The sequence below is a fragment of the Hemiscyllium ocellatum genome, chromosome 24, assembly GCF_020745735.1.
Source record: "Hemiscyllium ocellatum isolate sHemOce1 chromosome 24, sHemOce1.pat.X.cur, whole genome shotgun sequence".
NCBI lineage: Eukaryota > Metazoa > Chordata > Chondrichthyes > Orectolobiformes > Hemiscylliidae > Hemiscyllium > Hemiscyllium ocellatum.
In genome coordinates, this window is record NC_083424.1 from 48217609 (window position 1) to 48505966 (window position 288358).

Genomic DNA, 288358 nt, shown 5'->3' on the forward strand with positions numbered 1-288358 from the left:
TTCGAGGAAGAGCACTTTGTGCCATTGAGACAGCTTTCAGATCAATGCAGGCCTGAATCAATCATTAGTTATGTCAATTTTGGGGTGCTCATTATTATTGCTCAGTTATAAAAGCAGCAAAGTCATGGTTGTCCTAACACATAGATCTGCTCGACCTTCCCAGTTTGGTTCCCCTTTGCTCTTATTTGTTGTTTAACCTCACTCCCTCTGAATTTGAGGAAATCAAGAAAGAAATGCAGGGTTAAATTTAACTTGCGAAAAATAATTGAGTTGCAGCTAGCTGTCCTTCTGACTGAGATGGAATGTGTTAAAATGTTGCCAAGAGCAGAGACGCCCTGCCCTTTATTGTTTAAGCAAATGAATCAACTTAAATGATCAACCTATGTTCTTTTTGCTGTGTGTGGGTTAGTTTTAGATGGAAATATGGAACAGGAAGGGAAAGAAGTGGAAACATCATCTCAACATCTATCATGTCAAGCCCATTCAGAATTTTGTATGCTTCACTCCTCATTCTTTTAAACTCTTATCAATAAAGGCCTAATCTTCTGAAGAAGGGTCACTGGACCTTAAATGTTAACTCTGCTTTCTCTGCACAGATGCTGCCAGACCTGCTGAGTTTTTCCAGCAATTTCTCTTTTTGTGAGAATACTGTATGTTGTATTAACTGTGCCCTCCACCTGTCCTTCAATGATCTTTCAATGCTGCAGCTGATTTCCTCACTTTCTTAAAGCAGCAGTTACTATTTTTATAAGTTTTGCATTGCTTTCTGGAACATTTTAAAGAACACTGAATGGATACATGAATAGGGAGGGTTTAGAGGGATATGGGCCAAATGCTGGCAAATGGGACTGGATCAGGTTAGGCTACCTGGTTGGTATGGATGAATTGGACCTAAGGCTCTGTTTCTGCGCTGTCTAACTGTCTGACTCTATAAGTCATGGGTAGGAGTTGTCCTTCATTGTCAGACCAGTAAGAAGGACACTTCTACTGTCATAAGTGATTTTAATTTGCTTACTAATTGGACAAAATAGATCAGCAAGGGCAACATGGAAGGCGAATTTATAGAGTCCACCAGGGATTGTTTCTTAGAGTAGTTTGTTGTCGAGCCTATCAGGAGCAGGCTGCTTTCGATCTAGTAACGTGTAATGAGGATTAATAAGAGATCCTGTAGTTAGGGATCCTCTGGGGTAACAATCACAGTATAGTAAAATATTAAATTCAGTTTTAGAGCAAGCAACTTGGGTCTCATACCAGTATCCTCACATTAAATTAGCGTGACTACAGCATTACAGAATAAGAGTTGTCTTTAATCAGTTTGGGAAAATAGATCAAGCAGAAAGTCAGTGAATCAGCAGTGGTAGACATTTAAGTTGATGTTTCGTAATGCTTTGCAAAATGTTATTCCAGTCAAAAAGGAGAATTTGATGAGAAGGAGGAAGGATGAACCACTATTATTAACAAACATGGTAAAGGATAATACCCAATCAAATACTAAGGCAAACAAAGTGCAAAAAGTTAGCGGTAGTTTGGGAACGTTTGACGATCCTCTGCCTCCAGAATCATAGAGATGTACAACGTAGAAACTGACCCTTTGGTCCAACTCATACACGCTGATCGGATATTCTAAATAAATCTAGTCCTACACCAGCAATTGTCCCCTATCCATCCAACCCCTTCCTATTCATATACCCATCCAGATGCCTTTTAAATGTTGTAATTGTACCAGCCTCCACCATTTCCTCTGACAGCACATTCCATACATGTACCTCCCTTTGTGTGAGAAAGTTGCCCCCCAGGTCCATTTCCCCTCTCACCTTAAACACATATCCTCTAGTTTTGGATTTCCCCACCCAAGGGAAAAGAACTTGTCTATTTATCCAATCCATACTCCTCATGTCTTTATAAACATCTATAAGGTTACACTTCGGCCTCCTATGCTCCAGGGAGAATAGCCCCGGCCTAGTCAGCATCTCCTTACAGCTCAACCCTCCAACACTGGCAACATCTTTGTAAATCTTTCCTGAACTCTTAAGTTTCATAACATCCTTCCTATAGCAGAGAGATCAGAATTAGGGCGGCACGGTGGCACAGTGGTTAGCACTGCTGTCTCACAGCACCTGAGACCCGGGTTCAATTCCTGACTCAGGCGACTGTGTGGAGTTTGCACGTTCTCCCCGTGTCTGCGTGGGTTTCCTCCGGGTGCTCCGGTTTCCTCCCACAGTCCAAAGATGTGCGGGGCAGGTGAATTGGCCATGCTAAATTGCCCGTAGTGTTAAGTAAGGGGTAAATGTAGGGGTATGGGTGGGTTGCGCTTCGGCAGGTCGGTGTGGACTTGTTGGGCCCGAAGGGCCTGTTTCCACACTGTAAATAATCTAATCTAATTGCACACAGTATTCAAATAGTGGCTTAATCAATTAACTGTACAACCACAACATGACCTGCTATACTCAATGCACTGACCAATAAAGGAAAGCATACCAAATGTGATTTTCACTTTCAGGGAACTATGAACTTGCACTCTGAGGTCTCTGTTCAGCAACAGTTCCCAGAACCTTATTATTAAGTGTATAAGTCCTGCCCTGATTTGCCTTTCCAAAATGCAACACCTTACATATTTTTAAATAAAACTCCACCTGACACTCCACAGCCCATTGGCACATCTGATCAAGATCCCTATGTACTCTGAGGTAACCCTTTTTGCTGTCCACTCCACCTCCAATCTTGGTGTTATCTGCAATCTTATTAACCATGCCTCATATGTTCACATCCAAATCACTTATATAAATGATGAAAATCAGTGGACCTAGCTCTCATCCTTGTGGCACACCATGAGTCACAGGCTTCCAGTCTGAAAAGCAACTCTCCACCACCTCCCTCTGTCTTCTTCCTTTGAGCCATACCTGTGTCCAAATGCCTGTTTCTCCCTGTACTCCACGAGATCTAATCTTGCTAACCAGTGCATAGATTTTTAAAATATAACGGGGTTGAGGGCTGTGAGGAACTGGCATGAAAGAGGAGTTGAGGCTTGGGCCAGATCAGCAATGATCTGATAAAATGGTGGGGCAGACTTGAGGGGCCGAATGGCCTGCTCATCCTCCTGTTTCTTTTGTATCAACTTGGCCACCAGATGGCAATGCAAATCTGAAAACCAACTGCAAGGGGTTTGTCAAATATTTTCAGAGTGTTTGTCTCAGAGAGTAATTTGTCTCCCTGCACATACCTCTAATGTTCTGAACTGACCTCATTTTGAAATGGAACTCTGAAAGCCACTCAGCACTTTTCATACATAACAGACATTGGTCAAGGACAAATGTTTCCTCCACTAGATCATTCCTCGCTCAGTTTAGGAGCAATGCTCAGGACGTTCTTGAGTACGTCTATAAATAATAGTTGGTAATGAATAACTAGTAATGACTAGCAATATAAAAACAGCATTTGTCTTTGATAATGATACCTCCTTATTTCTGTTAGTGTGATTCCACACTTTCAGTGCCTTTTTTTTAGAAATGCAAGAAACACAGGTTAAATGGGGAATGTGTAGCTAGTAATAGGTTCAAAGGCTGACATCCAGGAGATAACAAAAAAACACACATTGGTATCATGCCAGATTTTTGATTAGGTAACAAACCATCATCAGGATAGTGTTTAAAAGGGTATTTACACTGCAACAATGCAAATTCAGATTCGCCACTGGCCCATGCTGACTCTATAATGAAACTTGTTGCAACTTTCAAGAGGAGGTAATCTCAATGTGATCCATATATTTTATAAATCCCATGTGGTGACAAATCCTATTGGCAACCTGGCATTTATCAGTCTTCAGCACTGTAGGAACATTGATGTGTCGAGCTATTGGAAGTGAGCACTACATCTGCATCCATCCAGGTACCCAACTTCGTCTTGGACATAATTATTTCTTGTGAAGCCAGGCACATTTCGATAATGTGAACACTGATCAAAACTCTAAAGTTTTAAACCCTTAAAGGCACAGTCGGTGAATCAAGGGCATTAAGATCATTGGTCAGGAGTTTGTGATTTGTGCTAGCAATAAAATGACTGCAAAAACCTCAAAATCATTAACTGTTGACAGACGTCAGCATAATTATTCAGAGCAAAGTGCCTCAGTGCAGCTGTTTTCCCAATGTAGAATCTTTTATTCATGATTGCATGATGGAGGGGGTCAGGGTTAGTGTCAAAGCAGACAGCAGTCTCAATTCATGGTGAGTTACAGTTGCAGTGGCTGATAATGACTTTCACAAAATTATCTCAGATGCCCTCAGGAGATCAGTGTCAGATTATATCAGTACATCGAATCCTGGTTATTCATCACTGACAATGTACAAAGCCCCTTGCCACTCGTATCAGTTCACATTCCAAATGGGTCACATTGCAATAGCTGTAGGTTAAAACTGTTCGTGCTACATTCACTAAGTATTTTATTAAGAAGAGTTTCCATGGCTCCACAATGACTTGAGTGGGTAAATACCCCATTAAATCACAAGAATGGTCCCAACTTCAATTCTTAGTTGGGGCTAATGGTCGGTCAGCTCAGCAGCAAGGGACCTGCAATTGCCCAGCAGCGTCCCTGGACTGAGCAAGAAAGGGACCTTTAATTGTGATTATACTCTGAATTTTACAAGATAAGACCAAATGGAAATATGTTTGTGTTCAGGAATATTGGTTAAGTATGATAGATGTATTACAGTGCAAAAGGAGGCTATTCAGTCACTGTATGCACCACAGTCCAAATCAGCTTTATGATTTAGTACCATTCTCCTTCCCTTCCACATTCCACCGTCCTTTACACATTGGTTTTGCTCAAATTATCATCTGGTGCCCTCTTGAATGCCTCTATTGAATCTGCATCCTGCACACTTCTATGCAAATTTGAACCAATCATGTGAGAAAGTACTTTCTTCCATCACATTTGCTTCTTTTGCAAATCACATTAAATCTGTGCTCTCTCGGTTATGATCATTTTAATTTGGAACAGTTTCTGCCCGCCTACTCTATCCAGGAACTCTTGATTTTGAAAACTTGTAGCAAACCACCTTTTAGCCTTCTTCTCTCCAAAGAGAACACCTTCAACCTCTCTGATCTATCCTCATAACTTAAGTTTCTCTTCTGAACCTTTGTTGCAAATATCTTCCACTCTCTCTCCAATGCATTAACATTTCTCCTAGAGTGTGGCACCCAGGGCTGTACACTTTATTCCAAGTGAAGCCCAGCAAACTTTATATCCTGGCTCCACTATTTGTCCCTATCAGTAAAACCCAGGACACTGTATGCTTTGTTAACTGCTTTTTTCACCTATCTTGCTAGCTTCAGTGTCTATGCAATACAAGTAGTCGGTGCGTTGATGACTATCTTCCAACAGTCTATAGATTCTGCAGTGATTTGTATGGATTGAAAGTTAGTAAATGTCATTCCACTATTTCAGAAAGGAGTGAGAGAGAAATCAGGGAACTACAGACCTGTTAGGCTCACAATAATAATGAGAGAAATTATAGAATTTATTATAAAGGGTAGGATAAATAGACACCTGATTGATAATGGGAAATCATTAACCTGTTGGAGTGTTTTGAAGATATTACTAACAAAATTAATAAACAAGTGTCAATAGATGTAATTTTTGATAAACTCTCCAACTGGAGGCTGGTTAGCAAGATTGAAGTACATGGGACAAGGGGAATGTGGTGCCATGGATGAATGATTGACAAGAATAAATAGGTCATTCTCACATTGTGACTAATGGTACAGTAAGAATCAATGCTTGGGCCTCATTTGTTCATAATACATATCAATAATTTAGACGTGAGGACCAAATGTAATATTTCCAAATTTGCTGATGATAAAAAGCTAGAGAAAGATGTAAAGTGTCTTCAGGAGGATTTGAACAAGCTTAGTGAATGGGCATGAACAGATGGAATATAATGTGGAAAAATGTGTGGTTTTGCATTTTGGTGAGAGGAACAGACCCGCAGAATATTTCTTAAATGGTAAAAGGTTGGAAAGTATATGAGGACCCAGATGTCAATAAGTCAAATGCAAGTACAGCAAACTATTAGGAAGGCTAATAGAACATTAGCCTTTATTGCAAAAGGATTTGAGTAGAATCATAGAATCCCTACTTGTGAAAGCAAGTCATTCAGCCAACCCAAGTCCACACTGACCCTCCAAAGAGCATTTCACTCAGACCCACTTTCCTAGCCTCTCCCTGAAAGCATGACTCATGATTAATCCACTTAAACTCCACATCCCTGGACACTACGGGGAATTTGTCATGGCCGATCCACCTAACCTTGCATCTTTGGACTTTGGGAGGAAACCCACACAGATATGAGGAGAATGTGCAAACTCTACATAGACAGCCATCCAAGGGTAGAATCAAACCCAGGTCCCTGGCACTGTGAGGCAACAGTGCTAACTACTGAGCTACTATGCCACCTTAGAAGTAGCAAAGTCTTGCTTCAATTGTATTAAAGATTGGTGAGGCCGTATCTGGTGTACTTTGTGCGGTTTTAATCTCCTTATCTGAGAAAGAGGTTGTTGCCACAGAAAGAGTGCAACAAAGGTTCACTAGACTTGAGGTAGCAGGACTGTCCCATGAAGGGAGATTGGAAAAACTGGGCCGGTGTTCTCTAGAGTTTGAAGAATAAGTGGTGATCTCATTGAAACCTACAAATACTTTAAGGGATACACAAGGCAGACACTGATAAGATGTTTCCCCTGGTTGGAGAATCTAGAACCAGAAACACAATTTAGAAATAGGGGGATGCCACTTGGCTCTGAAATGAGGAGAATTTCACTTTTGCTTAGAATATTGTTAACTTTCAAATTTCTTATTTCAGAGGGCTACGGTAGATCAGACTTTGAGTATGTTTAACATGGAGGTTATTAGATTTCTGATTGCTGGTAATGTACAGAGTTATCGGGATGGGACAGGTAAAAGGCATTGAGATGTTCGATCAGCAATGACTATCTTGAATGGCAGGGAAGGCTCAATAGGCTGAATGGTCTACTCCTGTTCCTTTATTCCAATGTTCTATGCCCATATACCCGCATGTCCCTCTGATTCTGCACCTCCTTAAAACTGTACCACTTACAGCCATAGAGTCATCGAGATGTACAGCACGGAAACAGACAATGTCAACCACCTCGTCAATGTCAACCAGATATCCTAACGTATTCTGGTCCTATTTGCCAGCACTTGGCCTATGACCCTCTAAACCCTCCCTATTCATACACCCATCCAGATGCTTTTCAAATGTTGTAATTGTACCAGCCTCCACCACTTTCTCTGGTAGTTCATTCCATACACACAACACCCTCGGCATGAAAAGGTTGCCCCTTAGGTCCCTTTTAAATCTTTCCCCTTTCAATCTATGCCCTGTAGTTCTGGACACCCCCACCACAGGGAAAAGACCTTGTCTATTTATCCTATCCATGCCTCTCATGACTTTATAAACCACTATGAGATCACCCATCAGCCTCCGATGCTCCAGAGAAAACAGCCCCAGCCTATTCATCCTCTCCCTATAGCTCAAACCCTGGCAACATCCTTTATTTTATATAATTTGCCCATGTTCTTCCTACCTAAATATATCTCCTCAAATTTCTTGGCATTCAGCCATATCTACTATCTACCCACCCATTCCATCACTAACTAGTTGAACACAAGTTAAATAAACAAGTTAGTTAAAACATGGTTCTCCTAATGTTTCCTTATCAACTTTTTGTATGAGATACCTAATTCTAATTACAAATCATTAATTGTTCTAGCTCCCCATCACTGAAGTGAAACTGACTTGTCAGTATTTGCTGGGCTTAGTCTCGCAATGCATTTTAAACAACAATGAAATGTTTTCAATCCTCTGGTCTTCAGACACCTGCCTTGAACCTAGGGCAGGCTGGAAGATTATAGCCAGTATGCCCGAAATTTCCAATCTTACTTCCTTCAATGTCCTTGGGTGCATCCTGATCCCTTGTTAACTCTAAGCCTATTCAATACTGCATCCTTGTCAATATTGAACACTTGATGACCTGGAGAGCATCAACCTCCTTGGTAGAGACTGACACAAATTATTAATTTAATTCTTTTGCCACGGCCCCTGCTTCCACATGCAAATCCCTTTTTAATCTCTAGTTGGTAACACTCCTCTTTCTACTACAATTTTACTATTTATATACTTATAGAAGTTTTGGGGATTCACCTATTTGTTGGCTGTCCGTCGTTTTTCCATACTTCTTCTTTACTTCTCTAACATGCTCCTTCACCTCCCCACTAAATCTCCCCACTAACAATATTCCTGTTAGTTCTCAATTGTATGCTTTTTCTTTCTGTCACTTGTCGTATCCATACAATTTCTTCTTTATTTTAACTTCTACACCCTTTATCATTCAGGGAGCTCTTAACTGTTTTGTCCTACCTTTACCTTTTGAGGGAATATATCTTGACTGGAGTTGAAACATTTCCTTTTCAAAGGTAGCCCATTGCCTAGTTATTGTTTCTCCTGCCAACCTTTCATTCCAGTCTGTCCTGCTCAGCTCCATTCTTGCTCCATTCTCCATCAGTTGATTTTCCTTGCTCCAGACTAACCATTAACTTTCACCAATACCATCTTAAACCTTATGATACAATGTTAAATGTTCCCCCACTGACACTTGATCTACTTGGCCCACCTCATTTCCAAGGGCCAGATCTAACAATGCATCCTTCTTTGGTGGTTTGGAAATATGCTGCTGAACACATTCCAGGAACACTTGCTATCATTGTCTTTAGTATCCCAGTCTACACTTGGGTAATTAAAATATCCATTACAATATTCTATAATGTTGGCATCTATCTGTAATTTCTCTGTAGAATACTCCTAACCATTCTTCCCATGAGTTGATGATCTGTAGATTACAATGTGCAATGTATTCTAGCCATATTATTTCTGTACTCGAACCTTTTGAAACATTGCTTTTCTCCAGAGCTGCAACACGCTCCTTAACAACCACTGCCACCCCTTCTCCTTTCCTTCCTTTTCTGAATAATGTATACCCAGAAATATTTAACACCCAGCCCTGCCCTTCTTTGATTCCAGTCTCTGTCATTGTCACAACATCATGTTTCTCCATGGCAATTTCCACTTGTAACTTTCCCCATTCTTACTTACTGTACTCCTTGTACTTACATACATTCACAATCACTATGATTTAGATTTCATTACATTCTCCTTTACTCTGACTTCACCTGTTAATTTATTGTTCTTGATACTGGTGCTTTCTATCTCTCCCAGTATTTTGTGCACCCAAGTATTATTGTCTTGGATTCTCTTTTGGTTTCCATACTCCTGCCAAGTTAGTTTAAAGCTCTTCCAACAGCACTACTCCACAAGGAACTCAGTGCCAAGTCTATACAGATGCAACCTGCTGGCTTGTATGGATGACATTTCCCCAGAGCCAGTTTGAGTGTCTCTGAAATCTGAAACCCTCCCTCTTGGACATTCGTCCAGTCATGCATTCTTCTGCATCACCTTCCGGCTTTTGGACTCACTTACAGGTGGCACTTGGAGTAATTTGGAAGTTTCTGCATTTGAGCTCCTTTGATAAGTTTATACCTACCTCGCAAAATTCTTATCGCAGTGTAAGAACCCTCTTCCTAGGAGTGACAATCAACAACAAACAGTCCTGGACCACCTACATTGATGCGATGGTCAAGAAGGTGTAACAACGCCTCTTCTTCCTCAAGATACTAAGGAAATTCAGCATGTCTGTAAGGAGTCTCATCAACTTTTATGTGCATCTATCTGAATGCATCATGACTTGGCAACTGCTCTGCCCAGGACCATAAAAAACTAACACAGATGTGAACACTGTCCAGTCCAACCTTCTGTCCGTGGACTTCATCTACACTCCTCGCTGCCCTGGAAAGACAGCTAACATCATCAAAGACACCTCCCACCCTGGTTATAATCTCTTCCAAACTCTTCCGTAAGACAGAAGATGCAAAAGCTTAAACACAACTACCAAAGGTTCAAGAGCAGCTTCTTCCTTTGTGTGCTCTTTGTATGGTATGATGTCTGTACTGCACACAAAACAAAATTTTTCACTGTACCTAAGTACATGCGACAATAATAAATCAAATCAAATTTGATCAAGCTACTCTACAACATCCATGACTTTGGCACCAGGGAGACAACACATCATTCTGGCATCACATCTACTGTCACAGAAACCCCAGTTTGTTGCCACAACTAATGAAGCCCTATCGCTTCCTCCCCCTAATCTCCATCTGACTACACTCTCTTGAGCAACCAGCCCCTTCATTCCCATCCAATCCAGACAACTGATTAGTGAGTGGGATTCCGAGTGAGGTATGTTTTTGGACTGCCTGCAGGTCACCCAATCCTTATCTGCCTAGATATGGTGTATGCACTTTTCTGCACATGCTGTTTACGAATCTTGCAGATATCTCCACCATTGCTTGAGTGGTGAAACCCAGATCTCAAATCTCTGCTGTTGGTAGCACTTTTTGCATAGGTGGTTGTCTCAGACTCCAGTCGAGTCTATGTATAACAGGCCACAATTTCCACAGTTGCACTATCATGTCTTGACTTTGTTTCCCTTAGTTAACTTTATTCTCCTTTAGGTTTCTTTTATTACTTTATTATATTATATCTAGTCTGCAGTCACCACTTAGATTGCCAAATTTTCAATTGTACTGTTGTCCTACAGTGCAGTTTTAGTTAAGTAATCGACTCCTGTGCACCCAGCAGGTAATGTTTAGCACACCAAAGGTCTCATCTATGTCACATTTTCATAATTTCTGCAGGGAATACACCTTCAATTTTGTTCACTCTCCTTGTAACTTTAGATTCTGTGGCCCAGGATCAACCTTGTTGATCTTTGAACCATCACCAATCCATTAATATCAGTTGAAGCAATGTGCCTCCAATTGCACACAACACACCAAATGTGCGGTTAGCAGTGAGTTATAAGTGCTTAAAATAGCTTGTTTCAACTTGTAATCAAATGCCTTGAAGTTACATTCCAGAACTAGAAGAATCTTGCTAACAATGACTTTGCATTGACTGGAAGTGCTGATGGAATGCTTGAAAATAACATTCAAATTTTGATTCTTCCTCAGCCATGAATCATGTAAAAAGGATTCTTATAGAATGCCCCTAAAATGTTTCAGCGCTTGTCCTCTCTTTTTTAATTATCCACTCCCTTTTCAGTACCTCATTCTCTCTGCACTTCTGTCAGGCCATGATAGTACAATCTATGAATACAACAATAATTCTAGAAGTGTCCTTCTGTACTTTATGAATGGCTTGAATAACAGTGACCCAGAAGAGACTCCTGGAGAATGGAACCAAAAGTCCACCTTGTCAACTGAGACTTTTCTATTTGGTTTCGTCTTCTCCCTCTTGCATACCCATTTTTAACACAGTACAGTGTGCTTGATTTTCTCTGAATCCTAAAAGCCTTTGTCATCATTAAGCATCTCTGGTATAGAATTGACTTCCAGAAAACCAATGGATTTATAGTCATTAGTTGATATTTTTTAAATCATGAAAAAGTTATTCTTCAAAAGTATTTCTGTAGATTTGTAGGTGACACACTTCTTTTTAACTTATGCTGATCTTGCTCATGTTCTTTATAGGTGTGCATTCATAGTCTTCAGTAAAGAGCACACTCTCATCAATTTGTCACCCATTGATTCCTGCCTCTTTTGTTTACATATAGATTACTTGAGTAAAGCTGAGTGTTCAGGTACACCTTTTTGGTGGAGCTCCTCCAAGTATTAAATCAAGCCTCACCTATTTCCTGGTACAAGTGGATCAAGGATTAAATAGTGCATGTGGTCCAAGTGCTCTGCAGTTATTTAATGATTTGAGCAATGACACATCCAGTCTCGAATCTGAGTTTGGCTTATGATCCATGAACAAAATGCCTCAAAGGAAACTTTGACGTGGCTCACCAGATTGGATTCAAATTTCTTGAAGAAATAAAATCAGGAGGAGGCAGTATGTGAAAGATATTAGTATAATTGGTGATATATAGAGTGGACTGAAAATAACACCAAATTCATTTATGTGTTTTTATTTTAGCTCCAGATCTGACGATTATGATGCACTCCTGACTGATTTCCTGCACTTCATCTTTTCTAACCTTGATATTATTCCAAAATTGTGTTGCTGTGCCCTAACTTGAATTAAATCCAGTTCACCCATTACACTTGAGCTCGCTGGTTAAACACAAGCCTTTGTTTTAAAATTTTCATCCATGTTTTCAAATTTTGCATGGCCTCATCCTCCCTACCTCCATAATTTATAACCGTCAGTCTAACCCAGCCACATTATCTTACAGGATATCTGACATCCACTGATGCTAGACTCTGAACCATTCCTGATTTTAATCACACCATCATTGGTGGCCTTCAATGGTCAAGGCATTAGTAGACAATATTGAGTAGCTTGGCGTCATCTTGGCATAACAGGCTGGGCTGACTGGCTAACAGGCAATAGCATGGGTGCTAGTGAAGTGACATTGATGGGAGGACAAAATCTGCCTTCTTGAAGGACCTTGGTGTGTTCATGTTCCACAGGACCATTGCTACTCTCCTTGCGGCAGCACCCTATCCTAACAGTAGGATAGTCCTGACACCTTGCAAGTGCCTTTTGACACTGGCTTTCCACAGTCAGAGTGGAAATAAGTTGCATTTGGTTAGGAGTAGATTGAGTCTGCATAGAATTATGCATGTTAGAAGTCTGAGTTTCCATTGCAGCACCCAGACATTGAATGTCTTTGATTATGCTGCATTGATCTAAACACTGGCATGAAACCTTCATGACTGGGTCCACAAATATATTAATTAAGTTGGTCACCACATCCATGCTGGAAAGGGTTCCAAGCTCATTTTTGAGTGAAGGAATCGCAACATAGTTCCAAATCAAAATGGTGCATGCAAAGGAAGGGTTGGGATAGGTAGGTACATTGGAGACATTCCTCTTCTTACCCTGCAAGTCATACCCACCTTTTATCCATCTCCAACAGCCTCTCAAACCCAGCCTCCCAATTCACTCAATCACCCACCAATCCTTTCAATGGGGCTTACCATCCAATTCCATGGACTTACCTGTAGTCTGGCTTCCATCAGTTACTTTCCTTTGATGACTGGCTGTAGATCCAGCGATGATCGCCACTCAAACCTGGTGCTGCAGGAACTACAAAGCTGCTGACCAATCAGATTGGCTGGCCACTTTTTATGGAGTGCTGTCCACTCCAAATCATAGAATCATAGAATCCCTAGAGCGTGAAAGCAGGCCATTCTGTCCACACCAACCACCCCAAAAAGCATTGCACCCAAACCCATCCCCCTAACTTTTCCCTATAACCCTGCATTTTCCATGGCCAATTCACCAAGCCTGAATGCCCCTTGACACTATGAACAAGTTAGCATGGCAATCTTTAGACAAATAGAGACAGAAATTCCAATTAACACCCCTTTGAGTTTAAGATGTGCGTGGGGTGGGGGGAGTGTGAGTGGGGGAATGACAGCCAATGTTTTTGTTGTTAGGCTCCTGACAAAATATTTTAGATTAAGGAGTTTACAAGGAGTATATCAGCCCATAAAGCCAAACGCTATAAGTGCACCCTTTTGTCCTGAATACTATCAAGCTTCCTGAATGTTGTTGGAGTTGCAAACTTTGCAACTAAAGTGCAGAAACTTCCATTTCATGCCTTCATTAATCTTGATGATTGCGGACAGGTTTTGTGCAGTCAGGAGGTGAGATATCACCTCAGAGGTTTCAGCCTTTAACTGGTGCCTGTGGCCACAATATTTATACAGCTGGTTCAGTTCTGTTTGTGGTCAATGGTAACCCACAGGATGTTGCTAGTGTGGGATTCAGCAATATTAATGCTATTGAATGTCAAGAGAAGATAATGAGATTCTCTCCTGTTGGAGATGATAATGACACTTGTATGGGACAAATGTTATTTATTTACCACTTACCAGTCCAAGCTGGAATGTACCCAATGTATTATATTGCATACATGAGGATGGGAATATTGTTTCTCCAGTTTCTCATTTGATTGTCTACCACCATTCATGACGTAATCTGGCAGGACTGCAGAGTTTAACAGAACCTAAATTCTACCAGCTGCGATTGAACTGGAGCCTCTATTGCCATGGCATTTGGGTGATTAGTCCAGTGACATAACTGCTGCACCATCATCTCCCCAGGTAGGAAAGTTGGTATCTGTCCTTGAAGCCAGGAGAATGGGGGTTCACTTCTCAAATTTCTAAATTTTATATGTCTGCTGAATTACTAGTGAAAGAGAGCATCAAGCAGGGGTACAAATGGGCATGGACGTCAGAGGCCCTGTCAAAAATCTCCTGATGGTCAAAGAGGAAGTCAAGTGGATCATTTAGACCACAGTGAGGTTGTGCAGAGGCTGCGGAGATGTAATTGCTCATGGGGATGTCTTTTTAAATTCTCACAAAAATTCCAAAACAAAAAAAATCTCAATCTCACTTCAGGGTTTTGGAGAGAAGTCAATAAGAGAGTCTGACTTTCTGTGGAGTGACGATTGGGTAGGAGGCGGAGAAGTTGTTCGGGCATACGAGTGGTGGAAAGAAGGAGAGGAAGAGGAAGAAGAAGGTTGATTGGAGTTGGGCTAAAGAGATGGGGTCAGGGAGAGGGTGGAGGAGGGATGCTGACTGGAGAACACAGAGGGTTATTAAGTGGTTGGTTGGAGGGAGGGAAGGGGTTTAATTATGTGGCTATTGATGTTCAGAGGGACAGCTTGTGAACTTGGGAGTGCGACCAAAGGTTTTGAGGGGAAAAGATGTAAGCGTTATTCATCTTAGATTATTCTCAGGCAGAACTTGGTTCCAGGCTATGGGTGTAAAGATCCTTAGCCCTTCATCCAGCAAGTCCTCACCTTGATGAAGCTGGTGTTCCCCTGAGTCTTTCAAACCCAAGTTGACCAAAGGTATTGCCACCACATAAAATTCCTGGCACTCCCCTGCTAGTATGGAAAATAAAGACCATGAAAGCATGGGAAGGGTTAAAGCATGAAGACTACCGGCAATCTGTGGTCTGTGGAAGGCAGGATGGGATAACCATAGTGGAACATTCTTACACCAATTAGCAGGGTAAGGTTAAGGCTGAAAGGTCACTATGGCAAGATGAGATAACACAAGTAATAAAGCAATTTTCTCTGTTAAGTGTTATTATGACAGGGTTGGGACCGTAAATATTTGGGACATGACATTAAAATATCTAATTAATAGTTAGTAGAGTCAGCTTGAGACAGGAGACTATTGTAACAGATGGAATAGCTAAAATCTATCATGACAGGTTTGTCTGGAATTGAAAATCACTGTAGCACAGTTAGCAATAAATATCTAACCTTGACATTAGAATTACATGAAGTAGAATGTACAACCAAAGAGATAATGGGAATTAGCAGCACTGGTTTATTGTGTAGCTAGAGTGAGGTACTTTGATTAATATAGTTGGACATGCTGATCAGCTAACAGAAACATGATATAAAAAAGTCCACGGACCCTGAGGTTCGTGGGGATTTGCAAATCTGCTTTCTCAGTGTCACGATTTTTTGTTTGCAAATAAAAGACTATTCCTGGTGGTTCTCTATATTTTCTCCACAACACTAGCAGCACTGTGGGTGTTGTTGTGGTTCTGTTCGTCGAGCTGGAAGTTTTTGTTGCAAACGTTTCATCCCCTGGCTAGGCGACATCATCAGTGCTTTGGAGCTTCCTGCGAAGTGCTTCTTTGATGTTTCTTCCGGTATTTATAGTGGTCTGTCCTTGCCGCTTCCGGTTGTCAGTTTCAGCTGTCCGCTGTAGTGGTTGGTATACTGGGTCCAGGTCGATGTGTTTGTTGATGGAGTTTGTAGATGAATGCCATTCCTCTAGGAATTCCCTGGCTGTTTTCTGTCTGGCTTGCCCTATGATAGTAGTGTTGTCCCAGTCGAATTCATGTTGCTTGTTGTCTGCGTGTGTGGCTTCTAGGGATAGCTGGTCGTGTCATTTCATGGCTAGTTGATGTTCATGTATGCGGATTGTTAGCTGTCTTTCTGTTTGTCCTATATAGTGTTTTGTGCAGTCCTTGCATGGTATTTTGTATACTACATTAGTTTTGCTCATGTTGGATATCAGGTCCTTCGTTCTAGTAAGTTGTTGTCTGAGTGTGGCTGTTGGTTTGTGTGCCGTTATGAGTCCTAGGGGTCGCAGTAGTCTGGCTGTCAGTTCTGAAACGCTCCTGATGTATGGTAGTGTGGCTAGTCCTTTTGGTTGTGGCATGTCCTCGTTCCGTGATCTTTCTCTTAGGCATCTGTTGATGAAGTTGCGCGGATATCCGCTTTTGGCGAATACCTTGTATAGGTGTTCCTCTTCTTCTTTTTGCAGTTCTGGTGTACTGCAGTGTGTTGTGGCCCTTTTGAATAGTGTCCTGATGCAGCTTCGTTTGTGTGTGTTGGGGTGGTTACTTTTATAGTTTAGGACTTGGTCTGTGTGTGTTGCTTTCCTGTATACCCTTGTGGTGAATTCTCCCTTCGGTGTTCTCTGTACTATCACGTCTAGGACTGGGAGTTTGCTGTCCTTTTCTTCAATATACCAACCACTACAGCGGACAGCTGAAACTGACACCCGGAAGCGGCACAGACCACTATAAATACCGGAAGAAACATCAAAGAAGCGCTTTGCAGGAGGCTCCAAAGCACTGATGATGTCGCCTAGCCAGGGGACGAAACGTTTGCAACAAAAACTTCCAGCTCGGCGAACAGAACCACAACAACGAGCACCCGAGCTACAAATCTTCGCACAAACTTTGAACTGTGGGTGTCCCTAAATCACATGGACTGCAGCATTTTAAAAAGGCTGCTACCCTCCTTCTCCAGGGTAATAAACGTTGGCCCAGTTAGCCTCATCCATATTCCATTAACGATTTTTGAAAAATAATCTTAGTGACGATAAAAATAAATCTGACCTACCGATGGGTCTCTAGCTAACTTCCAATCTCAGTTAAATTCAGAAATCAATGGGTTTCTGTTGTTTTACAGTTTTTAAAATCCCATCAGATCAAAACGGTCCATTTTCTTCGATTGTGTCCAAAGTAAACGATATGTTAAACACTGCTTTTAGTTAGAGCTGAATACTATCATTTTGTTAAACTATGCTGCAATGAAGAATTATTGGGCAAGTCGGTCGGAGAAGCCTTGGTTCATATCTTGACATGTATGCATTCCTCTGTGTAAACCTAATAATGCAAGGACCAAGCAACGTTTGCTCAGGTATTTTGAGGAATGGTCACTGGACCCGAAAGGTTTACTCCGATTTCTCTCCACAGATGCTGCCAAATCTGTTGTGCTTTTCAAGTTATTTCTGCTTTTGTTTCTTGCTCCTGTGTTCCTGTTCAGCACGAGAAATGAAACAGCATTTGCAACCATCTCTGTGGCTAACCTCGCCCACATTCCTTACTTAGTGTCTAATGTACACTTCAGTGAATAGGTATTATCTTACCTGAAGGCATTTGGAAAGGGAACTAACCCATGTGGAAAATAACAACATCGCACTTCAATGTATCAACAAACATGAGTTTACTGCCGTTACTAAGTTGTTTCCACTGACAAAATGCTACACCGCCGAGTTTCATCTTAACGAAAATCATTAGACGGATTTTCACATTTGGTAATATAGCCTTGCTGATGGTAATGTGATAGTTCTGTCTGCAAATGGATGCAACTATGGTAGCGTCATTGATAGCACTGGTCTGCCTTTTGCTTTGTGTGTTAAACAGCAGTTCCGCCTGTGGTTTAATTGAGCACCACACCAGCAACAAATCCACCACTTGTACAGTTTTCATAACTAAAACTAAGCGGTGAAGCCTTTTTATGGTGAAGTAATGCTGGTCTAAATATTTCCAAAAATATCAAAAAAGTATTCACCGGCGAACAATTCTTGTAAACATAGTTTGGGTGGCAGCAGCTGTAGTTTATAAACAGACAATAGCTCCTGGGAAGAAAGCGGAGGATTTGTGCGCGATTACCTGTGGAAGAAAATGCCGCCAAGTGTATTAGTCGCTGGGGACAATTGTCGACTGGTTTATACTGTGATTTGGGAATAAATTCTGTCACTCACGCAGTTTATTAGACACAGTTCTATGCAGATTCGAGCCATTGTGCTACTGGCTCCTTTTTGGTGATCGGTCATACAGGCATTCATTCTACCATGTCTGCAGATGTGAAAGATGTCTAATTATATTAAGCACATGGAGATGGATTCACTGGGGTGACAGAACTGGGTCACACCAGCACCTTCTTAGAAAGGGCCCTCTGCAATTGTCCTACAATCACAGTCAAACTGATTTTAAAATTCCCTCACTGGAAAAATCTCAGAATGGGATCTTGATCAAACTGAGGTACCAGAATGTGTAGAAGGACGTTTTTTTTAGACATCCAGCCATTATCGCCAATTCGGGATTGGGTGCTAAAATTCTGTCCTCTAAGTTCATTGTATTCAAATCATAGCACCATACAAAGAAGAGGTTTGTGTTTCTTCACCATGTGGTCTTGCCCAGTGTTTACCTCTCAGCCATCATCACCATAACCCATTTATATCATCGATTCTTGTGGGGATATTGTCTAAACTATCTTGTTTCTCTGCATTTCAGCAGAAGTTGTACTTCAAAAATGTTTCAAAGGCGAATAAGCTTTTACAATATCATGAAGTTCTGAAAGGGGCTATATAAATGCAAATGCTTTATTTATGCAACATTTTTTTCATATCAGGGAATAAAAGTTTAATACCTTGACACCAACCCTTCTCTTCAATCTTTTTATCTCATGCTGCCTTGTAAATATTTTCAATATTAGTAGCTATGAAGCTATCATTGTGGAGGGCTTGCATGCCATTGAGCATTGATGTCTTCAGAAATTGATAGAATTGGATTCAACCATGATGGCCAAAACGTACATCACAGAACTTGAACTGGACTGTAATTATCTGTGAAGGCTGACAGAGGAGAAAATTTACAGTTAAGGGCTTATGGTTTCAAGAGGAAAACAAGCCCAGTTATGAAATGGGCACTCTATTACACTACTTTGCATCTTGAATTGCTGTGACTACCCTACATATAATACCTATTGAACATACTTCTCACTGCCATTTACTAAGCTGTGTGCATTCGTGATTTGCAAGTCAATTGTATCTATACCAGTCCAAGGAGCATTTTAGCACTATCCACACACACAACACACTCCCCTGTGGGTTTCAATGAGTTCCCACATCTTTCTATTAGGCTTATGTTCCTGTGACATTGATTTCTGCTGCATGTTCCTGGAGTATCAAATGTTTATGAGAGTGCTTTTACTCCTGTGAAAGTGACATCAGATGGTTCTCCTTTGAATCCTCCCACTTCCTCCAGACCAAAGGGGTAGCCATGGGCACCCGTATGGCCCCCCAGCTATGCCTGTCTCTTTGTTGGCTACGTAATTACACCAGCACCACTCCCCACCTCTTTCTCAGCTACATTAATGACTGCATTGGCGCCATCTCGTGCTGCCGCAAGGAGATTGAGCTATTCAGCAACTTCATCAACGCATTCCACCCTGACCTTAAATTTACCTGGACCATCTCTGACACCTCCCTCCCTTCCTGGACCTCTCCATCTCCATTAATGACGACCGACTTGACACTGACATTTTTTTTTACAAACCCACCGACTCCCACAGCTACCTGGATTACACGTTTTCCCACCCTACCTCCTGCAAAAATGCCATCCCGTATTCCCAATTCCTCCGCCTCCGTCGTATCTGCTCCCAGGAAGACCAGTTCCACCACAGCACACACCAGATGGCCTCCTCCTTTAGAGACCGCAATTTCCCTTCCCACGTGGTTAAAGATGCCCTCCAACACATCTCGTCCACATCCCGCACCTCCACCGTCAGACCCCACCCCTCCAACCATAACAAGGACAGAACACCCCTGGTGCTCACCTTCCACCCTACCAACCTTCGTATAAACCAAATCATCCGCCGATATTTCCGCCACCACCAAACAGACCCCACCACCAGGGATATATTTCCAATCCCACTTCTTTCCGCCTTCCGCAAAGACTGTTCCCTCCGTGACTACCTGGTCAGGTCCACGCCCCCCTACAACCCACCCTCCCATCCTGGCACCTTCCCTTGCCACCGCAGGAATTACAAAACCTGCGCCCACACCTCCTCCCTCACCTCCATCCAAGACCCTAAAGGAGCCTTCCACATCCAAAGTTTTACTGCACATACACCAATATCATTTATCATATCCGTTGCTCCCGATGCGGTCTCCTCTACATCGGGGAGACTGGGCACCTCCTAGCAGAGCGCTTTAGGGAACATGTCCGGGACACCCGCACCAATCAACCACACCACCCCGTGACCCTACATTTCAACTCCCCCTCCCACTCTGCCGAGGACATGGAGATCCTGTGCCTCCTTCACCGTCGCTCCCTCACCACCAGACGCCTGGAGGAAGAACTCCTCATCTTCCACCTCGGAACACTTCAACCCCAGGGCATCAATGTGGACTTCAACAGTTTCCTCATTTCCCCTTCCCCCACCTCACCCCAGTTCCAAACTTCCAGCTCAGCACTGTCCCCATGACTTGTCTCACCTGCCTATCTTCCATCTATCCACTCCACCTCCCGACCTATCACCTTCATCCCCTCCCCCACTCACCTATCGTACTCTATGCGACTTTCTCCCCACCCCCACCCTCCTCTCACTTATCTCTCCACCCTTCAGGCTCTCTGCCTGTATTCCTGATGAAGGACTTTTGCCTGAAATGTTGATTTTACTGCTCCTCGGATGCTGCCTGAACTGCTGTGTTCTTCCAGACCACTAATCCAGAGTCAGATGGCTCCATATAATCAGTGCCACTTACTGTGTAGCTGTGTAAATGAGCTTCTCAATATAAACTGAATCTCGAAAAGCAGAACATTCACTCCTATCGTTGCAATGGTTGGGAGCTACAATTAGTCGCAACATTCAATATCTATAGTGGTAAAAGCCCAGCCAGTTTCCTGCATCTGATCCCTATCCATTATTCAGACATTGGTGCTTTCTATATGTTCCCCTCTTCGTCTGTTCCTAGTCAAAGAATCATAAAATGTTATTAAACAGGAGCTGGTCAGTGAGCCCATCAAGTGCTTTTCTACATGTGAAATATCCAGGCTAATCCGAATTCCTTTGTGCCTAATTCCAATTGGCCACATTGGTTTCTTCTGTGTTGCAGTAACCTAATTAAAACCAAATTAATTTTATTTTAAAACTGGTCTTGAGATGTTCACCTTTAAAGAAGATACACAGAGAGGTCAGATGGTGATGCTTAGCTCCTTGCAGAGACTTGGCAGAATCTTAGAATTTCCTCTGAATTTATCTTGAATGTAGAGCAGAGAAGGCAAAGGGGAGATTCAATAAGAGTGTTCAAAATTTAGAGGCTATTGTGACAAATTGAATAAGGAAGAAATGGTTCCATTGGTAGAAGGATTAGTAACCAGAGGCAAAGTATAAAGTTATTCACAAAGAACCCAAGAGAGATTGGGAGAATAATTTTTGAACACAGCAAGCTGTTATGATCTGGAATGCATTGCTGAAATAATTGAAGAAAAAGATTCCAGACTAACATCGAAAAAGGAATTGTATGTGTTCCTGAAATGGAGAAACCTGTATGGCTATGGGGAAAGAAAGAGTTGAGCGATTAATTAGATACCACATTCAAAGAGCACTGACAAGCACAATGGGTTAGACGATCTTTCTGTGAGAAAACTTTACATCTAGGTGACTTCCATCATTCAGTGATGCCCATTTGATTGAACACTGATGCCTTTTATCAGAAACTTACAGTTTGACTGGGCCAAGGTACTGGAAAAGGTTTTGAGACATAGTGTCATTAAAAAAAGGAGGATACAGAGGATTGATGATATGGAGACAAAATATTAGCAGCATCCTTCCTTCCCATCTTCTCTGCCTGTCATTTTTACCTTCCACTCCTTCTCAGTCCCCATTCTCTAATGTTCACTTCCCTACCTCACTGCCTCCTACACCTCCATTTCATCAACTACTCACTTCCCCAACATTCATTTCCTCTCCCTTTTAAACCTCATTACACCCTCTTCTCCTCCCCCTTCCCTCCCCCAATTTCCTCCCTCTTCCATTCCCCCAATTCTCTCCTTTCTTTCTCAGCCCCAATTCCATCCATCTACTCCTCTGCCAATTTCTACCTCATGCCCTCCAACAATTCCCTCCCTCATCCCCTCCCCATTCCCCTCATTATCTCCCCTCCTCTTTATTCCCCTGATCTCCTCCTACATCCACATCCACCACCCTAACCCCACGTCCAACACCATCCCATACATCCATCTCCCTCCCCTCACATCCATCACCCTGCCCTCTCATCCATCACCCTGCCCCCCACATCCATCTCCCTCCCCTCACATCCGTCTCCCTCCCCTCACATCCGTCTCCCTCCCCTCACATCTGTCACCCTCTCCCACAATCATCACCCTTGCCCAATATCCATCATTGTACCTGCCACATTATCCTCTTCCAAATCCACCCCCTCCCTCCCAAATCCACCCCTCCCCACAAATCCACCCCTCCTCCCCAAATCCATCTCCCACTCCCACATCTATCACCCTCCCCCACATCCATCTCCCTTCCCCCAGATCCATTATCCTCCTCTCACTTCCATCTCCCTCCCCCCAACATCGATCACCCTACCCCCACATCCATCTCCCTATTCCAACATCCATCACCCTCCTCCCACATCCATCTCCCACCTCTCACATCTGTCACCCTCTCCCACATTCATCACCCTCATCCAATATCCATCATGGTTCCTGCACATCCATTATCCTCTCCCAAATCCACCCCCTCCCTCCCGAATCCACCCCCTCACCCCCAAATCTATCCCCCCCCGCAAAGCTATCTACCCCCTCCCACATCTATCACCCTCCCCCACATCCATCTCTCTTCCCCCAGATCCATTATCCTCCTCTCACTTCCATCTCCCTCTGCCCACATCCATCTCCCCCTCCCACATCCATCTCCCTTCCCCCACACAACGATCACCCTACCCCCACACGATCACCCTATTCCAACATGCATCACCCTCCGCCCACCCTCCGCCCACATCCATCTCCCTCCCCTCACATCTGTCACCCTCTCCCACATTCGTCACCCTCTCCCACATTCGTCACCCTCTCCCACATTCGTCACCCTCTCCCACATTCATCACCCTCTCCCACATTCATCACCCTCTCCCACATTCATCACCCTCGCCCAATATACATCATTGTAACCGCACATCCATTATCCTCTCCCAAATCCACCTCCTCCTCCCCACATCTATCACCCACTCCCACATCTATCACCCCCCCACTTCCATCTCCCTCTGCCCACATCCATCTCCCTTCCCTCACATCCATCACCCTCCCCTAACATCCATCCCCCTCCCTGACATCCATCATCCTCTCCCACATTCATTACCCTTCCCCCCACATCCATTCCACTCCCCCCACATCAATCATCCTTACCCCACATCAATCTTCCTCTGCCCACATTCATCATCCTTTCCCACATCTATCAGCCTCTCCCACATTCATTACCCTACCCCACATCCATTCTCCATCCCCCACATTCATCACTCTCTCCCCACATTCATCTTCCTCTATCCATTTTCATCATCCACTCCCCGCATTCATCTGCCTCCCCCCACATCCATTATCCTCTCCCAAATCCATCCCCCTCCCCTCCACATCTATCACCCAATCCCACATCCAACAATCTCCCTCCACATCCACACCCTCTCCCACATCCTTCACCTTCTCACATCTATCACTCTACCCTCACGGTCAACATACCCCCATCCAACACACTCCTCCACATCCAACACACTCCCCCCATGTCCATCACCCTCCCCAGTTCCATTATTCTCTGTCCACGTTCATCTCACTTCCTTCACACTCATCACCCTCTCCCCATTTCCATCACCCACTCTCCACATCGAACTTCCACTCCCCAATCCATCACCCTCCACCCACATCCATACCCACTCCCCAAATCAATTACCCTCCCCCACATCCATTACCCATTCCCCACCTCCCTACCCCACATCCATTGCCCACTCCCCACCTACATCCCCCTCCCCACTCCCCACATCCACCCCTCTCCCCACCTCCATCCCGCTCCCCACACCCCACCTCACACACTCCTCCACATCCATCACCCATTCCCTTCCTGCACCCACTTCTCACATGCATCAGTCACTCCCCACCTCCAACCCTCACATCCATCAACCCCTCCCCCACATCCATCACCCCCTCCCCATATCCATCACCCACTCCCCACATTCAACCCCCCTCCACCTCCACCCCACTCCCCACCTCCATCAACCACTCCCCACCTTCACCCCGCCCTCCCGACATCCATCACCCCCTCCCTACATCCATCACCCCCTCTCCACATCCATCACCCACTCACAACATTCATCACCCACTCCCCACCTCCATCCTCCTCCCCAGTCCCCATCTCCACCCCACTCCCCAGTCCCCATCTCCACCCCACTCCCCAGTCCCCACCTCCACCCCACTCCCCACCCCACATCCATCTCCCACTCCTCATATCCATCACCCACTCCCCACATCCATCACCCACTCCCCACATCCATCCTCCTCCCCAGCCCCCACCTCCACCCCTCTCCCCACACCCATCACCTACTCCCCACATCCATCACCCACTCCCCACCTCCATCCTCTTCCCCAGTCCCCACCTCCACCTCCTTCCCCACATCCATCACCCACTCCTCACCTCCACCCAACTCCCCACCTCCATCCCCCTCCCCACCTCCACTCCCCTCCCACATCCACTCCCCTCCCACATCCACTCCCCTCCTTCCCACATCCATCAACCCCTCCCCACATCCATCACCCACATCCATCACCCGCTCCCCACATCCATCACCCACATTCATCACCCGCTCCACACATCCATCACCCCCTCCCCACATTCATCACCCGCTCCACACATCCATCACCCCCTCCCCACATCCATCACCCACACTCCATATCCACACCCCTCCCCACATCTACACCCCTCCCCACCTACCACTCCCCACATCCATCCCCCTCCCCACCTCCCCTGCCCACTCCCATCACCCACTCCCCACATCCATCACCCACTCCCCACATCCACCCCTCCCCACATCCATCACCCACTCCCCACCTCCACACCCCTCCGCATACCCATCACCCACTCCCACATCCATCACCCACTCCCCACCTCCACTTCCCCTCCCCACATCCACCCCCATCACCCACATCCATCACCCCCTCCCCACATCCATCACCCAATCCCCCACCTCCATCCTCCTCCCCACAACCATCACCCACTCCCCACCTCCATCACCCTCTCCCCACATCCAACAACTCCCCACCTCCATCAGCCCCTCCCCACATCCATCACCCCCTCCCCACCTCCATCACCCACTCCCCACCTCCATCACCCACTCCCCACCTCCATCACCCACTCCCCACCTCCATCACCCTCTCCCCACATCCAACAACTCCCCACCTCCATCACCCCCTCTCCACATCCATCACCCACTCCCCACCTCCATCACCCTCTCCCCACATCCAACAACTCCCCACCTCCATCAGCCCCTCCCCACATCCATCACCCCCTCCCCACCTCCATCACCCACTCCCCACCTCCATCACCCACTCCCCACCTCCATCACCCACTCCCCACCTCCATCACCCTCTCCCCACATCCAACAACTCCCCACCTCCATCACCCCCTCTCCACATCCATCACCCACTCCCCACCTCCATCATCCTCCACAGTCCCTACCTCCCTCCCTCTGCCCACATCCACGCCTCACCCCACACCCATCACCCACATCCTACACCCCCTCCCCACATCCATCACCCAATCCCCACCTCCATCCTTCTCCCCACAACCATCATCCCCTCACCAATTCCATCACCCAATCCCCACCTCCATCCTTCTCCCCACAACCATCATCCCCTCACCAATTCCATCACCCACTCCCCACCTCCATCACCCACTCCCCACCTCCATCCTCCTCCCCAGTCCCCACCTCAACCCCTCTCCCCACATCCATCACCCCCTCCCCACATCCATCACCCAATCCCCACCTCCATCCTCCTCCCCACAACCATCACCCAATCCCCACCTCTATCACCCCCTCCCCACATCCAACAACTCCCCATCTCCATCAGCCCCTCCCCACCTCCATCACCCCCTCCCCACATCCATCATCCAATCCCCATATCCATCCTCCTCCCTAGTCCCCACCTCCACCCCAGTCCCCACCTCCATCACCGCCTCCCCAATTCCATCACCCCCTCCCCACATCCATCACCCCCTCCCCACATCCATCACCCCCTTCCCACATCCATCATCCTCCCCAGTCCCTACCTCCACCCCTCTGCCCACATCCACCCCTCTCCCCACACCCATCACCCCCTCCCCACATCCATCACCCAATCCCCACATCCAACCTTCTCCCCACAACCATCACCCCCTCCCCAATTCCATCACCCACTCCCCACCTCCATCACCCACTCCCCACCTCCATCACCCAATCCCCACCTCCATCCTCCTCCCCAGTCCCCACCTCCACCCCAGTCCCCACCTCCATCACCCCCTCCCCAATTCCATCACCCCCTCCCCACATCCATCACTCCCTTCCCACATCCATCACCCCCTCCCCACATCCATCACCCCTCCCCATATCCATCACCCCTCCCCACATCCATCACCTACTCCCCACATCACCCACATCCATCACCCACTCCCCACATCCATCATCCCCTCCCCACATCCATCACCCCCTCCCCACATCCATCACCCCCTCCCCACATCCATCACCCACATCCATCACACACTCCCCACATCCATGTCCCTTCCCCCAGATCCATTATCCTCCTCTCACTTCCATCTCCCTCCCCCACACCCATCTCCCTCCCTCCCACATTGATCACTCTACCCCCACATCCATCTCCCTATTCCAACATCCATCACCCTCCTCCCACATCCATTTCCCACCCCTCACATCTGTCACCCTCTCCCACATTCATCACCCTCACACAATATCCATCTTTGTACCTGAACATCCATTATCCTCTCCCAAATCCACCCCCTCCCTCCCGAATCTACCCCCTCTCCCCCAAATCTATCTACCCCCTTTCACATCGATCACCCTCCCCCACATCCATCTCCCTTCCCCAGATCCATTATCCTCCTCTCACTTCCATCTCCCTCCCCCCACACCCATCTCCCTCCCCTCACATCTGTCACCCTCTCCCACATTCGTCACCCTCTCCCGCATTCATCACACTCACCCAATATACATCATTGTACTCGCACATCTTTTATCCTCTCCCAAATCCACCCCCTCCCTCCACATCCATCACCCTCCTCCCACATCCATTTCCCACCCCTCACATCTGTCATCCACTCCCACATTCATGTCCCTTCCCCGACATCCATTATCCTCCTCTCACTTCCATCACCCTGCCCCATATCCATCTCCCTCTGCCCACATCCATCTCCCTTCCCTCACATCCATCCCCCTCCCTCATCTCCATCTTCTCCCAAGTCCATCAGTCTCTCCCACATTCATTACCCTTCCCCCACATCCATTCCCCTCCCCCCACAATCACCCTTACCCCACATCCATCTTCCTCTGCCCACATTCATCATCCTCTCCCACATCCATCAGCCTCTCCCAAATTCATTACCCTTCCCCCACATCCATTCTCCATCCCCCACATTCATCACCCTCTCCCCACATTCATCTTCCTCTACCCATAGTCATCATCCACTCCCCACATCCATCTGCCTCCCCCCACATCCATTATCCTCTCCCAAATCCATCCCCCTCCCCTCCACATCTATCACTCAGTCCCACATCCAACAACCTCCCTCCACACCCACACCCTCTCCCACATCCTTCACCTTCTCACACCTATCACTCTACCCCCACATCCAACACTCCCCCCCCATCCAACACACTCCCTCCACATCCAACACACTCCCCCCACGTCCATTATCCACTGTCCACGTTCATCTCACTTCCTTCATACCCATCACCGTCTCCCCATTTCCATCACCCACTCTCCACATCCATCACCCATCCCTATATCCATCACCCTCTCCCACATCAAACATCCACTCCCCAACCCATCACCCTCCACCCACATCCATACCCACTCCCCAAATCAATTACCCTCCCCCACATCCATTACCCATTCCCCACCTCCCCCCCCACATCCATTACTCATTCTCCACCTCCCTCCCCTCCCCCACATCCATCACCCACTCCCCACCTCCATCCCCTGCCCCACATCCCACCTCCATCCCTCTCCCCACCTCCATCCCCTCCCCACTCCCCACCTCCACACACTCCACCACATCCATCACCCATTCCCTTCCTCCATCCAATTCCCACATCCATCAGTCACCCCCCACCTCCAACCACCCCCACATCCATCACCCACTCTCCACCTCCCTCCCCCTGCCCCACATCCATTACCCACTCTCCACCTCTCTCCCATCCCCACATCCATCACCCACTCCCCAAATCCATCACCCAGTACCCACGTCCATCCTCCTCCCCAGTTCTCACCTCCACCCCCTCCCCACCTCCACCCCACTCCCCACCTCCATCACCCACTCCCCTCCATCACCCCCTCCTCACATCCGCCACCCACTCCCCACATCCGTCACCCCCTCCTCACATCCGTCACCCACTCCCCACATCCATCACCCACTTCCCACACCCATCCTCCTCCCCAGTCCCCACCTCCACCCCACTCCCCAGTCCCCACCTCCACCCCACTTCCCACATCCATCTCCCACTCCCCACATCCATCACCCACTCCCCACATCCATCACCCACTCCCCACATCCATCCTCTTCCCCAGTCCCCACCTCCACCTCCCTCCCCACATCCATCACCCCCTCCCCACATCCATCACCCACACTCCATATCCACCCCCTCCCCTCATCCACACCTCACCCCACCTCCCCCTCCCCACTCCCATCACCCACTCCCCACCTCCATCCTCTTCCCCAGTCCCCACCTCCCTCCCCACATCCATCACGCACTCCTCACCTCCACCCAACTCCCCACCTCCACCCAACTCCCCACCTCCACCCCCCTCCCCACCTCCACTCCCCTCCCACATCCATCACCCACATCCATCACCTCCTCCCCACATCCATCACCCACATCCATCACCCGCTCACCACATCCATCACACACATCCATCACCCCCTCCCCATATCCATCACCCACTCCCCACATCCATCACCCACTCCCCACCCCCTCCCCACATCCATCACCCACTCCCCACCCCCTCCTCACATCCATCACCCACTCCCCACCTCCTCACCCACTCCCCACATCCATCACCCACTCCACACCTCCACCCCCTCCCCACATCCATCACCAACTCCCCACCTCCACACCCCTCCCCACGCCCATCATCCACATTCAACACCCTCTCCCCACATCCATCACCTACTCCCACATCTATAACCCTCCCCCACATCCATCTCCCTTCCCCCAGATCCATTATCCTCCTCTCACTTCCAATTCCCTCCCCCCACACCCATCTCCCTCCCCCCCACATCGATCACCCTACCCCCACATCCATCTCCCTATTCCAACATCCATCTCTCTCCTCCCACATCCATCTTCCACCCCTCACATCTGTCACCCTCTCCCACATTCATCACCCTCACCCAATATCCATCATTGTACCTGCACATCCATTATCCTCTCCCAAATCCACCTCCTCCCGCCTGACATCTATCTCCCACTCCCACATCTATCACCCTCCCCCACATCCATCTCCCTTCCCCCAGATCCATTATCCTCCTCTCACTTCCATCTCCCTCTGCCCACATCCATCTCCCTTCCCCCACACTCACCTCCCTCCCCCCACAACAATCACCCTACCCCCACAACGGTCACCCTATTCCAACATCCATCACCCTCTGCCCAGATCCATCTCCCTTCTCTCACATCCATCACTCTCCCCTCACATCCATCACCCTCCCCTAACATCCATCACCCTCCCCCACCTCCAGCTTCTCCCAAGCTCATCCCCCTCCCCAACATACATCAGCCTCTCCCACATTCATTAGCCTTACCCCACATCCATTCCCCATCCCCCACATCCATCACCCTCTCCCCACATTCATCTTCCTCTATGCATAGTCATCATCCACTCCCCACATCCATCTGCCTCCCCACACATCCATTATCCTCTCCCAAATCCATCCCCCTCCCCTCCACATCTATCACCCAATCCCACATCCAACAACCTCCCTCCACATCCACACCCTCTCCCACATCCTTCACCTTCTCACATCTATCACTCTACCCCCACATCCAACATTCCCGCCATCCAACACACTCCCTCCACATCCAACACACTCCCCCCATGTTCATTATCCACTGTCCACGTTCATCTCACTTCCTTCACGCCCATCACCCTCTCCCCATTTCCATCACCCACTCTCCACATCCATCACCCACCCCTACGTCCATCACCCTCTCCCACATCGAACATCCACTCCCCAACCCATCACCCTCCGCCCACATCCATACCCATTCCCCAAATTAATTACCCTCCCCCACATCCATTACCCATTCTCCACCTCCCACGTCTCCCCCACATCCATCACCCACTCCCCACATCCATCACTCACTCCCCATATCCATCACCCATTCCGCACACCCATCACCCCTTCCCCATCTCCATCACCCACTGCGCACATCCATCACCCACTGCCCACATCCATCACTCACATCCATCACCCACTCCCCATTCATCACCAACTCCCCACCTCCATCCTCCTCCCCAGTCCCCACCTCCACCCCACTCCCCACATCCATCACCCACTTCCCACATCCATCCTCCTCCCCAGCCCCCACCTCCACCCCCTCCCCACACCCATCACCCACTCCGCACATCCATCACCCACTCCCCACCTCCATTGTCCTCCCCAGTCCCCACCTCCACCCCACTCCCCACATCCATCACCCACTCCCCACATCCATCACCCACTTCCCACCTCCATCATCCTCCCCAGCCCCCACCTCCACCCCCTCCCCACACCGATCACCCACTCCCCACCTCCATTCTCCTCCCCAGTCCACACCTCCACCCCCCGCCCCACATCCATCACCCACTCCTCACCTCCACCGAACTCCCCATCTCCACCCCCCTCTCCACCTCCACTCCCCTCCCACATCCATCACCTCTTCCCCACATCCATCACCCAGTCCCCACATCCATCGTCGCCTCCCCACATCCATCACCCGCTCCCCACATCCATCACCCGCTGCCCACATCCATCACCCTCTCCCCACATCCATCACCCATACTCCATATCCACCCCACTCCCCACATCCACACCCTTCCCACATCCACACCCCTCCCCATCTTCTCCCCACTCCCATCACCCAATCCCCACATCCATCACCCACTCCGCACATCCATCCTCCTCCCCGGTCCCCACCTCCACCCCACTCCCCACATCCATTACCCACTCCCCACATCCATCACCCACTTCCCACCTCCATCCTCCTCCCCAGTTCCCACCTCCACCCCACTCCCCACATCCATCACCCACTCCCCACATCCACCCCCCCATATCCATCACCCACTCCCCACCTCCGCACCCTTCCCCACATCCACACCCCTCCCCACGCCCATCACCCACATCCATCACATCCCACTCCCCACATCCACTCCCCTCCCCACTTCCCCCTCCCCACTCCCATCACCCACTCCCAACATCCATCACCCACTCCCCACATCCATCACCAACGCCCCACCTCCACAACCCTCCCCACTTCCACCCCCCTCGACAGGCCCATCACCACATCCATCACCCACTCCCCACCTCCACACCCACTCCCCACCTCCACACCCACTCTCCACATCCACTCCCATTACCCACATCCACCCCTATCACCCACATCTATCACATCCCACTCCCCACATCCACTCCCATTACCCACATCCACCCCTATCACCCACATCTATCACATCCCACTCCCCACATCCACTCCCATTACCCACATCCACCCCCATCACCCACATCTATCACATCCCACTCCCCACATCCATCCACCTCATCCTCCCCCCTCCCATCACCCACTCCCAACATCCATCACCCACTCCCCACATCCATCACCCACTCCCCACCTCCGCACCCTTCCCCACATCCACACCCCTCCCCACGCCCATCACCCACATCCATCACATCCCACTCCCCACATCCACTCCCCTCCCCACTTCCCCCTCCCCACTCCCATCACCCACTCCCAACATCCATCACCCACTCCCCACATCCATCACCAACGCCCCACCTCCACAACCCTCCCCACTTCCACCCCCCTCGACAGGCCCATCACCACATCCATCACCCACTCCCCACATCCATCACCCACTCCCCACATCCACCCCCTCCCCACATCCATCACCCACTCCCCACCTCCACAACTCTCCCCACATCCACCCCCCTCCCCACGCCCATCACCCACATCCATCACCTACTCCCACATCCATCACCCACTCCCCACATCCATCACCCTCTCCCCACCTCCACCCCCCCATATCCACCCCCATCACCCACTCCCCACATCCATCACCCTCTCCCCACCTCCACCCCCCCATATCCACCCCCATCACCCACATCCATAACCCACTACCCACATCCATCACCCACTCCCCACATCCACCCCCCTCCCCACGCCCATCACCCACATCCATCACCCACTCCCCACATCCATCACCCACTCCCCACATCCATCACCCTCTCCCCACCTCCACCCCCCTCCCCACGCCCATCACCCACATCCATCACCCACTCCCCACATCCATCACCCACTCCCCACATCCACCCCCCTCCCCACGTGCATCATCCCATCCCAACATCCATCACCCCCTCCCCACCTCCATCACCCACATCCATCACCCACTCCCCACCTCCTCCACCCCCCTCCCAACAACCATCACCCCCCTCCCCACCTCCATCACCCACATCCATCACCCACTCCCCACCTCCTCCACCCCCCTCCCAACAACCATCACCCCCCTCCCCACATCCATCACCCACTCCCACTCCCCACTCCCCACCTCCTCCACCCCCCTCCCAACAACCATCACCCCCCTCCCCACATCCATCACCCACTCCCACTCCCCACTCCCCACCTCCACTCTCCCCTCCCCCATCACCCACTACTCACCTCCATCCCCTTCCCCTCTCTTTATTCTCCATCCAACCACCCTCCTTCAAGCGGGTGGTGAAATTAACCCCCCCCTTCCTTACCCTTGGTCCCTGCCTGGTTCCTCGTGCGCGTGCCCAACCTGCGCGCGCCCGCGAGCCCCTCCCCTGCCCGCGCGCCCCTCCCAGCTTCCCCGCGCCCCCTCCCCCTCGCGCCTGTTGCCAGTTGGACCGCGCCGGGCTCAGCAGCAGCAGCAGCAGCGCGAGCCGCGCCTCGGCAGCACGAACATGGATGACCTCGGTGAGTGAGGCTGGCGGGGACGGAGCGGGAATGCTCCTCTCCTCCTCCCCCCGCAGCCCCGGCTGTCGGCAGCGGGCCAGGCCGGAGAGTTAGCCCGGGCTGGTTGGCCAGGCCGGCCCCCGGCGGCATGGGGAGAGGAGGAGGAGGAGGAGGAGGCCGGTGTGCGGCTGCGGTGGTCTGCGAGTCAGGGAGAGGGCGATCTCCCCCACTCCCCACCGGGCCGAGCCGCTGCCGCTGGAAGTTTGTGGGGACGATTGGAAACTTTCCTGTTTGCTCGGGATCTATGGAGCTAAAACGATTTGTTTTGTCCCGAGAGACCGGACTCCAGACAAGAAACTTTCTCAATCACAGCCACTGCCAGGTCACGGTGATTGTGGTTCTGGTTAACTCCCCATAATGGTCTCTGAGGGGTAGGAGATGGGGGTGAACTGCAGATGGACAGCAGGATCCCGAGGGTTGAGGGCACCGGCTTGTACAGGATATGGGCAAAGGGATCTACAGGATGTGACCACTGGCAATGTATAGGATATAGGCAGGTGTATCTAAAGTACAGGCTGGTGGGGGTATACAGGATCTGGGCAAGGGGAATTTGGCGCAAGTGCATTGGGGGTGTATGTGGTCTGGGCAGAGGCAATCTGTGAGCTCTGGATGCTCACTGATGACATGGGGAACCTGTGGGGTATGAGCACTTGTGTGTATGTGGTATGGGCAGGGGGAGTCTATGGAGTATAGGCAGAGATAATCTGCAAGGTATAAGCAGGTGTATCTACCAGGCATGAACAGGTGGGATAGAGTTTGGGACTAGCTCTTGGTAGTTTGGGAATAGCTATTGACAGTTTGTAGGAATTTGAGAATAGGAATCATGAATCATAAATAGGCAAGGGAGGGGTTCTTTGGGGTGCTGGAGATAAGGAATGTGGATATTTACAGTGTGGTGAAAGGCTAAGATGTTAAATATCTGAGGGCAAGAGAACAATAAAAGGATGTGCAATCAAGTGTGAGGCATGGAAAATAAAGTGCCAGAGATCTGGTGGGACATGAGGAAAATATTATCTCATTAGCCTTTCACATGGGGTATTGTGACTAATTTTAAAATTGATTGTCTACTGTTTTCTTTTAGGGAATAATGTGTTGTTGATCATGACATTACAGGGACAGATTAATGATTTGTTTTTTTTGTCCACTGATAGAGACTAGTGATTTGATTTTACAATTTTAATTTGTGATAAAAATCACAAGACATAGAGATTGGAATAATTATTTACTGGTAATAATTGTTCACTTTGGCTGCAGGAAATGATAGCTGATTTTAATTGAATTGTGAGGTATAGTAACTTGGTATCTGTGGAGAATACCATTTTAATTTAATATTTGTTCAAAGAGAATGCAAACTATGCACAAGTATTTCCAGCTTTTGAGAATACATGCCCTTGCAATATAACCAGTATCCATGCCTACTGGTGTTGTTTTTCATAATCTTTTTAAAGATAAAAAAGGGCGTTGACAGATTCCTTAATGTGCTTAATTCTGCATTCAGCAAGGCAATGTTTGTTTAGGATTTTACTGTTACCTGGGTCAGGGTGTACTGTATATTTGTTTTAATATTTCTGCCTAATCTGCTACGGTGACTATTCCATGTCTCTGGGCCTCAAATACATTGTGATCAAATGTGAATCATTTCCTGCATGAAAAGAGCGAGAGAGACAATTTAAGTTTAAGAGAATTTTAGTTTAGAATCCATTATAGGAAGGATAAACTAAAATGTAGAATGTTCTATCCATACTAGACTTAAATTCCGACAACATAAAAAGACCTGTAAGTGAGTAATCTTGAGTGCGCAGCATCTTTTTTAAAATAGTAAGCTATGTATAATTTGCTAACTCTTACGTTCTTTGTGCAAGTAGAAGAATACTACACAGTTGAAACTTGTTAATAATTGTAGCAGTCAACACTTTCTGGAAGGTGAAGACCAGCTGTTGAGAGTGAAAATTGTCTGAATGTTCTGAGCTCACTACTGCACATTCAGGATACTGTCCTGAATGATCCCAAGAATCATTTATTAGAATCCACTTTATACTTGAAAGAGAAGTTGATCTAGCCTTTGTTAGAATTTATAACCTTTTCAGAGAAAAAAACTGTTTTTCCATTACTTTGTCCAACCCCTGAAGGATTAAGTTAACAGAAGCATGGCAAATGCTTCTGAATTGTAGGTATGCATTAGTGTGTTTTCTCTGCCTACTACTTGATAACTTCTACGGTTACCTTCATGATGGCTATGCTGTTGGATACAAGATGTTCTGTTCTTGGTTCCCACGTCTGACCCAATTTTATTTGGTAGATGTTAGAGCACAGGTCTTGCGGCAGTTTTTGTCCTGTCATATTGGGAACATCTTAACTTCATTAAGAGTATTAAACATAGTCACAATTGTATCCGCGTAATAGTGACATGACTTGAGGCTGTTTGGAAAGACTATAATGACTAATTGGATTGCCCTTCAAAGGACTGGTACAGGCATAATGGACAATAACTCCTGTGATATGTGTTTCTGTAATATTTCCTACATTACAACAGTGACTACATTTCCTAAAATTCTCCAGTGATTTGAGAATTCGGTTGATGTGAAAGGTGCTACATTAAAGCAAATATTCCTATATGAGTGGGACTCACAATTCATTTTTGTTTTACTTATGTATTTGAAGGAATGAAAGCTGCAGCTGTAAGATGAGGGGGATGGGCTGACAATCATAGGATAGTGACAAATTTAGAACATAGAACAATACAGCACAGAACAGGCCCTTCGGCCCACGATGTTGTGCCGAACATCTATCCTAGATTAAGCACCCATCCATGTACCTATCCAATTGCCGCTTAAAGGTCGTCAATGATTCTGACTCTACCACTGCCATGGGCAGCGCATTCCATGCCCCCACCACTCTCTGGGTAAAGAACCCACCCCTGACATCTCCCCTATACCTTCCACCCTTCACCTTAAATTTATGTCCCCTTGTAATACTCTGTTGTACCCGGGGAAAAAGTTTCTGACTGTCTACTCTATCTATTCCTCTGATCATCTTATAAACCTCTATCAAGTCACCCCTCATCCTTCGCTGTTCCAACGAGAAAAGGCCGAGAACTCTCAACCTGTCCTCGTACGACCTATTCTCCATTCCAGGCAACATCCTGGTAAATCTTCTCTGCACCCTCTCCAAAGCTTCCACATCTTTCCTAAAGTGAGGTGACCAGAACTGCACACAGTACTCCAAATGTGGCCTAACCAAAGTCCTGTACAGCTGCAACATCACTTCACGACTCTTGAATTCAATCCCTCTGCTAATGAACGCTAATACACCATAGGCCTTCTTACAAGCTCTATCCACCTGAGTGGCAACTTTCAAAGATCTATGTACATAGACCCCAAGATCCCTCTGTTCCTCCACCTGACTAAGAACTCTACCGTTAACCCTGTATTCCGCATTCTTATTTGTTCTTCCAAAATGGACAAGCTCACACTTGGCAGGGTTGAACTCCATCTGCCACTCCTCAGCCCAGCTCTGCATCATATCCAAGTCCCTTTGCAGCCGACAACAGCCCTCCTCACTGTCCACAACTCCACCAATCTTCATATCATCTGCAAATTTACTGACCCACCCTTCGACTCCCTCATCCAAGTCATTAATAAAAATTACAAACAGCAGAGGACCCAGAACTGATCCTTGCGGAACTCCACTTGTAACTGGGCTCCAGGCTGAATATTTACCATCTACCACCACTCTCTGACTTCGACCAGTTAGCCAGTTTTCAATCCAATTGGCCAAATTTCCCTCTATCCCATGCCTCCTGACTTTCCGCATAAGCCTACATTAATGGAATGCAGTAATCAAACAGTACAACATAAAAACTTAGAAACTGCCCTGTTTGTTTCTTCATATCCCATTCTTGCCTGTTTCTCACCTTTTAATTTTGTTCTTTATTACTTCTGAGGATGTGGAAAATGCTGAAACCTTGAATCATAAGCAAATCCTTAACCTTTACCATCCCAAACTCTGACCTGGACCTGGACCTAAGGCAAAACTCTCACTTTAAAATACCCTCAGCCATGATTTTAACTAAAATCAGCTCCACTCTTTTTCAAATGAAATACCCCAATCCACAATGCCCAATTCTTAATGTTAAATTTAACATACAACACTCATGGCTTATATTGAGCAGAGAACCTAAATGTAGGGAGTCCCATTTTAACAGTGACTAAAATCAAACCGTTTAGCCTAACACTACCTGGGAATAAAGACAAAAAGAAGGAAAATAATAATGATAAGTAAAATTTGACAATAATTTCAAGCATGAGGCAAACAGAAGTAGCAATATTAGTGAAACAAAATGGATAAAAAAATGAGAGTGCCAATACTTAAACTGGGAGATTTTAGCTCAGATTGGAGAAGTTGTGGTTGTACTCTTTGAAGCAAACAGAAAGGTTGATTTGGTTGAGCATACAGGTTTGGATTAGGCAGACATTAGGTGCGAAGACTTAGGTGCGAAGACTAGGGGACACAAATTTAAAATTTTTTGCAAGAAATCCAAGGGGGGACAAGAGGAAGAAATTTTTATGCAGTGATTGATTATGATTTGGAGATCGCTGCCCATGAAAGTGGTTGAAGCTGGGACAGTTAACAGTTTCAGAAGGAGATTTGATAGACTGTTAAAGGAAATAATCTTGAAGAGCTGGAAGATTGAGCAGGAATAGGACAGACTGGAGTGCTGCACAGAGCTGGGTTACAAAGCAGATGAGCTGATTGGCGTTCTCTTTGTCGAAAGACTTGGGAAGAAGAGAGGGGGGAGATCGCATTTTGCCTTTACCCGAGTCTGTACTGTGGCCATGTTTGATATTCTAAAAATGTTGGCTTTGATAAATTTCTGCTTTTTAGTAGCTAAATGGCTTTCTCAGTCACTTTAAAATTTGTAAAGCTTTAACATCATGTTAGTCAATTGACAAATGCAATGGCTGAAGAAAAGAAGAGGGAATAGACCGATTTAGGAGGAGTAGCAGTTAATGACGTAATGGATAAGATAAATAGGAAAAGGATAGAGGGCAGTACAGTGAGGCTTGTGATCATGTGAATTTTGAACTGTTAGTATTGAACTGTGGAATTGATCATTCAGTGCAGTGTTACACATGGGCTGAGTGAGCTATTATTACGCAGTAGAATGTGTGGGAAGAGTTACTGAAAATATTTATAAAACATTCTACCAGTCTATTTTTGTGACTTCAGTACAAGGAACAGAAATCAAAATGTCGTGGTCTGAAGATTGATTTCTGGGTGCTACAGATAGCATTCTGCATATAGTAGAGGCATTTGCAGTGATAGCTATAGACCCCTTTCCACTCAAAGATTAATCCTTCGCCAGTTCACTTAACAACTATTCTCCACTTACTTCTCCACTTACTAGTGATAGTGGGAGTATACATGATTCCTGACCATGGTTTTTACATTGGAACCCACTAAAAATGAGCAGTGCTTAGTAAAACTCTGTGCTCCAATCATTCACTACGTGTTCAAGAGAAAAGTTTGCATTAATATATTTAGGGGATTCCCAATTAAAAACAAATGTAGATTTGCTGAGAATTAGAAGGAAAGTTCAGTTAAAAATGATTTTAAAGAAGAATGGCCTGAAATCCAGATAAAACTTGGGTGATGCTTCCCCTCTCTTTGGAGACTAATAATCAGCATACTTTAAATCTTTTTACGCACATTTATGACAAGGGCAGTGGGAGAGAATGAGGACTGCAGATGCTGGAGATCAGAGTTAAAAAGTGTGGTGCTGCAAAAGCACAGCTAGTCAGGCAGCATTCAAGGAGCAGGAGAGTTGATGTTTTGAGCATAAGCTCTTCACCAGGAACGTGGGGGAGGCCTGAGGGGGTGGGCTAGAGGGAATGTAGCTGGGACTGTGATAGGTAGATGAAGGTGGGGGATGGTGCTGATAGGACGTACAGGAGGGTGGAGCAGATAGGTGGGAAAGAAGATGGACAGGTAGGATAAGGGAAGTGGTATGAAATGGTCACTTCTACTAACCCAGCCTCCAGTGTCAAGACTGTAAACCCATTTAAACATCAGTAGAAGAGGTGATCCCGAGAATGGCATGCCTTTAGCTAATTCTGGATAAAATATATAGAAAGATTTTATCCCTACTCATTGGTCTTCAGTATCAGCATAAGTTGAAAAGTGTGCAGAAGACAGAACTCTCATTTATATAGCCCCTTCCATGAAGTTGGCAGTGTTGTTGTATATCCCACTAAAGGCAAAACACAGTGGATGCTGGAAATTTGAAACAAACCGAGAATGCTGGAGAAACTCAGCATCTGTGTGGGGAGAGAAACCAAGTTAACTTGGAGTCCAGTATGCCTCTCTCTTGTTCACTGCTACCAGGGGATACAACAAATAAGTTTAGGACTAAATCATTCAGTAGGATTATGGGCTTCAGTTCCAAGCCCAAGCTAATCTTGGGCTTCAGTTCCGTTTACCTGGATTATGCTTTCACGTGAGAGGTTTACAGCAAATTAAACACTTTTGAAAAGCAATTACCGGTGTAGTGCCGAAACATGTTGCAATAAAGTTGCATATAGCAAGCTCCAAACACAGTATTTAAATAAATGGCCAGATCAGAGATGAATATTAGAGAGCACATAAGTTAAAATCAGCATTTCATGTGATATCTACCAAAAAGAAGACACCTGGGTTTGGTTTAATGTTTCACTTAAAAGATAGCATCTCTGACAACATTCCTTTTGAACTGTACTGTCTCGATTATGTGCTCAAGTTGACAGTGAGGTTTAAACCTTCTGATTCCAAGGTTCGAGTGTTGCCACTTAGTCAGTGAAGGGATTGTTGATTGCCATCTGTAGATTGCAGTGTGCAGGAAGATTTAGTTTGCAGGAAGCTAGTAAATTTTTTACTTTTAGCTGCTGGTTCCATTGAATGTGCTTTTGTATTTTGGTGCCTATCAATTCACTTCACTGAAAAGCTCAAGGTGTAGCTTTGAGCCTCAGTGGTGCACATAAGCATAGATAAGGAAGGACTGGCTGAAGTACGAAAACCACTGGTCTGTGAAAAAGTCATGTGCTTTAGTGCTTTACACATTGCTGTTGAACATCAGATCTAGCACACTATTATAACAGCTGTTCTATTTCGTCTGTGCTAGTGCACCAGAGTGAAGCTTTATTAATAAAGATTGGCAGCCATTAGCACTGTCGATCAGCCTACTGAGCTTGTGACTGTTAACATTGCAGGACCCAGTCAGTACAGATGTCCATAACGTTTTTGCTCCTTTCACATAGAGAGCAAGGTAATGGAGAGATTAATCCAGTTAATTATCATAATGTGTTTGACACATTCTTTGTGAACTGCTTCATGCCCCATTTTAGGATGTTACTATTTCAGGGGTGCCTTGCTTTGATATCTGTAAAAGAATTTAAACTTAAATGTTTATTCAGCAACCTTCCTAAACCATTAAATCAATGCTGTAGAGGTTCAAATACATTAATAATTATGTCAGTGGAATTAGGAAACTGTTGGTGCGCTGTGAGGGATTTTGACAGTAAAAATATGCCAGTATTTTCTCTGTGCTGCATATGTTAGTGTGTTTGTCAAGCATTTTGACCCTGTGGTTGCAGCTTTCTGTAATCCTATTTTAACCATTTGAGTATTGGGTTTATTACTGCGCTTTGACTATAACATGCTATTCAGCATGTTTCCAGCAATTAATAGTTGAAATAAACAATGTGCTGGAAATGTTGATAGGCCTGGTAGCTTTTGTAGAGAGATAAAGTTAACATTTCAGCTTAATGACCTTGTTGGATACTTAAGCATTGATTCAAGGTGTGTAGTAGACTACAGAGAATTTCCTGATTGTCCATTTACGCTTGAAGTATTTTTTAAGATTATAAGATTTTAAGAAGAGAGGGATTTTTAAAATGCTTTTCAATTAGCCTTCACCAGGACAAACATGAGAGTGACAAAATTCAAAGATGCACAACAATTGATATTACAAGAAGAAAGAGTGCTGGTTGGTTTACACATTGACTCTGATTATCAAAGGCATTGTTGTGGTGAAAATACAGGAAACAAAAAACTCCTACAGCTGTAGGTAATTCTAAAAAAAGGTGCACCTTATACACTCTATCCCCCACTCACATTTTGAAATGGAGCAGTCTAGTGTGCTTCTTTTCCTTGACAGGAAGTGGTGGAGGCTGGTACGATTGCAACATTTAAAAGGCATTTGGATGGGTATATGAATGGGAAGGATTTGGAGGGATATGGGCTGGGTGCTGGCAGATGGGACTAGATTGTGTTGGGATATCTGGTTGGAATGGACAGGATAGACTGAAGGATCTGTTTCCATGCTGTACTTCTCTATGACATGCAAGTTGAGAAATCCACTGATTTCTGGTTGTATATGAGTTACAATTTGCATGCTATTGGATTAGTCTTCTAAACAGTCTTGCAAATAGGTTGCAAGCTGGATGCAGAAATAGAGAGCTAGAAGTAATGTTGCAAGACAGAGACTGTTGTTTTCAAATCACTTCTCAGCTTTGTATTGTGCAAATTCACAAATGGGCCAAAAATCACTGCCTAATTTGTCTCTCAATGCTAGAAAGATATTTCAAAAATTGAACAACTGCTGTGCAGTGGCGAGCAGAGTGGTGTTCTCCATAAACAAGATTCAACCACAAGCCCAAAACAATGTTGTATAATTGATCAGTGTTATATATGAATTTCAGTGCCAGTATGATACCAGCTACATTTCCCATCCATTGGATGATCAAATCACTGAGCACATTCCTTTGGTTTTTTTTAATCGGCAGAATAGTACTCAACCAGCCTACATATGCAAAACCCAATAAACAACTTCTGTTAGATGTGATTCTGAGATTGAACAACGCGATCCTGATTGCACAAACAGTTATGCCAACAACCAATTTAAGATAATCATTCAAGCTTGTAACATTGTTCATTTACACTTGCTAAAAGCAACATACGTTCATATACAAAGGCCTGTTTCAGAAATCAAAAGGCATGCGTTGAAGCCTTGTGCCTTTTTGAATCATGAAATTTGGAGAGCCAGAAAGTCAGTTTTCTCATATAAAGTGTTGTGGTCATTTGAAGTTTGGCATTCTTTCACTTGCCCTAATATTGCAAGACAGAAGTTCTTCCTTCTCAGTGATTATCAAGTTGTGTACAGATTTCTTATACATTGTAGTCCTGAATAAAGCTGCAGGTCTGGTTCTTAACCTTTCCAGCATCTGTTTCATACTTCATATTTTTTCAGTCTTTATAGTACATCTATAAAGTACTTTATAGCTTTGTTCTCTTAACAAAGGCAACAAGGTACTTATTTGATCTCACGTTCATCATTCTGTTTAGTTAGAATAAATATTTCCTTTTCTTTATCAAATAGTAGAATTTTCATTTCCCTTTTGTATGTTATTGTTGGTGATTTTATCTTGTGTTTACTTGACACTCTGAAATGGTTACAGATATTCTGATTTGGTTTCAGCAAAGGAAATTGGTTATGGTGTTAGAGAGTCTTTGTAAATGTGCGGAAATGTGTCCATATTATTCATAGAATTCCTACAGTGTAGAAAGAGACCATTTGGCCCACTGAGTTTGCGCCAATTCTCTGAAGAGCATTCTACCCAGTCCCAATCGCCACCCTATCCCCGTAACCCTGCATTTATGATGGCTAACCCACCGAGCCTGCATTTTTTTCAGACTGTAGATGGAAACTGGAGCACCCAGAAGAAACAAAAGCTGACATGGGGAGAGAATGTGCAAACTCCACAGACAGTAACCCAAGTCTGGAATGAAACCCAGGGTTCCTGGTGCTGTGAGGCAGCAGTGCTAACCACTGAACCACCATGCTGTCCCACTAATCCACCTCGCCTGTGCATCCCTGGACACTGGGACAATTTAACATGACCAATCCATCTAACGTGCACATTTTTCTATTGTTGGAGGAAACCACAGCATACAGTGGGAAATCTTGGATTCTTTGCAGTGAAATGGGTGGAGTGTTAGGAGTTGATTCTCTTACGACTGATGGTCACTCTGGCCTTTTGACCATGCCCAATTTTCCTGTTGCCAAAGCATCAGAGAATATCTTTCGCAGCTTTCACACTTCCAAAGGTAGTAAAGCCCTTAATATTTCCTCACTTCCATGCGTTTATTATCAAATACAGGTATCACATTTTTTCCTCCTGAGCTATAATATCTGCATTGTTTCCTCATTTTTGTCAAGACAGGTGCAAAGTAGTCATAATAGAGTCATAGAGATGTACAGCATGCAAACAGACCCTTCGGTCCAACCTGTCCATGCTGACCAGATTTCCCAATCCACTCTAGTCCCACCTGCCAGCACCAGGCCCATATCTCTCCAAACCCTTCCTAGTCATATACCCATCCAAATACCTCTTAAATGTTGCAATTGTACCAGCCTCCACCACATCCTCTGGCAGCTCATTCCATACACATAACACCCTCTGCGTGAAAAAGTTGCCTCTTAGGTCTCTTTTATATCTTTCCCCTCTCATCCTAAACCTATGCCCTTTAGTTCTGGACTCCCCGACCCCAGGGAAAAGACTTTACCTATTTATTCTGTCCATGCCCCTCATAATTTTGTAAACCTCTATAAGGTCACCCCTCAGCCTCCGGCGCTCCAGGGAAAACAGCATCAGCCTGTTCAGCCTCTCCCTGTAGCTCAAATCCTCCAACCCTGGCACCATCCTTGTAAATCTTTTCTGAACTTAAAAATGTGTTGCTTGAAAAGTGCAGCAGGTCGGGCAGCATCAAAGGAACAGGAGAATCGACATTTCGGGCATGAGCCCTTCTTCAGGAATGAGGAGGGTGTGCCAAGCAGGCTGAGATAAAAGGTAGGGAGGAGGGACTTGGGGGAGGGGCATTGGATATACGATAGGTGGAAGGAGGTTAAGGTGAGGGTGGAGTCGGAGAGGTTGGGAAGAAGATTGCAGGTCAAGAAGGCGGTGCTGAGTCTGAGGGTTGGTACTGACAAAAGGTGGGGGGAGGGGAAATGAGAAAGCTGGAGAAATCTGCATTCATCCCTTGTGGTTGGACAGTTCCTAGGTGGAAGATGAGGTGCTCTTCCTCCATGGTCTGGCGATGGAGGAACCCTTTCAAGTTTCACAGCATGTTTCCGATAGGAAGGAGACCAGAATTACAAGCAATATTCCAACAGTGGCCTAACCAATGACCTGTACAGCCGCAACATGACCTCCCAACTCCTGTACTCCATACTCTGACCAATAAAAGAAAGCATACCAAATGCTGCCTTCACTATCCTATCTACCTGCTATTCCACTTTCAAGGAGCTATGAACCTGCATTCCAAGGTCTCTTTGTTCAGCAGCACTCCCTAGGACCTTACCATTAAGTGTATATGTCCTGCTAAGATTTGCTTTCCCAAAATGCATCACCTCGCATTTATCTGAATTAAACTCCATCTGCCACTTGTCAGCCTATTGGCCCATCTGGGCAAGATCCTGTTGTAATCTGAGGTAATTCGCTGTCTACTACACCTCCAATTTTGGTGTCATCTGCAAAGTTAGTGACTATACATCTTAAGCTCGCATCCAAATCATTTATGTAAATGATAAAAAGTAGAGGACCTAGCACCAATCCTTGTGGCACTCCACTGGTCACAGGCCTCCAGTCTGAAAAACCATTACCCTCTGTCTTCTACCTTTGAGCCAGTTCTGTATCAAATGGCTAGTTCACCCTGTATTCCATGAGACCTAACCTTGCTTATCAGTCTCCCATGGGGAACCTTGTCGAACGCCTTACTGAAGTCCTTATAGATCACATCTAAGAATCATGTCAGTGACTTCTGTCTCCATAACAAATGACTTTTCCTGATCTCTAATTGGTCCTTTTCTGTCCTTAGTTATCACATTTTTTTATGTGAATTGTGCCTTCTCTTAAACTGGCATTCCTGAAAACTTCAACTTTAAGTGAAAAGACTTTAAAAAATGCATTAATTTTGAGAGCTGTCCTGCGTGGTTCCATTGACTGCAGTCTGCTGTGAGGTTCCTGCTGTTCCATCCTCTGCCCTGTGGAAGGAGGTAGAGTTATTGAGTTCAGTTGTAGTAGGGGAGGACAGGGGAGCTGGTGTTGGGCCCTGTGTGATGAGGGACAGTTCCATTATGCCCTGGGGCAGTGAAGGGTGCCGTGATGCTATAGGTATTGTTGTTTGCCCATGGACCAGTGGCAATGGTCCAGCGGATCTTGTGGAACCTTGTGGATGGACGCTCTCTGGTGAAGACTTCGTGCAGTTTTGCAGCACAAGGAAAGATTGCAAGTCCGAAAGTTGGGTATGACCTCCAGTCGAAGAGGAGAGTTTGCGTCAATTTGGTCAAATAATGTACTGCAGTGGACAATGTTAACATGAAGCTTGTGACACTCGATTAGGTATCTTGTCCGAATAATTTAAAAAAGTTAAAATGACAAAATGGTAAAAGAGAGAATATCAAATGCAGGCCTTCATTATTTTTTAATGCCTTGTCACCTTTTTAATCTTACATAAGCATACTCTAATCTCTCAGCTTGTACAATTTGATCTTACGGAGACTGAAGTAAGCTTTTCTTGTATTGTCCTACTTGGTATGCTCTTCACCAGCCGCAGCCTACATTTGGAGATTCCACTGTTCTGCATACTCTGAACCCTCTCTATCTCCTCCTTGAATACTTCCCTCTGCCCTGACAATGATTTACTTTCAAATTGCTGTTTCCAGTCCACTTTTGCCAAACTCCGTTTCTGTTTAGTACAGTTTACTTGTTCCAATCATAAACTTTTGTTCTCAATCTATCTGTCATTTTTTATAAGCAGCTTCAATCTATCTGAATTATGATCAATACCATCAAAATCTCTGCCTGAAACCCAACCCCACGAACCTCTTCCTCTTGTTCAGCTTAATTTCTTAAACCCAAAATATTTCTATCTATTTGGCTTTGCTGTGTCCTGACAAAATAAATTCTTGATTTTAATAATTCTATGATTTTAATATCTTTAACTAGGATAGAATCGTTGCAAGTGTTAGGGTAGTTGAAATCCCCCTCTATTGCAGCTGTCATATTTCTGCACTTTTCTTAGCCTACGTATTTGGACTTCTATCTTCCTTTGACTGTTTGAAAGTTTGTTCCATACTTAAAGCAATGTGACTGCCTTTTTATTCTTTCTCAATTTAACCCACATGGCCTCATTTGATTATTCTTCGAGTATACCTTCCCTCCTTAGTTGTGATTGTTGCTTTAATCAATAATGTGACCCTCTTCCTCTTTTTAAATCCCCCTCTCTGTTCCTTTAGAAAACCCAGTAACCTACAATGTTGAGCTTCCAGCCATGTTTCCCTTATAGCGATGATACCTTATTTAAGATCTCCATCTGTACCCTCAGCTCATCTGCCTGTTTCCCAGATTACTTACTTTGAAAAATATGCTACTGATCTCTAGCTTTAATGTCTCCTCATTTTATACTTAATGAATTCCTGCTTTCCATTTGAGCTTTACTTCTCTTTTTTTCCTAATTCTTGACTCTGCCAGAGGTTTCCTCACCTTTTGGTATATGCACATGTGCATTTACCAGAAGATGGCACTGACCAACCACATGCACGCACTTCTGGAAGGGGCCATTGATCTGCAATCTGAAAATTCTTCCTAGTCCAAGAACAGTGAAATCATCAATTGTGCCCCATGGCTATTTGAATTGAGATTTGTCAGTTTAGTACATAACAATGCTGAAAGATCAAACTTGCTAATCTTATATTTGGTTGTTGCGCCTTAACTGTTTTGACCCCACAGAGACACTATTTCATACATTGGTAAGGAATCTGTTTGACTCTTAGCATAATCTTGACCAAATAAAATGCAAATTATTAAGCCTATGTTTATGTTCCTATGAGTCAAAATGATGAGTGTTGACCAACTTTGCATCCGTATCGGGTGATGGTCACCATTGTAGAGCTTTTGGATTATTGGAGACACTAAGCTATGACAAAAATGTTCAAAGTGTGCTGTCTGTGTTTCATGGTTTATTTATATATCTCCCAAAAAAGGAAATGATAAAGCTTTTGGAATTTAAAAGGTTAGTTATCTGCATAACCACTGAGGCAGGAGCATAAACCTTTGGTATTCTTGGAACTGTTCACTTAAGTCTCTCACAAAGGGTCAGTGATCAGGTTTACATTCCATGGATTGTGCAGCAATGTCTTAATAAAGGAGAAAGGAATGCTATCTTCTAGGGTTATTCAAGTGAAACAAGCCCAAGGAGAAGTGCTTTGAACTTGTCCTTTAGAAACTTTTGTTTTTTTTAATCACTCATGGGATGTGTGCGTCACTGCCTGGCTGGTATTTATTGTCTGCTCCTAGTTACCCTTGAGAAAATGGTGGTGAGCTGCTGATGAACTGCTGCAATCCATGTCCTCAGGTTGATACACAGTGCTGTCAGAGTGACAATTCCAGGATTTTAATCCAGGGACAGTGAAAGAACAGTGATATATTTCCAGAACAGGATAACAACTGGCTTGGAGAGGAATTTGGAGGTTCCCATGTATCAGATGCCCTTGCTTTTATAGATGGACTTGGTTGTGGGTTTGGGGGGGGGTGCTGCCTAAGGATCTTTGGTGAATTTCAGCAGTGCATTGAGTAGAAAGTACACATTGCTACTGGGTGTTTGTGGTGGAATAAGTTGAAACTTGTGGATGTGGTGCCAATCAAGCTGGCTGCTTTGTCCTGGATAGTGTCGAACCTCAAGTTTCGTTAGAGCTGCACCCAAGCAACTGGGGAGTGGTCTGACATGCCTTGTAAATGGTGGACAAACTTTGTGGAGCCAGGAGGTAAGTTACTCACTGCAGTATTCCAAGCTTCTGACCCGCTTTTGTAGCCACTGCGTTTATGTGGTGAGTCCAGTTGAGTTTCTGGTCAATAGTAAATCCAAGAATGTTGTTAGGGTATTCAGTGGTGGTAATGCCATTGAATGTCAAGGGATAATGGTTAGATTGTCTCTATTAGAGATGGTCATTTCCTGGCATTTTTGTGGCACGAATGTTTCTTGCCACTTGTCAGCCCAAGCCTGAATATTGTCCAGATCTTATTGCATTTGAACATGGGCTATTTCAGAATTTGAGGAGTTATGAATGGTGTTGAACATTGGACAATCATCGGCAAACATTTCCATTTCTGACCTGATAAAGGGAAAGTCACTGATGAAGCAGCTGAAGGTGAACTATTGCTGAGATGACTGACTTCCAACAACCACAACCATCTTCCTATGTGCCAGATGTGACTCCAACCAGCGGAGTGTTTGCCCTCTGGTACTCATTTCCAGTTTTGCTACAGCTCCTTGATACCACACTTGGCCAAGTGCGATTCTGATGTCAGGTGCTGTCACTTTACCTTACCTCATCTCACATTAGTACCAAGGCTGTAATGAGATCAGGATCTGAGTGTCCTTTGCCAAACTGAAACTCAGTGTCATTGTGCAAGTTTTTGCTGAGCAGGTGCTGCTTGATAGTACTATTGATTGCACGTTCCATCACTTTGCTAATGCTTGACTGGGCTGGTAATTGGCCAGATTAGATTTGTCCTGCTTTTTGTGTACAGGAAATATCTGAGCAATAGATGCCAGTGGTGTAACTGTACTGGAACAGCTGATCAGGGAGCAGCAAGTTCTGGAGTACAAGTCTTCAGTACTATTGTTTGAATGTTGGCAGAGCCCATGGCCTTTGCAGTGGCCAATGCCTCTTGATGTCGCATGGAGTGAATTAAATGATCTGAAAATTGATGTCTGATGCTGGGAACCACTCAGGAGGTTGAGTTGGATCATCCACTTGGCACTTTGGGCTAAAGATTGCTGCGAATGCTTCAGCCTTATCTTTCACACTGATCTGTTGGGGGTCTTCCAGTATTGAGGATAGGGATACTTATGGAGCATCAGCCTCCAGTCTGTTGTTTAATTGTCCACCACCATTTATGACTCAATGTGGCTGGGCTGCAATGTGTTGATCTGATTTGTTGGTTATGGGATTGCTTAGCTCTGTGCATCACTTGCTGTTTATGCAGTTTGGCTGTAAGTAGTACTGTCTGGTAGCTCACCAGGTTGAGACCTCATTTTGAGGTATGCTTGGCGCTGTGCCTGGCATACCCTCCTACATTCTTCATTGAACCAGAATTGATCCCCTAGCTTGATTGTAGTAGTTGAGTGGGAGAATATGCTGGGTCGCCTGCCGCAGAGAGCTTTGAGCACTGGTCCCCAGAACATTTGGGGAGTTTCTAGATTAATAGTGTAGCAATAATACCACTAGGCCATTGCTGCTAGCAATATGAGTACTCCTAGAAATTACATTGCCAATTTTGTTTTTAATTTTTTTTTGTTTTTGCTCTCTTTCATCGTCTCTATTGCCTTCTCCAAAATAATTCAGTGCATATATTAAGATGGGATTGCTGCAACCTCTTGGAAGCTCCCTATTCAGCTTGAAACTGGTGGCTCCTTATTAGAGTGACGTTTCAGAATTTCAATTGAGTATGTCTCTTTAGATTTTTTAGATTAGACTTACAGTGTGGAAACAGGCCCTTCGGCCCAACAAGTCCACACCGACCCGCCGAAGCGAAACCCACCCATACCCCTACATTTACCCCTTACCTAACACTACGGGCAATTTAGCATGGCCAATTCACCTGACCTGCACATCTTTGGACTGTGGGAGGAAACCGGAGCACCCGGAGGAAACCCACGCAGACACGGGGAGAACGTGCAAACTCCACACAGTCAGTCACCTGAGTCGGGAATTGAACCCGGGTCTCAGGTGCTGTGAGGCAGCAGTGCTAACCACTGTGCCACCAGTCTAAACTGTTAAGGGGTGAAAAGTATGTCAGGTGTGAATCGCTATCTTTGCCTTGGTTAGATTTTTCATGCTCAAGTTAAATTTCAGAGACAACTGGCAATGCCTTTTATTTGCATTAGTGCTGGAGAGTCTATTCTGGAAAGGAAATGATGCCAATAAAACCTAAATACTGTGGTTGTTGTAAGGCTGAAATAAAAAGTGTTGGAGAAACTCAGCAGGTCTGACAATATTTGGGAAGAGGGAATCAATGATAGTGTTTCATCAGAAAAGATGATGCTCCCAGATTAGATATGGTAGATTTTTTTTCTGCCAACAAACTCTAATACAGATTTGCGGACAGTTTTACAATTGTAACAAAGGATGGTTCATTCTGTTTTCCTGTTGTGAACGGTGCAACTTGAAACATAACTCTATAAAAGCATTGTTTCCCCTTGAAACAAAATGAGAATTGGGCTGGATTTTTGATATGTAGCTTTGTAAACTTGATTTTTGAAGCTCGTCATTCATTTCTGTTGTGAAATTTTGTAGTATTGAGACAACTAATTATCCATTCCCTTTAAAGCAATGTTGATTTTAAGTTTTTAAGCAAGATTAAACTGAAATTTCGTTATTTGAAGCTGAGCATACGGTTCTTGTGTTTCTTTGAATTCTTTTGCATATGAAATCAAGCTGGAAACCAGCTAATTCATGATTTGAAAATATCTTCCCTGTAGTCGATATAATGTTTTACCCTTAAGGAGTTTAAGTGCAATGCATTGTTGACTGATCAATATGAATGAATTAAATCCGATATGTTATTACAGCTACTGGGGATTCCTTAAAGTGAATCAAAAGTGGACTTCAGAAGAGAAGCTGTTTCATAGTTGTTACTGTCAGCAACCTATATCTAATTCTGAGATACATCGTGTTTCATAGTTCTGGATCTACAAGGCAAAATTCAGTTTAGGAATTAGTTTTAAAAATGATATTTATTGTATTGTTGTTGGTGTAGATTTGTTGCAATTTCATTATGAGGCTTTCAGATTCAATTCAATGAATTCTTACTCGCAATCACTGTTAGCAACCTCTCTTATTCAGTCATTTGTATACATCCTGCATGTTTCAAATCATGTACTTAGGAAACTCTTTTTCCATGCTGTCAATAGATATTGCACGCAGGAAGTCTTTAATTCTTCTGGACTATCAAGATTCAGCTGCTATTAACTTGAACATTCTATAATTTATCAATAACTGTCAAAAACATTTCCTTTTTATGTATACCAGTAGCATCAAACATGTTATATTCTGTTGCATAAGTGCATTTGCAGGGAGTTTTGGAATTCTGCAGCTTATTTTTAATGCACAGGACATTGCCACTATTAAGATTCTATCCCTTATTAATTGTCTTTACACTTTGAATGAAAGCAACTTGGATATTTTCCACTTGTTGAGAACAACCATTGATTGTTGTGAAGAGATTAACAGATTTTTGTTTTCAGATCATGCTGTAGTTCTGTTTGCTGCTATTGGAACTGTCGGGCATCTAAGAATTCTAAAGACTTTAAAGCTATTTTTAAACTGGAGCACTGTTTATCCGTTAGATAATAAATCTCCTTTTCTCCAGAACTGGACTGCCCTTATTAAATGTTAAAATCCCCCTCGTTGCTGTTTATAGGTTCTCTTAAATATTTTAGCCTGCAATGTGACAGTATGATCAGGAGATAAAAAGCAGCTAACTGCCTAACTGCATGTTTGTCCTTAGTCCGGCAAGTGGAAATATTCACTCTGAAATGTTTTATTTTTCTATGCAGTAAAATATTAAAGATTCATTAATAAAGACATTGGTCAGAATGTCACAGGTCCATTTAGACTATCCCTTTCATGCTTAGTGATTATAATTGGGCGTTTTGCTTCAAGATCAAATAGGAAAACATTTTGTAGAGATGCAAACTACAGTACTTACCCTGAACTTTCATTATTAAACTGTACCCAAAGGTTGATAAGGCTGGAGTGTTATATTAGACCTGTTTGAAACTCAGTAAGATTAATATCTAAATGTTGTTGTATCTCAGTTTAGCATGCAAATAAGATACTCAGTAGAAGTTATACTTCCTCTGCACTGTACTAACTCAACATTATTACAATTGCATGATTCTTCATTGAAGCCTAGTTGATGCTCTGTTACGACAAAACTAAAAAATAATTTAAGAGCTTCTACCTCACTGAGCTTCAACCCAATCTACATCAAATAATTTGCTCAGAAAACTCTGATTCCATTTTGCCAGCTGTGACATATTTTGCCACAGCAGCCAAGAAAAATGCTAATATTCTAAAACAATGATTTCTAGAAACATCAACTCACACCATTCTGATTTTTTTAAAAAAAGCCAATTCACCTATCTGCACTTGTTAACTTTTTTTTATTCCAAGATTCCAAAGTATTCCAAGATTTGGATCCACATCTCTGGTGGAAGCCAGTCGATTTATCCTTGGCATTCCCTGCCTGTGCGCCAAATTTGGTTGAAATCAATCCACTAATTTGTTAGATCTATTGTTTATGAATAGATGAACAAGGTAGGGCGACACGGCTCAGTGGTTAGCACTGCTACCTCACAGCAGCAGGAACCTGGGTTTGATTTCAGCCTTTGGTGATTGTCTGTTTGGAGTTTGCACATTCTTTCATAGTGCTCCTTTCTTCCCACAGTCCAAAGGTGTGCAGGTTAGGTGAATTGACCGTGCTGAATTGCCCAGAATATTCAGGGATGTGTAGGTTGGGTGCATTAGTCAGGGGAAATGTTAAGTAATAGGGTAGGGGAATGGATCTTGGTGGGTTACTCTTCAGGGTATTGGTCTGGACTGGTTGGGCCAAATGGCCTGTTTCCACACTGGAGGGAGTTTATGAATTAACAGTGTTGAAAACATTACATTTTGTAAATTTTTTAGTGCCAGCGGAAATAACTTTTTTCCAATTCCTTTTTGTTTCTAATTTTTTCTATTTTACCCCTTCAAGTTCTTTGAGGAGAGTGGGATGTTCAAGCTATATATATTTTTACAGGAGTTCAAAAGAACTTTAACAGGATTGCCTAATTTCAGATCCCTTCCCCTCCTACCTAAAGGGATTTATGAGCTAGATTATGGTGTTTTACAATTATCAAGCTGATATGAATTTAGGATGATATCTATACAGAGAGAATTTAACACCATCACTGACTGAAATCTAGATTTCTGATTTAGAGTCCTATCCAATGCTGTTTTATTTTAAGATTTCTTAAGATTTGAAAGTCATTGTGTCTGTGACAAGTGATTCACTAATTTGTAGATAAATGAATTGTAATGACGTACTTAATACTTCCATAAATCCGTATAATACATTGTATTATATTCCATATAATACATTGGGTTAGCAGGCTGGCAGAATAATCAGCATTAACTGTGAAGTGATGTGCACTCACATGTTTCCTGTTAATATGTAAATACAGAGCCACTGAGAAGAAGAGCAGATACAGTAGATATTTTGGAGCATTGTTACAATGTGGAACTTTAAAATTGTTTTGAAGAAACTTTTCCTTGCGTTTGTGGATTTGTTTTAAACAATCTGGAAACCTTTTGGAACTTCGAGATTCATACCCAGGCTGGCTGTTTGAAAGAGTTGTTCAATATTTCTTCCATTTTCCCTTCTCTTTCCAAATAGTTCTCCAAATTTACCTTTAATAGATATCATCTTCCCTTTTGTAAGTTACGAGAAATGTGCTTCCTTCATTCTGTTGACTTTTCTACATAATTTTCTTGTTCAAAACATGCAACTAAAGAAGTAGGCCTGAATCTTTCAAGCAACATTAGTGATTGTTTGATTTCTACTAAGCTCAAAATTCCTCTGACTGGATGCTGCTATGCACTTTTTTCTGGGTTTCCTGGTTTAGGCTTTTACTGATCGGCATACAAATTCGGAAGGAATTGGAATACCACCATATGAGTGTGTAGATAGATGAGAAAGTTTGTATGGGTTACGGAGGAACAGTTGAATTGGATTAGGAGGCAGCTGGTCTGGGTGCTGGGAGGGCTGGTTGGAGCTGATGGTTGTTTGGCGGAGGGAGGGCGGGAGGGCTTGTTGGTCAGTTCAGATGGTTGTCTGGTTAAGTATTAGGGTAGTGGGATTGAATTAGCTGTTAGTCAGGTTTTTAGGATAGCCATATTGGGTCAGGTGGAGTTGTTCAGTTATGCAGATGTTAGGCCAAGTTTTAATCTGAATAATATTTCCTGACATTTTATCCAACAAAGTCTTGCTGAACTGTCTGACGTCTCAGATTAACTTAGATTTGGAGGTTTTTAAAAAAAGCTTGGGACCATCAGAATTGCCCTTGGGAAGTTTAAACTTCCCTGGCAATTCCTATGTAAATCCAGATCTTATGCTATCTAAAGGCTGTCTGATGATTGGAGACCAAGATATTTGTCACAGTTACTCACTGAGAGCTCTCATGGTCTTTTTTGTGAGGATTTAAATGTGGACTAATTTGTGTGTGAAATATGACTGTCCTCTCTGTTTATGGATGATGTGAATGCTTACATTTAGATGATAAAATGTGCCCAATAACTTGCATGTGTATTGTAGATCTTTGCTGTACATGTTGTTACAGTTCTGGGATTGTCTCTTGTTGGGAACATTTGGATAAAAGATATACATTTGATACTTTTTGTAAAACTATAACATTGGTTGAGTTTAACTTTTTTTGTACTATATAATATATCTTAAAAAATTATACTTTATTTGGTATTGTTGTTTGGTCTGTTATCCCTGTGTAAGTGTCATGGTGAGTATCTGACCCGAAATAAGACCATAACGCGTAGGTGCATAAGTCGACTAATCTGCCTATTGAGTCTGCTCTGCCATTCGATCAGAGCAAGGCTAATTTGATAATCTTTGACTCCACTTTCCTGTCTTTCCCACATGACCCTTGATTCTGATACTGATTAAAAGCCTGTCTCTTTCAGCCATCCTTAACCAGAGTCTCCTCATCTCTGACTAACTGGGCAACCCATACTCTGAATTTATGCCCTCGGGTCTTAGACTTTCCCACTTTGGGAAACAACTTCTTCGTATCTACCCTGTCAAATCCCCTAAGAATCTATCATTTTTTAAGTTTGTGTCCCATTCTTGTAAACTCCAATGAGTACAGGCCCAACCTACACAATCTCTTCTCATAAGATGTAAAACTCCTTCGAAGAGAGGAAGGTGAGATTTAGTTTTTTTTAACCCAGGTTTATTAACTCATTTGATTCATAAGCATGATTTGAGTAATTTGTTTGTCTCAGGGATCCCTTATTAACTACTTTGCACCTGTTCAGTGGAGTCGAGCACACCTTTTTGGAAGAGGAATGGGGTAGATAGAAGGAAGCAATTCCTTTGTACGTTTCTAGCCTGGATTTCAATGTTTCTCACCTTTTAAGGTTTCCAAAGAAGTAGCAGGATTGTAGTTGGAACAAATAATTAAATAGAAGATTCTGTTAAGTCTGCCTCAATCTTGATAATAGGTTGATAGTGCAACCTACTGAACAGGTTTCAGCCACGTCAGTTATATGCATACGTTTATTTTAGAAAGGTTCTTGCTCTAGTTTTACAATACCTTATATAAATCTCTATTACTACTGAGTTTCATGTGATTTTGAGGATTACAAAAAGTTAACTTTAGTTAGCTGTAGCTCAGATCCATCTGAAATACTGTTGTTGAGTGACTTCTACATCAACTATGAATTGTTTGCTTGGAATGTTGCTTTCTTCACTTGTGGAACAGGCATGTGGAGTCTTGCTTCACAAAGGAATTCGGATGGGCTTCTGTGTGGTCAGGCTAATTTCTGATGTGTGTGAATGGAATGAAGTACCTGGGTCAGGTGATGCATGCAAAGTGGATAAAATTGGAATTCTGACTGACAGAAATGGGTTGGAATGTTGGAGGAAGAAAGCGATCTGATCGACTATGCTGAACTGAAAAATGGGCAGTGTGTTTTGTTTTTAAAAACCAAATAAGTCCAGATACTGAAAAAAAGAACAAAAATGGAAATTTCTGGAAAAACTTATCAGTCTGGCAACATCTGTGGATTGAAAATCAAATTAATGTTTTGGGTCCATAGTCTCATGTCTTTTTCCCTTCTTCTTCTACATTGAGATGAACAGTCTGTACCCTTCAGCATCCTACCCAAAATATATGAAAAGTGGAATTTAATAAATTATTAGTGAACTTAAATCTTCATTGTGGTCATACAGGTATAGGTTTAACCATTTTTCTACTAGCTGTTCACTTGGCTATGACCTATAGTGTAAAATAAGTTACTTTGCTTGTTGCCTGTATGTTTTACAAAAGTAAGTATAGAGTGTAAAATAGGTCTGAGGATGTGATTTCCAACAATTTTCATAGTATTCAACAGTTGAATGCAAAGGGGCAAATGTAATGTATGTATGATCTTGTTGTGATCGCTTAAACACATTTCTTCAGTGTCTAGAGTGTAAGCCACAAGTATTTTTATCACCTGATGACTGGGGAAGTATCTGCTTGTCTTGGCTTAAATATGGTATATTGCACAATAGATTCCAGATCAGCTTTCCAGCTGTTAACTTTTCCAAGTGATGTTTGATATGCATGTTCAGTGTGAAAGTGCCCATTCAGCCAGAGTATATAGGGTCGTAGTGTACCTTCCTCTGGGCCAAAAGTCCAAGGTTCAAGTCCTCCTTACCCCAGAGGTGTGTCAACACATGTCTGGTCAACTTCCTTAAAGACCTTGTGAGTAGTTTATGTTCCTGCCTCAGGACCAGGAGTCTAAGTTAGAGTACCACTTCAAATGTGTGAACAGGTTTATTAGAACAATCAAAAGCAGTTGGATTTTGAGGTGCTTCTCTATGATGCTGGGATCAGCAGTGATACTTCCTTAATCTTAGAGTTCTGCTGTTAGAATCAAGATCACCACAGAGTAGTCGTGTGAAGTAAATATAGTGTTCAACTTAACAACATGAAGTTAACAATCTAATGTTGTTAGTCACCAAACCCATTAATAGAAAAATAATAGTAGAAATACCATGGTAAAGTGTTATGTATAAAACATCCTAACTATTTGTCAAGAAGGGCAGAGTTCAAGTCTTACCTGACCCGGAGATGTGACGTTACATGTCCAAACAGGTAGATTAAAAATATAGAAATCCCATGGTACTTTACTTCACATGTATGTGAATGTGTTGAATTTACTTTTTCAAAACTCATTAGATTTTGGGAAGGTTCCTATAGTTTAAAAAATAGCTAATGTAACTTGTTTAGTAAAAAAACATGAGGGAGGCAGGAAGCAAGATGCTACAGACCAGTCTTGGGGAAGATGTTAAAAGCTGTTACAAAAGATGTTGTAAAGCAGCATTTAGATAAGTTCAAGGTAGTTGGGCAGAACCATTGTGAACTGATAAAGAGAAATCATATTTAATTAAGTTATTGAAGTTCTTAGTAGAAATAACTAGTACCGTAGATAAAGAGGAACCAGGGGATGTATTTTTAAGAAGGTTATTACGGAAAATAAAAGTTTGTAGTGTAGTGGGGTGACATATTGGCGTGGACAGAAAATTGGCTGGATAGCAGGAAGCAGAGAGTCAGAATAAGTGGAACTTTTTGGGCTGATAGGATGTCATAAGTGATGTGGCACAGGGGTCATTATTGGGCCTCAACTTTTACAATTTATATAAATGATTTGAATGAAGGGACTGAAGGTCTGTTAGCTAAATTTGTTGATTACAAAGGTAGGAAAGTGATTTGTGAAGAAGAGGTAAGGAGCCTAAAAATGAACATAAAAAAGTTAAGTGTGTGGACAAAGATCTGGCAAATAGACTACAATGTTTGAAAGTGTGAATTTGTCCATTTTTAGCAGAGAATTAAAAGGAAGCATATTATCATTTGTGGGGTGGCACAGTGGCTAGCACTGCTGCCTCACAGTGCCAGGGTCCCAGGTTCGATTCAAGCCTTGGCCTACTGTCTGTGTGGAGTTTGTACATTTTCACTGTCTGTGGGATTTCCTCCGGGTGCTCCGGTTTCCTCCCGCAGTCCAAAGATGTGCAGGCAGCTGAATTGGCCATTCTAAATTGCGCATAGTGTTAGGTGCATTAGTCAGAAGGAAATGGATCTGGGTGGGTTACTCTTTGGAGGGTCGGTGTGACTTGTTGGGCTGAAGGGCTTGTTTCCACACTGTAGGGAATCTAATTTAATCTAAATGGTCAGATGTTGCAGAGGTCTGAAATGCAGAGAGACCTAGGTGTTCTAGTGAATGATTTGTGGAGGGCTAGTATGCAGGTGCAGCAAATAACCAGAAAAATTTAAATAATTTTGTTTTATTATAAGGGGAATTGAATGCAAGAGCCAGGGAGGTTATGCATTAGTTATACAGGGTATCAATGAGACCACATCTAGAGGCACTGTGTACACCATACTTATAAAAAGATGTCACTGCATTGGAAGCAATGCCAAGAAAGTTTATTAGAGTATAACCCCAAATAAATGGACTGTCTTATGAGGCAAGAGTAGACAAGCTAGGTCTTTATTTTCTGGGATTTAGAAGAGTTAGAGCTGAAAATGTGTTGCTGGAAAAGCGCAGCAGGTCAGGCAGCATCCAAGGAACAGGAGAATCGACGTTTCGGGCATAAGCCCTTCTTCAGGAATTCCTGAAGAAGGGCTTATGCCCGAAACGTCGATTCTCCTGTTCCTTGGATGCTGCCTGACCTGCTGTGCTTTTCCAGCAACACATTTTCAGCTCTGATCTGTAGCATCTGCAGTCCTCCCTTTCTCCTCTTTAGAAGCGTTAGAGTTGACTTAATGGAGATATTTCAGATTCTGAGGAGACTTGATTGGTTGGAGGTCAAAATCCTCTGGGATTTTGTTTAAAGGTAAAGCATTATCTATTTAAGATAGATGAGGAATTTTTTCTTTTTTTCTGAGGGTTGAGAATTTTTGGAATTCCCTTCCTCAAAAGACAATGGATGTGCAATCTTTAAATTTTTTAAGGCAGCGGTAGGGAGATTCCTCATTATCTTCAGGATGAATGAGCTCATTTTAACTTTTTCAACTAGAAAAAGATAGTCTATTAATTGCAGTCGCCATGTTATTTAGGTAACTCTACTAATATAGTATGTTATTGACTTGGATGAAGGAACTAAATATCTCCCAAGTTTGCAGATGTCACGAAGCTGGATGGGCGGGTGATCTGTGAAGAGAATTTGGAATAATTTGTGTGTGCTTTGGACAAGTTCAGTAAATGGGCAAATGCGTGCAAATGAAGAGTAATGTGGGTAAACTTGAGGTTATCAACTTTGGAAACAAAAACAGGAAAGCAGATTATTATCTGGTGATATATTGAGAAATGGGGTGATTATAATGAGACCTGGGTGGCTTTGTACATCAGTCACTAAAAGTAAGCATGTAAGTTCAGTAGAGGTGATGGCAGATGGTATGTTGGCCTTCATAGCGAGAGGATTCCAGTACAGGAACAGGGATATCTTGCAATTGTCCAGGGTCTTGATGAGACCACACCTGGAGTATTATATTCAGTTTTGGGTCTCCTTTTCTAAGCAAAGATGTTCTGGGTATACAGGGAGTGCATTGAAGGTTTACCACACTCCTTCCTGGGATGGCAGGACTGGCACATGAAGCGAGACTGGATAGGTTAGGGCAGTAATTCACCAGAGTTTAGAAGGATGGGGTGGCATTTCATAGAAACCAATAAAATTCTAACTGGACTGGATAATGTGAATGCAACAAGGATGTTCCTGGTGATGGGGGAGTCCAGAACCAGGAGTCAGTGTTTAAGGATACTGAGTAGACCAGTTAGGACGGAACAAAATTTCTTCGAGTGGTGAGCATGTTGCATTATCTGCCACAGAAAGCAGTTGGGGCCCGAATATTGAATACCTTCAAGAAGGTTTTAAAGATATTTCTTGGGGCTAAAGAGATCAAAGGGTATGGGGAGAAAGTGGGAACAAAGTACAGAGTTGGGTAATTAGTCATGATCATATTAAGTGGTGGAACATCCTCAAAAGAACCCCACAGGTCTGTTCCTGCTCCTGTTCTCTATGCTTCTGTATTCCTGAATAATGAGTCCCCTAACCATGATTTGCTGATTATAGTGCAGATAAGTTTCTACAATGAGGGTGTGATTGTTTAGTCTCTAATCAAAACTACACACCATATGGTAGAACCCCCATATCTATGGATCCAGTTTCCACAGTTTGTCATCTGCGATTTACTGCCGCCTGAAAATGTTACATGGAACATTCCAGAAATAATTCTCTGGGCTGCCAGGGAGGTAATTCCTATTTAAATGGTAGGGTTCACTACTATCTGCAGTTATGGGCATCTGTAGTAGGTTTTGGGACATATCAACCGCCTTCCAAACCTGCAATCTTCTTCCTGACCTCTCCGCCCCCACCCCACTCCGGCCTATCACCCTCACCTTGACCTCCTTCCACCTATCACATCTCCATCGCCCCTCCCCCAAGTCCCTCCTCCCTACCTTTTATCTTAGCCTGCTGGACACACTTTCCTCATTCCTGAAGAAGGGCTTATGCCCGAAACGTCGATTTTCCTGTTCCTTGGATGCTGCCTGACCTGCTGCGCTTTTTCAGCAACACATTTTCAGCTTTGGAACATATCACCACTGATATCGTGTTGGTGGGGTGGGGGGGGGGGGGGGGTGTTGAAACACCCGTATAATTTTCTATAATGTATTTTCTCATCTAGACAGAGAGAGCATTAATGCTTCAATTAATGTACATGTGCAATTATTTGATTTTTTTTCCCCCCTCCCCCACCTGTACTTTCATCTTGAATTATGGTGGAATAATAAGGTTTACACGTATATGAATATGGAGAAAGCATAGGCCATTCAGCCCTCCAGTATTCTCCCCCATTGAATATGATTGTGGCTGATCTGTTCGTTTTGAATTCTACATTCCTATCTACTCCCAATAGCGTTTGGATTGCAAATGTTGAAATGTTGCCTCTAACTTATAAAAGTCCCAGCTGCAGGCTCCATCCAGTGCTAATGCTTTTAGGTGTTGATGCCACTTTGAAAGAAGTGTGCTGAACTATTTCCTCTGCTGTGACAGATGCTTAGTTGGAGTAGCTAGGCTGCCATATTGTAACCTATATTAATTATAATCAGTCCTCGGCCTGACTCCATTAGAGAGTACTAACATTAAGTTGTGCTCCCGTGGATTCAAAAGTTGCTATTTATGTAGCTGATTCTTTTGATATTAATATTGCTGGTATTTTTAATATTTTCTGAACGCTGGTTTTCTGATGAAACCTTGCAAATTCTTCTTGCTTGATGCTCTTTTATGAGCTAAAGTATATTAAAAGCTGAATAGATCCAGTCTGTTTTCAATTGGTGTAACAATAATTGATGAATATAGTGTTACATTCAGGTCTCTGTCCAAATTTCTGAGTCAGAATGGCAGTATATAGCAGGAAACTAGTAAACTCTGGAAAAACATTGAAAAGAGAAACACCAAGCCACAGGCCAAACCACCTCTGGTGTAGAATTTCATTGTAATAAATTTGAGTCTCAAAATACTTAATGCACTTTTGGGGTCTTGTACATTAAAGAGCACTCACGGCAGTCTGTGTTTCAGAGTTGTGGGTTCTTGACAAATTATATCCTAATTTTATCAGAAGGTGGGGGAAATGCTTTTTGTTGCAGTTCTAGATGTTATTAATCAATCTGTTTAGATCTATTAGGACATTTCAGGTGGAACTTTAATTTGAACCTTCTGCTTTAAGGTGGAGCTTTAGTTGTAAGTTGCAAACAATGTGCTATGATTAGTGTGGTTGGAATGCTTTTGGTGGCAGCTGATGCTGAGTCCTGCTTAGTCAACTGTCAGTAGCTTAGGGTTCTTGTTGTGTCATGATAGTGTCCCTGTCTCTGGTCCGGGAGATGCAGGTTCATGTTTCACCTGCTCAGAGGTGTGTTATAACATAGCTGAACAGGCTGACTATAAAGTACCTGTACCAGGAGGTTTTGCTAAATGATGATATATAATTCTTGCAGTGGAGATTGTGTTAATCAACACATCCCTTGTCTAAGGAAAAATAATTTGTTTTTGATTTTCCTCGGGATGTCAGGGAAAATTGTTGGAGCCTATTTACCCAAAGATTCCCTGCAGCTGAGTAATGCACAAGGTTGGATCCTTAGTCTTTAACCTGCTGATTTCTTTGAAAGCTGCATGTTAATCAAAGGAAACATTTTGCAACACTTTCCTTCCTCCCTTTCCTCCAATTGTCATGTAGAGAAAAAACCAATCCAAACAGGACGCATAAACAAGCATAAAAGTTCAGAGGGATCTTTAAGGCAAAATAACTGTTTTATAAAGTTACCACATGCACTTCCTAATAGTTTTACACAAAGTAAGTCAGTCAGCCTTTTAGATTGTTAAGGAATCATGTAATCATTTAATTTGGAATACAACCCATTGTGCTGATGCCAGCTTTTCATTTCAGCTGTCTGTTCTCATTCTATTTCCCTGTCCTTTGCCATTGGTTTCTCTTTGTGTTCCTCAATCCCTTTGCAATATTTTTATCATAGTTGATCACATCCTCCTCCAGCTTCATGGGACTGCCCTCATGGGATTACATTCTTTGCTGAAACATAGCCGAAACTTCTTGCATGGATTACCATCACTCTATCCGTTTCCCCTTCTTCTCTTAAATCTATTTGTTGTGTATATTCACAAGTTTGAGGTCAGTTTTCTTATGGATGCTTGGACACCCAGCTGTATCTTTTCACCATTTATCTTTTATTCTGTATTTCTATCTGACGTAAAATAGTGGTTCAGTGAGATTTTCTATCGGCTGTATAATGGAAGGACTCAATTTTGTCCAATGCCATGATCTCTGAATTTATTGAAATTTAACATTTTGGACAAGACATACAGGGAATGTGAAGCATAACTCTATTAAAAAGCAGTTGGTATTAAGCTAGTGCTTACTGTGCCTGTTTACATGGGGCAACCAAGATGAACAGTTATTTCAAAAGGAAATTGGTTGGAAAGTTGAAGGAAATAAAATTCCAGGTACAAGGGTAAAACAGATGAATGGAATTGATTGAAGTGCTATATGGCGGGCTAGCATGAACTAGATGGACTGAATAGCTTCCTTCTGTGCTAGAAGAGTGCTAATCTCTCCCTGTTTCTAGCCACTCATTACTGTTGAACCAGATTGTGAAAACTTGGTACCCTGTTGAATTCACAGCCTATCTTCAAATCCTGTCACAAGACCAATTGCAACATAGAATCATAGATTAAAGTAGCACAGAAGGAAACCAATCAGTTCACTGCATCTTACCCATGTCTTTCAAAGAACAATCCACTTAGTCTCACTCCTTAATTCTTCCTCTATATTCAATTTGTTTCTCCTTCAAGTAATTATCCCATTCTATTTGAAGACCTCTATTAATTTTGTGTCTATCATGTTATAAGGTAATGTATTACAAATTCTATTAGTTTGATACATAAAAATTGTTTTTCTTTCTAATCCCTTTGATTATTTTGCCACAACTTTTAATCTATGCCATCGGGTCATTGACCCTTGAATCTTTGAATGCAGTTCCTCTTTACTTAAACATGAGCCCCAATGCTTTAAAGCACCTCCATTAAATTTCCTCTTAACCTTTTCTGATCTGAAGAGAACAATTCTAGCTTCTCCAGTCTATCCATGTAATTGCAAACCTTTAACCATTCTGGTTCATCTGTTTTACCCTTGAACCTGGAATTTTATTTCCTTCAACTTTCCAACCAATTTCCTTTTGAAATAACTGTTCATCTTGGTTGCCCCATGTAGACAGGCACAGCAAGCACTAGCTCAATACCAACTGCTGTATAATAGAGTTATGCCTTACATCCCCTCTCTATAACCTTTATGTTCTTCCTAAAGGGTAGTGTCCAGCATTGAACATTACTCCAGCTAGGGAGAAGTAGTGCTTTATATGGATTTACCATAGCTATCTAACTTTTCTATCTATAAAGGAGAAAGTGAGGTCTGCAGATGCTGGAGATCAGAGCTGAAAATGTGTTGCTGGAAAAGTGCATCAGGTCAGGCAGCATCCAAGGAACAGGAGATTCGACGTTTCGGGCATAAGCCCTTCTTCAGGAATGAAAAAGGGCTTCCTGAAGAAGGGCTTATGCCCGAAACGTCAAATCTCCTGTTCCTTGAATGCTGCCTGACCTGCTGCGCTTTTCCAACAACACATTTTCATTTCTATCTATAAAGTCCAGTATACAATATTCTTTATTAACTGCTTGTCAACTTGTATAATATAACTTGATTGTGCTTCAATCTGACACAAGATGGAGGGAAGAAGTGGTGTTTAGGTGTAGGGAGAGTTAGAAGACAACAAAATATAACAATGTGAGCAAAGTGGAACAGCAAGGTGGAGTTAACTTACTCACAGATGCACGTCTACTGTTATGTTGAGAATAGTCATTAAAAAATTGGAAGGTCTTTATCTATGTGCAGTGAATTCACAATAGGGTAGAAGAACGAATGGCACAAGTAGATAGGATTGATCTAATTGCCATTACAGACATGGTTACGTGTTGATCATAGTTGGGTGAGAAATATTCTAGGGTAAATAATATTGTGAAAAGATAGAATGGAAGAGGAGGCGGAGTAACCTTAATCAAGAAAGATGCTGTAAGGACTTGGTGAGAGAGAGTCTAAGTTCAGATATTCATGAAGTAGAATCAGTACGGGTGCAAATTAGGAATAGCAAGGGACTGAAAATATTGGCAGTAGATTATAGGGCCCTTAACAATAGTTATGCTGTTGGACAGAGCATTAAAGAACAAATAATTGTTTTATGTAATAATGGCAGTGTGGGGGAGAGTTTGGTTTATTGTTAATGTCACTGGGTCAGTTATCCAGACAACCAGGCTAATACCTGGGAATATGCTTCAAATTCCACCATGACAGCTGGTGGAATTTCAATCTAACTAATAAATATTGATTGTTGTAGAGACTCATTTGATTCACTAATGTCCTTTAGAGAAGGAAATCTGTCATCTTTACCTGCTCATTGAATGCATGTGACTCTAGATCCACAGCAATGGGGCTAACTGTTAACTGCTCTTTGAAACAGCCGAGCAAGCCACTCAGTTCAAGGACAATTAAGAAAACATATGCTGGCCTTGCCAACAGCACTCACATCCCATGAACAAATTAAGGGAAAAAAGAATAACTTGTGGAGGCCTTTAATCTTCGTTTAGACTAGGCATGTCAAATTGACAAAAGGAGCCAGGAAGATGAGTTTGTCAGAATAGTTTTTCTTTAAACAGTTTTCTGAGGCAATAGATTTGTGGAATCAACTAGGGATGAATATTTTAGATTGAATATTCTGCAATGAGGTAAGGTTAATTAGTAAACTTATAGTAACGATCCTCCTGAGAAATAGGGATCATAATACAATTGAATTCCATTTTAAGTTTAAAGGTGCTATACTCCACTCACAAACCAGAATCTTAAAATACCAATTACAATGCATGGGTATGAGGAGTGCTGGCTAAGGTTGATTGGGTAAGTGGACTAACAGATAAGGTATTACATAAATAGTGGGAAGCATTTTCAAAAAAGGAGTGACTTACCCAATACTTAGGGGTGGTTCTTAGAAGCAGCACTCTAAATTTCTGTCCTTCCCTCAGCAATGTAAGATAAATCTATGGAGATCAAATGACCTATTGACTTTAAGAACTGCCAGCTTTTCTCGTATCACTTCTTAGTTTTATTTCATCCACTATCCCAGTAACTGCCTCATTTTAGCTTTGATTAAAGCAATCTTTTGAACGATGGGCCACAAAAAGTGCTGTTTCTGACATGTCAAGGTAGTTGATGGAAATTTCAGTAGTAGAGTAGATTTACCTGCAAATTTTGGGCTATGTTTCTCTAAGACTCATTGCAAATGTATGGTCACCGGTCTTATGACAGATTTGCAGATCATAATTTCCATATTACTTACAGAAACAACAGAATCACTTCTGACCTTTAACTTTCTGTACTTTATCTAGCAACCCCAATCACCTACGATGGTCATCTGCTTTTGCCTGAAACTTGCACTGTTGAGTATGCTTTATGCAGCTGGGCTATACGTATTGATTTAACCAATTCCGCATTTACTTTTTATTTGTAAAGCAACTGCTTTGAAACAATTGTGGTGTTAGGAAAATTGGAATTCTGATAGCAAGATTTGGCAAGGTATGTTTTTCATATCATAAAAAACGTACTCCAACTTCATGGTCACGTTTGATCTTATTGGTGTTGTGATACAGAGATATTACACTCTGTCCATTCCTGGGACTGATTATATGCTATGAAGGACCTAATTAGTGAATTAAAGTTACCATTGTGTTAACCTAATGCCATTGTGAGGAAAATCTGTATACAGAAGATTCCCATTTTATAAACATTCAACTTACGAGCACTAGTATTTGGGAATGCAATCCCTTAAAGGGGTACTTGACATACAAACATTTCCTGTACTTACAAAGAACTGCTCTGTACTGTCTTGTATTGTGTTCTGACTTCCGTCCAAATTCACTTATGAACAGAGTCCAGAATGGAATTTGTTCGCATCTTAAGTACTGCCTGTATTACTAGGGAATGAATAATGCAGTAGTGAGGTTAATATCTCACAGTTAGATTCTTTCATCTCTGACTTCAGATATAGCCTGGGTCATGAAGTCTCATGTTATGTAAGTTAAAGTGGTCAAGTGTAAAATGTAGTTGGAAAACTATTTCTGGCAAATATGAACACAAATCAAAAAATCTGCTCCCAACTGTCATTAGATTATTATTTATTCCAAATGTAGACTGAATTGCATTGCATTGCATTTATTGTTATGTGTACTGAGGCACAGTGAAAAGTTTTCCCTTGCGAGCAATACAGGCAGATCACATAATGAAGTGGCATAGATAAGTAAATAATAGGTAGACAGCAGCAAGAACAAAATACAGATACAGGTGAATGTTAAGAGTTTGTGAGTCATTCAGTATTTTAACAACAGTAGGGTAGAAACTTGCAAAACCGGCTGGTGCGTGTGTTCAGGCTCTGTACCATCTGTAGGGGTTGGAGAAAAACATTGCCAGGGTGGGATGGAGCTTTGAGAATGCTGGCGTCCTTTCCTTGACAGCGGCCTGCTAGATGAATTCTATAGAAAGGTTGGCCTTTGTGATTGTCAGGGCCGAGTTCACCACTCTCTGCAACCGTCTCAGATCTTGAATGGTACAGTTGTCATACCAGGTGGTGATATGTCCAGACAGAATGCTCTTGATGGTTCACATATAAATGAAGAGGAGACATTGTTGGACCTTTGTAACCAGTGCATCCACATGAAGAGTTCAAGAAAACTTATTGTGGCTGACCACTCCCAGGAGCTTGATACTGTCCACTCGTTCCACCTCTGTGTAGAGGGGCGCGATTAACATCCTGCTGAAAGTCAATAATGAATTCCTTGGTTTTGCTGACATTGAGAGCTAGGTTGTTCTCAGTGCACCATTTTTCCAGGTCTTCTTCCTCCCGTCTATAGTCGGTTTCATCGCCATCTGAGATTTGACCAACTATGGTGGTGTCATCAGCGAATTTGTAAATGGCATTAATCTGTAAATGATGATGCAGTCATGAGTAAATAGTGAGTACAGTAGAGGGCTGAATACGCACCCCTTAGTGAGGATGAAATATTATCCCTAATCTTCACTGATTGTGGCTTGTGGGTTAGGAAACTGAGGATCCAGTTGCAGAGAGTGGGGCTTAGTCCGAGATCAGTCTTGAGGGAATAATAGTGTTGAAGTTTGAACTGTAGCCAATGAGTAGGATTCTTATGTAGCTGTTCTTGCTGTCAAGATGTTGGTGTCAAGATTGCCAGTCCAGGTAATATGAATCCTAGAAACACTCAGGACTGCGTCATTGGACTTGCAGAGTGCTTGATGACAAACACATGAAGTTGGGCCCGTTCTAGTGTACATGTACTGAGAGAATCTTTCTTGACTTGCCAGACTAATGTAGCCGAGGGCTTCACGCAGTGGTCACTTGTTTAATTGCTTTTGCGGTTTGATATCATTTCAGTAAAGGTCTCTTGTAACACACCAAACTGCATCCTGCCTGCTTAGAGTAGTTTGTTTGGTATGTTAACTTTGCACAATCAACAGGCAATTATTTCTTTATAAGTGTGCTAATTGTGACAACTCCACTGTTAATTTGTCAATGTCGTGCACATTTCTGTGAATTCATAATGCAATATCCAAAGGTCCTGATGGCTGTTACAACATGAGAACATATCAAAAACTGAATAATGTAAATAATAAAAAAAAACACTGAGCAGTGAATTTGGATTGTTCATTTTGCCTATAAGACCATAAGATATAGGAGTGGAAGTAAGGCCATTCGGCCCATCGAGTCCACTCCGCCATTCAATCATGGCTGATGGGCATTTCAACTCCACTTACCAGCGTTCTCCCCGTAGCCCTTAATTCCTCGAGACAACAAGAATCTATCAATCTCGGCCTTGAAGACATTTAGCGTCCTGGCCTCCACTGCACTCCGTGGCAATGAATTCCACAGGCCCACCACCCTCTGGCTGAAGAAATGTCTCCGCATTTCTGTTCTGAATTGACCCCCTCTAATTCTAAGGCTGTGTCCACGGGTCCTAGTCTCCTCACCTAACGGAAACAATTTCCTAGCGTCCACCTTTTCCAAGCCATGTATTATCTTGTATGTCTCTATTAAGTCTCCCCCAATCTTCTAATCTCCAACGAATATAATCCCAGTATCCTCAGCCGTTCCTCATATGTTAGACCTGCCATTCCAGGGATCATCCGTGTGAATCTCCGCTGGACACGTTCCAGTGCCAGTACGTCCTTCCTGAGGTGTGGGGACCAAAACTGGACACAGTACTCCAAATGGGGCCTAACCAGAGCCTTATAAAATCTCAGTAGCACATCTCTGCTTTTATATTCCAACCCTCTTGAGATAAGAGACAACATTGCATTCGCTTTCTTAATCACGGACTCAACCTGCATGTTTACCTTTAGAGAATCCTCGACTAGCACTCCCAGATCCCTTTGTACTTTGGCTTTACTAATTTTCTCACCGTTTAGAAAGTAGTCTATGCTTTTATTCTTTTTGCCAAAGTGCAAGACCTAGCACTTGCTCACATTAAATTCCATCAGCCATTTCCTGGACCACTCTCCCAACCTGTCTAGATCCTTCTGTAGCCTCCCCACTTCCTCAGTACTACCTGCCTGTCCACCTAACTTCGTATCATCGGCCAACTTCGCTAGAATGCCCCCAGTCCCCTCATCCAAATCATTAATATATAATGCGAATAGCTGTGGTCCCAACACCGAACCCTGCGGGACACCGCTCGTCACCGGCTGCCATTCTGAAAAAGAACCTTTTATTCCAACTCTCTGCCTTCTGTTAGACAGCCAATCCTCAATCCATCCCAGCAGCTCACCTCGAACACCATGGGCCCTCACCTTGCTCAGCAGCCTCCCGTGTGGCACCTTATCAAAGGCCTTTTGAAAGTCTAGATAGACCACATCCACTGGGTTTCCCTGGTCTAACCTACTTGTTACCTCTTCAAAAAATTCCAACAGGTTTGTCAGGCATGACCTCCCCTTACTAAATCCATGTTGACTTGTTCTAATCAGACTCTGCTCTTCGAAGAATTTAGAAACCTCATCCTTAATGATGGATTCTAGAATTTTACCAACAACCGAGGTTAAACTGATTGGCCTATAATTTTCCATCTTTTGCCTTGATCCTTTCTTGAACAAGGGGGTTACAACAGCCATCTTCCAATCATCCGGGACCTTTCCTGACTCCAGTGACTCTTGAAAGATCTCAACCAATGCCTCTGCTATTTCCTCAGCCACCTCTCTCAGAACTGTAGGGTGTATCCCATCGGGGCCAGGAGATTTATCAATTTTAAGACTTTTTAACTTTTCTAGCACTATCTCTTTCGTAATGGCAACCATACTCAACTCAGCCCCGTGACTCCCTTTAATTTTTGGGATATTACTCATGTCTTCCACTGTAAAAACTGACGCAAAGTACTTGTTAAGTTCTCCTGCTATTTCCTTATTTCCCATCACTAGGCTTCCTGCATCAGTTTGAAGTGGCCCAATGTCTACTTTTGCCTGTCGTTTGTTTCTTATGTACTGAAAGAAACTTTTACTATCATTTCTAATATTACTGGCTAGCCTACCTTCATATTTGATCCTCTCATTTCTTATTACACTCTTTGTTATCCTCTGTTTGCTTTTGTATCCTTCCCAATCTTCCGATTTCCCACTGTTCTTAGCCACTTTATAGGATTTCTCTTTTTCTTTAATACATTTCCTGACTTCCTTTGTCAGCCATGGTTGTCTAATCCTTCCCCGGATAATCTTTCTTATCTTGGGGATGAACCTCTGTATAGTGTCCTCAATTATACCTATAAACTCCTGCCATTTTTGCTCTACTGTCTTCCCGGTTAGCCTCTGCTTCCAGTCTATTTTTGTCAGTTCCTCTCTCGTGCCCTCATAATTACCTTTATTTAACTGTAACACCATTACATCCGATTTTGCCTTCTCTGTTTCAAACTCCAGACTGAACTCTACCGTATTATGATCGCTACTTCCTAAGGGTTCCCTTACTCTAAGATCTTTTATAGAGTCTGGTTCATTGCAAAGCACTAGGTCCAGAATAGCCTGCTCTCTTGTGGGCTCCATGACAAGCTGTTCCCAAAAGCCATCCTGTAAGCATTCCATGAATTCCCTTTCTTTGGATCCACTGGCAAAATTATTTACCCAGTCCACCTGCATATTGAAGTCTCCCATGATCAATGTGACCTTGCCTTTCTGACATGCCTTCTCTATTTCCCGGTACATGTTGCGTCCCTGGTCCTGACCACTGTTAGGAGGTCTATACACAACACCAATTATGGTTTTTTTACCTTTGTGGTTCCTCAATTCCACCCACACAGACTCCACATCATCCGACGCTATGTCATTCAATACCATTGATTTAATTTTGTTCTTAACTAACAAGGCAACCCCATCCCCTCTACCCACCTCTCTGTCTTTTCGATAAGTTGAAAAACCATTGAGGTTTAACTGCCAATCCTGACCCCCCCCTGTAACCAAGTCTCTGTGATGCCTACCACATCGTAATCATTCACTATTATCTGTGCCATTAGTTCATCGACTTTGTTATGAATGCTACGAGCATTCAGGTAAAGTGCCTTAATGCTAACTTCCTTATCATTAGAGATGTTGGAAGTCATATGATGTCCTAAGTTATCCTTGCTTTTTTCTGTATTCTCAGTCTGCCTCAATTTTAAATCCGCCTGGACACATGCTATCCTGCTGCTTATCTTTCCATTTAACGCCATACTCCCTGTCGCTTTCACTTTCCCTTCCACCCCCAACTCAGAAGTTTAAAGTCCTATTGACCACCCTATTTATCCTCTTCGCTAGAACATTGGTACCCGATCGGTTCAGGTGGAGACCGTCCCAACGGTACAGATCCCCCCTGTTCCAAAACTGATGCCAATGCCCCATGAAGTGGAATCCCTCTTTCCCACACCAATCCCTTAGCCACGTGTTTACTTGCCTAATTTTCTTGTCCCAATGCCAATTGGCACGTGGCTCGGGCAGTAATCCGGAGATTATGACCCTTGAGGACCTGTGCTTCAATTTCCTGCCTAGTGCTTCGTAATGCCCAAACAGGTCCTCCACCGTAGTCTTGCCTATGTTGTTAGTACCAACGTGGACCACAACAACTGGATCCTCCCCCTCCCGCTCCAATATCCTTTCAAGCCGGTCGGAGATGCCCCGCACCCTGGCACCGGGCAGGCAACACACCATGCGAGACTCCCGATCCGGCTTGCAAAGGATACTATCTGTCCCCCTAATTATAGAATCCCCTATAACCACTACTTGTCTATTAGCTCCTCCCTCTTGAATGGCCCTCTGCACCATGGTGCCTTGGTCAGTTGGCTCATCCTGTCCAGAGCCCTTTTCCTCATCCGAACAGGGAGCAAGAATCTCGTACCTGTTGGACAAGGTCAAGGGCTGAGGCTCCTCGACTCCTGAACTCAGGTTCCCCCTATCTGCCTCACTTACAGTCACACTCTTTACTTTTAGGCACCCAATGTGGCCTCCTCTATATTGGGGAGACGGGCCGCCTACTTGCGGAACGCTTCAGGGAACACCTCTGGATGCCCGGACCAACCAACCCAACCACCCCGTGGCTCAACCCTTTAACTCTCCCTCCCACTCCACCAAGGACATGCAGGTCCTTGGACTCCTCCATCGCCAGAACATAACAACATGACGGTTGGAGGAAGAGTGCCTCATCTTCCGCCTGGGAACCCTCCAACCATAAGGGATGAACTCAGATTTCTCCAGTTTCCTCATTTCCCCTCCCCCCACCTTGTCTCAGTCGATTCCCTCGAACTCAGCACCGCCCTCCTAACCTGCAATTTTCTTCCTGACCACTCCGCCCCCACCCCACTCCGGCCTATCACCCTCACCTTGACCTCCTTCCACCTATCACATCTCCATCGCCCCTCCCCCAAGTCCCTCCTCCCTACCTTTTATCTTAGCCTGCTGGACACACTTTCTCATTCCTGATGAAGGGCTTTTGCCCGAAACGTCGAATTTCCTGTTCCTTGGATGCTGCCTGACCTGCTGCGCTTTAACCAGCAACACATTTTCAGCTCTGATCTCCCGCATCTGCAGACCTCACTTTTTACTCGAAGATCATAGCTGAGACCAGGCTTGGACATGGTGGTTATATTTGCATTGTTAATGGCAGAAGCTTTTGCCAAATAGGTTTGTGAATAAGGATTGCTCAGAGTATTGGATATATAGATTAGAACTCTTTGCCCCAATTGCCTAATTTTTCTGGACACAGATGTGCAAATGGAAATTCTAATAAAGTTAAAAGGATGGGTTAAATCACCTCCCTTACTAGTTCTGGGTGAGTTCAAATTTAAGTGGTTCTGAAGCAGTGTTCAACAGCTTGTGTTATATTTAGGAAATTATTATGATCAGTCAGCATGTCCAGGCCTAACTAGTCATCTAGTTCCATGAATTGTGTCTGTGTCGTACGGGTGCAAGGGCAAATTGAACTGAACAGAAAGTCTGTGTGAAGTTGAAGGCTTGAACATTCCACCCCCATAGGTTTGCTGCTCTGTGAAGTCTAAGCAAAGCATTGCACTTATTTATGTTCATCTTCCAGTCAATTCTAAGAGCTAATACTACTAACAAACACACACCATTGAATGTAACAGTATAACATTGCATTGTTTCAGAATCTTCTTATGGTAGTGTTCCTAGCAAAGAGAACTTGTTACTTTCTCTTTGTCTCTTGCAGTGACGACAGACTGCTTGATTAATTCCATGTCTCAACCTGTTTGTTCTTGTTCGTCAGAACACGTACTGATTGCATGGTGATATGATAAGCAGTGGATTTGCACATGGGACAGTGAATGAAAGGTAGCATTAAACATAATGTAATGAATGATGGCAAGGGGATGCACCTAATAAAGTGTATGTTGCACTTTAATCCCACCTGCTCATATCTTAATTTATTAGTATTTTTGAATATTTTAATGTTATACATTGGCTGGCAAAGTGTCCAGTAGATAGGAAGTTCCTTAAGAAAAAAATTCATGAGCTGTTGTACAGCAGAGGGTTCTTGGTTCACAACACCAGATGTTTTATGGCCATTGTCATTGTCAGCAACAGAAGAAAGATGTGTTAGAATACTTAAGTGGGATAAACTCTCATCTGAAAAGATGTTACAATCAACCTGGGGCAAAGGTTCATAAACACAAGCTAACGTGTCAGAGAGACATTGCATACTTGTAGTGGTTCTGTTCGCCGAGCTGGAAGTTTTTGTTGCAAACGTTTCGTCCCCTGGCTAGGAGACATCATCAGTGCTCTGGAGCCTCCTGCGAAGCGCTTCTTTGATGTTTCTTCCGGCATTTATAGTGGTCTGTCCTTGCCGCTTCCGGGTGTCAGTTTCAGCTGTCCGCTGTAGTGATTGGTATATTGGGTCCAGGTCGATGTGTCTGTTGATGGAGTTTGTAGATGAATGCCATGCCTCTAGGAATTCCCTGGCTGTTCTCTGTCTGGCTTGCCCTATGATAGTAGTGTTTTCCCAGTCGAATTCATGTTGCTTGTTGTCTGCGTGTGTGGCTACTAGGGATAGCTGGTCGTGTCGTTTCATGGCTAGTTGGTGTTCATGTATGCGGATTGTTAGCTGTCTTCCTGTTTGTCCTATATAGTGTTTTGTGCAGTCCTTGCATGGTATTTTATAAACTACATTAGTTTTGCTCATGTTGGGTATTGGCTCCTTTGTTCTAGTAAGTTGTTGTCTGAGCGTGGCTGTTGGTTTGTGTGCCGTTATGAGTCCTAGGGGTCGCAGTAGTCTGGCTGTCAGTTCTGAAATGCTCCTGATGTATGGTAGTGTGGCTAGTCCTTTTGGTTGTGGCATGTCCTCGTTCCGTGGTCTATCTCTTAGGCATCTGTTGATGAAGTTGCGCGGATATCCGTTTTTGGCGAATACCTTGTATAGGTGTTCCTCTTCCTCTTTTCGCAGTTCTGGTGTACTGCGAAAAGAGGAAGAGGAACACCTATACAAGGTATTCGCCAAAAACTGATACCCGCGCAACTTTATCAACAGATGCCTAAGAGATAGACCACGGAACGAGGACATGCCACAACCAAAAGGACTAGCCACTCGACCATACATCAGGAGCGTTTCAGAACTGACAGCCAGACTACTGCGACCCCTAGGACTCATAACGGCACACAAACCAACAGCCACGCTCAGACAACAACTTACTAGAACAAAGGAGCCAATACCCAACATGAGCAAAACTAATGTAGTTTATAAAATACCATGCAAGGACTGCACAAAACACTATATAGGACAAACAGGAAGACAGCTAACAATCCGCATACATGAACACCAACTAGCCATGAAACGACACGACCAGCTATCCCTAGTAGCCACACACTCAGACAACAAGCAACATGAATTCGACTGGGAAAACACTACTATCATAGGGCAAGCCAGACAGAGAACAGACAGGGAATTCCTAGAGGCATGGCATTCATCCACAAACTCCATCAATAGACACATTGACCTGGACCCAATATACCAATCACTACAGCGGACAGCTGAAACTGACACCCGGAAGCGGCAAGGACAGACCACTATAAATGCCGGAAGAAACATCAAAGAAGCGCTTCGCAGGAGGCTCCAGAGCACTGATGATGTCTCCTAGCCAGGGGACGAAACGTTTGCAACAAAAACTTCCAGCTCGGCGAACAGAACCACTACAACAAGCACCCGAGCTACAAATCTTCGCACAAACTTTGAACATTGCATACTGGCGGAGTGAAGTAGACACAGTACAAAGTAAGTCCTCCTTTGTGGTTTCACAGATAAAATGAGAGGGTATAGTTTGCATTATAAATCAGAAGATTATTTGGTTTAAAACATTGTATTTTCAGGATTTTCCTCTTTGCTGTGGAATTATAGTTGCAGTTAATTTTCACATGGTGTATCTTCTAAATGTTTTTTGATCTCTGTCAGAGATTAATTTTAATTTGCATATTTTGGAAGAATTTTTTTGGGTCACTTGTTGGATCAGCATTTATTGCCCAAAACTTATTGCCCCAGTGGTGGTGAACCACTGCCTTAAATCACGGCAGTTCATTTGGTGTAAGTACACCTGGAGGGCTGTTAGGAAGGCAGGTCCAAGATTTTGCGCCAGTGACAACAAAAAAGCAATGATATTGTTTCAAGAGGGAGGCAGTGGCGCAGTGTTAATGTCAATGGAAAAATAATCCAGAGACTTGCACTAATGCTCTGTGGACATGGAATTTGAATCCATTACTGCATATGGTAAAGTTTAAATTCAATTAAAGCCTCAAATGAAAAGCTTGTCTAATGGCAACAATTAATCCATTGTTGGGTGTCATAAGAACCCATCTGATTCATCAGTATCCCGAAATATATATAACCTTGAACAGGTGCCTCAAAGTATCATCTGAAATGGCCTAGCAAGCCATTCAGTTGTATTAACCACTGCAAAGCCTGAGAAAGGAGTGAAGTCAGACATATGTTGATCAAGACACTAGAAGCAACAATGGCAAACCCATCCTTGTCAACGCTGCAAGGTGGTCCTTACCCTACCCTGTTGGCTTGCTGCCAAAATTGGGACAGACTAGTCAAGCAGCAATCTGATATTTTTTATATGGTATTATTCTGTAATATTTTATTATATTATATTATGCCCCAGAATCCTCTGTCATCCCCAGATGTGCGCTGTTTATTTGCAGGTCAACTCCAGAGGTTGGGCAGAGTGTAATACACTTGGGAGGGTGTTCTCACCATTGAACATCGCATAAGGTCAAACTTGAGTAGGGAAACCTGCACAAAATGCCTTTCTGGCTGATGAATCAATATTTCTCCACATTGAATACCAATTGGAAGAAGCACTGAGGATTGCACAGACACAGAATATACACTTCAATGTTCATCACCTACAGTGATTCAGTTGCATCACTACTATCCAAGTTGACCTAGTCGTGAAGGACATAATTGCTAGTCCAAGTCTGTAACAGATGTAAGGGAGCCAACAGGAGGGAAAGAAAAACTTGACTTCATCCTTGCCAATGTGCCTATTCATCTTTCCATGATGGTATTGTTAGGTGTGACCATTGTGCAGTCCTTGTGGAAAGACCTCGAGGATCTCCTCAATTGTGTGTGTGTGACACTACCACTGTGCTAAATAGTATAGATTTTGAACAAATCCCAGTATGAAAGTGAGCCTAATATATCAGAGTAAATGATAAGGCTAAAACGTTTACCTCCCTTGTTAGCGAGAAGTACGGAATGGGTGATTGGTCTTGGCCTTCCCCAGAAATCCCCTTCATAGATACCAGTCTTCAGCCAATTCAGTTCACTCCATGTGATATCGAAAAGGTGGCTGATGGCACCGGATACTGCAGAGGTTGTGGGAACTGACAACATTCAGCTGATAATACTGAAGACTTGTATTCTAGAACAACCCGTACTTCTGACCAACTAACCTACTTCTTTTGGTACAGCTACAATAGTTGCATTGACCCAGCAATGTGGAAATTTGCTCAGGTATGTTTTGTCCAAAAAAGCAGGTCAAATTCACACTAGTTAATTGCCATCCTTTCAGCCTACTCTCAATCATCAGCAAAGTGATCAAAGAGGTTAATGACAGCACTATTATGTGGCAACTGTTCAGCAATTATCTGTTCATGAACTGGGATTTGCCAGGGCAACTGAACTCCTGATCTCATTGCAATATTGATCCAAACTTTGAGAAAAGAATTGAACACTAGACGTGAGGAGAGAGAGTGACTTCATCAAGTCATCATTTGATGATGTCATTAAGCAAAACCATAGTAGGTAGGAACTGGGAAAACTGTCATGGTTGGAGTTACACCTGGCCAAGGGAAGATGTATGTGGTCATTACAGGTCAATTGTGTCACCTCCAGGCTATTTTGGGCATTTCTTAGTATAGTGACTGTGGGCCAACCAGTTTCAGCTGCTTCATCCCTCATTATAAGTTCAGAAATAGGGATGTTTGTGCAACATGTAGCACCTCCCCAGACCAAGCAGAAACTGAAGCAGTGTATGTCCATTTGCAGTAACACCTGAACAACTTGCAGGTTTGGGCTGGTAATTGCCAAGTAAAATTCTTGCCACGCAAATACCATTTCCAACTAAAGGACATCATATTTCCCTTTGATGTTCAATGGCATGAACATTGCTGAATCTTCCACTATCAGCAGTTTGTGGCTGCCGTTGACCAGAAACTGAAAAGGTTGCCATAGTATTAAGGGCTTGCATGGTAAGGAATTTGTGTACCAGACAATTTCCTGATTCAGTATGTGAATGTACCTTTTGGAGATGGTGCAATACTTGACCTACTTTTGGGAAATAAGGCAGGGCAGGTGATTGAGGTGTCAATGTGGAAGCACTTTGAGGCCAGTGACCATAATTCTATTAGTTTTAAAATAGTGATGGAAAAGGATAGACCAGATCTAAAAGTTGAAGTTCTGAATTGGAGGAAGGCCAATTTTGATGGTATTAGGCAAGGACTTTCAAAAGTTGACTTTTGGGTAGATGGTCACAGGTAGACCGATGGCTGTAAAATGGGAAGCATTCGGTAGGTGTAGGGAATTCTGGATGGCTGGAGGAATTGAGATTTTGGTCAAGAATATGAAGGAAGCATATGTCAGGTATGGACAGCAGAGATCTATAATGTTTCTTAAACGCGAATTGGCTTCAATGCGATTCAAGAATTTACACCTTAATTTGTAGAATGCGAACTTTCCTTACCTGTATTGGCTATAACATGATTCTAGTCGCATTTGTTTAAATGGCATGGCTATTGCTGATTTTCTTATAAAATGAGATTGCACAAGAACAGAACTGTCGTGTTATCAGAACCAACTACAGGGTACTTGAGCTCACTTCTTTGACTAAACTTTGGTATCCCATTATAATATCTATATATTTTGGTTTGGCAGTTATTTTTTTCTCCTGTATGAAATATGTAGACACATTTGTTCATATTAAGGAGGACATATAGAAACATAGAACAGTACAGCGCTACACAGGCCCTTTGGCCAGAGGTGTTGTGCTGACCTGTGAAACCAATCTGAAGCCCACATAAATGGAAATCATAGCTATTAAGGTTCACAATGTTTAAATAGTAACAGAAAATTCACAAAGCAGGACTAGCAAAGCTGAGTGATGTTACCAAGCATAAAAGTGTAGAATGCAAAGATATAGCACAAGAATGGAACTGTCGTGTTACATCAGAACCAACTGGACTTAAGGGGGAAATCAGGAGAGCAAAAAGGGGACATGAAATAGCTTTGGCAAATAAGTTTAATGAGAATCCAAAGGGATTCTACAAAAACATAAAAAAACTAGGGTAACTAAGGAGAGAATCAGACCCCTTAAATGTCAGCAAGGCCACCTATGTGTGGAACCGCAGGAGATGGGAGAGATGCTAAATAAGAACTTTGCATCAGTGTTTACGATGGAGAAAGATATGGAAGTTAGAGAACTTAAGGAAATAAATAGCAACATCTTGAAAAACATCTGTGTTACAGAGGAGGAGGCCCTAAAACACTCAGGCGGGCAAATCTCAGGGACTTGATCAGGTGTACGCTAGAACTCTATAGGAAGCTAGGGAATTGATTGGGCCCCTTGTTTGAGGTATTTGTATCATTGATAGCTACAGGTGAGGTGCCAAAGACAGGAGATTGGCTAATGTGGTGTCTCTCTTTTAAAGAAAATGATAGACTGGTGAGCCTGACATCAATGGTGGGCAAGTTGGGAAGCAATCTTGAGGAACAGGATTGACATTTATTTGGAAAGGCATGGACTGATCAGGGACAGTTAACATGGGCTTTGTGCATGGGAAATCATGTCTCACTAACTTGATTGAGTTTTTTGAAAAAGTGACAAAGAGGATTGAGGGTAAAAAATGAGGTCTGCAGATGCTGGAGATCACAGCTGCAAATGTGTTGCTGGTCAAAGCACAGCAGGCCAGGCAGCATCTCAGGAATAGAGAATTCGACGTTTCGAGCATAAGCCCTTCATCAGGAATAAGAGGATTGAGGGCAGAGCAGTGGAGGTGATTTATATTACCCTTAGTAAGGTGTTCGTCAAGGTTCCTCATAGTAGACTGGTTAGCAATGTTAGATCACATGGAATAGAGGAGAACTAGTTATTTTGATACAGAACTGGTTTGAAGGTAGTGGAGAGTTGCTTTTCAGACTAGAGGCCTGTGACCAGTGGTATGCTACAAGGATCAGTGCTGGGTCCATTGCTTTTCTTCACAACCAAATCATTTATATAAATGAACATAGTGGGTGTAGTTAGTAATTTTGACACCAAAATTGGAGGTGTAATGGATGGTGAAGAATGTTACCTCAGAGTACAACAGGATCTTGATTATATGAGCCAATGGGCCGAGTAGTGTCAGATGGAGTTTAATTTTGATAAATGTGAAGTGCTGCATTTTGAAAAGGCATATTAGAGCAGGTTGTTAAACAGAGACCTTGGAGTGCAGGTGCAAAGTTCCTTGAAAGTGGAATCACAGACAGTGAAGAAGGCAGTTAGTGTGCTTTTCTTTATTGGTTAAAGCATAGAGCATAGGAGTTGGGAGGTAATGTTGTGGCTGTACAGGACATTGGTTACGCCACCTTTGGAATATTGTTTGCAATTTTGGTCTCCTTCCTGTCAGGAGGATGTTGTGAAACTTGAAAGGGTTCAGAAAAGATTTAAGAGAATGTTGTCAGGGTTGGAGAGTTTGAGTTATATGGAGAAGCTGAATAGGTTTGGGCTATTTTCCCTGGAGCAATGGAAGCTGAGGGGTGACCTTATCGAAGTTAAAAAATCATGACAGGCATGGATAGGGTAAATAGACAAAGCTTTTTCCCCAGGGTGGAGGAATCCAAAACTAGAGGGCATCTGGGGTTTAAGGTGAGAAGGGAAAGATTTGAAAGGGATCTATGGGCAACTTTTTAACGCAGGGGATGGAATGAGCTGCTAGAGGAAGTGGTGGAGGCTGGTAAAATTACCACATTTAAAAGGCATCTGGATGGGTGTATGATTGGAAAGGGTTTAAGAGGGATATGGGCCAAATGCTGGCAAATGGGACTATGTTTATTTAGGATATATGGTCAGCATAGATGAGTTGGTCTGAAGGGTCTGTGTCCGTGCTGTGTATGTCTGACTGAGTGGCCATATGGCTACAAGTGCAGGTCAGAGACTATTTTTTTTTGACAAGTAACTTTCTTCCTGCCTCCAGAATGCCTGTCCAGCATCTAAAGGCATGTCAAGAATATGACTAAATACTCCCCACTTCCCTGGATGAGTGCAGCTCCAAGAACACTCAAGAAGCTCAGTATCATTCAGAAGAAGCAGCCTATTTGATTGGCACCTCATCCAGTACCTTCATCATGCACTCCCTCCATTACTGATGCATGGTGATACTGGACTATGCTATCTATAAGATGCACTGTGGCAGCAAATCAAGGATCTTCCAACAGCACCTTCCAAGCCAGTGACCCCTACTATTTAGAAGGTAGCAGGCAATAGATCCGTGGAAGAAGCACCACCACCATGTACCCCTCAAAGCCACACACTGACTTGGAAATATATTGCTGCTCCTCTATTGTTGCACAGGATTGGTAGCTTAGAAAATGGGCTACATGTTTTGGAGGAAAAATAAAATTTTATCTGGGTTTGGAACACTCTTATTTTGAATCAATCATGACCTCTGATATTTATAAAGGTCTTGTAGTCAATTTTCTTTTATTTATGGGGAGAGATGAGTTATGTTGTAGAATTCAGTGTTAATTGTGTGCAGGGGAGCAATTGCAAGTTAGCTTTTTGTAAGCATCTTGGTGTGTGACCCAAGTCCGTTTTTGATTAGGGACCTCTTTATTCATGGATCTAACAGTGTATGGATTGTCAATATACTTCTGACTTTGTATCCACAGAATGAGGGACAATGGATTATAGAATAAATGAGCATTGAACAAGGCTATTACGTCTCTTGTGCATGCTGGCTATTTAGCAGAGTTAACCAATTATTTTCTTCCCCACCCTTTTTCTAACAGCCTGTAAATGTTTTTCCTTCAAATATTCATCAAATTTCCATTTGAATATTCTGATTAAATCTGATTCCAACACACTTTCAGGCAGTACTTTCCAGATTGCAACAAGTCACTTTTCCTCATGCCACCTCTGATTCTTTGCCAATTACCATTAACCTGTGACCTCTGGTTGCAGGAGGTTCTCTCACAGGAAGCAACTTAATATTTATTCTCAAGTTTTCCATTGAAGGTTTTAAAAGATTTCTTAACTTTCCCTGTTCTAAGGACAACAAATCCAACTTCTCCATTTTTTCTCTATTTTACTGAATCCCTCATCCCAAGCAACATTCTTGCAAATCAATTCTGTAACCACCCAGAGCCTATACGTGTTTTCTGAAGCATGATGTCCAAAATTAATCATGCTGTTCCAATTTAAGGCCTGACTAATGTTCTGTAAAGGGTTAGCATAATTTAGATTTTATATTCACTGCATCTTAATTACATAGTTAAAGATTCCTTGTGTCTTTAATAGCCATCTCAACTTGCTGTGCCATCTTCAGAGAAGTGGACACAGATCCACAGGTGCGTCATTCACCCAGTTCAAAATTGTACCATTTAGATTATAATGCCTTTCCTCACTGTTCTTACCAAAATACATCATTTCACCTGCCTCAGTGTTAAATTTCATCTGCTGTCTATCTGTCCATTTCACCAATCTATGTCCGACTGAAAATTGTTACTACAGTCTGTCTGCATAACGTGGTAGTTGCGTTCTTATGTGACCCAATGTTATAGAAAATTGCGCAGTAGAAATAACTGGGCCTATTGGAAAAACAGGATTGGAGTAAAGCACTAAAATTATCAGTAAAAATAGAGACAAAACTAGTAGTTATCCGAACACAAACAATTACAGTCTAAATGAATATTAAAATAACATTCATGAAATAATACAATAATGTTAACACTTTAAGGGGTTTCTGAGTTTCCTGAGTTACAGTGCAGTATTAAGACAGGGGCTGAGGGTCATCATCAGCATCATCTTTACTTTCAGGTACAGTTCTGGGTTCAGGGTTACGTGAAAGAAAATATTTAGTCCAGAAGTGGACGGCTGTGGTTCATTGTCTTCGGACTGTTTCTTGGAGTTGGCTTAAAAAAGGTATCTAATTTTTGCTGCTTTGCCATCTTCTTTCATGAAGAAGCTGTTAATAGGGTGCCAGATAAGACTTTATGCAACAAACTGCTATCCTGCTGTGTTCTGCATTGTAGTCGTTGTCTTCTAAGAGCTGCAACTGTTTCTCAACTTCGCTCAGGATAGAAGACAAAAGAGAAGTGGAGGGTTCTTGTGCATCTTGGACTACCTTATCTTCATCTCAAGCTTCAATTTCCCCCACAGCAAGTTGCTGTAGATCAGTCACCACTTCTTCAAATCCAACTTGCTTTGCAAGAGTGACGCAATGTTCTTTGATTGCAGGATGCTCCTCTGATGGCTAATGTCTTTAAAATCATGAAAAAAAAATCTGGGAGAAGCTTCTGCTAAACTGCATGCAAGCAGTCCTTACTGACATCACCCAGGCCTCCACAATGATGTCAATAGCATTCTTAATGTTAAAGCTCTTCCAAAGTTGAAGAACTACTATCCAACCACTATCCTTATTATCCTTCAGTAGATGCAATCAGCTTCCTGTATGTGTGCCTTAAATGATAAGCTTCAAAATCTGCTGTTGCATCCTGGTCCATGGGTTAACTGAGAGAGGTTGTATTCGGAGACTTTCTAGTTTCCAGAAAGCTTACCAATGGTGGAAGGATGGCTTGATGTCTTGTCCAGAATGAGGAGGATCTTGAAATCCAAATCTGTTCTCCTGCAATAGTTTCTAAAGACATCGTTCAGAATATCAGCAATAAGGTCAGAAAAAAAATTGCCCTGACATCCAACCTCTCTTACTTGAACTGAAGTAAACATCTAGAGTTGACTTAAGATAACTGGGTTGGTATAATAGCCAACAGGAGGTTGTGTTTTAAAAATATTCCCCCAATTACCAATCATGTTACAACCAAATCGCATTGACGTCATAGATGAACGACCTGTATTCATCATCTAATTGCTTATTAAAATAAGAAAGGTTAACATTAGTAAGGTGTCCTATATAACCTTGTGCTGTGACAAAGCATTTTACAGCCAATAAAACACTTCCTTAAAAGTGTAATTGCTGCTATATTGTAAGGAAAGGCTGTTGCTTATTTGTGCACAGCAAGCTCCCACATACAGTTATGTTATTTAACAGAATAATCTAATCTAATTTGCAATGTTGATGAGTGATAAATGTTGGTCAAGTTACAGATAACTCCAGTGTGATTCCTTGACAAAAGTGAGAAAGGATTTTTTTTCATTTATCTTAGAGCAGTTCAGGCCTCAATTTAACATTTAATTTGAAATGTGACCACTATTTCCTGTCAGGCCAGCTTAATATGCGCACCATTGGTGAAATTTTAAACTGACCTACACCCTGTCTAACCCTTCCATTTGTCACTTCCTTCCTGGACCTTCCACGTTCAACTTCTTCCCTTGCAGATGATACAAAGATAGGTATAGGGACAGGTAGCATTGCGGAGGCGGGGAGTCTGCGGAAAGATTTGGACAGGTTAGGAGAGTGGGCAAAGAAGTGGCAGATTGAGTACAATGTTGGAAAGTGAGATTTTGCACTTTGGTAGGAGGAATAGTGGCATGGGCTATTTTCTAAATGGGGAGAAAATTAAAAAATCTGAAGTGCAAAGAGTTCAGAATTCTCTCAAGGTAAACTTGCAGATCGGAAAGCAAATGCAATGATGGTACTTATTTTGAGAGGACTTGAATATAAAAGCAGGGATGTACTTCTGAGGCTCTGGAAGGCTCTGGTCAGACTACATTTGGATTTTGAGTGCAGTTTTGGGCGCTATATCTCAGGAAGGATGTACTGGCCCTGCAGTGTGTTCAGAGTGCATTCACGAGAATGTTCCCAGGAATAAGGAACGTTTGAGGACTCTGGGTCTATACTCGATGGAGTTTAAAAGGATGGTGGGGGGGGATATAATTGAAGCATACAGAATGCTGAATAGCCTGGACAGAGTTGCTGTTGCGAAGATGTTTCAATTGGTAGGAGAGACTAGGACCCGAGAGTAAAGGGAAAGACATTTTAGAACGGAGATAAGGAGAAAACTTTTCAGCCAGAATTAAATCTATGGAATTTTTATTGCCACAGAAAGCTGTGGAGGCCAGGTCACTGATGTTATTTAACACTGAGATTCTTGAGGATCAAGGGTTACAGGGAGGAAGTGGGAGAATCGGGTTGAGAAATTTGAGCCATGATTGAATGGAAGATCAGACTCTGGGCTGAATGGCCTAATTTCTGCTCCTATGTCTTATGACCTTATTCCCTGGCTCACTTGTTATAGAAAGGATATTATTAAACTGGAGATGGGTTTAGAAAAGATTTGCCAGGAATGAGGAGTTTGAGATCTAAAGATAGACTGGAAACGCTGGGATCTTTTCACTGGAGCTTAGGAAGTTGAGGGGTGACCTTATAGAGATTTGTAAAATCATGAGGGCCATAGATAAGGTGAATGACAAGGGTCTTTTCCCTAAGATGAGGGAGCTCAAAACTGGGGAGCATATTTTTAAGGTGAGGGAAGAAAGCTTTAAAAAGGACATAAGGGGCAACTTTTTTTAAGAGTGGTTAATGTGTGGAACGAACTACTAGGGAAAGCAATGGATGCAGGCACAGTTATAATGTTTAAAAGACATTTGGGTAAGTTCATGAATAGGAAAGGTTTGGAGAAATATGAGCCAAGTGCAGTTAGGTGGGACTAGTTCAGTTTGGGAACATGGTCAGCATGGACTGGTTGGACCAAAGAGTCTGTGTGACTATGACTTCCTTCTTAACACAGTTCCTATTCAGAACTTAACTCTCATGAAGGTTCAGGAAAGGTAAACACAAGCAAGACTTCACAAAACCTAGACTTTGACTATACTTGGCAATTCCACTTTAGAAGTTATGAAATCATAAGGAGGCATAGATAGGTTGAATGGTCAAGATCTTTTTCCTAGGGTGGGGGAGACTGCAACTAAAGGGCATAGCTATAAGGTGAGAGGGGAATGATTTAAAACACACATTCAAAGGGTGGTGTGTGTATGGAATGAACTGCCAGAGGAAGGGGTGCAGGCTGGTACAGTCACAACATTTAAAAGGCATCTGGATGGGTATATGATAGAAAGGGTTTAGAGTGATATGGGCCAAATGCGTCAAGATGAATTTAGGATGTCTGATCAGCATGGATGAGTTGGATCGAAAGGTCTGTTTCTTTGCTGTACAACTCTGTAACTCTATCTGCTAACCCTAACCCTATCGCAGATGATTAAAACACTTGTATTGTTATGTAGTAATGGTACAGCTATAGGGAAATTGCTGGCAGTAAATTTGAAACCATGCTGTGATCTTCTCGGCCTCTTCCCATCCAAAATATCCTCACTGTTAACGTAAGTCTCATCGCTTAAGGCTGAGCTCAGCTGTCAGCTGCTGTAGGGGGTTTGGATTGTTAGCCCTGGTCGAATGTATTGTGGCATTAAGTAATTTGCAACTTGGCTTCCTCACTCTTGTGCTTTTTGGAAGATCTGGGAACTTGGAATACAGCTAACTCAAATTGAAATGTTTCAGCTCCTGGTACTGATAGGCACTCAATAGAAATTCATTTTGTAGTACATTTTGCTCACTTCTGTAGTGGCTGTAGCACTTTGAAAATGTGTTTATAAATAGTGGTTAGTCTGCAGTATAATCTGATTTATGAGGCTGTTATAAAGCTACAGCAGTTGAGTGAAGGTAGGTTTGTTTTAATGACCATGGAAGGTGTTTTTGGAGTGGCTTAACTTGGTATCTCTGGAGCAATTTTGAGGATGTTTTTTAATAGCTTTGGGGTGTGTGTGGAAGTAATGGAGTTATTACTGGCTGTGCTGTTGATAGCAATAACAAGTTCTGTACAACAATAATGGCTGCATATTGATACTGTAGCTATTTTTTTTTGTCTTTTCTTTTAAAGCACGCAGAACCTGCTGCCGATTCTAAAATAGCACTACTAGAGAAAAAGACCAATGTAGTATACACAACATTTTGTCAAGAAAAGAGAGATTTATGGTTACAGACTTGTTTGCAGCTACTTGACATTGCTTAAGATTCTTTTAGGACTTTATACGGAAATTTTTTTTATTTCTGTGTAAGGGTTTGGATGTGAATGTTTATGTCATTCTCGTTTAAATTAAATGTAATCAATCATTGCAATGACAACTTGCATTTACATAGCATCTTTAACATAGCAAAATGTCTTGGTATTGTGAAATAAAATTGTCACCATCTAAATAAGGAATTATTCAGGCAGTTGACCAAAACATTCAAGCAAAGAGATGGACTTTAAGGATAGTCTTTTAGAATGAGTGGAATGGAGGTTGAGAGAGGGAGTTCCAGAGCTAAGGGCCGAGGAAACTGAAAGCAAGGCCAGCAGTGACTGCATTAGGATGAAGAACAAAAGAAAGGATTGACAACTTTGCAGAATTTTAAAAATTGAAAGGAAAAATACCTAGAGTTCACATAGAACAGGTATCCTCCACTTTGCAAACATTCGTTTTAAGCAATTTTGCTTTTACGAAAGAGCTACATTAACACTTGTTTTCATGAATCTGAAGAGGATTTTCGCTTTTAAGAAAAACTGTGATACTTTTTCCTATGCATCTTCACTTTACGCCACTTTCAGCTTGCAAAAGGTTTCCTGGGAGTGCTCTACTTTTGGATAGCAGGGGTCACCTGTACCTTTGGCTCCACAACACACTCTAAAGCACTTTAGAACCAATGAAATGCACTGTCGGTAACACAGCAGACAGTATCGCACAAGTATTCAGAAACAGCATGATGATAATGACCAGAGATCATAGAATACCTATAGTGTGGAAATAGATCCTTCGGCCCAATAAGTCCACACTGACCCTCCGAAGAGTAGCCAACCCAGACCCATTCCTCTATATTTACCCCTGACTAATGCATCTAACCTACACATCCTTGAACACTTTGGGCAATTTAGCATGGTCAATTCACCTAAACTGCACATTTTTGGACTGTGGAAGGAAACTGGAGCATCTGGAGGAAACCCATGCAGACACTGGGAAAATGTGCAAACTCAACTCAGACAGTCATCCAAACCTGGGCCCCTGGCACTGTGAGGCAGCAATGCTGACCACTGAGCCACCATGCTGTCCAGTTTGTTTTACTAGTATTAGGTGAGTTAAGTCCCAAATCCACATTCTCTTCAAAGAGTGGCTACTGTCTATCATTGCACTATTTAAAATTTTACTTATATTAAAATATTAAGGATAATTTTATTGCAAAATTGATAAACTCATGTAGTAATTTATGAAGCTTACTTACAAACGAACAAGCAAGCATAGGTCACTTGGCCCATCGAGTACCATTCACTAAGATCATAGCTGATATAACTATAATCTCAATTGACCTTTTCTTCTACTCCTGATAATCTTTGACACTCTTGTTAGTTAAAAATCTGTCATAAAATGTGCAACAATTCTACTTTCTTTTTTAGATTAGATTTCCTACAGTATGGAAACAGGCCGTTTTGGCCCATCAAGTCCACGTCAACCCTCCAAAGAGTAACTCAACCAGACCCATTTCTCTACCCTATATTTACCCCTGACTGATGCACCTAACGCTATGGGCAATTTAGCATAGCCAATTTAACTGATCTGCACATTTTTTGGGAGGAAAACAGAGCATCTGGAGGAAACCCACGCAGACCCAGGGAAAATGTGCAAACTCCACGCAGACAGTTGCCCGAGACAGGAATTGCACCCGGGTCACTGGCGCTGAGGGGCAGCAGTGCTAACCACTAGGCACTGTGCCACTTCTGAGGTCAAACTTTTTCTTTTAGCTCACTGTTCTCATTCAATCACAATTGATATGTTTAGTTGTGAACAGCAGTAACTACAGGTCCCCTCTACATTTGGGTTCTTTCCACTGTTAGATATAGAATGTTTCCATTTACAGTGTGCATTTATCTCAGTCAAGGAATTTAATCGAGCATGAAATGCCACAATAAAAATACTTCAGAACTAGTTGAGGCAAATTAAACAACTGAGTGAATTTGGGTAAAACATGGCTCAACTTCTGGATAGGTTATTCAGATTTGTATTGAATAGTACAAGGAGTACTGGTCTTCTGTCTCTCACAAGTAGCTTCATCCTACTGGTGACCCTCCTGGAGACCTTTTTAAGGATTGAAACAGATTTATATCTGCGTCGCTATTTCTTTCAAGTTGAACTTAATGCTGTGGGGTGGATGGTGGGTTTGAGGAACCTAACATAATTTAATCCTTTTAAATTTCTCTCTTTGCTCCAGAGGGTTCTAATTTCTATGTATTGTGGTTTTATACATCAATATGGTTTTCAAGGTTCCGAATTTTAAGTAGCAGTGTGGTTCTGTAGGCTCTGGCAATCTGAGCCTCGTTCAAGTTGCATCCTCTGTTAGTGATCCTGGATTAGGAGTGTTCAAAACATCTGTATGCCACATAGTTGAGCGCCAAAGAGCCTTTAGGACCACCTATAAATCCCAAATGTTCATTTCCATTAATTTTTCATTCATCTTAGCTTACTGTACTTCTACATTTTTTTTTGCCACCACTGTGCAGTGGTGCTTCAAGACTTTTTTTCCTAACTCACCCAAATCACAAAATACAGGCAATATAAAGTAACAAAACAGGCGAGCATAAATGGGACTGGATGTCTTGGATGTTGAATGCCACATTTTCCAGATTTTGAAGGAATTTGTCGAATGATTGTCAACAGGATGTTTTACAATGGAAGTAACTGCATCATATCTTTACCTAATGTGCATTATCAAGTGTGGTCACTAGATAAATGATCATTTCCTTCACCTGTTGTTAGAGTAGAGCTATCAACGACCAGTTGTAACATTTGCAGTACTACTTTTAACACAAACTGGAGATCAAATCTGAGGTCTGCCAGGGACATAATGGCTTGTCTGAGTCTGGAATAAGTGGTGAGGAAATCAGCAAATGAGCAAGAAACACTTGACGTCATCCCCAAGAATTTGCCTGAGACATAGCTGTCCATTGCCGCAAATGTAGCAGAGACCACTGCAGTCTTTGTAGAGACAGTCTCATCTTCTCATTGAGGACACTCTCCATTGTGATGTTTAGCATTACTACCATGCTAAATGGAATAGATTTCTAACAGCTGAAAATGTGTTGCTGGTCAAAGCACAGCAGGCCAGGCAGCATCTCAGGAATAGAGAATTCGACGTTTCGAGCATAAGCCCTTCATCAGGAATGAGAGAGAGTAGCCAAGCAGGCTGAGATAAAAGGTAGGGAGGAGGGACTTGGGGGAGGGGCGATGGAGGTGGGATAGGTGGAAGGAGGTCAAGGTGAGGGTGATAGGACGGAGTGGGGTGGGGGCGGAGAGGTCAGGAAGAAGATTGCAGGTTAGGAGGGCGGTGCTGAGTTGAGGGAACCGACTGAGACAAGGTGGGGGGAGGGGAAATGAGGAAACTGGAGAAATCTGAATTCATACCTTGTGGTTGGAGGGTTCCCAGGCAGAAGATGAGGCGCTCCTCCTCCAGCCGTCATGTTGTTATGTTCTGCCGGTGGAGGAGTCCAAGGACCTGCATGTCCTCGGTGGAGTGGGAGGGAGAGTTAAAGTGTTGAGCCACGGGGTGATTGGGTTGGTTGGTCCGGGCGTCCCTGAGGTGTTCTCTGAAGTGTTCCGCAAGTAAGCGGCCTGTCTCGCCAATATAGAGGAGGCCACATCGGGTGCAGCGGATGCAATAGATGATGTGTGTGGAGGTACAGGTGAACTTGTGGCGGATATGGAAGGATCCCTTGGGGCCTTGGAGGGAAGTGAGTGTGGAGGTGTGGGCGCAAGTTTTACATTTCCTGTGGTTGCAGGGGAAGGTGCCGGGGGTGGAGGTTGGGTTGGTGGGGGGTGTGACTCCCTCGTCAGAACAAATCCTTAGATTTCTAACAGATCTAACAACCATCAAATCTAACTTTTCATAAGATGCTGAGGAAACAGCGTCAGATTTATACTCAAACATAATCTGGAATTTCATTGTCTGGCATATTTTACCATTGCCGTAAACCAGGGTTCAACCTCGATTCAATGAAGAGTGCTGGAGAGCAAGCCAGGAACAGTATCATGCATCTCTAAAAATAAGGTGTCAAGCTGGTGAAGCTACAACATAGGACTACTTGTATCCAAACAGCATATGCAGCAAATGTTGCAAAAAGACGGAGCTAAGCAATTCCATAACCAATGGATCTAATATTGGTTCTGTGATCCTATTCAAATCTGAATGATCCAATCTCTCCCTCCTCCAGAGCTCCTCAGCATCACCCATTACAGGCATCATCAAATTTGATTCGCTGCATGTGATATCAAGAAATGGCTGAAGGCACTGGATATTGCAGAAGCTTTGAGTCTTGACAAGTATTCTGGCAATAATACTGAGAACTTGTTCTCCAGTTCTTGACACACCCCATGTTAAGTTGTTCCAGTACTGCCATCTACCTGACGATGTGAAAATTGCCCAAATATGTCCTTTGCACAAAATGTAGAACAATTCAAACCAACCAATTGCTGCCCCATCTTTTGATCCAACAGTGAAATGAAGAAATCGGTGATCAACAGTGTTACCAAGCAGCACTTGCATAGCAATTACAAACTCGTTAAAGTACAATTGTGGTCTGCCAGTGCCACTCAGGTCCTGACCTCATTACAGTTTTGCATGGACGAAAGAGCTAAACTCCAGAAGTCAAGTGAGGGTGCCCTGACATAAAGGCAGCATTTGACCAAGCGTGGCATCAAGGAGCCCAGTTTACACAGTGGGAATGGGGGGAATCTATCTGCTAATTGGAGCACATGACAAAGGCAGTTGTCTATACTTATGATATGCCGGTTACCAGTTCCAGGTCAACAGTGCAGCCATTTTTCAAAGTGTTCATGGTTCAACCATCTTCAGTTGCTTGAATGTTCTTCTCTCCACATGTCAGAAGTTGGAATATTTGCTAATGATTGCATAATGTTCAGCACCATTTGTGACTACTTGGATGCTGAAGCAATCCATGATCAAAGGCAACAAGATCTGGACAATATCCAGGCTTGACAAATGGCAAATAACATAAAACTGTAATGAGGTCAGGACCTGAGTGGGCGGCACGGTGGCACAGTGGTTAGCACTGCTGTCTCACAGCGCCTGAGACCCGGGTTCAATTCCCGACTCAGGCGACTGACTGTGTGGAATTTGCACGTTCTCCCTGTGTCTGTGTGGGTTTCCTCCGGGTGCTCCGGTTTCCTCCCACAGTCCAAAGATGTGCGGGTCAGGTGAATTGGCCGTGATAAATTGCCCGTAGTGTTAGGTAAGGGGTAAGTGCAGGGGTATGGGTGGGTTGCGCTTCGGCGGGTCGGTGTGGACTTGTTGAGCCGAAGGGCCTGTTTCCACACTGTAAGTAATTTAATCTAATCTAATCTAATCTAATCTAAACATTCGTGCCCACAACCATAATTCTATTAGCTAAAGTAGTGATGGAAAAGGAGAGACCAAATCTAAAAAATGAAGCTTCAAATTGGAGAAAGACCAATTTTGATGATAGTAGGCAAGCATTTTCAAAAGCTGATTTGGGAGGGGCAGATGTTTGCAGGTAAAGGGACGGCTGGAGAATGGGAAGCCTTCAGAAATGAGATAACGAGAAAGTACATTCCTGATCGGGTAAAAGGAAAGGCTGGTAGGTACAGGGAATGCTTTATGACTAAAGAAATTGAGGGTTTGGTTAAGAAAAAGAAGGAAGCATATGTCAAGTATAGACAGGACAGATCGAGTGAATCCTTAGAGTATAAAGGCAGTAGGAGGATACTTAAGAGAGAAATCAGGAGGGCAAAAAGGGGACGTGAGATAGTTTTGGTAAATAGAGTTAAGGAGAATCCAAAGGGATTTTACATACATTAAGTACATACATACATTAAATACATAAGGACAAAAAGGTAACTAGGGAGAGAATAGGACCTCTCAAAGATCAGCAAGGTGGCCTGTGTGGAGCCACTGGGGGTGGGGGAGATACTAAACGAGTATTTTGCATCTGTATTTATTGTGGAAAAGGACATGGAAGATACAGAATGTAGGGAAATAGATGGTGATATCTTGAAAAATGTCCATATTATAGAGAAGGAAGTGCTGGATGTCTTAAAACGCACAAAAGTGGATAAGTCCCCAGGACCTGATCAGGTGTACCCTAGAACTCTGTGCAAAGCTATGAAACTGATTGCTGAGCCACTTACCATAATATTTATATCATCAGTAGTCACAGGTGAGGTGCCAGAAGACTGGAGGTTGACTAACATGTTGCCACTGTTTAAGAAAATTGATAAGGACATTCCAGGGAACTTATAGACCAATGAGCCTGACATCAGTGGTGGGCAAGTTGTTGGAGGAAATCCTGAGGGACAGGATGTACGTATATTTAGAAAGGCAAGGACAGATTAGGGATTGACAACATGGCCTCGTGCGTGGGAAATCATGTCTCACAAACTTGACTAAGTTTTTTAGTCCAGAACTGGAGGGCATAGTTTGAGGGTGAGGGGGGGAAAGATATAAAAGAGACCTAGGGGGCAACTTTTTCATGCAGAGGGTGGTACGTGTATGGAATGAGCTGCCAGAGGAAGTAGGGGAGGCTAGTACTATTGTAACATTTAAAGGCATCTGGATGGGTATATGAATTGGAAGGGTTTGGAAGGATATGGCGGGGTGATGGCAGGTGGGACTAAATTGGATTGGGACATCTGGTCGGCATGGGCGAGTTGGACTGAAGGGTCTGTTTTGTGTTGTACACCTCTGACTCTAATTGCCAGGCAATGACCATCTCCAACAAGAGAAAAGCTAACCATCTCCCCATGACATTCAATAAAGTTACCGTTGCTGACTTCCACATTATCAACATCCTGTGTGTTTCCATTGACCAGAAACTGAACTGATATTCATTTGGTCATTCGTGCCTATAACTAGGCATGTATATATGTATCCACACACTTGTGCTACATGAGCAGCGTGTAACTCACCACTTGAATCACCAGTGCCTGTCCTCCATCTTCAAGGCACAATCAGTGACGTGATAGAGTACTCTCCACTTGCTTGGATGGATGCATCTCCAATAACACGAAAGAAAGTTGACACCATCCAGGATAAAGCAGTATGCTCATCAATACTGTTATGGACTAGGCCAGACCACTCAAAACATTCTTAAGCAGGCAGCTGCAGACCATAGCTTTGCAATTTGTTTTGGTAAATGTACAGTGAAAATTAGCCAGAGTAAGATAGCTAGGTTGACTACGAGATATTAAAACAGAAAAATTTATTCACAAAGTTATACAATGAAACATAAAGAACAGAATAAAGAACCCCTACAGAACACGACCTATCCAGCTAGACTTAATTGTGCTGTTCCGAATGCACACAATAGTCACAGCAGGCAAACTCCTTTTAAAAAAATCCAGTATCAATGGAACACATGCTTAGATGTTGAAGTTGAAGGGCAGAAAAGAGAGAGAATTTCCACACAGCTACCTGTTGAACTTCCCAGTTCAAGACTGAACTAAAACTGCTCAGCTCAGCTAGACAGCTGACCGCACCCCTCTCTTTATGCAGGTCACTACTAAAGCATGACCACTTTGGTCTGAAGTCTCATTTGTTTACATATAAACAAAAGGCACCTGTAAAATCCTACTCATCTCTGTACCAAACCAGACTGACCGGAGTCCAGCCCAGTTTATTGCCCCCTGAAAAAAAATCAAGGACAGAGTCTCCTTGAGCTAAGGAACAGCTTTTAGCAAAAAAGGACTAGCTTTGTGACACCTCCCTCCTTTTTTTTAAAAAAAACTATCAATACCAAAAAAGCTTCTTTTTTTAACACTTCAAAACCAGGTTAGTAGTCTAAACGCATATATACACTATTCTAATTATAACCATGCAAACATGCACAACCACACGCAAATTTAGGCCACGGCACACCCACCACCGAACACCTCCGTATCTCATTCGAGTCTCTAATGCATCGGCTATCATGTTTTCGCAACCTGCCATGTGTACAATTGTCTAATTGAATGGCTGCAACAACAAGCTCCATCTAAACAGTCTGGCACTTTTGTCCTTAAATTTTTCCACAAATGTCAATGGGTTGTGATCAGTGTATAATATTGTCTCAGATGCATTGCTGGTAATATAAACACTGAAATGTTGTAATGTCAACATCAAGCTTAAAGTTTCTTTCGCTACAGTTGAATATTTCTGTTGATGAACATTCAACTTCCTGGAAAAATACCTGATAGGTCTTTCTATCCCCTTGTCATCCTCCAGCAGCACTGCACCCCATCGCTGGCATTGATCGCCACCTTTAAAGGTTTCGTGTAATCTGGTGTGGCTAATACTGGGGTGGTAGTTAATACCATTTTTAAGCTGTCAAATGCCTTTTGACAGTCCTCTGTCCACTGAAACTACTTGCCCTTTTTTAACAACTGAGCGGAGCAGCCCACTGCTGAAGTTCAGCACAAACTTCCAGTAAAATCCACTTAATCCCAGGAACCGTAATATACCACTTTATTTTTGTCGATGGTGTGGGAAATTCCCCAATTACTTTCGATTTTGCATCTCATGGGACCATTTGTCCATGTCTAATAACATGGTCCAGGAAGGTGACTTGGGCTTTGGCAAATTCACTTTTAGCTAGGTTTACCACCAAGCCTACCTTCCGAAGTCGATCGAACAAGTCCGAGAAATGCTGTAAATGTTCTTTCCATGAGTGACTAAAAATCACCAGGTCATCAATATACACCACGCAGTTGGTAATTCAGCAATGACCTTATTAGTTAGTCTCTGAAATATGGCGAGAATGTTTTTAATACCAAATGGCATGACTTTGAACTGATATAGTCCATTTGGCATTATGAAAGCTGAAATTGCCTTTGCTCTGTCTGTGCTTGCCAGTAGCCTCTGAGAAAGTCAAACTTAGAAATGTAAGTTGCTTGTCCCACTTTTTTGACACAGTTCTCCACCATGGAATTGGATATGCATCAGTCTTTGTAACAGCGTTGACTTTACCATAGTCCACACATAACCGTTGGGTACCATCTGGCTTTGGCACCATGATTATGGGTGAGCTCCAGTCACTAACTCACTTCGATTATGCCACCTCGAAGCATGTGCTGTATCTCCTTCTGAACCTGTGCCAACTTTTGAGAATTAAGCTGATAAGGATGTTGCTTAATTGGAACAGCATCTCCTATATCTAAGTCGTGCACAATTCGGTTAGTACTTCCCAGTTTATTTCCGCACATCTCCCCATATGATGGTAATAACTCTCAGATCATTTTGATTTTCTTGTGGAAAGCAACACAATAATTTATCCCAATTTTTGACAACTTCATTGTCCAATTTGATTTGAGGAATATCAAATTCAGAATCCTCTGAACCTGGTTCTCCTTCTGTACTGTAATTGTTAACACCTTCTCTGCTTACTCTCCTTCCTTATCAAAATACCTTTTGAGCGTACAGAGGAACCTCGATTATCCGAACGAGATGGGTGGGCACTATTTCATTCGGGTAATTGATTATTTGGTTAATTGATTCAATTCCTTTCCTCTGGGGCTTGGGAGTTTTCTATTAAGTCTGCTCCCTGCTCAGGAGACTAGACAACAATACACCGCACTCAAGCCCCCAACCCTGTCCAGCACCACCCCCCACCCAACCCCGTCCTACACGCCCTCAAACCTGTCCAACGTTGTCCTCTGCCCTCCCCCAACACCCCTCCGCCCGCCCTTAACCCCGTCCAGCACCACAACCCCCGCACAACCCTGTCCAACACCATCCCCTGCCCTCCCCAACACCGCCGCTTCCCCGTCTGCCCCCAACTATCGTCCGCCCTGCCCCCGTGTCCCCACCATCTTCCGGAGCAGCTGGACTGGGTACCTACAGTAAGACTGCTGCTCCCTCTGTAGGGTAAGTCTCCAAATACGCATGCACACACACAACCTTTTACTACAACTTTTTGACAAGTTTTACCTCTGCCCTGTACAGGGCCATGTTAGAGAGAATATCTGGGGAAGGAGGGTTTAGGGTTACACCCTATGTAAAGCTTCAGGGAAAGAGTGGGGGGAGGTGGCAGGAGATCAGTCATTTGGAGACTGTGCCTGGGTTCTCATTGATGTCCAGGACTGTTCTTGGTAGCATTGCAGTGAGTCGAGTTCATTTTTAATCATTGAGCTTGTAAACAAAAGACACGATCAGGGTTGAAACAGCTCTCTGATGTAATATTTCTGTTGAGACTTCGATCTTTACTCTATGCCTCTATTATATTAGATTAGATTACTTCGTGTGGAAACAGGCCCTTCAGCCCAACAAGTCCACACTGACCCGCCGAAGCGCAACCCATCCAGACCCATTCCCCTACATTTACCCCTTCACCTAACACTACAGGCAATTTAGCACGGCCATTTCACCTAACCTGCACATTTTTGGACTGTGGGAGGAAACCGGAGCACCCGGAGGAAACCCACGCAGACACCGGGAGAATGTGCAAACTCCACACAGAGTCACCTGAGGCAGGAATTGAACCTGGGTCTCTGGCGCTGTGAGGCAGCAGTGCTAATCTGATATTCAGCTTTGGATAATCTGATATTCGGACAATTGATAATTGGATAATTGATATTTGGATAATCGAGGTTCCTCTGTAAATGGGAAATGAGAGGTTATGCATTTTGGCAGGAAGAATACTGGAGATAAATAATAAATGGAGAAAGAGTGCAGAAAGCTACTGCACAGAGACATTTGGGAGTCCTCCTATGTAACTCTCAAAAAGGTAGCATACGTGTTCTGCAGGAAATAGGGAATGTTGCCCTTTGTTTCAAAGGGAAAGGAGTACAAAAATACGGAGGTTTTTCAAAAATCTTAAAAAACTACTTTCAGATTATTGCTGGAATGCTGTGAATGGTTTTGGCTCATTATCTAAGGAAAGATATGATCACATTGGAAGCAGTCTTGAGAAGATATGCTGGGCTGATCCTGTAGAGAGGAGGAGAGGTTGAGTAGGTTGGGCCTGTGCTCATTAAGTTCAAAAGAATGAAAGGTGACCGTATTGAAACATACAGATTCTTTGGGGACTTGATGGGTGAGATACAGTTTCTCATCTGTAGTCGTGAATTTGTGAAAATCATCATCACAGTGCGGTATGAAGGATGGTTCATCAAGTATATTCAAGGCTGAAATAGAGTTTTAATCAGTGAAGGAATCCAAGGTTATGCAAAAATGGCAGGAAAATAGAATCTGTCTAAACTGGACAAGATACAACACTGCTATGAGCATTAAGATGACAGGGTGACTTGCCAGTGCAGCTAGGGAGGATTTAAAGTATCAAGAAGTCCAATGAATAAGTTAAATAAGTTGAGAGCATTAGGTACTTGGCTGTGCAATAGCATAGTTATTACAGAAACATGGCTCAGTAATGGTTGTTAACATTCTCAGTTACAAAGCTTTCATGTGGTCTTTGAGATGGATAAAATAAGATCGTGGCAGTATGGTAATGAACTGATTCGTCATTGAATGGTGAAGCAGACTGGGTACATTAGTCAGGGGTAAATATAGGGTAGAGGAATGGGTCTGGATGGGTTACTCTTTGGAGGGTCTGTGTGGACTAGTAGGGCCAAAGGGCCTGTTTCCACACTGTAGGGATTCTATGAAAACTTAATGGGCTGCATGGCCTACTCCTGCTCCTTTTTTTTGTGTTATGGTCCCTCAGTTGATCCTGCATGGCATAGTTTGTTGATTCTTCTAGCTGTTATTGTTTATCTAATATTGCATAACAAAATATTTTATTCACGTTGTAGATGTAAAGTTTTTTTTACTTGTAGTGATTGATGGTAATGGAGTTGTATACACAGCTATGACTAGATATAAGTAGAATTTTCCCCACGTATAGTTTCTTAATAGTTCACTTTTTTAAAAAAAACAGGTCATTTCCTTTACCAGTAAGTAGACAGACAAATGTCTTTTGGTGTGGCACTGAGTCATGGAGCCCAGAGAAGTTCTAAGTCTCAGCCTTTGCAGTGAGTAAGCTAATTCAGTAACAATGGAGGTCAGTCATAGTGGATAGTGCATTCCAGTAGGAATTGTAAGAAGTATATCTGATGGGATGAATGTCTTCAGTCATTTTGAGTTTCTTTTACCTGGAGTTTGAATTCATTTCTAAAATGTGTCATTCACAGGAAGGAGTTTGTGCTGAGGTCTGCATTCGTAATATGGATAAATGTGTTCTTAACTCTCATAGGATTGTCTTTTATGCCTTCCCGTCTTTCAGAAATAAATTGCCAGCTACATTTTTATAATTGAGTTCTCCAAGGTATTGCTTGTGGGCCAGCTTGCACCGCGAGTATGGTTTGTGATAGTTATAGCGATGTAGCCTAAGACGTGTAGTGATTGTAGTAAAAAGCAGCAAATTGACAGAACACGATTGAGGCAGTTTAAAACACTTCACTGGGACTGAAAAATGCAAATATCAGATATATTTGTAATTTATTGCTATGCTATATAACTTGTTAACGATGAACACAACTTCCTTTCTCACTTGTCCCCTCTCTGTTCAGCCCTTTCCCCTGACTGTTTTTTCTGTATTTACATTATCTTTTTAACCTCATAATCCATTTGCAATATTTACTTAGATGTAAGTGCTTTAGTTCATTCTTTGCTCTTTCCTTCTCCCACTGCAAAACCACTTATGTTTTTCTCTATGTATCTGCTCAATTTGAAAGAATACATTCTCTCCAAAAGTCTCTACAGCAGATTTTGTAATTTTGACCAGGAAAGTTGCTTCCAGTTTTTTTTAAACCAAACTCTCCAAAAATGATGTGATAAACTTCTGGAGTGGAGGACGGATTTTAACTCTGGCCCCCTGCTCCCGATGTAGGAACACAACCACTGTACCAGAAGAGTACCTTTCACAGTTTATTCCATATCTTTTGTTTTTGTAATCAACCTGTTCAGAGATGTTATGACAAATGTCAGGAGAAGGTGGGTCTTGAACCCAGATCTCCTGGTTCAGAGGTAGAGTTCACAAGTACCACTCGAGTCGCTTGAATGAACCTTTTCAGATGTTCACTGACATACCCTTGGAGCAAGTGGACTTTGAACCTTTGGCCTTCTGACTGAAAGGTACAGATACTACCAACATACCACAAAAGCATTAAACGTTTCTTTCAAAGTTGATACTTCAATGTTTAGTACCTAAACAGAATTTCTTTAATGCAGCCTGAACCTGGGTAATTAATGACACCAGCAATCTGTGGCCAGAACCAAAGTGTCTGTTATATATCACGCTTTGACCCTGTTGCAAACATTCACCACATCAAAGATTATTAAAACAAAGTTAAAGATTTGTATTTAAGGTCTGAAGTTGCATGAAATGCTGAATAAAAATCTCCCCTGCAACTTGGAATTGGTTATAAATGTTCTGTCTAGTGCTGCATTACAACTGGGTCTTGCAATTTCACAAAAGCTTAGTGAAAGCTACAACTTTCAACATGCATCTCTCTTATGCTTTCTCTCTGAAACATGCAAGATTTGTTGTAACCCCTGGCATTTTTCTGCTTGATTTCTTTATGACATGGATTACCTGGCGTCTACAGTGGCAGCATGAAATCGCCTGTTTTGCGCAGAATTTGTCAAAATAGTTGGAACCCTGCATCATCCCAGATCCAGATTAAATTTTTAACTGATGTACCAAACAAAAAGGCAAGAATAGTGGAACATCTTGCTGATAATTGATCAGTTTTATAGTTAATGTACTGATTTTAATATTTCTTGAAAATTTTATACATTTGTCTTTAAAGTCGTCCACTTAAGTTGCCCCACTTTATGTTACATTATTTTAATATTTATTCTTTGCAGCCTGTTTTCCAGATTTTATTTTTGTCATTTTTGTTTCAATGTCATTTCTGTGTTGTCAGTCTTAGAATTGCACATGTGGTCATCACAGATCCGCATAGTTCTTACCTTCCAGTGCCTCATCCTTTTGGTTTGGTGGTGGACTGGGGGCAGAATCATCCCTATGCACTCAGCAATTCCCGACGCGGTTTCTCTGATCACGCTTGAGACTGAACTCCGATTGGGAGGAGGAGGGAATTCTGTCTGCTCAATGTGATTTTTGCAGAGGAAAGAGACAAAAGATACATCCAGCTGAGGGGAGTGAGTGGAGCAGTTGATGGTTTTGGGCAATGCGCCACTGCTGCAGATCCTGCATGAATCAGAGAAGACATCAGCTCCAGACAGATGCAACAGCACCCCAGTTCATCCAAAAAATACAGCTTCCTTCATGTTTAGCCTTCTAATTTTTATGAAGTGGAACTCTTGTTATTTATCAAAAATATAGCGTTTGTTAGACTGTAACTTCCTATTTATGATGTAATGAATACTTCCCTCCTTGTAGTCATATGTTACTTTGGTAGAAATGTTACCCACCGAGTAACCAGAAATGCCAACTTTTAAACCCATTATGCGACATTCAATATTTTCCCTTCACTGAAAACTGTATTTAGATGCTTACTTCATTTTATAAGTTACTTCAGCTAAGAATGCACAGTGCTGCACATATTTTGCTGTTTTTAAACTTTTGCATTAGTTTTGGGCGAGAATTGTCCAAAGGAATGAAACTCTGGCTTTAACATTGATTCCAATGGGAATTTTTGTTTCATTTGAAGTTATTTCAACTAAATTTGTGATTTTCAGGAACTTTGAAAATTAGACTTGATTGCTGTTTTCTGCCTGTTATTCGCTCCTCAGTGAAATCTTTGCTATTTTTTTGATGTGCTTTTGTTTAATTTATTAGATGTTTGGCTGAACGAGCCAATTACCTTTTAATTTAGCAATCGCAGTTCTTTGTCTTATCAACTATCCCCCTGCCAACTGTAATTCCTCACATGCAACCTTTTCAGGTTTAATGCTATTTATTTTTGAATGCTGGAGAATGCAGTGTTGATACACCATATTTAATGCCCACCCTTTTTAAAAGAACTGAAGCTTTAGCTGCACCAGATGAACTTAGATTGGAAAAAAATTCTATGAAGTAAAATCTGAACATCCATGTAGATTCATTTGCCAAGTGCTGCATAAAATTCAGCAATCACTTGTGAATGGTGGTTAGATGCCATCAGAGGTATTGCGTTCTGCGTAGTGCACCTCAAAAAGCTAGAGCTGGATCCAATAGATACTTGATAGTACAGACTCACTGGGCCAAAGGGCCTCTTCTGTACTGTAAGATTCAAATCTGTAAAATGACTCCTTTGTGTCAAATTACATCTTTTTAACATAACCTCCTATAATTTTAAAATCATTTCACGCTGCATATTTGAATTTGAAGGAGCAAAGGCTTAAGAGGACTTATTTTACACATAAGTTGCTCCAGCAACGAGCTGTGTCATTGATGGGAAGAAGTTGGCTTGCAAACTAAATTCTAACTGATTCATTGAACTGTTGAATATGCTAACAAAATTTTGACACTGCAGAACAATTTTTCAGTTCTAATTGGATGCAACCATTGTGTATTTGGTGACAATTACAACATTTTAAAAGACATTGGAGCAGGTACATGAATAGGAAAGTTGAGAAGAATATGGGCCAACTGCAAGTAAATAGAACTAGTTCAGTTTATGATACCTGATCCGTATGGGCGAGTTGGACGGAGGGGTCTGTTTCCATGCTGTAATACTCTGACTCGAAAGAAAGGAATTTTTTACATATTTGAGTGAGCAGCAACAGGAGTAAAGTGACTAGTTTGTCTGTTAACTTCCGGCATGCTGATTTTTGCATCATTAGTGAACAAACAGCTGCTTTTCAATTTGAAGAATGAATAGACAATAGGTGCAGGAGTAGGCCATTCTGCCCTTCAAGCCTGCAACACCATTCATTATGATCATGGCTGATCACCCTCAATCAGTATCCTGTTCCTGCCTTATCTCCATAACCCTTGATTCCACTATCCTTGAGAGCTCTATCCAACTCTTAAACAAATCCAGAGACTGGGCCTCCACTGCCTTCTGGGGCAGAGCATTCCACACACCCACCACTCTCTGGGTGAAGAAGTTTCTCCTCATCTCTGTTCTAAATGGCCTATCCCTTATTTTTAAGCTGTGTCCTCTGGTTCGGGACTCACCCATCAGTGGAAACATGTTTTCTGCCTCCAGAGTGTCCAATCCTTTAATAATCTTATACGTCTCAATCAGATCCCCCCTCAGCCTTCTAAACTCAAGGGTATACAAGCCCAGTCGCTCCAATCTTTCAGCATAAGATAGTCCCGCCATTCCAGGAATTGGCCTCATGAACCTATGCTGCACTCCCTCAATAGCCAGGATGTCTTTTCTCAAATTTGGAGACCAGAACTACACACAATATTCCAGGTGCGGTCTCACCAGGGCCCTGTATAGCTGCAAAAGAACCTCTTTGCTTCTATACTCAATCCCTTTTGTTATGAAGGCCAGCATGCTATTAGCTTTCTTCACTACCTGCTGTACCTGCATGCTTGCCTTCATTGACTGGTGTACAAAAACACCCAGATCTCTTTGTACTGCCCCTTTACTTAATGGAGTCAAATTAAGGTAGTAATCTGCCTTCCTGTTCTTGCCACCAAAGTGGATAACCATACATTTATCCACATTAAACTGCATTGCCCATGCATCTGTCCACTCACCTAACCTGTCCAGGTCACCCTGTAATCTCCTAATATCCTCCTCACATTTCACCCTGCCCCCCAGCTTTGTATCATCAGCAAATTTGCTAATGTTACTATTAATACCATCTTCTATATCATTAATTTATATTGTAAAAAGCTGCAGTCCCAGCACTGATCCCTGTGGTACTCCACTAGTCACCGCCTGCCATTCCGAAAGGGAGCCGTTTATCACCACTTTGTTTCCTCTCAGCCAACCAATTTTCAATCCAAGTCAGTACTTTGTCCCCAATCCCATGCGCCCTAATTTTACTCACTGACCTCCTATGTGGGACTTTATCAAAGGCTTTCTGAAAGTCCACGTACACTACATCCGCTGGATCTCCCTTGCCCATCTTCAGAGTTACATCCTCAAAAATATCCAGAAGATTAGTCAAGCATGATTTCCCCTTCATAAATCCATGCTGACTCTGGCCTATCCTATTACTGCTATCCAAATGTGTCATAATTTTATCCTTTATAATTGACTCCAGCATCTTTCCCACCACTGAGGTCAGACTAACTAGTCTATAATTTCCTGCTTTCTCTCTCGCTCCTTTCTTAAAACGTGGCCCTACATTAGCCACCCTGCAATCTGCAGGAATTAATCCTGAATCTATTGAACTCTGGAAAATAATCACCAATGCATCCATGATTTCTAGAGCCACCTCCTTCAGAACCCTGGGATGTAGACCATCAGGCCCCGGATACTTATCAGTCTTCAGACCTAACCGTCTTTCCAACACCAATTCCTGGCAAATATAAATTCCCTTCAGTTCAGGTCCTTCAGCCATTATATTAATATATACAACATTCTTCTGGGAGATTGCTTGTATCTTCCCCAATGAACGCAGATCTGAAGTACCAATTCAACTCTTCTGCCATTTCTTTGTTCCCTGTAATATATTCCCCTGTTTCTGTCTTCAAGGGCCCAATTTTATTCTTAACCATTTTTTCCCTTTTCACATAGCTTTTACCATCCTCCTTTATATTTTTGGCCAGTTTACCTTCGTACCTCATTTTTTCTCTGCGTATTTCCTTCTTAGTAATCCTCTGTTGTTCTTTAAAAGCTTCCCAGTCCTCCATTTTCCCACTCATCTTTGCTATTTTTTGAATGAGGGAAAATAGACTGCAACATCCAATAGACGGAGGTGACTATGGAAAATGCTCATCTTCATTGTATTCACTCTGATCAGGAGTGATTTAATTAGGTAGGTTCACCCTGTTAGGTTGCAATAAACATTAGTCAGCAATGGCAGGGCAAAGTTTCCTTTATAAAGGATGGTTAACTTCAGTGTTGCGTGTACATCTAGCTATTTAAAATGGAACTTTATGAAGGGGTAGGATTCCCATATTTGTATGAAATTATTCTGTGTGAGAGTCTGCCTTTAGCTTTAATGGAGTTGTCTTTTATGTAAAATTTTCGAATGCTGTGTTGGAAAGGTTAATTGTGCAAACTGACACATATTCAGCATTCTGTGTTGATTTCGTTTTGTCTTTGTCTTTCGTGGCTGAGTTCACTTTGATACATAATACCAGAGACTCCATGAAACTAGGCAAACTGGAAGGCTGTTGAACATATCTCTGTCCACACTTTTGGAGGATTGAAAGGGAACTGAGGCCATCAGTGCAGAATGGGACTGTTGACACAGGCTTGTAATTCACTTGCTGAATGTATTAATAAAGGTAATTTCCTTGAGTGTTTGAAAGAGAAGCTTTTGCTCCACCCAGTCAAAGGTCTTTTCTGCATCGAGAGGTTATCAAACTTGTTACAGCTATTGCATTTGTGACTCAACGTGTAATCTTATAGTGCTACTCCTCAAAGTTGTTTATTTTCGGTGGACAATCCCATATGACTGCTTCTAGTCTGGAGACGAAAAACTCTTGGCTAATATTTTACAACCAAGAGAGGAAACATGGATCTGTATCATGAATGTTGTATATATTAATATAATGGCATCTCCTGGAAAGTGTTTGGGAGGGTATTTATTTCTAGCATATATTTGAGATTCCTCTGGAGTAAAGTTGGGCCGTGGAAGATAGGGTAGTCTCAAGGTTTGACCAGTTTGGAAGCATTTTACTGACAGCTGGAACTTACAGGCTCAATTTGGGGCAATGAGCAGTTGGTAGTGGGGCAATGTAGTTTTAAGAATTGTGCTTCATATTAGGACCCAATAGCCTGCAGCCTAGCCCAGTGTGTCTTTAAATATGTTTTGTTTGAATACTTAAAGATCTGTATCAGTGGTGAAGTGATTTAAAGAGAATGTACTGACCAAACCTCAACTAATCACAGCTGTGCTTCATCTGGTTGTCTTGGGGATGCTGAATTTGGATGAGTTCCCAGTCTGCTGCTGATTTAGAAAACCTCTTAACAGAAATCAAGAATCTGTTGTAGCATGGAACTTGTTCGTTTGATACGCTGGCTGTATTTAAAGTCACTGAATGCCCACTTTGCCTTTTATAGTATTCCCTCTCCAACAAAAGCCTGTTTCTTTATAGCTACCAATCACATTTGTCCTATGCAGCGACACGGCTGTGGATGAGAAGGCAGAGAGCTCTACTTCAAAATGCTACTCTGAGGTCTTGATTTTAACTGGGGGCAAGTTTGCTTTTGAACAGATGATATGTGAAAATGGACAGGTCTGAGTAAAGTACATGAGTGCTTTACTGCTTTTTTTATGGTGAGGAATATTTATAAATGGAGACAATGTGGTCAGTCGTAGTGCAGAGGGTTCTTTTTTGTGATTCCGGGTTACAAACTGCAAAACAAGAAGGAGAATACAGTTTTATTTAAAATAGTTATGATGTGTTGGAGATGGTAGAGCCTGTATATCCTTCTACTGCTTAAATCTGACAGTACTGCAAATATCGGCCCTTTTCAGGCCCAGCAGCAGTATTCAATCAGCACTGGCTTTCTTGTTCATTGAGTGTAGAATCAGTTTCTTCCCTCTTAGCACAAGGATAACTTCATGCAGCTGTAAACTACAGTTAAAAGTAAGGATTGGGGATAGGTGATGCTATGCAGCAGCTTCAATTTATCAAGACTGTTTCCTCAGAACAAGGCTAATGAAATTGAGTTATTGACGGGGTGGGGAGGGTGGGCAAGCCTGAGAAATTAAATTATTTACTAATGCAGGACTGTTCTTCTCTTCAGCGACAACTTAAAATACCTAGTCATGAGGGTGACAGACCTCAAAATGAATACTGGCTGTTAGAGATCAAAATCTATTTTTCACTGTAGTAGCCTGAAGCAAATTTTTTGCTTTGCAGCCAGTTCAGGATGTCTGTTGGCAACTATCCTGTTCAGTCTGGGTAAGCTGCATTTACTGTAAAATATACTTCAGTGAAGGACTAAGCAACACCTTGGCTATAACAATCTTTGTTGCCTTGTTCAATGCAGGTGTTGTCTTGTGAGTCCTGAAACTTGAAAATAAGACGTATTGTGTAGCTTTGATTAAGTTAGTGTGCATCTGGCATCGTACCTTAGAGTCTAAGGAAAAATTGATAATTGAATATGCCACAGGGTTGTTCTATTTGAACTGCTGACCCACGTTTGGTGGTTTCTCAATCTGGTTCGATTCACATTAATATGCAATTTCCTGCTCACTTGTTCATCGTTCTGAATAATGATATGGAGGTTTTGGACTGAAGTGGACAAGGTCAGAATTACAGCCTTTCTGAGTGCTCCAAAAGCTTGAGATTTCAAATAAACCTGTCGGACTATAACCCTAGTGTTGTGTGACTTCAGACCTTGTTCTGAATAAGCTTAGAGCAGCTGTCTAAAGCATCCTGTTTATTTCTGATATACATTTTCATGTTTTATGCTGTTTTATTAAACAGAATCCTTACTCGCAACTATAGAACGCCTGGAATATGAATAACTTCCCCTTTAGCTGATTTGCAGTTGTATTTGTGCTTTCTGTTTCAATACTAACTTGCTTTTGGAGATTCCTATTCCCTACTCTTCCCCATCTTTTAGTGAGCAATCAAAAATCGTGGTGCTGGAAAAAGCACAGCAGGTCAGGCAGCATCCAAGGAGCAGGAACGTCGACGTTTCAGGCATAAGCCTTTCATCCTGATGAAGCGCCACGATTTTCGACTCTGACTCCTCAGCATCTGCAGTCCTTACTTTCTCACTATTGAGGAATTGATTGCTTTGCTTTTGAATATTGCTGGAGAAAGTGAGGACTGCAGATGCTGGAGATCAGAGCTGAAAATGTGTTGCTGGAAAAGCGCAGCAGGTCAGGCAGCATCCAAGGAACAGGAAATTCGACATTTCGGGCATAAGCCCTTCTTCAGGAATGAAGGGCTTATGCCCAAAACGTCGAATTTCCTGTTCCTTGGATGCTGCCTGACCTGCTGCGCTTTTCCAGCAACACATTTTCAGTTTTGAATATTGCTGCACCATTAGAGCTGTTATAATGGGTAGTGTTCATTATTTGCATATTTGAGAGCCGGGTACTGTCCCAACTGCTTAAGCAGGAGGTTGATGCCTTGCAGAATGAGATTTTACCCAAATATAAGATTTAGTGGCTGTGCACAAAATAAATGGTGTATGAATTTAATTGTGATCATAGCTCCAAACATTTATAGTTTTTGCAAGGTCGTCTTGAGTAGCAACATGAATGCATACTGCAAATCTAACCTAATAGTGACTCATTAATGGTTTTTAAACTTAGAAACTGTTTTCTTTGGTCTGCTGTTTTACGGCACTTCTCATCAAGGTTAAATAATTGGACATGATATGAAAAGTGGTGTCAGACTAACTCAGTGTACCTTTCTGATAAAACCCACTGAGATGCAGACTGCAGAGGCAGAATTTGCTCACAAAAATGAACAGCGTGGATTAAACCTAAAATATTGATGATTGGTTGATGTAAGGGATGTTATGTGCAGCGCTTGTCCTGCCCATATAGAGACTTGGATCTGCCAAGCCATCCTTTTCATTCTCTATCATTCATTTTTTTTCCTGTTTGTCTTTCAAGTAAGGATATTTGGCTTCTGCACCCTTGTTATTCTCCAATCTCTCTGCCTCTCCCTCAAGACTGTAGGTCACATTCACTTGCCTCATATGCCTTGCATGCATTGACAAGCAATACATGCACAGTACTCTGGAGTGCAGAAATGGAATTTGTGATGGGTGTGGTTGATTTGGCAGCATACAGAATTTGGTTTTAGATAAGAGAAGGAACGCAGCTGTTTTTTTTAATGTACTAAGGGCAAGACCAGTCTGCCTATTGACGCAGTTAACAATAACATGCTTTATATCTTGCTCGTGGGCTTCTGTGTCATCAGATTAAAAACTAGACCAATGGTAAAGTCTCTTCCACAAATATGACTGATCAGGAAAGACGTTTTTGTATATTTATTTCAGTTTTTGTCTTTTCCACAGTGAAATATGTTGAAATTTTCAATAAAAAACACTGATAATGTTCCTATCCATGCAGAATTCTTGATTAGCAAGCTGCAAATTGCTTTAATATTGTGCAGAACTCCTGTTTGTTGAAACAATATATTGAGCAATAACAGAAATGTCATTTGAAATTGCCCAACAAGCCAATCAATAGTGTGAAACTGCTAATGAAAAATCAAAAAGGAGCTCGTTTGACTCAGCATTGGAAGCAGCATTGCTGCACACAATCCTATTGACCCTGCAAATTCCTCCTGTTTATATCTGGGGGCTTGTGACAAAATAGGAGAGTTGTCTCATAGATACGTGAAACAATAGCCCGACATAGTCTTTCTCACCAAATCATTACTGCTAACATCTGAGATAGGCCATTACAATCCCTGGACCAATCTTGTCTCAAGGGCAGGACAGATTTAGCAGAGGCAGTGGTAAGCAGTCAGGAAAGAGTTGGTTTGAGAGTCTTCAACATTGACTCCAGACCACATGATATTTTACAGCAAGGAAGGAAACTTCCTGCTGATTAGTGCCTGGAATCTTCCTTCAGTGTGAATCAGTAGTTCATGCTTGCCATGACACAGGAATCGCTGAGGGTAACAAGGAGACAAAAATATACTCTGGATAATGATTTCAATGTCCATTATCCAGAGTGGTCTCATAATACACAACAGACTGAACTCATGAATCTTGAAGGGCATTGCTGTAGACTGGGTCAGCAGCAGGTGGTGAGGTTGCCAATAAAGGGAAACATCTACTTGAGCTTTTCCTCGCCAGTCTACCTGCTGCAGATGTCTTTGTCCATGACAGCATAAGCTAAGAATGACCATGACACAGTCCTTAAGAAGATGAAATCTTTCCTTCACTCTGGGCGTACCTCCATCATATTTTGTTATCACCACAGAACTTAATTGGATAATCTAGAATTGATCAGCCAGCTCAAAACTGGTGCAGCCAAGTGATGCCATGGGCCACCAGCAGCAGTAGGATTGTATTTAATCACAAGCTGTAACCACATGGTCTGACATTTCCTTCATTCTGCCACAATCATAAGAGATCAAACAAAAACAGAAATTACTGAAGAAACTCAGCAGGTCTGGCAGCATTTATGGAAAGAAAGCAGAGATACCTTTTGAGTGCAATGATTCCTCATAGTCTGATGATAATCAGGCAAGAGACAGTCCTGAATCAATGCAGCATGGAGCATTATTAAAATAATTTTTGACCCAGTAATACTACAAACACAAAACAGCATACATGTCAACTGGAGGGGGGGGTGGAATAGACCAACGATAAACAAAACTAAACAATCCCAAAACACTGAGATCAGATTTAAGTTCTGCAACCTTTGTCATTGAATTGCGAATGGTGGTGGACATTTGGGCAACTAATAGGAGGGTGTTCCACAAATATCCCCGCCATTAATAAAGGGGGAGCACATCATATAAGTGCAAAAGAAAACCCTGAACATTTGTAACCATCTTCAGCCAGAAGTACCAATTGGATAATTTATTTCAAACTCGTCCTGAGGTTCTCAACATCACAAATGCCAGTTGTCAACCAATCTGATTTACTTCATGTGACATCAAGAAACGACTAAACACTGTGGACACTACCCAGGTCAAAGCACCTCAATTGACAAATGTAAACATTCACTTACTTCACCAGTGTTGCACAAGGGCAGCAGTGTGTACCATCTATAAGGTGCACTGCAGCAACTTACTAAAATTCCTTTGACAGCACCTTCCAAACTCTCAATTCTTTCACTTAGAAGGTCAAGGACAGCAGATGCAAGGGAATGTTACCGTTTGGACTTTGAACTATATTGCTGACTTTTCACTGTTACTGAGTCAAAATCCTGAACTATCTTCCCCAGGGGTCCTGTGATTGTATCTGCACCAAATGCGCTCCATCTGTTTTAAAAAAAAAAATCTGATCACCACCTTTCAGGCAAAATTAAAGATGGACAATAAATGCTGGTCTTGCCAGTGACATCTATGCCGCATGAAAGGTAAAAAGCACCCTTAATGGATGCTAAGTATTTCCCAGAAGTATTTGTATTGCAAGCCCAGTGGAGATTATAGGCTGGATGAGATGTGGAGCACAAGAGCTGTGAAAGGCTTTCAAGGCAAAGATAATTTGGATAGTTAACTGGATCTTATGAGAGAGGTACAGCAGTAGAATTTTGGATGAATTGAAATTTGCAAAGTCTGATAAAAGATGACCGATAGAACATTTTAAGAGTTGAATCTAGGAATGGGGAGGCAGTAATGTAGCAGTATTATCAGTAAATTGTTAATCCAGAAATCCAAGTAATATTCTGGGGACCTGTGTTTGAGTCCCACCATGGCAAGTTTCAATTCAATAAGGACTCAACCCACTGAGAGAAGACATTTCCCCACATCTGAATTTTAGATTGATTCCTCTTTATTCTGGCCATAGATTCTCCCATGGGGAAAACTATCTCTCAGCATTTACCCTGTCAAGCCCCTTAAGAATCCTATATGTTTCAATGAGAGCATCTCTTATTAATCCAATGAACAGAGTCCCAACCTGTTTAGCCTTTACTTATAAGACAATCTATCTATTTCAGGGTCATCCTTGTGAACCTTCTCTGAACTGTCTCCAATGCAATTTAATTTCTCCTTAAATAAGGGACAGAACAAGGATGCTGCCTGGATTGGAAGGCATGTCTTATGAAGAAAGATTGAGGGAGCTAAGGCTTTTCTCACTGGAGCGAAAGAAGGGTGAGAGGTGACTTGATAGAGTCACAGCATCATAGAGATATACAGCATGGAAACAGCCTCTCCGGTCCAACCCATCCATGCTGACCAGATATCCCAACCAAATCTAGTCCCACATGGCAGCACCCCAACCCATATCCCTCCAAACCCTTCCTATTCATATACCCATCCAAATGCCTTTTAAATGTTGCAATTGTACCAGCCTCTACCACTTCCTCTGGCAGCTCATTCCATACATGTACCACCCTCTGTGTGAAAAAGTTGCCCCTTATCTTTCCCCTCTCACCCTAAACCTGTGCCCTCTAGTTCTGGACTCCCGACCCCAGGGAAAAAAATTTGTCTATTTATCCTATAGTGCCCCTCATGATTTTGTAAACCTCTATAAGGACATCCTTCAACCTCCGTTACAGGGAAAACAGCCCCAGCCTGTTCAGTCTCTCCCTATAGCTGAAATCCTCCAACCCTGGCAACGTCCTTGTAAATCTTTTCTGAGCCCTTTCAAGTTTCACAACATCTTTCCGATAGGGAGGAGACCAGAATTGCATGCAATATTCCAACAGTGGCCTAACCAATGTCCTGTACAGCTGCAACATGATGTCTCAACTCCTGTACTCAAACATCTGACCAATAAAAGAAAGCATCCTAAACGCCGCCTTCACTATCCTATCTACCTGCGACCCCACTTTCAACAAGTGTGCAAGATTATAACAGGCATAGATAGAGTGAATAATCAGAGTTTTTCCAAGGGCAGAAATGACTAAGACAAGAGGGTATACTTTTAAGATGATTGGAGGAATGTTTAAGGGAGATACCAGAGGTCGGTTCCTCTCAGAGTGATGGGTGCGTGGAATGCACTGCCAGCACTGGCTGAGTCAGATACATTAGGGACATTTAAGTGACTCTTGGATAGACACGTGGATGATTGTAAAATGAAGGGGATGTAGGTTAGTTTGATCAGAGAGTAGAATAAAAGGTTGGTACAACATTGAGGGCTGAAGGGCCTGTAATGTGCTGTACTGTTCTATGTTCTAAAATTAGTTGAACTGAAACTAGAATGGAGCCGTACCATCCAGGTGTGATCTCCCCTTGTACAGTTGTAGTAAGACTTCCCTACTCTTATACTCCCAGCCCCTTGAAATAACTATCTGAAGATACAAGAAATGTTCAAACACCAGAGTCTGTTTGACAGTACTGAGACAATGCAGGAGAGCATTGGTGGCTAGGTGTAGCTGGGTGCCATCAGCAACAGGTGGAATATATATTTTTGAATTACACAATCAAGTAGCAGCCTAAAGTTGAGGAAGAAGAATAGACCAAAGGCAGAGATTCGTCAAGCTATCAATGAAAAGGTGGAAAGAGAAGTTTATGCTGTTGATGATCCATTTGCAAATGACTAGATCAGAATGAAGCTAATGAGGTCAGACTTGATAAACTGCAACCGACCATGACAGTGGCTATAAAGAGATTTAAGAGAGTGGAGAGGGTTCATGTCATAGATAATATGGATTAGATCTATAATAGCTTGGAGACCTGATCAAAGAAATTCAAACAAAGTTGTAGGGAAAATGGGCACAGATTTGAGAGCTGACAACATACTCAAGAAATGTTGAGAAGAGAGGGAGGTTGGAATGGTGGTTATTTGCAAGTACAATACAGAGCGAATAGGAATTGGACTTCAGGGAACAAGCTCCCTCTGAGTCTCACCCCTCAAATCCACCATCTACTGCGATTTCAATTGACTTACTCAAACGTTTCCCTCCTGCAAATGCAACAAATGACAAATCTGCAGAAAACTATATTAGATTCTACACAAATACAGTTCAAAGTGAACCCAGCGCAGTTAATATTCTGGATTGGGGAGCAAAATAATTGACTGGGTACCTCAAATCAAATCGAGATGTGTTACCTCTTAATTATTTTACTAGTGCACTATGAATTTGCTGAAAAGCCAGGCATAATGGTATGTTTCTTTTTATTCATTCATGAGGCATGAGTGTTCATAGCTAGGCCAGCATTTATTGCCCGTCCATAATTGTTAAGAGTCAAACCCATTGCTGTGGGTCTGGTGTCACATGTAGGCCAAATCAGGTAAAGATGGTTGTTTTCTTCCCTAAACTGCCATCCTTACCTAGTCTGTGGAGAATTTAATTAATTGTATGGTTTAATTCTGCCTTTTCCCACAATTTTTCATGAACACCAGAGATGAATCAATGATGACACAAACCTCCTTCTTCCTTTCCTTTCAGTTGCATACTGCTTTTCTTTGATGTAGTGAGTGAACCAACTACAATAGTGGATGAGTTACAGGCTGTAACTGAACCAGAAATTTTGGGTATGATGATAAAAGTATTTTGTGAATACCCTTTGAGCTAGAGCTGTGTTACAGCCTTGAAATGGCTACCTCAGATAATTTATAATGTGTTTGGATATCTCTTGTTAATCAGTAAATCCATCACTGTTGCTGGTTTTCTCACAATCTAGGATTATATCTTGCATTATTGGTGCAGGAAGCTTGAAATACATATAGATCCTTGCCTATCTTGTGCACCACATGTCCCCAGTTTGGCTTACCTAAATCTCCTTTGCAAATTTGTTTAATCTGGAATTTTGCCACATCCATCTCAATTAATGCTTCCTACCTAGGTTCCAGTCATTCTTTTACCTTTTTAAACTATCACTCAGTCGCATTGTTCTCTCTTCAGCTGGTCATGCCTTGTCTTTCCTTATCTCCCTCCCCCTTCACGCCCCCCACCCCCCCCCAACCAATATGGATGTCTTTTTATGTTCAACTACACAGACATTTAAACAATGAGTTTCCTGCTGTTTGTGTCCAATTTCTTCATAATTTTAATTAAAATTACATTTCCCTTAATTTTCTTTTCTCAAAGCAGTAGTCCCAATATTTCAAGTCATAGAGTTATTCAACACAGAAACAAACCCTTTGGTCCAGCTCGTCCATGCCGACCAAATATCCTAAATTGATCTAGTCCCACTTGTCAGCATTGTGTCCATGTCCCTCCAAACCCTTCCTATTCATCTACCTATCCAGATGCCTTTTAAATGTTCTAATTGTACCCGTCTCCACCACTTCGTATGATAGTTTGTTCCATCCATGCCCCACCTTGCACGTGAAAAAGTTTCCCGTTTGGTCTGTTCTAAATCTTTCCCCTCACATTTTAAATCTGTTTTGGACTCCCCCCTCCCACCCCATCCTGAGAAAAAGATCTTGGCTATTCACTCTATTGATGCCCCTCATGATCTTATAAAACTCTATAAGGTCACCTTTCAGCCTCTGACACTCAAGGGAAAAAAATCCCCAGCCTATTCATTTTCTCTCTATAGCTCAAACTCTTCAATCCCCAGCAACATTCTGGTAAATATTTCAAGAGGATTACCTCAGATTTCAACATGATCTTGATCAGATGGGCCAATGGGCTGAGGAATGGCAGATGGAATTTAATTTAGATAAATGCGAGGTCCTGCATTTTGAGAAAGCAAATCTTAGCAGCACTTATACACTTAATGGTAAGGTCCTAGGGAGTGTTGCTGGACAGAGAGACCTTGGAGTGCAGGTTCATAGCTCCTTGAAAGTGGATTCACAGGTAGATAGGATAGTGAAGGCGGTGTTTGGTATGCTTTCCTTTATTGGTCAGAGTATTGATTACGGGAGTTGGGAGGTCATGTTGCAGCTGTACAGGATGTTTGTACAGGCAACTTTTGGAATATTGCATGTAATTCTGGTTTCTTTCCTATTGGAAGGATGTTGTGAAACTTGAAAGGGTTCAGAAAAGATTTACAAGGATGTTGCCAGGGTTGGAGGATTTGACCTATAGGGAGAGGTTGAATAGGCTGGTGTTGTTTTCCCTGGAGTGTTGAAAGCTGAGGGGTGACCGTATAGAGATTTACAAAATCATGAGGGGCATGGATGTGATAAATCGACAGTCTTTTTTCCTGCAGTGGGCAAGTCCAGAACTCGAGGGCATAGGTTTAGGGTGAGAGAGGAAAGATATAAAAGGGACCTGAGGGGCAACTTTTTCATGCAGAGGGTGGTGCGTGTATGGAATGAGCTGCCAGAGAAAGTGGTGGAGGCTCGTACAATTGCAACATTTGAAAGGCTTTTGAATGGGTATATGAATAGGAAGGGTTTGGAGCGATATGGGCTGGGTGTTGGCATGTGGGACGAGATTGGGTTGGGATATCTGGTCAGCATGGATGAGTTGGACCGATGGGTCTGTTTCCGTGGTATTTAATCTCTGACTAAGTTTAACAACGTCTTTCTTATAGCAGTGTTCTAAAAGTGGGCTACCCAATGTCCTGCACAGCCGCAATATAACGTCCCAACTCCTATACTCAATGCACCAACCAGTGAAGGCATGCATGCCAAACGCCATCTTCACTATCCTTTCTACCGGTGACTCCACTTTCAAGGAACTACGCATCTGCACCCCTTGGTTTCTTTATTTGGCAATGCTCACCAGGGCCCTACCATTAACTGTACAAATCCGGCCCTGATTTGTCTTACTAAAATGCAACACCTCTAGTTACTAAACTAAATTCCACCTGCCAGTCATTGGCCCATCTGATCAAGTTCCCGTTGTACTCTGATGTGACCTACTTCACTGTCCACTACACCACCAATTTTTAGAATGTTTTAATTTATATACCTGGCAGCAACTCAGTAAATCCCTATTGCACCCATTTGCTTCTTATAGTGTGAAGTTTGTTTTCAGTCTCCCATGCTCATCAACCTCTATATCTTAACACCTATTTCCATATAATTTAGTTGTTTGGTAGTACAAAATTACACATTTTTGTCGATATATTTTGTCTTGTACTAATTGGGACAGTTGCAAGAATACCAATGTACAAGAGAACTACACTTTCTACTGTATGAGAATTGGGATGCTATCTGGAAGATCCTGGGCGGCATTACGTGTTTACAGAAATAATTGAGGGTTGTGAGGTTACAGTGAGGAAATAATTGCTGTTATTCTTTACAACAGATTGACAATCGATGCCTTTCCCAACAGAATTGACATCGAGCAAAGTTGCATGCTTGTGTCCACCTTTTCTCCATCTTCCAAGCTACCATCCCACGTAGTGTCCAAATTGAATGCAGGTTTAATGGAAAGCTTTTCAACCTCTGCAGGTTGAATAGAAAGAACAAATATTGCACATGACTGTAAGTGACATCTGATATGTGGATGTTATCCTGTCACTCAGCTGAAGATGTGTTTGAAGACACCCATTGAGTCGATGTTGGTTGTTCTCCAACCAAACCCAAGATGGAGTTATACCATTTAGTGCTGCCATTAGAAAATCCTGCATGTTACTTGAATGGACAAGTATAAGCGTGTTTCAGGAATTGCAGGCAGACTACCTAAGTGGTGTATTTTCTTGTTTTATCAAACATCGGACGAGGGCATTGCTGGCTAGGCAAGCATTTATGTCCCATCTTTAGTTGCCCAGAGTTCAGAGTCAACCTCATTGCTGTGGGTCTGGAGTCAAATATAGGCAAGGCCAGGTAAGGATGGCAGTTTCCTTCCCTGAAGGGCATTAGTGAACCAGATAGGTATTCCTGACAATTGACAATGGTTTTATGGTCATCATCAGACTAATAAATTCAAATTCCACCATCAGCCATGGCTCGGAACATTACCTGGCTCTCTGGATTAACAGTCCAATGATAATTCCACTCTGCCATCAACGCCCATTGATGGCAATTGCACTGGGCTGGGCAGACTACTATATTACAATACTGACCACGTTCCTTGTGCTTTCCCTATTCCCAGCTGATGAATAACTAATGATCACCAGGCTGTCAGTAGAAAGGTTTCTGAAATTCCTTGAGACATTGCTTGAAAATAGTTTGATTTTGACCTTAGCAGCTGGGATGAGTGCGCTAGACCAGTGTTCCTAAACCTATTAGTATCATGGCACTCTTCAAAGAGACAAACAGTTCCATGTCTCACTTTATATTCATGCTCATACCAAATGTTTGGTTCTACGCATCTGCAAGCTTAGTGCCTAACCAAGCAGTTTTCCCATCTCCTGCACGTGTGGTATGAATTTCGGCAGATACTGACTTCAAAAATAGACACAAAGACTCAGAAGGAGATTAGAAACATGGAGCTGGCCTCAATGCTCACGTATAGCAGTGCTGCTGCCTGAACATTACATGCATGTTTCTGTCCTTGCAATGGCACGCTGAAAACAACTACACTGTATTGTGAAAGCTGAGGAACCCTGTTTTATCAAGTTGAAACTGGCCTTGAAGCCAGGCAGTGATGAAGACTAAAGATACAGAAAAAAGAAGAAAGCTTAAGGCGTGCAACCCATCATTAACCTGACCAGCAGATTGACTAATAAACGGTTGACTGCTGCTAATCAACTAGGAGAGAGTGAGGGCTGCAGATGCTTGAGATCAGAGTCTAAAAGTGTGCTGGAAAAACACAGCCGGTCAGGCAACATCCAAGAAGGAGGAGAGTTGATGTTTCGAACATAAGCTCTTCATCGTGAATGTGGGAGGGGGGAAGGAAAGGTAGCTAGGAATGCAATAGGTAGATGAAGGTGGGGGACGATAACGCTCTGTCACTCTCCCATGTGCTCCCTGGCTCTCTCCCGCGCGCTCGCTCTGCCTCTCTCCCGCGCGCTCGCTCTGGCTCTCTCCCGCGCGCTCGCTCTGGCTCTGGCTCGAAACGTCGACTCTCCTGCTCCTCGGGTGCTGCCTAATTGACTATGTTTTTTACTTTTCTCTTCTCTCCATCTCCACCTTTCATAGAATTCTCTCCAATTGCTTACAGCTTATCAATTTCTTTCATCTTTCTTTTTCTCTTGCTCCTTGTCCTTGCCCTTGAGATCCATGGTAAACATTGATCTCTCTCCGAGGGATCACTGAGAAAGAAGTAGACCCAAATAAGAATGGTGAGATTGGTAGGGAGTTTGAAGGCACTGACAATCCTTTGATATTGTATTTATACACCTTGGTGGTAGAAGTCACAGAAAAGTTGGGTGCTTTTGAAAGAATCTAATGCTGCTTGTTACTCTCTTTGGAAGAATGGATGTTGAATCCAAGATTGCAAATCATGCACATTGTTTCTGCCTGGTTGGTACTAACTTCTCAAAAGTTACTGTGACTGCACCTAGCCAGGCAAATATTTTACTCACATGAATGCAGCCCTACAGATGGTACAGAGGTTCCATTCATCTTAGTCTCTGGCCCACATTTGTTTCCACTGTACTGGTGTATTGATCATGTTCAACTTCAGTCCAGTTAAGAAACCTTTTAAGATGATGATGCTGTTAAAAGTGATGACTGGAATTTCTCTTATTTGAGACGGCCATAACCTAGCAGTTATACGGCATGAATGTGACCTGCTGGCTTTTCAATTATCTTTTCTGTGACGCACTTCGGACATTTTGTGATAATAAAAGCACTGTAATTGTGTAAGTTATATATCTGTGGTCACCTACTGCTGAATACTAGCACCATGCCATCAAACCACTGCTCTCTACCAACATTTGGATAAGTGCCATGGCATTGGGTTGAATTAGCAATTTAGAATTCAAATGAATTTCAAATTAAAATAGAATGCTATAAATAGGCAATAACATCTGTAATGAGAAAAGGCAGATTATCAGGCTGATTAAGATGAAAGGACATTTTAAACTGAATTTATGATTCAACCTATACCTGAGGATCAAGTAACACCGCTGAAAAATGTGTTGCTGGAAAAGCACAGCAGGTCAGGCAGCATCCAAGGAGCAGGAGAATCGACGTTTCGGGCATAAGCCCTTCTTCAGGATCAAGTAATACCGTATGCTTATGAATAAATATGCAAGGTTGTGGCCAAGATCTGCCACCTCGCTGGTTTCCACTTACAAAATACAGCATCTACTGGTGATGCTTGCTAGATTGCAGAACGATTTCAATATTTGCACATCGGAGCAGGAACTCTAACAAAACTCAAAATGTATGAAACTATTGCCCTCACCAGTCCACTGTATGAGTTGGAATTCAAACTGAAATGATCTGCCTACTTCCCCTCGCAAGCACTATATATATCATTGTCCTCATGTGCCAGGACATGGTGCTTAAGTGCCCTCAAGTGTTACAATATACTTGAAACTGAGGTCACAATCAAAAGCATCTGCATACTTTGGTGTGGCCATGCACCTGTGCCTGATTATAAAACTTTGAGCTCTAAGGTGAGCTGTACTTTGAAGTAGTGGGCAACTGAAATACTTGAAATATGCTCTAAAGGCCACTTTGAAATTTTGCTATTTTAGCCCCAACCCCCAAGAATGCACATTGAGAGTGTACAATGCAAGATTTATGTTGAGTGAGACTAGAATGTTGTAGGATCTGACTCTGAAGTGGCTGGCATGTGGGCACACTTGCTTATATGTTTCACCTGACTGTCAGTGTGATTTGTGCAGTTTGATTTGATTTGATTTATCATAGTCACATGTGCCCAAGTACAGTGAAAAGCTTTGTTGTACAAGTAATACAGGCAGATCTTAGCAAACAAGGACATACAGGTCGTAGAATGTTTATGCAGAGCGAGGCATACAGGTCACACTGCACAGGAGACATGCAAAGCAAGATCAACATTATTTGAAGTTACAGTCCATTCATCAGTCTAATAACGGCAGAGAAGAAGCTGTTCTTGAACCTGTTAGTGCATTTGTTTAAGCTTCTGTATCGTCTGCCTGACTGAAGAGATTGTAGGAGAGCATTACTGAGGTAGATTGGTTGGTTGACTTATTGTCACGTGTACTGAAGTACAGTGAAAAGCTTTGTTTATGAGCAGTAAAGGCAGATCATAGTAAGTATGTATGTACAGATCATAGGATGTTAAAAAAATATTTAGAGGCACACAGGTTACATTGCACAGGATGTAAGCAACATCATTATTATTTGAGGCAGGGGGGTCCATTCATCAGTCTAACGGCTGGGGAGAAGCTGTTCCTGAAGCTGCTGGTACATGTGTTCAAGCTTCTGAGTCTTCTGCCTGATGGAAGATCATTGCCAGGGTGTGCTGGATCTTTGATGTTGGCAGCCTTTTCATAGCAATGAGAAGTGTAAGTGGAGTTTATGTATGGGAGGTTGGCTTCCGTGTTGGTTTGGGCTGTACTCACAACCTTCTGTACTTCCTTACGATCCGGGGCAGAGCGGTTGCTGTACTTGGTACCTAAGGAACAACATTTTCACGCAGCGGTAGGTGCATGTATGGAATGAGCTGTCAGAGGTGGTGGTAGAGGCTGGTACAATTACAACATTTAAAAGGCATCTGGATGGATACATGAATAGAAAGAATTTAGAGGGATATGGGCCAAATGCTGGTAAATGGAACTAGTTTAATTTCGGATATCTAGTCAGCATGAATGAGTTGGACCAAAGGGTCTGTTTCTGTGCTGTACAGCTCAATGTCTCTTTTCGTATATGTGCTCCCAATATTGGGCTCAATTCTTTTCAGTCTGCTCTTAATAATGGTTACTAATCCACTTATTCAACAGAAACGCCATCAGCTTGCTTGTCTAAGCCTTTCATTATTTATCTAAAAAAACCCCAATTTTAAAATTTTAATGTGGGATTTTCACTCGATTCTGTGTAGTACTTGCCTAATGTAGTAACAAATTATGATTTGAAGTATCTATGTAACTTGATTTTGCAAATTGTTTTTCTATTCCAATTGAGTGATATCACTAGCCACCAGTCCCCTCAAACAATCTATTCTGCATACTCATTTCCTGACCTCTGCCTTGCTCTCCCCTTCCTTTTTGATGATTTCATGTTATCCAAAGAGTTTCCTGTGCTCCTTTGTGCAATTAATTTGGAACTTTATAAACAATTTTTAAATACCAGGAGCTATGGTCTCCAGCTCTTTGTAGAAGAAGTCAAATTTTCAGCGATCAGAAAGAAGTGACCTGTTGAGTGGAGATTATACACAGTAAGAGTTAAAGAAACATGAGTAACAAAGCTGAAAAGGGAAATCCATATTGATTCCAGGACTGCAATTAGCTTGGGCTGTGAGCCAATTCGTAGCTGGCCACAATAGTTTTCAGGCACGCACTTGAACCATGAGCCTCCATATGGAGCTAAGCTTCAATTTAAATGAAGAACCTATCCATATTGTATGTCTGTCTGTCTGTCTTTCAATTGGTGTGGCACCCAGGCTGTTCAAATTTGTTTCAAATCGACATTTCAGCTTATATCAAGGACATGGAAAATTTTACAAAATTTGAGTCGATGAGCAATAGGAACACAGGATTTTGCATTAAATTGTATAATGTACAGTGAGGACAATGGAACTTGTGTTTAATGAGATAATGTTGATGACTAGTAGAATAATTGATACCATGTAAACTTCCATTGACTTTTCCTGATTATTAGCATTTGACATTTGGAGAAATGAGAATGTTTTTGTTTTGCCTGGACCACTGCATTGCTGGACGGTGTAACATCAGCATAACTACTATCAACTTCACTGCTTTGTTAACCAGGGATTGCTCCTAATTCAGATTTTAGCTTGGACTCTCTCAGATTTATTGATTTATCTCTTGATGCTCTATCAGTGCTGTAATAATAGTTGACCTGGTCACATTTTTTCTGACTTAATTCCCCAATTACTCCTCTTCACCATATAGTATTTCTATTAACACAGCAAGCAAAGAAAATTGATAGGTTTTAAAGATAATATTCATAGAATTTTTGAATAGCAAAATATTAAAAATGTACCCAATTTATGAAGTACATTCTGTATTTTTGTTACCCTGAATGATGTGATATAGGAATCTGAAGAGGTATTTGGCTTGTTTGTTTTAGAAAAAAGAATTGATGTTTTCTTATACCAGGTAGTCATCCAAGTTATAGATCATGTGCAAAGTCAGACTGTGAAATCCCATAATTTGGCTCTTAGAAATCTAGTCAGGTTTTTTTTCGCAATTATTACTAATGTTAAATTTAGTTTATAGAGTTATACAGCATGTAAACAGACCCTTTTGGTGTAACTTGTTCAAGCCAACCAGTTTCTCAAACTCTATTTACCACTTCCTCTGGTAGTTCTTTCCACACATGATCCACCTCTCTGTGAAAATGTTGCCCCTCAGGCCCATTTTATATTTTTCCCCTTTCACCTTAAAAATATGCCCCTTAGTTTTGAATTCACTCGTCCTAAGGAAAAGACTTTTACTATTCACCTTACCTATGTCCCCTCAGGATCTTATAAATCTCTATAAGGTCACCCCTCAGCCTTACTCGTTTATTTCAAGCCTACCTTTGTGGGTAACAATCTCTTTTATTGATGTGACTTTATAAGGTGTAGTGGACAGATATTATTTTGTGTTTGTGTTATGCAGGTTGTGAATGAAATTTTCCTAATTGTGAAAGATTCTGGATAATCACTTTGTAGGCGAAAACTAAAATGTCAGTTATGGAAATTAGAAAACAATAAATCCAGTATCAAAGGACAACGAACAGGTTCTCTATCATTCATCATTTTCCAACAGTAATACGTAACTTTGCATGATTTTCAGTGAAGAAGCATGCTAATAGAGAATCACACTGTGCTTGCTTGAGTGAAATAGATTTTTTTTTTGCATGTGGTCATTGTTAATATTAATGTAATTAAATCCTGCTGGATGTGAGCAGAACATATTGGACTCCAAAACTGGACTTCAATCGTCAATAATTAGGGTTGCCTTTAAAGATGGATTGATGTTTTTGTAAGGATGCTAAATGTGACTTATGTGTTCTATGTCTTTCGTTGTTTGTTTTTCACAACTGATGTTGTCAATTTTGCTTGGTTTTCTCTACATTTTGATTTGTTTCCAGTTATGTGCCTCTTTTACCCCTGTCACTCTTCTGTATATTTCTAAGCCTTTGTCTTCTGCCTTTGTTCATCTTGTTCATTATGAAAATATGCTTGCTTCCATATTTATAATCTGTATTGTTTAGACACCTTCTACTCTGCTTATGTTTTTCTAACAGCCTTTAAAAATGTAATTCTGCAGCAGTAATTAGCATTTGCCAGAATTTTAGTAAAACTAGCTGTGAGCTTATTGATGGCTTATCTGTACTGTACACTCTCTAATTTTGCAGACGCTTTGCGGATGCAGTGTTATTTCTTGAATTGCGCTCTGAGTGTAATTGAATTGCAGTGCATTCTAGCCCTGAGTATTTGAGATGGCTCACCCACATATCTGGCTTTTATTCTGTTCTTTAAATTTTGGACAAATGGAGAATGAAAGGGAGGTTAAGTTTAAGAATTGTTTATTATTGTTTATTATGAATCTCAGCCATTATGGCATGAGGGCCATCACAGTTGGCCTCAGTGTATTTTTGGGTTCTGGTGGTGTGTTACAGTTCATTCAGGGAGTCTAAGTTGTTCTTCTGTCACATAGTTAACTAGGAATTTCTCCCAGGAGAAAGTGAGGACTGCTGATGCTAGAGAGTCAGAGTCGAAAGGTGTGGCACTGGAAAAGCGCAGCAGATTGGGCAGCATGCAAGAAATAGGAGCGTCGCCGTTGAATCTCTCCTGTTTGCATTACGAAAGCACCTTCCTTGGCCATCAGGTTATGCAATAGGATTTGAACCGAAATTCTGAGTTAGAGGCAGGGTCACAAACCACCGGGCCTCAAGAGCTGTCTTGGGCTGGGGCCTTGGAGGGCAAAATATAATGGGCACAATTTTAAAGTGGGTTTGAGAATAGAGAGCTTTACAGTTTGAAGCTGATGTGCCAAGTGGAGATGATAGTTAAAGATGTGGAATCCTTAGCTTTATACAAAAAAGAGTGAAGAGTGTAAAAGCAAATCATACTGAACCTTAATGGAACTTGAATAGTTCAACCTCAGCTGGAGTATTGTGTCAACATCTTGCCCACTCCTAAGATTGCTATCTGAAAATGCTCCTATCCCTTATCTGTCTTCTATTAGTTAGCCATGCTAACAGATATTTTTAACTTAACCTATTCAGATGTGATATGACACCCCCTTGGAGGCTGCACCCGTATCCATGCTAAGATATTAACCCCAATACCATGTGTTCTTATGAAGTATCCTTATGGGTAAAAACAATGACTGCTTATCCCATTTGAACATGGTTTGAGTCTTCCTTTATCTATCGTATGCGTTACCTTCTGAACAAAACAGTAATTATTTTATCAGACATGAATTCCCTTCATGGCATCATGCTGACTCTGTTTGATTATAATGTGTTTCTAAATGCTCTGTCATTATATTTTTTTAAACATATTAACATGTTCTGAGTGATAGGTATTAAGCTGACTGGCCTATAGTTACTTATTTTCTATCCCTTTTTCAATAAGGATGTTAAAATTAGCAGTTTTCCAAACCTCTGGGACGTTCCAAGGATTATTGGAAGATTGCTATTGATGCATCCGCTATCTCTAGCTACTTCCTTTAATATCCTAGAATACAAAAAATCAGATCCACCCATTTCCTTTGTGTATGTCCTGTAAATAAACTTTTAGTAGGTTCAGTCACTGTGGTTGCAACTTCTGCTCTAACTGGCATTGGTGTAATTGTAGCACTCTTGCTTCTGAGATCGTTGGCTATGTGTTCAAGTCCCTTATAAGCCTGAGGGTCAGCCTTTTAGATGAGACTTAGAATCGGAACAAAGCAAATGATAAATGGACCAACTTGAAGAAAACCAGTGGAATTTACTGGTGTCCCAGTCAACATTTATGCCTCAGTCAACATTGCTTTTATAAAGTAATACAATTAACTAGGCTCATTATGTCCAAATTGTCAATTCAGTAGTAAATGCATAGCAGAAGAACATTTCATTTGAATCACCTTTTGAGATGTTCTGAGACAATGAAAGGTTAAGTGAAAGAAGATTTATTATTTCAATATGTACAATGATTACTGAAACAATGCCTCTTCAAGTTCTACCTGTGCATTACCCACTGAAAATTTATCATACTTGCTTATATCTACTAAACAGTTTGGTTTTCTTCTGTCAACCATGCTTTGTATCTAATTGCCTACTGAGTCAACTATCATCCTTATTTTGTTTGTAATGAGCCGACTATAGTGCCTCATTGCTAGATCATCCAAATATGTGCATATTCAATGACCTGTTTTATTCTTGCCCTAAGTCCATTACTGTTTCTGCATCTGTTTGTTCAGTGTACAATTTCAAATCTCATGGTTTGTCTTCCATCTATCTTTTGCAGAATCTTCTGTCACTTTCAAACAACTAAGTCATTGCAATCAACAAAATTCTAGAACACCCAAAGGAGGAAGGTTTTATCTTGTATCAAAGGAAACAGATTGATGCTGGTTATGTGCTGTGACATTTAGTTCCTCTCTTTACCTTTAGTTCAAAATCTTTGGCAGAGGTCCTAGTATTTGAGGCTTATGTACATCCCAGATTTTTGTGCAGCATTTAATATCTAGGCTATAGGCATTTTAACAGGCTGTATAAGAAATTCCAGAGGGCATTCAGCTGGTTGATGCTAGTACTCTTATTTAGGTCTGGTGCAAAGTTTTGCTGTTGTGGTTTGAAAGTTGCAAAATGAAAATTAACCACTTTCTTGCACAATTATGTGGAAATACTGCCAGTCACTGTGTAGAAATGGTAAGAATAAGAAGAGTGGAATATATTAGCAGAGGTGAAGAACATAATGTTACTGTGAATATTCTGCATGAAACTAGATCAGATATTTCTCCAATATTTCTAAGACTGGATTTGACTACCTGGAAATGCTCTGTTGGTCTTGGTAAAATTGTAACGAGTAAGATTATGCTTTTATTCTGATCTGATTGGTGAGAGATATTGTATTTGTGCTCTGAAATATTTCACAGCTATTAAATTACTTTTGGAGTCCAGTTCTGTTGTTATAGGAGAAAGTGAGGACTGCAGATGCTGGAGATCAGAGCTGAAAATGTGTTGCTGGAAAAGCGCAGCAGGTCACACAGCATCCAAGGAGCAGGAGAATCGACATTTCGGGCATGAGCCCTTCTTCAGGAATGAGGAGAGTGTGCAAGCAGGCTAAGATAAAAGGTAGGGAGGAGGGACTTGGGGGAGGGGCGTTGGAAATACGATAGATGGAAGGAGGTTAAGGTGAGGGTGACAGGCCGGAGTGAGGGTGGGGGCGGAGAGGTCAGGAAGAAAATTGCAGGTTAGGAAGGTGGTGCTGAGTTTGAGGGCTGGGACTGAGACAAGGTGGGGGGGAGGGGAAATGAGGAAACTGGAGAAATCGGAGTTCATCCCTTGTGGTTGGAGGATTCCTAAGCGAAAGATGAGGTGTTCTTCCTCCAGCCGTCGTGTTGCTATGGTCTGGCGATGGAGGAGTCCAAGGACCTGCATGTCCTTGATGAAGTGGGAGGGGGGAGTTGAAGTATTGAGCCACGGGATGGTTGGGTTGGTTGGTTCGGGTGTCCCAGAGGTGTTCTCTGAAACGTTCCGCAAGTAGGCGGCCTGTCTCCCTAATATAGAGGAGGCCACATCGGGTGCAGCGGATGCAATAAATGATGTGTGTGGAGGTGCAGGTGAATTTGTGGCGGATATGGAAGGATCCCTTGGGGCCTTGGAGGGAAGTAAGGGGGGAGGTGTGGGCACAAGTTTTGCATTTCCTGCGGTTGCAGGGGAAGGTGCCGGGAGTGGAGGTTGGGTTGGTGGGGGGGTGTGGACCTGACAAGGGCGTGGTCTTTTTGGAACGCTGATAGGGGAGGGGAGGGAAATATATCCCTGGTGATGGGGTCTGTTTGGAGGTGGCAGAAATGACGACAGATGATATGATGTATATGGAGGTTGGTGGGGTGGTAGGTGAGGACCAGTGGGGTTCTGTCCTGGTGGTGATTTGAGGGGCGGGGCTCAAGGGCGGAGGAGCGAGAAGATGAGTTCATCCACTTTACCAACACCTTCCACCCCGACCTCAAATTTACCTGGACTGTCTCAGACCTCTCCATTTCTATCTTGGGTGACCAAATCAACACGGACATTTACTATAAACTGACCGACTCCCACAGCTACCTAGACTATACCTCCTCCCACCCTGACCCCTGTAAAAACGCCATCCCATATTCCCAATTCCTTCGTCTCCGCCGCATCTGCTCCCAGGAGGACCAGTTCCAATACCGAACAACCCAGATGGCCTCCTTCTTCAAAGACAGCAATTTCTCCCCAGATGTGATCGACGATGCTCTCCACCACATCTCCTCCACTTACCGCTCCTCCGCCTTTGAGCCCCGCCCCTCCAATCACCACCAGGACAGAACCCCACTGGTCCTCACCTACCACCCCTCAAACCTCCATATACATCATATCATCTGTCGTCATTTCCGCCACCTCCAAATGGACCCCATCACCAGGGATATATTTCCCTCCCCTCCCCTATCAGCGTTCCAAAAAGACCACTCCCTCCGTGACTCCCTTGTCAGGTCCACACCCCCCACCAACCCAACCTCCACTCCTGCACCTTCCTCTGCAACCGCAGGAAATGCAAAATTTGCGCCCACACCTCCCCCCTTACTTCCCTCCAAGGCCCCAAGGGATCCTTCCATATCCGCCACAAATTCACCTGCACCTCCACACACATCATTTACTGCATCCGCTGCACCTGATGTGGCCTCCTCTATATTGGGGAGACAGGCCGCCTACTTGCGGAACGTTTCAGAGAAAACCTCTGGGATATCTGGACCAACCAACCCAACAACCCCGTGGCTCAACACTTCAACTTCCCCTCCCACTCCACCAAGGACATGCAGGTCCTTGGACTCCTCCATCGCTAGACCATAGCAGCATGACGACTGGAGGAAGAGCGCCTCATCTTCCGCCTAGGAACCCTCCAACCACAAGGAATGAACTCCGATTTCTCCAGTTCCCTCATTTCCCCTCCCCCCACCTTGTCTCAGTCCCAACCCTCGAACTCAGCACCACCTTCCTAACCTGCAATCTTCTTCCTGATCTCTCCGTCCCCACCCTCACTCCGGCCTATCGCCCTCACCTTAACCTCCTTCCATCTATCGCATTTCCAACACCCCTCCCCCAAGTCCCTCCTCCCTACCTTTTATCTTAGCCTGCTTGGCACACTCTCCTCATTCCTGAAGAAGGGCTTATGCCCGAAATGTCGATTCTCCTGCTCCTTTGATGCTGTGTGACCTGCTGCGCTTTTCCAGCAACACATTTTCAGTTCTGTTGTTAAATCTGAAATAGCCAACTGAACACTGTGAACTCAATCAGTGGCAAATGAGAAAATAACATATTTCTATAGTATTTCTCAAAACCTCAAAGAGGGTGTCCAAAGGCACTTTAAGGACCCTTTTGTGGCACACTGGTAGTGTCCCTACCCTGGACTGTCAGGCCAGGTTAAAGTCCCACCAGCTCCAGAGGTTCATCTATAAAAAGGTTGATTTGAAAAACAGGTTAAATAAAAAATGCTAAGTGTTGGACTGTAATCCACTGTTCAAATGTTGAGAAACCCAGCAGTCAGTCTGCAACAGTAAGTTCCCACAAACGGCAAGAAGGTAACTGAACAATCTGTCTTGGGAGTATCGGCAATTGTTGTTTAGGACACTGGGTGGGGGTTCCTAAAGCAGACAAGGTAAATGAGATCAATGATGGATAATTTGTTTCTGTTCTATTGGTTAAAAAGTGTAAGGATTCTCTTCTCAAAAGCAACACTTACACAGCACCATTAACTTTAAAGTACATCTTAAGGTGCTGCATAGAGATGTTAGAAAAAAATATAACAGTGAGTCACAAGATGTTAGTGCAAATTGGTCAAAGGGTGGGGTAGCTTTTCAGTGAAATGGGGAGAGACAGCAAAGGAAGTCTTGTGCTCAGGGCTAAGAAATGAGAAGTCTGCCAATTAAACCAAACTGAAAGCTCAGGACGAGAGGGCAAAACTGCACCTGAGACTAAGGTTTGTATTCATGGTGGGGTCTTGAACTGATTTGGGGAGGTGGAAGTGCTACTTGTTTGCCTTTCTGAGTTAGAAGATTTTGAGTGGAAATGCCCATGGCGGAAGACTTTTGCACAAATAAGCTAGTCTGTAGTATCAGTGTTGACTTACTTTGCTCTTTTAGTTATTATTCTTGCACAGTAAAAGGTTCTATGAGGCTGGTCTCCACAGTAATACTTCACATTTTGCATCTGTGTCCCGCTCGGACAATATTTTCCTTCCTTTAAAAAATACTGATGCTGATGTTTGGGTTGTGCATTAAATAAAAGTATCACAAGAACAGAGGTTGGAGGTTGAAAAGAATATTTTAAAATGGTTAAGAGTTAATAAAGAGGCTTTGCTAAGTATTTAATTGGCTATAGTTGTTGTTTGCTCAGTAATCATACAATAGGATTGCAGTTCCTGGTTGCTAAATTAACTTCTGGATAACTGGATGTCTTTTGTGAATGAGGAAGACAAACAAGTTGTAGTTTTTTTAGTTGTCTGCTTGAAGTCAAGTCCAAACTACTGCACCAGGACCTCCACCACACGGAGGATAAAGGAGGCAGGTCCCACACCCATCCCAACGGAAACGGTGATTGAACTCCTTGCTCTTGGCACCAACCCAGTCAACATAGACCAAGTTTAAATTTTCTTTCCATTAAATGATTGACTCGGTATCTCTTCCACTCTTATCACCTGCCATGGGCTTAAGTTGGGAGGATTTAAAATTGATCCTTAACCTGGTTGTCAGTATTTTGGATACACCTTTCCTTGACCATTATATCCTGGAGTGGTACTTGAGTCTGGAGTTATAGCTTCAGAGGTACACACGCCACCCACTGCTCCACTAAACAAATGACAATGTTGTTTGTAAGATCTCCTATTCATAGTTGTATTGCAGTATCTCAGATTGCTGAGTTTTTCATTGTAAGCCCTTGATTTTCAGTTTCATAGCCCCACAGCATAGAAGAGGCCCTTTAGCCCATCGGGCGAAAGTGAGTACTGCAGATGCTGGAAATTAGAGTCAAGAGTGTGGTACTGGAAAAGCACAGCAGGTCAGGCAGCATGATGAAGCGCTTTTGCCCAAAACGTCTATTTCCTGCCCCTTGAATGCTGCCTGACCTGTTGTGCTTTTCCAGCACCACACTCTTGACTGTTTGCATCAAGTCTGTGCAGACCTATCTGCACGAATCCCACCTGCCAGCACTTGGCCAGTACTATTTAATATCATTACATTTCAAGTACTCATCCAAGTACACTTTAAAGATTCTGACTTTCCTGCCTTTTCTCCACTCCCAGGCAGTATATTCCAGATTCCCACCATCCAATGGGTAAAAGAATTTTTCCTTAAATCCCCCCAATGCTGATTGTTTTAAGCTTTTCACCATGATAATGCTAGTAGTGGCAGCTTGATTTAGTTAATTGAATTGTTGACAATGTTAAATCATTTTTTTCCAGTGGTGTATTGGTATGAATGAACCTAATATTACTGAGTTAAAGATCATACAACACCAGGTTATAATCTAACAGGTTTATTTGGAAGCATTGGTTTTGAAATGTTGCTGTTTTAGGTGATTGTGAAACAGGACCATAAGACACAGAATGTATAGCAAAAGATTACAGTGATACGATGATGCATTGAACAAACCTAGATTGTTAAGTCTTTCATCTTTTAGAATAGATCTGCTGGTTTTGGTTCTTTAGTATGTAAATCACAGAACTACTTTTAAGTCATATTCTCAAGATAATTTAAGGTTTTATAACAAAAAGTGACATCTCAGTTCAGACAAGGCCTTAAAGGTGTGTGAGTCAGACCAACCTTGATTCCGACTGGTTCTATTTCCAAAATGGAATTACAAATATTATTTGGATTCACTGCCTGCATTGATTGCTTGCTGGTTCTGCATTTTTTGAGCAAAATAAAACGTTTCTGCAAATACAAATTCATGCCATAAATTTGTGTGCGCATGCAGGTGCAGGAGAGACAGAGTGAGTGTGCATGGCTGAGTGCACGTGATGAAGTGTGTGTTTGCATGTGTGCAAGCTTGATAAACTATGAATGTGATAAGCCATGAGAGGGTGAGAGTTTGGGAGGTGTATGTGTGTGCGTGCACCTGTGCTCAGCCACTGTGCTTTGTTGCCTGTCCGAAGTCCGCTTTGGAGAATGGCTACCCAAAGGTCCGAGATCAAATGTCCCTGACTGCTGAAGCGTTCCCTGACTGGGAGGGAACGTTCCTGCTTGGTGATTGTTGTGTGGTGTCATAGTGTCTGCTTGATGTAATTCGGTGCAATTTTTGATCTTGCTCTTGTGAGTCCGTTGTTTTAGATTGAACCCTGTTTCAAGTGTCAGCTGATGGTCATTGTTAACTTCATAGTCTGAAAACTGAGAGTTAAAATCCCACTCGAAAGCCCTTGAATACACGATTTTCGTTGAATTTCAGTGTAAAATTGAGGGAGGACTCTTGCCAAAAATGTTGTCTTTCAGCTGAGACATTAAACCAAGTCCCATCTGTAATCTCAGGTGAACATAGAAGATCCATAACACTATTTGAAGAAGAGCATTGTAGTTTTCTAATAGTTTCCTGGCCAATATTTAGTCCACAACCAACTTTATTAAAAACAGATTATTTTGTCATTAGATGTTTGTGTGTACAAACTGATTGCTTTGTTTTTCTACATTAAAATTGTGATTGTTTGTCAGAAACACTTCATTGGCTATAATGAGGTTGAAACCTGCCATGATTATGAAAAGAACCATATAAATGCAATTTTTGCTTTAAATCCCTTGTACAGTTTAGCTCTCTTTCTTATAACCTTATTGTTTAATGGTTCTTGTTACGATCTGTGTAATGAAGTGGCATACCCCTTGCATTCCACGGCCACTGAACAAAATGAATGATTGCATTAACAATGCTTATGTCAAGAAATATAACGTTGCTGAGTATGGTTTCCAAGCATTGAAATTATGATAGGTGGGCAGCAGTGAACTGAGTAATGAGGTAGAAGTGCCTATTAAGTTGATGTGTTAACCATATGCTGCTTCTGAGTCTAGACACGGGCTTTACATAGAGAAACATTGGATCTTGCACTCTGTGGATAGGTGCTTTTTGCTGCAGCAATTGCCCCTCCCTATAAAGCCAGGTTAATAATAACTGCATTAGTCATCAGATTGATGTCTACAGCATGGTATCTGATGCACCTCTGTTATTGCTTAAGATTGCTGTTCTTATTGGAGCACAAGTCATAGTATCAAGAACATAAAAGACAGTGTTTCCTACTTCATACCAGTATGTGAAATTTGTGAACTTATAATGTACATTGATCTTTGTTTACAGCATTACAATGATAATGTACATTGTGGAGTCATGTTAAATTTTGGTGCAATCCTGGATTAATACTTTGTACAAAATAGAAGGATCTGAATGCTTTGGGGCATGTCAGGTTGTGTATCAAATGTATATCTCAATGTATAGAGTGGAGAGTTTGTAATATGTTGAGAATGTAGGATGGGAGTTTAGATGAATTAGTAGAGCTGGTGGTGTAGGATTAGAATTGAACTGTAGGTGATTTTTATGTGTTGTACATTTAGGAGTAGATTCCATGCTATTTTTATGTACTGAGTAAACATAGATATTTGCACCAGCCCCAAGTAGCGCCATGTATATATAATTATTTAAGAATGTGTGATAGTCAATGCAAGTCCTATGTCCAAGCAAATGTATTGAATTTGCAGCTTGTGAATACTATCTCTCCTATGTTGTTCTTTTTTGTGAATAGGCTTAGTTTGAACCTTTTATACTGCAAAGTTCAATGGAACTTGCAGAAATAGATTGGTTTATGTTTTGAGTTTACCTGCTGGCTCCCTCTGAATTAAAAAAACCCAAAATGAGTGTTTGGTGAACAAGTTACGCAAATGTTGATCTTGCTGAAGTCTATTAATGGATTAATCTTTTCTAATTGTGCATACTTCATGTTCAAGCTGCAAAGAATTTGACGGGGAATAAAATATGAATGGAGTTTCACTCCAATCAATGGATAGGTCTGAGTGAAGCATGGAAGTCTGTGTATATATTACTCAAGAAAACAACTGTCAGCCAAAGTATTAGGCACAGGTGAAGGGATAATTTTCTGTATGCCCTATGTGAGGGTGAGTAATCAAAAATAGGAGCAATGTGTTACACTTCAAAACTGTAGCTATAAAAACAAAACAAACTAGAAACATTGGTTGACAAAGAATCTTATTAGTGAAATATTGCAGTTGCGGGAAATTGACAAATACAAATAGTAGCTGCTCAGACTAGTCAACGTGAGAGACAGAGTTAACATTTCAAGTTAAATATTATTCTTTTGAAGCTTAAATCTTATGATTTGTTTGGGTGAAATTTGGCAAAGCTGGCAATGCTTTAAGTGTAGATTGGGCTTTAGAATTTCAGTAACCTCTCCTAGCATGATTTGCCATCTAGCACCCTAGGCACCCTGTCTCTTTGCATTCTATTCTTTTATACTTGGTAATGCTGCTCAGCTTTGCTAGTTCTGCTTTATAAATTTTCTGTTACTGTTTAAGCAATGTGAACTTGATAATTATAACTTCCATTTATATATTCTCCTCAATGTGGACAAATGTCTCCACATATTTCATACAGGAGAAAATGAGTGACTATAAAAGCAAAATATAGATATGAGAATGGGATTCCAAAGTTTAGTCAGATGTGAGTTTAAATAAGGTAACTCAAAGTGGAGAAGCTGGGAGAATAGATGGCTAAAGACATGACAGCCACTAATAAGGGAGAGATGTACTTAAAAGGCTTGTGTTGGAGGAACAAAGAGGAGATATAGAACCGAAGGGGATGACAATGGTTGATGAATCCAGCTATGAAGCATTTAAAAAAGTAAGATTTTTATCTTGTGACATTGGGATTCAGGGAGTCAAGGTAGGCTAACAATAAAAAGTGTTAGATGTGTGTTTAACTTTCTTTTGTTAGTCCAGGTGTGTTTTAACTTTGTAAAGAGTAGTATAGTCTCAGCAGAAGTTTGGATCTGATGAAGTTTAAGAAGAAATGGAAATTGGGAGCCTGTTCAAGTAAACAAAAAAACAAGCAAATTTGAAGATGGACAAGGCACACTTTAGCTTTCACTGCAAGATGTTGATTTCATTCATTGTTTATGTACTTCTTTGGCAGGACCAACATCTATTGCCCGTTGTGAAAATGATAGAAAGCACCATTCTTGGACTGCTGGAGCCCATGTGTTAGGCAAAAGTGAGGACTGCAGATGCTGGAAACCAGAGTTTAGATTAGATTAGTGCTGGAAAAGCACAGCAGGTCAGGCAGCATACGAGGAGCAGGAAGATAGACTTATTGGGCAAAAGCCCTTCTTCAGGAATGGAGGCAGGGAGCCTCCAGGGTGGAGAGAGAAATGGAATTTTTGGGGGGGGGGGGGGGGGGGTGGTAGGGTGGAGTGGATAGGTGGGAAGGGAGATTGGCAGGTAGGACAGGTTATGAGGACAGTGCTGAGCTGCAAGGTCGGAACTGGGGTAAGGTGGGGGGGGAAGGGAAATGAGGAAACTGGTGAAGTCCACATTGATGCCCTGGGGTTGAAGTGTTCCGAGGCGGAAGATGAGGCATTCTTCCTCCAGGCGTCGGGTGGTGAGGGAGCGGCAGTGGAGGAGGCCCAGGACCTGCATGTCCTTAGCAGAGTGGGAGGGGGAGTTGAAATGTTGGGCCATGGCGTTGATTGGTGCGGGTGTCCTGGAGATGTTCCCTGAAGCACTGTACGAGGAGGCGTCCAATCTCCCCACTGTAGAGGAGAATGCATTGGGAGCAACGGGTACAATAACTGACATTGGTGGATGTGCAGGTAAAACTTTGGATGTGGAAGGCTCCTTTGAGGCCTTGGATGGAGGTGAGGGAGGAGGTGTGGGTGCAGGATTTGCAACTCCTGTGGTGGCAGGGGAGGGTGCCAGGATGGGAGGGTGGGTTGTTGGGGGGACGTGGACCTGACCAGTTAGTCACCGACGGAATGGTCTTTGCAGAAAGCGGATAGGGGTGGAGAGGGAAATATATCTCTGGTGGGGTCCGTTTGCAGGTGGGCGGAAATGTCAGTGGATGATGCGGTTAATGCGAAGGTTGGTAGGGTAGAAGGTGAAGACCCGGGGGGGTTCTGTCCTTGTTATGGTTGGAGGTGTGGGGTTTGAGGGCGGAGATGCGGGATGTGGACGAGATGCGTTGGAGGGAATCTTCAACCATGTGGGAAGGGAAATTGCGATCTCTACAGAAGGAGGCCATCTGGTGTGTTCTGGGAGCAGATGCAGCGAAGGAATTGCATTTTTGCAAATACGGGATGACATTTTTGCAGGAGGTAGGGTGGGAAGAGGTGTAATCCAGGTAGCTGTAGGGGTCGGTGGGTTTGTAAAAAAAAAAGTCAGTGTCAAGTCGGTCGTCATTAATGGAGATGGAGAGGTCCAAGAAGGGGAGGGAGGGGTCAGAGATGGTCCAGGTAAATTTAAGGTCAGGATGGAATGTGTTGAAGTTGATGAACTGCTCAACCTCCTCATGGGTGCACAATGTGGCACCGACGCAGTCGTCAATGTAGCGGAGAATTCCAAGTTTCTCACCTGGTCTTGTAGCCAAAAACTTATTTAATTACATTTCTGGTCATGGGTTATCCCAGAATGTTAATGATGGGGGAATCAGTGATGTTAATGGCATTGAATGGCAAGGAAAGATGATTGGATTCTCTCTCGTTGAGATGGTTATTGTCTTACATTTGTGTGGGACAAATCTCCTTCACTTATTAGGCCAAGCCTGAGGCAAGATCTTGTTGGATGATGTTAATCATGGTAGATATAGACAGCCTTTGTTGTAGAGAATATATGAAGTTTGAAGCTGAGGAGTATACACATGTGACACAGGCCATTTAACTGCATTGCGCCATTCAGTTAAATACTGACTGATCTTATACCTTGAATCCATTCAACTGTCTTTTTATATTCCTTAATGCTCTAATCCTATGCAAATCCATCCCCAACTTGAATCTCAATTCATTCCATAGCTTTAGGATTGAGCATGTTTGAGATTTCTAATAGCTTTTGTTTGCAAACCAGGTATTTTGTTTGTTTTTGTTTCTCCTCTTTTTGTGTTCATTTACATTTGAGTGTAAATACAAGTTTTTTTCCTCATTTCACTATAATATTGACACATAAAGATAATTATTTTCTGTTGATGCCTTTTATGAGCAGCGATACAGTTCCTAAATTCAAAAGGAAATACTTAAATATGTACTGAGTGCATGGTCCATGCAACCCTCTTGTGCATTAACTTAATTTCAGGATGTTTCAGACAAAACTGAGGAATGTTCTGTGCCACATTAATCTACCTGTAATGCTTTAACCGTATAGTCAGCACAACTGAATCTGCCTTGTTGCCATGGTGCATCATACATTCCAGATTGCAAGCTGTCTGGAGCAGGTTAAGACCAGAGCTGGAAATGGTTCTTATAATCCCAGTTGTGTTATTACTGAATAAGTCAAATCTAAGACTGAAATATGGTTTGGTAGATCATATTTTGTGTTCTTAATTTAATGAGATAATCTTTCACTGAAATACAAGCACACAATGCAGGTCCAACTATAAAACGTAAATGTATTACACATAGCGAAATATAGAATAAACCATGGTGTTTACATATAACACAATTTGAAAGATTTCAAAACACTGTAAAAGTATAATCCTACCTATACCAACACCATCACTTTATATTTGCTTACTTTATTAATTCGTGGGACGTGGGCATCACTAGCCAGTTAGCATTTATTCCCTGCCCACAGAGGCTTGAGAAGATGGCGGTAAGCTGACTTCTTCAACTGCTACGGTCTGCATGCTACAGGTTGACCCATTGTCTATTACATTTATAACTTAACTGTTTTTTTTCAATTTCCACACTTGAAAGTTTGGTAGCCTCTTCCTTGATTAGTCCCAAACTGAGTTTGGACTTAAATTTGAGTAACCCCTTCATTATAACCAAATACTCTCGTCTGGAAGTTTGAAACTAAGATCCTTATACTGTAGTAACCTATTTAATGATTCTAAGCCATTTGTTTTTCAGGCAAATCTATGTTTTATGCATCTAACTCCTACCAGAACCTCTGCATGCTGAAGAAGGAAACTTTCCAAGTTATAGATATTTCTCAAATCAAATACTGATACTTCTAAATATAAAGCAGGCAAATGGTTCTCAATATTTACTCTGTTCACTTAAAAAAAAACTCCCAATGGAAACACATTCCCATTATCACTCCAGGGACGACTCAAGTTTATCATTAAGCCACCTCTCTCACACAGACCAAAACCCACATGCCACTAGTTCAAAATCTAAGTTCTTTAAAAAATTAAAATATATATAGATCACGCATCTCACAGTGTAACGGTAACACTAAGAAGAACTTCTTCTTGCCAAAAATAATGTTAAAAATCACACAACACCAGGTTATAGTCCAACAGGTTTATTTGGAATTATAAGCTTTCAGAGTGCTGCTGTTTCATCAGGTGCCTGATGAAGGAGCAGCACTCCAAAAGTTTATACTTACAAATAAACCTGTTGGGCCATAACCTGGTTTTGTGATTTTTAACTTTGTCTTCCCCAGTCCAACACCAGCACCTCCATATCATAAATAGTGTTAGTAGTCCATGAGAGCACATATGCTCCACCTGAGCCTCATACCCCATCTTTCATCATGTAACTATAAACAGAATACTGTTCCTTTCTGTCTCCTGTTTATCCAGCTTCCTCTGAATTATGCTATTTACCATTCCCTGCAGTCAAGATTGTGCTGCTGGAAAAGCACAGCAGGTCAGGCAGCATCCGAGCAACAGGAGAATCGATGTTTTGAGCATAAGCCCTTCATCAGGAGACACTCCCTGCAGCCCTCCCCACTCTGAGAACTCCTGAGTGAAGACATTGCTTTTCAGTTCTGTACTTTATACCTTTGGGATTATTTTACATTAGTAACTGGTTTGTCTTGTGCCACAAGGGCAATCATTTTCTTTTATCTAATTGCTCCAAACCTATCATAATTTTAAATACCTTTTATTCTTTGGTACGCATAACCTCATTTTCTGTGTCACCCTTGTAAATCTACTTTGAATCCCTTTCAGTCCTTCAATATTCTTTTCATAATATAATGAAAACTGCACACTGTACTTCACAGTGCAGTCTAAGAAAGTTTAATACAGATTGAGCATAACTTCTCATTTTCAGTTCCATATATCTCAAAATAACTTTCTGCTTTGTTTTTTAATGGCCCTATAACCTGTGTTGATACTTTTTGTGAAGTGTCTTTCTTTATTCCTCCACCCATTTAAATTCATATCTTGCATGTTAGACCTCTGTTTTGCTTAGAAATCTGGAATACCTCGCACTCCGCTGTGAGGAAATCCAGTCATGGCACTTGCTTATGGCAAATACCTGTGCTTGGACTCTTTTAACAAGTTAGCCATGCTTGTAACCACATCCACATTTCTGCCTTTCCCAATAATCTTTCACCCCATCTTGATACAAAGTGACCAGAAGATAAATTTTCAAATCCAATGGAGAGGGACTAAGACTTCAGTTCCTTTTACTGTACAGCTGTCAATCTGAGTCAGAATCATGGCCAGGAAGACAAGAACTATACACAACCTAAAGAGAGCATTACATAAAAAAGAAACAACAAATGCGCTTTACAAATGTGTGGAAAGTGCAATAGTGAATAGGAGGTGTAGAAGGAGAACATGCTCACAATACATAGATACCATGTTGAACTCTGCCTTTAAAAATATTCATGGACTTTTCTGTTGCTAACTCGTCAGGAAGAGTTTTCCAAAGACTCATGACGCTAAGAGGAAAAAAAAACTTTTCCTCGTCTGTTTTAAATGGGCAACGCCTGAGTTAAAACAGTGACCCTTAGTTTTGAATTCTCTCATAAGAGGAAACATCCTTTCTGCATCTACTGTGTCAAGACCTTGAGGCTGGTACAATTGCAACATTTAAGAAGCGTTTGGATGGGTAAATGAATAGGAGGGGTTTGGAGGGATATGGGCTGGGTGCTAGCAGGTGGGACTAGATTGGGTTGGGATATCTGGTCGGCATGGATGGACTGTTTGCATGCTGTACATCTCTATGACTCTATTATGACTACTTTGCACCTGTCTCGACCATGGACCAAAGGGTCTGTTTCCATGCTGTTCATCTGTATGACTCTGACTCTTTCAGTCTGTTCTTACTCTTCTGAGCTCTGACAGATTCAACCTTAGCCTGTCCAAGATTTCCTCATTAGACAACCCACTCATTCCTGACATTCTGAACTGCCTCCAACGCATTTACATCTTCCCCTTAAATAAATTTACCAATACTGTGCAGAATATTCCAGGTATTGTCTCACCATGGCCGTGTATAAGCAAAGCATAACCGTCCTACCTTTTTATTTATTTTTACTCAAGAGAAATAGCATTCTATAAACTTTTGTAATTACTTGCCATATCCGCATACTAACCCTTCGTGATTCATGCACAAAAGGATTTAGATCACTCTCCATCTCAGGATTCTTCTCTCAAGTGATGAGTAAGCCTGATTTTTGCAAATAAGTCAAACCTCATGGACCTGTTGCAATTTCTTTGAGGCAATTGGGAATTAAGGAACTCACAATTATAAAATGTTTTGCATGACCTTGGGAAATCCTAAAGCAATATAAACCAAGCAAATACTTCTGAAGTGTTTTAAAATAAGATAAAGTTGCCAAAGCATCACCACACCACACCATACTGTCTCGTTCAAGAGATGACTGGTGGTAGTTTAACCTGAGAATCACCACTTCTCAGCCAAGGGGAGAGATTGAGAAGGAGAGTCACTTCATGGTAACCTTAGCTAGTGTTGGAAGTGAACCCATGCTGCTGGCATTACTCTGCATTGCAAACCTGCTGTCCATCTCACCCTAATCCTAACTGATCTAACTGAACCTGTTTTGAAGTGTTTTAATTATTGTTGTAGCAAAATATGGTTGTCAATTTTCACACACTAAAGTCCAGCAAACAATGTTAAAATATATGTCTTTGCTCAAAGAACATGACTAAATGTTGGCATGGATTTGTCAATGAGTGGACTGTACTGGTTAGTGGATAAGTCTCACATTGAAAAGTTTCATATTTCAGGTTTTGGAGATATTAAATATTCTTGCAATGAAAGGTCAATTAACTCATTAGCATTGGCTTGACAGAACAGAAAATAAATGTCATCTGTGATGTTGGAAGGTCGAGGGCGAAATGACTAACTTTTCCAGCAGTTGATTAGAGATTTCTCACCATATTGCCTATTAACATAGAAGAGCATAATTCTAGTTGTAATTAAAATCTAATAATTAAAAGTTATTTAATATAATATAAAGGAGATTAATAACAAGAAATATCTGGACAAATTAATAGATATAGTCTGGAAAGGAAACTGCAGTGTAATGTAGATTGTTGTAAGGTGACACATGATTATGCATTGCCTATTGGTAAGTCTAAATACAATTTGTCCTATTTTGAGATGGTTGGAAACGATTCTGAAATTTAAGTAGTATTTGAGATGAGTCTGTTTTAGTTCAGAATCTTGGATGAAGGTATCTATCAACAACTTCTGGAATTTGCATCACTAAATCTAGCTGTTTGTCTCTCTGAGTTTCGCAACTAAAATAAACTTGGTCTACAGTTCTGGTATCAGGATAAATGAGCCGGATTTAATGGTGTAAACTTTTTGTACGTGTGGTGGGGGGTGGTTGATTCATGGACATCAGTTTACATGACTCCAAATTAAACTAACACAAGTTATTTTAAATTTGTTTAAAAATAGTAGTTATATTGTCAGAATTCAAGGTCACCTTGGATTTGTAAAGCTGAAAATGAGCATAGACCTATATTGCTCTATTCACCCAAATGTATCAGAAGCATTATGTCAACTCAACCAACAGAATTTCTTTTACTCTATTTAGTCTCTACAAATTATTCTTTCGCTTGTGTTTTGTGTAGTCTTGCTAGATTTCATCATGAAATGCCCTTGATTCCTCAGTTTTACATTCTCTTTGGCTATGTCCCCAACTTTGATACCTGTACACAAAATTGACATTGGTAAGGACCTCATACAACCTAATAACAAAATTTAATAAGAAAAACAAATTTGTTCTACAGCTATGCTAAAGCGCAGTTGTTAATTGTAGATGTAGAAGGAGAAAGTGATCAAAATAAATTGATAGATTTGTTTTCAACGAATTGCACTGAAAGTCTTTTAACTATTAATATTTAATTTAATTCCAGATGTTACTTAAAGGAACAAATTCTATACTCTGGTTTGTTCTACTTTTGCTGAAAATTATTTATGATATTATAATGTGAAAAAATACCCCAACCTATTTGGAATTGTGCTCCCAGGATATTGCTGAAGAGCAGTCATAAATCTGCAAAGGCTGGACAATTTCACTGGCAAATACATGAACCGCTGCGCCTCTGATGCAAGAAATACATGAAGCAGCTACTTCACACAGACACAGCATGATCTGAATTGGCTGAGGGAAGAATATTTGGATGTCTTCAAGTAATATAATTAGATTTTTAATGTTTGCTTGAACCATTAGTATAGATGGGTGCAATCTCAGTTGAGTATCTCAGTTCACTTAACTGAGCTGACATTGTGATGAAGTGATGTGCTTTGCAGTGGTTAGAAACCGCAACCTTGTACTTGTGATAAGAGAGCTGTTAAAATGGCATTTTACAAACTGTGGAAACTAGGCTTTTGACAAAAAAAAGGATATTGCAAGAACATTTCAAGTGATTTTGTAACTCTTTTCACATCAAATAAACTCAGCTTAAATTAGAATACAATGCCAGGCAGCTTTAGTGATAATTGGGAGAAATTTTAACTCTTGAAGGAATCAAATCAAATTGTATTGATGTGAATACGGCATTTTGCTATCGACAGCAATCCTAAAGCTACAGTTTTTAAAAAATGCATTCATTCACAGGGTGCAGGCATCACTGGCTACATCAGCATTTATTGGCCATCCCTAAATGCCAGAAAGCAGCCAAGAGTCAACAATTTTGTTGTGGGTCAGTAGTCACATGTAGGCCAGACCGGGTAGGGCTGGCAGTTTCCTTTCATCAAAGGATATTAGTGAACTAGATGAGTCTTTCCTGACAATCGACAATGGATTCATGGTCATCAATAGACTCTTAAATTCAGACTTTTTATTGAATTCAAATTCCACCATCTGCTGTGACAGGATTTGAACCTGCATTCCCAGAAAGTTACCTAGGTCTCTGGATTAGGGTCCAGCAATAATGCCACTAGGCTGTCATCTATCCAAGTACTGCCTTGTAAATTTATTCATAGCAAAGGGAAAGGCATCCTCTTGCACAGTTGAACTTCACCAATATTGTGGAGTTTTTAACCTTCAGTAATTGTAATTGCTTTTTCCACAGATTGATGGTTAGAAATTAATAGAAATGCACAGGACCAGCAAGGACTGTTTGCAGTCCATCTGATTGATTCCAGATACAAGTCAGACTATTGAGAAAATTTTTAAAAATACTGCATTTGCACAGCTTCAAACTGTGTTCTAAATTAAAAATGGTTCAATCCAGTCAATTACTACATTCCGTCATCAGCAATGTAATGATAGAAGTTGTTAGTGCTATGAAGCAATAATTTGCTCACCAGTGCTCACTTTGGGTTCTTTGCAGACCTGGTTACAGCCTCGGTTCAAACTTATAGTTGGTATGAAATTTTCTATAGCTCCTAGTAGCTGCTGTATGAGTTCTAAGATTCTGCAGCTGTTAAACATTGAAGCATTTACTGATCATGCCAGAGCTTGACAAGCAGCTGAAATTTTTTGAACAAAAATCAGCATGTGAATGAAACACTTATTAAGGTAACTTGTGGCAAGGAATAGATATCTCAAAAATTATGAATCATCTCAAATTTCTGGACGTTCTCTGCTACTTTGCCAAAAGCCTTCTGCAAGCACATCTTACTATCGGCCTCCATAAGTTTCATTAAATTTGTGGATTGGCAGGGTTAGTTGTCCATTAAGTTCATGACAGAAACTTGACTATAGTAATTAATGTCATGATAATTGTTTATAACTGTCCCTGAATGTGAGCTATTAAAAATATTGAGTCTCATTCCATTTGGGACTAAATTTTTTGTTGGAGATGTTATGGATGGGTGAGAAAGAACTACTGCAGGGTGAAGGGTTCACATTTTTGGATCATTGGAATCTCTTCTGGAGTAGAGGTGACCTCTATAAGAAGGCAGATTGCACCTGAATTGGACTAATATACTGGCAGGGAGATTTGCTAGAGTTGCTCAGGAGGATTTAAATTAGTAGGGGTTGGGGGGACCCAGGGAAATAGTGAGGAAAGAGATCAATCTGAGACAGGTACAGTTGGGAAAAGGCGCAAGTCAAACAGCCAGGGCAGGCAGGAACAAAGCAGAGAAAGAGGTAGGACTGATAAATTGAACTGCATTTATTTCCATGCAAGAGGCTGAACAGCGATGGCAGATGAACTCAGCGCATGGCTAGGACTGATAGCTCAATGTTCCAGGGTACAAATGTTATTGGAAGGATAGAAAGGGAGGCAAGAGAGGAGGAGGAGTGGTGATTTTGATAAGAGATAGCATTACTGTATTTAGGGAGAATATTCCTGGGAATACATCCAGGGAAGTTATTTGGGTGGAACTGAGAAATAAGAAAGGGATGATCACCCTCTTGGGATTGTATTGTAGACCAATAGTCAGCAGGAAATTGAGAACCAAATTTACAAGGAGATATCAGTTATCTGTAAGATTAATAGGGAGGTTATGTTAGGAGATTTTAACTTTCCAAATATAGATTGGGACTGCCATAGTGTTAAGGGGTTACATGGAGAGAAATTTAAGTACGTGCAAGTTTTTGATTCAGTATGTGAATGTACCTACTAGAGAAGGTGCAAAACTTGACCTATTCTTGAAGTAAGGCAGGGCAGGTGACTGAGGTGTCAATGGGGGAGCTGTTTGGAGCCAGTGATCATAATTCTATTAGTTTTGAAATAGTGATGACAGATTCTAAAAGTTGAAGTTCTAAATTGAAGAAAGGCCAATTTGATGGTATTAGGCAAGAACTTACAAAAGTTGATTAGGGCAGATATTCGTAAATAAAGGGACAACTGGAAAATGAGAAGCTTTCAAATGTGAGATAAGAGTCTAGAGATAGTATTTTCCTTTTAGGGTGAAAGGCAAGGCTGGTAGGTGTAGGGAATGCTAGAGGACTAGAGAAATTGTGGTTTTGGTTAAGAAAAAGAAGAAAGCACATGGCAAGTAGACAGCAGAGATCGAGTGAATTCTCGACAGTATAACGACGGTAGGAGGATACTTAAAAGGAAAATCAGGAGCGCAAAAAGGGGACATGAGGAAACTTTGGCAAATAGGGATAAGGAGAATCCAAAGGGATTCTATAAATATGATAAGGACAAAAGGTTAACTAGGGAGAGAATAGGGCCCCACAAAGATCAGCAAGGCCGCCTATATGTGGAACCGCAGGAGTTGGGCGAGATACTAACTGAGCATTTTGCATCAGTGTTTACAGTGAAGGTGGACATTGAAGATATAGCATGTGGGGAACTAGATGGTGACATGAAAAATAATCAACTAGAAAAACTTGAGGAATGCTGATGCTGGAGATCAGAGTCAAAGAGTGGTGCTGTAAAAGCACAGCCGGTCAGATATCATCCGAGGAGCAGGAGAGTCAACATTTCGAGCCATTCCTGATGAAGAGCTCAGCCTTGAAATGTCGATTCTCCTCCTCGCATGCTGCCTAGCTGGCTATGCTTTTCTAGCACCACACTTCTTGACATCTTGAAAAATGTCCATATTACAGAGGAGGTGGTGCTGGATGTCTTAAAATGAATAAAGGTGGATAAATCCCCAGGACCTGATCTTGTCTACCCTAAAACTCTGAGAAGCTAGGAAAGTGATTACTGAGCCCCTTGCTGACATACTTGTATTATTGATAGTCACAGGTGAAATGCCAGAAGACTGGAGGTTGGCTAACGTGGTGCCATTATTTGAGAAAAGTGGTAAAGAAAAGCCAGGAACTGTAGACCGGTGAGCATGACATCAGCGGGCAAATTGTTGGAGGGAATCCTGAGAGACAAGATTTACATGTATTTGGAAAGTGAAGGACTGATTAGGGATAGCCAATATGACTTTGTGCATGACAAATCATGTCTCTCAAATTTGATTGCGCTTTTTGAAAAAGTAAAGAAAAGGATTGATGGGGCAAAGCATGGACAAGGCAAAGCAGTGATCTATATGGACTTCAGTAGGGCTTTCAACAAGGTTCTTCGTGGAAGACTGGTTAACAAGGTTAAATCTCATGGAATGTAGGGAGCACTAGCTGTTTGGATACAGAACTGGCTCAAAGGTAGAAGACAGAGGGTGGTGGTGGACGGTTGCCTTTCTGACTGGAGGCCTGTGACCAGTGGTATACCACTGGGATCAATGCTGGATCCACTGCTTTTCGTCACTTATATAAATGATTTGGATGTGAACATAGGAGGTATAGTTAGTAAATTTGCAGCCAGCACCAAGGTTGAAGGCATGTGGATAGCGAAGAAGGTTACTTCAGAGTACAATGGAATTTTGATCAGGTGGGCCAGTGGGCCAAGGAGTGGCAGACTGAGTTTAGTTTCGATAAATGTGAGGTGCTACATTTTGGAAAGGCAAATCGGAGAGGGACGTATGCACCTTAATGGTAAGGTCCTGGAGAATGTTGCTGAACAAAGAGAGCTTGGAGTGCAGGTTCATACTTTTTTTGAAAGTGCAGTTGTAGGTAGTTAGGATAGTGAAGGAGTTTGGTATGCTTTCCTTAATGGTCAGAACGTTGAATACAGGAGTTGGGAGGTAATGTTGCTGCTGTACAGGACATTGGTTATACCACTTTTGGAATATCATGTGCAGTTCTGTTCTCCCTCATAACGGAAGGATGTTGTGAAATGTGAAAGGGTTCAGAAAAGATTTACAAGGATGTTGCCAGGGTCGGAGAATTTGAGTTAGAGGGAGAGGTTAAATCGGCTAGGGCCATTTTCCCTGGAGTGTCGGAGACTGAGGGGTAACCTTAGAGGTTTATAAAATCATGAGTGGCATGGATAGGATCAATAGACAAAATTTTTTCCCCTGAGTTGGCGGAGTCCACAACTAGAGGGCATAAGTTTAGGGTGAGAGGGGAAAAATCTAAAAGGGAGCTAAGGGGCGACTTTTTCGCAGAGGATGGTGCGTGTATGGAATGAGCTGCCAGTGGAAGTGATGGAGGCTAGTACAATTACAACATTTGAAAGGCAATTGGATGGGTATATGAATAGGAAAGGTTTAGAGGGATATGGGCTAAGTGCTGGCAAATGGGACTAGGTTAGGTTAGGATATCTGGTCGGCATGGGCGAGTTGGACTGAAGAGTCTATATCTGTGCTATATATCTCTATGACTCTATGAAGTCCTGTTCCCTTCTCTGGTCTCCAGGATCGATATCCTCTTGAGAAGAGGTTTGTGCTTAACCTGTGTGTGTGTTGATACTTTGCGTATCAGTAGCAAAACTGTTTGAGTATAAATGAAGAGAATTGTTTAATTAAGTGTTCATCCCAAGTATCTAACATTATGCTACTTACTTGCCAATCGCATACACTCTCGAGGAAAGTGCAGTTAACAAAAATAGTTTCTAACTTGCAAAACTGCACTATTATTTTGTTTAAATCATGGAATAATAGTGTGGAAACAGGTCAATTGGCCCAACAAGTCCACACTGATCCTCCGAAGAGTAACTCACCCAGACCCATTCCCCTACCCTATTACTCTACATTTTCTCCTGACTAGTACACTTAACTGACACATCTCTAAACACTGCGGGTAATTTAGCATGGCTAATTCACCTAACCTGCACGTCTTTCGATTGTGGGAGGAAACTGGAGCACCCAGAGGAAAACCATGCAGATTAGATTAGATTAGATTACTTACAGTGTGGAAACAGGCCCTTCGGCCCAACAAGTCCACACCGACCCACCGAAGCGCAACCCACCCATACCCCTACATTTACCCCTTACCTAACACTATGGGCAATTTAGCATGGCCAATTCACCTAACCCGCACATCTTTGGACTTGTGGGAGGAAACCGGAGCACCCGGAAGAAACCCATGCAGACACGGGGAGAATGTGCAAACTCCACACAGTCGCCTGAGGCGGGAAATGAACCCAGGTCTCTGGTGCTGTGAGGCAACAGTGCTAACCACTGTGCCACCGATTTATGGTGGAATAATAAGGTTTACACATATATGAAAATGGAGAAAGCATAGGCCATTCAGCCCTCCAGTATTTTCCCCCATTGAATGCAGACACTGGGAGAATGTGCAAACTCCACACAGACAGTTACCCAAGGTTGAAATCGAACCTGGGTTCCTGGCACTTTGAGGCAGCAGTGCTAACCACTGAGCCACTGTGCAGGCCAGTGGCTTAGTTTGGAAAGCATATTGTGCACATCTAATGACGAGGTGGGTCAGTCTTGAAGTGTAAACTTTTGCAATCAAACTTTTTGTTGGAGTTGTTGCAGGAATTTCTCAGAGATGGACTTTCTGCAGGTCATAAAGTTAGCCACTTATAGATATTTCCTAATCAACCTGTTACAAGATATTATTATACACCCCCAGACCTCGTGGGACTTGCCTGGGCTCCTGGCTCTATGCCAAGAGCCCTCCAAGTTAGCAACTTCAAACTTGTCATCAGGAAGTAGTTTTGCTGTAATGAATTCAAAAGGAACAGGCTTGGAGACCTTAAGATTTGGTTCTTAAGACATTGTCATTGGTGCCCCTTTCAGCTACCATGCTGTCTTACTGAAGACATCTTTGATAAGGGGGTCAACACTGATGTCTAATGTGTTTCTCACAGTTCCCTTTTCTAAATAAGTTGTTCTTCAGTTTAATAGTCACAAGCTGGATCATTGTGTGGAGGCATTCCCCTGGAGGGCAATGACAGTTGTGGATTTAGAATGACCCATTCAAGTCAGGAAATATCTTAGACCTCAGGAGATTGGTAGTCACACTTCCTAGTCTAGATTGTTATTTTATCCTTTTGAGACAGTTGTGAACCCACAGACTAATTCTGATGATCCTTAGCAACATTTGTAGTTGTCATTCGCAATTTGTAAAAGGAAGATTCTGCACTGAGTACCATTCATATTTTAAAAGCTGTGAACATGACATACTTTCAGTGGGCATGGCAAAGATTTAAACATTTAAAATTTTAAATATAAACATGTTATTTATACCATGCTGTTTCTCTCTTCTCTCTATCCAATTTTTCTTTCTTCAGCTTTATTTCTCTCTTCGTATCTGGTTTGATATAGTTAGTTCACTCGCCACCTCACTCCTGCTTATTTCTACATTCTTATTGGCTCAAGAAATTTGCTGGTAGTACAACTAGTTACTAAGGTTGCGGTTGTGCTACACCGCCTTCAGTGTTATCAACTCTTATTTCAGCAACTTGCAGAGAAACAACTGTTTCAACTGAATTATGCAAGAAAACTTGAATTATAACAAGAATACCAAGAGTTTTCTGCTCGGGGAACTCCTGTGTCACCTTAATTGAATGAATTTAGAAAACTTATTATATCTGCAATTTTATGTACTTCAAATAGTGTAATTGTACAGAAATAACACAAAGGAAATGTTGATGTAATGAGTAATGTGGATAATGGGGATCCTGTAGATGTAACATATCTGGATTTCCAAAAGATCATTGGTAAGATACCATACAAAAGGTTAATACATAAGGTAAGATCACATGGAATTAGGAGTAATTTATTAGCTTGGATAGGGGCTTGGCTAACCAACAGAAAGCAAACAGTAGGGATAAATGGCTTGCTTTCTGATAGGTAAGCTGTAAGTAGAAGGATGACGTAGGGTTTGGACCTTGGGCTATTTACAACCCATGTTAATGACTTGGATGCTTGGATAGAATGTACTGTGTCAATTTGAGATGACATTAGATAAGTGGGAGTATAAGTTGCAATGAAAAAATAAGCAATTTTCAAATTGATATTAATAGGTTGGGCAAATGTACCAAAAAATTGGCAGATGAATTTTAACATTGGCAAGTGCCAAGTTATCTATTTTGGTTAAAAGAATAGAAGGGCGACTTATCATCTAAATGGAAAGACACTTCAGAGTGCTTTGGTGCAGAGGGATCTGGGTGTCCTTGTGCATGAATTGCTGAAAACTAGTATGCATTTACAGCAGGTAATAAAGAAGACAAATGATGTTTTGGCATTTACTGCTAAAGGAGCGTAAATGTATAAAAGTAGGAAAATGCTGCTGCAACTGGACAAGGCATTAGCAAGATCACATCTGGAGTACTGCTTACAATTTTGGTCCCCTTGTTTGAGGAAGGATATGGTTGTATGAAAGGCAGTTCAGAGGCGATTTACTAGATTGATTCCAGAGATAACATTGTCTTATGAAGAGTGAGTAGAAAGTGAGGACTGCAGATGCTGGAGATCAGAGCTGAAAATGTATTGCTGGAAAAGCACAGCAGGTCAGGCAGCATCCAAGGAACAGGAGATTCGACGATTCGGGCATAAGCCCTTCTTCAAGATTCCTGAAGAAGGGCTTATGCCCGAAACGTCGAATCTCCTGTTCCTTGGATGCTGCCTGACCTGCTGTGCTTTTCCAGCAACACATTTTCAGTTATGAAGAGTGAGTGCCTAGTTTAGGCCAATACTCTTTGGAATTTAAAAGAATGAAAGGAGCTGTAATTGTGGTATGTATAAAGGGGATTGACACAGAAAGGATCTTTCTTTGTGGGGCAATCTAGACTGAATGGACCAATTCGTAGCACAAGGGGTAGCTGATTTAAAACCGAAGAGGAGAAATTATTTTTTTCAAAGGGTTGTGAATCTGTAGAATTTACTACTAAGTATGGTGGATGCTAGACATTGAATAAATTTGAGGAGAAGGTGGATAGATTTCTGATTAGTAATGGGTTGAAGGGTTATGGAGAGCAAGCAGGAAAGTGAAGTTTAAGCAGAGATGAGATCTGCCATGAGCAGACTAAATGGCACAGGGGCTGAATTGCCTACTCCTCCCCCTAGTTCTTAGGTTGTTAGATCCTGAAGCCCTGGTTTTGAACATAAGCTAACAGCGGTAAGATGTTAGTGCACTGTGTATAACATCTAATTAAAGTAGTATGTGAGGTCGCACGCAAAAGTAACACGTATAGCCTGTGTATTTATCCCTGTAACAACTTAGTCTTTAGCTGCATTGGGGTGAATGCAAACCCTTAAGTTGACTATTCTCAATTGTTGAAGTCAGCAATTTTTTTCCTTTTTTCATTAAGACATCAGTGATGAAACAGCATGTTGCATTGGAAATATGAAGTGTTGGTTACCTAGAGAGGGATTTGTAGCCTTCATGGAGGATGTAGCAAAGGCAGTGTGCGCAACTGCAAGTTATTGTGATGTGGAAATAGTTGGAGACCCCAGGAGGTCAATCATCAGTTGAAATGATCAATCACTGATCAGTACCGTAGGCAATCAGCAAATAATATTTCGCTCAGAGTTGATTAGGTAGGCTTATTTGAGCTGCCTGTCCTTGTCAGTTTCTTCCTTCTGCCTGCTTCCTTTCTACCTCTTGTTATTTACTCATAATTTTGGTATCTGGATGCAGTAAAATTATGGGATCATAGGAGTGTTCTTGGAATGTGTCAAGAGTTTGTATGCATGTGTCCACATGGCAGCTGCAGGGCAATTTCCAGACATGTTGAGATGATTTGAGTTGGCAACGATACTCGAATGACTCACTGTGCATCAGCAGATAATGGAAACAACTGAGTGGTCGGTGCACAGTGATCCCAGGAAAGCCTGCAAAAGTTGAACATGTAAATACAAGTAGGAATTCAGTTTAGAGGAAGAAGAGCTGCTGCTTTGCTGTCTTCAGTACCCATTGTCATACGTGTAAGCTTGAGACAGTAAGTATTTAAAATTTTGTCTCTGTTGGGGCTTTGTGCAGTTTGGTGTGTGAGAAAAAACTTGGCCTATATTTTATCTACTCTTGTTTGTTCTAAGTTATCGCAGTGCAGTTGTGTAACTGGATCCAGTATGGGGGAATTTGCAGACAGGGAGACTATCTAATGTGAGCATGTCTATAATATATGTCTCTGTTGAATTTCGCTCAGAATCATTGAGCTGAACTGCAGCTTGAAGACACCTTTGTCAGTAAGGGAGGGGGAACAGAGTCTGATCACTCAGATAAACAGTATCAATGATTACTAGTTTAGCATGTGCAATCTGCTTTCTACTTGTGAGGTCAAACATAACAATTGTTGAAACCACAACCAGAAAGCAATCCATGTCACGTTAGAGCAGGAGATTGTCGGAAAGGGAAAGAGGTCATTTGCAGAGAGTACAGGGAAATAGAGCTAAAACAAAGAATAAGACCAGTGAAAGATTATAATCTCTGGAAAGAACGAAACATTAGTATGAGCTTTTTCTGAACCAGGCTACAATCAGGGTCCTGACAGAAAAGGTAAACCAGCTAGAAAGACTTCCAGCTAGTAAATTGAGCAGAGGGATGAAGTGGAAAAGATAGGATTTGAAATTGTTCAAAATCAAATGAAAAGGAAGAGTAGAATAATAGTCAGAAGTTGTGCTTGGGCAATACAATGAACTGATTTGAGCGAGATAAACTTTTGAAATAAGCAAGCAATATAGTAATATTGAGGGATAGCTGAAAGGATATGATCCAAATATGTGTCCTTTGTACAAATGCAGAAATAAGAAACAAATTGAATGGGTTGCAGATAGAATTCATACAGTGAGGAAGCAAGTCATTCAACCCATTAAGACTCTCCAAAAAGCATCCCATCCAGACCCACCACTATATCCGATCCCTGCATTTCCCATTGCAAATCCATCTAACCTGCACATCTTTGTGCTGTGGGAAGAAACCGCAGCACCTGGAGGAAACCCACACAGACACGGAGAATGTGGAAATTCCACACAGACATTGCCCAAGGGTAGAATTGAACCCGGTCTCTTCTGCTGTGAGGCACCAGTGGGAACCACTGCCCTGATGTGAATTTAACTCAAGTTTTTAACGTTCAGGAGTGAAGTTGGGAAATATTTCTAACACAAAGGGTCACAAAAATTCAAAGCTCCCACCTGTATACGGAAGCTAGCTGTTAAATTGATAGGTCTTTCTTACTCAAGGGATATGGGTAAAGATAAGAATATGGAGTTAGGTTAAACGTCATGATGATCTTATTGAATGACAAAATAACCTCGAGCTAAATTACCTACTACTGTCACTGTGTTCCTTAAGTAGTAGAATCACTTGGCTGATGCATTGACAAACAATAGTAAAAATTAAAAGAAATTAAACAGCTGGCATTATAACAGATATCTGAGCAGTGTGATATTAACAGTGTGTTTATTGGTGTGTTACTGCACCTTATGGATAGATTTACCAACTGGGATTTACAGTTTCTGTAGTGCACTCAGGATTTCTCTTCAGATACCTGTGCTAGAAATGAAACGAGTAACAGGTAAACTTTGTAAAAAATAAAAGCAAATTACTGCGGAGCTGGAATCTGAAACCAAAAGAGAAAATGCTGGAAAATCTCAGCAGGTCTGGCAGCATCTGTAAGGAAAGAAAAGAGCTGATGTTTCGAGTCTAACTAACCCTTTTGTCAAAGCTGGACTGCTTTGACAAAGGGTCAGTTAGACTCAATGTCAGCTCTTTTCTCTCCTTACAGGTAAACTTAGGCTCCCTCTCCTGAGAGGAACACACAGGTTTATTCATAAGGGGATGGAGGATAAAAGCAGAAGGTTAGAGTGTATTGTGCAATTTTGAGAGGGCCATGGTGAGCATTCAGTGCAGTTCACTAAAATAAAATCAGGAATGAAAATGTTTAGTTAAGAGAGGAAAATTGAAAAACTGTAGTTCTTTCCATTTGTAAATGAAGGTTGAGGAAATATAAGAGCGTAAGAACTAGGAGCAGGGGTAGACAATTCAGCCCTTGAACCAACTCTGTTTTTAAACGATCATGGCTGATGTCAGCTCAGCCTCCATTCCACATTGCTGACCCACTCCCATGACCTTTAGCCCACTGCTGATTAAAAATTGTGTCTCTCCTTCAATTTATTTGCCACGCAAGTTGATGATGGGAAAGGAGGGGATGTGGAATCTCCTCTTTGGGCTCTATGTACATTGGAGACACTGTCACACTGAAAGTCATCCCCACCCACCATATCCTTCAACCCTGTCTCTGAGGCTCCAGGTTTGACTTTAGTGGGTTCTTCACAATGGTGAAACGTCAAGGTTTCACTGCACTCTGTAAGGTAATTGATTCCACAGATTCTTAACCCTTTAAGAGAAGTAATTCCTCCTCATCTCTGTTTTAAATCTGTCGCACCTTAGCTTAAAACTGTCACTTCTCATTCTAGATTGTCTTACTAGGGGTAACATCTGCTTTACCTTTACTTTGTCATTCTCCTTTAGCATCTTTTATACCTCAATTAGATCTCTCATTCTTCTAAACTGTAGCAAGTATAGGTCTAAACAACTCAATTTCTCCTCATAAGCAAAGTCTTTTGTCTCTGAAATTAATCTATTGAATCTTCTATGAACTGCCTTCAATGTTGATATGTAAATATGATAAACATATTTAAAATTTGAAGAGTTTTTATAAATTATGTTGGGAACAACTTTATTTCCAAGTCAGTAGAAGAGAGAGAGGTTTCATGCAGCAAGTTGTTAGACCGTTATAACAAATCTTAGTGGAAATAGTGCAAAATATCTTTTGAAATATTTACTTAGTTTCCTTCATAAGAAATGTTTTTGAAGATTACATGGAGAATGGGACCATATGGAGAGTGTTTTCAGAGAGCAGGAAGGACAGTGAGGTTAATTTTCGTGCTCAATGAAAAACTGTCAGTTTTTCTAACAGTAACGTATCTTTAACTTAATTATTATCCCTCCTTTCTCTTCCAGATGCCTTGCTGGCTGACCTAGAGTCAACAACTTCGCATATTTCAAAAAGGCCCATTTTTATCCCGGAGGAGACTCCATATTCCTATCCAACAGGAAGCCATATTTGCCAGGACGTATCTGTGGCTCCACCAGTGCCACCACCCCCCTCTGCTGATGCTTTGAATGGAGTAATCATTGATACAGTTGAACAGTGGCAGTCTCCTGTTTCACGATATCCACAACAGCAGGTAGGTATAAGCCAATCACTGGCTCATTTTTTCACTTGAAGGTTGTTATTTAATAATGTCCCCCCCAAAAATCCTCCAGTGGCATTTTTGCCTATATTTTTCAACATTAATTTTAACACCATATTCAATTCTTTCATGCTCCTTTAACTCCTCTGTTAGAGTATTAACAGAATAAGCACATGGTTAAAGCAAATTCATACTGCCCTGGGTCGAGTATGCCTCCTTGATAAAGTTACTTAGTTTAACTTTGATGCTCCAGTGAACAAAATGAGATCGCTGCAGCTTAATGTTACTGGTGGTGATAGACAGGAAAGGTGTGCCTTTAAATCCTGCCTGTAATAATCATGTTCAAGAGCAGCCACTTCATAATTGCTTTCTGAAAAGTAGGTAACATCATACATACATGTATCATCTGAAAGGATATAATTTCTTAACCAAGTTGGGAAGGACTGCTGCTTAATTTGCTTAAGTTGAGGGAAGAATGCAACAATTACATTTTCTTATGTGCAGATGAAATATTAATGTTCCCTGTTATTGATTTTGAACTGGGAGGTGTGGAGTTAACCATGGTGAGTTTGGGGGAATATAGTTGAGTATACATTGGGACAGTAATATAGGCCATGTGACGCTAGGCGTAAAACGTGGGAGAGTTTGTAATATAACTGATTTTCAAGTCAGCAACTAAATTGCTCTGCACCACAATTTTGACAGGCATTACAAAACCAAGTTCAAATCAACTCAGCTAAGCTAATTTCCAGCATCCTTCAAAAATTATTCCACTGAACCCTAGTCTTCCAGATCTGATTTCCCACCACCAAGAACCACCTTGGCAACTCGTTGTTCCTTAAATCTCTGATAGTTTGATTTGTTTTGTGTATCCTTTCTTTCACACACAAAACAAACCTAGCAGGATGCTTGTGAGTGTTGTTATTGCAAACAGTACTTCAGCTTTTCCACAGCAGTAGCTGCTTTGCTTTTCAAAAAAACAGTATCTTTGTCTGTTCCTGTGTCTCAAAAGATTGCTGACTATTTTCTTTGAGGTACTATGTAAAGCTTTGGAAGCCGTCACTTATTTCAACAGGTTTTTGTTTGAGATTTTCCCACATGGCAACTGGATGACAGGCCTGTCCCCAAGCAAATCTCTTTATTCTAAAGAAAAGCAGAAGTTACTGGAGAAACTCAGCAGCTCTGTCAGCTGTGGAGAGAAAGCAGAGTCAACCTTTCAGGACCAGTGACCCTTCTTCAAAACTAGTTCGGGGGGTGGAGTGGAGGAGGGAGGGAGAAAATGGTGGTTGGAGATGGAGAGAAAACATCAGTTAGGCAGATAAAGGGATGGATAATGGTGAGTTGGGAGAAAAATGAGGACCTGGTTATTATCCTCATTACCCCATCTTCTCAGAATGTAGAGGTTTATAAAATCATGAGGGGCATGGATATGGTAAATAGACAAGGTTGTTTCTCTGGGGTGGGGGGAGTCCAGGACTAAATGGCAGAAGTTTAAAGTGAGTGGAGAAAAATTTAAAAGGGACCTAAGGCTCAACTCTATTACACAGAGGGTAGTGCGTGTATGGAATGAGCTGGCAAGGAAGTGATAGAGGCTGGTACAATTACAGCATTTAAAAGGCATCTGGATCAGTATATGAATAGGAAGGGTTTAGAGAGATATGGGCTAAATGCGGGAAACTAGAATTAGATTTATTTAGGATACCTGGTTGGCAGGGACGAGTGGGACCAAAAGGACCTGTTTCCTTGCTGCATATCTCGATGACTCTATTGTGGTCTGTTTCATCTTAAGTTAAAGAATACATTTTAAAACATGGCTATCTCATTAAGTCCAGATTTACTGTAAACAAACAACTACTGATTTTTATTTATATAAAATAAGCATTTGCTCTCCTGTGCCCAGACATGTCTTCCTTGTCTGCACTTTTCTTTTTTCCCTTTTTCCTCCTATCCCATTTTTTTCCCTCAAACTTGCCTGAAAAAGAGAGTGATTTGGCAGGAGGAAGCTTCAATGGACTCTGGAGTGGGAGTGGCATTTTCAGAGGCAGCTTGGCAGCAGAGATAGTCAGTTGGCCTGTGAAGCCTGGAGGGGGACTCTTGCTTCCACGTGTAGTAGGCTTCTTACGGCGGTGTGGCATGGGCTGTGAAGCCCGGAGTGGGACACTGTTTTGGTGGCATGGTGTGTTACTGGGAAGCCTGGAGGGGGACTCAGGTAGCAGCATGCTGTAGCAATGGAGAAGGAAAAGTTGGACTCTTTAAGTGTTAGAAAAACAATTTATATTCTGTGAAAGGTGTTTATGTGCGAGCAACGCTACACATTTTCACTTTATTTTATATTCGATGCATGTGATTTGCTACTTCCTCAACCTATTGAGATCAAGTGACTATTTTTCACATGATCTTGTTCTAAACTCCTGTCTGACATCAAAAGAGAAAATGCTGGAAAATCTCAGCAGGTCTGGCAGCATCTGTAAGAAGAGAAAAGAGCTGACATTTCGAGTCTAACTGACCCTTTGTCAAAGCTTTGACAAAGGGTCAGTTAGACTCGAAATGTCAGCTCTGTTCTCTCCTTACAGATGCTGCCAGACCTGCTGAGATTTTCCAACATTTTCTCTTTTGGTTTCAGATTCCAGCATCTGCAGTAATTTGCTTTTATCCTGTCTGACGACATCTTGAGTGAGCACATGTCCGCCTAAAAGATACATGGTCTTATAAAGATCCACATATGATGTATCAAAGATGGTAATTAATGTAAATAATCTAATGCCGCCATTTAAGTTAATGAATGATTACTCAGTTCGTTTCATACATTTTAAGTAGTAGATACCAGGAGGAAAATAAACTGATTTTATATTATAATTGATACCACCAGCAGTTTGTCCCAAGCGTGACAGCAAGTATGGCTATTCTTGGAGATTTTACAAAGAGGATCATCTAGACCTTGTGTCAACAGGCATGCAATTGTGCTTGATTATGGAGGGAAAGGGTTGTAGGCAAAATTAATTTTTCATGACTTTCAATAGTCCAATGATGGTAGAACAGGCTATTAAAATCTTGTCATAATTTGCCACTGAAGTTAGTATTTTACATTGATAAAGGGGAGGTAGTGAATGCTATATGGAATAATTTACAGGAGATACTTATGAAAATACCACATCAGAGACTTATTTAAATTGAGGCACGTGGCATTAAAAGGAATGTAATTTCATGGATGGAAAGGTGGTTAGGGAGCAGAAAGATAATAGTGAGTGTCGGAGAAGTGAGCCCAATTGAACAGAGACCACACAAGCCAGATCTGGTGAAATTGACAACCTGCTTATTACCAGCATATGGCTGGAAGAGAAATTGACTAGGCTGACACAGGACTGACAGGCTGTGCAGGTAGACCAATGGTTCTCTTCCCTGAGCTGAGAATCAAGCTAGTTTTTATAGGAATACTGTACAATGATGCTAATTAACAATAGCGAAATACAATGGTCTTGATAATTAAATAATCTAGTTATGGTGATAATCACAAAGCAGTTATCAGAAGAATGTCCTGAATCTAGATACAAAGAAACATCCTGGCAGCATCAATCATTTCTTAATGGAATCAGGAGATTCCAGCTCTCTTCAAGGGTAGGTGAGGATGTCCCTTATTTTGGCAGTAAGGAGTTTCCATTGTTTCTCTCCTGTGAGTGAAGTATTCTGGTGCCTTGCCGTCTGACCTGTCGTTTGTGTGGCTTTGGTATCACTCGGATACAAAACTGCCCTTCGGGCTTTGGGACAGCTGTGTTTATCGAGTCCAGGAAGCTTATTGTCAGTTTGCTTTGGAAAATGTATTCCCTGGTCTGTGAGTGACTATGGTCATGTCTGGTTTCCCTTGTCAGCCTGTTGGTCAATGCTGAGGCACTCTGGGTGTCTCTTGTATGATTTGGACAGGCTTGAATTTCTGTGTTCTTTGTGTCAATGCTGTGGATAGGCAGGGTGGCAGATCTTTTCCCACAGTGAGAATATGTACATGGTTTTCAAATTAGTGGAATTTAGATAACAAAATGCCCCACAGCTCTGAGCTATGATATTCTGTTTTTAATTTATGTAAATAATATGAATATTGAGTATCATATTGAAGTTTACTGGTTGTACCAAATGCGGGGCATTGCAATCTGTGAGGAATGTGCAGTACATTTAAGATGAGTTCAGACAGGTTAGTGAACCAGTAAGAGATTAATATAATTGAGAAATCTGAAAAGATTCATTTTGAGAAAAAGAACAGTATGGGGATTTACACTGTAACAATAAGTTTTTAGACGTAGTGGAGGATCAGTGAAATCTCAATTTAAAGGTACAAATGCACGGGAAGAAAACCATAAAATTCAGGCAGGATCTGTATATTTTACAAAGGGAATTAAATACTAAAGGAAAGAAGTGGTGTTGCATTTTTGCAAGACTTCGAGCAATTCATTGCAAGTGTAAGTATTGCAACCATTTAAAAAATTGCAGAGATTTGCTAGAACACACCAGTAATAAATCAGTTGAAGAACGTTTTGAAAAATAAGAGTTTCTCTATTGACGCAAAGAAGTTAAGAGGAACATAGATTCTTTATCTTCGCAAAAAGTTTTGAGTGGGTAAATGGTGAGAGATTGTTTTGTCTTGTCAGCAAATCTGTAAGATGAAAAGCTGTTAATGCCACAGGAACAAAGAAGCAAGTTAACAGCTATTTCTTTACCATGCACTCTGTTTTGGAACTCGAAAGTAAAACAAAGTATCCTAATTGGTACAAGTGAAGTCGATCACCATGTGTAAAGAGAGAGAATTTTTAGTGCAATATTTTGCAAAACTTAGAAATTAATTCTCTCTCTACAACAACTGGCAAGCCTACTATGTATTTCCACCATTTTTGTTTTTGTTTCTGAATCTTAGCACTTACAGATATTTCCCTTCCTCTTATTTATTAGAATGTGTAATAATTTATTATAAATTATTAAGCTTGAGTTGACAGATGTATTTGAAAGAGGTGGGGTAAATATTAAATAGGGATAATCAAAATGAACATATAATTGGAAACAGTCGGTACATGCTCTTGAAGAGGTTGTAGTCCATCCATGAAATTACATTCCTTTTAATGCCACGTGCCTCAATTTAAATAAGTCTCTGATGTGGTATTTTCATAAGTATCTCCTGTAAATTATTCCATATAGCATTCACTACCTCCCCTTTTGTACTTAATTTTAATAATTCTGTATCTGACACATGTATGACATACTTTCTTATGGTTTTACAGGGTTATCAAGAAGAGGGCTCCCCTTCTACTGGAGTGGCCAACTCTCCCAAGGTATTGTCGCCACTTTGTTAGGCAATGAGATTGCAAGTTATTGATCATTTTGGTTCTTTGCTTCTAATGTGTTTCTCTAGGTTTTGGCAATTATCTGTGCCTCTCCCTTTCCTTTTTCTCTAAACTGTGCTCAACTATTTTTAAGATCTATATTAATGATTGGGTGAAAGGATTGAATTTTATAGCTAAATTTGCTGATGATGCGAAGAGAGATAGGAAAGAAAGTTGTGAAACTTATATAAAGAGTCTGCAAGGAAAGGTAAGTGAATAGAAAAAAAAATAGCAGACAAAGTATAATCTAGGAAGATGAGAGATTGTCCTCTTCTGTAAAAATAGAAAAAATATTTAAATGGAGAGACTAAAGAATTCTGGAGAAAAAAGGGACATGGGAGTTCTTGTACATGATCACAAATATTAATAGGCAGACAAATGGAATATTGGTCTATGTTGCAAGAGGGATGAGGTACAAAAGTAGGAAAGCCTTCCACAGCAGTACATTATCAGGCACCGGTGAGTCAAATTACTGTGTGAAAGTTTGGTTAAATTCCTTAATGAGAGACATACTTGCCTTGAGGACAATCCAGTGATGTTTTCAGTAGGCTGATTCCTGGGTTGAAGTGTTTTTCTTCAGAGAAAAGGTTGAGCAGTTTGAACCAATACTCATTGGCGTTTAGAAGAATTAGAGTTGATCTCATTGAAACATGTAGGATTCTAAGGAGGCTTCCCACAGGGTGGATGTTGAGTGGATTTTTCTGCTCGTTGCAGGATCTGGAGCTAGAGACTGCAGTTTCAAAATAAAAGGTCTCCCATTGAAGATGGAAATGAGAAGAAATGTCTTCTCTGAAGCTTGTTAGTGTTTGAAATTCTGTCCTCCAGTGAACAATAGATGCTGGATATTGAATATATTCAAGATGAAGTTAGAGAGATTTTTGAGTAACAGGGGAATCAAGGGTTATGAATAATGAACAGTCTTTCAAGAGAAGTTAGTTTGGGTTGAGTTGCGGTATCACCCCATGTAGGGGAAAGGTAAGCCAAAAAAAAAGTCCAAGTTCCCTGAATAAAGATAGAAACAGTCGATAAGATAAATCAGACAAAGATTCATACCTGTATTACCAGCATTATCCACTATTGTGCAAGTTTGCTTCTTACCTGTTATTTGGTGAGAAGAGCAACATCCAGGTTAGAGATAAATTAGAGATTTGTGTAGCAGAGATTCAGTATTTGGAATTCATGTCTCAATTTAGGGATAAAAGGAAACTTGAGAATATAATTAAGATATGTGAAAACTAGCTGCTACTAATTCTATCTAGGCGTAAAATTAAATTGTAGAAAATATTGAAATTGTGTGCAACAGGTATGTTAAATATTCAGTTGAAAAATACCTGTCATTTCGACATTCTGGTATATTTAAAAACTGTTATTAATTTCATTACTACTGTTCTCATTACTGAATATTTTGGTGGGCGGCACGGTGGCACAGTGGTTAGCACTGTTGCCTCACAGCGCCTGAAACACGGGTTCAATTCCCGTCTCAGGCGGCTGGCTGTGTGGAGTTTGCACGTTCTCCCCTTGTCTGCGTGGGTTTCCTCCGGGTGCTCCGGTTTCCTCCCACAGTCCAAACATGTGCAGGTCAGGTGAATTGGCCATGCTAAATTGCCCGTAGTGTTAGGTAAGGGGTAAATGTAAGGGTATGGGTGGGTTGCGCTTCGGTGGGTCGGTGTGGACTTGTTGGGCCGAAGGGCCTGTTTCCACATTGTAAGTAATCTAATCTAATCTTCTCTTTTAAATCACAACAGCAGACATACCCACCAAATGTGAAAGGCAACTCTTCTCTCTCACAAGACTCTGTTAGTCCTCCTGCTCCACGTTCCTCTGAGGAAGACCACGTTTACAGGTACCCAACTGAGATAAGGCCCTCTCTTAAGTGGAATAGCAGATAAGATTGTGCTTCAATATCAGATTCTTCACCAAGCAGCTAATTCAGAAAGACTTCTCTCTTAGAAAGGTAACAGGCATGACTCCTTCCGTACACAGAGCAGCAGACAGGCACTTCCTCTATAAACACACAACAACATTTTAAGATTGGTACTCTATGACCAATTAATTTCTTTTAAAAAAGACTGTGTGTCAATAAGTGGAATGACAGTGATAAACTGGGACTGCCTTTTTGAATTGAATCTCATTGATAGCCAAGGACTGACTGCCATTGTTAACAGAGTGACACTGTCAGCTGACACATTCCCTTTCCAGGTAATAAGGTCTCCTAAAATGGAACTGAGTAGATAATGGATGAGAAGTCAAAGACTTGAGAGATTTAAAGATAGCCTCTAAGTGAATACACTTATCATACCTCTCAATTAATCCTACCTTGCTCAATTTCTGATGTTAAAAGTAACACACTACATATAAATAAATTTATTGTTTTGGTGACGAGAAGTTAGAATTCTCTTCATGATTGGACATTGCAACAATAGCTTGAATTGGTTTGCACTGTTTATGCAATAAATATGCCAAGTGCTACAGAGAGATTGATGTTTGGGGAGACAAAGGTACCATTTGATGATATTTGGAATGTTTTGAAGGAGAGGAAAGAGTTAACAGGGATTCAGGGATGAAAGCTCTGAGAAGGCAGAGTCATGATTGTGAAGCAGTTTGTCTTTAACAGTGGGCTATGGGATGAATGGAACACCAAAGTCAGACAGATGAAAAAAATGGGCTGAAGGAAGTTGTAGAGACAGGACAGGATGACAGATGTGACATGGTTTTTAAACATAATACATCAGCTGATTTATTTATTGTCTGTTTGATACTGTAACTTGATACAGGCTTGTAAGTAACAACTTCACCATTTTGAAATTCTGGATCGTTCGCCTCAAAGAACGATACTGCCCTCCTGTGACTGTCATCTGTAGCTTTTTTGTGACCAATAATTTGAAATCATGCAGGGTTGATGTAGCTGATGAAAATGTGGCACATTTGTTTGATCTGTAATAAGTAATGAGATTAGACCACTCTAAGTTTATTCCCTGCAATATAGTCTCATGCCGGTCACAATACTGGGCAGTATCAGTGGTAAAGTATATCTGAGCCGTTTGAGCTTTCAAATAATAAACACTCTCTTTCTTTGTCACGTATGCAGTTTCCCCAACAAGACAAAGTCCTCAGAATCTTCACCAGTTGTCATGACCTCTGCTCTGGGCAGCAACCTCTCAGAACTGGATCGTCTCCTACTGGAACTGAATGTAGTGCAAAGCAACTCACCCAGCAACTTTGCAACCGGCAAGTATTTTCTGTAATGTATGAGGGTATCTTGACAGTTTTAAGCAGTATTTCAGTTTATTTTGTCCTGCTCTTTCAAAAGAATTTTGCATCAGTGCTGAGAATGAGAAAGAAATTTTCCTTTGTTCTGTTCATCTTATTTCTCCCCTCCCACTCTGACCTTCTATTTTACTATTGATGCCTCAAGGAATCTGGAAAAGAATATTAGTCCCATGAAAGTGTTTCATTATCAAGATGGTAATTTGGTAGGAAAATGTGATTCACTTGGAGGTGCAGAATCCTAACTACACTACGGTACCAAGGTGAATGGCAGCAGAGTATAGTGCCTACTGTGAACTTAAAATTCATTCTCTACTGTTTAACATAAGGCTGGGAGATTCTTTTGAGTATATGGAAAAAGTGCGAAATGGAAAGACCACTTTTAGAACTGAACAGATGCAATTTTCCCACTGGTGCATAGATCAATTGTGAGGTTGTAAATGTATTTGTAAGTATTATTGAGGGATAGTGTATGCTGTTTGCTTTGATGTATAGCTGTCAGTCTATATTTGCACTTAATCTATATTTATGTACCGCAGAAGGTCATGTAAAAGTCGATCTTATGTAAAAGGCAAAAGTGAGGACTGCAGATGCTGGAAACCAGAGTCCAGATTAGAGTGGTGCTGGAAAAGCACAGCAGATCAGGTAGCATTTGAGGAGCAGGAAAGTCGACGTTTCGGCCAAAAGGTTCCGAAACATCGACTTTCCTGCTCTTTGGATGCTGCCTGACCTGCTGTGCTTTTCTAGCACCACTCTGATCTTATGTAAAAGTCAGCCCCTAATTTTTGGCCAAAAAATCTTGTAGTTTCCATCTATTTCATGTAAACATCAACCCTTCTATAACACATCGTAAATCTCTTACAAAGGAAACTGCATGTTCCCATTAACCCACTTAAACGAAATCGCATTCATTCATTCATTCATGCCGGTAACTCTACTCATCGCTCTTTGTTTACTATATTGTGTCTCTATTCATTCATAATTCTACTTAGCCCACTTGGTTTAATACAGCACGTTTTGATTCATTCATACATTCAGACTGGTACTAAACCTATCAATATCACACATCCAAAAGTTGAATATCATTAAAAGGTTAATTATTTTGATTATGTCATTATATCTGAATACAAGTGAGATATATTGGCTACATATACCTTTTAATTCTTTGACAAATTTGATAATGTTGCTGAGTTCACTACATACAAGAGTAAATAGGAGTGCAATGGAAGAATTTGGCAGGGAAGTTCAAGATACTTTCACATTCAGAATTTAATAAATGTTTCATTTTAAATGTGCCGTTAAACCAGGCCATGACTATGTTGAACAATGTGATTTTGCAGGATTTCAATGAATCTTTGAGATGTTAAATTTTTGTACCGATACATATAAATAAAAGTTACTACCAGTAATTCATTCATGTTTCTCTTGCTTTTATCCAGTCATTACCTTTATTGTAATTCATTGTGTTTTTTTCTTCTTTGTCTGGGATTAGTTGAGAGATCCAATCAACTTCTGCTAATTAACAGTATTTTGAACTGCAGCATGAATTTCAGTTCCTCAAAACTAGTGCCCGTGTAATAATGGACCATATAAATTGAACCTTTAAAAATAGTCCAAAAAATTTGACTTTTACAGTATATACAGTAATGTTTGTTAATATAGAGTGTAATACTGATTATTGCTGAAATAAATAAATCTGACACTTCATATGGCTAATCTTGTTCAGTTATCCTTTGAGTCCTGTGCAGCCCCTGACTAGATCAGATGACCAAATCCTAGATTTTTCAAAGTTGACTAGTATACAGTGTGAAAATTGCCCCTGGAGAAATGTCTTACTGTTATTTGAAACGTCTCTTAGAGTAGCTGAAATTAACCAAGAAATTGTTCAATCAGCAATCTTTTTTATGCTTGATTTTGACAGTATTGCAGGGCACTAGCCAACTGTGCAATCATCCTTCCCCATATCATTAGATTTTAGAGAAATTGCAATGACTAGTGATTGAATTTTACTTCCCATGGCAGTACACTTCAATTGTGATTCCAGATCCTTATGGATCTGCTCTATTTGTTTGTTCAAACTTAAAATAACACTTTCTGATTACCACAGGGCATCCAGTTATGCCAACTTAGGGAGTAAGCAAGGTGAGGCCCAGCACATGTTGATAAGTAGTTGTTTTTGTTAAGGAGAAAGCTGGTTTTACATAATTTGAAACATTTAATCTCTGAATTAAAGATTGTTGCGAGGGAGAAGAGAGAGAATGTTGAGCCCTATTACAGATTTATCTATGTAATCTAGGTTGGTGCATCAAGGTGTGCTGCTTAATAAATGCAGTGTTTCAAATGAGACATTAAACCAATGCTCCATCTATTAGCCGAGTTGGCTGTAAATGATTCAATAGCTGTAAATGATTCCCATGTCCTTGTTGATATTTTTCTTTCAGTCAACAACAGTAGAAACAGATTATTTAGTAGTTTTATTCATTGAGTTGGAATACGTGGGAACGCCTAATGTGTGAATTATCTGCTACCTTTACCATCAATAGTAACTGTTATTGAGACGTGATCCATAAACTATAAAGCATTGTAGGATGTCCTGAAGAACTGAGATGTTATGTAAGTACAAGGTGTTTCGTTATCTGAGAGATGAGCAAGATTAAGAGAGGAGAAATTAAAATATTGCAGAGGTTAATGGCTTTGTGGTATTATGGCTAGACCATGAATCTGGGGCCCCAGGTTCAAATCCTGCTATGGCAGTTGGTGAAATATGAATTCAATGAAAAATATGGAATAAAGACTCTGATGACCATGAAACCAGGCTGATTGTTGGAAAATACATCTGGTGTACTCATGTCCTTTAGGGAAGGAAACTCCATCCTTACCTGGTCTGGGCCTGCAGCACTGTGGTAGACTCTTAACTGACCTCTGGGGACGGGCAATAAACGCTGGCCAAGCTCACATGCCCACATCCTGTGAATCAATATTTAAAGAAAAATCTTCAGGGGCAGCAACCATGAATCCAACTTAGGGGAACAGTCAGTAAAGTTAGATTCAAAGGTAGCTTTAAATGAAACTTGAGTTTAACAGAATTAAATAAGCTTAATTAAACTTTTTTGATTGTTGCTCTTCAGAGGAATCCAACCGCAGTTCCCATCATGCTCCAGTGACTGGCTCTCAATATACTGGTCAGGAAAATGGAACTCAAGTGGGGAAGAAGGTGCCTCCCCCAACAAAAGAAAAGCCCAAGAGAAATGGTAGTCGAGGAATTGAGGATGTGCGACCCAGTGTGGAAAGCTTATTGGATGAACTGGAGAGCTCAGTTCCCAGTCCAAGGTATGTATATGTAGTTGTCCTTCAGTTAATCAAGCCTTGCTTCTCCTGCTATTCGACTGAAAGATCTGTAGGTGTAATCTTGGCTGTCTCTATCGCATTGCTCTTTCTCTTCCTCTCAGATTCTTGCAGACTGCCTGTTTGAAGGGTTTAGGGTCTAAGCAACACTCTTGTGGCTTCTATGCTCTGTTTTTCTCTCAAAGTTCATCTCCATGGTAATGTGAATTATTTGGGCCTTGTATCCCTGTAGAAATTTTGATTTGATTATCTTCAAAACCTCCTCTATCTAGGAACTAAATAGAGAATTTAACGTTTATAAAACCTGACATTTCTTGCATATCCATACAACACTGGAGCCTGCCTAAAATCAGGACAAATATTCTTTCCATTGTACAAAGCTGTGAACATGTTCCACTGCCTTGCCTGTAAAATAACTTGGGCCTCTCTGTTGCTGTAGCAACCAAGCCACCCAGGCTTCTTGTTAAGTAGAATTTGGAGTAGGTCACATGATCCCCTTTGCCACTGCATTTTATCTTAAAATTCATCCAACTGCAAAACATCATCAGCTTATAAACTTCATATTTGTAACACAGTTTCATGAGAACACACAAACAGCTTGTAATCTTAAGGAAGTTCACATTACCTCATGCTCAAGAAATGCTCTGTATTATCCAATTTCTTTTTGAAAATGACTTAGGCTTTCCTGTCTCCAGCTGAGCACACCTGCAGCCTGCACCCCAGCACTTAGCCTCTCCATTATCCAAAGTTATTTGTTCCAATGAACAAGATTTCAGCAGCATCTCCCTCTTCATTCACTCCCATTTTGTTTTCTCTTTTATAGTAAACCCCTTAACCCATAATAGTAGCAAAGTATTGGGAGCTAGAGATCCAAAATACCAATAGAAAGTGCTGGAGAACCTTAGTAGCTCTGGTAGCATCTGTGCAGAGAAAGACAAAGTTAGCACTTTGAGTCCAATGTGACTCTGCTGAAGGTCCAAAGAGGAGATATTTTGAACTCAGCATTAATTTTGTATGTCTCTCTCTGTAGATGTTTCCCAACCTGTTGAATTTGTATTTCCTCAAGTTACTATCATTGCCACATCCACTGACTTTACTTTATAATCTTCTTGAAGATTGATGTTTTATACTTCTATTCCTATGCATACTGATCTGAATTTTCCTTCATTAGCATTCCCTCTTCCCTCTCCAACTCTCGCTTCCTACCTATACTCTGTGACATCCTCTTTCATTATTATTATCTTTCAGCCTCCTGCTTCACCTCATTTTTGCCTTTTGTGCTCTGTCTCATCCTTTCCTGTGTTCCGTTATTAGTTCCATTATTTCGCACTATTTAACCTGCTGACCATGAAGATTTCATAGTTCGTTTTGACTGGCTGCATTTGACATCATAAATAACAGACTAATTCTAAAGAGAATTATTTGTGTACCTGATTGGGAATATATAATTTTTGATTAACATTGAATTGAATCAATGCAGAGTATTTGCATACAGGCAGTAAAATGGATTTCAACTCCGGCACTGCACACAAGTGTGGCGTGTTGTAGTTACGGATGATGCTGACTAGTTTGGTCTCGTTTTCAGTCCTGCAACAGCTGTGTCTCCTGTGGAAGGACCACCCTCTCAGCGTGACACTCCTACTCAACAACAGGCCCGCATTTCTGCATCCTCAGCAACTCGTGAGCTCGATGAGTTGATGGAATCCCTCTCTGTTTTCAATGTGAGTGTAACTGGATTCCTGTCTTCCTAACTCCAGTATCTAAGGTGCAAAAGCCAAGCAAAAATGTTTGTTACCTAGCTGGCCTGAGAATAGTGTGTATGCTGTTTGAAGTGGTGAAAATGCAGGGAGGTGTAACCTGCAATAAGCATCTGTTACTTATCAAGATAGAGGGGATGTGCTTAGTTTAAAAAACATTGTAAATTACTTTTGAACTTGAGAAAGAGTATTTGAACCTACTTTATAAACACAGTTTTGGTAGTTATTTACTGGACTAAAACTTTACTTGGAGATCTCTCTGTAAGTAGTCAAGAATGGGTCATCTCCATCTTGCTGAAGCGGTTGTGTAAGATATGACTGCTTAATTCAAATAATTGTTAACTATAGCATAACTGGAGTTGGTTTAGAGGATTGTAACTTTTTTTTGAGAAGCCTGAGAGTTAGTGTTGTTGGAAGATATACGTTGGATGAATTTTTTAAGAATTTGAATTGATTTATCCTTGAATTATCTACTAATCTAATCTGTAGATTATGACAATAATCATTCAGTACATCATTTTGCATGGAATAATTGTTTTGGATAATAGTATTCCAGGTAGGCTTGTAGGAAAGAGATGGCACCCAGGATTCGCGAAGTGGATTGTACGAGATTTATGGAAAATACAGCACCAAAAGGGGCATAAGAAGCAGTGTTGTGGATACAGTGTTGTGTTTTATTCTGTTTTGTGGGATGGAGTGTGAACCATGGGCAGGGCACAGACATATAAAGGTCAGATGTGAGGTATGTAACCAATATAATTTTCAGATAGGGCACAAAATATTGGGGGAATAAATGGAATTTGAGACATTAGAAGAATGCAACGTATGACATGCTTGATGTGTTGAGGAATAAATGGCATATAAAATACTGGGGAACCCACTGCAAGGTGAACCGTTAGAAGAACAGATGGGACTTTGGGTGTCTTGGAGTTGTCACAGGTTGAGTGGAATGCGATGTCTTTCAGCAGGGGACAGGTAAAGGCAGGAGTGCATCATTAAAATCATCTTCATTCATTTTCTTTATTGTTGTCCAATTTACTTTTTCTCCCCCTGTTCTTTCTGTTGCTCTCCTTTCCTCAATTTAGGCTGGTACTGTAAGTGTTGAACCAGAGGAGAAGCAAGAAACCTCAGCTTCAGATGCCCTGCTAGTGTCTGCTGCTGCCCAGCCTGTCATTAAGCCATCAACAGCTAGGGTGTTGATGTCCATGTCTTGCAATTCCCAATTTATGCTCAATAACACAGCTTTGCCCTCACCACTTTCACGAACACCCAGTCCACTAGAGCTGCTGCACATTGATGAGGACCTAAGCACTTTGCACCCATCTGCTTCCACATTACTCAATCCTACCACTTCATTGCTCAACCATCTAGACCTTCAACCATCTGTCTTTTGCGCAGTGAGTTCACCTAATGCAGATGCGGTTTCAAAACCAGGCACTGATGTTTCTCTGTTAGTGATGCCACCCATTTCAGAATCTTCTGAATCAGGCAAGACCAGCCTCAGGGATATGAAGATAGTGGAAACTGAGAAAAAACCTGGGAGCCAGATGAATACCACAGATGTGAAAGAAAAAGTTAGATCAAGTTCTTCAAATGTTGCTGAAACAGAGAGGCCTGTGTCCAAACTACTGACCTTGAGCAGTGAACAACAGGAGATTGCTCCATCCTTGATTAGTGATTTTGGTGAAATGAATGAAGCTATTGATAAACTGTTGGCTTTGTATCCTGAGGCTGTGTCAGAACAACATGTGGAGACTAATCAAGAGGTCCTTGAAGCGAAGGTGGTGTCAATGGAGAGAGCATCGGTGTGTCCAAATACGATGGAACTTTCCACCTTGAAAATGGAGGTCACTAGCAAACCACAGTATCAACAAAGTATCACAGATAGATCCAAACTTGGAGGAAAAGATTCTACAAAGTTCCTCAGCATAAACAAGTCGTATGGAAAGTCTGTACTGCAGGCAGCACAGCAGCAACCAAAACAAAGAGAGATGGAACTAGAACGAAGTGGTGTGTATCATTGCTCACCGCATCTTCGATCCAATGAGGGTGCACAAGAGAAGCAATTTGATTTACCTCCAGTTCAAATACTGACAGTGGAACGGATTTCTGCTTCTAGTCAGGCAGGCGGAAAGTTTAAATGTGGAATGTTTTACAGAGATTTTTTGCATGAATTTCTGCATGGTCAGAATAGTGCGAGACAATGGACATTATATTTTTGCAGAACTTAAAGCACTTAACATTGTTCCGATCACAGCCAATGCTAACTTTGTTTTAATGACTTTACTAGTATTGGGGTGCTTTGTGGATGTATTAATAAGGTGAGCTTTACTTACCATACTTTCCAAATCGCAAACTCTCAAAAACACTAAAGTCAGTCTAATTTTGTGTGTCCCCTCGTTGGGATAGAGCTCTCTGTGCCACCTACATATGTGGGATACAGACAATGGACTATATCTCAAACGTGTGGAAAATCATTTGCATCTCTGATCATCCAATGGGTTTTATACTTGAAGGCTTGCCAGGCAGGTAGTTACCCTGGTATGCAGTGCATTTAACAAAGAGGACTAGATCTTAGGAGGTATAATGACATCAAAGACCACTTTGTCGTGGGATTTGAGAGATGCATTTGATTCTACACTTAAATTAATCTCAGAACTGGTTTCCATACCATTATTCTGTTGAAATTGTGCATACCTTGTCTGGATTCGGTTGAATTGGTTATTATCAAGTCAATTAAACAGGAAATTGGCACACAGACATGAGGATTTAAATTTGAGCCACTCTGCCTAGGCTTACAAGGGTAAAGCTTTAATTGTTGTCAAATGTGCACGTCCATTTCTTCAACTTGGTAGGAGTTTGGATTGTTTTGGTACATCAAGGTAAGTGTTGCACGTGGCAACATGTAAAGGCTACATGGTAAATATACTGAGTATGAGTGCTAAGTTTGAAGAGTGTATCTGTGTAACTTGAAGGATTGTGGTTTCACTGTGCAATGTTCCCTATGGTGCAGATGAAATCTCTCATTGAAAGGACAAAGCATTCTTCAAATGTACACCCGATGAATCGAGAGGAGGTACCACGCCGCAAATTTGGGCCTGTTATATTTAATAAGAACGTGTCTCAGGATAGGCTTATTGAGGAACTGCATGGCAGACTGGGAATCGAAAAGAAGGAGCCCAAGAATAGAAAAGTGGATGACTGGCTTACTGAAGGGTTGGTCATCACTTCAAAACCTGTAAGGAAACATGAGGAGGGAACTCATGTGGTTGAGAAGGTAGTTAGAAGAATGCATGAAAAATTATTACAAAGAAATGCATGAAACCAGGTTTAATGCTTTGAGAAAATTGATATTGTCTTGTGCATGGACTGCTCAACAATTTGTTGCAATTCTGATTGAGCCGTGAACTCATTAGTTTTCTGTGCATTTGTTTGTACAACCATGTATAGGGTTTTCTGCTTGATCAGCTGCTAGTTTTGTTGTGTATTTAGCTGTAGTTGGATGAGGTGATGGTGTCCATCCAAAGGAAAGTATATAAAGCAACTGAGGCACAGATCAAATGAATGTAATTGCTGTAATTGCAAATGCTTGGTGTCGACTGAAGCAACTTTCGATGATAACTTCCCCCAAGCCAAATGTACAAAAAATTGTAGAACATGCTTTTCTGCCTTTGCAGTGTTCTCTGTGGGAGATTTGTAGGTTTGGTTTTAAAGTACAGTTTTATTTTTGTCACTGTGATCTACGTATAACTCTTAATTCTATGGTTTTTTTTGTAGCGCTCCTATGAGCTCAGTTGTTTCTACTTAATGCTAACCAGATTGTAAATAGTGCAAAAGAATTTAATCAATGTTGCTTGTTTTCAGTAGTGTTTGCAATTTATTTTTTTATCAAACCCATGCCTTGCTCAGTTTTTGATATTTACTATAAGGCTAAGACTAACCTGTGTTTGCAAGTGGCATAGCTGAAGGTTCTTTAAGACCTGTTTGCTTAAGAAAATGCTCGTAACTTAGCTCAACATGACTGATATAATGGTAGGCATTACTGCAGTTGTATGTTCAGTATTCGTTAAATACTGCGGAGCTCTGTTTTTCATAAACATGTTGTCAAAAAGCTTGAAGCATGGTGCAAGTTGGCTTGAAATGTATGAAATTATCCCTTAATCTATATCTATTTCTTGGTACTAAAGCTGTGTGTTTCTCTCCAGATAATAATTACTCCAGAACCCCCTCCTTCTTCGAAGGGTTCCACTCCATCACCCCATTCCGTTTCACCTTCACCCCCAGTCAAACAAGATAAAAGAAAGAGCGAACTTCCGAAAGTTTCTCTGCTATCTCCTCCCTTTGTACCTTCCCCACCCTTTCCTCCTTTGCCTTCCCCACCCCCTCCCCCTGTGTCATCCTCACTTCCTCCCACTGTACCTTCTCCACCTCCTCTCCCTTTGCCATCCCAACAATCTTCTAACCCATTGACCTCCATCCTCCCAGGATCTCAGCCTGCACCTCAGCAGAATAGTTCATTTGATGAATATCAGAAGCCACCTGTCCTTTCAACATTACCACCTACTTCGTTAAGCCCTTTACAGTCCACTTCAACACAAGAAAGGCATCCACGTTCCTTTTCTCTACCTGTAGTACAGACCACTGCTGTCCAGGTTGAGCCGCAATCATCTACACCCACTAGAGCCATGGTGTCAATAGCCTGTCAGACCGATGACAGTAGCAGTGATGGAGACAGTCTGCAGTTTCAACCACAGGCATGGAAGTATTTTATCTTTCATGATTACAGATATTTCTTAATATCATTGGATTAATTAAGATTTCTCAAAGGTTCAGCTTCAGTTTAATTTTCCTTCTAGTGTATTTCATTTACTCTGGAGGTATACAGTTTGATTTCTTAATGTGTATATAGCTTCAGAAATGTGCTGATGTCTAGAATTATTCTATACATATGAACATTATACTATAATTGTAATTAGGCATTAAAACTTTTGATCCATTTTGATGGTAACTAGTCTCTATTATCCAGATTACTATATCTGTGATGGCTGCAGTAGTTAGGATGATGAAGTTTAGAGTGTTCTATCTTTTTAGAAATGCCACTTTGTTATGTTTGGGTGAATCTTTGAGCAGTCTACTCAGTCTGGAAGTTAAGTCATTTAGGAAGTTCAAGACACAGATTTCCAGTTACTATCGGGATGTGGGGATAGTGCAGAAATTGGGAATGAGACAGATGATCAGCCAGAGTGGCAGAGCAGGCTTGAAGGGTTGAACTGTCTACTACTCCTATGATCCCATGTTCCCAGCCAGATCTTGTAGAATTATCAAAATATTACCAATGTTGGCTAGAAAGTGTACAAATGTTGGGGGAAGAGCAAGGCAGTAACTAAACAGAAATTGCTTGTTTGACTTTGAAATTACCTAAACAATAAACATTGTGTACAGTGTGTTACTACACTTTATAACATTTGTTCCCTGTTTATTACTGAGTCAACTAATTTTCTAATTCACATCAATGATTTGCAGTCAGAAGCTAATGTGCAAATTGGCCAAATTTGCAGCTAATACTAAAGGGACCATAATACTAACAAATGACTCTTCGTATTGACTCTGAACTAGCATTTTACTGAAGGTCACAGTAAATGTAAGAAGTAACATAGTGACATCAGGATGCAAGTTATTGAATTCAAGCAGTAACATGAATTTTCATATTAGCTGACATGAAGGCTGAGTCTTAAAAAGCACCCTTTATTTTTGAAATCATTGTTTGGTATAAGAATCGATCACTGTTTAAAGTTTCACTTTTAAATATAAGTAGTAGGAATGTATTATTTGACTGAGATTCTATTTGCTTATTAAATTGCTTATTTCAGAAATTTAACTGACACAATGCCAACAGCATTAAAATTTCGGGTCCAGTGACCCTTTCTCAGAACTGAAGAACAGTTACTGGACCTGAAACATTAACTCTGATTTCTCTCCACAGATGCTGCTGAGATTTTCCAGCAATTTCTGGTTTGTTTATGATCTCCAGCATCTGTAGTGCTTTCTGTTTACAATGCCAACAGCGACATTTGTTTCTGTAAGGTTAAGAAATTGAATGGCGGTGAAATTTTACTCTCATGGGATTTGTAAACTTGGCCTTTCCCAATTTATTGCAATTTCCATTTTCTCTTTATAGGTGAATGCAAACTTTGAATCTTTGTCACTCACTTCACCTTCATCCTTTGAGAAGGCAGGGTATCTTTTTCAAATTCAGCATGTTCTGTTCTATGCACGCGCTTTGAATTATAAATTTAGAGTCAGCTACTGGCTGTTCAATATACAATGCTGAACTGTATTAAATATTGGATGTGAGCATAAAGGGGATGCTGAAGATAATGGAATCTATTTTCAAAGGAATTACTTGAGGTTTTAAATATGTCTGCATAGTGCTGCCCCGTTGGTTGAATACTGTACTAACTGTAGTTAAAATAAGTTTCAAATTGAGAACTATTCTATCCTTGTAAAATGTTCCAGGTTTTAGAAACTTGCTCTGTAACCATGAAATCATTGCTGCACAATTCCACTGCATTTAGAAATTTCTAAATTCTATGTAGAAATAGATATTCTTTTGGATGCAACTTGCAGTAATCTTGGGCCCTCTGTTTCCAATATAATTCACTAACCGCTAACATAAAAACAAAAGTGCTAGAAATATTCAGTAGGTGCGGCATCATCTATGGACAGAGAAACAAAGCGTTTCAGGTTTTTTCTTGTTCTGATTGGTCATTGATTTAAAATGTTTCTCTCTCTTCCGATGTGACCCAAATTGCTAAATATTTACAGCATTTTCTGTTTTTATTTCAGATCTCAAGTGTTTGCAATGCTTGGCTTTTGTATTTAATAACAGCTGCCTGAATAACCCAACAACTGTCTGCGTAATCAAGCAGCTGTCAGGGAAACTGCATTTCTGTCTAGTGACTAGGCAGGTTGACTAAATAACATCACACATTGAATAAGTCATTCTGTAGAACTAAGAGTACAAACTCTGAAATGCACACTGAGTAGCAAATACAGGATGCAGATTAAGTTGTATCTCACACTGTGTGTGAAGATGAAATTTCAAGTTGGGTGGTGTGCCTGTGTAACTTGTTTCTGAAGGAAATTAATAAAGTCATGGATTGTGTTAGGTTAAATCAGAAAGTATTTTCAGATATCGATTGAATTTCAAAATCCTTGACATTACAAGGAAAAGTGTGTAATTCATAATCCAAGAATGTTAGTACTTGGGTCCTGTGAAAGAATGTGCAGGCGCCAGCTTGTGCTCCCATGAGGAGGTTCAATAATTCATCAACTTAACTAACATCTTCCACCCTGTCCTCAGGTTCACCTGGACCGTCTTGGACACCTCTCTTCCCTTCCTAGACCACTCCATCTCCATTGTGGGCGACCGACTCAACACGGACATCCACCTGGACTACACCTCCTCCCACCTTGCCTCCTGTTAAAAACGCTATGCCTTATTCCCAATTACTCTGCCTCCGCCGCATCTGCTCCCAAGAGGACCAGTTCTACCATAGAACATCCCAGATGGCATACATTGCATCATCCACCACCTTCAAACGGACCCCAACACCAGGGAGATATTTCCCTCCCCACCCCTATCTGTGTTCCAGAGAGACCATTCCCTCCACGACTCCCTTGTTGCCCTTCACCAGCCCACCCTCCACTCCCGGTACCTTCCCCACCACTGCAAGAAGTGCAAAACCTGCACCCACGCCTCCCCCCTTACTTCCATCCAGGGCCCCAAAGGATCCTTCCACATCTGACACAGATTTACCTGTATTTCCACAGATGTCATCTACTGTGTCCATTGCTCCCGATGTAGTTTCCTCTATATTGGGGAGACAGGATACCAACTTGTGGAACATCCCAGGGAACATCTCTGGGAATCATGCACTAACCAACCCCACCGCCCTGTGGCTGAGCACTTTAACTACCTCTCTCACACTGCCAAGGACATGCAAATCCTGGGCCGCTGCCTCTGCCAAACCCTACACCAATCAAATGAGATCAATGTGGATTTCACCAGTTCCCTCATTCCCACCCATCCCCCATATCTCAGATCCAACCTTTCAACTTGGTGCTGCCCTTTTGAACTTTCATATCCGTACATCTTCCTTCCCACCTATCCACTCCACCCTCCTCTCCAACCTATCACCATCACCCCACCTTCATCTACCTATCACATTGCCAGCTACCTTTCACCTAGCTCCATCCCCTCCCATTTACCTCTCAGCCCCCTTTGGCCTCAAGCCTCATTCTTGATGAAGGGCGTATGCTCAATGTCCTCGGGTGCTGGCTGACCAGCTGTGCTTTTCTTGCATCACACTCTTAGACTTTGTAGTATGTCATGGTTGTTACATGGAAATCTCCACAGGAGAAAAAGCACGATACAAAACAGTGGAGTTTAAATTTTGAAGTTTCAAAAGAGAATGCATTCATTAATTAGGTAGAGGAAAGTGAAAAAGGCTGGCAGAGTTTGAGATTGAGAGAAATCACTGAGTCAAACATGAGCTTATTAGTGTAAGTTGTTCACGCAGAGGGTGGTACGTGTATGGAATGAGCTGCCAGAAGAAGTGTGGAGGTTAAGTACAATTGCAACATTTAAAAGACATCTGGATGGGTATATGAATAGGAAGGGTTTGGAGAGATATGGGCAAGGTGCTGGCAGGTGGGATGAGATTAGGTTGGGATATCTGGTCGGCATGGGTGAGTTGGACTGAAGGGTTTGTTTCCATGCTGTGCATCACTATAACTCTAAGAGCTTTTTCAAAATGGGAATTGTATCCAAATCTTGGATAGTCTTAAGCTTTAAAGGAAGGTTAAAATTGTTTAGGAGAGAATATTTTGAGCTAAACAGAAAGCCAAACTTTTTGTAGCTGATTAAAAAATTTCTATGTCAATGCATTTTAAACAGACGTATTATATACTTTTTAATCCAGCCATGCTAAAGATGAAAGTTGGTGATTGTTGAGTAGTTTACTTAGTAGCTATTTACTACATTGTGAATAGTCACTATCAGTAGCACGGTGTCAAGTTCTTGTGTCAACTTGTTGGAACTGGCATTACGCAATTCTGGTGGAAGCTGTTTTTCCTTCCAGGTTTTTTTTTGCATCACCTTACAATTGCAGATATTTTGGGCATAGTTTGCTCCATAGCTGGAAAGAGCCAAAGGACGTTCTATCCAAACATAATGTGCTGAAAATTGGACAGAAGGAGATCCCAATCAGCTCCCTTCATTTCAATGAACAAAAATGCAGTTTTTTAGAAAAAATGATAGGGCAGAAGTCTATCATTTTATGGAGTATTGTGCCTTGTCAACACCAAGAAATATTACATGCTGTCACTGGAGCAATATACAGCGTTTTCCAGCACTGTTTACCTTGAATGAGTAATCTAGCAGGCTTGGTTAATAAACTAGTTCGTACACTTCATAGCTGGTTATCAATTATGGAGCTTAACTAGGCCATAAAATAAAATTTCCTTTTGTGATGGATGCACTACTGATCTTTCAATATATTTTGCATGTTTGATTTTCACTCTATACTGCTATAGCAGCTTTATTTTAATTTCTTTTATCCTGTCTGTTTCATTTCTGTCTCCTGTTGATCCGTTTCTAGCCAGTCAACACAGGCCGTGCTACCAACAAGCCGTATTCTCCATCCCATAAAGGAGATCCTGTGGTTCGGGCAGATCCATTTGCCCTTCCCCCCCGCCCAGCCCCTCCCTCAATGTATGGACGACAGCAAAAACCAAATGTAAATGTGTGTATATGCGAGAACATGATTTTTAAAAAGAAACAGTGAATGTAGACTAATATCCACAAAGCTTAATTTATTATCTTTTCATAATAGTTTTTAAAATTTAATATTTTAATAATTGTGTAGGGCTGTTAAGTCAAATGTTGCAACACAGGTTATGAGTGTTATTGTTGACACTTAATTTAGGAATTCTTGTGACATTAGCTTGTGAAAATGATGACTAGCTTTTTGGATGTCAGCTGAATGATCAGAAATTTTCTTCAATTATTTCAATCTCCAGGTTAGAGAGAGTACTTTCACTTGGCTGTAGTTGGATTACTTGAATTCTTTCATTACGTCAAGGCTGTTACATCAGAAGAAAGTTAGCTAAGCATGTTAAAAGGTGGTAATTCAGCAGAAGGCTGGGGAATTCCTTTGATGTTATTTGCTGTGAAAAATATCTAATAAAGAAGTGCTAGGCATCCAGCAACAAAATGTTACTTGCATTTAATCAAGACTCAATCTCTACCAGTATCTTTCTGAAGATAACTCTCCAAAATACTGAACTACCATACAGCAGATGATGACTGTGTGTCTGTTATTTACTGAAAAATGGATTATCTGCATTCTGATACATTTGCAGAAATGCTATGAAGATTAGTGAAAGAAAGAAGTAAATAATGTTACAAATGGACAATATCACTGCCTTTTCAATGACTGGGTCGCTCTATTTTATTGGAGCTACTTAACCACTCTGTGGAAACTGGGAAACCCCTGCCATATAATAGCATACCTTTGAAATCAAGAAATGCATTAAATCATTATATTGGCTAGTGGACATAAAAGTAACTTAGGTACATAGAACAGAAGGTTTATCAAAGTCATCTTTGAAAATGTTGTAAAATAAGTATTCAGATGACTTTTTTAGTAATTTAGTTAATCACTGAAATTATACTATCTAGCTTAATGAATGGGACAGAGTTGTGATGTGTCTTCTGTTAATAAATGTGAGATTCTTCCTTCATTCATTGTCGTACAACACTGAAGTATAGGTAACATAAATGCTGATTACTTCTCCTGTAAGACCTTCTTAAAAATTAGAACTCATGTCCTGCTCTTCTATCTTTTGAAATTTGCTTTTTATGTAATGTTATTTCTTGGCCAGATTCTTCACTAATTAGCTTTCCAGCTCTTGGTGGTGTGTGCATTACAGATCTGTCTGATGTCCACTGACAAAGCGCTGAGCTGTAACAAGGGACTGGGGGGGGGAGGATTTCAATGGAGCACGTGTCTGTCACTGTAACATAATTGAGGCAACATCTTAAAAAGTTGTTCGTGACAAGCAAGAGAAGAAAAGTGTCATTGCGTCTTAAAGTCATACAGCACAGAAGCAGACCCTTCAGTCCAACTCGTCCATGCTGACCAAGTTTCCCAAAATATACTAGTCCTGTTTGCCTGCATTTGGTCCATATTGCTCTAAGTCTTTCCTATTCATTTACCTGTCCAAGCATCTTTTAAATGTTAAAACTATACTTACGTCTACCACTTCCTCTGGCAGTTCATGCCATATACGAACCATCCTCTGTGAAAAAGTTTCCCCTTAGGTTCCTTTTAAGTCATTCTCCTCTCACCTTAAAAGTATGCCTCCTTGTTTTAGATTCCCCCATCCTAGAGAAAAGACATTTGTTATTCACTTTATCTTTGCCCCTCATGATTTTATAAACGTATTAGGTCACCCTCAACCTCCTAAGCTTTAGTGACTAAAGTCCCAGCCTATGCAACAAGTCATTATAACACAAACCCTCTAGTGCCAGCAACATCTTGGTAAATCTTTTTTGAAATCTCTTCAATTTAATAGTATCCTTCCTATAGCAGAGTAACCAAAACTGTATGCAGTTCTCCAAAAGTGGCCTCACCAATATCCTGTACAACCTCAACATGATGTTCCAATTCCTGTAATTTGTACTCTGAGCAATGAATGCAAGCATGAAGGAGGGGAGAGAAACTCTTGCTTTTAAATGGATATAAAATTAAATCAGTAATCTTCTGGTTACTCTGTCCTTGCCATCTGCTTTGGCTATATCCCCATGTTCAACTTCATCCAAGTTCTGCAGTGAGGAAATAAGGTAGGTATTCCACAGACTTTAGCTTTGATGCTGGACGTTCTGGAAATTCTAAAGATACTTAATCAGTCTAGCCTCTTTGAGAACACTTTTTCTGTACCCAGTGTGTCTTAGAAGCACTTTCTGCATTTTCAGTTTGTAACTTTTCAGACCCTGTTTTAAAACGGGGTTAATTTATTATTTTCAGAGTGAATGGTTCATTTTAAAACACATTTTAATGTCAATATTTTATCCATCTTATAGACTGTGATTCATGGCACACACAATATATGAATTGGAGATGCCAGTACTGGACTGGGGTGTACAAAGTTAAAAATCACACAACACCAGGGTATAGTCCAACAGGTTTGCCTGATAAAGGAGCAGCGCTCCGAAAGCTAGTGTTTCCAAATAAATCTGTTAGACTATAACTGGTGTTGTGATTTTTAACACTATATATAACAAAAATTTTCCCATCTTATGCACCAAAACATAAAGGCTCATCGCTGACCAATCCAGGTTGATCAATAAAGTTCAGATATACCATGTCAACAAATTTTGACATTGATTAATTCTAACCCAGGAAGACTTTAATACCAGGCAGTACTTGATTGATAGCCTTTATTGATTGAACAGAATAGTCCAGCAATTCTCTATTCAGCATCTGGCTAAGTGTTTTATGAACTTACAAATGCATTAACAAGGCTAAATATCCCTTGTGCATAATTTTGATTGTGTGGAGTTATAGCATAAATTTTATGGTGAGGGGCATAATTTATATGTTTGTGTATTAACCACTCAAATAAATCATTGTGTGTTGCTAAGTAAAATACAGTGCCAGAGTTAGTCAGCCTGACAGGGATCTTGCCCAATGGGAATGCCCCGTTGGTTCTAATAGAAAAGCCTGAAGTGGCTCCCATTGCGTCTTCCATGGGATTGGGGTTGCTAGTTCCCCAAGCCCAGCCCATCAAGAGCTGCCAGCCATTCAGAGACTGACAGCTCCTCATTGCCATCAGTACTACTCAGGAGTAACAGCTGTTGGTTATGCATCCACCAAGGACATCTGGCCAGAGGTGAGGGAGCTAAAGGTTGGAGGTAAGAAAAGATGGGTGGCAATGACCTTTCCCTCTTAACACCAGGTTCCTCAATCAGGCACAAAGTGATAACAAAAGGCCTGTCCTATTTAATAGTAAAGCAAAAGAGAGATTTAATTATTGCAAGGATATTTATGCCACGAAGGTCATGGTCCTTCTCTTGTTAAAATAATTAAAAGGGAAGTTTGCATTGTCATTGTTTCTAAAGTAAACTCCTCTGAAGAATGATAGCTGCTGTTTCTAAAAAATGGAAAATGAACCATTAAAATATGTGTGGTTAAGATTAATTTCAGTGATATAGCACACCTCAGAATAAAATCACCTGAGTAGTTGATAGCCTAATGGCAAAATATTGACTAGTTAACATGACCACTTTTATTCTGCCTTTTTCTCTTTACAGATGATGACACAGTCAGGATCTAAAGGAAAGCATGGTGGTTCTTCCACAGTAGCAGGGCCTCAAAAAGCTGGAAGCCAGCTCGATAACATGCTGGATGAACTGCATGTTGGACTGAATAAGTTGGGAGTTGCGACTGTTGCAAAAGGAGTGTGTGCTGCATGCAAGAAGCCTATTGCTGGGCAGGTGAGATCGCATAGAATTTGGAATGCACCAGCAATGTCAGTAGAAATGGTCAGTGTTGCTGGGTTGGCACTAATAGTTTGATATTTGAGTCCAACATTGCTACTTTTAACACAATGCTGCTCAAACCGATGTCTGTTTTGTATTAAAAATACTTGTTGATGAGGCAGAGGATTGAATGCTGCTGTGTGCTGTCTTGTTTAAAAATTATCCATGACAGTCAGGCTCTTGTGCACTGGTAGTGCCCCTACCTTTGAACTAGGGGACCCAAGGTCAAGTCCCACCTGTTCTAGGTATTTAATAACATCTGTGAACAGGTTGATTAGAAAATATCCTATCCTGGCACCAGTCTTTTCAGTGCACCAGTAATGTCCATATAAACGTAACTGTGTTTTGAAACAGCTGACCTGTTTAAAACAGTTAGGCGGCACGGTGGCACAGTGGTTGCACTGCTACCTCACAGCACCAGAGACCTGGGTTCAGTTCCTGCCTCAGGCAACTGTCTGTGTGGAGTTTGCACATTCTCCCCATGTCTGCGTGGGATTCTTCCGGCTGCTCCAGTTTCCTCCCACAGCCCAAACGTGCAGGTCAGGTGAATTGGCCACGCTAAATTGCCCATAGTGTAAGGTGAAGGGGTAAATGTAGGGGAGTGGGTCTGGGTAGATCCCTCTTCAGAGGGTCAGTGTGGACTTGTTGGGCCGAAGGGCCTGTTTCCACACTAAGTAATCTAATCTAATCTAATCTAAAAATTCAGGAATTACACAGGTTACCAGCATCTGTGAAAAGTCACGTTATTCATTTTGAGATGCGTTCCATTCATCAAAAGAAGCAATGTTGTATTCTAAAAATATGTAATATTCCTTTCTCTAGAAGTGTAGCAATCTGCTTCCTTGTGATATATCTTTTGTCTGAACAATTATATGCCTTTGAACTATTTCAAATGTTGTGTAATTTTAATGAAACTGTTTGTTGCACATTTGTAAAATATTTTAAATTCTGTTTATTCAATGTCAGGTTGTTACAGCGATGGGTCGTACCTGGCATCCAGAGCACTTTGTCTGTACCCATTGCCAAGAAGAGATTGGTTCTCGAAATTTCTTTGAGCGAGATGGACAGCCATACTGTGAGAAAGACTACCACAATCTATTCTCCCCCCGCTGTTACTACTGCAATGGACCCATTCTGGATGTAAGCATCTTAAATGCATTCAAAATGGAAGAGTTAATCTTGTAATGGGTTGAAAAATGAGAGTGACACAGCTGCGTCACAGCGTGAGGGACCCAGGCTTGATTATAGCTTTGAGTGACTTACGGTGTGGAGTTTGCACGTTCTCCCTGTGTCTGCGTGGGTTTCTTCCAGCTGATTCGGTTTCCTCCCATAGTCCAAAGATGTGCAGGTTAGTTGGACTGGCTGTGCTAAATTGCCCATAGTTTTCAGGGATGCGCAGACTAGATGGATTTTCCATGGTTAGGATGGGGGATTTGGTCTGAGTGGGATGCTCTTTGGAAGGTTGCTGCAGATTCAATGGGCTGAATGGCCTCTTTATGCACTGTAGGGATTCTATATAAATAACTTGACATTTCATTTGCAAGTGACAAATATAAACAGAGCTCCAAGTCGATAGTATAACAACTATTTCAGTATCCCCCAAAAATACTGTTCCCGCAGGAAAGGAGTACTCACATATCGTTGTTTTGATTTTAGAAATGGGTTTATTTCAATCCCATGTTGTAATGCCAAATCTACTCGATAGAAAAGTAATACTTTGGAGCTATGGTTTTTCTTGTGAAGAATGAGGACAGTGTAGTGGAACCATGTAACATTGCAGTATCATCCAAAGTGGATGCATTTGGCTTTGTTCTAACTCATGTCTTCTCATTGTTTTCTGTGTTACAGAAAGTGGTGACAGCACTGGATAAAACTTGGCATCCTGAACATTTCTTCTGTGCCCAGTGCGGAGCCTTCTTTGGACCAGATGGTATAATGCTGTCTTTAGTGTGCTTTTTGCATCATCATTCTAAATGCTAAATTGACCATTCTAAATTCTTTGTTAGCATCTTGCAGTATAACTGCTAACATACCATGTATTCTAGAATCAGTTTAACTCTATGTCACTTCATTGCTGACCATATTCTGTGTTGGCCAGGCCAGACAGCATTTTCATGCTTCAATGAATCAGAACGGATTCCAATGAGAAAACTACTTGTCACATTTAACTTGCATACTGACACTGCGCTCGAAGAAATTTCAGACTATTTGGACCAACTTTTTCTTTTAAATAATTCAAACTTTTTTGCTAAAAACTGAAGCTTAAGAATAATATTTAACATGTATCCAAGGAAATGTATACAATCATATACATTGTGAACTTCTACTTGAATGCACATGCAAAATGTTAGCCAAATGGTTTAAGATTCTTTGAAATCCAGTCTATGGAATGATAAATGTATTCCACATTACGTTATTTAATCAAGTCAATTATTGGTTTTCAAATAGTCATAGAGCTTTTACAGCACTTAAAAGATCATTTGCCTATCATATCTGCAATGGTAATCTATCTATACTAATTCCATTTTCCAGCATTTGGCCCTTACTGTTATGTCCTGTGGCACTTCTTAATGCTAATATAAATATAACTTGTATGTCTTGAGGGTTTCTGCATTCACCACTCTTTTAGACAATAAGTTCCAGATGTCTACCACCCTCTAGATGAAAAAAAATTTCTCAATCCCCTCTAAGCTTCCTGTTCCTTAACTTAAAACTGCCTCCTGGTTATTGAGCACTCTCATAAAGGGAGAAGTTACTCCCGATTTACCTATGCCTCTCATAATTTTGTACATTTCAATCATGTTCCCCCTCAGCTTCTCTGCTTTAAGGAAAGCAATCCAAGCCTATAGCCAAATTGCTCCAGCCAAGTAAAATCCTGGCGGAACTCCTCTGCATCCTTCTAGTTCAGTTACATCCTTCCTATAATGTGGTGGTCAGAATTGTACAGAGCTGTGACTTAACTAATATTATGTAGAGCTCCCTTATAACTTCCTTACTGTAGTTTTTTTCAGCTTAACAGCAATCTAGTTTTTTATTCAATACATCGCATCACTTTAGATTAGATTGCCTACTGTGTGGAAACAGGCCCTTCAGCCCAGCAAGTCCACACTGACCCTCCAAAAAGTAACCCACCCAGACCCATTCCCCTACATTTACCCCTGACTAAGTAAAGGATGAATAAATAAACCATTCTTCCCACCGCTCCCAGAGATAATATTAAACAGTAAGATAATGAAAGGAAAAAAAAATGGGTAAACCGGGGTGGGGGTAGGACAAAACAACATCAATTAACTCTTTTAATTTGTCTAAGAGAATCCAAAGGTTCCTTGGCCTTCTCCGGTGATCCAAAGTTATACACGGACCCTTCATGGCTAAAGCGTAGTATAGCTGGGTAGCGCAAGGAGTATTGAATGTTTAAATCCCTTAAACGCTTCTTTGCTTCATCAGATGCCTCCCTCTTTCGGACCAAAGCTAGATTATGAAATAACATAATCTTGGATCCTGTATAAATCATGGCTTGGGATCTTTCCCAAGATTTCTGGAGGCTTCCAAGAGCATCTGCCTCACCTTATAGCTCTGCGGCTGGAACAGGACCGGGCAGGGGCGCTGGTTTGAGCCGGGCCCGCGCATTGTAACCCAGTAGGCCCATTCTACCCTTACCTGGCCTGATCCAGCCTCCAGATTCAATAACTGCAGAAGCCACTGTTCAAGGAACCTTGTAAGCTGGCCGCTTTCTTCCCGTTTAGGAAGGCCCAACAAACGAATATTTTTTCGACGACCTCAATTCTCGAGGTCGTCAGTGTGATTCTCTAAGGTCTGGACTTGCTGCTTGAGAGTCCAGACCCGACCCACAGCCGATTCTGCAATGGCCTCGGAGGTCGCGACCTTTAGCTCAGTCCCTATGACTCGGCATTCAATTTCTTCGATGTCTTGGCCGTGCTTTTGTAGCGCGGCCGAGATGAATTCCACTGACTTCGGGACTCTTCTATGAGAGCATCGATCTTCGCATAGAGTTTGGAGATTGTTTCTGCAAGGCTCGCCACAGTAGATAAGTCCCCCGGGGCAGCTGCGGACACCTCTGCTGCAGCTGGAGACGGTGGGGGAGGGGCTCCTGCCTGCTGAGAACTGCGGGCTCCTTTCCCCCCCAGTCATTTTTACAGGAGACTGAACTGTTTGAATTTTGTACTAAACCACTAATGACATTAAGTAAAAACTATTTTTAATTGATTTGGTGAGTGTGGTGGAGGAGGGTGGCCCACTTTGCCTAGGTCTTGGGAGGAGCACTATAGACTCAGACTTGCTGAGTTGCCGCCATCTTCGATCCCCCCAGAATATTTCTTAAATGTTGCCAATTACTAAATCAATCTGCATAGAATTGCCAACTGCCAATCAAATATTTCCTTGATTTAAGATTTCTTATTAATGTGGGGATAATGATTGTTGTGAACATTGGCAGGCACGTGCACAGGTTTATTTTTCATGTAGACCATTAGTAAATGTTTTTTTCCTGAGAATTCTAATGGAGGGGTTTTCCTCTAATCTAAATTATTATATAAAAATAGCTTGCTTGTAAATCTCTCCTTTCCTCATTCAGTTTGCATCACTCTTTATTCCTGTTCAGTTCCACTTGGCCGAGCTCTAAGATTAACTCCAAGAAGCCTGGGACTCATCCACCTCCGGCTGGTGGTGGGCCATAGTGGCAGCAATGCCAGGACAAGCCAGACACGGCTCCTTCCCAGCCCCGTTCCCAGCAGGTCTCAGGCTGACTCTGCCGGCCCAGACTTGCAGCTAGGCCCAGGTGTCTGGAAGAGCAGAAGCGTCAGTGAAAGGGAGCGTGCAGGACCCTGATGGCCTGTGGCAGAGCAAATAGGAGCATCAGATGGGTAGGAGGTATGAAAACACACACCCTCAGACCCATGGCTCAGCTTGGAAAGGGTGGACGAAGGAGCGGCAGTAGTGGAGGTCTTACCTCAGAGCCTGTTTTAGAGAGTCAGTCTGATGTCAAGCAGCAACTGGAGGAACAGCAGAGGATGAACAAGAAGAGAGAAAGATGAACTCTATTGTAGTAAAATATTGCATTATATTCAGTGTGTCAAGATGGCGCCGGAGCATGGTGACACTTGGTGAATAACGCGCAAAAAACACTTTTCACTGTATTTTTAAACATGGCAATAAATATAATTCTAACCTGTGACCATTCTACTTTTTTTATGTTAAGAAAAATTAGATAGTTATTTCAGCCTCTCATTCTTTTATAGGTAGGAGAATCATTTTAAAAAACTGATCTGTGATTACCAATAAAACAGAAACAAATGCTTTTGCTTCATTTAAATGTCATTATATGTAACCAGGCTAATCTCGGCTGTGTTTGTCAGTATCAAATAACACTGCAGTTTACATTTTATCCTCGAATGTATCACATTCTCAGTCACAGTCTGCAGCCCAGGAGAAATTAATTTTCACACAAATGAAGCTTGACAATAATAATACTGTTTGAAAATAGTTTTGGGTGATTTTTTTTTCATTCCTGCCTGAGTCAGATGCTTTCATAATGGAGAAAACATGAGCAAATATCACTTTCTTGTGCTGAACAATTCCCAAGAGTGTGGAATTTAATGCATGTTAACTTCTTTAGAGTGGAAAATTTCTTCTATTTTGAGGGAAATTGTAAATATGAACATGTGATTATAAATAGCAGATAATTTTGCTGCAAATCATAAAAGAAGGAAAATATTCTCATTCCAATCGTTTACTCCATTTGATCTGACTCATCTGAAATTTAGCTAAGCTCTCATTTTATTGAGGAAAATTTAAACAAAAATATCATTTTTTTACAATATGAACTGTAATTTGATATTATATCTCTTTTCCACTGAAATGTGCTTGAAGACCAAAAACAAATCAAGCAACAACACTTACCACTTCAGTGCAGCTATATCTTTAGAATGGAAAGGGCAGTCAAGAATATCTTTGAAGCATTAGTCTAGTGATGCACTTATCTTGGGAGTGATAGTGGCATTATCCTGTATGTTACTTTATTTGGTATTAACTCCTGGTATTTACCTTCTGTAACTGCACAAAAATTTCTTATCATATTTTCAGAGCATTGCACTTGGATTTGGGGATTTTTGCTAGATGCATCTTCCATTAGTTCTAGCTCACAATAGGTAATTTTATGAAGACATACTATGCAATTATAGTTTTAATCTGCGTGGCTTCAAGAACAGTAAGAATATCATTGAAAATTTTATTAGGTTATAATGTGAAACTGAGATTGTCTCAAATGCTTCTTTCTTTGCTTTCTTTTGAATGCAGGATTCCATGAAAAAGATGGAAAGGCCTATTGTCGCAAAGATTACTTTGATATGTTTGCCCCTAAGTGTGGTGGCTGTGCACGGGCTATTCTGGAAAACTATATCTCAGCCCTCAATTCACTGTGGCACCCAGAGTGCTTTGTCTGTCGGGTAAGAAAAGTTAAAAGATCCTGGCTGAAAACTGATTACTGGTAAAATTGTATGAATATACCATGTAGGAGCAGAAATAGGCAATTTGACTTCTCGGATCTGTTCTGCCATTCAAAAGTATCATGGTTGATCTGTTTGTGTGTTGAATTCTGCATTCCTATCAACCCCAATAACCATTTATTCACCTGCCTGCTAAGAATCTATCCACCTTTGTCTTATAACTACTCAATAGCTTTCCCCACGTCCTGCTTTCTTCACTTCCTGAAGCAAGAGAGAGTTCCAAAGTTGCACAAACCTTTTGAGAGAGAAAAGAAATTCTCTGTCTGATAAGGGTAGACCCTGGGAAACTCGGCAGTAGACAGGCAGGAGGCTAGGAGGACCCAGCAAGCTAGGCCACATCCGGAGGTGGAGAAGTCGATGTTTCAGGTGTAACCCTTCTTCAGAACTGGGAATGGGTATGGGGAGATCTGCAGATAAAGTGGGTGGCAGGGGCAGGGTGGTGAAGAGGGGTTGGCAGCATTTATGGAGAGGAAAATAGAGTTACGCTTCAAGTTCAGTGATCCTTCAGACAACGGGTTCATCATTATCTTAACATCTGTGGAGAGCAAACAGAGTTATCAGACCTACTGAATGTCTCCAGCACTTTCTGTTAATTTTATGTTCAAATTGTAACATTTAAAAAAATCATCTTTCTTTATGTATGTGTTGTTTTGCCCACTGTTTGTAACAGGAAATCAAATTCCATCTGCACCTGAGTTCCACAGTCATTCTCCATTGAAGTGATACACTGGTTTTTATTCTTTTCGCTAAAGTAAACAGCTTCATGTTTTCACAATTGTATATTCACTTAAAGTACTTATATCCATATGTAAATTCCATATGTCATCTTCACAGCATACTTTTCAAGCTATTTTTGTTCATCCACAAATTTAGTTAACCTGCCTTTGCTCCCCTCATCCAATTCATTGATGTAATTTGTAAAAATTAGAGACACAAACATAGACCCCTCCACTCACCAGACCTGTCAATCAGAAAAAGACTCATTTAAACATATTCTGTTTTCTACCAGATAGCCAGTCTTCTGTCGATGCTAATTTTATGTCTTAGATGTTGTACATTAGTAACAGTTTTACTTTTGAATATAATAATGCATTATATTAAATAAGAACAGAAGTAGCTGCAGAATAATTCAGAACACCATTAAGGCACCGAGTTGCATTGGAACTGATGAGTAATTTGAACACATTCATATTTAAATTGGAGCACAATCCAGATAGTGTCATTGTGGGTGGTAGCTGAGTATGGCTGGTTAATGCTGGGAAGGTATTTCTTACTGCTATTTGATGCACTGCTCAGAATGTTGGAATCACTGTTAATTCTAAACTGAAGGTATAGCTAGGTGTTGCACAATGCTTCAACCTGACTGCTTCCAGTGTGTAAGTTATTGAAAAAAAACGAGGACTAAAATAATTAAGTCACTGATCAGTTAAAAAAAGGATAAGGAGCTGTTTACCTATTTATTATTCAAAATAACAATTGTAATAGTAGTAGAGTTTATCTGTTCAACATCAGTGGGAGACTGCAGCACAAAAACATTCAGTGCTTGTTAGAAAATCCTATTAATATATAATGGGATTTGGCAACTGAATATATATTTCTATGATCACTGCAAATAAGGATCACTAAAACAAAATTCATGTTTTATATAGCTTCCAAAGATCTTCCTCTAATGAGAGGTCATTTTTTTTATTTGGTTTGGTTTATACAAAATCAGAAATTGCTGGAAAAGCTCAATAGGTCTGGCTGCTCATGACCTCAACCAAACTTCACATCACCAAATAAAAATCCAAAGAACTTCAGTCTGAAGAAGGGTCACTGGACTCGAAACCTTAACACTGCTTTCTCTGCACAGATACTGCCAGACCAGCTGAGCTTTTCCGGCCGTGTCTGATTTTGTTTCTGATTACCAGCAAAGAACTGCAGCTCTTTGGGGTTTTTTGATGATTTGAAGTTTAGTTGAGGTCCACGATGATTTCGATCAGTGTTGTATTGTCAGTGGTGGTCTGAATATGTGCCAGAATTCGTCCTCGATCATTTCCAGTAAGGTATTAAAGGTCTGTCTGGGAGAACAGAAAAAGTACTTGGGAAAACAAAGTGCTCTTTCATCCCCCTGCCTGGGATCATGTTTAAAAAGGAATAAGAAATTGTTGTCTCAATCCTGCCAGTTATTAACAATATAATAAAAACGTTCAGTGTTAAGTCTTCTGGCTTGATTCTGTATTGTGTGTTTCTCTCTTTCACCCTTGATTGTTCAGACTGGTGCTATATTCATCTATTCATTGTATCTGCATTGGGAGTCCTACGCATGTAACCTTATATACCTTTGAACAAGTCGTAAATCAGAGATGTACAGCACGGAAGCAGATCTATTGGTCCAACTCATCCACGCCAACCAATACCCCACCTAATCTAGTCTCATCTGCCAGCACTTTGGCCATATCACTCCAAACCCTTCCCATTCAGATACCCATCCAGATGCCTTTTAAGTGTTGCAATTATATCAGCCTTCACCACGCCCTCTGGCAGCTCATTCCATATACGCACCGCCCTCTGCGTGGAAAGGTTGCCCCTTAGGTCTCTTTTATATCTTTTCCCTCTCACCCTAAACCAATGCCCTCTAGTTCTGGACTCCCCCACCCCAGGGAAAAGACTGTCTATTTATCCTATCCATGCCCCTCATGATTTTGTACACCTTATAAGGTCACCCCTCAGCCTCCGAAACTCCAGGGAAAACAGCCCCAGCCTGTCCTGCCTCTCCTTATAGCTCAAATCCTCCAGCCTTGGCAACATCCTTGTAAATACTTTCATAACCCTTTCAAGTTTCACAACGTCGGAAGGAGACCAGAATTGCATGCAATATTCCAAAAGTGGCCTAACCAATGTCCTGTATAGCCACAACATGACCTCCCAACTGCTATATTCAATACTCTGACCAATAAAGGAAAGCATACCAAATGCCTCCTTCACTATCCTATGTATGTGCTATGAACCTGAACTGCAAGGTTGATTTGTTCAGCAACACTCCCTAGGACCTTACCATTAAGTGTATACACCCTGTTCGGATTTGCTTTCCCAATATACAGCACCTCGCATTTATCTGAATTAAACTCCATCTGCCACTCCTCAGCCCACTAGCCCATCTGATCAAGATCCCGTTGTAATCTGAGGTAACCTTCTTCGCTGTCCACTACACCTCTAATTTTGGTGTCATCTGCAAACTTACTAACTATACCTCCTGCGTTCACATCCAAATCATTTATATAAATGACTAAACGTAGTAGACCCAGCAGCGAACCTTGTGGTACTCCACTGGTTACAGGCCTCCAGTCTGAAAAACAACCCTCCACCGCCACCCTCTGTCTTCTACCTTTGAGCCAGTTCTGCATCCAAATGGCTAGTTCTCTCTGTATTCCATGAGATCTAACCTCGCTAACCAGTCTCCAATGAGGAACCTTGTCAAATGCCTTACTGAAGCTCAAATAGATCACATCCAATGCTCTGCCCTCATCAATCCTCGTTGTTCATTCAAAAAACTCAGACAAGTTCGTGTGACATGATTTCCCACACATGAAGCTATGTTGACTATCCCTAATCTGCCCTTGCCCTTCCAAATGCATGTAAATCCTATCCCTCAGGATTCCCTCCAACAACTTGTCCATGACCGATCTCAGGTCCACCAGTCTGTAGTTTTTTGGCTTATCCTTATCGTCTTTCTTAAATTGTGGTACCACATTAACCAACCTCCGGTCTTCAGTAAGCTAGGTAGCCCTTGAAGGCCAAGTAAAGTTTACTTGTATATTTTCTGCCCTTCTCCAGCCTTAATCTTGAGAATTTTGCATGGTATAATTTCTAGGTTTTCTCACTGTTTAGATTGAAAGAGGTACTAATCCTGCCTTCACAAATTTTGTGTTACCATGATGTGATAATAAGGAAACAGATTGTGGAATAGGTTCTGATATATTGGTATTGATATGGGGATAGGATGTGGCTAAGTACTTGGCTATATTGTGTGTAATTAGAAAATGTTTAATGAGAAACTGCTAACATTCCATTTTTTTTAAGATGTACTGTTCTGTTTCACCTGTAGGAATGTTTCACCCCATTTATAAATGGCAGCTTTTTCGAACATGAGGGGCAGCCATACTGTGAGATGCATTACCATGAACGTCGCAATTCGCTTTGCTCGGGATGCCAGAAGCCTATCACAGGACGGTGTATCACTGCCATGGGGAAGAAGTTTCACCCAGAGCATTTTGTCTGTGCTTTCTGCCTGAAACAACTCAATAAGGGCACCTTCAAGGAACAAAATGACAAACCCTACTGTCACAACTGCTTTGTCAAGCTCTTTTGTTAGATCCATCCCAACAGCCACTTGTTCAGTTCAATCATTCCTGCCATTCCAGAAATTCTCACCCACATACATGCCAACGGAAGCGTCAACTCCAGCTTATAGGGGTTGTACAGATCTTGGACTGAACTAAATGCTTACTTTCTAGATGAATCACCTTTCCTTTAGAGACTAAGAAAAATCAAATTTTCTGAATGAGGTGGTAAGAGTGCCATAATGCCCCCTTTTTTCACTCCCCGCGCCCCCCTCACCCCAAAAAAGACTCTAAGAAAGTAGCCTTCATTGTAGGTTGGTTGAAGAATCCAATGAATGGAGTCCACAATCGGCAATAGAAACTAAATCTTGATGAAGATTGATCTCTATTCAGTTCAGCTCTTGCTAGAACTGCACAGACCATTTTATCCTCGCAACATCACTGACAGCAATACAGAGTAAATGTAATGCTGGTGGTTTTGTGTAGTAAAGATAAACTAAACACTGAGTACTTTTAACTATAACTGAACAAACCCTGAAGAACTTGGTAAAACACCAGAGCAACCCTAAAATGATCCCAGTTAAACTGGAAGCAAGTCTCCAAGAAGCTTTGTGAAATGTGGATGATGGTACTGGAAAGCAGAGGTATCTTTTGAGAAAGTTCACTTTGTTGTACACCAGTTTCTCCATGATATCAGTAATGCCTTTGATTGTAACAGAAGCAATAATATTTCTCAGCAATGGCCACAATCTCACTGTTCTATGTAGGTGCACAGGAGAGCCTCCTGTATTTGATAGAAACTTTACAGTACTGTACCTTTTTATCTTCTGGGTTCAGTTATCAAATATGTCTTGGAATTCTGAACTTTCATTTTAGAGCTTTGTGATTTTAAAACCATGGCAACCACTTTTGTAAGCTGCACATCAGATGTGTAGGAGATGCTAGCACATTATAGAGTTGGTATTTTTTGTGCTTTCTTACAATACTAATGACTGATTCTTAATTGGAAAACCCGAAGGACTGTTAGACCGGACATTGCTGTTCAATCTTTTATAGCACAAAACTGGTTTTAGTCTTTGAGGCATGTCCTAAGCAAAGTCCACGAACAGGACATTTTACATTTGTGAGCCTGCTGTATTTTTATCAAGTTCCTCCATTGCCTAATTTGCCAATAATTTATCTTTTTATGAGAAGTCTTAATTCCTGCTGTGGAGCTTTTGGGTCTTCCCTGAAAATGTGTTATAATATTTTATCTTTCATCTTATGAATAATTCACTTTTAAAAAGAATGATGATAACAACAGAGGTTATAATCATTGTAGTGCCATTTTGATCAGGTGCAATCAGTCCAACTGAAGCCTAATTAAACCAGTGTTTACATTGCATTGAGTTCAATCTGCCATTAAACCAAAGGGAATCATGTAAGAATGAAAGAAACTAATGTAAGGAAATAGTCCTGATTCCTGCCCCCTGATCAATGATAATTAATTACCTGTGTTTAACCACATCTTGTACAATCTTTAATCATGGCTTGCACATATAATCTTTTGTTTTTTTTTGCCAATAAAAGTTGCTTTTCACTTTATTTGTTGGATTTGTTTTTTGCCTGTTAATACAGGAATTCTGATATTGGTACACAATGATCTATCCTTAAGTTGTCTGCCTGGAAGATGCAGATGAATTGTGTATATTTGGAATTAGAAATATGAAAGCATTGCTTCTGATACTGTGCATGCTGGAGATCTGAAATAACAAATAGGAGGTGCTGGAGAAATTCACCTGGTTTGGCAGCATCAATGGAGAGGGATAGAGTTGATGATATTAATCCATGTGTCTCCTGTTTGGAATTAAGGTGAGTTGGGAATGTGTTGGGCTTTATGCTATTGAAGCATTGTCTTTAGTTAGAAGAGAATATGACTTTAATTTGGAATGAAACAATTACTCAAAGTTGAACTTAACCTTTCAAAGTGTGCAGAGAATGTGGAAGAAATGACAGAGGAGTTTCAAGAGTTCTGAAGTTCACAAGAATATGCTGCAGAAGGAAAACATGAGTTTTGATTTCACAAAGAAATGCATTTTCAACAAAGCTAATAAAGATTTCAGGAAAAGACTTCCTTACCTAAAGAGTGGTCAGAAGGTGCAACTTAACATATGAAGTTGTTGAGGCTAACAGCATTAATGCATTTATATAGTATTTTTTATGATCCCAGGATGTCTCAAAGTGTCTTGCAGCCAATGAAGTGCTGAAGAAGTTAGTCATTGTTGCAACTTGGAGTGCAGAAGCCAGTTTGTGCTCAACACACTCCCATATCAAGAGCTTGAGAATGAGGTAATTTGTGGCATGATGAGAGGTATATTTTGGCTAGGACATCAAGCTTAACCCTCCTGGTTCTGTTCAAAGTAATGATTTGTTTTTTTTTATGTCCACTTGAGAGCTCAGTTTAACATCTCATTTGAGAAGCAGCATCTCTAACAATGCAGCATGGCCTTGGTACTGCACCAAGGATTAGGCTTAAGTTTTATGCTAAATTACTGGAGTGAACTTGAACCTGGAACCTTCAGATTCAGAGATATGAGAGCTCACTAATGAGCTATGCTGACATGTAAATAACTTTAAGGCGATGCTGCTTAAGTATATGATGCAGAAAGAATAAAAAATATGCAGTTATGGCTAAATGAAGCAGGCAGGGTGGAGGTTTTGTGGAGATAAGCATCAGCATAGATGGTTAATTTTTGTACAGGAAATTCTATATAATATATGTGGTGAGCAGAAAGAACGAGTTTAATGATATATCTTCATTTTAACTGGAACAGACGGATGAGGAATTTTCTTCGCCTGGAGAGGTAGTGAATCTGTGGAATTCTTTACTGCAGAGAGTTGGTTTGGGTTGTTAAGTATATTCAAGGTGGAGATAGATAGATAGAAATTTAATCAGGGAATTAAGGTTATGAGGGAAAGGCAGGAAATGGAATTGAGGATTATCAGATCAGCCATGATCTTATTGAACGGCACAGCAGATTGATGGCCTTAATGATCTACTTCTGCTCCTACGTCTTATGGCATATAGATGAAGGTTCAGAGGAGCACTGACAATAATAACACCAAACAGCAACAATTTGCAACAAGCAGCTAGATGTGGCTAGATGAATGATATGAGTTATTTATCATGCAGTAAGCTTTTTTTTGTATCCTCTGCAAGAACCTTAGGTGGCAGAAGAGCTTCCACATTTACAGGAACAGTGTTTAGTACTTGGATAGATTTAGACATCTTAGAGTGTCGATAGTTGTTGAGGAAAGAAACACTGGTTTGTTGAGCTAGTTGAAGGCAATACGGGAGTTCATTTGGGATCAGCAACTATTCAAATTTCTTCAGTAGGGCTCATGTAGCAGGATGTCAAAAAACATTTTAATGGAAACAAGGTAAACGAGAGGAAATGGGTTGAAGTAAGGAGGCTAAATTCATGGTCAGAGAAACTGAATCATCAGCTAAAAATAAAGTTGGGTGATGAATAGAGTGTGCCAATAATATGGAGAATAAAGACGAGAGATGTGAAGGATGCTAGTTGCTAGGAGGAGCCCACAACTGTCATTCAAAGAAAATTGAGAGGAAATACCCAAATATTAAAAGTGTGCAAAGGAAAATGGCTTATCCTTCATACGTTTCAAAATGTGAGCCTTACTTATAATTTTAACAAAACTTAATTTTCTTGTGTTGTTCATATTTAAAACATGGCTGAAAGGCTCCATTTGCACAATTGTTAATCTTAAATGTTTGGAGTCTGAAACCCTACATTAAATTAATATTTTAACTATTTTTGAGAAATAAACTTCAAATGTATTTTCAATTTAGAAGTGGGAGTGAAATTCAAATACACCCCATCACAAAAATACTGTTATGAAAATGCATATGAAATACTTGGTAAAAACAAGGACTGCAGATGCTGGAAACCAGAGTCTAGATTAGAGTGGTACTGGAAAAACACAGCAGGTCAGGCAGCATCTGAGGATCAGGAAAATGGACGTTTTGGGCAAAAGCCCTTTATCTATTCCTGATGAAGGGCTTTTGCCTGAAACGTCGATTTTCCTGCTCCTCGGTTGCTGCCTGACCTCCTGTGCTTTTCCAGCACCACACTAATCTCGACTATGAAATACTTGGCAGATCAAGCACATTCTGAGAGAGTAAGTGTTAACATTTCAGTCGATGACCTTTCAACAAGAAACTTTAAAAAACTATCAACTTCAGTGTGGAGCCAGAAAGGGCAGTAGTTAAAACTACAGCTGACCACTGCTTTCCCCATTCTTGATGACCCCCATGTCCAAACTCAATTTAGATTATTGCCCAGTGTCCCAGCTTGCTGCCTCCTTGTAAGCAATGAGCTGTTTCTTAGGATGCAAAAAGCATGGGCACGTTGTTGATATTTTATTGGAGACAAGTGGATGTATGTTTCATGGCGCATCCAGCGGTCTTATTCAGTATGTATCATTTTTAGGCCAGTTTATCCTAATCTCTTCTGGCTAGCACCTCACATTCTTATCTACAGAAAGTCCATCTTGTCCAAAACTATGCATCTTTTATCCTGTTCTGCTCCAATTCCTATTCACCCAAGACCACTGTCCCACAAAAAACCCAATCTTGTAGTGTATAGATTCTAAAATTCTCATCATGTTTAAACTAATTCTTGGCTTTGCCCCACATCCTCCCATCTCTAATTTTCCTGCCACATAGTCCCTCTGAACTCTGCCTCTCTCATTTCTGCACAAGGACGGATGATAAATGAAGACCTGCATTTAAGAAGCATATTTAATGACATTCCATTAACTTTCCAACCAAGTACTTTTTGCAGTGTAGTCACAACTGTAAATGAGGAAATGCAGGAGGAAGGATAGTCCAGAAAGCTCTCATCAATAGTCTGGTACAGTATAGAGGGAAATATTGGCCAGGATTTCAAGAATAGCACTCCTGCTCTTCTTGAACAATAAGTACCACATGATTGGTACTTACTTGGGACTTAGTTATATCTACTTGAAAAGCAGATGGGATCTGAGTTGAAGGTCACATCTGTAATAAAGCAGTAGTATAACTTTGAAACTTGCAGTTTAAAATTTGGTGCTCAAGAGATTTAAAGCCTTTTGACTCAAGGCAAAAATGCCAGGTATTGAACCAAAATTGTCTTTTTTTTTGGAACAAACATAAAGGAAATACCAAGACATTTTAAACATGTGGGATATTGAACCAATGTCAACATTGGAAGGTGGAGGTGGCAAGACAAACTGGGATCTAGATACCTGGAAAACCCAGCTCCACATTTATTGGATCTACCAAAAGTTTAAGGGCTACTTCAGCTTCCAGTTCAGATTCTGATAAAGACTTTAACCTCCATAATCTGACAAAATATCAGCAACATTAAATATTGATGTTTCCATTCTACAAGACACTGCCTTAATTGCTGTCAGATACAGCTGATCTTCATACTTGTCAATCCAAAACATCACATTACACATCGTCTGAAATTCCCTTTATAAAGAGGTTAGAAACAATAATTCTAAAGTCAATAACATAAATAACAAAGAATGGAAAATGCTTCAGCATAAATTTGTGGTGTTCCTGGAGTTTGTACAGATTGCTTGGAGCAGTGTAGTAAACCAAAAGCTATTATAGTCAGAGAGTTTGCTGAAGTTTGATCTTGGATGTAGTTTCATTGTATTTACATCAGGAGTATTTTATACTGGGGTGGGCAAACGTTTTCGGCTGTGGGCCTTATTTGATTAATAGAAAAGGCAGGTCATAACTATTCAAAAAACAAGTAATTCATATTCAAACACAATTTTGTTTTAAAGCTAATAGTGTGTTAAAATAATGCTGTTAACATTTGAAAATTTGCATGTGTTTGCTGTTTTTAACCATTCAATTTATCGTTCTTATCAAAACACATTTTGTTATATTTTTAAAAATATGAGTTTGCTACACCACATAAATAGTTTGTTGTTTTCCCTTTAGTTTTTAGCATGTTTTGAAATCTGTAATTAGATTTCAAATATCTGTAATTCTCCACTTGGCTCCATAATTGACTAATATATTCAAACACTTGCCATCAGAATAAGTTGTAAGTTATTAAGTTATTTATTTGTTACTCAATCTAATTCTGAGTAAGAAATATTAAAATAAAGATGTATTTTAGAGTAAGCAAAAAGATAAAGTCATCATATTGCAGAGGACCATGTCCCTCTGAGACAAGCAAGAAGTGGTAAGACAAAGGAATCTTGGATGACGAGAGCAGTGGAGCTTCTTGTCAAAAGGAAAAAGGTAGCTTACATAAAGTGGAGGAAGCTAGGGTCAAGCTCAGCTCTAGAGGATTACAGGCAGGCGAGGAAGGAGCTCAAAAATGGTCTGAGGAGAGCCAGGAGGGGGCACGAGAAAGGGTTGGCAGAACGGATTAGAGAGAAAACAAAGGCATTTTACACTTATGTGAGGAAAAAGAGAATGATCAAAGAAAGAGTAGGGCCGATCAGGGATAGCACCGGGAATTTGTGTGTGGAGTCTGAGGAGGTAGGGGAAGCCCTAAATGAGTCTTTTGCTTCTGTCTTTACAAAAGAAACTTAACTTTGTAGTGAATGAAACCTTTGAAGAGCAGGTGCGCATGCTGGAATGGATAGAGATAGAGGAAGCTGATGTGCTGAAAATTTTGTCAAACGTTAAGATTGACAAGTCATCAGGCCCTGACCAGATTTGTCCTCGGCTGCTTTGGGAAACGGGAAATGCAATTGGTTCACCACTTGCGAAGATCTTTGCATCCTTGCTCTCCACTGGAGTCGTACCTGAGGACTGGAGAGAGGCAAATGTAATGCCTCTCTTCAAGAAAGGAAATAGGGAAATCCCTGGCAATTACAGACCAGTAAGTCTCACATCTGTCATCTGCAAGGTGTGAGAAAGGATTCTGAGGGATAGGATTTATGACCATCTGGAAGAGCATGGCTTGATTAAATGCAGTCAACACGGCTTTGTGAGGGGCAGGTCATGCCTCACAAACCTTATCGAGTTCTTTGAGGATGTGACTAGAAAAGTTGATGAGGGTCGAGCTGTGGATGTGGTGTATATGGACTTCAGCAAGGCATTTGATAAGGTTCGCCATGGTAGGCTCATTCAGAAGGTCAGGAGGAATGGGATACAGAGGAACTTAGCTGTCTGGATACAGAATTAGCTGTCCACCAAAAGACAGTGAGTGGTAGTACAAGGAAAATATTCTGCCTGGAAGTCGTGAGTGGTGTTCCACAGGGCTCTGTCCTTGGGCCTCTACTGTTTGGAATTTTTATTAATGACTTGGATGAGGGGATTGAAGGATGGGTCAGCAAGTTTGCAGACAACACAAAGGTTGGAGGTGTTGTTGACAGTATAGAGGGCTGTTGTATGCTGCAGTGGGACATTGACAGGAAGCAGAGATGGGCTGAGAGGTGGCAGATGGAGTTCAACCTGGATAAATGCGAGGTGATGCACTTTGGAAGGTCGAATTTGAAAGCTGAGTACAGGATTAAGGATAGGATTCTTGGCAGTGTGGAGGAACAGAGGGATCTTGGTGTGCAGGTACATAGATCCCTTAAAATGGCCACCCAAGTGGACAGGGTTATTAAGAAAGCATATGGTGTTTTGGCTTTCATTAACTGGCAGATTGAGTTTAAGAGTCGTGAGATCTTGTTGCAGCTTTATAAAACTTTGGTTAGACCGCACTTGGAATACTGCGTCCAGTTCTGGTAGCCCTATTTAGGAAAGACGCGGATGCTTTGGAGAGGGTTCAGAGGAGGTTTACCAGGATGTTGCCTGGACTGGAGGGCTGATCTTATGAAGAGAGGTTGACTGAGCTCTGACTTTTTTCATTGTAGAAAAGGAGGAGGAGAGGGGACCTAATTGAGGTATACAAGATAATGAGAGGCATAGATAGAGTCGATAGCCAGAGACTATTTCCCAGGGCAGAAATGACTAACACGAGGGGTCATAATTTTAAGCTGGTTGGAGGAAAGTATAGAGGGGATGTCAGAAACATTGTGAGAGCATGGAATGCGTTGCCAGCAGCAGTTGTCGAAGCAAGGTCATTGGAGACATTTAAGACACTACTGGACATGCATATGGTCACAGAAATTTGAGGGTGCATACATGAGTATCAGGGGTCAGCACAATATCGTGGGCTGAAGGGCCTGTTCTGTGCTTTACTATTCTATGTTGTAGGACTACTGCACTGTTCTCTCAGAGAGAGATAACTGGTCTGATTTAAAACAAAACCAGAAATTGCTGGGGAACCACAGGAGGTCTGACAGCATCTGTGAGAAGAAAGCAGATTTAAAGTTTCCTGTCCAGTGACTCTTCATCTGAACTTCACCACCTTCTATATCTCCTCAAAGTCAATATTCTGCTCTGTTTGCCCAGTCGATACTTCAGAGTATTTCAGTGTTAGAATGTGAGCAAATTCTTTTCCTCTTCACTTTGAAACCAAACTTCACTTTAAAAGCTTTCATATTAGGAAAAAATCCTCTTTCACAAGTACACTCTTATTGCAGCTGATATTATGTTTATTTAAGTATCCCAAAATATTCATTCCAACTTTTGCACCCGGTTGAGATTCTTTATTTCAGGCAAATCTTTTTCTTTGCACTGCATTGTCAGAAGGATGCAATTTTCATCTCAAGGCTCCCTCACTTGCTGCAATACATTTCCGCGACTAAACAGTGGTCATTTGTATGACAGAGTAAATCCTGGTGTTTGCTTTCAGTGGCTTCAAGAAGGGGATGTATTGCAAGATAATTAAATTCCCCCATCTTTATATAGTTCACTGTTGTCACCGCTGTGCAAATAACATGATCGATGCCCAAGACCATCTGATATATAAAAAAAAGTGCAGAAAAATGACACTCGGGAGCATTTTCTTTTATTTTGTCCTCAATTGTTATGATATCGCAGTCCCAACTATGCTTTGAGTTCATCTGCTTTCCCATTAGGCCTCTTACATTGAAATAAATGCAGTTTAATTTACCTAATTCTCTGCTTTGTTCCTGCCTGCCCTGACTGTTTGACTTGCTTCTTTTACCAACTGTACCAATCTCAGACTGACCTCTTTCCTCACTGTCTCCCTGGGTCCCACCCCTCACCTTACTAGTTTAAATCTTCCCAAGCAGTTCTAGCTAACCTCCCTGCTGGCATGTTAGTCCCCTTCCAATTCAGGTGCAATCCATCCTCCTTACAGAGGTCACTCCTACCCCAGAAGAGATTCCAATGATCCAAAAATGTGAACCCTTCTCCCCTGCACCAGCTCTCAGCCACCCACTCATTTGCTTCTATCCTCCAATTCCCACCCTCACTAGCTTGTAGCACTGGGAATAATCCAAATATTCCTACCCCCCGAGGACCTCCTTTTTAAATTACTGCCTAACATCCTATATTCTCTCTTCGGAATCTCATCCCTTTTCCTTCCTACGTCGTTTGTTCCAATGTCGTTAGTTCATAATTTTAATAAATGACTTGGATGGGAACGTAGGACGTGTGATTAGATTAGATTCCCGATAGTGCAGAAATAGGCCCTTCGGCCTAACCAGTCAACACCGACCCTCCGAAGAGTAACCCACCCTGACCCATTTCCCTCTGACTAATGCATCTAGCACAATGGGCAATTTAGCATGGCCAATTCACCTAACCTGTACATCTTTGGACTGTGGGAGGAAACCGGAGCACCCAGAGGAAACTCACGCAGACACAGGGAGCACATGCAAACACAACACAGTCGCCCGAGGTTGGAATCGAATCTGGGACTCTGGTGCTGTGAGGCAGCAGTGCTAAATACTGAGCCACCATGCCGCCCCATGTGAGGCAGTTAGTAAGTTTGCAGATGGTATCAAAATTAGAGGTGTTGTGGACAGCGAAGAAGGTTACCTCTGAGTACAACGAGATCTTGATCGGGTGAGCAAATGGGCCAAGGAGTGGCAGATGGAGTTTAATTTAAATAAATGTGATGTGTTGCATTTTGGAAAGGCAAATCAAAGAAGGACTTATATACTTGATGATAAGGTCCTGGGAAGTGTTGCTGAACAAGAGACCTTGGAGTTCAGGTTCATAGTTTCTTGAAAGTGGAGTCGCAAGTAGATAGGATATTGGAGAAGGTGTTTAGTATGTTTTCCTTTATTGATCAGTGCATTGAGTATAGGAGATGGGAGATTATGTTGCAGCTGAGCAGGACATTGGTTAGGCCTCTTTTGAAATATCGGGTGCAATTCTGGTCTCCCTCCTATAGGAAGGATTTTGTGAAACTTGAAAGAGTTCAGAAAAGACTTATGAGGATGTTGTCAGGTTTGGAGGTTTTGAGCTGATTAGGCTGGCGCTGTTTTTCCTGGAGCATCAAAGGCTGGCAGGTGACCTTATAAAGGTTTATAAAATCATTGGTAAATAAACAAGGTCTTTTTCCTGGAGTGGGCGAGTCCAGAACTAGAGGGCATACGTTTAGGGTGAGAGGGGAAAGATATAAAAGAGACCTCAGGGGAATGTTTTTCACGTAAAAGATGATGTGTGTATGGAATGAGCTGCTAGAGGAAGTGGTGGAGGCTGGTACAATTACAACATTTAAAAGGCTTCTGACGCTCCAGGGAAAATAGCCCCAGCTTATTCAGCCTCGCCATACACCTCAAACTTTCCAACACTGGCAACATCCTTGTAAATCTTTTCTGAATGCTTTCAAGTTTCACAACATCCTTCCTATAACAGGGAGAGCAGTGACCTAACCAATGTCCCGTACAGCTGCAACATGACCTCCCAATTCCTTTATTCAATGCACTGAAACACTGACTTCGCTATTCTGTATACCTGCAATTCTACTTTCAAGGAACTATGAACCTGCACTCCAATGTCTCTTTGTTCAGCAACACTCCATTAACTGTATAAGTTCTGCCTTGATTTGCCTATTCCAAAATACATCACCTTACATTTACCTAGATCAAGCTCCATCTGCCATTCCTTGTGATCAATGTTCAATTGTACTCTGAGGTAACCTTCTTCTGTCCACTACACCTCCAAATTTGGTGTCATCTGCAAACTTTCTAACCGTACCTCCTACATTCACATCCAAATCATTTACATAAATGATGAAAAGCAGTGGCCCCCTACTGATACTTGTGGCACACTGCTGGTCACAGGCTTACAGTCTGAAAAGCAACCCTTCACCACCACCTCCCTCTCTTACTTTTGAGCCAGTTCTGTATCCAAATGACTTGTTGTTCCTTTATTCCATGTGATCTAACCTTGCTAACCAGTCCACTATGGGGAACCTCGTTGAACCCCTTACTGAAGTCCATATAGATCACATCCATTGCTCTGCCTTCATCAATCCTCTTCGTTACTTCAAAAAAGCTCAATCAAGTTAGTGAGACATGATTTCTCATGCAGAAAGCTATGTTGACTATTTCTAATCAGTCCTTGCCTTTCCAAATATATTTAAATCCTGTGCCTCAGGATCTGTGGAACTAATAACTGCAGATGCCTGAGGTGACCAAGTCATTGAATCTATTTGAGACAGTGATAGTTAGATTCTGATTATGAAGATCAAAGATTATGGGGAGTAGGCAGGAAAATGTGCTTGAGAAACATGTCAGCCATGATTGAAAGGTGGGATAGACTCGATAGGCCAAATGGTTGTATTCTGCTCTTACATTTTATGGTCTTATACACTATTCACCAAGTCTTCCACCTTTGTACAAACACAGTGGGACTTCATATTGTAAAGGTTTTGAATCGATGTAACTATACAGACCTGCCAGTCCATTGACTGAAAATACTGGTTGTACTTTGCAAGATGCCTGGCAATGCTGGCTTCAGCTATAGTCCTATTCAGTCTTGTCAGAAGTAACCTTCCCAAAAGTTTTTGAAATGATGCTGCTTCCAGATTTGATCCCAAATTTGTGTCCTTTTGTTTAAATGTGGCTGTTTATATTGGCCTTTCTACCTTTGAATTGGGAATGGTGATTTGGTCAGCGACACATCACCTCCCTATCTTCTTCCCATAGCGAAAAATAAGAATAGATTCTATATCTCATCGCTAAGTGGATTTTTTTTAAGCTTTGTAGCTGGCTATTTCTTCTTTACTTTAATTTTTCTTTAAATTTCAGTAAATCTTTATTTGCAAAAAAAAACATAGCACTCATGATGCTTCTCTTTCTCCTCTGAATGAAGCTGTATGTAGTATACTGACTACACACAATATTACGAAATAATTTCAAGATGATCAGTGCTGTATATAGGCCTAAGATGATTAATACTTTTTGAATGTCATAGCCATAATCCACTGTGGCTGGTGTCATGAATATTGGAGAAGAGAATAACAAAGGAGTGTTGAACTAAGTTAGATCTAATACCAGTTCTTCCAACATCTGTAATACTATCTATATCCGTGCAACATATATATTGTTGCAGAGCTGCAATAAGCTCTGCTTTGTTTACTTCGAGATTCTTCTGGTTAGATCAGGAAGTGACGATCCTCAGCCACATTAAATCACACTGTCCATGGAGAAGGATAAACCTAGAAGGTATTGATGGCAGAACATAAAATGTAGCATTCAGCTTCCACCTCCACACAATCACTATATTAAGTGTTTCATATTTGATAGTATTAATTATAAAAAATGTAGTTTATACTTGACAGTTATACTAGAAAATAAGATTGTCCAAAAGTGGATAAAGAAGAGGTGGTGGACAAGTGGTGATGTCAGTGGAGTAGTAATCCTGAACCTGAGACTAATGTTCTGGAAAATGGTGAATTTCGAATTCATCAAGTTCACTGATGTCCTTTAGGGAACACAACCTGACGTTTTAAGTTAGTCTGACTGGCATCTGATTCTACAACAAAGTGGTTGACCTCTGGGCAATTGGGAAATAAACACTGACCTGAGTCAATCACACCCACAACCCATTTTTTTTAATGAATGATTCTGAGTACTTTGTCAGGACACACTGAGGCACAAATTGCAGGAGGAATTCAGCGAGAGAAAACCAGTTTGGAGTTTATTCTGCTTGTTCTTGAATTGGGGATAAAACTGTGCCCACCCTCCGCCAATAGCGGCGTCGATGGGTTCACAGGGTGCAGCCGCCTGCTGATTCTGGCGTGTCCAATCAGAGCCCGGGGACATCAGACCGTCCAATCGAAGCTTGAATGTATGAGAGCCGAGATCATGATTGGTTGTTAAATGCTCTTATTTCGATTGGTGCGTCTTCCTCACAAGGTGCCTTGTTATTGGGTGACTGTCACGTCTGACAGTTTTCCGTTCGTTGATTGGTACGTACGCTGCGGTTTGTCTAATTGGTCAGTCCTCGCCGTGGCGGGCTCGCTGATTGGTGGATTTCCTGGCGGCGCGGGGGTTCTTGGGGCGGCCTGGCCTCCTCCCTTCCTTTCCGTCCCGGAGCTCGAGGTGAGTGTGAGTGCTGTGCGGGCTGCGGGAGAGCGGGGATCCATCGTAGGCCCGACTCCCCACTCTCACGATGACCGTCATCACATTGAGCCCCCCTGGTGAGGTCTTTAGCCGGGGGAGCAGTCACCTGGCTGCCCCGGCGGGACAGGCGGCTGGGCCCGGTTCCTTACACGTGTCCTCGTCCGCCTGAGCTGAGGGGGACGGAGATCCCCGGGGGCCTATTGTGTAAAGGCCTCGTTCATCATCCGTTCCCTCGAAGTAGTTCCTGGCACATGTTCTAGCCCGTTTTAAATAAAGAACTTATTGCATGTGTCCCTCCCCAGCTCAGCAGATTGGAAGTGAAATATTCTCTATTCCTGAGATGCTGCCTGACCTGCTGTGCTTTGACCAGCAACACATTTGCAGCTGTGATCTCCAGCATCTGCAGACCTCATTTTTTACTGGAAGTGAAATAGGGTTACCGTCCTGGCTTTGAACTTTGCTGAAAGCGATTCGCTCGGTTGCAAAAAGCAGGAGGTTTTGCTTCAGTTATACAAATCACTTTTGAGACCCAGATTGGTCTCCTTTAATTAAGAAAGAATGTAAATGCCCTGGAAGCAGTTTGGAGAAGGTTCATGAGACCTGGGACGAGGTTGGGTCCCGTAGATGGAAGAGTTAGATGGGCTCGGCTTACTGGAGTTTGGAGGTCTGAGAGGTGACTTGATTGTCACACACCAGATTCTGAGGGGTTTTGACAGGATGGCTGTGAAATTTTCCAAACTAGGGATTGTGGTGTAATACTAATCAGTCACCCATTTAAGGTAGAAAATTAGAATATTTTTCTCAAGTGCCATGAGTCTTTGCTACTACTGCGTTTTGAGGAAGAAAATGTCAGAGCCTTTGACTATTTTTAAGACTGCGTTTGATATCTTTTTGATAAGAGGGCAAAAGATTACCCAAGAGTAGGCAAGAATGTGGAGTTGAGATTGCGATCAGATCAGCCATGATTTTATTAAATGATGTTAAAAATCTCACAACTTTGTCCATCCCAGTCCCTACATTGGCACCTCTATGTCTTTATTAAATGATGACATTGGCTTCAGGGGGAGGAAGTGACCTTCTAATGAACCTTGAGGGAATGGGTGATGAATAAGGCTTTGTTTGATTAGCTATAGACAAGGTTGAGGTACAAGGGTTATGAACTTGTAGTTCAGTGACATGTTTGAGGAGCAAGTGAACTTTGACAGTGACTATAGAGACATGGAAATTATAGTAGGGAACATTTCAAACCAATCAGATTTGGTCTTTCTTGAGCATCTAGGAACACTTGCAAAAAATATTGGCCTTTGATAAGGATTCCTCGCTAAGCCAATTTGGTTTGGGATATTAAGCTACTGTTGAAGTATTTAAATGATTTTTGTAATAATTGTATAATCTTTTAAATGTTGCTTTTCTGAAAAATAAATCCACTTCATATTTTCTTGTGAATTCTTGCCTCATTATGCTTTTGTTTTCATTGTCCTGCAGTAAAATCTTGTCTTTAAACCGGTCTGTGGCAATCCTTGGAAGCACGTAAAGATGCCCAGGGAAGACAGAGCTACGTGGAAGTCCAACTATTTTTTGAAAATTATTGTGAGTATAGTTTTATCATTAACTGTCTCAATGAATTGTTTTCCTTGCTGTCTTAGCAGAGTTGCATGAAGCATTGGCAAGAGATTTCTTGCAGAGCTGTCACAATCGAGGTGAAATGGCAGTCTTATCTAATGCTGTAATTTAAAGTGGTCAGGCCATATCTGATAGGTCAGCAAGTTAATTCATGCACCTCTATCAAAGTCAAACTGGAAGAAACATAAGATGTTAAACGATTTTTGAAACATAGATGCTGTGCTCGTGTGAAGACAATGCAAGCGGATACGTTTTTTGAAACAAATTGTATAATTGTGTCATAACATTAAGCTATTTTGAGGCTTTAAATGCAGTATAACTTTTTCAATCTACTGTTCAAGTGTAAATCACTACTGACTGGATTTTATCCATTAGTCCTTACCCTGTTCTGTCAAACTGCCATTTTAATGTGTTCAAATTATGTTGACTATATGGTGGAGATGTAGACCCTGAGTTACAGTTTTTGATGTGATTCCATCCGGTTTTCTCCACTAAAGGTGTGATAATCTGTGCAATCGTGTGATGGATGTGAGGAGGCAAGCATTTGCTGTCTGACTTAAGATCTCAGTAGAAGCATTGCAGTTAGGTAACCTGACAGCTTGGAGCTGGGAACAAGGTAAAGAGAGGGTTTTGATCTCCACCAGCTTAGATGATGGATAAAGACAAAGTGCCTTACAGTTAGTGACCATATTTGGAAGCATTTGTATATGATCTCAGTTTGTAACAGGACCACGATGGTAACTGTTAAATTGAGAATCACACACTGACCATTTCTGACGAGCAAATGTACCCATTCTTTTTATGATCAGCAAGTTACAAATGCTGAATTCCCCACCATCATCAATTTAAGGAGTCAATTGAATGGAAACTTGACGAGACCACCTGAATAAATGCTGTTACTACAAGAGCAGACCGGAGACTGAGAATTCTGCAGTGAGTAACTCACTTCCTGTCTTGCCATCTACAAAACACAGGTCACTCATGTGGTGGAAGATTTGATTTCCCAGGATGAGGTGCAGAATCCTTAAGGGTCGGCACTATGCAGGACACTGCAGCTGATTTGACTGGAACCTTATCCACCAGTTTAAATGTTGATTTCCTGCACCATTTACAGTGTCACCAGCCTACATATTTCACCAAGGGCATCAGACACATGGGGACACCACAGTCTAGAATCTCTCACCATCCTGACTTGGATCCATTTTGCTGTCTCTGAATGTAAATCCTGCAGTCCCTTTCCTAACAGTACTGAACGTGTGTCTAGGTCAGAGGAATGGGAACACTTCAAAAAGATGGCTTACCACCAGCTTTGAGTGTATTTCAGGATGAAGAATAAATGCTAGTGATACTTGCATCCTGTAAATTTAGATTAGATTAGATTCCCTACAGTGCGGAAATAGGCCCTTCGGCCTGACCAGTCCACACTGACCCTCAGAAGAATAACCACCCAGACCCATTTCCCTCTGACTAATGCACCTAGCACTATGCACAATTTAACATAGCCAATTCACCTAACCTGCACATCATTGGACCGTGGGAGGAAACCAGAGCACCCGGAGGAAACTGACGCAGACACAGGGAGAATGTGCAAACTCCACACAGACAGTCGCTCGAGGCTGGAATCGAATCTGGGACCCTGGTGCTGTGAGGCAGCAGTGCTAACCACTGAGCCGCCCTTGAGATATCATTGAGATATGTTCTGAAGCCTCGAGGGGCCATTCCCACAAGGGAATTCATGGTTGAGTTTTTGAGATGTGACTCTTCATTTGTTCACACGAATCAAAGCTTCTCGAGATCTGTTCTCTTCTGTACACTTATACTGTATCTGTATCCTTTGTCTAGCAACTGTTGGATGACTATCCAAAGTGCTTCATTGTTGGTGCAGACAATGTTGGATCCAAACAAATGCAACATATCCGGATGTCATTGCGTGGGAAGGCCGTTGTACTGATGGGCAAGAATACCATGATGCGCAAAGCTATCCGAGGTCATCTGGAGAACAATCCTGCTCTGGAAAAGTAAATATTCTGCTAGAGTTTTTTTTTTGTAATAGTTATGACAGTACATGAATTGGTCTACCTATTTTATATGTGATGTTGTACTAAAATTCTGCTTCTCTTCAGACTTCTCCCACATATTCGTGGAAATGTTGGCTTTGTATTCACCAAGGAGGATTTGTGTGAAGTCCGTGACCTGCTGCTGTCCAACAAGGTAACATTTCCTTGGGCTGCAGCTGTGATGCTTTTTAAATGGTAAAAGGAATAGAGTGGCTTTGTATAAAGGTAAAGGTTTTACGTAGAAAGTATTGAATTTTTAAGCCACTTTTGATTTTTGTTAGTTTATGATTCAGTCTAAATGTACCTCAGTCGTTCTGTTGATATAAGAATATAACCAGGAGTAGGCCACGTTTCCCTTCAATCCCTTTCCGTGAGACATTGGCTGATCTTATCGTGGGAGAAAGTGAATGCTGGAGATGAGTCAAAGAGTGACGTGCTCGAAAAGCAGAGCAGTCAGGCAGCGTACAAGGCGCAGAAGAATCAATGTTTTGAACATAACTCTTCATTGTACCCTCAGCTCCACTTACCCACCCTCTGACCATTACTCTTAATTCCTTTTACTGTTCAAAACATTATCTTAGCCTTAAAAATATTCAGTGAAAAAACCTCAACTACTTCACTAAGCATGGAATTCCACAAATTCACAACCCACTGGGTGAAGAGGTTTATCCTCGATTCAGTTCTAAATATCACATTCTTCCTTTCATGGAAATAAATTGTAATAGTGGGAGCCTTTAATGCTGGCTAAGTCTATCTCTTGTTTGTACAAGGCTTTGGCAGAGTTTATATTGCGGATATGAACAAATTAAATGTTTTAATTGAAAAATATTATTGTTTTTCAAATGCGGTCTCAGTTGTTTAATGCCAGATAATTTTGCTTGATTATTAAATAATTATTTTTGTCCCAGCAGTGCTGACTTATTGTTTCTTCAACAGGTGCCAGCTGCTGCACGTGCTGGTGCGATTGCCCCCTGTGAGGTTACTGTGCCGGGTCAAAACACAGGTTTAGGTCCCGAGAAGACCTCATTTTTCCAGGCTTTGGGCATCACTACCAAGATCTCCAGAGGTACCATTGAAATTTTGGTGAGTGTTGATAAAGGAATATGTGCACCTCAAAGGTGTTCAATATTTGCAGTTTCCTTTCATCAACAAAATGAACTGACACCACTTCTCTCTACAGCTAACAGTTTTTTTTTAGCTGTTCTACCTATCTTAACAGTTGGCCTGACGATTGATATTTTTGCTTCTGTGATATTTCTCAACCTGAGGGTTGCTGTAGTTTAATAGAGCCCTAATTCTTTGAGTTGACTTCTGTTTTTATTATAGAATGCAACAATGCTTACTGATTATTATATTTATCATTTTACCTGTTGATTAAATACCAACAAGTTCTAAATGAGATTGTAAGTATTTTAGAATTGATGTTTGGTAGACAATTTTGAGAATTTATTCACTTCCATCTGTATATTAGTAGCCTTCACTAGCTTCCAACCTGCTGAAATTCCAATTCCTTTCTCTTAGACTGATGCTGGTTTGTAATTTTGAATCAAAGGCTGTAAAATTACAGTATTTGTTTTCTTCTTGAACCTCGAATTAGTTAGCGCTTTCCTATACTGTTGATTCTTTTTTGCGTTGTTTTTTTTTGTCCTGACAAATTATTGACTTCTCCTGCAGAGTGATGTACAACTCATCAAGGTTGGTGACAAGGTGGGAGCCAGTGAAGCCACACTGCTGAACATGTTGAACATCTCTCCCTTTTCCTACGGCTTGGTGATCATGCAAGTTTATGACAATGGCAGTGTGTACAACCCCGAGGTCCTGGATATCACTGAAGAAACTCTGCATAAATGTTTCCTGAACGTATGTTGAGTGAAATTGCTAGGATTTTTGTTTGGGATTTTATAAATCACAAAGTCCTTGGTTAAGAGGGTTTAGAGGTTGGCATTGCAAAGTGTCAACACTCAATATCCTCTCTTCAGCCAGGCTGTTAAATCTTGTGCCACATTCTTTTGATTTCAGTTACAAGGCAGACATAACTATGCATGAATAAGACTGGAATTTTCAGTATGGGGTAGTATATCCTTGTAATTTCTTTTGTTCAAATTCTGGTCCCAGTTGTACAGTTTTTTTAATGCTGTTAATTGTTTACACAGGGCGTTCGCAACGTGGCCAGTGTGTGCTTAGAGATTGGTTATCCAACCGTTGCCTCCATACCACACTCTATCATCAACGGCTACAAGAGGGTGCTGGCTATTGCTGTGGAGACAGACTACACCTTTCCATTAGCTGAAAAGGTAATGGTCTGTGCCTCAAGTTGAGTGAATGATGTTGGTTGTTAGGCAATATCCTGTGGGATTTTATGGTACAATGGTGTAATGTCCTTGTCTCCGGACCAGAAGGTTCGAGTTCAAGTGCCATCTGCCTTAGAAGTGTGTAATGACATCTCTCAACAGGTTGATTTGAAAACAGCTAGCTGATACCATGATGATATAATAAAAAAAATGCATTTTGGCTTGACCATGAATCTGGTTTAAAAGGTAGATTGTCTTTGTAAGCGTTCCTGTCTGCTTGTATGTACATTTGCATGCAGTAACTGAATTTTTTTTTAAGAGGTTGATTTTCTCCATTTTTTTTTCTGACATTAAGGCTCATAATTTCTTCAACTGCCAGCATTTCCTGACCCTTTTTCGTTCTAATCTCAATCTACACTTGATTCTATTTTGTGAACTACTTAATCAAGATCCCTCTCTGTGAATGTCTTTATTCCATCCTTTACTATCAGCGCAAGTACTCCTTTTTTGTTCTGCCTTTTTTTAAGTGTTGCATACCCTGGAATATTAATTTTTTCATCTTGGTCATTTTGTAACCATGTCTCTCTAATATCCATTTGATGTAAACCATTCATCTCAATATTTTTTTACCCAATAATTCATCTGTTATTAATGTTTTGTGCATTCCAAAGTTCCAATGTTTTTTTTACTACTTATTTGGAAGCATCCTACTTACCCTTCTGTTCCTCTATCTTCCACTCTGTTCATCTTTAAACAAATCACTAAACCATATTATTGTCTTCAGTCTTCTGTTACAACATCCAAGTTTCCCTGTACTAGACCCTCCTGCCATTCCATTTTTTTTTTTGCTTTGGTTAAGACCTTATCCACAGTCTTATTTGTTTCACTAGAACGCTGATGAGTGAAGTCCATTTCAATTGAATATAGCTCCGTCTTTCACCACCACTGATGATATTAACTATAAATGGGAAGGTGGAGTGAAGAAAAGGATTAATGAAATTATCATCAATCTGGAAGTGATATGAAAGGAGCTATATGTTGGCAATAGCCAGGTGTGATGTGCTCCATCCTCTGGTCTTGAACAGGTGGTTAGTGGGGTGGTAAATTTGTGTTAATTTCCAAAATTTGTTCCATTATAGATAGGTTCCATCAAACCAGTTAGTGTAACCCCATACCTGTTCAAGAAGGGAACATGGCAGAAAACCAGAAACTAAAGATTATTTAGCTTGAAATTTGTTGTGGGGAACATTAATTGAAGTTGGATAATTAAGATAGTTATAGCCGGACACTTTGGAAAAAGTCGAGGTAATTAGTAAAAGCATAGTCTTGTGAAAGGGAAGTTGTGCTTCGTCACTTTGTTGGAGTTAGTTGGAGAGGGTGCTGTGAGTAAGGGGTAACCCATTCACTTACTGTCCTTGTCAAATGCCTTCTGAAATTCAAGGTGCCACATAAAAGATCATTGCACAATGTAGCACCTCACTGTGTGGGGGCTAATATAATTGTGCATTAAGGGCTTGCTCTATATTTCTGTTCTTATTTAATGCTTTGCTATCTTGTATTTTGTTCAAAAATAAAACTTGCCAGTGTATATACTTGACATAACATTACCATAGAAATAAGATTGACTGCTAGGCAGAAAACGAGAGGGTACATAAATACATCTCTTTCTGGCATAGTGAAGTTAGTCCTTCAAGGGTCTCCGCTTGGGCCTCAACTCGTATTAGTGATATGGATGAGGGATGCCAAAGGCACAGTAGCTAAACTTATAGATGACACAGTGGTATGTAGAAAATACTTGTGGACATGGAATGGCACTGATTGAATGATTGGGAAATAAATGAGGATTATAACAGATGAAGTTGTTCACTGTGGCAGGAAGGAGAAAAAAATTGGATTATTACGTCAACAGAGAATGACTGCAGGATTCCAAGGAGCAGGAGGATCTACAGGAGTGTGAAAAGTTAAGAATTAGTCCAGGAGACTAATGGAATGGTAGTTTTTATTACAACCAGAATGGAACCTGAAAGCAGGGATGTTGTGCTTTAGTTATACGGGGCTCTGGAATGACCACATCTCAAATACAGTGTGCAGTTTTTTGTCACTTACTTAAGGAAGGGTGTAACTGCATTGGAGGGAGGTCAGAGGAGGTTCACTATATTTTACACCAGGAATAAGTGGGTTCAGTTTCAAGAAAAATTGGACAAGTTGGTCTTGTTTTTACTTCAGTTTAGAAGAGTGCAGGGTGACTTGGTTGAAGAATATAATAACTGAACGGTCTTGTCAAGGTGGACATCAAAAAAAGTTTCCTTTTGGGGGGTAGGGGTGGCCTGCAGTTCAGACCTAATGGCCCTATTTTAAAATGAGGGTGGCCCTTTGGGGACAAAGCTGAAGAATGTGTTTCTCTGAGGTTTGTGTAACTTTGTAACTGTTTACCTCAGAAGGCAGTGGCGGTGGAGATTATTGAATGTCTTTCAGATGGAGATAGGTACATTTTGTTTAGGCATGGAAGCTGAAGATTATCAGGGGCAGATGACAATGTGGAATTTGAAATAAGAATTGAACAGACATGCAGTTGAATCACCTACTTCTGCTCCAAAGTCATAGGTTTATGTTTGTGAAGCATGCACTCTGTTCTTGGGTAACTCTGGTGTATATACTGTAGATGTACTGAGCAGCAAAATACACTAAGTTTTTTGTCTTTTTATTTAAGGCTTAAAACAGTTGTAACTTGACTTGGGGAAAAAAAAATTGCATCCCAATTGTTTCTAATTCTACATTCTTGAGAATGATTTTTGTTCTGTTAAACAGAAAAATGTATTGTTTTCAATTTTTCCTCAGACGGACTTTTCTTCAGTTCTGAAAATCCCTCCCTAAAACCTCCACCTCTGCTACTTTCTTCCTTGACGTTGAAATTGGGGTATATTGTTTTGCAATGATTGTGAAAATTCGAAAGATAACAGGAAATTGTTCCTCCTCCTCAACAGGTGAAGGCTTACCTGGCTGATCCCTCAGCCTTTGTGGCCCCTGTGGTTGAGGATGCTCCAGCTGCAGCCAAAGAGGAAGCGAAGGAGGTGAAGAAAGAAGAGTCTGAGGAATCAGATGATGATATGGGCTTTGGTTTGTTTGATTAAAACCCAGCTGCTCATTACTAAATGCATCTTTGCAAAATAAAGGAAATTGTTATTAGAAAAGAGTTTGTGGGCTCTCACTTATTTTGGGTTTTATGGACCCATCAGGTTTTCTCAAACAAAAGGAAGCCTTTAGGTTCATTAAGTCTGCACCAGTCAACGAAGATCTGATGACTGTAATTCCTTTTTACAGCTTTGGCCCATTGCCCTGGAATCTGGAAATACAACGCCGCCTTCACTATCCTATCTACTTGTGGCTCCACTTTCAAGGAGTTATGAACTTGCACTGCAAGGTCTTTGTTCAGCAACACTTCCGAGGACCTTACCATTAAGTGTTGTAAGTCCTGCTAAGATTTGCTTTCCCAAAATGCAGCACCTTGCATTTATCTGAATTAAACTCCATCTGCCACTTCTCAGCCCATTGGCCCATATGGTCCAGATGCTGTTGTAATCGGAGGTAACCCTCTTCGCTGTCCACTACACCTCCAATTTTGGTGCCATCTGCAAACTTAGTAACTGTACCTCTTATGCTCACATCCAAATCACTTATGTAAATGACAAGAAGTAGAGGACCCAGCACCAATCATTGTGGCACTCTACTGGTCACAGGCCTCCAGTCTGAAAAACAACCCTCCACCACCACCCTGTCTTCTACCTTTTGAGCCAGTTCTGTATCTAAATGGCTAGTTCTCTCTGTATTCTGAGAGATCTAACCTTACTAATCAGTCTCTTATGGAGAACCTTGTCAAACACCTTACTGAAGTCCATATAGATCATATCTACCACTCTGCTCTCATCGATCCTCTTTGTTACTTCCTTAAAAAACTCAATCAAGTTTGAGACATGACTTCCTGCACACAAAGCCATGTTGACTATCCCTAATTAGTCCTTGCCTTTCCAAATACATGTACATCCTGTCCCTCCGGGTTCCCTCCAACAACTTGCCCAGAGCCTAACTATAATTTCCTGGCTTGTCCTTAGCACCCTTCTTAAACAGTGGCATCATGTTAGCCAACCTCCAGTCTTCTGGCACCTCACCATGACTATCGATGATACAAATATCTCAGCGAGAGGCCCAGCAATTACCTCTTTCTTCCCACAGAGTTCTAGGGTACACCTGATCAGGTCCTGGGGATTTATCTACCTTTGAGATTCAAGACATCCAACACCACCTCCTCTGTAATCTGGACATTTTGCAAAATGTCACTGTCTATTTCCCTACAGTCTATATCTTCCATATCCTTTTCCACAGTAAATACTGATGCAAAATACTCATTTAGTATCTTGCCCTATTTTCTGCAGCTCCACACAAAGGCAGCTTTGCTGATCTTTGAGGGGCCCTATTCTCTCCCTAGTTACCCTTTTGTCCTTAAATGTATTTGTTAAAAACTCCTTGGATTCTCCTTAATTCTATTTGGCAAAGCTATCTCATATCCCTTTTTTCCCCTCCTGATTTACCTCTTAAGTATACTGCTTCCTTTATACTCTTCTAAGGATTCACGCGATCTATCCTGTCTAGATCTTACATATGCTTCCTTCTTAACCAAGCCTTCAATTTCTTTAGTCATCCATCATTCCTGATACCTACCAGCCTTTCCTTTCACCCTAACAGGAATATACTTTGTCTGGATTCTTGTTATCTCATTTCTGAAGGCTTCCCATTTTCCAGCTGTCCTTTTACCTGCGAACATCTGCCCCCAATCAGCTTTCAAAAGTTCTTGCCTAATACTGTCAAAATTGGCCTTTCTCCAATTTAGAACTTCAACTTTTCGATCTGGTCTATCCTTTTCCATCATTATTTTAAATCTAATAGAATTATTGTTGCTGGCCCCCAAAGTACTCCCCCACTGACACGTCAGTCATCTGCCCTGCCTTATTTCCCAAGAGTAGGTCAAATTTTGCACCTCTAGTAGGTACATCCACATACTGAATCGGAAAATTTTCTTTGGAGGTTTACACAATTATAAGGAGCAAATTTTCCCTGGGGTCAGTAAGTCCAGGACTAGAGGGCATAGGTTTAGGGTGAGAGGGGAAAGATATAAAAGAGACCTACGGTGCAATGTTTTCACATACAGGGTGGTATGTGTATGGAATGAGCTGCCAGAGGAAGTGGTGGAGGCTGGTATAATTGCAAAAATTTAAGAAGCATTTGGATGAGTATATGAATAGGAAGGGTTTGGAGGGATGTGGGGGGTGCTGGCAGGCGGGACTAGATTAGGTGGGAATATCTGGTCAGCACGAATGGGTTGGACCAAAGGGTTTGTTTCCGTGCTGTACATCTCTCTGACTCTAAGTGGCTATGTAAACACGGCTTAAATGTTACTAGACTTTCTGATCTGAGCACACTTTTCAGGCAATTAGTTACAAACCCCCACTACCCTCTGGATGGAAACATTTCTCCACGACTCTCCTCTTGTATCTGTACCTTAAATTTAATATTCCCTGGTTATTGACTCTTGAAACAACTGAAAATGACCTTGAGCTGTTGAGTCCTTACAATAATTTTTGCTTTGATTTCGAGCCAAGGCTCAGTATTCACTGTTTTACAATATACTTGTAGTACGTTTGTTCAAAATCCTCCAATTTTATTAATGGGTATTTATTGTGTAACGTCCTATCCACCCAGAAATAACCAGTTCGGTAATGCCCAATTTGAGTTCCAACAGGGCCACTCAGGTTTGTACATCATCACAGCCTAGGTCCAAACTTAGACAAAAGAGCTGAACTCCAGAGTGACGGCCCTTGACATAAAGGCTGTATTCAACAGAATGTGGCATCAAGGAGCCCTAGCAAAACTGGAATTAATTGGTATTGGGGAAACTCTCCAATGGTTGGAGTCATACCTGACGTGTAGGAGATCCTCACGATAGTGTCCTAGCCCAATCTTCAGCTGCTTCATTAATAAGGGCTGAAGGGCCTGTTTCCACGCTGTAGGGAATCTAATCTAACCTTCTCTCCAGCATTAGTGGGGATGTTTGCTAATAATTGCACAATGTTCAGCACTATTTGTGATTCCTCAGATCCTGAAGCAGTTCATGTTCAAATGCAACAAGATCTAGAAATTTCCAGGCTTGGGTTGACAAGTTGCAAATAAGATTTGTGACACACAAATGCCAGGCTATGACCATCATGAACACCAGAGAATCTAACTACTTCCCCTTGGCATTCAATGGTGCTACCATCACTGAATCCCCCACTATCAACATCCTGGAGGTTATTGACCAGAATTCAACTGGACTCACCACATAAACACATGGCTACAAGAGCAGATCAGAAGCAAGGAATACTGTGGTGGGTAACTCATTTGATTCCTCAAAGCTTGTCCACTATCAACAAGGTTTAAGTCATGAGTGTGATGAAATAATCCCCAATTGGCTGGATGAGTGCAGACCCAACAACGTTCAAGGAGCTTAACACCATCCAGGGCAAGCATCCACTTACTCCACCATTGACACTCAGTAGCAGCAGTGTGTACTATTTACAAGATGCACTGCAGAAATTCACCAAAGGTTCTCAGACAGTACCTTTCAAATCCATGACTGCTTCCATTGAGAAGTACAAGGGCAGTGGATATATGGGAATATCGCAACCTTCAAGTTCTCCTCCAAGCCACTCACCATTCTGATTTGGAAAAATATCGCTGTTCCTTCACTGTTGCTGGATCAAAATCCTGGAATTCCTTCCCTAATGGCATTGTGTGTCAACCCACAGCAGGTGGACTGCAGCTGTTCAAGAAGGCAGCTCACCATCACCACCTCAAAGGTAACAAGGGACGGGCAGTATGTGCTGGTCAGCCAGCAATGCCCACATCCCACAAATGAATAAAATCCCAATCTATATCCCTCATAGTCTTATTTACCTCAAGCACATTCCTTCTCATCTGCTCCAATGAAAACAATCTAACCTGTAGCTCAAACCCTCTAGCCCAGGCAGCATTCCCAGAACTCTCTAAATGCTGCAACTGCAAATTGTAGTATAACCAATATTTTATAAAGTTCCAATATAACTTCCCTGTGTTGTGTTCTATGCCTCTACTAATAAAGTCAAGTATTTGATATGTTGCCTTAGCCATCTTATCTACCTGCTCCACCACCTTCTGAGATTTATGAACATGCACATTAAATCTGACTTTCAGTACTTTCCAGAGTCTGACCATATATAGTGTCTTGTGAGTTATTCCTCAGCACATTACCTGAGTTCCTGATTCTCACTTATCCAGGTTGAACTTGCAACAGCGTTGCCCAGTTTGTTGATATGCTCCTGAAATTTATGGCCGTCTGCATTATTTACCAACCTACCAATTTTAGTATCTGAGAAGAGTTTGATTATATCACCAAGTTTAAGCTCAAATCATTAATGTATTCCACCAACAGCAAGGTCCAAGCATCAAATACAGCAGAACTCAACTGGAAACAGACCTGCAGGTAGAGAAACATCCCTCTACCTTCAACTTTACTGTCTCAGCCAATTTTGGGTCCAACATCTCACTTTGTCTTGGATCCTGTGGGCTTTTATTTTCTTGCCCAGTCTGGCATAAAGGACCTGATCAAAAAGCTTGCTAAAGTCCACATCAAATGCATTACCCTCATCAACATTGTTTCTTGTTCAAAAAATTCAACCAGGTTTGTCAAACAACCTACCCTTAATAAATCTATGCTGGCTTTCCCTGATTAATCTGTTCTGCTCAACATGAAGATATATTTTCTTTCTCTTTCTAATAATTTCCCCACCGCAAAGGTCAGACTGCCTAGTTTGTAATTTCCTAGTTTACATCTTCCTTTTTTTACTAATGAAGGGATGTTAGCAGCCGTCTGGCACCTCGTCCATGGCCAGGACTGCTAAATTTTCATTTGCTTAATGTTTTATTTGATGGGGTTCTCAAGTTCACGTATATTTATGGTGCCAATGCCTATCAAATCTCAACCTACTTCAAATGCATGCTGTGAAGATAATGTAGCTCAAATGCTGCCAGTTTAGACAGGAAGTTTGGCATGGATTTACAGCTAATTTTCACATTTTTGGCCAAGAGACTAGGATGAGGAATTTACATGATGGTTATTGTGGAAGCAGTTAAGTTACATGAATAAATATCCACTAACAAAATTGGAGGATTTTTGAGAGAATGTAATGTAAAACACTGAATACTGAGAGTTGTCTTGGCTTCAAATGAAAGCAAAAATTTCTGGAAGCATTCAGTAGCTTGGAGTTGCTGTGGAGTAATTAGACAAAATTTTGAGTGTTCATGTTTTGTCAAACAGTAGTTCTCTTCATTGTCAAACTGATGCAAAATGGTCACCTGGTCCCAGTTATGCTTCTATTCTGATCAGCCTTTTCCACACCTCTGACATACCTGCTAGGTATACACCCTTGGGAGGAGTTGAGGACTAGAACATTCACTTGGTGAACTGTGTTTCCACTTGGAGTGTGACGTTGTTTGATTTCTGTGGTGACCTGATACATTTGCCTGAAAATCTATAATCAAGGCTTGTTCGCAAAATGTCCCAGAATTTGTTCCAGACAGAATCACAAAGTGATCTGAGAAGATGGTTAAAAACTGCCAGGAGAAACAAAGCTCTTTGAGGCCGCCGTAAATCTACCTACAGAAGGCAATGCAGGACAGACATTTGCAGGTATTGACAATTCAGAAAGGAGCAATGCAATAAATTAGAAGTCAGCCTGGGAAAGTGAGGGTTGCTAGGCAACATTGAAAACTAGAGGAAAACCTCGATGTAGGAGGTCAGCCAGTGTTGAAAGGAGTAAAACTCGAATAGTTCGGACCAATGTGAGTTCCTATAGCAACAACCTTTTTTTATCATAAGTAAATTCAGTTAAAGCTTTAGAACAAGTTCATCCAAGTGGAAAAAGGTTAGTGGTTGGGAATTTACTGAGTCGCTGTTTAAGTGTAAAAGTAAAAACAGTTGGGGCATCAACAAATTGTGCTTATACCTAATAAATGCAGAAAGAGTTCTTCTATAACACATTCTTGTGCAACCCCATGTTATAGAACAGTTGTGCTTTGGAAACAGCACTTAAAGTGTTGGCGACGTAATCGCATTATAGCCAACACACGTTTTAAAAGTTCGCATTTTTGGAACAGTGAGCCCAAATTGTCAATTGTACCATGGCAAATTCATGTTAATGAACATTATGCAGATTTCTTCCAAGTTATAGCCTTGGGAAGAAGGTATTCAAAGTTTCAGGTCTTGTGATAGCTTATTGTAACTTCAGTAGGGGATTGGGAATGAGGTACCCCCAGAAACAAACAGTAAATAATAGAAGGTGGAAAACATTTGTTGGATTTTAGGACCCTGACTACACTACAATTCTATTTGCAACCCAATAGAGTCATAGAGATGCACAGCACAGAAACAGACCCTACAGTCCAACTTGTCCATGTCAACCAGATATCCTAACCTAATCTAGCCTCATTTGCCAGTGTTTGGCCCATATCCCTCTAATCTCTTCCTATTCATATACCCATCCAGATGCCTTTTAAATGCTGCAATTGTACCAGCCTCTACCACTTCCTCTGGCAGCTCATTCCATCCACGCACCACCCTCTGTGTGAAAAGGTTGCCCCTTAGGTCCCTTTTATATCTTTCCCCTCTCACCCTAAACCTATGGCTTTTGGTCTGGACACCCACCTCAGGGAAAAGACCTTGTCTATTTATTCTGTCCATGCCCCTCATGATTTTCTAAAGCTCAGGGAGCACCTTCCAATATTTAATATATTGGCAAAGTTAGATGACATTCTGCATTTGTTCCCTCCTAACCCCACCTTCTGAAAAGGCCAGCAGAATACTCTGTTTCCAATGATGTGTAAAATTTCAATTCATTCAAAACCTTTTTGCTTCTTTTTCTAGCATCTTTGATTATTCCAGGGTCTTTGAATCTTGCCTTATGCTGTAATTTTTGCTATGAAGCAGGGTGCAGAGGCATGCCCTAAATCTGCCTCAGCTGGACCAGAGATGGAACCCATACATTCTGAACCCCACCTTGTTTGATTAAACTATGATCCAACAATCTGTTTGTCCAGAGTTAAAATTGAGCCCAATATTCAGAGAGGAGCACTATAATGTGACTTTGGCTCAGTGAGGACCACTCATCTCTCAAACATCTTACGGCAAAAGCAGATGATCTATGCTAACACATTGAGTGTGAGAATAGCATGTGGTCACCCATTCCTTTATTGAATAAAATCCTTAATATTTAATGACATCACATACCATACATGATTTCATAAGCATGGTGATTTACTTCTGGGTTGGTTCAGGCCATCTCAGATATGAATACTGATTTATCTTAGTCCTTACCTTTAAATCACATCTATGGATTATTTGACTAAACAGCCTGAATTAGTCTATTACAGTGTTTCCTTTCTTGTCATCTCCCAGAAAATGTTTGCATTGCAGAAACTGAGGAGCCTTGTTAGGATGCATTGTTAGGATGGAAGATACTCCACTCTGACACCTTCCTACTTTCATCATATTCTGCTTCTGGACAGTGTTTCGAGAACTTAAATCCACAATTTCCTTTGATGTCTCCTGATTTCGTGCTGTAACTTCAGCAAGTGATTGGTGGAATTATCCTAGAAATGGCACAAATGGATAATCATGTTTGTGTATATTGTTTCTCTGGATATTCTGCTGATCTATGTTACATTGGGATAAAGTGTCGAATTCTGCATATTCAGGCTCAGAAATTTCCATTAAAATGTCTACAAAATACATGCACTTGATTTCTTTTACATGCATTGTCTGCAGCACTCAACAAGTGCCAATCACCTTTCGTTCCAAGTCACTGTGTCCAATTCATAATATGTTTCTGCAAAGACAAGATATTGTGGATGTTGGGAGTCTGAAAAAAAAGCAAAGCAGAGTGCTGGAGAAACTCAGCAGGTGGCAACATCTAGTTAACGTTTTGACTCTGGTATAACTCTTCAGAAGACACGAATGTTGCCAGGGTTGGAGGGTTTGAGCTATGGGGAAAGGTTGAATAGGCTGGGGATTTTCCTTGGAGCATGGGAGGCTGAGGGGTGTCCTTATAGAAGTTTATAAATACATGAGGGGCATGGATAGGGTCTTTTTCCCAGGGGTAGGTAAGTCCAAAACAAGAGGGTATAGATTTATGGTGAGAGGGGAAAGATATAAAAGCGACCTAAGTGGCAACCTTTTCTTCCAGAGTGTGGTGGATATATAGAATGAACCCGCCAGAGGAAGTGGTGGAGGCTGGTACAATTACGACATTTAAAAGCGTGGGTACATGAATAGGAAGGGTTTGGAGGGATTTGGGCCAGTTTCTAGCAAAAGGAACTAGAATAATTTAGGATATCTGGTCAACATGGGCATGTTGAACTGCAAGGTTTGTTTCCATGATTTAAAATGTTAATTCTCTTTCTCGCTCCATAATATATTTGTTGACTAAGAGCTGCAAAACAGGATAACTTTATGGAGTGGATTTTGTACTTGCAATCTGAGGTCATACCTAGATTGCCCCCTGCCCAGGCACGGGTATAGTAAACTTCTAATTTTCATTTCTATTGAAATAGCTTTCTGAAAACATCTGAAGATATTTATGAAATGCATTGATATTTTGCCACCTGCTGGCCATTGCGCAGAATTACAGTTTCAATAATCCGTTTACGTCAGCTTTACCACTGCAAATGTGAATATAGAGTCAAATAGCCGTAGTACCAGAGGTTGCTCCCTCGGAGATGACTGCTGGCAGTTTAACCTGAGGGTTGCTACATAAAACAGACACAAGAATTTGGTTCATTGTTTTGATTGTCTTTGTCAAAGTTGTAAGACCCCCAGGCTTCTTAACAGCTCATCAGTATCTCGTATAGCTCCTGGAACTTCTGTGCAAATACGAGAGTCCATATCTACAGTTATAAAGTAGGAATACCTATATGGGGACGATGGTAGGGCAGAGAAGCATTTCTTCCAGAGTGAGAATCAAACTGAGGAAACATCATTTTAAAATTTTGAGATGTTCATTTAGAAAAGGCGTCAGAAAACTGAAATTATTGACTCTGAAAGAAGGAGTTATGACCCTAGTTCTTCCTGATGTATATTATTAGTCTAAAGTTTGGTGGATGGGGCACAATTTCAAAATATGGATTATACAAAATGTGTGGAAGTTACCACAGGACTTCTAAAGGACAAATTGACAGGTTGCTTGCAGGGTAGGCAAACAGCGGAAGAAATTCAATGCAAATAAACTGTTAATGACTTACACTAACTTAGATGAAGTAAATGGTTGTATTGTAGCCAACCCTGCAGATGACTTAAGAATGAAAGCAAGTTGTAAGGAGATATAAAGACTTTGCAGAGTGATATAGATAGGTTAAATAACTGGATAAAAAAATTTACAGGCTGAATATAACATTGGAAAATGTGAGCTTGTGCACTCTGGCAGGAAGAATAGAAAAATAAAATAATATTATAATGGAACAACACTGCAGAATGTTACAGAATAGGAGGGATTATGTATCTTTGTAAATAAGTCCCAAATTGTTGGCATGCAAGTTTTATGAAGGCAAAAGGGATATTGATGTTTAGAGTCATAGAGATGTACAGCATGAAAACAGACCCTTTGGTCCAACCCGTCCATGTCGACCAGATATCCCAACTCAATCTAAGGAAGTCTTGCACCTCAACAGGACATTGGTGAGTATTGTTAGCAGTTATCATTGTCTTAATTAAGGAGATATGTACTTGCTTCAAATGCAGTGCAGAGAAGATTCACTCAACTGAGTCTTGGAATGAAGGTATTGTGAGTAAAGGTTGCGCAGTTTGGGATGATCTATATTTGGGTTTTGCAGAATGAGAGGCGATCTCATTGAAACATAAAAGATTCTGAGGCACCTTGACAGATAAATGCTGGATGGATGCTTCTAGTTGTAGTTTTAATCCAGAATTGATGGTACAGTTTAAAGGTTAGTTGAGGGATATGTCATTTAAGAAAGAGGAGTGTCTACTTTCAGAGTGCTATTAGTCTGCAGAATTCTCTTCCCAAGCTAAAAGCGGGGACTGGGTCATTGAACATATTCAAGTTCGAGTTGGACAGATTTTTTTATTGATCTGTCTATCATAGAGTCATAGAGATATACAGCACAGAACCCTTTGGTCCAACTTGTCTATGCTGACCAGATAATCTAACCTAAACTAATCTAGTCCTATTTGCCAGCACTTGACCCATATCCCTCTAAACCCTTCCTATTCATATACTAATCCAGATGCCTTTTAAATTCTGAAATCGTTTCAGCCTTCACTACTTCCTCTAGCAGCTCTGTCCATGCACGCACCACCATCTGCATGAAAAGGCTATCCCTTAGGTCCCTTTTATATCTTTTCCCTCTCACCCTAAACCTATGCCCTCTAGTTCTGGACTCCCCCATCCCAGGGAAAAGACCTTGTCTATTTACCCAATCTATGCCCCTAATGATTTTATAAACCTCTATAAGGTCACCCCTCAGTCTGCGATGTTCCAGGGAAAACAGCCCCAGCCTATTCAGCTTCTCCCTGCAGCTCAAATCCTCCAAATCTGGCAACAAACTTGTAAATCGTTTCTGAACCCTTTCAAACATCCTTCCAATAGGAAGGAGACCAAAGTTGGACGTAACATTCCAAAAGCGGCCTAACCAATATCCTGCACAGCCGCAAATGACCTCCCAAGTCTGATACTCAATACTCTGACCAGTAAAAGGAAAGCATAACAAATGCCTTCTTCACTATCCTGTCTACCTGTGACTCTACTTTCAAGGAGCTATGAACCTACACTCCAAGGTCTCTTTGTTCAGCAACACTCCCTAGGATCTTAACATTAAGTGTATAAGTCTTGCTAAGATTTGCTTTCCCAAAGTGCAGCACCTCACATTTATCTAAACTAAAGTTCATCTGCCAGTCCTCAGCCCATTGGCCCATCTGATCAAGATCCTGTTGTAATCTGAGGTTACCTTCTTCACTGTCCACTACATCTCCAATTTTGATGTCATCTGCAAATGTACTCACTATACCTCCTATGTTCACATCCAAATCATTTATATGAATGACGAAAAATAGTAGACCCAACATCAATCTTAATGTACACCACTGATCACAGGTCTCCAGTCTGAAAAACAACCCACCACCACCCTCTGTCTTCTACCTTTAAGCCAGTTCTGTATCTAAATGGCTAGTTCTCCCTGTATTCCATGAGATCTAACCTTACTGTCGAATGCCTTACTGAAGTCCATATAGATCACATCGACTGCTTTGCCCTCATCAATCCGCTTTGTTACTTCTTCGAAAAACTCAATCAAGTTTGTGAGACATGATTTCCCACGCTCAAAGCCATGCTTACTATCCCTAATCAGTCCTTGCCTTTCCAAATACATGCACATCCTGTCCCTCAGGATTCCCTCCAACAACTTGCCCACCACTGATGTCAGGCTCACCAGTCTATAGTTCCCTGGCTTTTCCTTATCACCTTTCTTAAATAGTGGCACCAAATTAGCCAATCTCCAGTCTTCCAGTACCTCACCTGTGACTATCAATAGTACAAATATCTCAGCAAGAGACCCAGCAATCAATTCCCTAGCTTCCCACAGAGTTCTTGGGCACATCTGATCCGGTCTCTGGAATTTATCCACCTTTATGCACTTCAAGACATCCAGCATCTCCTCTTCTGCAATATGGACAATTTTCAAGATGTCACCATCAATTTCCCTATATTCTATACCTCCCATGTCCTTCTCCACAGTAAACACTGATGCAAAATACTCATTTAGTATCAGCCCCATCTCCTGTGGTTACACACAAAGGCCGCCTTGAAGATCTTTGAAGGTGCCCTAGTCTCTCCCTAGTTAGCCTTTTGTCCTTAATGTATTCATAAAATTCCTTTGGATTCTTCTTAACACTATTTGTTAAAGCTATCTCATGTCCCCTTTTTGCCCTCTTGATTTCCCTCTTAAGTATACTCCTACTGGCTTTATACTCTTCTAAGGATTTACTTGATCTCTCCTGTCTATACTTGTCATACTTTTCCTTCTTTTTCTTAACCAAAACCTCAATTTTTCTCCCACATATATGTGGCAAGTACCCATGTGACTCAGCCAACGTTGTCTATCTCATACACTGCAGGCAAGGATACCCTGAGGCAAGGTACATTGAGGAAACAAAGCAGAGACTACGGCAACAGATGAATGGGCACCGCACAACAATCAACAGACAGGAGTGTTCCCTCCCAGTCGGGGAACACTTCAGCGGTCCAGGACATTCAACCTCGGCCTTCAGATGACCATCCTCCATGTCGGACTTTGGGACAGGCAGCAGCGAAATATAGCCAAGCAGAGGCTGATAGCTAAGTTCAGCACCCATAGGGATGGCTTCAACCGGCATCTTGGGTTCGTGTCACACTACAGGTGACACACACACACACACACACACACACACACACACACACACACACACACACACACACACACCTAGACTCCTTTAGTGTCTCTCATACACTGTCTCTCATAGATACTCACAACCCCACCTCCCCCCCTCTCACACACACACGCAGATATACAGATATAGTTTGTGGGTGAATTTGTACTTGCAGAGTTACATTGTACTTTGCTCAAAAACTGTATGAATCCATATAAGATTCTGTTCATTCATTTTTTAGATTAGAATCAGTCTAAACATTATGGCATAGACAGCAGCACACAGAGGTGCTAATATCTGGGTTGACACCAATTGTTAAAGTTCACTTGAGAATGCAACTTTAAAAAAAATGTTTTACGATTTACATATGAAAGAAGAGAAACTAACATGATCATTCTAACAGACGAGAGGCTTAACAAACAAAGTATTTTTCAATGTATAATTTCAGTTACATCATACTATTGTGTCTTACGATCATGTACTCCACAACCACCTGATGAAGGAGCAATGCTCCGAAAGCTAGTGTTTCAAATTAAATCTGATTTGGAGATGCCGGTGTTGGACTGGGGTGTGCAAAGTTAAACATCACACAACACCAGGTTATAGTCCAACAGGTTTAATTGGAAGCACACTAGCTTTCTGAGCGTGGCTCCTTCATCAGGTGATAGTGGAGGGCTCAATCCTAACACACAGAATTTATAGCAAAAATTTACAGTGTGATGTAACTGAAATTATACATTGAAAAATTGATTGTCTGTTAAGTCTTTCATCTGTTTTAATACCATGATAGTTTTACTTCTTTCATGTGTAAATCACAAAACCTTTTGGACTTTAACCTGGTGTTGTATGATTTTTAATTCAATTTCTCCAGTCATCCAGCATTCCCTACACTTACCAGCCCTTTACCTGCGAACATCTGCCCCCAATCAGCTTTTGAAAGGTTTTGCCTAATACCGTCGAAATTAGCCTTCCTCCAATGTAAAACTTTAACTTTTAGATCTGGTCTATCACTATTTTAAAGCTAATAGAATTATGGTCACTGGCCCCAAAATGTTCCCCCATTGACAAGTCAGTCACCAAAATGTTGAGTTTTGGAGACAAAATAGTTCAGCAAAATGTAATGAATCAACTCATGCACAAGTAATATTTACAGGAGCACATGTACCCTGATTGATACCATTTTGGAGCAGCCTCTGTCACTTCCAGAGACTCTCTCCTGCTCACTGATTCCTTACCAGCCTCTTTTGCTCACCATTCCTCTACCTGTATCTCTTTTTCACTCCTCCTTTTGCTTGCAGTCTCTCTCTTTCTCAATGCATGTCTCCTGATAGAATGGGCAGGTGGATATGCTCTGAGGAATGGTCACTGGACCCGAAACATTAACTTTGATTTCTCTCCGCATATGCTGCCAGGCCTGCTATGTTTCTCCAGCAATTTCTGCAATGTCTCTCTCATTAAATATTACTCTGATTTTCTATTCTTCTCTCAAAAGTGAATCATCTCTCATTTTCCCATGTTACACTCCATCTGCCAAATCTTTACCTGCTCACTTAACCTATCCGCATTCCTTTGCAGAATTGTTGTCTGCATATCACAGCTTGCTTTTCTATGTTACTTTGTGTCCTCAGAAAACTTACCAATGGTACACACAGTCCTCTGATCCAAGTCATCAATATGGATCAGAAATGTCTGAGCTTTGATATCTGTGATCTTGTCAACACGAAAAATATCCATTCATCTTCACTCTCTGTTTCCTGTTAATTAGCCAAACCTCTATCTATATTACTCCTAACACCATGGCCTCCTATAATATGTAGTAAACTTTTACATGGTGCATTATTGAATGCCCTTTGGAAATCCAAATATATTACATGTATTGTTTCGCCTTTACTTTCACCTGCTTATTTAATCCCCATAGCAAGCATGATATTAGGTTCGATCTGTTTTCTCATTCGTCTTGTTGACCTCAACATTGAGTCCTGTGGTTTCACACACTAGATACAAAGGAAGGATATTATTAAACTGGAAAGGGTGCAATAATGATTTATGAAGATCTTCCCAAAACTGGAAGGTTTGAGGATGGATAGATTACTTACAGTGTGGAAACAGGCCCTTCGGCCCAACAAGTCCACACCGACCCGGCAAAGCGCAATCCACCCATTCCCCTACATTTACCCCTTTACCTAACACTACGGGCAATTTAGCATGGCCAATTCACCTGACCCGCACATCTTTGGACTGTGGGAGGAAACCGGAGCACCCGGAGGAAACCCACGCAGACACTGGGAGAATGTGCAAACTCCACACAGTCAGTCGCCTGAGTCGGGATAGGCTGGGACTTCTTTCCCTGGAGTGTAGGAGGCTGAGGGTTGCCTTTTAGAGGTTTATAAAACCATGATGGGCATAGGTAAGGTGAATAGCAAAGACATTTTCTCCAGGGTGAGAGATGTGTAAAACTAGAGGATGTAAGTTTAAGACAAGAGAGGAAAGATGTAAAAGGAACCTGAGAGGCAACCTTTACATGCAGAGATGGTATGTGTATTGAATGAGCTGCTAGAGGAAATGGTAGAGTTGGGTGCAATTACAGCATTTAAAAGACAGTTGCTCAGGTGTATGGATAGAAAATGTTCAGAGGGACATGGGCCATATGCAGGGAAATGGGACCAGTTCAGTTTAGGAAACCTGGTTAGCATGGATGAGTTGGGCTGAAGGGCTTGTTTTTGTGCTGAATGACTCTATGACTCTATTTGTCATTGAAGAGAAGGTCAATAGCATTTTCTTACTTTACTGTTTTCTAAACGTTCTGCTACTTCTTCCTCAATAATAGGCTCAAGCATTTCCCCAATGCTGGATGCAAAGTGAATTGACCTGAAGTTTTCTTTCATAATGTGAATAAATTGGAGAAGCTGTTTTTCTCTCTTGAAAAGGGAATATTGAGAGGAATTTTGGCAGAAGTGTTCAAAGTCATGAGAAATCTTGACAGAATTGGTAGTAATCAGTTCAAATATAAATCTTTGAGGCTGTATTTTTGCAATAAAGATAACAACTTTAGGATTATGTGTGAATGAAACATCACATGTAAAGGTGACTAGCTGACAATTGGAATGTTTAATAGATTACATTGAGGGTGTACATTTGCATTTGGTTTCTTTCCCATGACATTTTGTGTCACTTGGTGTAACTGACATTTCACACAAACATATAAAATCAGTGTTTGGTGAATGTAAACAGATATAGAGAGAAAGAGAGAGAGAGAGTATTTGAAGTGGATTGAAGAGAGTATTTAAAGATTTAATTTCAATGTTATTGTGGTACACCAGTATTAGTTTTATTAACATGCTGCCAAACAGCATAAACAATGCAAACTGATTCTCTCAAGGAATGGACTGAAGTACCAATTAAACCTTTTCATCCAGCTTTTCCACACATCGTTCCTGTAGAAAGACTCCCCTATTATCTGTGGGCAGATGGTGGGAGAGAAAACTTGGCAGGCTGTTCATTTTCATCCATTTAATGCGGTTGCCAAGGACCAGTTTCACCTTTTGAAAGCAAAATACTTTGATTTAAAAGAAAAACTGAAACTGGACTAATTATTCAGTATTTGAGGCACCATCTTCATGGAGAGGGATCAGTTGGTCCTGACTCTGTTTCAGCATGCAGCAGTGGGTCACATGGTGGCTCAGTGGTTAGCACAACTACCTCACAATGCCAAGACCTTGGGTTCAATTCCAGTGTCACTCAGCTGGTACCTCTTTTTTTCTAAAAGCTGTTCCTTTTCTCAAGGATACTGTGTCCTTAGTTTTTTTCCTGAGGGGCTGTAAACATCTCCTGGTGCCAATTAGACTGGTTTGATTATAAAGGGTATTGAGAGGCCTTGTTGTTTATATGTAAACAGATGAGACTTCAGGCCAAAGTGGTCATGTTTTAGAAGTGACCTGCATAATGAAAGGGGAGTGGTCAGCTCTCCAGCTGAGCAACTTAGTCCAGACTAGTTAGGAATTCAGCAGTGAGCTGTGTGGAAAAAAAAGGTCTCTTTCCTTCTAACTTCAACCTGTAAACATTTCAATTAGATTAGATTCCCCACAGTGTGGAAACAGGCCCTTCGGCCCAACAAGTCCACACCGACCCTCCAAAGAGTAACCCACCCTCCTCTGACTAATGCACCTAACACTATGGACAATTTAGCATGGCCAATTCACCTGGCCTGCACATTTTTGGATTGTGGATGAAATCCACACAGACATGGGGAAGAATTTGCAAACTCCACAGAGGCAGTTGCTGAAGGCTGGAATCAAACCTGTAAGGCAGCAGTGCTAACCATTGAATCACTGTGCTGCCTGCTCACCTTTTTTTAATGAGGTTTCATTTTTGCGACTGTTGTGAATATTCGGAACAGTTTTTTAAAGTCTAGTTTTGATAGACAAAGTTCTGTAGGGGTTCTTTATTCTGTTCTTTTTGTTTCATTGTGTAATTTTGTAAATAAATTTTTGTCTGTTTTAAAACCTGGTAGGCAATCTCGCTAACTTACTCCAGGTAATTTTCATTGTACACTTACTGAAACAAATTGCAAAGTTATGGTCTGGGGCTGCTGCTCAAGAATGTTTTGAGTGGTCTGGCCGATTCCATAACAGACTGGGATTTTAAGTAGCGATGACAGGTGCTAGTGTCTTTATTTCAGGTGGTGGTTTGGTTGGGTAGACAAAGCTTGGAATAGTAATGGCTCTTTCAGTCACCAAAAATTTTCTGGTGACTTTGGAAGTTGTGCAAAAAGTGAATAAGGCCAAGCTGCAGGAATTCGCCGAGAAGCTGGAATTGGACCTGCCTGCTTCTACGAGGAAAGGAGATATAAATACAGCAATAGCTCAGTATTTAAACTTGTTAGAGAAACCATCAGAATCTATCGAGATGGCAAGAATTCAATCGCAAATGAAACAGCTTGAGTTTGAGGTGAGAGATAAGAAAAGGGCAGCAGAAATGGAACAGTTTGAGTTACGATTAAAAGCAGAAGAGAGGGAAAAAAAGAGAGCAGAGAAAGAAAAAGAGAGAGCTTTTGATCTTCAAAAACTGATACTTAAAAAGGTAAATCAGTTTCAAAGGCTGGAGATAAAGGCGGAGGGTAGGCTGAGTGAGGAAGACAGTGAGGATGAGCAAGGCCCTGGTAGTCAGAAGCCCAGTGAGAAACTGTTTAATTATATTCAAGCATTGCCTCAATTTAATGAGAAGGATGTGGAAGCCGTTTTCATCCCATTTGAAAAGGTGGCTAAACAAATGTAGTGGCCAGTGGTAACGTGGGTTTTGTTGATCCAAATGAAACCTGTAGATAGGGCTAGTGAGATATTCACATCCTTATTAGGGGAAGGATCCAGGGAGTACGAGAAGGTGAATAAAGCCATTTTAAGTACATATAAGCTTGTACCAGAAACCTATAGACAACGTTTCAGGAATCTAAACCTGGTCAAACCGACACTGAGTTTGAGAGGATCAAACAGAGTAATTTTGATCTATGGATAAGAGCTTTAAAAATCGAGCAAACCTATGATGCCCTTATTTTGGAGGAATTCAAAAATTCACTGAGTGATGTAATGGGAACTCATGCGGAAGAGCCGAGAGTTAAATAGCAAGGTTAGCAGCTGAAGGGGCTGATGATTATGAGCCAATCCATAAAACTCGATTTAGCTTCCAGGATCAACTTCAGTTCATGAGGGATAGAAATTGGAGCGAAGAGAAAGGGTAAAAAAAGGGGGGCAAAGAAGTTAAAAAGCTCCAGTGTTTTCATTGTAATAAAAGTGAGCCACACAAAATCACAGTGTTGGTGGTGTAGGAGAAAATCAGACAAGCCTGGAAGTTTTGTTGGAGGAATAACAAAAAGCACAAGAGAAGTTAGACAACTGCTTCAGAGTGTACAGGATGGTCAGAGGCTGATTCAGGAGGAAGTGCCAGATCTGCTTAAAAAAACATACACGCAAGGGTAAAGTTTATTCATATAGGCCAGGAGTAATAGATAAAGAGGTTAAAATATTAAGGGATTTGTCTCAGAATTGTCTCAGCCTGTCATGCTGAAGGAGTAGAGATACATACTCCTGAGGGACTATTGTCAGAGAAGCTACTGATAACAGGAATTCATGGTGAGACAAAACATGTCAATTATGTAAAGTGAGGCTAAAGAGTCCAGAGAAGAGTGGAGAATTTGTGGTAGGAGTACAGGACAAACTCTCAGCTCCAGGAATATAATTTGTCCTTGCTAACGATATAGCTGATTCACCAGTAGGCATGCTGCCTACCCTAGTTTAAAAGCCAATGGAGACACAGACAACTGAAGAAATGAAGGATGTTTTTCCAGGAATGTTCCCAGTTTGTGTGCTCATAAGATCACAAGTTGAAGTCGGACAGTTCAAAAGGCACAGAAAAGGAAACTGACATAGCTTTATTTTTTTTTGTTCAAATAAGTGGGACAAAGTAGGAGCAAATAGGTAAACATGCAAGTGTCTTTAGCTCTGCTAAGCTGATTGAGTTACAGCAGAAAGATGACAACTTAAAACAGTTATATCAAAAGGCATATACAGAGGACAGTGAATGTTTTCCTCTGTGTTATTACTCAACAAATGATATCTTAATGAGGAAATGGAGACCATCACACTTTCAAGCAGATGAGAAATGGGCAGAGATTCATCAAATTGTTTTGCCAGTAATGTATAGAAAGGAGGTGCTGCGAGTGGCTCATGAACTACCACTTGGAGGTCATTTCAGGGTGAGAAAAATACAGCTAAAATACAAAGATATTTTCACTGCCTGGACTACACAAGGATGTAGTTGAATTTTGCCAGATGTATCATATATGTCAGCTAATCAGAAAACCATAGGCAGTAACAAAACCTGCACCTTTAATACCCATTCCAGAATTTGAGGAATCTTTCACAAGAATCTTGATTGATTGTATAGGTCCCCTACCTCAAAAAAAAGTGGGAATAAGTATTTATTAACAATAACGGATGTGTCGACGAGACTTCCAGAGGCAATTCCATTACAAGACATAACTTAGAAGGTTAACATTTCAAGCCCAGTATGACTTTTCTTCAAAACTTCAGTCATACATTAACTCCAAATGTTAACTCTGTTTCTCTTTCCACAGGTGTTGCCAGATCTGCTGAGTTTCTCCAGCATGCTTTGTGTTTGTTTCAGATTTCCAGCATCTGCAGTAATTTGGCCTTCATTGATTGTGGTGGTAGATTTATTCCCAATTTATAATGGAGTCTTGAGATTGGTCCTGTCGTGAAGCGACTGCGTGCTTGAGGCATTAGGTTTTTTTCTCTCGATTCGTTCACAGGATGAGGGTGTCACTGGCTACACAGCATTTACTGTCCATTCCTAATTGTCCAGGAGGCAGATGAGAGTCAATCCCGTTTCTGTGGATCTGGAATCACATGCAGGCTGGACCAGGTAAGGTTGGCAGATTTTCTCCCCTAGTAGGGATAAGCAGACCAGACAGGGTTTTCATGACTATTGGATTTATAGTAGTCATTAGATTCTTACTTCTATATATTTATTGAATTCAAATTCCATCATCGTCCACAGCAGTATTTGAATAGGGTTCCCAGAACATTATCTGGGTCTCTGGATTAACAGTCCAGTGAAAATACCATTAGGCCATCGACTCTGCACTTGTAATAGGAAATCAGAGGAGCCATATAATTTTCTTGTTCATTTGAGATGAGCTTTTGACATATTTTAATAGAATATGACAATTGATGATAAGTTTAACTTTGATTAAAGAATTAAAATCCACAAATAGGCATTAATCCAGTGGTTGACTTATTATTTGACAGCATAAGTGAATTGCACTATGTTTCTGAGATTGAATATCCTCCCAAAAAGATTCAAAAAAGCTATCACTTCCTCTACTCCTCTCAACATAGTTCTTTATATTTTGTATCCCTTGCTTTGTTTACACTCCCCAAATGCATCACCTCACACTTCCCAGGACTGACCTCTATTTGTCAGTTTTTTACTCACTGAAACCAAATCATTGATAATATTCAGTCAAACCCTAACCTTGCAACTAACACTTTTGTGTTATCTGCAAACTTCCCAATTATGCCTTTCATATTTAAGTCCAGGCCATTAATATGTACCACACACAGCACTAAACCCTGTGACACACTACTCAAAACTGCTTTCCATTTTCAACAATATCCTTGTTTTCCTGTCACTAGAGTCAATTTTGGATCCAACCCACCTGTCACATTCTCCTGTATCGTCTGGGATTTTATTTTTTTGATCTACCTGCCATTTATGACCTTGTCCATTGTCTTACTAAAATTCAATTTGACAACATCCAATGCACTGCCCTTAACAATTATCCACATGTATTTCTCAAAAAGTTCATTATGTTGGTGAGACATTACCTTCCTTTAACGAAATTGTGCTGGCAATCCCTCACTAATCTGTGCTTTTCTAAGTGTCAATTTATTCTGTCTCTAAAAATTGATTGTAATAATTTGTCCAGAGATGAAGTCAGACTGACTGGTCTCTACATATTTGGTTTATCCCTCACACCCTCTTTAGGTAATGTTACAATGTTTGCATGCCCCCAGTCTTCTGCTATCTCACTTGTATCTAGTGAGGATTGGAAAATGGTTCTCAAAGCATATGCCATTTCCTTTCAGGCTTCCTGGGATACAACTCATCTGGCCCTAGTGATTAGATTTTGATTTTAGTGTCACCTGTACTCAAGGAGTACAGTGAAAAGTGTATAATGTCGCTGCACAAAGTACCATAATTGATACCAAGGTACCTAGGTACAAAGAAACTTTGGTACAAAGTAGTAAGAAAAACAGAGTTAAAAGGATTTGTAAAGGATATTATCTTTCAGTATTTCCTCAGCATTATGCTAATTGTATCTAATGTTTCATGCTTCTCCTTTTTAACTAGATTGTCTACATTATCTTTCATGAGGATAGAGACAATGTACTTATTTAAGAATCCTGTTCATGTCCTCTGCATCCACATATAAGTTATTTTGTACATCTCTGATATGCTCTATCCTTTTCTTTAGTTATTCTTGTGCTCTTAATGAACTGATCCAACACCTTTGAGTTTTCATTAAGTTTTCAATCCATTTTTAAAACAAATCCTCTCTTGGCTTTCCTAATTTGCTGTTTTACTTCACCCTGCACTTTCTGTACTTTCTCACTGTTATCTTACCCTATATGCTGCTGGATAACTGAAAGGAATTTGGATATAGTAGTCCCACCTTCTTCTTTGAGGGGACATGTCGACATTGTGTTTAGAGAATCTCTCTTTTCAAAGTGTCCCACTGATTTGTCAGTGTTTTTCCTTCGAGTAGTTTTGAACAGTCTATTTTCGTGAGATTACACCCCAGCGTCATAAGATATATCTTCCCCTAACTGAAAACTTGCCTTCCTGTTCAACTTTTGTCCTTTTCCATAATGCTGACTATGTTTATCTTCTTTTAAAATAGTATTTGTGCACCTATTTCAAAAATAAAATTGGTTGCTACTTGCTGTGTCTAAGAATTTCCCTCTAGTGCCAGCTCAGATGGAGTTACCTACTTCTTCATGGGTAAAATTGATGTTTCCCAACCTTTCATGGCCTCAATCATGAAATACTTTCATCCACACAAATCTTTAGAATGCATTTCCTTGATTTAGCCTTCTTAAATCTTCCTGCTGAAATCACAGCTTAATTACTGAATCTCGATCCTTTTAAATCTTTAATTTCTCTTGACATTTCTTGTTGGCTCCAGTCTTTCACAGCATTGCTTTAAATTTGTTCATTTTCAGTTGAATCATTCCAGAAGCTTTCCCAATTCTGCAACCCAGGTCTGTATTTCTCTTGTGACTCTTTCACATTCCTTTTTATTAATCATGTAGACAAGCATTTATTACCTATTCCCAATTGCTCAGAGGGCAGTTAAGAGTCAACCACATTGCTGTGTGTCTGGAGTCACATGTAGGTCTGACTGGCTAAGGATGGCAGTTTCCTTTCCTAAATGGAGCAGATGGGTTTCTCTCGACAATCATCAATGGATTCATGGTCATCACTAAATTCATAATTCCAGGTTATTATTAGAGTCATACAGATATACAGCATGGAAACAGACCCTTCAGTCCAAATCGTCCATACCGACCAATCTAGTCCCATTTGAACTGAATTGAATCGAACTGAATTTATTGCCACGTGCATTGAGCCACAGTGAAAAGCTTTGTCTTGACAGCAATACAGGCACATCACATAATTAAGTAGCATAAATAAGTAAATAATAGGTAAATAGCAGCATTAGCCAGCACTTGGCCCATATCCCTCTAAACCTTTCCTATTCATATACACATCCAGATGCCGTGTAAATGTATTAGTCTCCACCACTTCTTCTGGCAGTTCATTCCATTCCCTCTGTGTGAAGAAGTTGCCCCTTAAGTCTCTTTTATACCTTTCCCCTCTCACCCTGAACCTACATCCTCTAGTTCTGGACTCCCCCAACTCTGGGAAAAGACCTTGTCTCTTTAGGCTATTAATGCCCATCGTGATTTATAAACCTCTATAAGGTCACCCCTGCACGTTGCAGAACCGAATGCTGACGGTAGTGATCCTCACCGTGACAGATGAGAACTCTCTTTTACATTCACCTTCCTTCCCTTCCTGGTATTTGTGCCATTTTCCAGACCATTTCCTTTCCCCTTAGGGGTTGTCCCTTCCTCAATAGTCTGGCCCACTCCGATATCACCTCACCATCTTGTCTTTGTTTCCACAGCATCATTCTATGCAATCACAGACAGTGTTTTACTTATCTATTTACCTTCTCACTGTCCAAGGCCAAAGCATTCTTTCCCAGTGAAGCAGTGACTTACTTTTACTTCTTGTTATTTGGTCTATTGCATTTGCCATTCACAATGTTTTTTATCCTACATGGTTTGAGGGACTGCTTTTGCTGAACACCTACTTTCTGCCCACAAGCAGAATAAAAGATTACTGTTTTAATTCACCAGCTTGCTCTCACACTCATATTTCTGTCCTTAGCCTGCAGGAGTACTCCAGTTTAGCTAATGTAAGCTTGGGAAACACCACCTCATCTTCTTCTTAGGCTTTTTACAGCCTTCTGAATTCAATATTGAATTCAACAACTTCTAACCTTGAAGTCTGTCCTTGTTCAATTTCTTTTGCCAAAAAAGATTGTTGCTTGTTTTCACTCTCATAGAGAGCTGTATATTATTCTGTGATTAACATTCACACTTTCGTCATTTACAACACCCACTGACACCTCCTTTCCCTTTGATTCTATGACATCTGCCTTACTTTTTTTAAACAACTTGCTCATGTAATGTGAACATCATTGGTTAGACCAGCACTTACTGCCCATCACTAACTGCTCTGGAACAGAATAGCTTGCTGGACTATTTCAGAGTAAAAAGTGAGGTCTGCAGATGCTGGAGATCACAGCTGAAAATGTGTTGCTGGTTAAAGCACAGCAGGTTAGGCAGCATCCAAGGAACAGGAAATTCGACGTTTCAGGCCAGAGACCTTCATCATTCCTGATGAAGGGCTCTGGCCCGAAACGTCGAATTTCCTGTTCCTTGGACTATTTCAGAGGGCAGTTGAATGCACCTGGAGTCATGTATAGATCAGACTAGGTGAGGTTGACAGATTTTCATCCTGGATTGACATTAGTGAACCAGGTGGGATTTTATGGCAGTTGACTGTTTGGATTTTGAAGATTATTGAAATCAAACTACATCATCTACCACAGTGGGATTTTAAAATTTTGATTTGGTTTATTTAATTTAATTTATTATTGACACATGTACCTAGGTACAGTGAAAAGTTTTGTTTATGTAGAGTACAGGCAGATCACACCATGCAAAGTACATAGCGATAATAAATTGAGTGAGAAATACAATGTTGCGATTGCAGAGAAGGTCCACAAACAGGAGATTAACTTTAAAACTAAGATTTGAGAGGTCCATTCAGAAGTCTCACAAAAGTGGGGAAGAAGCTGGTCTCGAAGCCGTTGGTATGTGTTAAAATGTTTGCATTCTCCCCGATGGAAGAGGCTGGAAGAGATTATAAACAGGGTGGGAGGGGCCTGCCTTTCTCAGACAGCGGGAAGTAGAGATAAAGTCAATGGCTGGAAGGTTGGCTTATGTTATGAACTGGACTACGTTCACAACTCTGTTGTTTCTTACAGTCCTGAGCAGAGCAGTTGCAGTACCAAGCTGTGATGCATCCAGATAGAATGCTTTCTATGGTACAAAGATTGAACCCATGTTCCCAAAATATTAACCCAGAGGTTCTGAATTACTAATCCGGTGACATAATTTTAATTCCTTTTTATCCTGCTTCTGCACTCTCCATGTAATGTAAAAGGCTTCACATTTCCACCTCCCTACAGTTTCTGACGTTATCTTCAAGTTTAAACATTAGCTGTGTCTCTGTCCATAAATACTGCCAGACCTACTGACTAGGTCCTTTTCCACTACTTTCTGTTTATAATTTAGATTTCGAGCATTAGAATATCAGATTTTCATTTGGCTTCCCGGTTGTGTTGCATTGGTAGCTTCTTGCTGTACTTGGACCTTCCACTAGATGGTGGTGTACCGTTAATGATGACTTGTTTTAAATTAATGCCTGATTCGGGTTGGAAGAGACATGATTGGAATCAAAAGCAAGTTTTGTTTTTGTAGGACAGTTCAGGGACAACCCACAGTCACCTCTGTAAAAAAAAGGTTTGTGAAACTTATTTGTAATGAAAGTATTTAAACTTTGTTAAAGTGTAGTTTATTGTATACAATAAAATTAACTTTTGAGGCAGCTATGATGGTATGATCTGCCTGTACTCTACATAAAACAAAACTTTTCACTGTACCTAGGTACATGTGTCAATAATAAATTAAATAATATAAACCAATACTCAAATGACACCTGATCTTTTCCTTGCCTCTGTAACATCCGATTTGCACTTTCTATATAATATACTTTTAGATAATTTATGAATAAAGTATATTATATGGAGAAAAATAATGCACAGTTTGGAAAGACAAAAATAAGAATATCCCACCTTCAGATTGCATAGGGAAAACATTAAAAAAACCCTCATTTGTGAAAATGAGCTGGTTAATGTCTTCGTTTGAACGGACAGAAGGATGAGCGTTGTGCACTTCAACCAATTTGTGCGATTGGCAATGCCCTGAATAATTTTTACATTACTGAAAAATGCAGAGCAATTGTTAATATGATAAAAACAATGCAGCAGATAAATTAAACTCACTTGAAGTGATTTACCAACTGAACTCACTACGTAACAAGACCACGCATACTTAATAATAATTGTGCTAGGTACTATCATTAGGAACAAAGAGAAATCTGTGTTTGCAGGGATCATGCGATTCGTATGAATGTCATGACGAGCTACATACATACACCACCTGATTTTGTTGTAAGGCAAAATGACACATGGGAAAACCTGTTTGAAACATCCAGTGTTGTGAATTATTCTGAGTTTGAAATGAGGAATGAATGAAATTAATCACACAACAGAGAGACCTCCATTCTCACCAAATCTCCTCGACCATTAACAACACATGTCTGAAACGTGTTGGAATACTCTGAACGAGTGCAAGGCAAGAGGATTGACACTATCCAGGACAAAGCAGCCCACGTAATTGTCACCACTTCCCCAAACATTCACTCCCTCCACCTCTTGTATCGGCTGCAATGTCGCTACAAGATTCACTACAGCAACTCACCAGATTTCGTTCAATACACTTTCTAAACCCACAATCTCTACCATGTAGAAAGATAAGCACAGGGAGAACCAACAACACGTGCTTCTCCAAAGCTTGCACCATCCTTTCCTATCCCTGCATCAAAATATTAATGATTTGGAGATGCCAGTGTTGGACTGGGGTGTACAAAGTTAAAAATCACACAACACCAGGTTATAGTCCAACAGGTCAAAAAACTAAAACTTCCAGTCAGTGAGACAGAAACCAAGACGTTTTCTTTCTGAATAGATGTATTAATGATTCATTTTTAAAAAATAATAAAAACAACCCCTTCCACACATCAACTCTCTCTGTTCCCCCTGTATCTCCATTGTTATGGACCAGTCTGAGCCCCTCAAACTATAGCATGAGTATAGCCTACACCCTCGCCTTTTTCTTATTTTAGAGGTATGTATAAGGTGTTGCATTTCAGACACAATCAGATTGGTTAAATTACTCAACTTCAAGCAAAACACAATTTATTTTTACACCACAGTTAAACACAGACAAAATAAAAGTATTGGCTTAACTGTAACACCATCAAAATAACATAAAATAACATATAAAATAACTATTGTCAATTAACTGTTGCAGTATAATAACATTCCATAAATATATCTCTGGCAAAGGCAAACCCAGTAAAATCGATTGTCTCACATGCAATTCCAGCAGCAGGAAGAGAATCCCAGCTTTTAGCTGTAATAGAGAGAGGAATAAAAGCTACTACACATTGCTTCAAGACCCCAGCAACAGTTGAAAGCTAAAATTAAAAATCCTGGCTCTGTGGGAGCTTCACTCTAACCATTCAGAAGCTATTTACTCTATTGGCTTTGAGTAGATCGATTAGTACATCTGACTCAACCTTACTTCACAAAAAGAAACAAAATATACCTCTTAAAGCCAGAGTACTGTCACACCTCTCCCCATTGAAGAGATGAACCATCAATACACAAAGATGGCTTCATTTTTAAAAACCTGCAGTCTTACGTTGTTAGTACACTGCAATATATATACAATACATTGACTCCAAGCATGCAAACATTCACTACTATGATCCATTTCCATTAATTTTTCCCAAACACCTCCATCTTCCTTCATCAAAGTCACGACAACACATCAGCGATGACATTCTCCTGTCCTGCCATGTGTATACTTTTCAAATTGAATGGATGCAAAAATAAGCTCCATTTACACAGTCTGGAATTTTTATCCTTACATTTTTCCCAAAAAACTCCAAGGGGTTAGGATCGGTATATACAATTGTCTCAGATACATTACTGGCAGTAGGCATGTTAAATTGTTGCAACACCAACACCAAACTCAATATTCTCCTTCTCAATTTTGGGATATTTCTGTTGACCATTATTCAATTTTCTGGAAGAAAATATCCAATACTGTAGGTCTTTCTATCTTCCCAGCATCTTGTTGCAAGAGTACAGCATTTTACCAGAGTGGCAAGGAGAGGAGGAGTGGTGAAGCGAGGGCTGCCGGGAAGGGTGAGTTTTCCCACATTAAAAGGGATTTACTTCGGGAGTCGGGCCTCCATTTGTCGAGAGGTGCGAGGAAGGAGCGAAGGACTTTGGAGAAGTCATATATTTGTGTGGTTACATTACCTGAAACACTTCGAGTAGTGTCTCCCAGCCATCCTCTTTCTCTAACTGAAAATAAGGTTCTGTGCGCCAGATTGGTAAGGTAAAGAGTTTATTTTTTATTTCTTATTTTTTCAACAGTCTCTTTGGGAATTTAGAATAGTGGGAATGGAGGTTAGCGCAGTTGAATGTTCCTCCTGCAGAATGTGGGAGGTAAGGGTCACCACAGTGTCCCTGCTGACTACATCTGTGGGAAGTGCACCCAACTCCTGCTCCTCGAAAACCACGTTAGGGAACTGGAGCTGGAGCTGGAGCTGGATGAACTTCGGATCATTTGGGAGGCAGAAGGAGTTATTCAGAGGAGTTACAGGAAGGTAGTCACTCCTAAGGTACAAGAAAAAGGCATATGGATGACAGTCAGGGGATGGAAAGGGAACCGGCAGGCAGTGCAGGGATCCCCTGTGACCATTCCCTCAACAATAAGTATACCGTTTTGGATCCTGTCACGGGTGGATGACTTACCAGGGGAAAGCAGTGGGGCACAGGGCTTTGGCACAGAGTCTGTCCCTGCTGCTCAGAAGGGAAGGGGGAAGAGGAGCAGAGCAGTAGTGACTGGGGACTCCATAGTTAGGAGGACAGATAGGAGGTTCTGTGGGGATGAGTGAGACTCACGGTTAGTGTGTTGCCTCCCAGGTGCCAGGGTTCGTGATGTCTCTGATTGTGTTTTTGGGATCCTTAAGGGGGAGGGGGAGCAACCCCAAGTTGTGGTCCACATAGGCACCAACGACATAGGTAGGTAGGAAGAGAGATGGGGATTTAAGGCAGAAATTCAGGAAGCTAGGATGGAAGCTTAGAGCTAGGATGAACAGAGTTGATGTCTCTGCTTTGTTGCCCTGCCATGTGCTAGTGAGGCGAGGAATAGGGAGAGAGAGGAGTTGAACACATCGCTACAGGGATGATGCACGAGGGAGGGTTTTGGATTCTTGGATAAGTGGGGCTTTTTCTGGGTAGGTGGGACCTCTACAAGCAGGATGGTCTTCATCTGAACCAGAGGGGTACCAATATTCTGGGGGGGAAATTCGCTAAGGCTATTGGGGTGGGTTTAAACTAATCCAGCAGGGCGATGGGAACCAAAACTGTAGTTCGAGTATAGAAAAGGTTGAGAGTAGGGAGGTCCGACATCAAGTTTCAGGGACACAAGATGGCACCGGCAAGCAAGAAGTTGGTTTGAAGTGTGTCTACTTCAACGCCAGGAGCATCCGGAATAAGGTGGGTGAATTTGCAGCATAGGTTGGTACCTGGGACTTCGATGTTGTGGCCATTTCAGAGACATGGATAGAGCAGGGACAAGAACGGTTGTTGTAGGTTCCAGGATTTCGATATTTCAGTAAGAACATAGAAGATGGTAAAAGAGGGGGTTGTGTGGCATTGTTGGTCAAGGACAGAATTACAGCTGCAGAAAGGATGCTTGGGGACTCGTCAACTGAGGTAGTATGGGCTGAGGTTAGAAACAGGAAAGGAGAGGTCACCCTGTTGGGAGTTTTCTATAGGCCTCCAAATAGTTCCAGAGATGCAGAGGAAAGGATAGCAAAGATGATTCTCGATAGGAGTGAGAGAGAGAGTAGTTGTCATAGGGGACTTCAACTTTCCAAATATTAACTGGGAACACTATAGTACGAGTACTATAGATGGGTCAGTTTATATCCAGTGTGTGCAGGAGGGCTTCTGACACAGTATGTAGTCAGACCTACAAGGGGCGATGCCACATTAGATTTCGTACTGGGTAATGAGCCCGGCCAGGTGTTAGACTTGGACGTAGGTGAGCACTTTGGTGATAGCGATCACAATTCTGTTATGTTTACTTTAGTGATAGAAAGGGATAGGTGTATACCACTGGGCAAGAGTTACAGCTGCGGGAAAGGCAATTACAATGCGATTAGGCAAGATTCAGGAGGCATAGGATGGGGAAGGAAACTGCAGAGGATGGGCACATTAGAAATGTGGAGCTTATTCAAGGAAAAGCTCCTGTGTGTCCTAGATAAGTATGTACCTGTCAGGCAGGGAGGAAGCTGTAGAGCACGGGAACTGTGGTTTATGAAGGAAGTGGAATCTCTGGTCAAGAGGAAGAAGAAGGCTTATGTTAGGATAAGATGTGAAGGCTCAGTTAGGGCGCTTGAGGGTTACAAAGTAGCCAGGAAAGACCTAAAGAGAGAGCTCAGAAGAGCCAGGAGGAGACATGAGAAGTTGTTGGCAGAGAGAATCAGGGTAAACCCTAAGGCTTTCTATAGGTATTTAAGGAATAAAAGAATGACGAGAGGAAGATTAGGGCCAATCAATGATAGTATTGGGAAGTTGTGTGTGGAGTCAGAGGAGATAGGGGAAGCACTTAATGAATATTTTTTGACAGTATTCACTCTAGAAAATGACAATGTTGTTGAGGAGAATACCGAGATACAGGCTACTAGACTAGGTGGAATTGAGGTTCACAAGGAAGAGGTATTAGAAATCCTGCAGAGTGTGAAAATAGATAAGTCCCCTGGGCCAGATGGGATTTATCCTAGGATCCTCTGGGAAGCCAGGGAGGAGATTGCTGAGCCTTTGGCATTGATCTTTAAATCATCATTGTCTACAGGAATAGTGCCAGTAGACTGGTGGATAGCAAATGTGGTTACCTTGTTCAAGAAGGGGAGTAAAGACAACCTAGATAATTATAGACCAGTGAGCCTTACTTCAGTTGTTGATTAAGTGTTGGAAAAGGTTATAAGAGATAGGAGTTACAATCATCTAGAAAAGAATAATTTGATTCGGGATAGTCAGCATGGTTTTGTGAAGGGTAGGTCGTACCTCACAAACCTTATTGAGTTCTTTGAGAAGGTGACCAAACAGGTTTTGCTCCACATACTCCACCTATGCAGGGGACACCGCTTATAATGCAGGAAATCCCTCGCCCCAGTTTAATGTTCTACTATTAGAATGTATCCCAGAGAGGGTAACTACTGCTATTAGAACCAACAATCTGGATTAGCCGGATAACATCCATCCACAAATGAGATAATGCTCATTTATTCCTGGTGTAGTCCTAAAGACTCTAAACAGGCAACAGTCAAGCATGAAAGGTTACAACGCTCCCATCCCTGATCACCCCTCACAAAGATTCTAATTTCCCTGTTGCAGGCCCTGATGTCTTCAGGGACCACCCAATGGAACCCCACCTTTGTCCCCAGGGGTGGGTCGATGGATATGACTATGTATATGCCACTCAGTGCACCTTTTCATCGTTCCCCTTATACCCTTCCATCCCTTTTCTGCAACTACCGCAGTTGCCCTCGACTCCATGGCGGGCCGCGCCCACAGACAATGGCAAGGCCAATGCTAACCTGTTTTCAGTGTGGTGCAGATGATCATTGGCAGTGAAACTGCCCACTGTTGCACCTGCAATATGGAGCCCCAGGCAGAGGGTGAGTTTGATAAACTGCACACCCCTTCCCAGCCTGACCAACCTCCCTTCCATTTTACCCTGTCCTGACTAAAGACTCTGAGGCAGAACTGGTAGTCCGCTTGACTGCTGAAGGTAAAGGAATCCCCTTCATGATTGATACCAGCACCACTGCCTCAACACTTGAAACCTCCTGTGTGCACCAACATGGCTTTGGGCTCTCACACAGCGCTACATACCTTAGTGGTCTAACTGGACAGGAGGGGCAGTATCCTCTAACAGAACCACTCACGGTTCAGTTTGGCCCCCTACCGATACAGTCCAATTGGCTCAAACTCCTAATTTAGGCATTAACCTAGCAGGGAGAGATTTGTTGTGTGCCCTTCAGGTTGACATTCTCTGCCTTGTTGAGGACATTACAATTAGACATAATTCTACCAAAAGACAGTTCTGAATCTACTGGTGAGCTGTCAAATTACAGCCAAAGGATTTTACACCTTCTCTACAAGTCCCTGATCCCCATGTACCCCTTTGTTACAATTCCACTGGAGTCTCCACTGATCTGGCAGCCACCTTTGCCCCGTTCCTACAGTCCACCATCACTGTTATCATAACAGAAACATTGAAGGTGAACTGGGATCGACCCTCTTATTAGATGTTCCTGTCCATTTCTGGAATCAACCAGGGTTGGTTTTGCCCCGTATTACCTCACCTGTAAACAAAGACTACAAAACGAAGGCCCTGGGAATTTTGGCACACCAGTTACAGCAACAGTTAGACCCCGGTATCCTGACCAGACCCAAACGCTGACCAATGGGAAGTTAACTTATTTCTCTAGCCCTTACAGTGTGGCGGGTTTACTTCACCACTACCAACCCCGAATTGACCCCTCAGAAGAACCCTTTCCCAACCACTGGTTGGACTCTAAGCATGAAGTAAGATGCATCTCTGTGGATTCAATCAAGATCCAAATTACACCAGGATCTGAACTGCCTTCGATACCCTAATACTCCCTAAGACCAGAAGCCACAGAGAGGAAACCAGCTTTGATAGACCCGTTCCTCCAACAAGGAGTTCTAGTCCCTGCCAATCACCCTCTAACACCCCCATTCCACCCATCCCAAAGCCAGGACACCCAGAGGGGAGGTTAGTACAGGATCTCCAACAGACCAACAGAATAGTGCAGCCACTACACCTGGTCATGCCAAATCCTGCCACCACTCTCAGCATTATCCCTGCCAGCACCTGTGTTTTCACCACAGTTGACCTGCAGCAAGCCTTCTTTGCTACCCCCAGCAGCTGAGACTCAATGTTTATTTGCTTTCACCTTTAAGGGTCAGCACTACATTTGGACATGGCTCTCCCAAGGATTTATCCATTCTCCCACTCTATCCTCCTAGGTATTGCACTGGCAGCTCTCTGAGCTTCAGCTCTCAGATAGCTCCACAATCATCCAGCATGTGGACGACTAATTCCTAGCTTGCCCCTCGGGAATCTGCTAACATTGCAGATACCAACCATCTCCTAAATGCCCTCCACACTTGGGATACATTATACCCTCCAACAAGATTCAATGCAACCAGCAACAAGTTACATTCTTGGAGACATTGCTCAGCGCTTCAGAATGGCAGTTGACTCTGGACTGCATCACGCCCATCCTGACCCCTCCACCCACAAGCACTAAGCAGATGTGTGCCTTTTTAGGCTCGTTAACACCTGTCAGCAATGGCTCCCCAATGTAACATTACTTACCAAGCAGCTAACCCCTTTAGCCTCCAATAAGGCCCAGGGACTTTCACCTTAATGGAAGATCAGAAGTCAGCTTTCAATGAGTTAAAAGCAGCCCTTGCCAGTGCCCCGGCCCTCGAGGGCCACTGTATGACAAACCCTTGCAGCTGTATGCCAGTGTACTAGAGGACTGAACAACCGGTGTTTTAACACAGACCCACAGAGATAGTAAGAGTCCAGTGGCCTATTACTCAACTCACCTTGACCCTGTCACCATGGGCCTCCCACCTTGCTCACAAATTCTGCCGGCTATCTACTCCCTAGTGACAGTCACGACCATTATAACCCCTTGACCATCTATTCGTCACACATAGTTGCAACCCTCCTCACTTCCCACCAGACCCAACCCCGTACACGAGCTCAACTCAGCTGTTATGAGGTTGCCCGTCTTAACAACCCCCCTTTCTGACCTTCTCCGACTGCTCGACCGTTAACCCGGCGACTTTGTTCAGTGCCCTTCCAGAGGAACTTCCCCATCCTCCCCATGACTGCCTTTTGCACAATCACTTCTTGAAATCCCTCCACCAGAACTCTCATACGCTCCATTGTCCACACCGGATTTAACCCTCTTTGTAGAGACTACTGACGATTCGCCGTCGCCGATTAGTCGCTGCCGGTTCGCCACCAGCGTTTCTCCACTGGGACCGTTTGACCTCTGCAGAACTATTCGCCACCGGAAATATATATATATATATATATATATACTGATTTTTTCCCCCCTCACCTGTTCTTTCATACTTCTCAGTCCTCTTTATTTATACAACAACATAGTACATATTGATTTAAAAGGAAGGTGAAATAAATATCATTTTATTGGTTTATACATAAAAATGAGTTCCAAACACTTGCAGTGGCCAATCGTCCTCAGCGGCCAATGGCCGGTGGCGAAGCGTCCTCGCGGTAAAAGGGCAGTGGCGAATCGGCGGCGGTGAATGGTCCCATCCCGGTTTGTAGATACTAGGTCACCAATATCACCCTTAGGAGTGCCTCTTTCAGGATATGCAATTGTTACCCTTGCGGACACATTAGGGACAGCCTCCCTTGCCCCCCACCCCCCTCCATTTCCGTTCAGAACTCTTTGCGCTGATATGAACATGTATCTTGGCCACAGGGAAAATAAGATGAAAATGTGTTGCTGGAAAAGCGCAGCAGGTCAGGCAGCATCCAAGGAGCAGGAGAATCGACGTTTCGGGCATGAGTCCTGAGAAGGGCTCATGCCTGAAACGTCGATTCTCCTGCTCCTTGGATGCTGCCTGACCTGCTGCACTTTTCCAGCAACACATTATCAGCTCTGATCTCCAGCATCTGCAGACCTCACTTTCTCCCACAGGAAAAATAGTCAATCTATACACAGATTCGCGGTACGCCTTTGGCGTGGCCCATGACTTTGGCCTAGCAATGATTCCTGACCTCCTCAGGTACCCCTATTCATAATACACTGTATGTCTAAAATCTCCCTAAGGCCATCCTCCTCCTCAAACAATTGGCCATGATTAAATGTGCTGCCCGTGTCACAGACAATACAGATGTCAGCTATGGCGATGCCAGAGCTGACTGAGCTGCCAAGGATACAGCAAGGGCTCACAATTCAATCCCCTTCACTATTAACGGCAGGCACTCAACCGAAAACCTGCCTCAAAAACAAAAGGCATTCCAAACATCGTCATGGTGCAGCGGTTACAGTGGAATGCCCCGATTCAGTAAAGCAGATATGGAAGACGCATGGGTGCTTGCAATTTACATCAAGAGGCGTCTGGATCACTCCAGTCAGTCAAGAGTGTATATCTGATACCTTGTTACCAATGCTCATCGATTTCCTTCATATTGATACACACCCTGGCAAGGGGGGGGATGAGTAGTATCATGTTGTGGAACTGGTGGCACTCCCAACTTGCCAAGGCAGTTCAAAGGTGCATCAGATCATGTTGATATGTCAGCAAAATAATACAGGTCAAGGGGTGAGGTGTGTAACAAGAAAACCTCCCTTGCTAGTGGGTCCATTTGAATGTATTCAGCTTGGTTTTATTGAACTTCTGCATGTACGTTGCTATAACTATTGCGTTGTTGTTATTGATGTTTTCAGTGGATGGATTGAGGCTTTGTCCACTGTGCTAATAACTTGGCCTCAATAGTGGTACGATTATTCCTAACAGGGATCAAACTGAGGATTGGGGTGTCCCAACAGCTTAGTTCAGACAATGACCCCACTTTGTAGGGAAAGTCAACACAGAGCTGTGTGAAGCACAACATATCCACTAGCAATTCTATTGTGCCTATCACCCCCAGGCATCAGGCATAGTGGACCCTGAAAATCAAATGGACTAAGCTAATGTGTGAAATGGGTCTGAAGTGGTTGCAGGTCTTGCCTTTGGCCCTGTATCACATGAGGATTACTCCACACTCGACCACAGGGCTGCTGACAGCTGAGATAATCTACGGCAGACCACATAGGGCCCCTTAGGATGCAGATATAAAACCACCCACTCACAGGGACCTAAATATCTTGGGAGCGGAAATGCAGGCATACTTTCGGTAGCTAACCTTGTCTCCAAAGTTGCTTCACTCACAGGTCAGGAACACCTTTGGATCACCACCACAAGCAGTGAACCAGGATTCGAATGACTCAAGTGAACTCCCCAACCTGCAGATAGGAGAGCTTGTGCTGACCAAAAACTGGGACTGTCCCAAACTCAGGCACAGGTGGAAAGGAGGTACTCCTATGAGAGGCGACTGCGGTCAAAGTCCAAGGACAAAACAGCTGGGTCCATTTAAGAGACTGTAAACGATGGTCCCACCAAGCAGCCTGACAACTGTACTCACAGTTGACAGCATGATAGCCACTGTTGCTGCATTCGGCCTAGAGGACAGTTTGTTTCGTAAGGCTCATATGCACAGTACTTGGACTGTGTGTTACCCAACCATGAAACCCCCCTCACCCTCACACTCCCCACAAGTTGGTCGATGTGCTGTTTGTTGCCATTCCCAGGTGAGATCCTCTTAACCTATACATGGTAGATACCTCAGATGCCCCCTGCGTAGGCCAGAGCAGGAGGCTTAGAAGGATGGCTTCGGGTCGGTGCATAGAGCAGATAAATTCACATAACCTTCTGTACCCCCAACTACACAGTAGCCCAGGAAAAAAGAAAGTACTGCTTGCCACGACCCCACCAGCTATCTGCTTTGTTTCTCGGGATGGGGTTGTGTCCATGCCTTGGTCCCCATGAATACCTCTGTGTCCAGAGCAATGTATCCGCACGTATTGCCAGGTCAGCTGTGGAACGCTCACCTGCACCTATGATGACCAAAGGTGCTTAAATGTTACTGCAGGACGGCAGTTCATTTGCAGGCATTGCAATGATACCCATGTCAGCTTGGCCTTTTAGTCATTCCGTTTTTCTGATTACCAGTTGATCGGATTGGGAGAAACTCCAACTAGCACAGGAGGTTGCAGTACATACGGTTTGCGGCTGACAGCCACTAGCAATTAAGGGCTACTGAGCCAAAAGAGGGTTTGTGATCCTTCTCAACAGGACCGTCACATCAGCCACCCTGACTCTCCCTATCTTATTTGCTGTAGGGACAGTAGGACTACTCACTGTCCGGTGCCCAAAACATGTTCCTATCCGCTGCGGGATCGTAGCTCAATCGGTTAGTGAGAGATTCTGTACGGATTGGAGGGACGCAGTAACTCCAGGATCCTCCCTAGGCTATGGATTTCTGGAAACATTGTCCCTAGGGAAATCAGCAAGGACAATCACAGCATAGAACAGAAATGACCTAATTTGTGGTTGACCGTTCTTGGAAACAGTACCATGAAGGGATTAAATGCAGTTAATCACCAATTGGCAGAACTAAAGGCTCTACACACAACAAATTGGATATGCCATTGACTGTTTACTGGCCCAACAAGGAGGCATCTGCACAATTGTGGGAAATAAATGTATTACCCATGTTATAGATGAACCATATAACATAACACATACCATTCAGTCCAGTCAGCACCCATAAGAGGATTTCAGACAGGGCCTTCAGAATGCACAAGCCTGGCTCGGGTGGCTGTTTGGGGGATCCTGGGGATCATATTTCCTTCACAGGCCGGTAATTTTTGCTATCCTATTTACTGTATGCTGCATCTCACTGACTTGTTTGATCACTGATTGCAGGATCATTATAAATAAACTACTAAGACCCTTCTCAGCCCCCATTTAGGGGAGTTATTGTGAAATGATAAATGGGAGGAATGTAACGTTCAAAGTTTAAATCAGAATATCTCTCTGGACATTAACGTAATATTAAAGAGTTAGACGGCAAAGCTGACCATTCTGGAAGTGGGTGGGGAGCAACATTCTGTCTCACGGATAGCATGCAGAAATGTGGATGACCATCCATTTTAATCTACACATCATTTAGACAGTCATCTGCTATTACTCCCTCTGCTATTGTCGAGTGAAACTACCATTCATTCTCTTCCATCCAGAATTGCTTTCTGGTCATCCTCTGAAACTAGGTGTGGCGAACCTGCATTGTCTTGGGGGAATCACTAAGTCAGGAAATCATCTGCATAATGATTCCCCAGGGTTAGGATATTAGTATTTGCATTATCTCCGAGGATAATCTCAAACTGCCATTGTATCTGGGGTAACATGTGACTGCAAGTGACTGGGGGTTGTCTTGAGCGGGATGGGACCATTCGCCACAGCAGATTCGCCGCCGACGATTAACCCTTTGACCACCGAGGACGCTTAGCCACCGCCCATTGGTCACTTAAGACGACTCGCCACCGCAAATAAGTTTAAAATGTTAGAGAATAAGCATATCTAAACTATATAAAATTGTCGTTATTTTGGTTAAGATAGTGTTTGCGTTGTTTCAGTAACAACTTATTTTCGTTACAGGAGAGTTTTTTTAAAGCTTGTTTTATTTCCTCAAGTTTTCAAAATGGAAACAATTATTAGTAAACGTGAAAATAAGAAGTTTTACCACGACGGTTTTACATATGTTTTTGATAAACTGTCCAAGAATGATTCAAGTATTAAGTTTTTGCGATGTGAACATTCTTATTGTGTTCTTATTAACGAATGTGTAGCTGATGTCCCTCAGTCAGTCCGAGCATCTTTACCGAGGACAAGTAGCATGAAGAAAATAATTCGATGAAAGAGGAATGATAGGAGACGCAGACGATAGAATACAAAAAATTGTTCTTGAATACGGTGAAAGAGATTATTTGGAATATCTTAGAGGAATATCGCATAACTATCAAATGAACTAAAATTTCATTGTTTAATATTAATGCGAGATTTTACTGCCATTATAAAGATTTTAAAAATATTTTCCTTTTTCTGGTTAAAGTTTGTAACTCATTTTTATATATAAACCAATAAAATGATATTTATTTTACCTTTTTTAAAATCAATATGTAGTTGTATAAATAAAGGGGACTTAGAAGTATGAAAGAACAGGCAGGAGGGAAAACAATCAGTACATATATATATATACTTCCGGTGGTGAATAGTCTCCAGAGGTCAAACGACCCCAGTGGAGAAACGCTTGTGGAGAACCGGCAGTGGCTAATCATCGGCGGCGAATCTGCCATGGCAAATCGTCACCAACCTGTCTTGAGTGGCACGTGACTGTGGGGGTGTGGTCAGAGCATTCTGGATTAGTGGTGCTGGAAGAGCACAGCAGTTCAGGCAGTATTCATAGTGCAGCGAAATCGACGTTTCGGGCAAAAGCCCTTCATCGGTAAGGGCTATTCTAGGAGCTTTGTCTTGCTCATGTTCTGTAATACTCCCAAAGTGACTTCTTCCACTCTCAGGCAGTTCTTAGTAACTGACAGAGCCAACAGATGGGTGAAAACCATTTTCAGCCCTTGGGGAATTTTTGGGGAGCTGGGTGGAAAAGAAGTCAGGCTGGGTGACCAGGAAGAACAGAGGAGTTATAGAGTCACAGAGTGAGACAGCATGGAAACCGACCTGTTGGCCCAACTTGTCCATGTCAACCAGGAATCCTGAACTGAGCTTGTCCCATTTGCCTACATTTGGCTGATATCCCTCCAAACCTTTCCCATTCATGTACCTGTTCAAATGTCTTTCAAATGTAACTGTAGCCACTATCACCACTTCTTCTGGCAGGTCATTCCAAATACACACCACTTTCTGTTTGAAAAGGTTGCTTCTCAGGACCCTTTTAAATATCCCCCCTTTCACTTTAAACCAATGCCCTATAGTTTTGCACTCCCCTACCCTTGGGAAAAAACCCTTGGCTATTCGCCTTATCTATCCCCCTCATCTATCCCACTCATGATTTTATAAACCTTTGTAAGTTCATCCCTCAGTCTCCAGTGCTGTAATGAAAGAAGCTGAAAATGTGTTGCTGGAAAAGCGCAGCAGGTCAGGCAGCATCCAAGGAGCAGGAGAGTCGATGTTTCGGGCATGAGCCCTTCTTCAGGAATGAGGAAAGTGTGTCCAGCAGGCTAAGATAAAAGGTAGGGAGGAGGGACTTGGGGGAGGGGCGTTGTAAATGCGATAGGTGGAAGGAGGTCAAGGTGAGGGTGATAGGAAAGAGTGGGGGTGGGGGCGGAGAGGTCAGGAAGAAGATTGCAGGTTAGGAGGGTGGTGCTGAGTTCGAGGGATTTGACTGAGACAAGGTGGGGGGAGGGGAAATTAGGAAACTGGAGAAATCTGCGATCATCCTTTGTGGTTGGAAGGTTCCTAGGCGGAAGATGAAGCACTCTTCCTCCAGCCGTCGTGTTGCTATGGTCTGGTGATGGAGGAGTCCAAGGACCTGCATGTCTTTGGTGGATTGGGAGGGGGAGTTGAAGTGTTGAGCCACGGGGTGGTTGGGTTGGTTGGTCCAGGTGTCCCAGAGGTGGCCACAAATTCACCTGCACCTCCACACACATCATTTACTGCATCCGCTGCATCCGATGTGGCCTCCTCTATATTGGGGAGACAGGTCGCCTACTTGCAGAACGCTTCAGGGAACACCTCTGGGACACCTGGACCAACCAACCCAACCACACCGTGGCTCAACACTTCAACTTCCCCTCTCACTCCACCAAGGACATGCAGGTCCTTGGACTCCTCCATCGCCAGATCAAAGCAACATGACGGCTGGAGGAAGAGCGCCTCATCTTCCGCCTAGGAACCCTCCAGCCACGAGGGATGAACTCCGATTTCTCCAGTTGCCTAATTTCCCCTCCCCCCACCTTGTCTCAGTCAAATCCCTCGAAATCAGCCCCCACCTTCCTAACCTGCAATCTTCTTCCTGACCTCTCTGCCCCCACCCCCACCCCCACTCTTTCCTAACACCCTCACCTTGACCTCCTTCCACCTATCGCATTTCCAACGCCCCTCCTCCCTACCTTTTATCTTAGCCTGCTGGACACACTTTCCTCATTCCTGAAGAAGGGCTCATGCCCGAAACGTCGATTCTCCTGCTCCTTGGATGCTGCCTGACCTGCTGCGCTTTTCCAGCAATTCATTTTCAGCTCTGATCTCCAGCATCTGCAGTCCTCAATTTCTCTTCTAATGAAAGAAGTCCTGGCCTATTCAACCTTCCCTCTGCCAACATCCTTGTAATTTTTTCTGTACCCTTTCTAGTTTAACCACTATAGTAGGACAACTGGAATTATGCATAGTATTCTAAAAGTGACACCACCAATGTATTGCACAGCCACAACATGACATCACAACTACTATACTCCATGCTCTGACCAATGAAGGTAAGTGTACCAAATGCCTTCTTCACCACCCTGTTTACCTGTGATGCCTTTCAAGGTATGATGTACCTGTTTTCCTGTACCCCTCTGTTCAATAACATACCCCAGGGTGCTACCATTAACTGCATAATTCCTGCCCTTATTTGTCTTACCAATATCCAACACCTCACATTTATCTAAATTAAACTTGATCTGCCACTTCTCAGCCCATTAGCCCATCTGATCAAGATCTCGTTGTATTCGTAGATAACCTTCTTCACTGTCCTCTATAGCACCAATTTTGGTGTCATCCGCAACTTAATAACCGTACATCCTATATTCTCATCCAATTCGCTGATATGAATGTTGAACAGGATGTCTGTGATGGATTTTGTGTAAAATGTGTCTCAAGGCTTCAGCAATCTGTCCCTCACTGACACATTCATTCATGCCAATCCATGTTATCTATTGACCTATACCTATACCGTATGTTGCCTTATACACTGTATTCCTTTGCCACCCTTTAACCACCATCCCCAAAGGTACCTAAACATCCCCAAAGGTCTCCCAGGATCATATTCGTAGATATACCCTACTGTCGAAAGGATTTACTTTGTATTTGATTTTGCCAAGTTCAGATGTGCATTTAGCAAGTCTACACTATGGGGATGCCAAAAGTTTACTTCAATGAAGGCAGGTGTTGATTTAAATGGCCAATGGTCTCCATGAAACAAGCCTGGAACGCCTCCTGATTTACTCTCATATCTACATGTTTGGAGGCAACACAGGATAGCATGCTAGGAGTAGGACTTGCAATTTTAGGGCACTTTCCATAATGTTAGCCATGATGGAGAGTTACAACGCAGTGAAAAGCTGGCCATGATCTTACATATTAAAACCAATAAAAGAATTAAAAGCTTAAATTGACAGTTTAATCGGTTATATACCCTGTACACAGAAAAGACCAGATGACATTTATGAACTTAGAAAATGCTGAATGTACAACTGAGGACATTTTGAAGATGAATAAAACATTAAAGAAAGTAAGTTCTAACATTCAGTGACCTGAAAAACATGATATTAGTCCTTTTTTGATGATGCTACAATGCCAATCTTAGGTCTGGGCATTTTAGGACAGCTGGGTTGTTCCATTTTGATAGTGACAATTTAAAATGTTGTTTCTTGAACCAGCAAACTAAAAGAGTGGTTAAAAGTACCTCAAATGCAAAAACACAAATAGAAGCAATAGATGTAGGTTTTTGATGATTGAGCATTTTGAGTGCAATCCAATATAAGGGAATTCTGAGAAGAATTAGCCCAATGATTTCTGCAAGGATGCCCAGTTGACAAAGAGTATAAACAAACAACATTTTACATATTGACCTTGCTAGTACAAGAGGAGCAGGTGGATTGATGCAGTCAGCAATTCTTGGGCAGCTTTCTAAAAATGAATGTTCCCTCAAAATATTTGCACAGGTCTTGGAAGTGTGTTGTCTTATATGGTAGTGAATCATATGAAATATAGAAAATGATGCCTTGGTGTATATGTAGTGGATATTTTAATTAAGTACCTCAAGTATTTATGAAGAGAAATTGAGGGGCACTGGTAATCAGTAGTGTTCAAATGTTTGCAATGTTGCACTCTGTAAATAAACTTGTCATGAAGAAATGGATTGGCTTCTCATTTCATCCTTCACCACCTGACATGAGGCTAAGTTAACAACATCACGTTTACAGGAGGAAAATGTAGGAGGCTAGCCAAGAGTCCACTGGAATAGTTATGCTGAGATACAGCAAATGCACAGCATCTGATGAGCTAAGGTGAACATCAAGTCAGGTGATGTTAAACAAATAGGTGGTCTTGGTGACATTATGGATGCATGATTAGGGTGTTTCTGATGTCAAATATGAAACCAACATTGCAAAATGTTTAGTTCCCTTCAGACATTTAACAGAAATATGGTTTTAGATGGGGACCAAATTGGAGACCAATAACTTCAATCTTTCTCAGTAGTTAATTCTGCAAGAAAGTTCAGTTCTTTCAGTGATAGATATCAGAGAGGTTAATAATAGTGAATGGGTTGACAGAGGTTGTGTAGCTGCTGAACTGATGGTTCTCAATGCATTTATGAAAGCTGGATAATGTTGATGATGGACAGCATTGGAAGTAAAATGAGCCCAGGTATAGAATGGTGGGCGATGCCACATGTAATGTTGGAAAAGCAGGAAGTGAAGGCTTTGCAAATGATTCACAGAGTTATGATCTGATAATTAACAATGTAACTGGCAAATATAGCCTCACAGAGCTGGATGATTGGAGTGACACTGGAGGAGGTCAATAATATAAAAGGCTGGAGATCAATCATAAAGGATTGAATAGGATTGCTAGTTTTAGTTTTTATCACATTCAACTCAGATGCTATTTAGAATTTGATAAAAACTGTTTTGATATTTAACAGGCCAGAAACCTGATTGAAGAGATTCAAAAATGGAGTTCCTTGGGAACATCCATGTATAGTTAGAGATTAAAACACATTCAAAGGTTTTAGGAAAGAAAGGATGGTTGAACATGAAGCAATAATGTGCAAAGATGTGGGTGTCTAGATTTTTGAAAAGTAAAAATATGGAGAGAGAGGACACTTACCTGAAGAGAATGAATCTTTAACAATAATGTGGGGACCACAATTAAAAGCTAAGTGGTCAGCAATTTTATGGAGATGAGATCAAGGAAACAGAAATTGATTCTCAAGGACATGGTGAGCTCAGAAAGAGCAAAGAGGACTATTGGAGTCGTGTTACTGAAAAATGACAATTAAGATTAAGCAAAGTTACAGAAATAGAGATCAATGAGAACATATTATGCATGAGGGAGGGCTCTTTAAAACTGACATTTAGCAAAATAGCAATTATTCAACTCAATTATTGTCACATCTATGAATTACAATTCCGTTTTTCTAATTAAATTTGCAAAACAAAATTTACAAGATTAAAATTTGGTTTTTGCTTGGGGAGGTTGCCACAATTGGGTTCAATGAAAGATACAGCAAAAGTAGCGGTGGGTTGCAGTTTACTCAGGGAGTCAGAGTTGCCGCTCTAAGGGAAACAACTGAAGAGATAGTGAAGGTGTTAATGATGATCTTTTAGGAATTGCTAGAATCATGAAAGGTCCCAGAGGACTGGGAATGTGCCAAAGTGACACCCCTTTTTAAAAAGGGAGTGAGATAAAATATGAAAAATTACAAACCAATTAGCTTAACCTTGGTTGCTGGTAAGATCCTGGAATCCATCATGAAGAATGAGATTTCTGAACACTTGGAAGTATATGGTAATATAAGGCAAAGTCAGCATGGTTTCCTCAGGGGGAGGTCATGACTCACATATCTGCTAGAATTCTTTTGAGGAGTTAATAAGCGGGTTAGACCAATGAATGTTATTGACCTGGACATTCAAGAAGGTCTTTGGAAAGGTACTGCATAGGAGGCTATTGAGTAAGGTAAGGGCCCATGGTGTTGGAGGTAAGGTGCTAGCATGCATAGAAGATTGGCTGTTTGGTAGAAAGGAGAGAGTGGTAATAAAAGGGTCCTTCTCAGTATGGAAACTGGTAACTAGTGGTGTTCCACAATGGTCAGTGTGGGGACGACAACTTTTCACTTTATACTTTAATGATCCAGATGAAGGAACTGAAAGTATTCTAGCTATGTTTGCCGATGATACAAAGATAAGTGGAGGGACAGGTAGTATTGTGAATGTGGGGAGGCTGCAAAATGATTTAGACACTTTAGGCGAGTGGACAACGAGGTGGCAGATGGAATACAATGTGGGAAAGCATGACTTTTGTAGGAAGTCTTAAAATAAGGATAATGATAGGGGCTCCAATATTCTTTCAATCAAATGGCTGAACAGGGTTCTCTTCTGCACTACTGACTGCCATTGGTGTGTGTTGGATGCATTGCAGGTTGATACTCAACCTGTTTGGCCGCATTATGAATGTACCTTTCTTGGTCATCAAGTGAGGAGGTGACTCTTAAACCAGGAGCTTCTGTCTCAGAGTCAAAGAATGTTACTCACTTTGTCTTAGGAACTCCTCATACAGTCAATGTCCACACCCCGACCATATTGTGAGCTATTTTTAAAATATTCAAAGATTCTGATTACATAGCTTCTTCCAGAAGAAGAGTTCCATAGACTCACAACCTTCTATGAGAAAACAAGTCACCTCGTCTCCATTTCAAATGGGCAGTCTTCATTTTTAAACAGTGTTAGTTAGTTCCAGATTCTCCCACAGAGCTAACCATCCTTTCCATATCTACCCTGTCAAAACATCTCAGGATATTATTTTTCAATCAAGTCACCTCTTAGTTTTCCAAATTCCTGTGGATACAAGCCCAGTCTGTCTAATCTTTCCTTATGAAATAACCCTGTCCTTTCCAAGTATTAGTCTGGTAAACCTTCTCTGGCCTACTTCGCACATATTTCCATTCTTACTTAAATAGGGTAACCAACGCTGTACAGCATTCCCCTGATGTTGTCCCATGGTGTCCTGTGTAACTGAAGCATTGCCTCTCTAATTTTCTGATTCTATTTTCCCTTGTAATATATAGTAACACTCTATTAACTTTCTTGACTATTTGCTGTACCTGCATAGTAACTATTTTTGCCATTATGCATTAAAGCTCCAGATCCCTCTGCACTTGAGAACTCTATAATGTCTCACCATTTAGCTAATAGGCTTTGTTTTAATTCTTTCTGCCAAGATGAGTAATTTCAACTTTCCCACATTAAACTCCATTTGTAAGATCTTTGCCCTGTCACTTGACCTATTTGTAGCTTACTTGCGCCCTTTTCACATCTCACTTTCTGTGTTGTTAGCAAATTTGGTAAGCGTACCTCGTTGTTTAACCAGCTCTTCAATCCAATTCCATCATATGACATTTATTGACACCAGTTTCTTTTAATTCCTATATTTCTTTGACTGAATTCAAATTCTGAAGCTGCCATGACTTACCGTTTAGTAGAGCAAACCTCGCGTTTACTGGCAAAGTGACATAAGCCACAGTCTGTTGAATGTTTTCTAATTAGAAATCAAAATTATTGTTCTCACCTCGAACTAGAGAGGACTCAGGAGTTTAGGGACCAGGGGAGCACAGCCATGCAGAGAACCCAAACCACTTAAAGGTAATTTTTAAACTCAATTATCATGAAGATGGATCTGTTCTTGAGCTTCACTTCCTCCAGCCGGTACTCCGTGACCGTGCTATCGGCACTAACCCTTCATTGATGTTTGTTTGCCCGGCAGAAACTGAGAGTACAACAGTACTGGCATTGCACTGAGAACTTCAAATCGCCTCCCCGGGCACATTTCCTGCCGTATCTTGTAGCAAAGTTCATTCATTCATCCGTTCACATGGGGAGGACTTTGCAGTTTTCATTCAAGGCAACTATTGAACCTGCATTTGCTGACAATTGCTGAGAGTTGCAATTTGCAGTTGAGCTGAATTTAGTTTAAACGTTCATTCGATTTATTTTCAAGCTCGGTTGGATCAATTATCGCAATTGTACAAGGCCCTGGTGAGACACCATCTAGAGTACTGCACAGGGTTGCTTGAGGAAGGATGTAATTGCATTGGAGGAAGTTCAAAGAAGGTCCACTCGATTAATCCAGAGATGAAAGGCTTGTTTTGTGAGGAGAGGCTGAGCGGTTTAGGCCTATACTGCCCAGTTTTGATAAGAATGCGAGGAGATCAAATGAAGGTCTGTAAAATATTAAATGTTTCACCCTGTGAGACAATTTATAACGAGAGCTCGCAGTTTTAGGCTAAAGGGGAGTAGATTTAAAACAGAGATGAGAAGGAATTGCTTCTCTCAAAGGGTCATGACTCTGTGGAATCCAGCAGACCAGTATACGGCGGATGCGGGGCATTGAGTAAGTTTAAGAAAGAGACAGATGGGGAAATGTTTGACGAGTAAGGGGTTTGAAGGGTTGTGCGGAGCGCCCAGGAGTGGGGAGTTGAGGCGGAGGTGAGATGAAATGACGGAGAAGGCCCTGGGATTGAGTTGCCTACTCCTGCTCCTCGCCCTTATGTAATTCGAGGAGTATAAAGCGGCTCTTGTAGTGCAGGGGTAGTGTGCCTATCGAGACCAGGAGGCCCGGAATCAAATCCCTAGTGCTCCAAGGATCTATAACAGCATCTCCGCAACAGGCTGATATAGGTTTCGTTTTAAATGACAAGAACCCAGGGCTACATGTGAACAGCAAGGAGGTGGGAGGAAACTGCATCAAAGCCTTCAGTTGCTGTTTCCGCACGCTCAAGCCGCCGGAGCTATTTGTGGTGAGCGACCACTTGCCTGAGAAGACTGAGCTGCCGAGCTTCCTCACCCACACACGGCTAGTTCCCTGCAGACTCCCCACGCCCCACACCCGCGCCTTAGCCCCTGTCCAGGTAAACACGGAGCGAGTGCCTCAACCTCTGCTAACCTTCACACCGACCTCCTCCAGAGCCGCCTCGTGAACATGAACCTCCTGGTGTTGATATGGATGTCCCATTTCTGCCCAGACTGCAGCCTGGGGGCTGCCGAAGGGATTCGGGTTGAGCAGACTCCGGGAACTCTCCTGGTGACTGAAGGAGCAACAGCGAATCTAACCTGTCAATATGCAGTTGACGGAATTCAGGACTATGCAATCAACTGGCTTCATCGACCGGCGGACCGAATTAATCAGACCGAAACAATTATTTATATGGACAAGCACAATGGAAATAAGTCAGTCCGACTGGTCCATTCAATAGACCGAGAACGAAATATTTCCCAATTATCAATAAGCGACCTTCAGATGGGAGACAGCGGCACATATTATTGTGAATTAATGGTTTTGAATCCCCCGTCTACAAAAGAGTTGGTGGGGAAAGGAAGCATTTTGACAGTAATGGGTAAGTCCCAGCATTAGCAACACACCCAGTCACAGCATTGCCTCCAGGACAAGTGTTTATTTGAGCTGTGGATGTTAAAACAAGAGCCAGCGATGAGGGGCTACTGTAGATCACGCGCCCCCACCCACAGAGTGCCAAACCCCAGGATTGCTGCGATTCCTGTTGGGGAGCGGAGGCGGGGGGGAAATTGAGCAATTCTCGCTGATAACTGTCACTCGGGCGAAGAGAATTGGATAACTTTTGAACCTCCAGCCCAATCATAAAGCAAGGTCACTTGGGGAAGGAAGAAAATGGGTGTCAAATGCAGATACTGGTTTCAGTGAATCAATATACCCGACCTGAGCACAACTTCACTTCAGCACCGTCAGTAATTGGCACCGCGGTGCGGTTAGCGTGTTAGCGGCATTTCCAGCGAAGATTTTTTTCTGATTATGGTGCAATTCAATGTTTCCAAGTAAAATTGTAAGTAGGCCACGAAACCGCTTCCCAACTCTCATTCTGTTCCCCTCGTTCGTATTTCACAACGAGGATTTGCACCATCCCCTTCCCATTTGAGAACATGAGGACCGCAGGGTGTGAATTGCACCCAATACTTGGCGCGTGTTGGTGATGCTATTAATCGACATTAACACCTCTGTATGTGTCAGGCGGATGTTGTGACCTCCAGATTTTCGGTCAGGTGAATATTGAACCCTTCCCGTACAAATATATGGCAGTCAACAAGCGGAAATATAACGAATCCCGAATTTTATTGACTTTACCCGAATGTTAGGTTTTACGGGACTCAGTTTTAAGTTGATGTTCATTGCTTGTTGCTGCATAGAGTTTCTTTTTAAACTCGGGAAAAGCAAAATCGGTAAAAAGAAACCAACCTTAAACCAAACACAATGAAAATTCCGACTAAATCATGTCGCAGAAATCCTGCGCAATATCCTCGATTTTCAACCTCGGGGCGAGCAGTCTATAGAACATTCATGTTTCTGGGGGAAAAAATGACCGAATGGCCGGTCAGGACATTGGGTGATTAACTGTAAGTTATCTGGGCTGTTTTGGATGTAATTTTAACGTTTTTGTTGTTTTACGTTTAACTGAGAGAACACGTTTCCCAAAGCATCTCAAGAGGAGAAATATCTGCGGGGTTCTCTTGTACTCTTGACGCATGCAAATAAAAGTTATGACTTGAAGGAAACTCATAAAACATAGGTACACTTTTGGGTCATCTCATAGACGGAGGGTGCAATGATAATAATGACTTCTTACGTGGTTTCAATTAAAATAGTTGAACGATGCATTTGTCGGCACAGATTTTCACTTTAGATTCATGTAATTTTCTTTTAAGAGCGCGATCAATGCAGAAATCTGTTCCCTTACCAGTTGCTGTGTATACCCCTGATATTATGCGTTATTTTCCTTTCTGTGGTTTTCAACAAGAAAGCGAAACGTGAGTACTACACTTTTATTAGAAATTTTAGGTGCGTATCTCCCACTTTTCTCAAACATATCAAGTATTACCACGATTTATTATATCAATGTCGGAACTTAATACAACGCTAGAATATAACAGATGCTTGACCGAAAACGGTGAATCTCTCGTTTCTTATGTACACAACGTGGGATAGAATCACTAAATAAAACAGTCGAAATGCATTGTTAAAGCTCAGTTCGTGTACGATAACTAGAACGTATCAGCGTCTGTAATTGTCGCACATGTTGAACGTGAGGTATATTCTATTTCTGAACAGGCCGACGTTCGCATTAGGTGACACCCAGAGAAAAGTAATCATCCGGCACAAGCAGCTTCTCTCAGTTTGTGTATAGTATTGATCTCTAGTGAATAAGTTAATGTAACATTTGAAGGCCACGTCTTCGACAAATCTTGAGAAAATTATATTTTCAAACTTCTTATTAGTGTCTCAACGAAACCGAAATCTACTCAAGTTTCAATTACCAATCCATTCCATATCGACTATTTAAGCATAGAGTTATAGGGTTCTACTAGGCAGAAAAGGGCCCTTCAGCCCATCGACACTGCCCGTTAAAAACAAGAATCTAACGATTCCATTCCCATTTTCAGCACTTGGTCTGTACCCTGTGTGTTTTGGCCAATTATGACTTTTTTTCCTGCCTACAAAAACGCATCATTATGAATTAGAGGGAACGAGGTGCTCTCATTCGAATGTAACTGTTACCTATATCCTCAGCAGATGTTCGTCGCTTTTCTAAAATAAAGAATCCTGTTATCCTCTCCCGGAGTTCTTTGGCTACTGGGCGGTATGCATTGTTCTTGTGTCCTGACTCAGTACAAGCCGCCTTACATTAACTTCATTTGTCCCTTGGCTGTTTTCGTCTAGACTTTGATTTGGGGTCATTTTCTGAATTAAAATCTACTGAGCTCTCCAAAACCTATCATTTTGAGACAAGCCAAGTGTTCCCTGCTCTCAGTTTAGTACATAACGGTGCAGAGCACCGACTGACCTCAATAGTACTATACACAGGCTGAAAGTGAGGACTGCAGGTGCTGGAGATCAGAGCTGAAAATGTGTTGCTGGAAAAGTGCAGCAGGTCAGGCAGCATCCAAGGAACAGGAGAATCGATGTTTCGGGCATGAGCCCTTCTTCAGGAATGAGGAAAGTGTTTCCCCATTCCTGAAGAAGGGCTCATGCCCGAAACGTCGACTCTCCTGCTCCTTAGATGCTGCCTGACCTGCTGCACTTTTCCAGCAACACATTTTCAGCTATACACAGGCTGAGAGCAGCTTCCCTTTGCTGGATGATTAAATATCTCTGGATGTCACTTAACGCTAAAGTCAGCCTCTGCAGAGCTAGAACGTATTTCACGTTCAAACACGTTTTTTTTCATTGAGAGTACCTGTTCATTTAGTGAGCTATTTCTTCGTTTAACGCGTTTGCAATTGTGTTATTGTATCCCTTGGAATTCTCACTAGGAGCAAATTACTGCTGATGCTGCTATTTGTACTGAAAACGAAAAAATGCTGGAAATCACAGCGGGTCAGGCAGCATCGGTGGAGACAGAGCAAGCGAACGTTTCGAGTCTAGATAATTCTTCACCAGAATCTAGACTCGGAACGTTAGCTTGCTCTCTCTCTCTACGGATGCTGCTTGATCCCCGCTGTGATTTCCAGCATTTTTGTTTTGTTTGTTTTCAGTCCAGAATTCTTGCTGTCCCGATAAATTCAGGCCGACTATTGAGCCACTCATTTCCTGTTTCCGGTTCCAGATTACACTTTGTTGACTTTGATAAGTCTAATAGTGGTAATGGTGAGAAATGTCAATTCACCCTCGATTCAAGTTATGTACAGCATTGCAGTCCGGCGGAGTTAGGCTGTTCAACGTGAACCGCATTATAGAAGCTGTGATTTAACTTTGCTATTATTGCCTTGTCTCTGAAGGAGAAAGTGAGGACTGCAGATGCTGGAAATCAGAGCCGAAAATGTGTTGCTGGAAAAGCGCAGCAGGTCAGGCAACATCCAAGGAGCAGGAGAATCGACGTTTCCGGTCTCTGAAGGACCTTGTTAGCTATAATGTTGTTTAACATATTGTCTGGATAAGCTATTCCATTCAAAGGCTACACAATACTGTCTCTGATCCAATTAAATTTATACCACTACCGTAAAAATCTGAAAGCCCATTCAATCTTTTTCTTGTAAATGGTTTATTTAAAGTTTTGCATCCTAATGTCTCATAAACTGCATGGAAGCACGAACTACCAAAAGACAAATCTGATGTCACTCAATGTCTGGTGTCCCGAGCTAATTGTCCCCGGCAGTTAATTTGCAGTTGACATAGATTGTTACAGTTCAGATCTCAAAGCAGATGTTGCTCAATGTCTTATCTAGATTAAAAACATGCTTCTGCGCTTCCGGTGCTCAAACGATTTCATTATTGATTATATCGACACTGACACGTTCTCACGGCGCAGGCCGGTACAGACCTGAGCCGAATCAATGTAACTCAGTCGCAGACTGTGCACAACACGTAAGATTGGCTTATAACTATTTTCGGTTGTTTTGTCATTCCAGAAAAGAAAGGAGTTGAACACTGCTCTCCACCTACCGGGACTGTCGCAGAGGTACTGTACCTGACATGGGATTGTGTTTAACACAGTGGGATCATACCCCACACATTGTACATGTTAGGTTTTAGTCTGATGAACAAGTGACTTAAATCTACACATGAGAATGTCTTTAAGATTTTGATTTGAAATTTAACACATTTATGTGTCAAAATTGTCTTTAGTATCAATTTCCCATATCTTTTGATTGAAGAATTATCACCGAGGAACATTGCAAAGGATCAAGGTGCTGAAGAATGCGAGAATGTGAACAGTTTTAGTTCCCTTATCTAAAAAAAATCTTTCACAGACAGTAGTTTCAAAAAGGTTCACAAGGATTCTCCAAGGTGTGGATTGCTTTATGTGGAAAGATTAAACAGGTTGGGACTCTACTCATTGGGTTGAGAAGAATGAGAGATGATCTCATTGAATCATATAGGATTCTTAATTAACATGACAGGGTAAATGTCGAGAGGATGTTTCCCCTCATGGTAGAGTCTAGGATCAGTGGGCATAGACTCAGAATTAAGGGACGCCAGTTTAAGATTGCGTTGAAGAGAAATTTCTCCTCTCAGAGAGTCATGAATTTTTGAAAATTCTTGCCACAAAGGGTTGTGGGGGCAGAGTCTTTACGCATATTTAAGGTTGAGATAGATTCTTGATCAGTCGGAGAATCACGGGTTATGCGGAAAAGACAGGAAGGTTGACGTGAAGTGTTTTAGGTCAGCCTTGGTCCTGTTGAATGGCAGAACAGGTTCGTGGGGCCGAATGGCCTACTCCCGTTCCTGGTTCGTATGGTCTTAAACAAATTGTCAGACGAGATAGAAACGGTAAATAGGGCATTTGACCCCAATCAGGGCTAGACGAAAGTTTAGTGTTATAATGTTTTTCAAAACATCAAGACTCCTAAAAGCGCTTGGTATGGGAGTCAGTTTACTCTACCTCGGCGGAAGGATGCTAGCACGGTCAGATGGTCATTGTCGTTAGGTGAAGAAAAACGTTGTCATTTGGAAAACATATGGCTCTAAAAAAACTGAAGATTATTTCGGGAAAGCTCCGGGCCAATGATATCCCGCAGAGGCTCTGACAGCAACCAGCGTGTAACCGAGGATGGAGAGCCGCTGACGGACTAACGGCCTGTCCAGGACAATGGGCACCAGGGTGCGGATAGGCTTGGCAGCCGGGGGACTGAGTTCAGGAAACTTCATAGAAGCTTTGGTGTTGTCGTTGAATGAAATAGAAACAGAAAATAAAATTACAGAAAATAAAAAGTGAGTCAGCAAGACAAAACGAGAGAATTGAGGGCTGACGTTTATGTATATGTATATTGCTGCTGACCCAGTAATCCATAGGCTGGAAGCAAATACGGAGCATGGGTTTAAATTCAATGTTGAAAAAATGGAATTTGAAGGGAGTCTCAGTGATGGTCACAATCACAATGATCATGCATTGTTGTAAAATCCGATGTGGTGCATCTATATCCTTTAAGGAGGGAAATCTGGCACCCTTACTCATTGTCGCCTACTTGTGACTCCAGCAACATGATATTGACACTTTAATATCATCTGAAATGGCCCTGCATGCCACAATGTAATATTTAGGCGTAGGCAACAAATGATAGGCTTGCTAGCGGTTTCCACAACCCATGACAGCTTAAAGATTAAAAAAGATAATCATGCAATTGATTTAACTTGCTTTTGTTTCCATTGTAAGTTCTCTGCACTGTAGACTGAACTGTGCCATAATGACGTAAATAATATATCTGCAAGGTTTTTGTCATCTTTTATCATGCAAAATAACATTAACAAATTCATCTCAGGGGCATTTCGCCAAGAGCTCAGTGTGACAGAGATCATTAATATTGCTTTCTGTGTACTCTGCAGGACACTTCAAGGTCAGGTATAACAATATATGCGACCTTGTTTTCTGCAAGAAATGGAGAAGACCCGCAGGATCTGGAGATCGTTAATTCCCATCCACTGGTGGAAAAGGAAGCGACCAACATCTCAACAGCAGAGGCATGTTGCCATAAACAATGATTAGGAGGTGCCGGTGTTGGACTGAGGTGGACAAAGTTTAAAAAAAAATCACACAACACCAGGTTATAGTCCAACTGGTTTATTTGGAAGAACTAACTTTCAGAGTGCTGCTCCTTCATTAGGAGGAGGAAGGAGCAACACACCGAAAGTTAGTATCCAAATAAACCTGTTGGACTATGACCTGGCGTTTTGTGATGTTTGACTTAAACAATGATTTTAGGTTTCGATTTAAATGGAGAATGTTTCTACAATCCGGTTACTCAATGAATATTAGAAAATCATGCAACGGCAGTTGAAAATAATGAAATATTTATTCAGTCTGCTGCTGAGAGGCATCTTTCGAATGTGAGTTAACAAATGAATGAATTTACCGCGGTCAGTTTGAAGGCAGAGTTGCTGCAATGTATGCAGACTGATATAATCTCGAAAAGTACTTAGCTGTTTGCTTAAATTCTCCATATATCAAAATACGGAGAATTAATGCGTTGTCCTACACTTACAGGTGGAGTATTCAACAGTGAACAGGCGCAAAGCAGAACCCAAGACAGAAGGTGGACACGATGAGCAAATGGTTTACTCCAAGCTGCAGTTCAAAAAGGGTGAGATGCAATAGAATGCAGCTCACAGTCTGTCATGTTTCTGACTAAACATTTATGTTGGAAGAAAAGCTGCAGATCTAAACTAAAATCAGGAAATACTGAGGGCGTTCAGTCCATCAGGCAGCATTCAGGGAGAGAGAAACCTCTTGTAGCACCATCACTCTTTCTGTCATTTCAGATATTTTCTAACCAATCTGTTCAGAGATATTATTACATAACTCTGGAACAGATGAGACTTGCCTAACCCCTATCACTGGGCAACAACAACAAAAAACCCTTTTAATCATTTCTGGGCTCTTCATTCTTATACAGACTCATTTTTGTTGTCCTACCGCCTCATTTCCTCTCTCCAGGAGTTCTGTCTGACTCTGTCACACTCTGCAGCATTTTCTGTTTATATTAGCAGAAGTTCTGCGTTAGTGTTTAACAGTACATTGGGAACTGTTTACTCCTATTGCGGTCTGGTCATTCTGCATACTCATCTTATATCCCTTGCTTCATAAATCAGATGAGTAAGGGGAGATGCTGAATCACACGTTTGGCGAGTCAAGAGACAATGGTTTCTTGTAAACTAGAGGGACTTTTAAAACTCATCTGCCGCAGGTGCTCGAATTTCTTCAGGCCAAGCTGTAGACTATTAAAGTTCTCCACGAAGCGACCATTAAAAATCATTGAAATAATGATAGAGTTGATTATAATTTTCTCAGGAAATACTGTGAAGGACTGTATTTAACCTGAGGTTTGATGACCTTGAGGTTAAATCACCACTAATCGTCTCTCTCCAATGAGAGAGCAGTCCTATGGACCGCCATGGCGACAGCTACTTTATCCTACTTTACACAGTCCTATAGTAAAACTTCAAAACCCTTTTTGAAATAAGTGTAAGTAGATTTTAACAACACAGTAAATTGATAGTTAGCTAAAATAAAGCCTACTGAATCTGCAAAAAACAAGTTTCTACATGTTGAATATAAAACTTCTCTATTATGACATGGAACTCCACATTGTACACATTAGATCTAATCATACAGAAAGGAAAAGGGATGAAATTCTGAAGGGAGAATATAGGAAATTAGGCAGGAATTTAAAAGGTAGGTCCTCGATGATAGTGATATCAGGATTACTCCCAGTGCTACGAGCTAGTGAGGGTAGTTTTGAAGGATAGAGCAGATGAATGCTTGGCTGAGGAACTTGTGCAGGGGAAAAAGGATCAGCAGAATCACTTCTGGGGTAGCAGTGACCTGTATAAGAGGGACAGATTGCACCTGCATTGGAAGGGAGTTAATGCACTGGCAGGGAGGTTTGCTAGAGCTGCTGGGGAGAATTTATAATGGTAGGGTGGGGGAAATGGGACCTGGGGATATAATGAGGAAAAAGATCAGTCTGAGACTGATGCAGTTATGAAAAAGAGCAAGTCAAACAGTTGGAGCAGGCAGGAGCAAAGCAGAAAACGAGGTAAGATTGATAAATTAAACTGCATTTACTTCAATGCAAGAGGCCTAACAGGTAAGACAGGTGAACTCAGAGCATGGTTAGAAGCATGGGACTGAGATATCATAGCAATTACAGAGACATGGCTCAAGGATGGACAGGACTAGCAGCTCAATGTTCCAGAATACAACTGCTATAGGAAGGATAGGAAGGGAGGGCAAGGGATGGAGAGTGGTGGTGTTTTTGATAAAAGATAACAGGACAGCTGTCCTTAGGGAGGATATTCCTGGGAATACGCGCAGGAACGTTATTTGGGTAGAACTGAGAAATAAGAAAGGGATGATAACCTCATTGGGATTGTACTATAGACACTACAACCCCCCCTCCCCCTCCCCCCCAATATTCAGTGGGAAATTGAGAAACAAATTTGCAAGGAGATTACAGTTATCTGTAAGAATAGTAAAGTAGTTAGGATAGGGGATTTTAACTTTCTAAACGGAGACTGGGACTGCCAAAGTTTTACGGGTTTAGATGAATAGGAATTTGTTAAGCATGTATCAGAAAAAATTCTGATTCAATATATGGATGTACCTACTAGAGAAGGTGCAAAGCTTGACTTACTCTTGGGAAATAAAGCAGGATAATGAGGTGTCAGTGGAGGAACATTTTGGGGCCAGCGACCATAATTCTATGAGTTTTAAAATAGCTATGGAAAAAGATAGACCAGATCTAAAAGTTTAAGTTGTAAATTGAAGGAAGGAACTTTCAAACATTGATTGGGGGCAGATGTTCACGGATGAAGGGATGGTTTCAAAAATAGGAAACCTTCAAAATGGGATAATAGCTTTGGCAAATAGAATTAAGAATAATCTAAAGGGATTTTATCTTAAAAAAAGGACAAAAGAGTAACTAGGGAGAGATTAGGGCCCTACAAATATCAGCAAAACAGCCTATGTGTGGAACCACTGGAGATGGGGGAGATATTTAACAAATATTTTGCATCAATGCTTACTGTGGAGAAGGACATGGATGATATAGAATGAGGGGAAATAAATGAAATAAATGGCATCTTGTAAAGTGTCCATATTACAGAGAAGGAGTTGCTGGATGTTTTAAAATGCATAAAGGTGAATAAATTCCCTGGACCCAATCAGGTATACCCGAGAATTCTGTGGGAAGCTAGGGAAGTGATTGTTGGGCCCCTTGCTGAGGTATTTGTTTCATCGATAGTCACAGGTGCCAGAAGACTGGAGGTTGGCTAGCATGGTGCCACTCTTTAAGAAAGATGGTAAGGAAAAGCAGGAATTATAGACTGTTGATCCTGACATTAGTGGTGGGCAAGTTGTTGGAGGGAATTGGAGGGATAGGATGTACATGTATTTGGAAAGACAAGGCCTGATTAGGGAGAGTCAATATGGCTTTGTACATGGGAAATCATAGTCAAAACATGTGTCGCTGGTAAAGCACAGCTGGTCAGGAGGAGCAGGAGAGACAATGTTTCGAGCATAAGCTCGACAACACTTTCTCCTATGTGGGAAATCATGTCTCACAAACTTGACAGAGTCTACTTTCTATTGAAAGAATGTTGTGAAACTTGAATGGGTTCAGAAAACATTTACAAGGATGTCACCAGTGTTGGAGGATTTGAGCTGTCAAGAGAGGCTGAATAGGCTGGGTCTGTTTTCTCCGGAGCATTGGAGGCTGAGGAGTGACATATAGTGGTTTATAAAATCATGAGGGGCATAGATAGGATAAATAGATTTCCCTGGGGTGAGGGAGTCCAGAACTAGTGGGTATAGGTTTAGCGTGAGACGGGCAAGATATAAAAGAGACCTAAAGGGCAATATTTTCCTACAGAGGATGGTGCATGTATGGAATGAGCTGCCAAAAGAATTGGCTGGTACAATTACAGCATTAAAAAGGCATCTGGATGGGTATATGGATAAGACGGGTTTAGAGGGATGTGGGCCATGTGCTAGCAAATGGGTCTAGATTATGTTAGGATATCTGGTCAGCATGTATGCATTGTACTGAAGGGTCTATTTCTGTGCTGTACATATCTATGTCTCTGAGGGCAGAGTGGTGCATGGAATCCATACGGACTTCAGTAAGGCCTTAGACAAGATTTCTCATGATAGGCCGATGAATAAGATTTGATCACATGGAATACAGGAAGAACTAACTATTTGGATACAGAACTGGCTCACAGTTGGAAGACAGAGGGTGGTGATGGAGGGTTGACTTTCAGACTGGAGGCCTGTGACCAGTGGTATGCCACAAGGATTAGTGCTGGGTCCACTGCTTTTTATCATTTACATAAATGATTTGGATGTGAACATAGGAGGAATAGTCACTAAGTTTGAAAATTAGATCAAAATTGGAAGTGGAGTGGAGAGCAAAGACGATTACCTCAGGGTACAATGGAATCTTAGTCAGATGGGCCAATGGGCTGAGGAGTGGCAGATGGAGTTTAATTTAGATAAATGTGAGGTGCTGAATTTTGAAAAGGCAAATCAGGGCAGGATTTTTGCAATTAATGGTAAGGTCCTAGGGAGGGTTGCTGAACAACGACACCTTGGAGTGCAGGTTCATCATTTCTTGATAGTGGAGTCACAGGTAGATAGGCTCGTGAAGAAGGTGTTTGGTGTGCTTTCTTTGGTCAGAGTATTGAGTACAGGAATTGGGAGGACATGTTGCAGCTTGCAGGACATTGGTTGGGCCACTTTTGGAATATTGTATACAATTCTGGTCTCCCTCCTAGATGAAAGATGTTGTGAAACATGAAAGAGTTCAGAAAAGATTTACAAGAATGTTGCAATGGTTGGAGGGTTTGAGCTATGGGGAGAGGCTGAATAAGCTGGAGCAGTTTTCTCTAGAGCATCAGAGGCTGAGGGATCTTATAGAAGTTCATTAAATCATGAGGTTCATGGATGGGGTCAATAGACAAGGTCTTTTCCTCAAGTAGGGAAGTCCAGAACTGGAGGGCATAGGCTTAAGTTGAGAGGGGAAAGATTCAAAAGGGACCTAAGGGGCAACCTTTTCACACAGAAGATGGTGCATTTATGGAATGAGCTGCTAGAGGAAGTGGTGGAGGCTGGTACAATTACAATATTTAAAAGGTATCTGGATGTGGATATGAATAGGAAGGGTTTAGAGGTATGTGGGCCAATTGCTGGCAAATGTGACTAGATTAGGTTAGGATACCTGGTCTGCGTGGACGAGTTATACCGAAGGGTCTGTTTCTATGCTATACGTCTATCTGACTCCATGACTTTATATTACTGAACAAAATAATACTTTAAAAATTTTGTATAATAATTAGATTTTACATAGTCCCATATATCTGTCTGAATCATGTATGCTGATGTACAAAACCTGCAATAAATAAATAAACATGAAGGTATTTCTAAAGTTTTTAATTTCGTTTTTCCTGTCTGGTGGGACACTTCAAGCTGAATAGCTGTTTAGCCTGTTTGGTGACACCACTGCTGGAAACCTGAGAAGCTCTTCACTTGGCGCTAGATTGAAATCAATGCCAGGAAATGGAAAAACCAAGCGCACTATTTGTTCATCCCCCAACCCCAGGTCAGTGAAACATACCCATTCTTCATTGTTGATAGCAGCACAAAGCAGATCAATGCAGGATATTAACTTTCCCAAACCGTTTGATGGCTATTTAAATACAGTTCAACCTTATTAAAGTGTAAATTAACCACCACAATCCCTACAGTGTGGAAACAGGCCATTTGGCCCAACAAGTCCGCATTAATACCCTGAAGAATAACCCAACCAATCCCATTTCCCTACCATGTTACTCGACATTTCTCCTGAATAATGCACCTACTGCACGTGCGGCTTGGCCAATTCACCTAACCTGCATATCTTTAAGTTGTGAGGTAATCACCTCACAGAGATCCCTGATGAAGGGCTTTTGACCGAAACGTCGATTTTCATGCTCTTCGGATACTGCCTGACCTGCTGTGCTTTTCCAGCACCACTCTGATCTAAACTCTGGTTTCCAGCATCTGCATTCCTCACTTTTGCCTACCGAGACAGTTTGTCAAAGATTGCCAGTCGCCCGAACCCAGATCCCCAGCGCTTTATCCTGCAGGAAACGAGACTGCCAACAGGCGGCTTCAAATTGCAAAAAAACTCGGCGTCTCAGAATGGAATTAGTCCCAATTGTGGGGATAACCCTTCACTGAATACTTTAGGTCTTAAAGCAGAAATGAGATGATCAGTATGGGCTCTTGAACTGAAACGCTGGTTTAACATAGCGTGCTATCTCGGTTAAGGAAGTTTAAATTATATTTGGCACGTGGGACCCCTGAACCAATACATTGTTACTGTACATACCTACTGGAGCTTACTGAAGATGGTTATTTGGCATTTTGTGTCCAACTCTTCAATATTCCCTTTGCTGAGAGCAGCTCGTTGTTTAGGAGTTAACATGAGGATGAATATACATTGGAGAATAGTGCTGGAGCTGTCCAGAAAATCTCTAAAACACCTCGGCAAACTTCCCGAGAGAGTTTGTCAAAGATTGCAGTCACACTCACCTTGCTCTGGAAAACCCCGGAGGACACGACATTGAAAAGTGCAAGAGCCGTGTAACTTCACCCTGTGGAGTCACCAGCGGAAGCTGTGCTCGCTGCAACACTTTCACCTGAAGGAGGACAGGAGACGAGCCAGAACAGCACCAGCCCCTAGAGGAGGGTTTAGGGGGAACCCCTGCTCCCTGCGGATAGAGGCATCCATATTGATCTGCCCCTTAGGATCTGGAGTGCGTTTGTATTATTTCAAAATGTACTTTATTCTAGTCCCTAAAGCCGTTCTGTACAGTGGCATCTGAAGGAACAAGCACACATTGGAGTTTGACTCTGTCCAGTTAAAAAAAACAAAGACATTTCTTATTTGTACAGGACTATATCTATAATCGAGACGTGTGCAGGTTGTCCCTCAGTCCCTCAGACATTGCGCTTGTCTAAACAGCCCCTACTTTCAGTGCGAGCGTGTGTGAGGAGCTCTGCAGCATTCGGGTCCACTCAGTATTTGAATGTTCAACCTACAGATGTCTGCTCGACACCTCCAGGCAAGTTCAAGTTCTGATCATCGGAACTTAGGACCTAAACTGCGCATTTGACTCAGATTTGCAAGCAAGTTGCAATTGGTGCAGCACCCATCCGCCGCACCCCCGTTTTCTCACGCTTAGACAGAGTGCATACTCCTGACTTGGAGTTACCGTAAAACATTCAAACCAAAACGCAGGGTCGGTGAGCCGCAGGTGCTTACTAAGCGAAAAAAAAAGTGAAGCTGAATCAGTTAACGACGAGGGGCCAACTCCGCGTCACTTTGCTGTAACTCCAAACGCCTTCAGTATTTAAAATAGTTCACTGCTACCTCCTCTCCGCCAGCTTTGAAAGCTTTCAGTTTCTCCTCCCATTTAGTTTCCGAAGTAATATGGCTCTTTGGAGGAACTTAATTGGAAGATCTTCCATTGGAAGATGATCAGTTTATATTGGAACTTAATTGTATTAGAAAGAAAGCAATAGTTCAGGTTCTCACTAACAACACGGTAATGTTGCGTGCAAACAGCGGCGTGACTCTGGGTTAGTCACCCACATATACGTTCGCATGAAAAACGAAACCAATAAAACTGCCCACGCTGTCTGTTACATACCACCTACAGGTAGTTTGTCTGTCTACATAATAACAGCAACAGTGATCAATGCTCACTACTAAATGTCCGTGTAGAAAGAGAGGATTCAATTGCTTTTTACATCCTTTTGAACTGGGACCATTTCTGTACGCATTCAAAACATATCCATTCACCGATTATTCAAACACACAAGGAGCCGACTGTGTAAACGCCTTTACTCCATAATTAATGGAGGAAGGTTCTTATATTATAAAGAATAATATCACTGGGTAAAAATTTTGATTAATTTATATTCATACTGAAGATGCATTGCCCGTCCCTAGTTGCCCCTACAGAAGGTGGGAGTGAGCTGTCTTCAATGCCCCAGAGGGTGAACCGTGTAAGTCCATGGGGCACAGGGAAACCTACAGTGCTGTTTGGAAGGGAATGCCAGATTTTAATCCAGTCTCTGAGAAGTGAAATGGCGATAGTTCCATGGGGGAGGGGGGGGGGGGGGGGCGTGGGGGTGGGGGGAAGGTGAAGCTTGTAGGGGAATATGAAGGTCCTGGTTTTCCTATGTTCTGTACCTGTTTCCTTTGCCCATTGAGGTCAGCTGGCTGGCACCTGAATACACCCCCCTTCCATTCATGGATATGGACAAGCTCTCACCTTTTGGCGGTGGTCAAGCGGAATTTTGACCAGGTCAGCCCCGGAAATTCGACAGGTCTTCCCGATCACCCCCCTCCCCCTCCCCCCTTACAAAACTTCAGCAGAACTCCAGGGCAAGCTGTGTAAAAGGCTGTTTAATCCCGGTGCTGCGGGAGAACACCGGGAAAAAGTATGCATTGGAAACATCGATGCGAGAAAGAAAGACGATAAACAACCGAAGGGCGTCAAATAACGTGGCTCGGTGGTCAGCACTGCCTCGCAGCGCCAGGGTCATCTTGTCATTGAGTGGAAAGTTAATCTTGATGGACTCAAATATCTGGGACAGCACATGCGTGCACGTAATCCCAATGAGGTAATATTTGGATTGAATGATGGCTACTATGGAATATCTTTTGATCACAAGGACCTCACTGAAAAGAAGAGGACCAACCTTCTACAGGTGGACCAGAATTCAGTAAGGAGCTCCTATGGTGTCTTCTCCCTTCCCAGATTCGATTCCAGCCTCGGGCGTGTGGAGTTTGCACGTTCTCCAACAGATGTGCAGGTTAGGTGAATTGGTCATGCTAAATTGCCCGTAGAGTTAGGTGCATTAGTTAGGGGGAATGGGTCTGGGTGAGTTACTCTTCGGAGGGTCGGTGTGGACTAGTTGGGCTGAAGGGTTGTTTCCACACTGTAGGGAATCTAATCTAATTTAATATCGCTGTCATACTCAGTTATGGTATAGTTTGCATTCGAACTGATCCGTTTGAAGGCCGAGTTTGCCAGTGGAAACAGTTTAAGTTCATAAACAAAACAAAACTCATTAATTTGCTGTTACATCCACATCCAACTCACTAGCTTAAACCTAAAACATGTATTTTATTAATGTTCTCCAAAAGCCTTGTTCCATCAAATCAAGACGGTTATCACGTTATTGATATTGATATTTTGCGTTGTAAATGTCGATAATCGGGAATAAAAGCAACCATATGGGCGCTATAGAGAATTGGAAACACTACCTTTATATATATTTAAAAAAGCTGAATAAAGGTGACATGTGGTTTCTTCGGGTGAAGCAGGACTGCAAATTAACTCTGCAATGCAGGGCAAGACTTTCATTTTTGCTTAAGGTGAGAATATATTGTTACATATGCGTCCGAAGCTAAGAATTTAATAACGATGGCGAAAAGATAACAACATCTCACCGCAACACAGTTCCCATTATAGCATGGGACTTAGGTGTGCTTATGCCATCAATGATAACTTAGTAATAGCAAGACACATCTTAAAGGTCACAGCTGCTGATCTGCATTTGTATGCCACATCTTCTATTTGCAAAACAGAAACCACAACGTGATACGCAGACTGTTTTCTGACCAGAATAATTTCTAAAAAGCCTATACATGATTAAAGTGTGAATTTTACAAAAACGAGTGGAGGACATCAAGGTCTGGCATCAGGGAGGTGTTATATTTGCACTTGAGTTGTATTCTCATCATTATGCTGCACCTTGAATCTAAGTTGTCTCCATCACAAAGTTCAGTACTTAGATCTTTCTTCTCCCTGCATCCTCCTGCCCAAACTTTCAGTCCTGCTGTTGTTACCTCCAGTATTAGCTGCACAATATTCCTCTGGCAAAGTCTAGCATATTCCGTTCTCCACAAACTTCAACTTCAATCCCAAACTCTGCTGTAGATTACCCAATTGGTACCAAGTCCCACTTACCCTTTGCTTTCTACTTACAGTGGCTCCCAATTCACCAAAACTTCAAACTTTAATTTCTCCACAGACTGGTCAAACCATGGAGTTTCTTTGTGAACAGGCCTGTTTCTTCCCCTTCCATGGGAAGGTGAAAATAAATTTCTACTCAGAGCCTTGTGGAGAGATGTAAACAAACCTGCTTCACCTTTAACATTGCAATCATGGTCATCACTATTCAGTGGTGATCTTACCTGTGAAGAAAATATAACAATGCAAAATTGCCATTCTTACCTAATCTGGGCTACACATACATTCACATTTTCCAGTACTTGGCCTGCAGCCTTCTACGCTTTGGCATTTCAAATGATTGTCTAAATATTCCCTAAAAGTTGTGATGGTTCCCACTTCTACCACCTTTTTTGGCACAGTGCTCTAGATATTCATCATCGTCTGGAAAAAAGAAATTATTTTCTACATTCTCCTGCCCTCGATTAATGACCTGGTGTCCATGGAAAAAACTTTACCATATCTATGATAACCATGCCTCTCATATTTTTGTACACCTCAATCAGCTCTTCCCTCCCCTTTCCTTGCTCTAAGGAAAAGGATAGTAGGATGTGAATATAGACTCCCAAACTGGAGTAGTGATAGTGAATAAATTATTAAATAAGAATGTAAGTAATACATATGCAGCTGCAATTACAGGTGACTTCAATCTGCATTTGGATTCGGCAAATCAAATCAGTAACAATACAGTAGGGAAGGAATTGTTGGAGTGTATATTTGATGAGTCAATATGTTGACGAAACAACTCAAGAAAAGGCCATTCTTAACTGTGTACTAGGCAATGAGGAAGGAATAGTTGGCAATCTAGTTGTGTGTGGGCCCTTAGGGAAGAGTGATCACAAGGGATAAAATGCTTCACTAACATGAAAAGTCACATGGTTGTTTCTCAGACCAGGGTCCTGAATTTAAATAAAGGGAAGCAAACCATGATTGTAAGTGGTGAGAGTTGGCCATGATAAATTGGGGACTGTTAGGATGTCGCTAGATTGGCAATGGCAAACAATTAAATAGTCCGTGGATGAACTATGAGAGTTATTCATTCAAGTTTGGCATAAAAATGAAATGGGAAATAGCCTCAAACTATGGCTAGCAAGAGAAAATTGGGATAGTACTAACCCCAAAGAAGAGGTATAAAAAGTGGCCAAATGAACGACAGACTTAAACATTGGGAAGATTTTGAATTCTCGCAAAGGGAAACAAATAGACTAATTAAGAAGGTGAAAATAGAACGTGAGAGTGGGCATTTGCAGGTATTATATAGACCAATAGTAAAAAGCCTCCATTGGTACATGAACAGAAAGTGATTGGTGAAGATGAATATCAGTCCCCTACAGCCAAGAACAGTGGAATGTATAATGGAGAACAAGAAGATGGTAATTAAATACCTACTTCAGTTCTGTCTTCACAAAAGAAGGCACATGTACTTCCCAATATCACGGGGGATGAAAAGACTAATGGGAAGGAGAAATTGGAAAAAGAAATGTTGATAGGGAAATTATGTTGGGGATACTAATGGGATTAAAGTTGATAAATCCCCCAAGTCCTTCAGTCAAGTCAAGCCATGCTGACTGTGCTTGATTAATTCTTGCCTTTCCAAGTTGAGTTTACTTCTGTCTTTCAGACATTTTCCACATGTTTCCCTACTAATGATGCTAGACAGACTGTTCTATAGTTCCCTAGTTTAGCCCTACTACCCTCCTTGAATAATTGCTGAAAGTTTGAAAGCTGTAAATTGTCAGATTAAAATTCAGGCACCACATATTTTGTCTTGAACATTAATGTCAGGATCCCTACAATCTCCTCCTTTGCCATCCACAGCAGACTGGGATATGTCTCATTTAGGCCTAGGGATTTATTGAATTTTAAGCTTGCTAAAACCACGAATATCTCGCCCATCTCAATTGTGACCTGTTCAAGTATACCTACATCACACTTCTCTATGATGCTTGCAGATGGAAAACACTCACTTAAAACGTTGACAATATTTTTGAGATCCACATACAGTTTGCCACTTCAGTCCCTTATTGAACATCTCAGCTTTTCATGGTTATTCCATTGCCTGAAATCTACTTATAAATGCCTTTGTATTTACTTTTATTTTACTCATTAGTGTCCTTTCATGTTCTCTCTTTATTTTCCTAAGTTTTTTTAAAGTAACCTCCTGCACTTTCAATACAGATTTGGAACATTCAGTGTTTTGAGCCCTTGATGTCGATTATAAGCTTCCCATTTTCCTTTAGCCAACCCTATACATTTCTTGATATTTAGGGTTCCCTGGACTTGTTGAAGCACTCTTTACAAAAACATGTTGGTCCTGTATCCCACTATTCTCCTTCAGAAAAAACTCCTACTACACTAGTGTAGAGTTTCCTTCCAGTAGGTGCTCCCAGTCCAGATCAAGATATATATCAAAATTTGGCTGTCTTTAATTCAACACCCTTACTGCCAGTCCACTTTGTCCTTTTCCATGCCTACCTTAAATCTTACTTCTATGCACAGAACACTGAACGGCCAGTCCTGCCCCTCCCTCAATCACGTCTCCATGTTAGCAATTATTATGAAGATGTGGGTGTACTGTATCTTTAAGAGAGTTAAAAGCTAGCAGAACTACCTGACACTACCAAGTGTTCTGAATAAGGTAACAATGTAACACTTGGTCGAAAGTTAGATTAGCTGATTGCCTGGAAAGAAAAAAATAAATTAGGCTAATCAGTTTAAATTGTACTCCAAAAAATACCTAACACCAATTGAGTCTCAAATTTTCACAGATTACAGCACAGGATAAATCTTTTCTGTGTTGCTGGTTTAAATTCAGCAGGAGGACATAACCTGTGTCATAACAGTTAAAATTTGAGAGACTAAGAACCATTTAAAGTAAAAATTAACAACTTTATTTATAACAGAGAATAATTAGCGAACAATTATTTACAACTCCTCCTCTAACCTATCTTTTACCTTCCCTTCTATAATACTCATCCGATAAAATCCCCTGATTAAAATTTACCAAAATTTCAAGTTTTCAAAACAGCCAGATGTTGAATCTTCTTTACTCCTTCTTAGGGATTTCTGCTTCACAGGTCACGGATTGATAAAGGTACCTTTAAGAGAGCTATTCTCTGGGCAGTCTGCAGATGTTATTGGCTTGGCAGTTCTCCTTCCAACGGTTCACTTTTCTCTGGTCTTATACTTCCAAAGCATTGGATTGTGTCATTGGCTTTTAAGATTGTTAAGATACTAAATTCAAACATGGTTGGAGTTTGGTATTTTTTGGGGTATAATTTAAACTGATTGGCCTAATTTGAATTTTTTGTTTCCCAGGCAAACCAGCTAATCTAGCTTTTGATCAAATGTTACATTGTTACCTTATTCACTACACTTGGTGCTGTCAGGTAGTTCTGCTAGCTTTTAACACTCTTAAAAGAACAGAAACCTGATGTCTTCATAACACAATTATGTTATATCTCCAGGTATTAATCAACACCCTCAACTCCCCTGCATTACTCACAAGACTCCTTGAATTAAAATAAATGCCATCCTTTGCCATGCTATCTTATGACTTCCCTTGACTATATATGATTTGCCTTCCAGAATGATTTATTTTTCTCTTTAATATTTGTCTGTGCTTCATCCCTCATTGTACAATTACTCAGTATCCTCCACTCCCTCCCAGCATCACCCCCCAAACCTGCCCCAGCAAATAACTTTAATTCACCACCAAGAGCACTAGAAATGCCTGTTGTACAAATGTTAATCCTATTTGATGGAGGCCAAACACATCAGATTGTGCAGGTCACATCTTTCTTAGAAAAGAATCTAAGAATCTAAAGCACTACCTTCTTAGACCAACTCTTCAACCACACTTTTATCTGCTTTCTCTGCCCATTCCTATCCTGATGCCGGCCAGCAGTAATCCAGAAATTTCTACTTTTGGAAGTCTTGCTTTTCAATATGCCACCTTGATCGATAACATCTTTGGTAGGATTACAGCTTTCTTTATACTCATGTGGTTGGTAACAGTGTGAACGACCTCCACTGACTGTTACACCCCCAACAATCAGAATGTTCTGTAATGTCCTGGTGAATCTCTTTTGCACTTGCTGCAGCGCAATCACATCTTTGTGCGGTGACCAGAACTGCACACAGTACTCTATCTGTGACCTCACCAAAGTTTTGTACATCTCCAATATAACCTCCCTGGTCTTATAATCTATTCCTTGATTTATAAAGGCAAGTGCCTTTCTGCTTTCTTAACCACCCCATGAAGCTGCTTGCTGCCTTCAGGGATGCGTGGAGATGCACCCCAAGATCTCTTTGTTTTTCTGAGCTTCCTAGTGCCCTGCCATTCACTGAGTGCTCCTTTGTCTTCTATTTCTTCAAAGTTGCATTCTCTGTCACTTTCTATGGTTAAACTGCACCTGCAGTTTATCCGTACATCTGGCCAACCTGTGTATATCTTCCTGCACTCTAAGACGGTTTTCTTGACAGACAGAGACCTGGCCAATTTTCATGCCTTCCACAAACTTGCATATTATCCTGCTCCCTCTACTTTGTGTTCTGTATTATTTGTATATCCTGGACAAAGAGGGACCCAGTACTAATTCTTGTGGTATATCACTGGACACAGGCATCCAGTCAGAGTAGGGCTGGGAATGGCCTAGTAGTGTTATTTCTAGACGATTAATGCAGCATTCCTAGTAGGGTTCAGGAGCCTGGGTTCAAATTCTGCCATAGTAAATGATGGCATTTGAGTTCAATGAAAGTCTGAAATTAAGAGTTTAATGGTCACTTTTATCAGCGTAATTATCCATCGGGTTTATCTAGGCTGTATATGGAAGGAAACTGCTGTCCTTACCAAGTCTGGCCTACATGTGGCTACAGGCCCACAGCAATGTGGTTGATTCTAAACTATAAACATGGCCAATGACACCCATATCCTGTGAATGAATTAAAAAGGCAGCCTCTATAAGCATCTTTGCTTCTTTCCGGAAAGGTCTATCCATCTTGCAAAGTTAGCCCAGATCCTGTGTAAAATCTTGCCAAAGGCTTTGAGTCAGAGAGTCATAGAGATGTACAGCATTGAAACAGACCCTTCGGTCTAAGCTGTCCATGCCGACCAGATATCCCAACCCCTTTCTTGTCCCACCTGCCAGCACCCTGCCCATATCCCTCCAAACCCTTCCTTCATATACCCATCCAAATGCCTCTTAAATGTTGCAATTTACCAGCCTCCGCCACATCCTCTGGAAGCTCATTCCATACACGTACCACCCTCTGCGTGAAAAAGTTGCCCCTTAGATCTCTTTTATATCTTTCCCCTCTCACCCTCAATCTATGCCTTCTAGTTCTGGACTCCCCGACCCCAGGGAAAAGACTTTGCCTATTTATCCTATCCATGCCCCTCATAATTTTGTAAAACTCTATAAGGTCACCCCTCAGCCTCCGACGCTCCAGGGAAACAGCCCCAGCCTGTTCAGCCTCTCCCTTTAGCTCAGATCCTCCAACCCTGGCAACGTCCTTGTAATTCGTTTCTGAACCCTATCAAGTTTCACAACATCTTTCCGATAGGAAGAAGACCAGAATTGCACGCAATATTCCAACAGTGGCCTAACCAATGTCCTGTACAACTGCAACATGACCTCCCAACTCTTGTGCTCAATGCTCTGACCAATAAAGGAAAGCATACAAAACACCTTCTTCACTATCATATCTACCTGCGACTCCACTTTCAAGGAGCTATGAACCTGCACTCCAAGGTCTCTTTGTTCAGCAATACTCCATAGGACATTACTATTAAGCATATAAGTCCTGCTAAGATTTGCTTTCCCAAAACGCAGCACCTTGCATTTCTCTGAATTAAACTCCATCTGCCACATCTCAGCCCATTGGCCCATCTGGTCCAGATCCTGTTGTAATCTGAGGTAACCCTCTTCACTGTCCACTACACCTCCAATTTTGGTGTCATCTGCAAACTTACTAACTACACCTCTTATGTTCACATCCAAATCATTTATGTAAATGACAAAAAGCAGAGGGGCCAGCACCGATCCTAGTGGCACTCCAGTCTGAAAAACAACTCTCCACCACCACGCTCTGTCTTCTACCTTTGAGCCAGTTCTGTATCCAAATGGCTAGTTCTCCCTTTATAAAATGAGGTCTAACCTTGCTAATCAGTCTCCCATGGGGAATCTTGTTGAACACCTTACTGAAGTCCATATAGATCACATCTACTGCTCTGCCTTCATCAATCTTCTTTGTTACTTCTTCAAAAAACTCAATCAAGTTTGTGAAACATGATTTCCCTTGCACAAAGCCATGTTGACTATCCCAAATCAGTCCTTGCCTTTCCAAATACATGTACATTCTGTCCCTCAGGATTCCCTCCAACAACTTGCCCACCACCGAGGTCAGGCTCACCTGTCTACAGAGCCCTGGTTTATCTTTACCGCCCTTCTTAAACAGTGGCACCATGTTTGTCAACCTCCAGTTTTCCAGCACCTCACCTGTGACTATCAATGATACAAATATCTCAGCAAGAGGCCCAGCAATCACTTCTCTAGCTTCCCACAGAGTTCTCGGGTACACCTGATCAGGTCCTGGGGATTTATCCACTTTTAACCATTTCAAGGCATCCAGCACTTCCTCCTCTGTAATCTGGACATTTTGCAAGATGTCACCATCTCTTTCCCTATAGTCTATATCTTCCATATCCTTTTCCACAGTAAATACTGATGCAAAATATTCATTTAGTATCTCCCACATTTTCTGTGGCTCCACACAAATGCTGCCTTGCTGATCTTTGAGGGGCCCTATTCTCTCCCTAGTTACCCTTCTGTCTTTAATGTAATTGTAAAAACCCTTTGGATTCTCCTTAACTCTATTTGCGAAAGCTATCTCATATCCTTTTTTTTCCCCTCCTGATTTCCATCTTAAGTATACTCCTCCTTCGTTTATATTCTTCTGAGGATTTACTCGATCTATCCTGTCTACACCTTACATATGCTTCCTTTTTTTTCTTAACCAAACCCTCAATTTCTTTAGCCATCCAGCATTCCCTATAGCTACCAGCCTTCCCTTTCACCCTGACAGGAACATACTTTCGCTGGATTCTTGTTATCTCATTTCTGAAGGCTTCCCATTTTCCAGCAGTCCCTTTATCTGCGAACATCTGCCTCCAATCAGCTTTCGAAAGTTCTTGCCTAATACTGTCAAAATTGGCCTTTCTCCAATTTAGAACTTCAACTTTTAGATCTGGTCTATCCTTTTCCATCGCTATTTTAAAACAAATAGAATTATGGTCACTGGCCCCAAAGTGCTCCCCCACTGACACCTTAGTCACCTGCCCTGCCTCATTTCCCAAGGGTAGGTCAAGTTTTGCACCTTCTCTAGTAGGTACATCCACATACTGAATCAGAAAATTGTCTTGTACACACTTAAGAAATTCGTCTCCATCTAAACCCTGAACACTATGGCAGTCCCAGTCAATGTTTGGAAAGTTAAAATCCCTGACCATAACTACCCTATTATTCTTGCAGATAGTTGAGATCTCCTTACAAGTTTGTTTCTCAATTTCCCTCTGACTATTAGTGGGTCTATAATGCAGTCCCAATAAGGTGATCAGTCCCTTTCTTATTTCTCAGTTTAACCAAATAACTTCCCTGGATATATTTCTGGGAATATCTTCCCTCAGCACAGCTGTAATGCTATTCCTAATCAAAAATGTTACTCACCCTCCTCTCTTGCCTCCCTTTCTATCCTTCCTGTAGCATTTGTATCCTGGAACATTAAGCTGCCAGTCCTGCCCATTCCTGAGCCATGTTTCCGTAATTGCTATGATATCCCAGTCCCATGTTCCTAACCATGCCCTGAGTTCAAAGCCTTCCCTGTTAGGCCTCTTGCATTGAAATAAATGGTATATCTTGTCAGATGTGGGAGTTTAAAGAGAGTTTAAGGGTTACTGTGGAGTATATCTGCCATAAATGCTGTTGGATGTGAATCTTATCAAATCGAGTGGATCGATTGGAGAGACAGATAGAAGCGATGAGGAATTTGCAACAGCAATAGTATGTGATGGGTGATGGTAGTCTAAGGTACATCAACTCATATATGAGGATAAACCCATCTGCACACCTATCCATGACTATCCATGCCTATAAACTCTTTATTGATGGCGTCAGCCATGTACTAGCTTCGAAATTTATATTTATCAAAATTACTGGAGTTGAAACATTGTCTCAAGCAGTAATTGCTCAAAAAACAGTCAACTCCTGACTCATCAACTGACAGAGCCAGTGATTATAATCTTCTCATGTGTGGTTGCAACTGAAATACAAAACTTAATATTTTTGCTGCAGATTTAAA

At 41.6% G+C, this 288358-nt stretch overlaps 2 protein-coding genes across 4 annotated transcripts; both read left to right on the forward strand.

Annotated features, from left to right (window-relative positions):
• The first annotated feature begins 33543 nt into the window (after nucleotides 1–33543).
• LOC132827187 (paxillin-like) lies at nucleotides 33544–195214 on the forward strand. Of its 3 annotated transcripts, none has more exons than XM_060843768.1 (12): nucleotides 33544–33637; nucleotides 155214–155440; nucleotides 160708–160758; nucleotides 162555–162652; nucleotides 163898–164037; nucleotides 167205–167406; nucleotides 169007–169142; nucleotides 182557–182739; nucleotides 183751–183924; nucleotides 184633–184714; nucleotides 189100–189248; nucleotides 193396–195214. In XM_060843768.1, the coding sequence occupies exons 1-12, from the start codon at nucleotides 33625–33627 to the stop codon at nucleotides 193660–193662; spliced, it is 1722 nt and encodes a 573-aa protein (XP_060699751.1). In that variant the 5' UTR covers nucleotides 33544–33624; the 3' UTR covers nucleotides 193663–195214. The 3 variants fall into 3 exon arrangements, with proteins under 3 accessions (XP_060699751.1, XP_060699750.1, XP_060699749.1); XM_060843767.1 differs by lacking the exon at nucleotides 33544–33637 and adding an exon at nucleotides 127152–127257 and having other exon boundaries at nucleotides 162558–162652; XM_060843766.1 differs by lacking the exon at nucleotides 33544–33637 and adding an exon at nucleotides 127153–127257.
• Nucleotides 195215–206981: 11767 nt separating this feature from the next.
• rplp0 (ribosomal protein, large, P0) lies at nucleotides 206982–216244 on the forward strand. Its single transcript, XM_060843769.1, has 8 exons — nucleotides 206982–207061; nucleotides 208568–208672; nucleotides 210548–210723; nucleotides 210829–210916; nucleotides 211699–211845; nucleotides 212437–212622; nucleotides 212916–213056; nucleotides 216038–216244. The coding sequence occupies exons 2-8, from the start codon at nucleotides 208619–208621 to the stop codon at nucleotides 216182–216184; spliced, it is 939 nt and encodes a 312-aa protein (XP_060699752.1). The 5' UTR covers nucleotides 206982–207061; nucleotides 208568–208618; the 3' UTR covers nucleotides 216185–216244.
• The last annotated feature ends 72114 nt before the right edge of the window (nucleotides 216245–288358 follow it).

Bases quoted from the DNA above. Each gene is read 5' to 3' on its own strand.
- LOC132827187 (XM_060843766.1), top strand. From the start codon at position 127,206: ATGAGCCCTTCTTCAGGAATGAGGAGAGTGTGCAAGCAGGCTAAGATA. The intron at 169,143-182,556 runs GTGAGTGTAACT...TTCTCTTTACAG, and splicing joins AATCCCTCTCTGTTTTCAAT to ATGATGACACAGTCAGGATC. The intron at 189,249-193,395 runs GTAAGAAAAGTT...TTTCACCTGTAG, and splicing joins CAGAGTGCTTTGTCTGTCGG to GAATGTTTCACCCCATTTAT.
- rplp0 (XM_060843769.1), top strand. From the start codon at position 208,619: ATGCCCAGGGAAGACAGAGCTACGTGGAAGTCCAACTATTTTTTGAAA. The intron at 212,623-212,915 runs GTATGTTGAGTG...TTGTTTACACAG, and splicing joins TGCATAAATGTTTCCTGAAC to GGCGTTCGCAACGTGGCCAG. The intron at 213,057-216,037 runs GTAATGGTCTGT...CCTCCTCAACAG, and splicing joins CCTTTCCATTAGCTGAAAAG to GTGAAGGCTTACCTGGCTGA.